Source organism: Molothrus aeneus, chromosome 9 (genome assembly GCF_037042795.1).
Source record: "Molothrus aeneus isolate 106 chromosome 9, BPBGC_Maene_1.0, whole genome shotgun sequence".
Lineage (NCBI taxonomy): Eukaryota > Metazoa > Chordata > Aves > Passeriformes > Icteridae > Molothrus > Molothrus aeneus.
Window position 1 is genome coordinate 1,064,827 of NC_089654.1, and position 279,019 is coordinate 1,343,845.

General features: G+C 49.8%; 11 protein-coding genes across 18 annotated transcripts in view; 8 read left to right on the forward strand and 3 right to left on the reverse strand.

The window, feature by feature from the left end:
- Positions 1–4,761: 4,761 nt before the first annotated feature.
- LRRC7 (leucine rich repeat containing 7) lies at positions 4,762–112,053 on the forward strand. Of its 4 annotated transcripts, none has more exons than XM_066555364.1 (25): positions 4,762–4,850; positions 48,701–48,903; positions 52,585–52,702; positions 53,518–53,596; positions 54,751–54,840; positions 56,951–57,007; positions 64,020–64,083; positions 67,419–67,493; positions 67,974–68,118; positions 68,958–69,030; positions 71,838–71,967; positions 72,841–72,956; positions 78,426–78,495; positions 80,812–80,911; positions 82,675–82,799; positions 85,653–85,853; positions 91,207–91,318; positions 91,523–91,703; positions 92,591–94,271; positions 95,929–96,078; positions 99,476–99,595; positions 101,026–101,244; positions 103,787–103,879; positions 105,701–105,775; positions 107,331–112,053. In XM_066555364.1, exons 1-25 carry the CDS (start codon positions 4,826–4,828, stop codon positions 107,436–107,438), a joined length of 4,410 nt encoding a protein of 1,469 aa, XP_066411461.1. In that variant the 5' UTR covers positions 4,762–4,825; the 3' UTR covers positions 107,439–112,053. The 4 variants fall into 4 exon arrangements, with proteins under 4 accessions (XP_066411461.1, XP_066411458.1, XP_066411460.1 ...); XM_066555361.1 differs by lacking the exon at positions 4,762–4,850 and adding an exon at positions 7,510–8,789; XM_066555363.1 differs by lacking the exon at positions 4,762–4,850 and adding an exon at positions 7,510–8,789 and having other exon boundaries at positions 105,718–105,775; positions 107,331–107,379.
- Positions 112,054–113,353: 1,300 nt separating this feature from the next.
- On the reverse strand, positions 113,354–125,550 carry LRRC40 (leucine rich repeat containing 40). The gene is made up of 15 exons (XM_066555365.1): positions 125,388–125,550; positions 124,748–124,929; positions 124,421–124,494; positions 123,629–123,758; positions 123,156–123,279; positions 122,761–122,903; positions 122,086–122,258; positions 121,085–121,175; positions 118,841–118,886; positions 118,029–118,137; positions 117,422–117,529; positions 116,226–116,336; positions 115,385–115,462; positions 115,029–115,214; positions 113,354–114,370 (listed from the first exon to the last, which is right to left on the reverse strand). Exons 1-15 carry the CDS (start codon positions 125,548–125,550, stop codon positions 114,265–114,267), a joined length of 1,824 nt encoding a protein of 607 aa, XP_066411462.1. The 3' UTR covers positions 113,354–114,264.
- A 2,195-nt stretch (positions 125,551–127,745) lies between these two features.
- On the forward strand, positions 127,746–143,636 carry SRSF11 (serine and arginine rich splicing factor 11). 2 transcript variants are annotated; one of them, XM_066555790.1, is made up of 13 exons: positions 127,746–127,767; positions 127,920–128,072; positions 132,256–132,389; positions 136,241–136,350; positions 137,511–137,603; positions 138,790–138,839; positions 139,135–139,262; positions 140,156–140,237; positions 140,485–140,616; positions 140,864–140,953; positions 141,497–141,592; positions 142,185–142,323; positions 142,424–143,636. In XM_066555790.1, the coding sequence occupies exons 2-13, from the start codon at positions 127,945–127,947 to the stop codon at positions 142,619–142,621; spliced, it is 1,380 nt and encodes a 459-aa protein (XP_066411887.1). In that variant the 5' UTR covers positions 127,746–127,767; positions 127,920–127,944; the 3' UTR covers positions 142,622–143,636. The 2 variants fall into 2 exon arrangements, with proteins under 2 accessions (XP_066411887.1, XP_066411888.1); XM_066555791.1 differs by having other exon boundaries at positions 127,747–127,767; positions 142,427–143,636.
- An 883-nt stretch (positions 143,637–144,519) lies between these two features.
- ANKRD13C (ankyrin repeat domain 13C) lies at positions 144,520–163,493 on the reverse strand. The gene is made up of 13 exons (XM_066555789.1): positions 163,172–163,493; positions 158,943–158,984; positions 157,429–157,533; positions 156,378–156,463; positions 155,324–155,369; positions 154,554–154,620; positions 153,153–153,297; positions 152,317–152,448; positions 151,414–151,575; positions 150,657–150,736; positions 149,991–150,089; positions 149,305–149,405; positions 144,520–148,489 (listed from the first exon to the last, which is right to left on the reverse strand). The coding sequence occupies exons 1-13, from the start codon at positions 163,476–163,478 to the stop codon at positions 148,359–148,361; spliced, it is 1,503 nt and encodes a 500-aa protein (XP_066411886.1). The 5' UTR covers positions 163,479–163,493; the 3' UTR covers positions 144,520–148,358.
- Positions 163,494–166,877: 3,384 nt separating this feature from the next.
- Positions 166,878–176,372, forward strand: LOC136559980 (cystathionine gamma-lyase-like). The gene is made up of 12 exons (XM_066555554.1): positions 166,878–167,062; positions 168,655–168,736; positions 169,239–169,334; positions 170,219–170,328; positions 170,863–170,994; positions 172,198–172,255; positions 172,493–172,570; positions 173,161–173,313; positions 173,455–173,576; positions 174,047–174,099; positions 175,129–175,267; positions 175,828–176,372. The coding sequence occupies exons 1-12, from the start codon at positions 166,901–166,903 to the stop codon at positions 175,834–175,836; spliced, it is 1,194 nt and encodes a 397-aa protein (XP_066411651.1). The 5' UTR covers positions 166,878–166,900; the 3' UTR covers positions 175,837–176,372.
- A 654-nt stretch (positions 176,373–177,026) lies between these two features.
- DEPDC1 (DEP domain containing 1) lies at positions 177,027–187,466 on the forward strand. Of its 3 annotated transcripts, none has more exons than XM_066555546.1 (12): positions 177,027–177,062; positions 177,624–177,889; positions 179,081–179,225; positions 179,939–180,057; positions 180,463–180,593; positions 181,054–181,101; positions 181,776–181,916; positions 182,382–183,164; positions 183,703–183,875; positions 184,522–184,698; positions 184,903–185,088; positions 186,761–187,466. In XM_066555546.1, the coding sequence occupies exons 2-12, from the start codon at positions 177,657–177,659 to the stop codon at positions 186,899–186,901; spliced, it is 2,277 nt and encodes a 758-aa protein (XP_066411643.1). In that variant the 5' UTR covers positions 177,027–177,062; positions 177,624–177,656; the 3' UTR covers positions 186,902–187,466. The 3 variants fall into 3 exon arrangements, with proteins under 3 accessions (XP_066411643.1, XP_066411642.1, XP_066411644.1); XM_066555545.1 differs by having other exon boundaries at positions 177,035–177,062; positions 181,057–181,101; XM_066555547.1 differs by lacking the exon at positions 182,382–183,164 and having other exon boundaries at positions 177,035–177,062.
- A 1,958-nt stretch (positions 187,467–189,424) lies between these two features.
- Positions 189,425–196,838, forward strand: RPE65 (retinoid isomerohydrolase RPE65). The gene is made up of 14 exons (XM_066555958.1): positions 189,425–189,474; positions 190,255–190,337; positions 190,659–190,809; positions 191,109–191,216; positions 191,308–191,449; positions 192,024–192,171; positions 192,432–192,513; positions 192,711–192,843; positions 192,960–193,099; positions 193,953–194,082; positions 194,931–195,045; positions 195,149–195,243; positions 195,334–195,445; positions 195,925–196,838. The coding sequence occupies exons 1-14, from the start codon at positions 189,464–189,466 to the stop codon at positions 196,074–196,076; spliced, it is 1,602 nt and encodes a 533-aa protein (XP_066412055.1). The 5' UTR covers positions 189,425–189,463; the 3' UTR covers positions 196,077–196,838.
- Positions 196,640–206,679, reverse strand: LOC136560244 (biotin-dependent 3-methylcrotonyl-coenzyme A carboxylase beta1 subunit-like). The gene is made up of 12 exons (XM_066555960.1): positions 206,240–206,679; positions 204,120–204,316; positions 203,076–203,254; positions 202,216–202,296; positions 201,861–202,039; positions 200,948–201,140; positions 199,832–199,923; positions 199,491–199,647; positions 198,851–198,973; positions 198,335–198,477; positions 197,918–197,999; positions 196,640–197,037 (listed from the first exon to the last, which is right to left on the reverse strand). Exons 1-12 carry the CDS (start codon positions 206,677–206,679, stop codon positions 196,954–196,956), a joined length of 1,950 nt encoding a protein of 649 aa, XP_066412057.1. The 3' UTR covers positions 196,640–196,953.
- A 21,083-nt stretch (positions 206,680–227,762) lies between these two features.
- On the forward strand, positions 227,763–257,823 carry WLS (Wnt ligand secretion mediator). The gene is made up of 12 exons (XM_066555851.1): positions 227,763–227,917; positions 239,188–239,460; positions 244,748–244,872; positions 245,295–245,456; positions 246,201–246,337; positions 246,682–246,850; positions 247,009–247,106; positions 247,610–247,673; positions 248,147–248,290; positions 249,564–249,647; positions 251,116–251,269; positions 255,703–257,823. The coding sequence occupies exons 1-12, from the start codon at positions 227,812–227,814 to the stop codon at positions 255,810–255,812; spliced, it is 1,626 nt and encodes a 541-aa protein (XP_066411948.1). The 5' UTR covers positions 227,763–227,811; the 3' UTR covers positions 255,813–257,823.
- Positions 257,824–261,724: 3,901 nt separating this feature from the next.
- On the forward strand, positions 261,725–262,913 carry DIRAS3 (DIRAS family GTPase 3). Its single transcript, XM_066555705.1, has 2 exons — positions 261,725–261,865; positions 262,019–262,913. Exon 2 carries the CDS (start codon positions 262,104–262,106, stop codon positions 262,698–262,700), a length of 597 nt encoding a protein of 198 aa, XP_066411802.1. The 5' UTR covers positions 261,725–261,865; positions 262,019–262,103; the 3' UTR covers positions 262,701–262,913.
- A 9,381-nt stretch (positions 262,914–272,294) lies between these two features.
- The window catches only part of GNG12 (G protein subunit gamma 12), an 18,775-nt gene continuing 12,050 nt past the window's right edge, over positions 272,295–279,019 (forward strand). Inside the window, exon 1 of one of the 2 annotated variants that reach the window (XM_066555641.1) lies at positions 272,295–272,384. The gene's annotated coding sequence lies outside the window, so the exon portion shown is untranslated. The remainder of the gene's footprint in view (positions 272,385–279,019) is intronic. The other variant, XM_066555639.1, reaches the window with a different exon arrangement.

The following is a 279,019-nucleotide window of genomic DNA, read 5'->3' on the forward strand; positions in this document are numbered from 1 at the left end:
GGGATTGTCCATCCCTGTTTTCCCTTTCCCTTTGGGATTGGCAGTGCTGGGAGCTGCCAGGATTGTCCATCCTTGTTTTCCCTTTCCCTTTGGGATTGTCCATCCCTGCTTTACCTTTGGGATTGGCAGTGCTGGGGGGCTGGGATCTGCCTGGGATTGTCCATCCCTGTTTTCCCTTTCCCTTTGGGATTGTCCATCCCAGTTTTCCCTTTCCCCTTGGGATTGTCCATCCCAGTTTTCCCTTTCCCTTTAGCATTGTCCATCCCAGTTTTCCCTTTCCCTTTGGGATTGTCCATCCCTGTTTTCCCTTTGGGACTGGCAGTGCTGGGGGCTGGGGGCTGCCCGGGGCTGCTCCCCCTCACTCCCAGCTCACCCCCGGGGTCCGGGTTTCCCTTTGGGAGGCAGAGGAAGTTCCCATGGTGTCTCCAGGGTGGCAGGCTGTGAAGGGGGGATGGAGAGAGCCCGTTCCAGCGCGGGTCCGGCGAGGCTCTGCTCCTGCTGCAGCGCCTGCAGCGCGTTTCTGCCACACGCTGCTGCAGAGTGCAGCCCACTGCAGCAGGGAGGGAAGAGAATTCCCTCCCTGGGCCGCGTGCTGTGAGGAGAGGCTGTGACAGCCCCGGCTCTGGCAGGAGCCTCTGCACCAGAGCAGCCCCCGCCGGCAGAGCGGCCGGCAGTGACCTTCAGCTGCTCTTCAGAACGCAGCTCCGGCTGCCAGAGCCGTGCCTGGGCCGGGGGGAGCTGGCAGGGAGCCGTGGGGCTGGCAGCAGAGATTTAAACGCTCTTGGTAGGCATGGAGAGCTCAGCTGCTCCAGGAACTGAAATAGGAGGGGAGGGTTCCGTGCGCCACCCGATCGCCGCGTGCCGGGAACTCGAAAATGGAAACTGGATCAGGGATTCTCCTGACAACGCTCCTGACCCCTGTGCTCAGCACTGCACAGCCCAGTGGCTCCCAGGATCCTCATGGAATCACGGAATCCCAGGCTGGACCTTAAAGCTCGTCTCATTCCAGCAGGGACACCTCCCTCTGTCCCAGGGCACACCCCAGAGCAGGAGATCAGGATCATCCCAGCTCCTCTCCTGAACTCCTTTGTCCTTTTGATGAGAGAGGGAACAGGCAGCAGTCTCATCTCCCTGGCTGTTACGTTTTATAACAGGTTTTTTAAGTGCCTCTGGATGATAGAAATGAAATAATTTCAGCGTTAAAAGAAGAAATTTTAGTTGTTCCAGTTTTAAGAGTTACCATTCTTGCAGGTCCAGCCTGATGACGTCATCGCTCCAGAAAAAATGAACTTTTTCCCAAATTACCTTCAGTGCAGGGATGTAAATATCCCAAGTTATTCCAGTGCCATGCTGATGGAGCAGCTCCAGCAGCTCCTCATGGATAGTGACAATTATCCATGGGTTACACACCGGGCATGAGGGGCAAGGGCAGCACCCCGCTGCTTTTTGGGTTCCCATGAAGATTTTCCTTCCTTTCCCACCCTCGTTTTTCACCTCCTGAATTCTGCCTCAATGAAAATTCCCAAACCACCTTGGGCAGAGCCTGCCAGGTCCCTCCTGCCCCAGCCCTTCACCCTCTCCCAGCTCCCAGCTGGACTCTTTGTCACCACCCACAGAGGGTGACCTGAACCCGCTCTGTCTGTGGCACCAGGGCCTCATCCCCTCCTCTCAACCCCACAGTGAAAGGCTCCAGAAATGCAGATCAGCTTTGTCTGGCAATACTTCAAGTAGTGCTTGAGAGGACTTGGTGGAACCAGAGAGAAAAAATCTATTGGGAATTCTAAAGGGAAAGTGTTCAAAGCTGTGCAGCTCCACCATTAATTGAACAGAAGGATCTGAGTCCTTAAAACTGTTCCTTCTCTCCATAGTGCAGACTTTTAAAAAATGGGCAATAAAAATATCTTTATTTCAGGGTTATCTATGTGCTGCTTTGATTTACCCCCCATCGTCCCAGCTGGACTTGACCAGACCCTTCTGAGCCCAAACCTGCAGAACACTGCTAGGGAACACATCCAGCTTTCCTGGGAAATTTGCTGAAACATTCTAAATCAATATTCTAAACTTTGCCTTAGCCAGGCCCACAGCAGGAAAGGATTTTTTTATAGGAGCTTAGCAGGGGAAATGCATGGAAGAGCAGCAAAGCCCAGCTTAGGGACTTGTTCCACTGACCAGCTGGAGCTGTGCCTCAGCAGAGCTCAGGGATGTGCTGGCATCCACATTTCTCACTATTCTGGCCTGCTCTTTTCTGGCCTTGCTTTCCCTGTCTCTGCTGGAGCTGGTGGAACCGCTGTGGGACTGCTGTGAACTGAAGGGAATTGAGGATTTCGGTTCCACAGCTCCAGCCTTGCCCTTCCCAGCTCCTGGCAGGGGGGTTTGGTTCCCACCTGCCCCTGGCACATCCCTGTGTTCCTCCCTCTCCACACTTGCCTTTTCAGGGAAGAAAGTCTCTGTTTTCTCATCAAGGACTCAGCTCTTCCAGGGGTTTTCCAGTTCCTTTGTGCCCTTCAGAATCTTGGTGCTTTTCAGGAACATCAGGAAAGGAAAGAACTCTCAGCTGTAACAAAAGATCCCTATCTCATGCTACTGTGGGTCTCCTGAAGACAAATTTCCATCTCCTGCCTCCCACAAGCTGTCCTTGTCCCAGCTGACACTGGACACTCCCCATGTCACCCCTGAGATCAGAGTCACTGGATTGGGTGAGAGGGACCCCAAATCTCACCCAGTGCCACCCCTGCAATGGCAGCACCTCCCACTGTCCCAGGCTGCTCCCAGCCCCAATGTCCAGCCTGGCCTTGGGCACTGCCAGGGATCCAGGGGCAGCCACAGCTGCTCTGGGCAACACCAAACCAGGGGATGTGCGCTTTGAGCACTGCAAAAATGTTGGTGGAAATTTTCCAGGCCTAATTTGGCTTCCCACTCAGAGATGGAGAGAGTGGGAGAGACTGGGAGCATCCCCAGAGCAGGAATTCCTCCACCAGCAACAGGCAGAGGAGAGGCCATCAGTGCCAGGGATGATCCTCGTGGAACAGGGCTTGGGGGGTTCACTGCTGGATAAACCCTCCTGTGACCCTCCTGCCAGGCAGGTTCCAGAGACCGGCAAGACCGAGGTGCTGACCTCACCCAGCACAGAGCTGTGGAGCCACCGTGTCACCACGGCCATCCCGTGTCACTGCCAGGCCATTCTGTGTCACCACAGCCATCCCGTGTCACTGCCAGGCCATCCCGTGTCACCACGGCCATCCTATGTCACTGCCAGGCCATCCCATGTCACCACAGCCATCCCGTGTCACTGCCAGGCCATCCCGTGTCACCACGGCCATCCTATGTCACTGCCAGGCCATCCCGTGTCACCACGGCCATCCTGTGTCACTGCCAGGCCATTCTGTGTCACCACGGCCATCCCATGTCACTGCCAGGCCATTCTGTGTCACTGCTGGGCCATTCTGTGTCACCGCGGCCATCCCGTGTCACTGCCTGGCCATTCTGTGTCACCACGGCCATCCCGTGTCACTGCCAGGCCATCCCGTGTCACCACGGCCATCCTATGTCACTGCCGGGCCATTCTGTGTCACCACGGCCATCCCGTGTCACTGCCAGGCCATCCCGTGTCACCACGGCCATCCTATGTCACTGCCGGGCCATTCTGTGTCACCACGGCCATCCCGTGTCACTGCCAGGCCATTCTGTGTCACTGTCAGGCCATTCTGTGTCACCATGGCCATCCCGTGTCACTGCCAGGCCATCCTGTGTCACTGCCAGCCCTGCCAGCGCCCCTGGGTGGCAGTGGCTGCCCCAGAGCCCCAGAATGGGACACGGCAGGAGCGGGGCTGGCTTTGCTGCCTTTGGGAACAAGGAGTGGAGCCGAGCAGCTCCGGGACTCGCTGCTGCCACAGCTGCTCTGGGGAGCCCAGCCCGTGGGCAGTGATGTGCTGGGAGGTGTCCCGGCCGCGGCAGGAGTGGAACGAGCTGAGCTTTAAGGTCCCTCCCAACCCAAGGCGTTCTGTGTTTCCGTGAGCCCCGGAGGGTTCCCGGCATCGCTCCAGGTCACACACAGGGACAGGGTGGCACGGCCACGGCTGTGTCCTGCTCTGTGCCGCGGCAGGTGCTGCTCCTGGGGACGGAGGGCAGCCAGGACAGCCAGGGCAGCCTCAGCCCCGGGCAAGGTGCCCCTGCTGGGTGTTCCCCGCGACCCCCGCGGTTTTAGCCCGTGGTCAGCGACACCGCAGCCCGCAGGTGTCCCCACACTGCCCGCGCAGCTCCCGGGAGGCTGCGAGCCCTTCCCGCCCCTTGGCCCGGGCGAGGAAAGGTTCCTGCAGTGGCAAAGGGGCGATGCGGCGGCCGGGGGCCGTCCGGGGCCGTGGCTGGGGGCCGGGGGATGCTGCGGGGACGCTCCGCTCGCGGGACGCCCCGTCGGGACGGGGACGGGCGGGGACGGGCGGGGACGGGCGGCACCGTCTGCGCGCACGGCTCCGCGCCGCTCCGCACCGCACCTGCCCGCAGCGCATCCCCCGCACATCCCACACGGCCTCCCCCGCCCCGCATCCCGCATCCTCCCGCTCCGCTCCGCACCGCCCCGGGCGGGGGGCGCGGCCGCGTTCCGCCCCCCCGCACCGCCCCTGCGCCGCCGCGGAGCGCAGCGCGGGCGCGCAGCGGGACCGGACCCGCCCCGCCGCCGCCGCCGCCGCCGCTTTGTGTCTGGGCGCCGCCCGCGGAGGCGGAGCGGGCCCGGCCCTGGGCTCCGCGGCGCGGCGGGGCGGGCGGCGGGACAGCCGCGGGCAGCCCCCGGCGGCGCCCGCGCAGCCCCCGCACCGCGGCTCGGCCGCGCATGGACGCGCGCTCCCGCCTGCACCGTGAGTACGCGGGAACGGGGCCGGGAGGGGCGCGCAGCCCCCGGGGATGCCCGGGCCGCCCCCGCCCCCGGGCGCGGGAGGGAGCGCGGGGCGGCTCCGCCGAGGACAAAGGAGCGCGGGGAGCGCTCGGTGCGCGCAGCCGGGCTCGCTCCGCGCCGCCGCCCCCGCGCAGCCCCCGCGGCGCGGTGACAGCTCGGGCTGTGCCGTCCCACAGCACCTGCCTGCGGCGGGGGTCGGGCTCGGCACAGCTCCTGGAAAATTCTGCGCCCTTCGCAGCGCCGGTGGAGGCGCGGGGAGGTGCGGAGGAGGCTCCTTCCCTCCCTCCCTCCCTCCGCGCAGGGACATCGCCGCCTCCCGCGGTCCCGCGTGGCGCTGCCGCTGCATCCCCGGCCGGCACCGGCCCGGTTTGTGCCCGGCCCGGTTCGTGTCCGGCCCGTTTGCCCGGCCCGTTGGCCCCGCTGCCCCGCCGGGTGCCCCAGCTGCGTGCCCGGGCTCTGGGGGCAGTGGGCGATGGGCCCCGGCTCACCCCGCGCTGGGGTCTGGGGGAGGCTGGGCAGGGGCCGGGCCCGTGGCGCTCCGAGCCCGCATCCCCCGTGCCCGTGTCCGTGTCCGTGTCGCTGCCGAGGGACAGCGTGTGCCCAGGACACCGAGCTGGCTTCGCTCGTGTTCTCTGGGAGGCTGGGCCAGGGAGGGTCACGGACAGGAGAGCCCTGTTGAAAGTTCCTTGGGTTTTGGGAAACAGAAACGGTCCGATGGATATTTTTGCCGTGCCCCTCACTCCATCTAAATCCCTTCCTTTCACTCCTGTCCATCCGTGATTTCCAGCTAAAAACGCCGGCCACGTGCCGTTGGCTGGTGCCTCTAACCTCGGGTGCTGGAGTGGGAATAATCCTTAGGAACAGCTGAAATCCAAAGCGTTTCCTTTAGCATTCCACGAGCAGAGCAGTTGGGTTCTGCTGTTCTGCATCTGCTCGCTCAGCTCCTGGCGGAGGAGGAGGAGGGAGGAAGGAGGGAGGGAAGGATGCTCGCCATGGCAACCTCGCGGCGCAGATTGCAGCCACTTCGGGGAAGTAGCAGGACTTGGGAGAGAAGCAGGAGCAGCTGAGCTCGGAACCGGCGCGATCGGGGCTGAGCGGTGCCTCTCGGAAAGGCTGACCTGGCTTTGGGAGCGGTCCCGGTGCCTCGGTTCCGAGGTGTGGGTGTGCAGAGGGAAGGGGCCTTCGGGGAGGTCACGGAGCATCCTCTGCGTGCAGCCGCAGTGAGAGGAGGGCTCTTCATTCCCAAAACACCGTTAATTACTGTAATTATCCCGAAATTCCGTGATTTTACCATCCAACGCCTTGCTGTGCCGCGTTACCTTGGTGTCCCTGTGAACTTTAACCTTGGCCTGTGTTCCATCTGTAAACTTTTCCTTGGATAAAGCAGCAGCAGTTTTTATTTTTTTAATTACCTCACAGAGGAGGAGCTTTGCTCTGTGCTTCTGTTAGACAGCTGATGTGAAATCCCTAAAAAGGGGGGGTTGGATTACACTGATTTTAGCAGTTGCTGGAGTAACAAAACCATTCCTGGGTGCCTGGTGGATGTGAGGAGCTGCAGCTCGGGAGCAAATGCTGCGGAGAGCTGGGCTGGAATGCCTGGGAAGGTGCTGCCTTCCCAGCAGCAAATTCCCCATTCCATGCACCTGCAGGAATTCTTCAGTGCTTCCCACAAAGCATTAAAAATTGGTTAAAGTTTAAAATCCCACAAAAAGGATTTTAAAAGGAAGCTTGGCCGCTGTCCCTGGAATATTTCAAGGCAGCAGCACCATTAGAGCCCCCAAAATTCAGATTAATCACCTCTGAGGTGTTTGCATCTGGAGGAGGCTTTGCTGGGAGCGCTGATCCTAAAGCAGGGACTCCAGGGATCCCAAACGCAGCAGGACGTGGCAATCCATGCCAGGACAGCCTGGGGCTGGCTGGTGCTGGCCCCAGAGCCCTGTGGCCACTGAGCCACCCCCAGCTCTGTGCTGTCCCCAGGGCCTGGGCAAACCTGGGAGAGGCCTGGGCTCAGGGATGGGAGACTGACGGACAGCAGGGCTTCGGAAATGATGAACTGAAATTCCGGAATCTGGATCCTCCCGGGCATCCAGGGCATTTTACCCTCCTGGGCTCCAGCTGACACCCCCTCCCCTGCCCGGTGGGAGCAGAGGCTCCGTCCCTGGGGCTGCTCCATCCCCAGCCGTGCTCCAGGGCTGCCCATCCCGGCTGTCCCCACCTGGGAAGGGGCAGGTGGAGGCGGAGCTGCTGCCCTGCAGGGTGTGGATCCACCAGCACTGGGAAAATCCGCTGGGACACAGCTGGGGGCGGGAGCCCAGCCCCAGCACCCGAGAGGTGTCCCAGGAACATCCAGGGCCACTTGAGAATCCCAATTAAGGATTTCGGTGGATGCGAGCCCAGCGCAGCCCGAGCTCCTCGAGGTGGTACCAAGCCCTATTTAAAGATTTCTAAGAGCCACGATGTGTCCTTGGTTTTCATCTCAGCTCCCTCTAATTTTAGCGTGGTTTCCGTAGGCTCTCATTTGCAGATTGCATCAAATCCTAGGACAAGGCTTGCAGAACTCGGGGCTGGGTGGTTTTTTTTGGTTTTGTTGTTTTTTTTTTTTTTTTTTTTTTCCCTGGGAATGCAGCAATTTGTCGAGAGCAGAGAAATCCTCCGTGTTTGACTGGGCAGAGCCGCCCCTCCTGGTGTGAGCTGCGGAGAAGTTGGGGAAGGGAGGAAGGTGGAGGGATGAGGAGGGATGGCTGGAAGCATCTGGGAATGAGGCTGGAGAGCCCCGGGGAGAGGCTGCTGCTGGCAGGGCTGGACCCAAGTGCAAAATTAGGGGAAGAAAGGAGCCTTAAATCCCCGCGCTCTGCGAAGGGGGAGCAAACACCGTGTTAATGGATCAGGTTCTGGTGAATAAAGAAGAAAAGAAGCTGTAAGCTCAGGAAGGCTCTTTTTTATTATAAGGAGGAGAACACTGCTCATCCTTTAGTTCCCTTGGATCCGGAGTGAATGACTTTAGAGCTACAGGAGTTTAAGCTCATCGGAGGAAAACGGCGCTTCTTTTTCATTTTTTTTTTCTTTTTTTTTTCTTTTTTTTTTTTTTCCTTCCCGAATATTTTTCTGGGGAAAAAAAAAAAAGATTTGGAAACGAGAGTTGGAGCCAAGAGAATCTGCGGAGAGCAGATGTAACCTTCTCTAGGCTAGGAAGCAGCGGTCAGAAACAACCCGCACTTGCCTGAGAGGGGTGAAGGAGAGCGCGGAGCGGCTCCAGCCGGGATGTAGGGAGCAGCGGTGGGACTGGGAGCGCCGGGCACATTCCCATGGCCGGGAATCCAGCGCTCGGCTCCGCGTCACGTGCAGCGCCCGGCACCGCTCCTGCTCCCGCCGTGTGAAGACGTCCTTGGCGGATCTCGGATGCTCGGCAGCTCGCATTGAGATAAAGCCGCCGGCCGAGGGATCCGCCGGCAATCGAACCCTGAGGAGCTGAGGAGCCTCTGGACAGCCGCGGGAGCTCGGGAATTGGCCAGCGGGGCGGGCAGGGCGGGCATCCCTCGGCTCCTGCCCGCGGAGCCCCGGCGGCGGCTCCCCCAGCCCGGCCCGGAGCTGCCCCGGAGCTGGATCCGGCGGGATTTCAACCTCGGCTCCCCGCGATCGCCTCGGCCCTGGATTGTTGCACAGCCCCGCTCGGCCGGGCGCTGCTTCTGCCGCTGGGACAGCCCCGCTGCGGCAGGGGCCGGGGCAGGGATGGCATGGCACGGGCACGGGCACGGGCACGGCGGCGTGCCCGAATTCCCCCCGCGAGGAACGCGCCGGGGCAGCGGATTCACCCCTCCCCTGAGCCACGGCAGGAGCCGCGAGCGGGGCCGGCGCCGGCGCTTGGTGTCCCTGCTGCAGAACCCATCCCTGCTCTGCAGAGGTGCCGGGGGCGGGCGCGGGGGGACACGGCTGGGGACACCTGGGGGGATGCGGGGGACACCCGGGGGGATGCGGGGGGAAAGACCCTGGTGGCTTTGGGGGGACAGACCCTGGTGGCTTTGGGGGGACAGATCCTGGTGGCTTTAAGGGGACAGACCCCAGTGGCTTTGGGGGGACAGATCCTGGTGGCTTTGGGGGACAGATCCTGATGGCTTTGGGGGGACAGACCCTGGTGGCTTTGGGGGGACAGATCCTGGTGGCTTTGGGGGACAGATCCTGATGGCTTTGGGGGGACAGACCCTGGTGGCTTTGGGGGGACAGATCCTGGTGGCTTTATGGGGAGAGATCGTGGTGGCTTTGGGGGAACAGACCTGGTGGCTTTGGGGGGACAGACCCTGGTGGCTTTATGGGAACAGATCCTGGTGGCTTTATGGGGACAGATCCTGGTGGTTTTATGGGAACAGATCCTGGTGGTTTTAGGGGGACAGACCCTGGTGGTTTTAGGGGGACAGATCCTGGTGGCTTTGGGGGGGACAGACTCTGGTGGCTTTGGGGGTCAGATCCTGGTGGCTTTGGGGGGGACAGACTCTGGTGACTTTGGGGGACAGACCCTGGTGGCTTTGGGGGGGACAGACTCTGGTGACTTTGGGGGGCCAGATCCTGTTGGCTTTATGGGGACAGATCCTGGTGGCTTTATGGGGACCGACCCTGTGGGGCTCAGAGCTGCTGCCACAAGGGGACATGGCTGGGGACACCTGGGGGGCTTCGGGAGGACAGACCCTGGTGGCTTTATGGGAACAGATCCTGGTGGCTTTGAGGGGACAGACCCTGGTGGCTTTGAGGGGACAGACCCTGGTGGCTTTATGGGGACCGACCCTGCGCTGCTGCCATGAGGGGAGACGGCTCTGTGGGGACAGACCTTGGTGGCTTTAGGAGGGACAATGATGGCTTTGGTGGGGGACAAACCCTGCTGGGGCTTGAGGAGATGCTGGCAGGAGGGTACAGAGCTCGGTGAGGACACACCTTGGTGGCTCTGTGGGGACAGACAGTGATGGCTTTGGCGGGGGATTGAGGAGATGCTGGCAGGAGGGGACACAGCTCTGGGCAGGGGGACTTTGGTGGCTTTGGGGGCCAAGGAGCTGAGCTGTGGCTGCCAGGAGCTCTGGCTCCAGCTCTTCCCAGGTCAAACCCCAGCAATCTCTGCCTCTGGGCCTCTCTTGCTTCTTTCCCAAATATATAAAAATCAGCTCCATCCAGACACCCCCACAAGTTCTGTGTTCCAGCACCACCTTCCATCTTCCCTTCGCTGCTGCCCTTCCCAATGCTGGCCTCTGCAGAGTCTTTGGGGCAGGGGTTCCTCAGCCCTGTTTGGGAGGTGGTTTTGGCCCTGTGCTCCTGCCAGAGGGGCACCTGGACAGCCTGGACAGAGGGACAGGTTGGGATGGTGCTGGAGCCATGCTGGGAATGGAGGGATGAGGCTGGCAAGGGGGCACTCCCTTCATAACCAGCATTGAAATCAGGACCTGGACTTTGATGGTCCTCCCAGCTGGGGAGATCCTGGTTCCATGCTCTGAAAGGGTTTGGAATCTCGTTGCACTTTGATTTCTCCCCAGGTATTTGCTGTGTGTGCGGCATGGAGGCAGCTCTGCCTGTTGTTCCAAGAAATATTCCTACATTTTCCAGCCTGAGCACTAAATTGGTGGCTTTCAGCAGTTCCCTAATTATGTGAGACATTTTTTGTACTTAACAAATGGCTCTGATTCCTGCCAGCACTTCAGCCTGGTGTTCCAGGCCCGTGGGTGTCGGGGAACAGAACATATTTCTGTGTCTGTGAATATGATCCCACACGTTGTCTTAAGTGGGAAAATGTTCACAGCCCTTATATGGAGAGGGAATTTTTTTCCCCCCCCTCTAAATCCATCAGTGCCTTCTCCTGCAGTACTGATGCAGTTTTGATCTTCCTGGTGCTCTCCAGGCTGGATGAGGAAGCTGAAATATGCAATGGGCTTTCTTCTTTTCCTGGCAGGAGCGTGGTGTGACCTGCTCTGCCCCCAGAGCATCCAGGAACTGGGGCTGGAGGTGGGGGTGCCCTGCCCAGCTGCAGAGCTGCCAGCTGAAGGGACCTGGGAGCAGCAGCAGCAGCTCCTGGAACTGTGCCCCCTCCTTCCCCTGGCTGGGAGCTCCCACCCCCAGCCCTGTTGGTGGCATTGCTGCAGCCGGGAATTGTGGAAAAAAGCTGGGAATTGTGGGAATCGTGGAAAAAGAAGCTGGGAATTGAGGGAAACATCTGGGATGTGTCAGAGCACAGTGACAGGGCCCTGGTCCCCACTGCTGTGCCAGGGGGGTTGTGCCGTGTCACTCAGGGAGCACAGGAGCTCTGGGAGCACTTGGTGGTGTCCTGAGGGAATGTGGGGAGGAGGCTGGGACAGACTCATGGAGCTGAGCCTTGGGAGGAGCTCCTTGGGCTGATGGAGGGGCGGAGTGGCCTCCCAAGGGATTTTGTCCAGGAATATCCATGGCTGCATGAGGAGTTCCTGCCCAGTGGCATCAATCCCAAATCCTCTGGGGCTTTGTGGTGCCCATGGAGGGGCAGCAGTGGAGTGAGGCCACTCTGTGCTGGCTCCTGGGAAAGCTGAGAGGAAGAAGGGGAGCGTGGCCAGGCTGGAGTGGCCAGGGTCACTCAGGGGGTGGATGGGGCCCAGGGCTGGGCACAGGGGCAGGATCACCCTGACCTGCTGGGAATGCTCTTCCCAAAGCTGCATCCCACCCCAGGATCCCACTGGGCACTGCTGGCCAGGCACGGCTCAGTGTCCCCAGCTCCTTCTCCAGGGGTCCTGCAGGATGGGCCATTTTGGGAATGAGGTTCTGCACGAGCCTTGAGCACCAGCTCAGTGAATGGGCCTGCATTTGTAGGAATTTTCCTTGGGATCACAGGACAGGGTTTTCTGTATTTGTTGAGCCATGGCTGCAGATGTTGCAGTGTTTTTCTCAGGATTTTTTTTTCCCCAGCAAAGCCACTTCTCAGGATTCCTGCAGAAATACCTGGGAAAGAGGCCACACTGAAAACTGGGAGCACCATCAGCTTTCCAGCCTGGGCACAGAAAACCCTGAAAACAAGGAACTCTGTGCATTTTCCAGGGCTGTCCTTGTCCCCACCTGCCAGGAAAAGGCAGTTCTTTAACAGGATGTCATTCTCACTCTGCTGGATGAACATTTCCAGTTGTGATGACAACCATGTGGGAACTTGGACAAGTGGAAAAGGGAGCTCCAGGAGCTGCCAGGCACAGGCCTTTCATCAGAGCTGCTATTTTGGGGGGACAGATTCAGCATCAGTAGGTGTGAGGCAAAGTGTCAGCCTGGATTTAATCCTTGCCCAAGACATCTTGGCTTTGGAGTGGTGCCTTTGGATAAATCTCATCCCCAAGGTCACTCTGTATCCATGGGGAGGGCTGGGAAAATCCACCCACAAAGCAGATGCCTGATTTGTTTCCTTCTTCAGTTTTTCTTTAATCCAGCTGGTTTTGGAGGAAGCACAAGCCAGGGTGGGAGTAAGGAGGCAGCAGAGTGGCATTCCAGGGAATTTTGGAGTCCCTTCCCAGGAGGTGTCCAGGGCAGGGCTGGAGGTGACACTCAGAGCTCTGGGCTGGGGGCAAGGTGGGGATTGGGCACAGCTGGGACTTGGTGACCTTGGAGGGCTTTTCCCTCAAGAATTCTGGGATTCTGTTCCTCAGGACTTGCTGGAACCTCATCCATAGGGTTGGGAGAACGTCATTGGCGTGAGCCCTCAGATTAAGCTGGGGCTGGGTAAATGTGAATTGCTTTGGATTTGGTCCTGCCTGGCCACCTGCACTCACCATCCCAGAGAGGGACCAACATCTCCTGCTGGCTCCAGCCAGGCACACAGAGAGCGCCTGAAACGGTGGGGTGGGAAAAGCTCTTGGTGTTGGGGCGCTTGTTTTCTGCTGTGAACTGTGATTTCCAGTGGTTATTTGCTTCCCAGGAAATCCTGGGCAGCTCGTCCCCATATCCAAACACATCTGCTTCTTACTCAGCCCAATTTAATTCCTCTCTGCCCACGGTTTCTGACCAGATGCAGCAGAGCTGACTCTGAGCTGTCCCACAGCTTTTTCTTGCTCTCTGAAATACCCAGAAGGTTCAAATCCCATCCACTGTGTCCTCATAATTTAACTGGAGCCAGGAGAGCTCCACAGAGTGCATTCCCTGGCTCCCAGTGCAGGCCAGGAGGGTGCTGGACCTGTGGGAGCTCCTGGGCGAATCAGCTGCTCTGTTAGGAGACTCATCCATGTTTATCCTAAAAAAGCTTCCCAGATTTCCTCTGGAGCAGCCACAACCCAGCAGGGATCAAAACGGGAGTTTGAAATGGAAGTAAAAGCGAAATTAAGAGAAAATAAAGCAAATAAATATTGAAATAGAAATAAACCACAGAGTGGAGGCTGCTGCCACCATTTAACTGCAGATACAACACGAACACTTCTTCTTAATTAAGGAGTGGAGGAAGCTAATTAGCAAACTGCATCATGGCATTGTTGTGGAGATGAGGGCTTTGTGATGAAAGTTGCTTTGAGGAAGCAGGCCAGGAAAGAAATCCAGGTTTCCTGGAAGATCTGTAATGATTTCGTAATTGATTTCCTGGAGCAGGATTCTTAATTTTATGGGACTTCAGCTGCTTGTGTGTTTGTGATTTATTTGTCAACCAGAGGAGCAAAAGCCAGGTTTGTTTGGAGCAGCTCTGAGAGCGCTGGGACAAGGTTTAGCAGGTGAAGTGCAGTGGATAGAAAGGAACTTGAGCTGTGGTTTATTCTGCACAGGTGAATTGGGAACTTGGGATGGAATTAGAGGAGCTTTTGGGGTTGGAATTAAATGTTCTTTCACAGAGCCCCAGAACACGCTGAGTTGGAAGAGACCCTCAGCATTACTGAGCCCAACTCCTGTTTGCCACAAAACCCAAGTGAGAATCCCAAAAAGGGGGAAAACACCCAAAAAAATCTGTAGAACCCAACCCAGACCATCCCACAATCCTGTGACTCAGAACAAAAAAGCCTTGCAACTCATGCAAAAGTTAAAAAAACTTAATTTTAAACAGGTTCAGGCAATTCCAGGGCGTGTGGAGAAGCTGAAAAGGGCAGTGGATAGAAAGGAACTTGAGCTGTGGTTTATTCTGCACAGGTGAATTGGGAATTTGGGATGGAACTAGAGGAGCTTTGGGGGTTGGAATTGAATGTTCTTTCACAGAGCCCCAGAACACGCTGAGCTGGAGGGGACCCTCAGCATTACTGAGCCCAACTCCTGTTTGCCACAAGACCCAAGTGGGACCCCCAAATATCTGTGGAACCCCACCCAGACCATCCCACAATCCTGTGACTCAGAGCAAAAAAGTCTTGCAACTTGCGGAAAAGTTAAAAAAACCTCAATTTTAATCAGGTTCAGGCAATTCCAGGGCATGTGGAGAAGCTGAAAAAGGAAGGCCTCCTTTTCCACAGAACCCTTGGAATGGGCAGGGTCCATCGGAACCAGGAGTGAGCTGGATCTGCCCTGGTTTGGAGCAGCCCCTGACAGGAGCCCACCCCAGCCTCCCCTCACAGCGACCCTGTCTGTCCCTGGGGCCAGCTGGGAGATGCTTGGTGGCCTCAGGGCAGGAGGGGACGTGTCCCCTGCGGGTGTGTCCCTTTTCCCAGTGCCTGGGAAGCAGATTGTTCCCTGTACGCCGAGCCAGGCTCCCGCTGCTCGCATTTGCAGCCTCATTTCACCTGGGACAGTGCCTGGAGCAGCCCCGTGGGATCCTGGAGCAGCAGAGCTTTATGGATGAGATAATCAGCTGCTCCTGAAAGTGATTAAATGAAGGTGGCATCTCCAGTCAGCGTCCTGGGGTGGTTTTGCCAGGTTTTGATGGATCATTTGAGTGTTTTCAGGAGGCTTTCCATACTGGGAGCAGCAGGCAGAGCATTAAATCCAGGAATCCCAGGGCCTGCTGAAGGTCAGCATTCCCTGTGGCAGGTGCAGGGCTGTGCATCCCGCACAAACATTGCAGTTTTCACATTCAGGGGGTGGCTTTTGTGCTTTTTCCTCCCGTTTCCTCAGTTTAATTGATGCAGTGTTCTATGAAATAAATGGGGGGAGAAGTTATGGCAGAGGACAAATGTTGGGGTTTCTCTGCCACGTGCTCCCTGACTCCTGTGGAGCCGTGGCCTGACAGTTGCGTTGCTTCCTTTGGTAGAGCAGCTTTTCATGGAATCCCAGAGTGGTTTGGGTTGGAAGGGACCTTAAAACCCATCCCATGCCATGGCAGGGACACCTCCCATACCCCAGGGTGCCCCAACCTGCCCTGGGGCAGCCACAGCTGCTCAGGGCACCCTGTGCCAGTGGGACATCTTAAAATCCAGGTTTCAAATTTAACATCATCAGCAAAGCTCTCCAAAGATTTGCCCTCAGCTTGGTGGTTCCTGGGAGGACAAAAGTTTGTCATTCTTTAGAAACACTGGGCTCTTAAAAATCCCATTCCTTTAGAGGTTGATGGTAATTAGGAGGGTTTCCTGGTGGTTGTGGCAGCACGGGAAGGTGAATCAGGTCCCAGCCTGATCTGAGCTGCTTGGAGGGACCCTCAGCAGAGCAGCGGCAGTGTCACTGTCCCTGCCGTGGGTGGGGTGGCAGGAGGTGACAGTGCCACCCTGCCCATGCCGTGCAGCTCCTGTCCCCTCCCTGAGCTCCTCGTGCAGCTCCAGGAGCCTGGGATCTCTGGATTCCAAATCCTGGAACCAGGGACTGCTTCAGGGCTTTAAAGGCTGTGTTGGAGCAGCTCAGCAGCTCTGCAGCCTTGATCCCAGCTCAACTCCACGCCAGCCTAGGCAGGAATGCCTTGATCCCATCTCAATTCCACACCAGCCTGGGCTGCCATTCCTGCCCATCCCATCCTTGATCCCAGCTCAATTCCACACCAGCCTGGGCTGCCATTCCTGCCCATCCCAGCCTTGATCCCAGCTCAATTCCACGCCAGCCTGGGCTGCCATTCCTGCCCATCCCATCCTTGATCCCAGCTCAATTCCACACCAGCCTGGGCTGCCATTCCTGCCCATCCCATCCTTGATCCCAGCTCAATTCCACACCAGCCTAGGCTGCCATTCCTGCCAGCCCAGCCTCAGCAGCAGCTACTAATTCCAAAGCTCACCTGAAGCCCTCACATAAATCAGAGCTTATTTCAAATCTGGGAGTGCAAGCACAGAATATTTTAGATATTTTAGGAATTAGAGCCTGTGTGCTTTGGCAGCCAGGGTTTGGGTTTGGAGTTTGGTGTGGGGATTTTTGTTTTGGTATGTCCATTGGCATGGCCAGGCACTTGCCTTTCAATTTTTGGGGCGTTTTTTCCCTTTCCAGTTTGGTCAGAATGACCTTTGTTTGTTGGGAGCTGAGCATGTGTCTGTGCTTGATGGTTGGGTGAGGGTGTTGTTACCCTGTGAAGGGGATGATGCTGCAGGGGGAGGATTAAACCCAAGGCTTGTTTTACATATTTTTGTGTACCAAGGCTTAATTTACATATGATACGAGCGTTATTTTACATATCCTGAGACTTTTCACCCTAAAATGGAGGTTGTACTTCCCACTTTTAGCCTGGAGAAAAGGAGGAATTTCTCCATGGAAAAGGTGGTCAGGCCTTGGAGCTGCCTGGGGGAGTGGTGGAGTCCCCATTCCTGGGGGGATTTCACAGCACCAATGGAATAAAGGTCCCTGTCCATTCTCCAATCTCTGGATTTGGGGTGAACTCCAACATTCGGTGATGTAAGAATTCCAACAATTGCAGAAGGAGCTCTCAGGCACTCTGACTGTCCCTGAAAGGCTTTGTTCCTTGCGATGGTTTCCAACATTGCTTCCAGTTTCACAGGTTTTAAAAATATCCCTCCCAGTTTTGGTAGGAGGAAGTTTTCCTGCAGGAAAAGCGAAATCGCCATAAAAGGCTTGTTATTAAATCTTACGAGCTCAGTGTTTTTAATTTAACTTGTTACATCACAGGAGTGTGAATTCATTAAACTTCCTATTCTTATATGTGGGATCTATTTTAGCTGATGATTCTCTAAGAAAAAGGTTGGAGATGCGTCAGCAGCTCCTGTGGCTCTCTGGGAGGAAAATACATGGAATTAAAAAGGGCTGGATGGAAGGCAAGGGAGCAGTGCCTGTGTCCTTCATCCTGCTGGAGGAAGAGGAGGGAACAGACCCTGATCATAGCCTTGGGGATCAGCTTGGAGTGTTCTCCTTCCCTTTCCACTCTCTGGGTGTGTTTTGGGGTCGATGAGGAGCCCCCAGGCCAGCTCAGCCCCTCTGGGCTCGGTGCTCTGAGGTGACAGCACCTTGGTGGCCAGGCTGGCTGTCCCGTGTCCCCTGAGTGTGTGCTCCTGTGCCAGCATCTCACATCTGGGGCTCTCTTGCAGCTTCTTTGGGAATAAGTTCACTGCACGAGACCTGAGCTGTGCACAATGGGTCTGTCACGGGTTTTGCGCCAGGGCAGGAGGATGTTGCTGTGGGGCCCTGGTGAATCCCCTGTCCCCTCCTCAGGGGATGTGGCACTGCTGGGGCAGCGCAGGGCCAGCTCTGGGGGTGCTCTTTGCTTTTTATTCTGTTTTTATTCCATGTGTTGTAGCACCCCAAGCAGATATTGCTTCCTGCTGTCCCAAACCCCTCTGCAGCACAGCATTCCCAAGGGCAGCTGGGGCTCCTCCCTTCGCCTTTCTCTGAGGGCTTGAAATTAAATTTGAAATTTGTTTGGGTTCAGAGGGACCTGAAATCCCACCCAGTGCCACCCCTGCCATGGCAGGGACACCTCCCACTGTCCCAGGTGCTCCAGCCCCAGTGTCCAGCCTGGCCTTGGGCACTGCCAGGGATCCAGGGGCAGCCCCAGCTGCTCTGGGAATTCTATTCCAGGGCCTGCCCGCCCTCCCAGCCAGGAATTCCTTCCCAATGTCCCATCCATCCCTGCCCTCTGGCAGTGGGAGCCATTCCCTGTGTCCTGCCCCTGATTTTAAATCACTTTGGGGAAGAGCTGCAGTGTCCAAAGGCTCGGAGCTGTTCCCTGGGTGATCCCACTCTGGCTGTGGAGATCCCCACCCGCAATTTGGCTTCTCCCCCGAACCTTTCCTGTGTGAATGCCAGGCTCTGCTGTGCAGTGCCCTGCTGCAGCTCCCTGTGCAGCTGGAAATGCATTTCTGGGGTCCCTGATCCCCCTGATCCCAGCAGCAGGAACGCTCTGAGGCTGCCCTGGCGCTGCAGGGTGAGAGGCACACGTGGACTGGCATTAATTTTATTAAGCTGCTGTAATTCTCCCTAAATAATGCTGTGTGCTGCTGATTCCATTGCACTGTGCAGGATCAGTGTCAGGCTGCCAGGCCTGTGACTGTTCCCCTTATCCCATTTTCTCCAGTAATTCCATGCAGCAGCTGCCTGCTCCCTCCTAATTCCCTTCGCCAAGAAAGTGCAGTTTGTCACCAAAAAAAAGTGTTATTTTGGTTATAGTTTAGTCCTTGTCTCTCAGAACACAAAGGCTCCAGAGAGTTACACAACCCCAAAGATTTTTGGAAAAGAAGCACCATAGAAAGCAGGGATCTGAAGGGAACATTGGCCTGGACTAGTTCTTGCTGAAATAAACACCCAGAAATTCCCAGAAATTCTAATTAATTCAGTGTTAGAGCCATCACAGAGGCATCAATATATTCACTGCTCCAAAAAGCGATCAGGTAATTTTATTTCTAGATTTCTTCCCAAAATCCTGGCAGTGTCCAACAGGGCACCCCTTTGGCCTGAGCTCTCCCAGATCCTGTTTGGGAAGCAGGGAAATTCCTGCAAAGTGTGGCAAACTGCTCTGACCTGCTGTGTAATCCCAGCCAGAGTGGCTTTTGTGGGCTGGAAACCACTCCAGGCCCCTCCACCCTGCTTTTCCAGGGATGATTTAACACTCCATAAATCAGGACACACACCCTGGCAGTAAAAAGGGACAATATCTCAAGGTACCATAGAGAAAAGTAACATTAGTTACAAATTTAGACAGTCAGTGTCACCCTGTTTGCTTATTTACAAGAGAAATAATTCACCCAAACTGGGCAGTGAGGGGAGGGGAGCTGCCACCCGAGGCTGGGAATTTTTGGCAATTTAGTCGTCAGGAAAACACTGCTGGAAAATACAATTTTCCTGGTTCCCAATAACTGTGGAATAAAGTGATTTTTGGGGCTGGTGGTGCACCTTGCACTGGGGTAATTTGATTTCTCTCTCACCCCAGTCACCCCTGGGCAGGAACAGCTCTCAGGCAGTTGGAGGGGCAGGGCAGGAAGCCCTGGGAATTCCAAGTTGTGCTTTCCTGATCCTTTGGAGGAGCAGGGCTTAGGAGTTTGTGGAACTCCGTGGCCAGGGGTGGTTCCGGGGGCATTTTGGTGCTCTGAGAGCCTCCTGATGCTGAGGGCAGCAGGACATGGCTCAAAGCACAGAACAATTTGCTAATTAAGGGCTGTGCTCAGAATGGAACCTCAGGGAAGCTCCAGGGGAAGGGAAATGTGTTCATTTTACCTCTGCATTTGTAACTGCACAGCTGAGAGCAAGGAGAGGGAGGGAGAGGCTCCAGCTCAGCTGCACAGGAGAGCAGAGAGTCCCTTCCACTGAAATCAGGCTGATTGCTGGGGTTTCTTGGGGTAAAGGAGAGGGAAGATTCCTCCAGGAGGCAAAGCAAGAAAGGATTATTCATTTATTCCTTTGCCCCAAGAGGAGCAGGTCGGGAGTAAGGGCTGGACCCCTTATTTCCAAATTCCCAGTGGAGATAATTGGATAACTAAAGATAAATATTGTGCTTAAATTCAGTGCAAATTTGTCTGGTTTATTTTAATCCTTTTAGGCTTGGGTTCGAGTTTTGCTGTTCAGCTGTGCTTTAACAAGCATCATTCCAGCTGACCGTGAACCTGAGCTTGAGGTGGGATCCTGAGGGATCAGCCTGGTCTGGGATGCTCAGGTGCTGGATTTGTGCTGGGCACTGAGGTGTGACAGGAGCTGGGAACTGGGAAATCCCTCCTGGATGGCCTCTGGCACCAGGCCCAGCCGGGCAGGGTTGCAGAAGGCAAACCTTTGGACATCTCTGTTTTAAACCATCGAACTCCAGGCTTCCCAGTGCTCCTGAATCTCATCTTTGTTTGCTGTCATTTCTGCTGTTGTGTTACTGATTTTTGAAATACCCAGGGCGTCACAGTCCTTTGGATTTTCTTGATGAAGTCCTGGGGGTTATTTGTTGGACAGGGATTTGAGAGTGATGGGCCTGTGGTGACAGCAGGAGGAAAGGGAATTGCACAGGAGGGAAGCAGGAAGGCACCGAAGATCAGGAGCTGCGTCTCCATGAGGAGCTCAGCTGGGAGTTCCACACCTCCCTTTCCTGCTGCTCTGCACCCACCTGCTCCTGGCAGGGGGACAGGTGATCCTCACTCCTGTAACTCCAGCCTGGGAGTGCTCCCCAAAACCAGGGAATCAGGGAATCACTGAGATGGAAAAGGCCTCCGAGCCCATCGAGTCCCCCAGCACTGCCAAGGCCACCCAGGTGCCACATCCACAGGGTGTAAATCCCTGCAGGAATGGGGACTCCACCCCTGCCCTGGGCAGCTGTGCCAAGGCCTGAGAGCCCTTTCCAGGAGGGAATTCCTCCTGCTGTCCTGCCTGACCCTCCCCTGGCACAGCCTGGGGCCGTTCCCTTCTGTCCCATCCCTTTTCCCTTGGGAAGGGACCAGCAGGGTCCCCCCAGGTGAGCCCAAATCTGTGTGTAAGGATGTGGTGTGGAGTGAATCCTCTCTGGAGAGCCTGGGGAGCAGCAGCAGGATGGCTGCTGTGGGAGCTGGCATTCCCAAACTCCCCAGTGGGAGCTGTGCTGGCTGGGATGCAGGCAGAGCTCTCTCCATGGCCTCAGGGGGAAGCTGGGGTGAACTCTTCCCATGGAATCCTGGCTCTGGGAGTGACTGAGGCCAGCCAGCCCCAGCCTGGTCACCCATCCCTTCCTCCATCTCCATGTGATTCCCTGTCCTCCTTTCCAAACCAGGAGCATCCCTCAGACACCCCTTGAGTGCTCTGTGCTGCTGGGGAGGGAGAGCAAAGCAATTCCCCTCTTGGACCTGACCCAAAATTCCAGTCAGTGCCTTGTGCTGTGCGTAAGGAGAACGTTGGGAAGTGGGAGTGAAATCCCTTGTGACGGGAGCACACCCCAGCCTTGGAATGCTCCCAGTTCCAGGGGGCCCCGAACCTGTCCTGCAATGGAAACAAACCGGGGTTTAAACATTTAACCAGGAGCTTCACTTTTCCTTTCCTGGCTGGAAAAGTGAAAGTTGTATTGGGTTCTCTTTGTGGAGAAAACTGGTCAGTGACAGAGAAATTGGGATTTGCCTCCGTTTTGTTTGGGATGGAGGGAGAAGGCCAGGAAGGAATTCCATTATTCCGAGGAAGGAATTCCATTATTCCACGTGGAGCAGCAGGCAGGAGTAGCCCTGGGCACTGAGAGATGTTTTGCATCACTGAGTAGAACTGGGCTTGGCAGGGTTGTTGCAATTCCAGTCATCCCCTCCGAAATCTGGAGTCCCCCTGGAATTCTCTGCTGGAAAGTGCTGGGGATGGACCCAGCCCTTGGGAACAGGGATTGCTGGGCTCTGGCAGGGCAGGAGTTGGATTCCCTGATCCTTGTGGGTCCCTTCCCACCACCCTGTGCTCCTCTGGCTTGTTCCCACATGGAGTTTACCCCTCTGGAATCCCACTCCTGGAAAAGATACCTGGGAGAGTCCAGCCTGGATGAGGGGGAGGTGGGGCTGCCATGTCCCGAAAATCCAGCCTTTCCTGGTGTCCCAAAAATCCAGCCTCTCCTGGTATCCCAAAAATCCAGCCTCTCCTGGTGTCCCAAAAATCCAGCCTCTCCTGGTATCCCAAAAATCCAGCCTCTCCTGGTGTCCCAAAAATCCAGCCTCTCCTGGTATCCCTAAAATCAAATCTCTCCTGGTATCCTTCAGATCCAGCTCTCCCAGTGCCCACGGGCCCTGCCACCCATTTTTAACGGAATTTAAATGGATGACAGGGAAAGTGAATCTGGAATTGGCCTCGTGTTTCTCACATGAAAATATCCCTGGGTTCTGTAACAACCACAGGGTGGTGAATTTATATCCCAGAAAATTCCCAGGATTTCTGTCGGTGCAAATCAGTAATGTGGAAGGAGATGGGGGAAAAAATCCATCCGTTTTTGGGACAAATTTCTTTCCCTGCATTTTGTAGGATATAAATCTCCTTTGTTGCAAGAGAGCAGTTATCACCAGGGGCTAAAAGCCACCAAATAAAGCAGTTAAAAGGTTCATTCTGCTCCTAAAAAAGAGCTCCTATCATTCCCATTACTGTCACTCTGAGTTAAGTATGGAGGATGCACAGGAAAGAAATTTCAGACTTTTAAAATAACATTTTTACTATGAAAATGAATATAAAATTATCAAATTTATATTTTAAAATATATTTATTTAAAAGATATCTCCCTTTTAATTCTGAAGGGACTCGGTTACATAAAATATTTTCCCAATATTTCTTTAGTTAAAAGGTGAATTTAAAAAAATATTTCTAAATGAATAACTATAATTATGTAATGTGCATTTATATAAATATAAACAGACATTTATAAATGCCTCGTACAAGTAGATAAATACATACATTTATTAATACAAATATGGACGTATAAATACATAAATACCCAAACCACACAGAAATTTAAATATGTAAACAAACAAATATAGCTTATTATACCAAATCCAGGGCTATTTCCATATGCAAACACACAAGCGTAAATAAATATAGAAAATATAAATAGAGATATTTCAATATGGAAAAAAAAAAGCAATTGCAAATGCAGGTATTTGGCTTAGATTTTGTAGTTTGCTTTCTTTTTAAGCACTTCCCAATTTCTGGGCTGGAGCATCCCGGGTCCAGGGTCTGGGACGTCGATGGCATTCCAGAAGGGATTTGTTCTGTGGGATTCCCCTTGGGCACTTGGGGTGAGGAAGGTGAAAAGTCCTTCAGCTCCCAGTGGAAGGAGTGGAACTGGGGGGTATTTGAGGTCCTTCCCAATCCAAACCAGTCCAGGATCCTGGGATTCCTCTTATCAGGGAATTGAGAGATAGGAGGGAGGCACTGGGAAGGGAATGAGGAATGTTGGAGGTGTCAGACTCTGCAGCCCCTGCTGCTGAGGGGGACAGCTTGAAGGGAGCATCCACTAGGAAAATGTTCAACCTGAACAGAAAGAGAGTGGAATCATCACAGAATCCTGGACTGGTTTGGGTTGGGAGGGACCTCAAAGCCACCCAGTGCCAGCCCTGCCATGGCAGGGACACCTCCCACTGGCCCAGGTGCTCCAGCCCCAGTGTCCAGCCTGGGGATCCAGGGGGATCTGCCAGGGACCCAGGGGCAGCCCCAGCTGCTCTGGGAATCCCATCCCAGTCCCTGATCACCCTCCCAGGTGATGTGAGGTGCTGTGCTATTCCTCCCCAGTGTCCCATCCATCCCAGCCCTCTGGCAGTGGGAAGCCATTCCGTGTGTCCTGTCACTGGGGCAAATTAAAATCTCTGCTGTCTGGCATTTCCTTGGAATCGAGGTCAGTGTGAGAGTGAATCGCTCACCCCATGTGAGGGGAGTCTGTTGTTCCTGGAGAGTGCCAGGGGAGCTGTCCCCGAGGGTCCCACATGCCCAGCTCCCTGTGTCCTGTGCAGGCTGTGGGTGCTGGGGGTGGCTCCAGCCCTCTGTGGGCAAGGCACGGGTCCTTTCCTGTGGAAATCATGGAATCAGGCAGGAAAGCAGCCTGGCTCCAAATGCCACATGCATACACAAAGCAGGCCATGAATATGCATGGTTCATGTGGGCTCCAGCAGCAGGAGGGGAGCTGGGCACTCTGGCTGTCCTGGGGGGTGGATGAAGTGCTTCCCTTGGTGTTGGCAGCTGCAGCTGGGCCACGAGGGGTTTGGGGTGCATTTTGGGACAGGCTCGTCCCCAGACGGTGCTGGGCACTTCCCAGATCCCCAGGGAATGGGCACAGCCCCAGGGCTGCCAGAGCAGTCCAGGTTTGGCCAGGGATGCTCAGGGTGGGATTTTGGGATTGTCCTGTTCAGGGCCAGGGGCTGGGCTCCATTATCCCTGTGGGTCCCTCCCAGCCCAGGATATTCCATGTTTCTGTGATCTGTGCATGCCAGGAATGGGATTCAGCATCCTGGCAGCCCCAGGTGTAGTTCCAAGGCTCAATTCCCATCTCCAGGTGCTCTCCTGGGTGGCTTCATTAGCCCAGGGAAGTGTCTGGGGGCAGGAATTGCTGGACTGGGAGTGGTGGTCCCATGATGGATCACCTGTGCCAGTGGGAGCATCTGTGCTCTGGAAGGGGGAGCTGATGGAATGGGATGGGATGAGATGGAATGGAATGGGAATGGAATGGAATGGAATGGGATGGAATGGAATGGGAATGGAATGGAATGGAATGGAATGGAATGGAATGGAATGGAATGGAATGGAATGGAATGAGCAGGGTGGAGCAGGTTCCAGGGGGAGCCACATCCACATCTGCAGGGAGAAGTGCCCAGGAAAGAGCTGGGGGAGCAGGGATTCCTCATTCCTGCTGGACTGCAGGATGGGAGCAGCACTGGGATAATGAATGGAGCTGGAGGGGATCTTTCCTGCTTGCTAAGAAGAAATTAAAAAAAAAAAATTTAACAAGCGAGGAGAAAAAAGACAAAAGGAATTTCCAGGAATGGCTCCAGGTCTGTGTTCCCCCTCTCCTTCAGGGAGATGGGGTTTCCCACAGACAAGTGAACTTCCAGGTTTTTAATGAGGTCACTGAATACAGAGTAACCCCTGAGAGGATCTGGGGGTGAAACCAGAGGGAAGCCTCGTGTGCTGATCCACCAGTGTGAAATATCCTGTGAAACAGCTGGGATGTGGATGTGCAGTGATTTGGGATTCCTTCCCAAAGCACTGAGCACTGCTGAGGTCATTCTTGGCTTTCTAAGGAGCACAAAAGGTAAAACCAGGGCTAAAGTCTTGTCAGAACTACAGAATTCCCTGAGGATTCCTCTTTGCTGCAGCCAGTCCAGCAGCAGGCAGAACTCCTGACCCATCCCTGGGTCCTTCCCAACCCAACCATTCCATAATTCCAGCATCCTCTGACAGAAAACTCTGAAATAACAGGAAAATCCTTTCTTAAAACTCCTTTTAGGAGAGACACCACAATGTAATTAAACCAGTCAGAGTATAATTGCATTTACACATTTAAAACGTGGCATTGCAAGGATTTTAATTGGGATGCAGCCAGTGCCTGTCCCAGGAGCAGAGATCCTGGTTTCCCCTGGTGCAGGCAGGGGAATTCTGCCTTCCTTTCTGCGAGCAGAGGCCTGGTGCACCTCAGTGAGCATCCAGAGGGAGGCCCTGGTGCTTTTTAAGGGTGCCTGTGCACTTTCCCCAGGTTTTAGCAGCTTGGTAGCTCCTGAATGGACACCCAGGGACTGATTTCCAAACTGGGCTTTAACCTCCATCCATAAAAGGCACGTTTAGTTCTCCTGAAAGACATTTTTACGCGCAAGTTGGGTAATTAGGAATTTAATCACCCTGCCTCCAGTGAGGAGAATGTTTTTTGCACGGGGGAAAAAAAGCAAAGGTTTAAAAGTTTTATTCCAGAGAGCAATTTGCAAGATTGATAGCCTGAAATGACTTGTTTGCCTTAGAAATAACTGGATGGGATATGCATTGGGAGTCATTGGGGTATCCAGGAGGGAAGGCAGGAAATGCAGGAATGACATTGTTTCACCCCAAAACACAAACCTCTGTCTGACATTTCATAGGCCCAGCCCACCCAGTGCTGGTTTTAGACCTCCAGAATCAGAATTGTTTCAACTGTTGGTACCTGTTCAACTGAGATTCCAGTGCCTTGCTGGGGTTAAGAGCATGGAATGGTTTAGTTTGGAAAAGCCCTCTAAGTTCAATGGGTTCCCCATTCCTCCAGCACTGCCCGTGGCCTCAGGAGCCCTAAATTCTGCACATTTCCCCCAGGGTGTGAGAGTTCCTGTGGGAAATGAAGTGGGATTTTGCTTTTCCAGTAGGTTGTGTTTGATTCAGTGGGAATTCCACAATATTACAGAGAGTTTGGTGTCCTTTATTCCAGAGGGCAGCTGTCCCAAAGTTGGTTTTCCAGAATGGGAGGAAGGCAGGATGGGGAAAATGAAAAGGGCACTGCTGGGAGAAAAGCAGTGCAAGAAGAAGGAATGGGAATGTTCCAAAGGGGATGTGTGGCAGTCAGGTCCTCACCTGGGACCGGGGAGCTGCAGTTCCTGGGGCATATATGCAAATCCAGGAACATTGGGCAGTTTTATGGATAAATTATGGATAATTAGGATAATGTGGAGTGGCCATTTGCTGTGTAGGTGTGAGCTCCTGGCAGATCCTTAGGGCTCAGGATGGGAATTTCACCAGGAATATCCCTTTCCTTGATGCTGCTTGTTCCCAGAAGGTGATTTTATCCTGAGGTTCTCGGGTCAGGCTGTTCCATGCTGGATCCATCCCTGGGCACCAGGCTGTCCTTGGATTTCTCCCTGCACTCCAGCTCTGGCAGAGAAAGGATTTGCAGAGTGTGAGTAAGACACCCAAAGAGTGGGGGAAAAGAGATTCCCTATTATTAGTGATGAGTTATGTAAGGAATGCTTGGTTACGAAAGAACGGGACCCTGCCACATTTGGAGATGTGCTGCAATTCCTGGTGCTCTCCAGCAAATCCCATCTGTGCTGCTCACTCCATCCCTGCCTCTGCAGCAGGAAACACTCCCTGAGTGCCTTGGGAATCACCAGGAAGGTGCAGCCTGGGAGTGATCCCTGCCCTGTGCTTATCCCGGAAAGCTGCCGTTCAGGGTTAGGAATTAAAAAGTTCTGGAAATGAAAAGTTTTGCCTTTGGCCCTTTGGAATATCTTTTCCAACAAAATCCGTGTTCCGTGTAAGGCCTGGAAGGTGACATTCCACCTGGATGGGCCTGCAGGTGTTTGGTGTTCTGAGGAGGAGAAAAGCTTTTCCTCAGGGTGCCATTGGAACTGTGCCCTCCAAACAGGCATCTGGGATACCCAGAGGATGGATTTCACCTCAGTAATTGTGGCCTTAAGAAGATTTAAGTGGAAATCAGTGAAGTCCTCATGGGTTAACGAGGTGCTGACTGAAGGTGCTGGGTAAGAGGGATAAAAATAGGGAATAAATATTCCTCTAGGCCATGTTCAGGGGTATTTATAGCCAAGAATGGCCAGAACTCGTGATTATATGTTTAAATACAGCTGCTAGCTGCAGCAAGAGCTCCTCAATCATTTGTCCCACCTTTAGTGGACAAATTTATCATGCTGTTTGCTTGGTTTATCCCTTTCCTCATAAAAAACTTCAGGAAAAGCTGGAACTGCTCTGCTGTTCCCCCGGAACTGGGGGTCACTCGTGTGAGGCTGAATTCCTGCTGCTGCATCTGTTCCCCTCTGCTTTACAGACACAGCAGCAGCAACACAGAATTAAGCAGGCTGAGTAATTTCCAGGATATCAACGCTCTTTTAATTGTTTTATAAATTGGCTGCATGAAGCATTTGATTGAATTTTTTTTTCCCTAGGCTTGGTTCTGAATAATTTGTTTTGTTGTTGATTTTTGTTTGTTTTGGTGGGTTTTTTTGGTTTTTTTTTTTTTGGTTTTTTTTTGGAATTTTGGAGTTTTTGCAGCTGAAGACCAAGGGGAAAAATCATTTTTTTGTTTTTAGGTGTTGTCAGAGGGGTTTTGAACATTCTGGGACCCAGTGCAGAACAGGGAGATGTGGCAGCGAATAGTTCTGAAGTTAAATTGTTCCTCTTTCCACATTTATGAGGGAGAATTCTGGACTGTGACATGCACAGATCTTTTGTATCCTTGGTGGACTTTATTTCTTGTTCAATTCTATTTTCAGAGCGCTCTGGGCTCACACCAAACTGATCATTAAAGCCCGGGTCACATTGTGCTCATAAAAATGAGTAAAACCAGGGTTGGGAGGGCAGCTCATTTTGGGCACTTCTTACCTGTGAAGTGCTGATTTCCCAGCGATTTTCCAGCTCCTCTGGAAGCCGTTTTTGGGACACTGAGGAGCACAATGTGTGCGCTCAATGCGCGCAGCGCCGAGCAGCCCAGCCCTGAGCTCCCGGGCTGATTTTCAAATGCTTTCAAATATTATTGTCCCCAGCCCTATAAATATTATTTAAAAGCCTTTCTGAGAGCGCTTCTGCCCCGGGGCTGCTGCACAAAGCTGCAGTGTTCTGGGGGATAATGCAGACAGGGCTTTTAGATAGCGCTGCTTTCCCTGCTGGCTTTCTTCTCCCGTCCTGAATGAAACCATTGCTGCCATGTGCTTTTTGTGTGCCTCCTCTGAGACGTGGCCTTGTCCTGGGCCCTGTCTGACCGTGCCTCTGGGTGACTGGTGCTGCCTGCCTCGGGCAGCTGCCAAGAGCTGAGGCTCAACCCTGCAAGACAACAAATGAACAGGAGCCGTTGTTGGGCGAGCTCAGCCTGGGGAGATTTCTGCCTTTTTCTCTCAGACCCATCTGCATTTTCAGGGTGGCAGTTGGCCACGCTGTGCGTGGCACTGTCTGGTTCCCACATCCCTGCTTTTCCTCTTGTGCTCGTGGCTACTCCTGGCAGAATCCTCTGCCTTTCTCTGGGGAAGGTGCAGAAGCCACAGCCTGAGCATCCTCCTTGGAGGAGAGATTTGGTTGCCTGGAAACTACAGCTGAGCCAACTGGAATTTCAGTTCCAAAGGAAATTCTGGGGGTTCTTTCTTATTCTCCTTCTTTTAGCTTGGAACAAAGGCTGCAGAATTCCTTCCAAACTGCGCTAGAAGTGCTCAGTGGAGGCATTTCAGTGCCCTCTGTTGCAGATGCTGGATGGAGGATACAGAACATTTGCATGAGGCAGGGTTTTGGTATTCTGTCCTAGAAAGGTTAAAATGGATTTTCTGGAGCTGATTGAGAACTTTGACACCTCCCACTTGGGAACCAAAACTCTCAGAGGAAAATATTTGTATGGCAAGTTGTATTTTTGGCAAAATATTGTCCTCACTTCAGAACTCCATGGCTGGAAAATTTTAGGGGATTCAAGTCGTTTCTCCAAGCCCAGCTTTGGGGTTTCTGTTCATCCTGAAGCCAGCCCAGTGATTTTTTTTTAAATCCTGGCCTGTTTTATTTCCAGCTGAGGGGCACTGCCTGTTTCTCCCCTTGGTTTTAACGAGTACAATTTGGGACATTCCCTGTCAGCTGCCAGAGAGAACAGGAGCAAAAGTGTTGGGGCAGCGGTGGCCGGGAGGGCTCCTGCTCTCCCTCCCTTGCCGCGGGTGCTGGGGGGATCTGGGAGGGGATCTGGGGACACTGGAGGTGCAGGGCTGTGGCAGGAGCTGCCAGGGCTGTCACCTCCTGGGGACACTGTGATCTGCTGTGGCACTGTGCAGATTTCCCGGCTGGCTCCGGGAACAGGGCAGGGATGGGAACTGGGTCAGGGCACCAGGAACCAGCTCTGCTCCCACAGCACGGACCCAAGGCAAAGGAAATCTGCTTTTCTGTCCTGAGCCCCCCGAGCTGCTTCTCCTACCTGCTCCCAGTTGCAGGGAAGGGATGGAGGCTGGTGCTTGGCATTTCTTTGACATTGTGCTGGAGCTAATATTAATTTGTGGTGAAGAGTAGAGAGAGAGTTCCTAAAAATAAATTACTGGAGGACTTCTCCTAAGACGCACACTGACTCCTTCCCCCTCTCCCTCTGGCATTTTGTTCCACCCTAATTCGTGGCATTGACAAATTTAGGGGTGGCAGGGCTTTATTGCTGTGCTTCTGTATCAGCACTAAAAGGAAATCAATGGCATTTATCTTTGGTCTCAGATGAACAAGGGGCACTGGCTTCCCACTGCCAGAGGTGGGATGTTGGGAGGGAATTCCTGGCTGTGAGGGTGGGCAGGGGCTGGAATAGAATTCCCAGAGAAGCTGTGGCTGCCCCTGGATCCCATGGCAGGGGTGGCACTGGATGAGCTTTAAGGTCCCTTCCAACCCAAACCAGTCTGGGATCCTGGGATGGGATTCTATTAAATCTTTGCTGTAAGAGTTCCCTGTTGTGTTCATGGTGTTGAGACAGCAGAACTCACCTGCTGTCAAGTAAATTCTTATTTATTATTATCAACATTTCCTAAAGGGCATGACTGGGTCGACTCAGGGACAGCACAAAGCTCCCATTTTTGAAGACACAGTGTAGCCCTTCTTTTTTGTCAATTTTAGGTTCTTTTCCTTTGCTTCCTGCATTTTCAAGGGAACTGCTCAGGCTGGGCCTGTGCTCAGGGTAGAAAGTGCAAATGAAAAGCTCCCAGCTCCAGCACTGCTGCAGTGACTTCATTCAGAGCAGCCTTTTCAAAGCAGGTGCTGACCTACTTGCTTTAAATTGGGCCCTTTTTAACAGTACTTAATTAAAATTTATTCCTTTTTTAATGCGCTCCATGAAAGCCCTTTGTGCATCCCAAGGGTCACTACCTAGAAATGGGAGCTCTGGGAATGGTGTCCCGGGGGCCACTCCACTTTTCCCCTAATAAATTGTCCTGTCCTGGTATTCAGAGCTGTTCAGTTGGTGCACATGGAAGCCTTTGTGATCCTGGAGGGTGCTCAGCAGCACTCCCTGGGTTTTCACTGCCAACAAAGAGGAGGAAAGCGTTGGGAATGGTGGGGATGAATTCCCTGACGGGGCAGCCCTGGGAGCTGAGAGCGGTGCCTGAATTCCGAGTGCTTTCAGGGCTTCCCCATTCACTCGGGAACAAATGTCACTCTGGGTTGTGTCACAGCAGATCTGCCACAGCAAATTATTGCAGATTTGCTCTTGACAGCAGGGTCTGACCACCCAACAATTATCATTTAATAGCTCATTTATCCCGAGGCAGCTCTGGCCATGAGAGGGAAATCCCGGGGTCTCCGAGGTCACGCGTGGCCTGGATCAGCTTGGAATTGTTAATGAAACCTCGTCCTTCATTGAAGGGTTCCCATCTCCAAAAGGAAGCTCTTGCCTTGTTTATTGGGCTATAAATCTGCTGGAAAAGGTTGTATTGCAGTTAATTAAAATGCAAGCAAACAATGAGCAGGATCTGCATCTGTCACGGGGTTTGTTTTGGGGCTGTTATTGTGGCATTTGGGAAGGGAGCAGATGAGTTTGTTTGTTCCAAAGCCAATTCGGAAGGGACAAAATGATCAATCAGCAGCAGGTACCGGTGTGGGAACAACCTTTCCAGAGCCCCTGGTGCTGGGAAGGAACCTTTTCCTTGGAAATAAAATCTGTATGCTGGGGGAGGGTTGAATCAGTCAAAACCTGAGGGGGTTTTGGAGCTTTTTTGAACTTTGTTTTGCAAGATTTTCTGTTTTCTTAACCACTGAATGGATTGGGTTGGGAGGGACCTTAAAGCCCATCCAGTTCCTCTCCCTTACACCTCCCACTGTCCCAGGCTGCTCCAAACCCATCCAGCCTGGCCTTGGGCACTGCCAGGGATCCAGGGGCAGCCACAGCTGCTCTGGGAACTCTATTCCAGGGCCTCAAACCCTCTCAAGGAGGAATTCCTTCCCAAAATCCCACCTCTCCCTGCCCTCTGGCAGCAAGGGAAGCAGAGGACCTCACCCCTGCTCTGCTCCATTCCACCTCTCAGGGAAGAATCCTGCCTTGGCTTCCAACTCCTTTATTCTTGATATTGTGGGGACACAAAAGGAAGTCCCCCTGGAACAAGGAGGATTTGTCACCCCAGAAATTCATGTGCAGGAGATGAAGATTATCAAAGCAGCCAGGGCTGCTTAGAAGTGCTCGTCCCTGTTTCTGGAGAGTGCTCCACAATTTCAGCTCCTTCCTTTGGATCAACAGCCACAAAATCCAGGAATAAAAGCATTTCCAGCATAGGGAAGTGACCTAATGAGCCCCATCTTTACTGTCTCAGAATTTTCAGGGCCTGCAACTTCCTGAGCAGCACCTCCCAGTCTGTTTGAAAGGGAGTAGAACTACACAAAAAATACTTTAAAAATTCCTGAACTTGTCAGAGTTTGAGGTTGGACGGCAAATTCCTAAATGAAGATCTCTCATTGGGAATTGTCAGAATTGAGTTTAATTTCTTTTTCTGTAAAATAAATTGATTTTTGCTCTAATTAACCCATTACTTGTCACTAGAATGTCCCAATAACATCTGAGATTATTTGACACGACATATGGATGGCATTGATCTCAAAATCAAAATATTGTCTTTATTTCATTTCCTTTCTAAGCAGCACAAATTGCTACATCTTTTTCTGGTCAGAATTCCTCCTATTTTGTTCTAATGAAACATCTTGACAGTTTGAATCAGAAAATATGGGATACCTTGGGAGTAAAAGGGAGGAAGAGCTGTTTTCATTAGTGTAAAAATGTTATCGCAGTCTCACACATGGGTGTTAAAAACATCTGCTCCTCTAATTAGTTCACTGAGTATTTCATTTTTCTACATGGCTTGGAAGGCTCAGACACGTCATGCTGGGCTCCCTTACAACTGAAACAACAGAAAATCAACTCAACCCAGGCCTAGACAAAGGCATTGTTCTGACACTGCTCTCAAAACATTGAAATTCTGCTTGGAAACAGCAGTTCTGGGGTTCGTGGACTCAACCAAAGCCTTGAAAGCGTTAAAGCAAAAAGGGTTTGAGCAGGGATGGCTCCAATGTTCTGTGTGGTGACTTTCACAACACTTAATGGCATCTGAGGGACTAATTAGTGCTTAATTTGGGCTTGTTTTTGTGTGCAGTGTTTGGGGAACACAGATACATCCACATCACTGTTTAATGGAAAGTACAGCAGGTTTCACTGTTGGGATATTGGCTCAGAGTCGATAATGGGAAATTTTAGTTCCCTTTTTTCCTTCCTGGGGAGTGCCCAATTGCCTGTGACCCAAACTGGAGCCTTGCTGGGATGGGGGGCTTTGGACTGATCCTTCTCTCCTTTCCCTCTGGCTTTGTGTGACTTCTGTGCCTTTAGGGATGGCAGGGGGTCTTCATCCCTTGGGGCTGGAAACTTACATGGAATGTGTGGGAAATTCACATAAAACATTGGAAATTCACATTCCATATTTTCTGATTCACATGAAATGTAGCAAATTTTTCACATGGAACGTGTGAGAAATTCACATAAAACATTGGAAATTCTTATGGGATATGTAGGAAATTATTCACATGGAACAGGAGGGAAATTCACATGGAATATATAGGAAATTATTCACATGAAACATGGCAAATTCACATGGAACATGTGGGAAATTATTCACTTGGAACATGTGGGAAATTCACATAAAATATTGGAAATTCACATGGAACATGTGAGAAATTCACATGGAACATGTAGGAAATTATTCACTTGGAACATGCGGGAAATTCACATAAAACATTGGAAATTCACATGGGACATGTGGGAAATTATTCACACGGAACATGTGTTGGAAAGTGGCATAGAACATGTGGAAAATTCACCTACAACAGGTTTTAAAGACAATGAAAGTGTAGAATTGCCAAGCAGTTGGGGTTGGTCCCTGCGATCACTGAGGGTCACCTGGAGCAGGTTGGCCAGGCCTGTGTCCTACGGGGTGGGGGTTTCTCCATGGCTGGAGTCCCCATGGGATAACCTGTGCCAGGGCTTTGTTAGAGCCACTCCAAAGGAGAGTTTTCCCAGATTCAGGTGGAATTCCATCCGTGCTGTGCCAGTGCTGGCCCTCCCTGGGCTCGTCCCAGGCCTGTGTCCTGCTGGGAGCCTGGAACTGGGCCCAGCTCTCCAAGGCCTCACCTCCCACAGCACATGGAAAAGCTGGGAGCTACCAATTATACAAATTAGGACAGCAAACCGATTAAACCCAGCTAAATCTGAGGGGAAGATGATTTGGAATGCTGGTGCTTGGCTGCTCCACGTTGATATGGACGTGAACTTTTAGGAGGATGTGTTTGTGTACTGCTGCAAGGAGATGTTTCCATGCCAAACTCCAGCCCTGATTTCACTGGAGTGCTCAGAGCTGGGATTTTGGGTGTGACTCATCTTTAGTCAGCAGAGCCTGACATTCCCATTTGGAAAGGGCAAAATCTGCACTCCAAGGGGGAGTTGGGCTGGTTTGGATTTTGTACTGGAATATTTCAGCACTGGAGGAGAAAGAGGGAATATTCTGTTTGCCTCCCCCCGATCTCTGATAAAATCCCGGTCTCATGAATTCCTGGGTTGTGCCAGGCTGCCATGGTGTTTCTAGGATTAAAAGCCAGGCCAGACTATTTTATAGGTGTGTCAACAGCCCTTGAAAAGCGTTGGGGCAACTTGGTGTGCCAAGGCAAGGAAGCTGTGGGATACAGTTGGGCTGCTGCCCATGGGCATAAACCAGGAGAAATTCTTGGTGCCCTTTGTGAAAACGCAAGGGGAATTGTGGAATCTTGGGATGGCTTGGGATGGAAGGGACCTTAGAGCCCATCCAACTCCACCCCTGCTGTGGGCAGGGACACCTTCCACTCCAAACCCTACCCAAGCTGGCCTTAAGGACATTTTTGTGCCTCACTACAGCCCTTGCAGAGCTCCCAGGTTTTGGCTTTGTCTCTAAATTGATGACACCTTTTAAGAAAAATTCCCTAAAAGCAAAGAATTAACTCAGGAAAATGTCACGAAAAAAACTTGTTCTAAACCAGGAGGAACTTCTTTCTCTGGCAGACTGACATCTCCTATAATCATCTTCTAAATCCAGAAGACAGGTTCTTTGTCATCTAAATAATCGCTTCTTTGCTCTCATGGGAAGTGACAAAGTGAAATCCTCCCCTCAGAATTCCGTCTGTTCCAAGTGGATGCTCACACACCTCGCAGCCCTGCCTCAGCAGCTCCCATCTCATCTCAGGCATTGCCAGACTTCAGCTCCTCTCTCTCTCTCTCAGTGAGTGTTTATTTGTATTTTTGACTCAGTGCAACTCCCCAGAAATTAAAATTTAATAGTCCTGGGTCAGCACTGGCAGCTCTAACTGCAACACCGAGAGCTTCCATGGATTGAATTCCATCCCAGCTCTGCTCTGCGCAGCTGAGGGGTGCTGAAGGCCAGGCTGGACGGAGTTTGGAGCACCCTGGGATGGTGGAAGGTGTCCCTGCCCTGGCAGGGGTGGGACTGGATGAGCTGAGGATCCCTTCCATCCCAAAGCATTCCCTGATTCCAGGGGATCTGTCGGGCCCCTTTGGCAGGCACAAGGATTCCTTCCACAGGGGTAAACACGGCTTGAGTCGCTGTGGGCGAGGAACTGGGCTGGGATTCCATCCCCAGGCTCTGCTCCCCACTCCCCTGGAACATTTCCCCCCATGCTCACAGACACGCAGCTGGCACAGGGTAACAGGTAACAGGTAAATTCCTGCCCATGGCTGAGCCATGGCTCTCCTGTTGTCTCTTCCCAAAGCCTTTCCTCTCCTCTGTATCCCAGCAAGCTGCCGGCTTGTCCAGTAAATAATTCAGGAGGTTCTGTTCACACCTTCCAAAGAGCTGAGGGGTCAGCAGGGAGCTGCTGAACATTCTTCCTACTGGGAATAAACCCAGCAGGGTGTGCCTGGGATAGCTCATCCCTACCAGCCCCTTGGGCTGTGCAGTGCCAGGAGATGATCAAGGGAAAGGACCTGTGGAATTTTATTGTTGGTCTCTGCCTGAATATGGGACTAATCCACAATTGGAGAGGATTAAACCAGGAGAAATGTGCTGGAAATGACTTGGATCAAAAATAATTTAAGTGAAACATTCTGTCTTATTTTGAATTTTATTTGAATTTTATTGAATTAATTTTTTCTGACTGTGTGAGATCAGCGTTCCACCAAACACATTCCCCCCTTTTCAGAAGATTTCTCTGATTTAAAAAGTTTTCAAGCAAAAGCACTTCCAGTCTGGTTCTGGCAGCTGTCAATAACCAACAGTTGGAATCCCAAAGTATTTCCTTAAAATAATTCACCTGCTGGTTGAGCAGGATGAAACCTGTGAGCCTCTGAACCACCAATTTAGTGACTAATGGGATTAAATTTCATAACAACAGCACTGAATTTCACAGCTAGGAAGGCAACAAATGTAAAATGTGCACAGAGCTGTAATTTATTTTTTCCTTCCTTTGTTTCAAACTTGAATTTGGAGAGTGAGAGCTCCAGAATGTGCTGTAAATAAATATTAAAAATGGGGTTTAAACCAAGCAAGCATTCAAGGCTGGAAGTTGTCAGGTTTCTGAGCAGGGAACAAGCTGGTTAAAATACAGTTTTTATCTCTTTTTATAGATTCAGTATTCTAAAAGTCTCTGTAACTATGGTTGCTGCTGTCTTTCTGTTCCATTTGTGCTGAGCAGAAGAATGGGGATATTTTTTGCACCTTTTGGGAAAGGGGAATGTTTTTACTCCAGGGAAACTTGCTGTGATGAAAGGATGGAAAGGAGAGCTCAACGTGAACCCTGCCCTGCCTTAAATCTATTTCTAGTGGGCAGAACCTGGAGAAGGAAAGCTGTGGCTAGCCCAGATCCTTGGGGAAGGTGAGGAGCAGCAAAGGCTGGGCTCCAGCTCGGGTTTAAAGCCAGCCTTTGGTGCTCATCCTGCAGAGGGTCTCAGCTTCCTCACACTCTGCCATCAGCCACTGGAAAATGAGGTTTTTTCCTGATGTTTAGTCTGAATTCCCAGTGCTTCCTAGTCCTCCTGCAGCCTTCTGTGGAAATTCCTGTGCTTCCCTTTAGGTTCCCTTGGCTTTTTCCTGTGCCCTGCTGCCCTGCTCCTCTCTGCCACCCTCTCAAATGGGGTGATAACACTGCTTACAGAGAAGCCATTTCCTGCCTCTCTTTATTGCTGTTTTCTCCTTTTCCTTAGGGTCAAACCCCCATAATTATCATTGAAATAATGAGATTTTAGAGCACTTGCTTTGCCCCACACCTAACACAGCCTGAGAGGAAAATCCTACGAGGTTGAGAAAAGATCCTACAAGGTTCTGGTTGTGGTGACTTTGTGAGAGCTTTTAGTGCTCCCTCTGAATTCCCACATTTTGCTGGACTTGTCTCCATTCCATGCAGCCCACCCCTATAACCGAGCCCGCTGGCAGAGGAAAAGGAGGCAGAAATAAAAATCCTCCAGATGAATCCAGGTCAGTTATTGATAGCGTGGGGCTCCAAAGGGGTGGAGGCCTCCAAGAACATTGCAGGAGGAGCAGGCAGGAGCAGGAGCCCTGGAGCTGGGGCTGGGGGAGCTCAGGTGAGGGGTGAGGGAGCCGTGGTGGGGCCCCAGAGGATCCCTTGGCATGCCCTGCTGCCCCCTGGCTCATCCCCTCGGAGCAGCCGCGTGGGGAGCGTTGGGCTCTTGTTCATCTTCCTGATGCCATCTGTTTGCCTGGGTGGGAGGGAGGATTGGGATCCACTCCAAGCTGTTCCAAATGTTTTTCCCTGGTTGAGGCTGAGGTTCAGATGTTCATGTGCAGCTCCTGACGCCGTTCAGCGGCGCTGGCAGGGCTGGGCTCGGGGCAGTCCTGATCCAGAGGCATCCAAGGGACCTGGGTCTCCTCTAGGTGGGGATGGGAAGCTCTGGGGTCACTGCTGCATCCAGAGGCAGTGGAGCCATCCCTGAATCCCTGTGCAGCATTCCCAGTGTGTTCTGTCTGTATGGACTGAATGCTCCCTCCCCAGCATTTTTTCCCAGCCCTACCCCACCTCTCTCTGTTCCCACATCTTCTCTTGATCATCTTGACTGCTGCTGATTTTTCATTCCTTTTTGGATTCTCTGATGTCCCACCCCAAATTCTCTTTACTTTCCCTCCACTCAAACAGTGGCCACAGCCCTGATCTTGTTCTCCCTCTTTTTCTGATCACTGCCCTCATTTTCTGATCCCTGTATTTTTTTTTCCATTTGCAGCTGACACTGAGCACAGTGAGATTCTTTTTTGATTTTCTTTCCCAGTTTGCAGTTTTCTGCCTTTACATCAGTGAATCTCACCACAAAGCTGAGCCTGGGAAACTGAGAGGAGCTTCTGGATACTTTTTCCTGGCTTTTTGCAGTGGCTGCTGCAGGAGAGTTTTTTGCAAGTGCCTCCCTTGAGTGACAACACTGGAAAACTGTCAAAGGCTGGGAGGTGGGAACTGTGGGGATTGAAATCCCTGCAGCATTTACAGCTCAATCCCAAAATCCTGCAGTGCTTTGGGACCTTCAATCCCATCCCATTCCATGGCAGGGACACCTCCCACTGTCCCAGGCTGCTCCAAGCCCCAGTGTCCAGCCTGGCCTGGGCACTGCCAGGGATGGAGCAGCCACATTCCTCTCATGGATCCTGACTCCCCACTCAATGGATGGCTGGAAAACAATTCTATTTTTAGGAAAATCCTTTTCTTTTTCCTAAATTAAGTTCCTGATAGGATGAGTTTGTCTTTTTAAAGCCGTGGAGGGATTGAATTTTTATTATGGCACTGGAGATCTCAGAGAAAGGAAGTGTTTAATTAAATATTAACAGAATCCTCTCTGAGTTGTAAGAGCTCAGTACCTGCAGTAAATCAGTAAATTCTGGGTTGTCTTGGAGTCACCCAGCTCTGAGGACTTTAATGGACACAATTCAGTGTATTCGGGGTTGGTTTTATTGTTTTTTGGTGGAGACATCCCCATCCCCACAGGAGCTCCTTCCACTGCCTCCTCCAGGTCTCCCAGAGAGAATCCACATGGACCGAAAAATGACACAGTGTCTCAAAACTGAGAAATTACCAATCTGTTAGAAATATTTAAATATAAATGAGCATAAAATAGAATAAAAATATCGATCATATAATCTAAGAATAAATAAAGTGTTTTGGCAATAGCCAGAGAAAATTGTCAGATGCCAAGGAGTACTGGAGTAGGAACTGGGGACCTTGTGCTGCTGTGGAGACATTGATCCACATTTTTGTTTTCCATCATTATCAGTAGAAAGGTGTCTGGGATAATTTAAATGGAAATAAACTGATGGAATCTTCAGCTGTCCAATGAATTTAGAAAAGCTTCAGGAAAAGCCTCAGTTCCTCTGCTTGCACTGTGGGAATGACAAACAGGGATTGCTCACTTTGGTTCTGGGGAAAGATCTGGGAAATATTGAATTGGTACAGTTCAAAAAAAATGAGTTAAATCTTAATGAAATGCACCTGTTTGAGGGCTTTGCTCTGGAACAGGTGAAATTCCAATATTGGCAGTTCCTGTCAGAATTGAATCAAATTTTACTTGAATTTTGTAAACTGGGATTTGGAGGATATTGTAACAACATTCCAAGTGTTGCTGGGAGTGCTGTGGCTGTAATTCCAGGCAGAACCCTCCAGATTTATTTGGATGACTGGTGGCTTTGCTTTGGTTTGTAGTTGTCCAAACAATTCAATATTTGGTACCTGCTGCAGAAAATGTCCATAAAATCCTCATTCAGCGCAGGATGGGAAATTCCCTATTTCCCTTCCCTCTGGATTACAGCTCCATGCCTTTGGGCCAGGCTTGAACTCCTTTTCTGGAGCCACCAGAGGAGGCTGTAAATGGAAATTTGGTGGTTATTTATAAGCTGCTGCCAAAAAGCAAAAGCCCAGAGGGTCTCAGTGCCTGTACCCAGCTAAGGCTGAATCCAGCAGGTGGGTGGATGGTAAATTTAACCAAGGATTTTGCCCATGTTTTTTTAATCTGGCTCCAGGCTGTGGCTCTGGACATCCAGCACTTGTCGGGATTGCTCTGGGGAGGAATCTCAGCCTAAGCTAAACGAGCTGAGACAAGGAGAATCCTTCTGTTTAGTCGGAGTGCTTAGGATAAACAGGGGAAATAGCGAAAAAAACCCCAAAGCATATCCCTGTGGCTGAATGAAAAGGATGTGCCAAAGTCTTCCAGAGCTGTTCTGTCCACAGCTGCAATTCCCAAAGCTCTGCTGTTCCCTTCCCTTAGGAATGCAGCCCTCCTGTTCCCAGAGTGGAACAATTTGGTGCAGTTCTGGTGGCTGAGCCCGGTTTACAGCGCGAGCGATGAAATTCTCTTGAGAAAGTCATTGCTAAGATTGCATAATTGGGCATTAAAGTTCTGATTATACTTTCCAAACTCTGGGACTTTGTTAAAAACCTGACATTCCAAAGCACTGAATTTCAGTGTTTGACAGCTCAGCTGTGAGAGTTTTTTACAGAACATTTGTACCAGAAGAACAGCATGTTAATTGCCTAAAAAAAAAAAAAAACTGGGACAGATTAATCATGGAGCAGGATACTTGGGAAAATGTAGTTCTAGAGCCCTCTGCTGATGGATTTCCTCATGGAAAGGCTTTGGAAGGGGCTGGAGTGGCCAGCCCTGGAGGTGACACTCAGTGACAAGCTGGGGATCAGGCACAGCTTGCACTCGATGATCCCGGAGGGCTTTTCCAACCTCGCTGAGATTCTCCTGGCATTCTCCAACCATCCAAGCAGACATCCTTCTTTTCCATTATGTCCTTGAACATTCCTGCCGTTATCCTGCTCCTTAAACCCCTGGCTCTGGAGGTGTTCCAGCTGAAATATTGGAAATATTTCACACATCACACAAATCTGTGTGCAGTATTTGGAGAGCGACCGGCCCTGAGCTGGTGACTGGATTTGGAGAGGGAGTTTGCAGCCACAAACTGCTCATTATTTTATTCTTTATTTTTACTCTGTTGTTAGAAGTGGAAGCTGGGTTTGTGTCACACAATAAATCATGGAATCAATCTCCTGAGTGAGAAGGGACCCACAAGGATCATCCAAGTCCAACTCCTGGCCCTGCACAGGTCTTGTTTGTTGTTCCTGAGGAGATCTGAAGCAGAGAGAGCTGATAGGGCTATAGGGCTTTGTTTTCTCAGATCTATGAAACCAAAGCTTTCTGGCACAATCATTTCCTTGGAAAAGGCAGGAGCTGTCCTGGAGCTGCCCTGGGATCTCCCATTTTCCTGTACAAGGGCAGCTGCTCTGGGGGTGACTCTGACAACACCATGGCAAGGGTTGGGAGCCTCCCATTCCCAGAGCCGGGCAAGGAGGGGATTTAACTTCAGCCAGAGAGGCTGTGCTGAGTTCTGAGTTCTGAATTCTGAGTTCTGAATTCCAAATTCATCTCCCTTTGATGGGGAACCTGGCCCTGACAAAACTTGTTTAAACCCCAGAAGAGCAGGAGGCATCAGTTGAAACCAGGGTACGGGAAGGAAGTGAGGATGTGCCAGGCACGGGTTTCCTCAGGGAAGGGAAATCCAATTTCAAGGAACCATTTGCCAGTGAGGCATTTTATGAGGGAGCATTCTCTGGGCAACCTGTGGCTGCCCCTGGATCCCTGGCAGTGTCCCTGGACAGGGCTTGGAGCAGCCTGGGACAGAGGGAGGTGTCCCTGCCATGGCAGGGGTGGCACTGGGTGGGATTCAGGGTCCCTGCCATTCCAGGATTCCATGCTGTGCACTGAAATACAGAGGAGACAGGCTCAGGAGCTCCTGGATAATGAGGTGTTTATGGAGATAAATGGCAGGTCTAATGTAGAATCATTTTCTCATATTTGAGCGACCAATTTTCATGACTGCTTGTGGGAATTGTGCCTTTGAGACTTCCCTGGTGCTGACATTCCCTGTACAGGCTTTGGCATTCCCAGAATCCCATTTATGAGCAGCCATGGAAGCATCTGCCAGCACTGCATCCACAGCCAGGAAAGGGATGGACAAAGGACCAAGAGGAAGCGGTGGACAGCAAAAAGTTTTGTGCTTTTTGGCAAAATATAAAGAGCAGAGTGAGCAGGGAAAAGTTTTTAGTTGGGAATGAACAAGGGGAAGAACTAAATCTGTGTTTGTGCAGGTCGGTGGAATGTTTCTGTAGGAACTCCTAGAAGAAAGGGCAATTCTATAGTAAAGAAAGGATAATTCCATAGGACAGGAAGGCAGGAAATAGTGCTGGAGGTGCAGAACATTAAACCCAGCTGCAGAGAGTTTGGGGAGCTCAGGGAAGAAAGAGGGTGTGAGCCAGAGGAGGGCTCTGGGAATGGGGCCTGTGCTTGGAATGGGAAGGGGATGAGTGGAGGGAGGGAATCCAGGAGCATTGGGATGGGGAAGGAAGGAGAGGATGGCCCAGGTGAGAAATTATGGCTGGCGAATAACGAAGAGCAGAGAAGGTTAAAGAAGGTAAATGAAAGCTGGGAAATAATGGGAATATCCATGAGAAGGGGCACCTTGTGGGATAGAAACTCTCAAGGTACAGTTGGAGTGGGGGGGGTCGGCAGAAAACCAGGCATGGGATCAGAACTGGAATTTTTAATGGTTCAAAACTCTCTGTTTTGTTCAGAAAGAAAAAGGTTCTGTGACTGGATGGGAACATTTCCCACGCTGAGGGAACCACGCATTTTCCAGGCAGCTTGCTGTGTGCATCCCAGAGGTTTGGGAAACACAGAAACGAGCCCAATCTCCAGTTTGGAACTTCAGTAACACCTGCTCCAGTGGGAATGTCCCATCCCATGGGAGAGAGGCAGGGAAAGGTCCCTCACCCCTCAGGACAAGAGGGACCCTGAGAGGCTGGAGCGTGTCCAGGGCAGGGAACTGAGCTGGGGAAGGGTCTGGAGCCCCAGGAGGGGATGAGGGAGCTGGGCAGGGGCTGCAGAATCCCTGAGGAGCCGGGCAGGGGCTGCAGAATCCCTGAGGGAGCCGGGCAGGGGCTGCAGAATCCCTGAGGAGCTGGGCAGGGGCTGCAGAATCCCTGAGGGAGCCGGGCAGGGGCTGCAGAATCCCTGAGGGAGCTGGGCAGGGGCTGCAGAATCCCTGAGGGAGCCGGGCAGGGGCTGCAGAATCCCTGAGGGAGCCGGGCAGGGGCTGCAGAATCCCTGAGGGAGCCGGGCAGGGGCTGCAGAATCCCTGAGGGAGCTGGGCAGGGGCTCAGCCTGGAGCAAAGGAGGCTCAAGGGCCCTTGTGGCTCTGCACAGCTCCTGCCAGGAGGGCACAGCCGGGGGGGTCGGGCTCTGCTCCAGGGCACAGGGACAGGAGCAGAGGGAACGGCCCCAGGCTGGGCCAGGGCAGCTCAGGGTGGGCACAGCAGGAATTCCCCCATGGAAAAGGGGGCTCAGGCCTTGGCAGGGGCTGCCCAGGGAGGGTTGGAGTGCCCATCCCTGGAGGTGCCCAAGGAATGTGTGGATGTGGCCCCTGGGGACCTGGCCAGGGCTGCAGGGTGACAGCAGAACTCACAGATCTCAGAGATCTTTTCCAGCCTTAACAATTGCAGGATTCTGTGATCCCACATCTGTGCCAGAGGGTCAGCTCTCCCTGGGAGCCTGAGCTGCCACTTTTAGTTCAAGCTGCCTGTCCTGGCTGCAGTTTGTGGCTCCCACTCCCCTCCCTGGCACTGCCAGCTCAGCAGAACGCCCCCCTTTCCCTGCTGCAGTCCTGCTGAGCTGATTCCTGTACCAGGAATAATGCAGCTGGATTGTGATGGAAACCACTGGGAAGTGATTGGGGATTCTGCAAGAGCCTGTGAGGAAGAAAGCAGAAGTTTTGTTGTTCCTACTTAAATCCCAATTTGTTTCCGTGGTGCCTTCAGCAGGTAAACGATGTTTTCTCTGCTGTTCCTTTGGAGAGCACTTCCAGCCATTGCTCCATAAAGCATCAAATAAAGCCCATTTCATCCCAAATTTCACAGCACATCATCTCTTAAACGGAAGGATTACTTCACATAAAAGCTGTGACACATCAAAGATGCAAGCAGAAATGTAAATTCCCTGATTTCCAGACAGAACACTTCCCCAAGAAATGTCTCCTGTTTATTGGGATTCTCTCCTGCTGAAATGTCTGCAGGGTGAGCTGTCAGAGTGATTGGAATTTCTAGCAATTAACGGCATAATGATTAATTTTCAACGTGTGCCACTAATGTGCGACAAATTACTGGAATTCTGTCACTCCTATAAAAAGAATCTGGGGTTTTCCTTGAGGTTGTGCAAGAAATGTGTGTAGGGAGAACAGGACACAGATTATTGATAATCAAACCAACCCCAACAACTGCTTTTGCTGTCACTAAACTGCCTTTGCAATTGGAGTCATCATCATCTAGGATTATCCAAAACCATTTACTCAGAAAAGCTCCTTTAGGAAGGAATTTCAAGGAAGGAAATTGGGAATTTCGAGGGCAAGGCCAATAGTAACCTTTGGAATCAATATCTTATCAGAAAAGATAAAGATTTGTCTTTATATCCCAAAGGTGTAAGGTCTGGGCATTCAAGACTGATACTTGGTAGAAATAATTCTTCAATTTTACTTCACCCTTTTTCTGCACCTTTCCCAGATCTCAAGGTTCAGGTCTCCAGGGACCTCCCAGGATTTGCAGCAAAGCCAGGGAAACTTCCCCTCATTCATATTCCCAGAGACAAAAGCTGAAATCTGATTTTTCATGCTTGGTTATTTTATTTTAGGATTAGCCAAATCTGAATGTGAACCTGAATGCAGACCATTGTAATGGGGACATAATGAAGAGAATTCAATTACCAGCATTAAATGGCATTTCTGGGGGAGATATGCTGCTTATCTGGGAATTTCTGTGCAGGAAAACAATTCAGATAATATTGCACACCCCTGTCTTTGATAAGACCAATTCCCCTTTGGAAGCTCCCTAATAATTCTGTTATTGTGACTTTAAAGCCAGAGTTCCTTAATCTTTCAGGAAGGTTAATGAAGATTATTACCAATGGCTTCTACGACCAGAATAAATCCCTAATTTTGCATTTCCAATTAGGAGCAGAACAGGGACATTCCCACCTCCCTCACCTGGCTCAGGGGGGAAGTTTGGGACAAAATGCTTCTTTGCTTCTAAACTGGGTGTGGAGAAGTGGAACTTGGATGAAACGGAGAGACTTCCCATGGAGAATCCCAGGATTCCTGAGGCTGGGAAAGCTTTCCAAGGTCACTGAGTCCAACCTGTGGCCGATCCCCTCCGATGTTTTTATGGGACATCAAAGACTCCACCCCCCTGCCATGGCAGGGGCACTTCCCACCATCCCAGGCTGCTCTGAGTCTTATCCAGCCTGGCCCTGGGCATTGCCAGGGATCCAGGGGCAGCCACAGCTGCTCTGGATCCTCCCAGCCAGGAATTCCTTCCCAAAACCCCATCCACCCCTGCCCTCTGCCAATGGAAAGGCTTTCCCTGGGTCCTGTCCCCCTTGCTCCATCCCTCTGCTCATCCTGGGCTCTCTGCAGCAGCTCCAGCTCCTCCCCGTGCTGGGACAGGGCTGGGGCACTCTGCAGGTGGGGTCTCAGCTGGGCAGAGGGGCAGCATCCAGGCTGGGAATGCTCCTTCCCCTTGGAAGAAATCAAGCAGGTTTCTCAGCAAGAGCAACGCTGCTTTTCAGGCAGAGAATAAGCAGCTTCCACCTCATCAGAGGCCTTTTCTGAATGGGAAAATTGGGGGGGGGGGAAATGCAAAACAGCAGCAAGGACTGATGTCAGAGCTTGCATAAGCACAATTCCCATGTCACAAGCACGGGATTACAGCTGCAGACCAAAGTTTGGGATGAAGAATACAAGGTAGGGGTAGCGAGAGTTACACAACTGCCAGAGCAAAGAGACAAAGTGCTGAAAACTCCCAGCATCCGTGCAAAGCTGGTGCCCACAAAGCTGCAGCTCGCAGAAAGGTGAGCAGCAAATTTAAAAACCAAAATGTGGGTGAGGAGGTGGCAGAGCTGTGGAGAGGTCCCACGTGGTTGTAAATGCAGAGAGAACCTTCCTCCGTTCCTCCAAGGCTCTGAATTATGAACAGGGCTGTGTTTCTCATTGAAATGTGCTGCTGGAAATGAAGAGGGCTCCGAGAGCTTTGAAGTTCCCTAATTATGGCAGTGACCCAGACTGCAACTGGGCACTGTGGAAATCAGCCAGGCAGCCCACAGAATTCATGAAAGGGAAGAAAGGAAACACAAGTGGATGTCTGGCCAGTGCCAGGAGAATATCCATGGGGAAAAGGCTTTGGGGCTGAGGGAAATTTGAGGGTTGTTTTCTTTTTTAATTCCAACCTTAAGCTCAGCTTTGTTCCATTTCTTGTGTGTAGTCCCCGTTATCAAATCTCTTTCGGCACAGAAAAGGTAAATTCTGGGGTATTGGGACAGACTGGGAAATTCCCAGTGCCTTCCTTGGGTCAGAAGAGGGAGCAGCTGCCCTGGAACCCCCCCAGGAGCCCTGGTGAATGCTCCAGGAAGGGCTCCTGCTTTCCAAACAAGTCCTTCATGGGATTTGTGGAAAAGAGGGGTGTGCTTTAGAGAAGGGGAGGTTCAGATTGGATTCTTTGTTGGAGATTTAGATGGGACACAGGGAAGGAATTCCATATTTATGGTGTTAATTGTGCTGCTAAAAGAGAAGGAAAACCATCCCTCATGTGAGATATGTGACAAAGGAGGCACTCAGGAGAATTCCCTGCTGCTCTGGAAATAATCCCTATTTTCTGAACCCTCTGACCAATGTTTTACTGCTCATTCCAGCCCTGCCACACTCCCAAGTTCTCTGCTTTCAGCATTTCTCAGTAACTTTCTAGCTCTGCCAGATCCCTGCAACTGGGATTTCTTGGAGTTTTCTGAAGGCAATTGGAAGGGCAGGAGGGGTTTGATGTTTGCTGCCCAGTCAGACAGCTCAGGCTGTCCCTGGGAGCCCAGAACCTGCTGCCTTTGGCCCTGCTTGAATTTTGGCTCTGGTTATTCTGGGTATTTATTGAATTTTGGCTCTGTGGCACTGCAACAACTCCCTGAGATGCCAGCACTTCGGTGAAGTGTTCCGTGGAAAACTTGCTCTGGGAGAAAAATTAAATCCATCATTAATGTATCCTGCAGAAGAGCAAATTAGGGATTGATTTATCCTGCCAATCACACAGAGGCCACTTCTGGAGCTTTTTGGAGCAGCATTTCCACCACCCCCGTTCTGCACCCCCTGCTGGACTCTTCGGGAGAGCCCAGAATTCCAGAATTGGGGTTGGAAGGGAACTTCAATCCCATCCCATCCCATCCCTGCCGTGGCAGGGACACCTTCCACTGTCCCAGGCTGCTCCTGGGACACTTTTAGGGACCCAGGGGCACCCACAGCTGCTCTGGGAATCCCATCCCAGCCAGGAATTCCTTCCCAAGGCATTTGGAGTGTTGGAATCTGTTGAGCTGTTTCGTCCCATCTTTAAATCAGCTGGGTGAGCCTGCAGCAGTTTTCTCTGTCTTTCCTGCAGGTGAGGGAAATGTCTTCTCCTGTGACTCCTGAGAAACAGGGATTAGTGTTTTCCTGCACAAAAGGTCCATGAATTGAGAAGGGATTGTAAATTATTGTAATTGATTTCCATAAAGCTCCTGTTTTCCTCAGATGAGGGAGTTTCTTTATAAGACAATAAACTGCAGGAACTGATAATGAGCTGCTTGCTGGAGCTGAAAAGGAGCAGGTTATTTTATGCTGCTTTCCTCATTTATCTGTCTTTATTCAAGAAATAATCTGATTTTGGAGCTCTTCTGGAGGCTCTGAACTCCCTGTGTAATGTGTGACGTGGGGCAGTGACCTCAGGACTCGGCTGTGGGGAATTTCAGTTCTGAAATGGGGAAAAGCACCAAGCTCTGGTGCTTCCAGGGGGAGTGGGAGAGGGAAGAGGAATCCCCTGCAGGGATTAAGGAATGGATGGAGCTGCTGTGTCCCTGACTCAGCCCAGCCCGGGGGTGGCTCCTGGACTGAGCCTTTTCCATCAGCAACCACCAGCACCGAGGAAAGGATCTCTGAACATCAGCAGAGAGCAAAATGCAGGGAAAGAAAGTGTAATTACCAGAGCTGGAATTAGTCCAGGGTAGGAATTAATAATGCTGAAATTAATAAAAAGTTTAATTACCACAAGCCCACAGGGCGTGAAATTCTGCTCCTTTCAATCATAGCCCAGGTCCTTCCATTCCGTGCTGGTGCTTGCTACAAAAACCTTATTTTACTTTATTTGGATTAATTTAGTGCATTGTTTTCCTAAATCTAGCTCAGAACCTTGAGAGTGGTTTGGAAAATGGAAGTTGAAGGTTGAGCCCTCCTTGCCTTTGTGGTAAATACATTTCAGGACAGCCTGGTTTATCCAGAATGTTTAAGTAACTCTTAAAGGTGTCCAGGATGGATTTAGGGACCGTTTGATGCGTTCCAAATCTGCTTCTGGAGCATTCCCCCATCCTGAAATGGTTTTGTTCCACAAGGAATAGGGGGGCACTGTGTAAAGTTACTCACTGAGTTAGGGGTGCCCACACATGCTGGGGGTGAGGAGGGGCTGCACCACTGGGATTGAGGGTGGGAGAAGTTTGGGAACACTTCCTGGATGTGAATTTTAGTGCAGGAAAAGGAATGGGTTTTGCTAAATCCCCTCTTGGAGCTTCCAGCAGAGCCTGGTGGCATGGGAGGAGCAGGAATGGTTTGGGATCGCTCTGTAGCCAAGGGTCCCATCCCTGCTTTCCTGCTGCAGGAGCCTTTGGGAGCAGCATGGGGAGCTCTGCTGGTGTGGGGGATCCAGGGATAATTCCCATTTCTCATGGGAATCACACCCAGGTACATCCCTGCCAGCTCTGGGCCAGGGACTGGCCTTGCCTCTGTGCTTCCATGGGTGGGTTTGGATCCTGTGCCTTCCCATTTTCCCATTACAGCCAGGCTCGTGGCTGGGCTAAGTGTGTTCCCTTCCATCCCAGGGCAGGGAACAGCTGCAGGGTCCAGGTTTTCTCCTTGCACTCCAAATCCCACCTTTCCATTCCAGCAAGGCGCCACAGACACCTCAGGACACGCGCTCCCGATGTCCCTGGGGAAAACTGCTTTTCATGAGCCGCAATCCGCAGCATAACTCCCAAGAACATTCCCCCAAAACGCTGCTAAAATCCCATTTTTCCTCCCTTTTTTCCCCCAGTATGCTGCTTGGAGATGACCAGCAAAAGGAAGCTGATCGGGCGCCTGGTGCCGTGCCGGTGCTTCCGCGGCGAGGAGGAGATCGTCTCCGTGCTGGACTATTCCCACTGTGGCCTGCAGCAGGTGCCAAAGGAGGTCTTCAACTTCGAGAGGACCCTGGAGGAGCTCTACCTCGATGCCAACCAGATTGAGGAGCTTCCCAAGGTAATCCATGTCCTGCTGGGGTGCCAGGGCAAAGCCCGGGGTGTGTGCCCGGCTCTGGGGCTGCTGGAGCTCCTGGGGAGAGGTGGAGATGGGGGCTCCAGGGATATTCCTTGGAATCGAGTCTGGACTGGGAGGAGAAGGGACTCCCGCTCCTTCTTCACAGCACGGGAATGGGGCAGCTTGGAGCCTGGAACTGGGAAAAACAGTTCTGCAAAATAAATGGTTCTGGCCCTGGAAATTCCTGTGGTACCCAGTACCTGGATCAGGAGTCACCGCTGCCTGTGGATCCTCTCCAGCCCCGCTTTTCCTTCAGGATCAGCCCCTTATCCCTGTGAGAGATTCCTGGCAATGCCAGGGCTGTCCCCTGTGTCAGAGCCAGCCCTTTATCCCTGTGGGATATTGGGAATTCCAGGGCTGTCCCCTATGTCAGAGCCAGCTCTTTATCCCTGCTGGATGTTCCTGGGAATGCCAGGGCTGTCCTCCCTGTCAGAATCAGCCTCTTATCCCTGTGGGACATTGTTAGGAATGCCAGGGCTGCTCCCTGTTAAGATCAGCCCTTTACCCCTTGGGGATAATGCTGGGAAATGCCAACTGTCCAAGCAGGAGTTTCAGAACTGCCCTGAGATCATCCAAGCCATCCTTCGCCTGTAAAATTCCCCTTCTGGAACCTTCCAATCCATTCTCCTGCTGATCAATGTTTGCTATAAGGAATTAAAAGCTACTGTAACCAAAATGTTCTGGAAACAGAGGAGGGAAAGGTGGAAAAACCAATTAGTGGCAGGTGCCGGCTCCATAATGAAGCGTGAAGGATGGGATCCAGGTCTTAATGGAATTTTTCTCCATAATAATGAAAGATGCTTACAAATCTTTAATTAAACATTGCTTCATTCTCCATCATCTTACAGCAAATTTCCCATTTTTGCTGCACAGAGACTTGGTAAAAAATCCATTTACAGAAGTACAAAATGGGCTTTTTCCATGCCACGGGGTTGCTCTGCTGGGATGTGATGGTTCATTGCTTGAGAGGTCTCACTCTGTGGAGGAATTCTGCACAGATGGTGGGGCAGGGCCACCAAAATCCCTTTATTTTCATGGAAAAATGCTGTGGAGAGCTGCCTGAGCTCTCCTGGAGACACAGCACAGAACCAGCTGCGTTCTATCCCCAGAAATCCCAAACGGATCCTGTGGAAAAGCTGCTCAGGAAGCCCTGAGGTCCCATCTTCTCCTTCTTCTCCTTCTTCTTCTTCTTTTTCTTCTTCTTCTTCTTCTTCTTCTTCTTCTAATAATAATAATAATAATAATAATAATAATAATAATAATAATAATAATAAATTCTTTTCCTTCTGCTACTGAGGAATACTGGAAGTCTGTCATTTAGGGAGGGATTTTTGGGACATTTGGGTTGGGCCTCTTGGAATGATCGAAGCGTTTCAGAGAACAAATATATCAGAGCAAGATGCTGTATGGAAAAAATGAGGGCCAAAGGGAAGAAGTCCAAAATGCTGAAGCTGGGATCAAGGTGATAATTTTAATTTAGAGTAAATCAAGTTTAACATAATCTTGGCCATGTGGAAGAGAAGATTAATGGCAGTGTTAATAGCACTCATCGGTTTTTGTCTTAAGCCTTTATTAATTGTAACCAGGAATTCAACAGCTGAAATAATTCCTTTATCAAATTTTCTGCTCGAGGTGTTTTTGCTGCAGAGCTCAAGGCTTTTTTTTTTCATCACTGAATTAATATTCCAGGAGAGAAAATGCTTTTTTTTTTCCCCCATGAAACTGGCACTGTAATACTTAACATGAACTTTTGTGTTTTACATTAAATTCTACCATTCTCTCCTCCCTCTGCAAATGTTTTTTCAAATAATTTATTCCAAAGGAAATTTTCAGTCATTTTCTGTTCTTTGCCAAATATTCTGTGCCCCTGATATTACAAAATTCTTTTGAATCAAAACTCTTGATCGTGTTTTATTATTTAATGAGGAAACAACTTAGCTAAGTCCAGCTCTACTTTAGTTTCAGGTGATGCTCTAAAGACCAGTAAATTATTTTGCATTGAACTGATGCCTCAAACTCATTCTGCCTGATTTTATTTTTACTTTCCATTTAGATATCATACTGATATGATTCCATTCTTTCCCTGCTGATTTTCAGTTCTTCATTTCTTGTATTTCTCTGTTTTTTTAAGGATTTACAAGATGCTTTTATATTTCTAACTCTCTTTTTTTGGCTAAATCCAACCAAGTCTTTTTATTCTCTTTGCCTTTGACTTCATTCTCCTGCTGCAAAAAATCCTTTATTTGTGTGAGTCAAGTGAATTGATGACTAATAAAGGGAAAATTGATCTGGATGAGAGTGGAGTCATTGGAATCAGCATCCAGAGAAACATGAGTGGGCTGGAGTTCTCCCCAGAGGTGCAGAATAAAACCCTGATTTCATAACTCAGAGCTCAGTAGCATCACTTGGATTTGGTCTGAGAGGAATGAAAGTTGTTCATGAGCAGAGGGAATGGTGATTCCAACAAAATCCTGCTGGCCAGGGAGCTCTGGAAACTGGAAAAATATCTGTTAATATCCAGTGGGTGAAAAAAAAGCAATTTTGGGACTTCATTCCACGTCTCATATTCCTTCTGATGCCTCATAAAATCATTCCAGAGGGAAGATTTTTAATTTGGCTTCTCCCTCCAGCAGTTCCAAAGCCTTGGGTGTGTCCAGGTGGGGTCAGAACTCTGAGTTCCAAGCCTTCCTCAGCTCCCAAAGGAATTCCTGGTGAAAACGGGGAAACCACTTCTATAAAATTGGAATTTGATGGAAAAATTAGAATTGAGTCCTGAATTTTGGGCAGGGGTTTCAAGAAAGTATCCTTTGGATAATGCCCAGGCATTTTTGGATCTTGAGGATAATTATTTAATCTGAATAAAGTCACAGTATTTTAAAATCTGCCATGAAATTTAATTATGAAATCGAATATTTTAATTTACCGGGAGCACAAAAACTTGGGAATTTTTATGACAAATATAAAACACAGCAATAAACATGAATTACATGCAATGATATAAAAATCACAAGATATTGATTGCAGTGAATTCACAGGTTTTGAGTGTTTTTGAACATCCCAGTTACCCATGACCTGTTTGTCCTATCCCCTGTCACTGTCACATTTTCTGAAAAATCCCTTTGCCAGGATTTCTTCTCTTGGGAAGCTGAGAAGCCTCAGAGGAAAAGGAAAACAATATTATCTCATTTGCTTCTCCTGTGTTTTGCTGCTTTGGAATGTGGTTGGAGATTGTTTATCCAACATGTGAATTGTTGTCACTTAATGACCAATCACGGTCAGGCTGTGTCGGACTCTGAGGAGAGTCACGAGTTTTTCATTAGTATCTTGTTAAGCCTTCTGTGAGGATCCTTTCTCTATTCTTTAGTATAGTTTTAGGATAGCATTCTTTTATATAAAATAGTAAATGAGCCTTCTAAGAACATGGAGTCAGATTCATCATTTCCTCCTTCATCCTGGGGACCCAGCAGATACCACAATCCCCGTCAACCATGGGAATGCCTTCCCAAAAATCCCCCTGGGAGGGTGGAATTCTGCTGTGGCCGGGGGGGAAGGTTTGTGCTGGTTGTGTGTCAGTAATGATCCCAAATGGATTTATTCCTTCTCCCCCTGGAACCCCCGGAACAGCAACTGTTCAACTGCCAGGCCCTGCGGAAGCTGAGCATCCCCGACAACGACCTGTCCAGCCTCCCCACCTCCATTGCCAGCCTGGTCAACCTCCGTGAGCTCGACATCAGCAAGAATGGTGAGGGCTCCCCTTCCCCAGCGTCCCCAAAAACACGGGAGCTGAGATGGAGTTTTGGCTCCTCGCGGTGCGGAAATTTGCGCTCCGGCCCAGGTTCCGCGCGCGGCGCTTTCGGGGAGGGTCTGTGCAAACCCAGCTCTGGTCTTTCCTTTAAAAAATCGAGTTTTCTTCAGTGTCCTGTGCTCTGGGGGCTTCTGCCCAGCTGGGAGTAGGAATGTGAGGCCAGTTTTCCTTGCACTTAGGAGCATTCCACTTCCAAAGGGGTTTAGAGCACGCTGGGCTCTTGTGTGGGGGATTTAAACAATTCCCAGGATTTATCTGGGCTGGTTTGCTGCTGTGCATGCCCAAATCTGGGAATTTTCATTCCATTTTCATATCAATGGGCCTAAAAACCTTTGCTGTCTGAGCTTGAGGGTCTTTGTTTTTAAAAAATGAGACTTAGAAACCCCTGGAAACTTTGGGATATTTCCTGTCAGTGGAGGTCTGGAGACTGTGAGAGAAAAGCAGTTTGGGAAGGGATGAAGGCACAAATCTCTGCACAAATTATATCACTGTTGATTCTAGAACATTATATAAATCAAGCATTAGCAGAAGAGTTATAATTCTGTGTATTCATGCATTTATTTAGGGCTTGAGCATCAACTTTTGGATGATCATTCCAAACTGTTTCCTTCCTGCTTGAGCTGAAGTCTGAGCTGGAAATCCCAACCGAGCATTTATGAACAGACCAGGCTGAACAGTTTTTGTGTAGATAATATTTGTCTATGTCTAATAAATATTTTTGTGTATCTAATACTCTTTCCATGTTTTTTTAGGAATCCAAGATTTCCCAGAAAACATTAAATGTTGTAAATGTTTAACAATAATCGAAGCCAGCGTCAACCCCGTGTCCAAGTGAGTACCAGGAGCTCGTTTTACTCATTCCAAAGGCACAAAATGTGCTCAACATGAGCTCAGAGATTTTTATTCAGTCCTTTTGCAGGGTTAATCTGAATGTCTTTCTAATTGTTTGAATTTAAACAATTAAAATTGTTTCTAATTTAAACCCAGAGTGGGTTTGTCTGAGATCTGAGTACTCTGGTAGTGCCAGTCAGGCTGGGCAGTCTCTGATCACAGGGGTGAGGCTTCACCTGGACATTTTGCAAGACCTTATTCCTTATTCCTTCCAAAATCTTGCAAAAATAGTAACAGAAAATGAGTTGCAAATCCAGGATTTACAAAGTGGAGTGAAGGGGAGAAAGGGTGAAATGTCGATGTTTCAGTTTAAAACAAATAGAGAGAAATAGAGGAGGGAGAGGGAGGAAGAATGAGAGGGAAAGAGGAGAGAAGGAGAAAAAAGGAAAAAGATTAAGAGAAAAGAGAGAAAGAGAAGGAAGGAAGCGAGGGATGGAGGAAGGAAGAAGGAGAAGTGAAAAGGAAAGGAAAGGAAAGGAAAGGAAAGGAAAGGAAAGGAAAGGAAAGGAAAGGAAAGGAAAGGAAAGGAAAGGAAAGGAAAGGAAAGGAAAGGAAAGGAAAGGAAAGGAAAGGAAAGGAAAGGAAAGGAAAGGAAAGGAAAGGAAAGGAAAGGAAAGGAAAGGAAAGGAAAGGAAAGGAAAGGAAAGGAAAGGAAAGGAAAGGAAAGGAAAGGAAAGGAAAGGAAAGGAAAGGAAAGGAAAGGAAAGGAAAGGAAAGGAAAGAAAAGAAAAGAAAAGAAAAGAAAAGAAAAGAAAAGAAAAGAAAAGAAAAGAAAAGAAAAGAAAAGAAAAGAAAAGAAAAGAAAAGAAAAGAAAAGAAAAGAAAAGAAAAAGAACCTTTGGTTTAAATCCCTCAAGCAGGAAGGAAGCAAAGGCTGCTGTTCCCTGAATGTGCCAGGCCTTTGCATTTCCTGCTTGTAGCAGTGCAGAGAAGATGGGAATGGGCAAAAATGTCTGTTCAAAGTGAGTTCTTCAGGAGAATTTGGGTAGAAGAAGTAGGTGAGAGAGAAAGTCACCTTTCTGCTTCTAAATATACATTGTTATTATCTCCATGGCAACTCGGGGTGAGCATTAAGGTTTGCTCTGTTTTTTTAGGCTGCCAGATGGCTTCACACAACTTCTAAATTTGACCCAGCTCTATCTAAACGATGCCTTTTTGGAGTTTCTTCCAGCTAACTTTGGAAGGTAAGGATGAGTCACCACAGCACATTCCTGTCGTTGAACACAGCTCAGGCTCCGAGGGACCGGCTCAGAGCTGGCTCCCCTTGAAAAACTGAGCGCAAAACCCAGAGATTTTGGCTTTTCAGGCCTGTTTTTGTCAGGAACGGGGTGGAGAGGCGATGGAGGCCGGGGAGAGGTGAGGAGCAGCAGGGCTCATCCCTCAGCAGTGACTCAGCCGCGCAGGGCCAGAGGCAGCAGGTTCCTCTCAGGTCCCCTCCGGGTGACAAAGGGACAGGAGGGTGAGGAGCTGTGGGTCAGGAGGGCAGGGAGAGGTGGCCGAGGGTGCTGGAACAGGCAAAGGTGAAATGTGGGAGCAGAAGCAGGGAGAGGAGTCCGGAGACAGCAGGGCAGGAGGGTGGGGAGCGAGGGCGAAAATAAACCCAGCAGGAGCAGAGCCAAAGATGTCAGATGAGGACAGAGCAGAGGTGGTGGCATCAGGGTGTAGTGGGTTTGGCTCACTGATTAGAGATTTCACCAGTTTCTCAGATCTCCCAGCCAAGGCACCAACTGGTGCGGTGGGTTCAGTGCTGCCAGCCCCCAGCGCACCAATCCACCTCCTGCTAAAGACAGCAGCAGGAGAAAGGCAAAGCGCGCTCAAAACATTCAAAGGGCATCAAGAACATTTTATTAACAGCAATAAAAGGCAAAAAAAAGGAGTAAGAATCAAAGCAAACCCTTGAGAACACTTCTCCTCCCCCCACAAACTTCTCTTTTCCCAGTGGACACAGAGTGAATCCAATTCCCACAGGAGCTGCACAGCCCTGGCAGAAATGGGGAATTTACCCCACTGGGAACTGCTGGGATTTCTGCCCTTGGATTGGCCCCTGGGCAAGGAGCTCAGGAGACAAAAGATCAGCAGAGAAAAGCTCTGGTTTTATTACAGAGCTCACCCAAGCCCAGCTTTAGGCTGGTCCCCGCGGCCACCTGGGTGACAGTTCTGTTATTTATTTAAATTATTTTTATTTCTTTAAGTTATTTGATTTAATTTCTTTATTTTTATTTATTTCATTTATTGTTATTTATTTTATTTATTTTTATTTCTTTTATTTATGCTTACTTATTTCACTTATTATTATTTATTTATTTATTATCTACGGGAGCATCAGCTCAGCTCTCCAAACCAAATGACAAAATGTGACAAAATCCTGCTGGGAGTGACGCTGGGCTGCTCAAGCCTGGGGAGATAAAAATGCTGGAGTTTCATTTATTTATTTGTTATAATTAGTAGTAGTAGTAGTATATTGTTAACTTTATAATATTATTATTTTTCATTAATTTTGTTATTATTTTTGTTATTATTTTTGTTATTATTGTATTTTTATTTTTATTTTTATTTTTATTTTTTTATTATTTTATTTTTATTTTTATTTTTATTATTACATCCCCTGGGCCAGGCCTGAGCCCCTTTGAGAAACACAAAATCCCAGCAGGAGGAAGGGAATTGTTTGCCTGTGAGGAGTGTGTGGAATGCCAGGATAAGCCCTAATTCCTGCCCCTGGAGTCAGGTCTAAATCCAGATATCCAGGAAAGGGGTGGATGGAGCCCTCAGTGTGGTGTTTGTACCCATCCTGCTCTGGCAGAGCCCTGCTGGGGCTTGGGCTGATCATTTTGGGATTAAGGTTTAGGAGCCCAAATCTTTTAGCAGAAAACATTTTATTCCACAAGTGCTGATTTTATATCAGCTCAGTGACTCTGATTCCTTTATTGTTGTTTTTTCCCTCCTGTCTCATCTGTTTGGGACCTTACACTTGCAAACCTTGCTCTTGTTTTTTTCTTGTTGGTTTTTTTTTTGTTTCTTCCAAATTTCCCAACTTTTCCTGTGTTTGCCTGTTTGGAGGCATTAATAAAATGAATTTAAAATTGCTGGGAAAACCTGATAAATGCCAGAGCTTTGCAGGAGAATTCAGATCAGGGCAGACATTACATGAAATTATTTGGCTCTGATTTTTCTCCCACAAGAACTGGACTTTGGATTATTTTGCATTAAACAGACTTCTTAAAATTAGAAGAAAAGTTTTCAAACAATTCTGATGGATTCTTCAAATGCATTAATTATTTTCTCTCCTGTTCCCAGACTTGTCAAATTGCGAATTTTGGAGTTAAGAGAAAACCACTTGAAAACTCTACCAAAGTAAGTGCTGGGGTATTTGCATTTATTCATCTGGAATTTCCAAAAGTGCCAAATATTTGGGCTGGAAGCAATGGTGATGATGTTTCCCTGATGAACTGTTTCTTGTTTTTTGTTTTTCATTTATAAAATAAATTCTACTTTTTTTAGCAAAAAAGGTATTTAGCAAAAAAAACCCAGTTAGTGATTCCATGATATAAGGGAAGATGCACAATGGTTGTTCAGCTGAGTGTAGCTCAAAAGCCAAAATCTGACATTTTAAGATAAATATCTGGTATTTTAAGATAAATAAACAAAATTGGGAAGCACCAGATGAGCTAACCCTGGTCAGTGAGGCTGTGGCAGCGCTCTCCTCACCCAGGACTCATCTGAAGTGTTGGAAACACCCTCAGGAAAAGATTTTCTCCTCATGGTCTGTCCAGAATTAAATGGTTTGGGCTTTACTGTGCCAGCAGGATACTGAGTCCCTTCTGCTCAGGATTATTTAAGTGGAAAAGAAAGTTCTCAAAAGCAGCCTGGAATTTTCAAAGATCCCTGAGTCAATTCCAGCCCTGGGTTGATCTCTCATACAGGGCACCATCAATTATTATTGCTGTTTTAGTGAAGGAGTGGGATTATTTTTAAGTTAAGAATGATTTTTTGTTTGGAGAAACATTAGTCTCAGAGGTTGTGAGATTTTAAAGGAGTAAATTGTTGGTTATAGCTTGGGAATAGTTACAAGTTTCTTCATTATAATATTATATATATGTGTGTGTGTATATTATATATAATATATCATTTATATATTATATTATATATACTATAAATATATATATATATATTATGTAAATATATTTATTATATATAATATAATTATATGTTTTATTATATAATTATATATAATATAAATATACAATTATAATTCTATAATTTAATATAAATATATATTGTATGTTATTTATATACAAATATATATTATAATCTATAATATAGAATATATTATAATATATTATAATTCACATAATATATCATTTTTAAAACTAAGACAGTTGTTACAGGGTTTATTCTACTTTTCTAACTTATCACTTACTTCTCTTGTACTGTGGATACTTTTGTCTAACAGGTTTTTAACTCACATGCTCACACATTTCTATTCTAACTTTTAAACTCTTAGCTTTATTAAACTGCACTCTTATATTATAAACGCTTTACTTTTTTATTAATACAGTTTCTCACTTACTTAAGGCATATACTTATAACTACAGAAGCATAATTTGATGGTTTTGTTTTGTGTCTGTGTCTGTTTTATGTTCAATGTCTGTATCTTGTATTTTTGCTTTATGTTTTATGTTCGATGTCTGTGTCTTGTATTTTTGCATTAATCTAATTTTTTTCTAGGGCTGTAGATCCAATCTTTTGGTGTCTGTGGAAGTTTTTGTTTTTTCCAGTTCCCACCCCTGGGCAGAGGAAAACACCTCCCCGAGGTTCTGGGGGATTTGTTCCCAAATCCAGCTGGAAAATGGAAGGGTTGCAGGGACCTCCTTGGGGCCTGGTGACTCAGCAGGGTCTGGAGGGATGAGAAATTCCCTGGATTTGCTGTTCTCATCCTCTGACTCACGGCTCTCTGCAGATCTTTGGGGTTTTTTGGCAGCAGGAATTGTTTTCCTGCAGGACCTGCTAGAAAAATGACTTCCAATGGATCCTTTCCAAAGAGCAAGTCCTGATGTAAGGAAAAAAAAAAAAAAAACAGGATTTCTCCTGGACTTCAGGATTAATTTGCTTTTTGGGAAGGAGAAGTTGCAGTGCCCAGAAAATGGGCAGGACTGTGGCGTTCTGGAAGGCAGCGCAGTCAAAATTTGGGATTTAATGTGCAAAGTCACATCCTAAGGGACCAGTGAAGGGAATTTGGGGATAAATCAGGAGCTCTCCAGCTGGAAATGAGGGATGGGAGAGTTTGAGAGGGAGTGTGAAATGTTTGGGAGCCGTGGATCCAAATGGATTTATCAGGGAGTTCTCACCTGAGCCAAAGGGATGTTTGTGCCACGGGGCAGATTCCAGACTCCTCCCAAAGTAAAAGAAAAAAATCGAAAATCAGAATAAAATCAGAATATTCCTGATTGCTCTCAGGAGTCCAACGGGATGATCAAATCCCAAAAAAATCAGTTTAGGGGTGAAAAATGGGGAGAGCTCATTTGGGAAATGGGAAAGGCTGGAGCAGGTCCTGATAGGAAAAACAGGGATTGCACAGTGAAGGGTAAGGGAGGGCCTGGAAATAATGATATTTATCTGAAAAACCAGAATGGAGGGGAGATATTTCAGTGTTTGTGTGAGCTCCCAGGGAATGTGTTCACTGGGGAAACTGGGAACTGGGGAAATGGGCTGAAAGCAGCCAGAAATGGGACATTCCATCCCGGATGACAACGTGTGGCTCCTCAGCACTTTGATCTCCTCTGCTCTCCTTTGCTTGGGTTGCTCTGCTCTGTGGGGGTTTCAGGCTGAAATTCCTGAAATAATCAGATTTTCCAGCTCCCTCTTTGAAATCTTCCAAAATATTTCATCCTTGTCCTTCTCCTCCTGCTTGGAGTCAGGAAGGAAAGGACTTCATGGACAAGAGGATGATGATGATGATGGGATGGGGGTTTATTTTCCTTTTTCCTCGATTTTCCTTTTTCCCTGATTTTCCTTTCGTTAAAATCACTCGTTTTATCTTGCTCAGTTTTCAGCCTTAAAATGTTGCTGTTTTCAGCCTTAAAATCGAAACCTGTGTTTTGAATTCTGGTTTTAATTCGTGATTCTTTTAGGCTCTGACTGTACCCAACCAGACCCCTGTGAAAATAAAGGGTTGGTTTCAGCCCCCCGGTTTTATTCATTCTTTTTGCTGTCAAAATTCAGGTTTTTCCTCTGGAAGTCGTTGTTTGGCTTTACCTGTTGTGGGCAATGGAATTTAGGAATTTTCTGCTTTGCCTTTTTCTCCAAATCCCTCAGGCTGGGCTGAATTTCTGGGGGTTTTTAGCTGCCACAATTTAAGTTACAAAAGGATTTCTGTGCATTCAATTCTGTAAAAATTAAATTTTCCTATTTTGTATAATATTTTCCTATTGGTGCTCCAATATTTTCCTTGATAAAGGGGAAATTGGATAAATTTTCTCCTCATAATTTAAAACCAAGAGCAGCCTGGTTAAAATTTTCCATTAAAATATTGGAAGGAGAAATGGCAGAGGAAGGATCTTCCTCAATTAAGATTTTCCTTCTGGGTAATGAACGTAGGGGTGAAAACAAGATTTTGGTGCAGCTATAATTTAAAATATCTGGTTTGGCTTCCCAATTAGATATTGGGGAAAAAACTTGGGAGAAAGACACATTTTTCACCCACAAGAACTTCCTCTTACTAATTTCCATAAAATGGAATTTTCCCAGTCCTTTGAATTCCAAGTGTACTTTGATGTTTTTTCTGTAAACACAGCGTGAAAAATGACATTTTTATCTGACATTCATTCCACTTTTTTCTCCAGGCCTTCCCACCTTTTTCCATTTCTCTCTCCCCCCCACCAGATTCAGAGATAGACCCAAAATTTTAATTTGAATTAATCCCACCAAATGAATGTGCCAGGAATCCACAACTCCCCAAAATGTTGGAAAAAATCATTTGGGAACAAGGCAGAGTGGGGAAGTTTTCCTCTTCTTGCTGAAATTCAGATTTATTGGGATTATTTGTGACTCTTATTTATGGTTATTTCTCAAAGTGCCGGGACTATGTATAAGGAGGTTAAACACATTAAGGTTTTTCAGCAGCGTCATAAAAACTGTGTGAAAAGCAGATTTTTGTCTTGTTTTTGAAACAAAATCAAGTGAATTAAACAAGAACCTTCCTATTATCAACACCAGAGGCTGTTTTGCAGAGGTTAAATTTGCACATTTGAAGTTTCTAACCCCGTGGAGTGACAATTTTTGTGCTTTCTGCAGCCGAGACTTTGCTCCAAAAGGAGAAATGAATGGATAACCCAGAAATTCCAGAATGACATTCTAAGATTCCAGTCCTCCCAATCCTTCACCTCCCTTCGGGCAGGAATTTGCTGGATAAAAGTGATTTTTACTTCCAGGAACCTGGTATCAGAGTGGTCCAAAGCTTCCCTGTGCCTTACAAACATCCCTGCCACAAAAACCCACATTCCTCCCATCCTCAGCACTTCCCAAACCCCACTTTTGGAAGCTGCTTGGCAAAAATCACAGGGTTTTTTGGGTTTTTTTGGGTTTTTTTTGAAGCCTGTTGAAGACACAATTTAAATCAGCTGAGAATCTGTCCGGGGGGGGATAAATTTAGGGAAAAGCTTCACTTCCTCCTGCTATTTTTTGAGATGCTGCTCCACTTTTCTCCCCGGTTCCTGATGAGGATGGGAAGTGTTTGCCACACTTTGGGTTTACAAATATTTGCAGCGTTCCTGGTGCCCTGTTTTCCTCAAATAGCAGCTCTGGCTGGCTTGGGGAACTCACACCCCCCCAGCTTCACTACCTTATCAAAATATTGGCAATATTTTAATCGGCAGCTGCTACTACGAGCTTTCCCTTGAGGATTTTCCAAGCTGGATCTGTTTGCTGCTCAGGGAAGAGGCTGGGAAACGCATCCCATTGTTTTGCTTTGGAAAAAAAAAAAAAAAAAAAGGCTTTTCCCACTGTTTTGCTTTAGGAAAAATAGCTTTTCCTATTTGTAAAGGAGGTAAAGTTGTCTGGAAAGTGGATTATTAATTTTTATTTTTAAATTGTTTTATTTTATTAATTGATTTTATTTTATTAATTGATTTTGTTTTTCAAATAAAATTTTTCAATTTTATTTTATTAATTATTATTAATTATTTTTCACAGAATCCCAGATTTTCAAGGCTGGTTTGGGTTGGGAGGGTGCTGAAATCCCATCCAGTTCCATGGACAGGGACACCTTCCATGGGCCAGATGAGCTTTAAGGTCTTTTCCATGGAATTGTGGTGCTCTTTTTCAGAGGAGAAGAGGAAATATTATTTTCCATCTCTTTAGGAATGCTGAAATCCAGGAAAAAACTTGCTGCCCCCGAATGGAGGGAGGGGAGAACGTGGATAACCCTGGAGAGCCCCCCAGCCTCACCCTCCTGGTTTTGATTTCCGTGCCCCTGTAGCCTTTTAAAAAGCACATCATATTTTTAAAAAATCCCAAAATAATTTCAAAATAAAATTTTTAAAAATCCCAAAATAATTTTAAAATAAAATCATTTTATTCTGAACCTCGTGAGAATTCCATCCTTATCGCCCAAAGTCTCCTCTCACTCGTGAGTGGAAGGAAAGCTCCAAATGGGATCCCCAGAAAGGTTTGGGGGAAAACCTTTGGCCCATTCATTCTCCCCACAGCATCCTTTAAACACTGAATATTTAACAGAGCATTGCCCATAACTGCTCCTTTCCTGATCCACCTCTGTAAATGACCCCACATAAAAACTGTAACGAAGCTTTCTGTAAGGAAAATATAAGTGATTATAGGAAAGAGATAAAAACAGCAGCAGCTAATGGGAAAATCTGATTTTCCATTGGGAACATCAGCAGAGCTTCGTTTTTTGATGGGGCCCCAACCCCCTGAAATTCATCTGCCCCCACATCAGTTTCGGGTTCTGGAATTGTTTATTTGGCTGTAGAAATGGCACAAATAATGGTTAAAAGTTGCATTTGAAGCTGAATGTACAGTAGAAAACCCAAAGCTGTTGAAGTTGTGCTCAAAAGAGTTTGGGATGAAAGACAAAGGTTTTACCAATTTGAGTGGATTTAATCTCTGAAGAGTTCCAGGATTTAATCATTGAAAAGATATAATAGAGATATATAAAATATTAAAATATATATAATATGGATAACGTATAATGTGTGTAATAATGAAAATATTCGTTATTATAATATCTGGTGATACATTTCAGTGGAGTTTGTTTCCCTGGTTTTGTGGGGTTTATTTCCCTGTTTCTGTGGAGTTTATTTTCATGTTCCTGTGGAGTTTATTTTCCTGGTTTTGTGGGGTTTATTTCCTGTTTCTGTGGAGTTTATTTCCTATTTCTGAGGAGTTTATTTCCCTATGTCCATGGATTTTATTCCCTGTTTCTCTGGGGTTTATTTCCTGTTCCTGTGGACTTTAATTCTTGGGTTTTTTGGAGTTTATTTCCCTGTTTTAACAGAGGAAAAGTGGCCTTTTCTGGCAATAAAACAGCAGCAGTGCTCTCAGCACAGCCAGGCTGGAATGCTGAGCCAGGGCTGTGCTTTTCAGCCACAGCCGTTCAACAATAATCACTTCTACCTCTGGTACAAATTGCAGAGATAAAATGGTTGATATTTTAGATCACAGTAATTAAGGCTATGATAATTTTTTGATTAGGATCTGATTACCTCAGGAGGCCTCTGAACTGCCTGTTGCAGTTCATGTTAAATGATTTAATTATTTTTATCCTCTTTTTTTCACTGTGCCTCCCAAACCCAGTGTGGTGCTTGGTCCACTTTGGTCTGTCAGGGCTTAAGGAGAAAATCTGCCCTTGGGATAAAGCCCTGCTCCAGTTTTGTTCATGGAAACAAAGGCAAAAAAATTGATTTATTAACTTTGAACTTGATCAAATCTGAACCTCAGAGCAGGGGACCTGGACAAGAGTCCAAACACTTTCTAGTGGTTTGTAAAAAACCACAGCAAATGCATAAATCTCTCTCAAAAAGCCACAATATATCATTTCAATCACTTATTGATATAACATGGGGCATTTTCCCTGGGCAAACACACAAAAATCTACCAAGATTTTGTTTATTTTTGTATGAAAACAACTGTTGCTGGCTTTTGAGTTCCATGACCTCAGTCAAGGATGGAATATATTATTGAAATTTGCATCAGCATCAAACTGGTGCAATTCTTTTTTTTTTTGCCATCAGAGTATCAATGCAGCTTTATTTTCCCACTAAAATATTTTCCTTTCTTTTTATCCCCCCAAAACCCGACTGATGTTTTGCCAGTTAAAATCTCATTTTGAGTCTTTGCCCACCTGTTCCAGGTCAATGCACAAACTGACTCAGCTGGAGAGGCTCGATCTGGGCAATAATGAGTTCTCTGAGCTGGTAAGAAATGCTCCAGTTTTTAAGGGGAAACCTGGGGGGTTTGGGTGCTCTTTAACTGGAGAGGCTTTGTGGGATCATGGCCTGGGGCAAGGGACTCATTTCCCTCCAACCCAAGCCAGTCTGGCATTCTGCAATTCCAGCAATTCCAGCAGAGGTCAATTCTGAACCTCATAGGGAATTTCTGCCCCTAGCTCATCCCTAAAATCAGAATTAATTTCCCTGAGATTGAAACATTTTGGGAGTTTTCCCTGTTGTCAGCACAGGAAGTGAGAGATGCTGTTCCTTGGGAGCCACGGAAGAGCAGGATCAGGGATTACAGCCCTACAAGGGAATAGTTCCTGTAGCTTTAGTTAAAACTGAGATAATTCCACTTCAAACAAACCCTGAAATGTCACCTGGTGCTACAAAGCTGTAGCAAAGTCTCTACATCTGTTTCATGGAGCAGCTCCCACCCTGTTCCAGGCTGCTCATTTATTCCATGCAGGAGGAAAGAGAGGATTTAACTCCGATTTTTAATTAAAATCTTCAGCGTGGATAAACAGAGAGAAATTTTCGGAAGAGCTGCTTGGAATGTTAATTGTAGGAATTAAATCCTGGCCGAGCTCAGAGCCTCTCTTCTGGGTTGGGTTTGTGGTGTTTGAAAGGAACTGGACAATATTCCACATATTTCCATGGCAGCCCAGTGAGCCCACGAGGGACAGATCAGGAGAGAGGTGGTCCCATCCTCCTGTTAGGGCCAGAATTCCCAAGTTTACTCATTTTTCAGCCAAAATGTAGGAACTGGAATCAAATTCCAGGAGCCAAATGGGCCAAGAGTCCAAGGCACAGTGGGAATGTGCAGGAATGTCACAGGAAAACTGGTGCTAGTTTAACTCACACCTGGAAAAAAAGGATTAAAAGGTCCTGTATTCATGGATTCTGAAACTCTGACTTGTGTTTTCATAGAAATTGCCTTTTTAGTGGAGAGAGGTGAGTTGGTGGTGTGGGAGAGCCTGATTTCTTTGGTGTCCTGGGAGTGTTGTGGCCCTTTCCTTGGGGATGGAGAACTCTGCCCTTCCTGATGGAGCCACTGCCAAAATGAGCTTCTGTCCATTCTCTGCTCTGCTCTGCTCACCCACCCTGCTGGGATCGGGGTTCCCAGATCCAGGGAGAGCTGTGCACCCCCGGAATGCCAGTCTGGCTCCCTGAGGAGCAGCTGTACCCAAGCTGCCATCAAGGAAGGGAAGGGGCAGCTCCTGTCACTCCAGGAGCAGCAAACCCCAGAGTCTGGCACCTCCCTGGGTCATTCTGGGGAGCCAGACCTGGGGCAGGAGGAGGAGGAGGAGGAGCAGAGCTGTGCCTGGAGCAGGGCAAGGCTGGAGGCAGCAGCTTTGCCAGGTTTGCTCCAGAGGTCCAGGGGAGCCTGCAGGCAGCAGCAAGGCTTGGGAGAAATTCAGGAGGGGAATAGGGAGGGAAGGAAAAGGAAAAGAATAGAATAGAATAGAATAGAATAGAATAGAATAGAATAGAATAGAATAGAATTAGAATAGAATGTGACTTCCTCAAAAATTCCTGTGAGTCTTCCATTCAGACTCGATCCCAGGAAGCTTTTCTGTATGGAGAGGGTGGTCAGACCCTGGGACAGGCTCCTGGAAAGGGATGTTTGGACAATTCCCTAAATAATATCCTTTAAAGTTTGGTCAGACTGAGTTGGTTGAGGAGCTGGACTGGGTGGTCAATGTAAAACCCTTCCAGTTGGTTCCCTTCTGTTCCTGTTCCTATTCCTGTTCCTATCCCTATTCTATTCCTGTTGCTATTCTATTCTATTCTATTCTATTCTATTCTATTCTATTCTATTCTGTTCTATTATATTTCATTCCACTCCTTTTCCCATTCCTTTTATCTCCTATTCCTATTCCCATTCCACTCTATTCCAATTGTAGCAACCTCTGTGGAAAATGAGAACATTCCCCAAAGAGCCCCAAACCAAAGCATTCCTAACACAGACAAACAAGGTTTTAATGGCACTTTGATACCAGCCCATCCACGAGATCCTGTCAGGATCATCGTGTGCCACAATGTGGAATATTCCATGGTGCTCCACATTAATGGGAAATTCCATCATCCCGGGGAATCACAATCCAAGGAATTCCCCATCAGAGTGTGCTCTGCACAGGCCAGGAACAGGCCCTGAAGAAAGGTGTCTGCTAATGAGAGGGATTGAAAAGCAAATTAAAGTTGAGAGAGGAAATTATGATTATCCATAATGACCTCAGCCCGTGAACACTCCAGAGGGATAAAGAAACATTAATCAGCCCAGGAACAAATAGTATCAAATGCCCATTAATCAATTCAGCCTGGAAATGAGAAGTGGTTTTAATCATCGAAGGACAGCAGAATTTCAATGGAATTAACAGAGGCAAAATAAATCATCTTTAAAATGCTCACCACTAGTTTTTAATAGGAGCTCATTAGGTGGAGGTGTGGAAACACGGGGCGAGTTCTCCTGTTCATCAGCTTTGTTCTTACCTGCTGAGGCATCCGCAGCATCTCCCACCATTCCCTGGGCATGTGGAAAATCAGATTCCTTCTGGGAATGGCAGCATTCCAAACCAGACCACACGGGGTAACTCCAGGTCTCTCTTGGGGTCTGGAGGTCCATTTGCTTCTGCCTGTGTTGGAATCATTCCAGGGCAATTGTTCTGCTCCCAAAGGCTGATTTGGAATGGAATATTTCATGGAATATTTCATGGGACATTTAATAACAGGTTCTGACAGGCTTTGGAAAAAAATCTTTACAACCTGGGAGGGCAAAGGCAAATTCCAAGTGTTGGTTTGCTGAGGAAAGTGTTTAGTGGGAAAGGAAAACACTGCTGAGGAAACCTGGGAATATTTGTGGCCTGCATTTGTAATTCTGGGATTTCACAGCTGTGAGGAGTGATTTGGGGAATTGCCTTTTTTACCTCCTCTCACTGATACCCTGAAAAGAATAAAACAGACGAAAGTTTGATTCTGCAATTCCAGGTTTTATCGGTGCCCATTTTCTCCTGTGCATTCTGACTCCTGCCTGTGCCAACTGCCGATGTTAAATCTCCCCAGGATGTTTCCTTTGGGCTCATTTCTTTTGCAAAAGGCTCTTAAATTTTACAAGTTTTGATAAAGAGCAGCAGTGGTTAAATTACACCAAGGGAATGTTCTCTTCTTGTCCTTGAACACCTGGAAGGCTGAGGTGGGGTACAAAAACCAAAGGGAAGTGAAGAGGGAAGCTTTGTTTTCTTAAGAAAATGTTGATTTTTATTTAACTAAAGACACATTGCTTTACTTAGCTCCCCATAATTGTTTACTCTTTTCTTCAGCCTGAGGTTCTCGAACAAATCCAGAATCTGAAGGAGCTGTGGATGGACAATAATTCCTTGCAAGTGCTACCTGGGGTATGGACATTTATTTTAGGGAATTATTGGGTGATTTCGTGATCCCCCTGTTTGCCTGGCAGGGAACAGCTGCCTGTGCATTTCCTTGGGTGGGTGCAGAGAGTCAGTAATTAATTCATTCATTCATTAAGATAAAAGTTTGGGGATGGTTCAACACAGAAAATCTCCACCTGCCTGGTGGAAGGTGGGAATTGGGAATATCCCTTGGACCTGTGTCCAGATGGAGGAGCACCTCAGCTGCATGCCCTGGAATGCCAAATCCCAGCAGATTTAATGAATTTGGAGCACATTAATTAACCTGGGGGGGGTTAATTTTGTTCCTTTGAGGCTGAGCCCACCCCGGCCCTGCTGCGGGGAGAGCAGCGATCCAAAGGGTGCTGAGATAACTCCAGATCAGCTGGATTTGTGTGTTTGTCTCTAATTAACTCTCTAATTAACAGCTCTATCTGCTCAAGTAACTCTGTCTCACGTGCTATTAAGTCTATAGGGAAGTTAAAACAGCTCGTGTACCTGGATGTGTCCAAAAACAGGATCGAGACGGTCGACCTGGACATCTCGGGCTGTGAGGGGCTGGAGGATCTCCTCCTCTCCTCCAACATGCTGCAGCAGCTGCCAGATTCCATAGGTGAGGAGAGATCTGGCATTCCTCTCCATTTGACAGATTTTTTAAAATTTTTATTTTAATTTTTTTTTTATTTTATTTTATTCATTTTTGGAATTACGGGATTTTCTAATCACGGAGCAAGGCCTGCCATTAAATCCCAAAGGAGGCAGAAAATGGTGTCTGGACAGTCCCATTTTGTAAAGTCAGGAGCAGAATTCCCTGGTTGGAAGGAATTGGTCCACCTGGTTTGCTGTTTTGAGGAAAAGAGGCCAAGAAGGACAGAACTAATTTCATTTAAATGTAAAAATCAGTCTGAGAGCGATGACGGGATTGCTGCTCGTTCACAGTGGGAAATGGAAATAAAAAGGAAATAATTCAAACTATGAATTTTCTTTTTATTTTGAGAGTTTTACATGCATGTAATTCCTGGATTATTTAGGATCTGTGGAAGTTCTGGGAGCTGTCTGGCTATAGGGACATCCCTCTGTCCACTGGAATATTTCCGTTCAGTTCTGAGCCCTTTTCCCTTTCCCTTTAAACACAGAACTGCAAAATTCCTCAATTTTAAATCGATTTACTCAGATTCCTACATGGATTGGTAATTAATGTAGCTAGTTATTGACACTCTTACTGTGTGTCTTCTCCTCCTGTTTTCCATCTTGTTTTTTATCTCCCCATCAATCCCAGGATTTTTGTTCCACGGCCCAGATTGGTTTTCAGAGGGCATTTAGCAGGAATAAACCCATTTGGGATTGTACTCCCCAAAATCCAGAGCAGAGCTGTTCAGGGTTGCAAACCATTGCTTGTGGGGTTCCAGGAGATCTCCATGGGAGCTCTTCATCCATCATTTCTTCCTGCAGGATTGTTGAAGAGACTGACAACCCTGAAAGTGGATGACAACCAGCTCACCATCCTGCCCAATGCCATTGGAAAGTGAGTCCAAGTTTCATCCCTTTTTAATTCAAATACCTTTTCCCTTCTGCTCAAGGAGTGTGGGCTTTCAAATAGAAAAGAAGACAAATATACTTTGAATTCTGAAATAATTTCCAACCCCCAGGCTGTAACATTTTAATTTGGAGCATCACTTTTAGTCCTGGGGATTTTTCAGTGCAAGGGGGAAGAAGGTAAAATATATCCAATTTTCCAGGAGGAAAACCAAAGGTTTTGGGTGTGAATCAATTTGGATGAGCAGAGAAGTGAAAGCAGAAGAATTTGGGGGAAATCCATCTGTTGCCATGGCAATAGCCAGGGCTTGGAGCTCACAAGGATCTGTGGCCTCGCAGGGATGGAGAGCTCCTAAAATACGACAGAAACCTCTGTGGGAAAGCCAGGAGGATTCCAGGGGCTGAGATCATGGGGAGCTCTCTGGTGTGGGGTCTCACATGGCTCTGCTCCTTCTGCTGGGGGCTGCAGCTTGGTGGCTTCCAAAATCCTCCAGAATGACCCCATCCCACCCCCCACCATCCCAGGCTGCTCCAAGCCCTGACCCTGGCCTGCTTCAAGAAGAATTTAGCTTGTTGTGATGCCATTTGGGAAAAATAATCCACATTTGTGACCTATTCCAGCTGCAGCCACTGAAAGCCCAGGCTGGCTCGTCCTTGGAGTGTTTTGGGGTTATGGGATTTTCATGGAGAGCATTAAAGGCTGGGGATGGGAATCACTGAAGGACAAATCTTTGCTCCCCAAATCTCTGTGGAGCAGCAAATTCTCATCCAAGTGAAAGCTCAGAAGGCTCCAAGATCTTCTGGATGCTGCAAAAAGATGGATTTAAATCCAGCTTCAGCAATTCTGGGAGTCGGGATCTGAAGCCTTTTAAACCTTTTAAACCTTTTTTGTTTATTGCTGAAGCAAAATGCCCTTTTTTAACCCGGTATCTCCTCAGTGTTTGTCAGGGAGCTTTGTTTACATTTCCAAAGGCACAGCCACTGCTATGAAGTGGAATTGCAGAGCAGCTGGGGTCACCTGGGGTCTCCACCTTGTGCTGGAGCCCCTGGCTGTGCTTTTCCAGGGGAAAATTCCCTCTCCTCTGACGAGGGCAGAGTGTCCCACATCACAGGAACTCAGCTCTCTGACCCATCCCTTTGGGTGGATTTTTGCCAGGTCTCTTTCTCCACATTTCCAGTGGTGGAACCCCCCCCAGAGGCTGTCCCTGTCACCCAGGGATGGGCAGTGTCAGGAGGGAGCATTCCCTCTGGGATTGCTCCATGAGAGCTCTCTGTGCTGCCTCCATTTCCATTTCCAGTGGAAATGCTGGGCAGTTCCACCCTCATTTCTGGGATTTCTCTTCAAAGGTCCAGCCCAAGGCGGCTGTCAGAGCTCACAGTAGGCCTGGCTTAAGCAAACATCCCACACAAGACCTGGGGTTCCCTTAATTCCCTGGTGCAGCCAAAGGCTGGAGATGTTCCCTGTGGGATCTGGGTGGGTGGGATGGTGCCAGGGGGGATTTGGGACCCCCAGCTGGGCCTGGGGCAGTGTTTGGGTCCAGTCTGTGCCAGAGTAGATTTGTATTCCCAGGTTTTAGCAGGATCTGAAGTGGAAGAACCAGGGGGAATGGAGCTGGAAGAGCTGAGATCAGTGAGGAGGAGGAGGAGGAGGACAGGGAGGGCACAGCTGAAGCTGTGGCTGCCCCATCCCTGGAAGTGTCCAAGGCTTCCCAGGGAAGCAATTACAGGGAAGTTCTGAGGGTTCCCTGGGAGGAACAGCAATCTCTGCTTTCACTTGGCATCAAATCTGAAGGCTGAAGGAACTTTTTCATTAAGAAACTGAAATAAAGGTGAACTAGATAAAGAGTGAAGACCCAATCCTGCAGCTGAGACTCCTGTGAATCCTGAACAATTCAGTCTGTGGAAGGTGTGGTCAGAGCTAAACTTCTTAACAGATCCTCCAAAATATTTGGGAAAAAACCAGAGAATCCTCTGACAAGTCCCTAAGGCAGTGGACAGGGAGATGGGAGATTTTAGGAAGAAATAATTGGCTGTTATTTACCCTTATTCTGATCAAAGCACTTGAGAGTAAGAGGTGGAATGTGAGGAGCAAAGGGGGAGAGGAGCTGGGTGGTGGCACTCGTGGTGTTCACACAACTTTCACTTGAAGGATTTTAATTTGCAGTCTTGTTTTAGAAGAAAATTAGGAAATATTTCCTCTGAATATTTTAATATATGTCTATAACCTGTATATTTAATATGTATATTGGTATATCTCCCTCTTTAATGTGCAGTACATCCATATATTCCCATTTGAATATATTCCCAGGCCCCCATCCGTGGTGTCTGGTGACCCAGATCCCAGACCTTCAACCTTAAACCTGTTACTTGGGTTAACAAACATTAAATTCTTGGTTCCATGACCTCGGTTGCCCTGACCTCTGTCTGAAGCCCTTGGAATTCTTTAATATCCTCAATATCCCAGAAAATCTGAATGGTAGCATGGGCAATCCAAACAGCCTTAAAGTGGGTTCCAAAAATCCCGTGGTTATAGACTCCTGCCAGGGAAATCATGGAATGCTTTGGGTTGGGATGGCCCTCAAAGCCCATCCAGTGCCACCAGGGACACCTTGCACTGTCGCAGGCTGCTCCAGCCTGGCCTGGGACACTTCCAGGGATCCGGGGCAGCCCCAGCAGATCTCCCCTGGCTGTTCCCTCTCGGGGCTGGTGGAGCCGGTGAAGCTCCCAGAGGTTTGGGGTTGTTAATTTGGGGATGCAGTCCCTGCAGGGCCGCTAACGAGGGGTTTGCCATTCCAGCCTGTCCCTGCTGGAGGAATTTGACTGCAGCTGCAATGAGCTGGAGTCGCTGCCCTCCACCATCGGGTACCTGCACAACCTGCGCACCCTGGCCGTGGACGAGAACTTCCTCCCGGAGCTGCCCAGAGAAGTGAGAGCTGCTCCACGCCCCATTCCCGGCTGGGATGTTCCCTGGGAGCCACCATCCCACACCTGGGATGTGCCCTGGGAGCCACCATCCAATCCCATCCCATCCCATCCCATCCCATCCCATCCCATCCCATCCCATCCCATCCCATCCCATCCCATCCCATCCCATCCCATCCCTGGGATGTCCCATGGAGCCACCATCCCATCCCTGGGATGTCCCCCGGGATCCAGCATCCCATCTCTGGGATGTCCTGTGAGAAGCCAGCATCCCATCCCATTCTTGAGATGTCCCATGGGATCCAGGATCCCATCCCATCCCATCCCTGGGATGTCCTGTGGGATCCAGCATCCCTTCCCATCCCATCCCATTCCTGAGATGTCCCATGGAGCCACATCCATCCCATCCCATCCCTGGGATGTCGCACAGGATCCACCACCATCCCATCCCATCCCAATCCATCCCATCTCATCCCATCCCATCCCAATCCATCCCATCCCATCCCATCCCATCCCATCCCATCCCATCCCATCCCATCCCATCCCATCCCTGGGATGTCCCCTGGGATCCTCCATCCCACCCCTGCCCCCACAGACGGATTCCAGCTGCTGGTGGAATTGTCTGGGTGTGCAAGAGGCACTCGGTGCTCAGACTGAGCAGTAAATCCATGGAAAGTTGGGAATATCCCTGTGAGGAGCCCCAGGCGCTCCCTGAGGTTCCTGCCAGCGGGAAAATGTCATTTTCTGGTTGAATTTTGGATTTCCTGCCTTTTGTGGCCTTCAGTAAAACCCAATTTTGGCACCTCCCGACACTAAAAAGGATAATAAGCACTCCCAGATTTGGGGTTCCATCATTTGGGCTTTTCCATTCCCACAGATTGGGAGCTGTAAGAACGTGACTGTGATGTCCCTGCGCTCCAACAAACTGGAATTTCTGCCTGATGAGATTGGCCAGATGCAGAAGCTGAGGGTGTTAAATCTGAGTGATAACAGGTACAGTTCACTGCACTTTATTTTTGGCCAATTTAAGAATTTTTTTTTAATTTAAACTTTTCCTTTTAGGTCTTTATAAAGATACATTTCTCTAAAATATATTTTAAAATTAAAAAACATCTTTAGAATTGTAGTTTAAAAGTAGCATCATTATCATTTCATTTATTTAAGCTATAAGGAAAGAATCTTGGTTGTTTTTTCTTTATCTTTGTGGTTTGGTCTCAGCTCCTTTGACATCCAAGGGAAAACTTCAAGAAAACTGAGTAAGGCCAAAATCTGGATCTGGGTGTGTTTTAATAGCTTCAAACCCATTTCTTTCTTTTATTTCCTGCTGTTTCCATGCAAAAAAAAAAGAGATATTGTCTATAGGTTTGTAATATTTAATGATGAAAAAGCTGATACCCAGGGAACCAGGAAACAAAAATTAGTTATCTTGCATCCACTGAAATCCAAGGAACATTTTTCATTTCCTTCAGCAGAGTTTTTTTGTTGGTTTGGTTTTTTTTTTTTTGTCAAACCCCAGATTCATTTTTCCTTATGCACAGGACTGTGCTTAGATGAGGAACAAAATGCTTCAAATGAGCTGTTCTTGATCCCTGTCCTGTGCTGCCACAGGCACATGGAAAGTCTGAATTTCCTTGGGATTTACCTGTGTGGATGTGCCAGGAATGTGGTGATTTGCAGCGTCAGCACAGTTTTGCTGGGTAGTGCAAGATGTGGGGGGTGAATTCCATTTTCTCTCCAGGACTCGCCATCCACACTCAGCAAAAATTAGGGAAGGATTTCCCAGCCCAGTTTCATTGCTGAGATTCAAGTTGAACATAAAAATGTAAATTACATAAAGCCATGGAGAACCCCCTGGAATATTGTTTAAAATTCCCTCATTTAGTTCCATTCTGTCCTGCATTGCAATTCTGGGGCACAAATTCCGTCCTGTCCCAAATCCAGTGGATTTCCAGGTGGATGTCCCCAGGGCTGGTCCCTCCTCTGCCCCGTGGGGACACAGAGGAGGGGACACGGGGCAGAGGACAGTGCTGATCCAGGATTTCCTGGGAGTCAGGAAAGCAGGGAGCCTTCCCTGGCATGTCAAACCACCCTGAGCAGGGTCACTGCCCCCTTTTCCAACCTGGAATCCTGCCGGGAGTCTGAGCTGGGGGAGCAGGAAACTGCTGGGAGATATTTGGGGATTTTTTCCCTTTTTTCCCCCAGTGATTTTCCTGCTGGCCCCAGGGCCATCACTGGTGTGCAGGGACTGGCTCAGGTGCTGAGGTGGGGCAGGCAGGGCTCCCCCCCTTCCTGAGTTCCAGCAGAATTCCAGCTCCCTGCCCAGCTGGGAGGGGATTGGGATTTCCACTGGGGAGGAAGGGGATCATGGGACCAGCATCCCAGTGGTGTGGAGTGGGATGTGGTGATCCTTGGGCTGGGATGTGGTGCTTGTTCCATGGGGTGGGATGTGGTGTTCCATGGGGTGGAATGTGATATTCCATGGGGTGGGATTTGGTGTTTTTTCCAAGGGGTGGGATGTGGTTTTTGTTCCATGGAATGGAATGTGGTGTTTGTTCCATGGGGTGGGATGTGGTGTTTGCTCCATGGGATGGAATGTGATGTTCCATGGGGTGTTCCATGGTGTGGAATGTGGTATTCCATGGGATGGAATGTGGTGTTCCATGGGGTGGGATGTGGTGTTCCATGGGGTGGGATGTGGTATTCCATGGGATGGGATGTGATGTTCCATGTGGTATTCCATGGGATAGAATGTAGTGTTCCATGGGATGGAATGTGGTGTTCCATGGGGTGGGACATGGTGTTTGTTCCATGGGGTGGGATGTGATGTTCCATGGGGTGTTCCATGGTGTGGGATGTGGTGTTCCAAGGGATGGGATGTGGTGTTCCATGGGGTGGGATGTGTTGTTTGTTCCATGCGCTGAGATGTGGCGGCTGTGCCCTTCCCCTCAGTGGTGTCTCAGTGACCCAGATCCCCGACCTTCTACCCTTAAACCTGGCTGAGTTGTCTTTAAACCTGGTGGAATCGTCTCCTCTACTTTTCTGAAGTGGTTTTGGAAGTGAATTTTTCCAAACCTTTCCTCCTTTGTGGCTCTCAGCTCCGGCTGAGTTTGAACATGTCCCTGCTGAGATGTTGGGATAATTCTTTTGCCATGGAGCTTCCCACCTTCATGAAAACTAAGAAGTTCTGACATTCTGCACCAAAGAGTTTGGATTAAGTCCAGATACCTTCTTAAAGTTGGATTTTTAGTGATTTTTTTTTTTACTTACTGTGGTCCCAGCTTCACTTTCATCACCATTCCAGCAATCCCTGTTGCTCCTTTGGATGAGCTCACACATCCACACCAAAGAGAGCTGGGGCTCCCCTTCCTGCTGGAACATTCCTGTGTTCCCACAGCAGTTCTGGCCCTCTGCTCTTCTCTGGATCTGGCAGAGGAGGGAGATCCCAGGAGCTCTTTCCCTGGGGCCCTTGGAAGAAGGGAGACATTTTGCCCAGGGGGACTTGGTGTTTGAGCCTCTCTCTGGTGCATTTTGGATCACAGTTGATGGGAATCCCAGATTCCATTCTGCTCAGGGGAATCAGTGTCTGAGTCCCCCTCTGGTGCATTTTGGATCTCTGCTCTTTGCCACTACAGACCTTCACTCTGTTCCATGTCTTCTCCTCATCCCTGGATGTTGGGAGTTGCTGATCTTTGAGTTTCAGGATTTCCTTCAAGCTCCCATGTTGGAATTCCACTCAACCCAAGGCAATGCCTCCAGCTTTCCTTCCCCATGCCACGCCCTCTAAGATGTGTCCAAACTTCTCATCTCCACACCTGGGAGTCCTCTCTCCTTTCTCTTCCCATCTCCAAACCTTTCCAAAGGGAACTTTTCCAGGATTCTCTTGGCTGTGCCCAGCAGAGCCAGCAGGGTTTGGATCTGGATCCAGGAGGTGCCTGTGGTGAGGTGTTTGTGCAGGAGCAGCTCTGCGGAAGCTCTGGCAGCTCCAGCTCATCCTGAATTTCTCCCAGGGGCGGCTGCTCAGCCTCAGGCTCTCGTGGGAGTCTGGAAATCCCAAATTCCTTGCCAGTAACCAGTGTCCCTCTCCATGGGTAGCCACAAACACCTTGTCTCCCATCTGCTTCTCCTCTCTCCTCAGAGTCCTTCCAGGTCTGAGCCCTGTGATTGAGAGGTAGAATTGTTAGAAAAGTCCCTTTGGGCTACACTTCCCACAGAGCCTCGGTTACTGGTAAGTGACCTTTCTTTTAGTTCCAGATTGTTCTTAAAGAGCTGAGAGAGCCCCCTCTTCCTGCTCTTGAAAGGACTGAGAGAAACCCCCCTTTCTGATCCTAAAAGGACTGAGAGAAACCCCCCTTTCTATTCTTAAAGGACGGAGAGAATCCCTCATTTCTGTTCCTAAAGGGGCTGACAGAACCCCCCATTTCTATTCCTAAAAGGACTGAGAGAAACCCCCTTTCTATTCTTAAAGGGCTGTGAGAACCTCCCATTTCTGCTCCTAAAGAGGCTAAGAGAACTCCCTCTTTCTGTCCTAAAAGAGCTGAGAGAATCCCCCCTTTCGATCTTAAAGGGCTGAGTGAATTCCCCCTTCCTGTTCCTAAAAGAGCCAAGAGAATCCCCCTCTTCCTGTTCCTAAAAGGGCTGAGAGAACCTCCCCTTCCTGTTCCTACAACAGCTGAGTGAATTCCCCTTTACTGTCCTAGAACAGCTGAGTGAATTCCCCATTCCCATTCTTAAAGAGCTGAGTGAATTCCCCATTTCTGGACTAGAAGAGCTGAGAGAATCCCTCCTTTCTGTCTGTGCTTCACTCCCACAGAAGCCAGAAGAGCTCCCCAGACCTCACCATTCATCCCCACAAATTCCATTCCCTGTGTCCTTCCCTCCTCCTGGTCAGGAATTAGGATTTAGTCAGGGTGTTTGCACGTGGGTGCCTACAGATGAAGAATTTTTTCTGCGCTGCACAATTTAAAAGCAAAAAAAAAAAAAAAATTGTGTTAGAAAAAGAGGCTGGGGCTTGGGTTCAAAGCTCAGCAATGATTTTGGGTGCTCCCTGTCTGTCTTTGAGCTCGAATTTGAGGTTTTTTCTTTCAAAGGCTTTAAAATCAGGCCTTGTTTGACGTTTAAAAGTCGTATCCAGGCGTCTTGGCACAGCAAATGAAAGAAACAGAGTTCTGTGACTTGGTTGGGAATGGAACTGGAAAATCAGCATGGAATGGTCTTGTCCCACATGATTCCAAGGGCTGGGGCCAGTTCTTCTCCCTGTGATTCCCAGCTCTCCACCCAAGTTCCCTGAAGCATCCCAGTGCCCTCCCAGAGACACTTTTCAGTCTAGTCCTGACTTTTGTGTTCCATTCTGAGGTGCCCAGAAATGTGGGAATCACTTCTGTGGATGATTAACTCAGGGTCTGAGTCTGGCACAAAAGGGCTTCTCCTCCTCCTGGTTTTTCCCAAATCTCATTTAGGATTTGGCTTTTCCAGTGCTCCTTTGGTCACTCCCAGAAGCTGGGAGAGCCTCAGTGCACGGCTGGGCCAGGCCATGTGCTGGGAAAGAGCAGGGTTAAGTGGGAAATGGGGAAGGAATTCTTGGATGTGAGGGTGGGGAGGCCCTGGAATGGAATTCCCAGATTTGCCGTGGCTGCTCCATCCCTGGGAGTGCCCAAGGGCAGGTTGGAGCAGCCTGGGATGGTGGAAGGTGTCGATGGGATGGGATGGGATGGGATGGGATGGGATGGGATGGGATGGGATGGGATGGGATGGGATGGGATGGGATGGGATTTGAGGTCTCTCCCAGCCCAAACCACCCTGCATTCCATGCCTCTATAAAAACAGCCTATTCAGTAGGAGTTATGGGAAAAAATTCAATGAAGATTCTACAAATATCCTGCCATCCATTCCCATTCCCACTCCCAGATCCCTTTTAGGAAACTGTGTTTAAATGTCTCGTTAAAATGCTGATTTTTTTTTCTCTGCTCCATTTAATTTTGTCATTTAGGTTCACTATGAATATTTATATTATTTTAATCTTTGTTCTGACATTCCAACAAAAATGAATTTTCCATCATCTTGGAATATTTCTGTTCCAAACCTCCAGTGTCCAATAAAGGGAGGTCTGTGAGTGACTCTGAGGTTCCTCTAAACCTCCCTGGGACCAAGATTTTTTCTTTTTTCTGTCCAATATGTGTAATTTTATTACACTATAACCAAAGGAAAATATCAGTCTCTCTCAATACCAAAGGATGTGGTGTCAGCAGTTCTACTTCCCAAACAGAACTCTTAATATGGAATATTAATCAGATTAATAATAATAGGAATAACAATAACAGGAACACTGATAAAATATTGCATTTTAGTAAAATTGATTTTAAAAGCAGTGAAATTTTAGCTATTTCAGTGTGATAAACATGCTGCATACAAATATTTCAATTTGGAAATGAAGGGTTCACCTTGTCCCAATATTCTCCTTTACAGACTGAAGAATTTGCCCTTCACTTTTACCAAACTCAAAGAACTGGCAGCCTTGTGGCTTTCTGACAACCAGGTAATGCCTTTCAATATTCCCATTTTCCTTAGGAAAGGGGCTGTCAGTGAACCTTGTCACTCAATTCAAGATTTAGAAGAATTTCGGAAGGGTTTGCTCCCAGCCCAGCTGTAGATTTCCATGTCCAGCCATAAATCGTGCTGGGTGTCATTTTTTACCATGGAAAAATCACTTTTGCAGGATTTATTTTACCAGGATCAGCTGCTGCCTCCTTACCAAAATAGTAAATAAAGGGCAAAAGTAGCACGGGAGTATTTTTGAAGTAGAAATTCAAGATGTTGGTCCCCAAACTCATTATCCTGTTCCCACCCTGTGCTCCATCTGCTCCTCTACCCTTGGCTTCCTCTTCCCTTTTCCCACCCATTCTCCCATCCCTTCACATCTTCAGCTCCACTGCAGTCAGGGAGAGTTCAAACAAGTCAAAGCTGCATGAGGAGTCTGGGTCTTGCTTTGGAGAAAACTCATTTTTCTGCGCCTTTGAAATCTGAGGGAGCCCTTCTTTGTTCCAGGACTCTGGTTTACAGCAGATATTCTTTGGGATTCTATTTTAAACTGAATTATGCAACAGGAACCCTGAGAAATGCAACGGTTCCAGCAGCAGCTGAGCCCTAAAATAAGTCTGAAATGTACATTTACTTTTAGACCCAAGCCAAAAATGTGAAAGCTGGAGGGGGGGGGAGTAATAGAAAATTATGATTAAATTTTAATGTGTTAAATGAGGATTCTTGGGGCTTTTGCTTTTAAAAATTTGCATTTTAAAAAATAACATTGCCTGGCTGTGCAGCCCAGGCACAGAACACCCCCAGCCCTTTAAATATACAACATTTTCCAGCATTTTGACTTTCCTGTGGCTCAGCAAGGATTGATCTCCACACTCTGGGCTGTGACAATCACTCCCGAATCAGAGTGACTTTGGGTAGAGCAAAACCATGATCAAACATCTGCAGCTGCAGTCAAATCCAGCAGGAATTCCCAGGGAATGCTCCTTGGGAATTCTGCTGTGCCCTGCACCAGGTTTACTCCCAGGTGAACTGTCAGCCACCGGCATTTATTCCTCATCGTTAATTAACTCTTCATTAGGCCTGGCTTGAAACGCATGCCCAGGTGTGTTGAAGCGGGCAGTGCCAGGTGTGCTCCCCGCTCCTTTTCCCCTGGAGCAGCGGGCAGGAGTGCCCGTGTCCCCATGGCTGGGAATGCCAGGAATTGCAGGGAGGGCGCAGGAGGCTCCGCTCTCCTCCGGCCCACAGGGAGGCTGAAATTCCTGCAGAGCAGCCTGGGGCTCCCTGGGCAGGGGGAGCTGGACCTGCCCAGCTGCCAGCAGTCCATGGATGGGTTCCCATTCTGGTGGTGGTGGTGGTGGTGGTGGTGGTATTAATAATATTGTTGGTGGTGTTATCCTATTATTGTTGTTCTTGTTGTTATTATTGTTGACATTATTGTTATAATTTATTGTTGTTGTTGTTATTATTATTGCTATTATCATTATCCCATTATTATCACATTATTATTGTTGTTGGGGGTTTTTTTGTTATTATTGTTGATATTATTATTGTTGTTATCATTATCCCATTATTATTGTTGTTGTTATTTTCACATTATTATTGTTATTATTATCAGTAGTAATAATAATAATAATTCTGGCTGTTCTGGTTGTTCTGGCTGTTCTTGTTGTTGTAATTATTGTTATTATTCTTATTATTGATTATATTATTATTGTTATTATTATTACTACCATTATCATTATCCCGTTATTATTGTTGTTGTTACCTCGTTATTATTATTATTATTATTATTATTATTATTATTATTATTATTATTATTATTATTATTATTATTATTACTACTACTACTACTACTATTATTATTCTGGTTGTTCTGGCTGTTCTTGTTGTTATTATTGTTACTATTGATGATATTGTTATTGTTGTTGTTATTATTGCTATTATCATTATCCCGTTATTATTGTTGTTGTCACATTATTATTATTATTATTATTATTATTATTATTATTATTATTATTATTATTATTATTATTATTATTATTATTATTATTATTATTATTGCTGCTGCTGCTACTACTACTACTACTGCTGCTGCTGCTGCTATTATTGTGGTTGTTCTGGCTGTTCTTGTTGTTCTTGTTGTCATTGTTGTTGTTGTTATTGTAGTCATTGTTGTAAGTATTGTTGTTAATGTTGTTGTTCTCGTTGTTGCTGTCGTTGCCGTTGTTGTTGTAGTCATTGTTGTAATTATTGTTGTTGATGTTGTTGTCCTTGCTGTCCCTGCTCTCCTCACCGTGTGCTCCCTCTCCCGCAGTCCAAGGCCCTGATCCCGCTGCAGACGGAGGCGCACCCCGAGACCAAGCAGCGCGTGCTCACCAACTACATGTTCCCGCAGCAGCCGCGCAGTGACGAAGGTAAAGCCCCAGGTGGGGCTCAGCCCTGCCCCACTGACACCCCCGGCCACGGGCACATCCCCGGCCTGGCCCACGCGGATGAACCCTGGCATTCCCCGGGTCAGAGTGACGTTTCTGATTGACACCTTCAGATTTGCACTTTCAGACTGACGTTTCTGATTGACACCTTCAGATTTGCACTTTCAGACTGATGTTTCTGATTGACACCTTCAGATTTGCACTTTCAGACTGACGTTTCTGATTGACACTTTCAGATTTACACTTCAGACTGACGTTTCTGATTGACACCTTCAGATTTGCACTTTCAGACTGATATTTTCCGATTGACACCTTCAGATTTGCACTTCCAGACTGACGTTTCTGATTGACACCTTCAGATTTGCACTTTCAGTGTGATATTTTCTGATTGACACGTCCAGATTTGCACTTTCAGACTGACATTTCTGATTGACACTTCCAGATTTGCACTTTCAGACTGATATTTTCTGATTTACACCTTCAGATTTGCACTTTCAGTCTGCTAATTTCTGATTTATGTTTTCACATTGACATTTTCTGATTTACGATTTCAGACTGACATTTTCTGATTTAAAATTTCAGGCTGACTTTCACATTGACATTTTCAGATGTCAAAACTTTCAGATTTACCCTTTCAAACTGACATTTCTGATTTACACTTTCAGATTTACACTTTCAGTCTGATATTTTCTGATTTACACCTTCAGATTTGCACTTTCAGTCTGCTAATTTCTGATTTATGTTTTCACACTGACATCTTCTGATCGGCACTTTCAGATTTACGTTTTCACGTTGACATTTTCAGATTTACGATTTCAGATTGACATTTTCTGATTTACACTTTCAGACTGACATTTTCTTATTTAAAATTTCAGGCTGACTTTCTCGTTGACATTTTCAGATGTCAAAACTTTCAGATTTACACTTTCAGACTGATATTTTCTGATTTAAAATTTCAGATTCATACTTTCAGATTGACGCTCCCTGATTTACATTTTCACATTGACATTTTTTGATTCACAATTTCAGACCGACCTTTTCTGATTCACAGTTTCACGTTGACATTTTCTGATTTACGTTTTCAGACTGACATTTTCTGATTTAGAATTTCATACTGACATTCTCTGATTCACATTTTCACATTAACATTCTCTGATTTACATTTTCACACTGATGTTTTCCGATTTACGTTTTTCAGAGTGACATTTTCTGATTCACATTTTCAGACTGACGTTTTCTGATTCAAAATTTCAGATGGACGTTTTCTGATTTACACTTTCGGACTGATGTTCTCTGATTTACAATTTCTCACTGACATTCTCTGATTTACACTTTCAGACTGACATTTTCTGATTTGCAATTTCGCACTGACGTTTCCTGAACCTCTTTTGTTTTCAGAGAGGCTTTGCAGGAGCAGTCAGAGCCCAGCTCTGGGTGTGCACAGCCCAGGAATTGCTGGCTCCAGGCAGGAGCTGGGAATGCCCAGCTCCATGGTGTGGGGGCTCAGGGCTCCCAGACTTGGCTGGATTGAGGCTTTGCTCCACTAAATTCCCATTTTCACACTGCCCCTCTGCTCCAGGGCTGCCCCAAGCCCTGGTGCTGCTTCCCACCACTCTCATCCCACTTTTATTCACGACCCTGGAGTGGTTTCTCAGTTCCCCCTCGAGTTTCCAAACAATCACCCAGGTGAGCAAGCAGGAAAATCCGTTTGGCTCATTCCCAGCTCCCTTTCCCATTCCCTGCAGATTTCCAGTCAGACAGTGACAGCTTTAACCCCACTCTGTGGGAGGAGCAGAGGCAGCAGAGAATGACTGTGGCCTTTGAGTTTGAGGACAAGAAGGAAGAGGAGGAGAATCCAGGGAAAGTCAAGGTGAGTGCTGCTGGATTTATTCTGGGATTCACTTATTGTGAATGGGCAGGCTGCAATATGCCGGTCCTGAATTGAGCTGGGTTTGGGTTTGAATGTCAGATTCCTGCTCTGTCCCAAAGGGAATTGAGACAGAATTACTGTCCAACTTTATTTACAGATTATATATATTTACATATTATATATACTTGCATATTATATTATATTGTATTGTATTATATTATATTATATTAATTCTATTCTATTCTGTCATGATTATATTTTTACAGAATTACTGTCCAACTTTTTTTATTTCCAGATTCTATATATTTACATATCATGTTATGTTATGTTATGTTATGTTATATGTTATGTTATGTTATATTTCTGCAGAATTACTGTCCAACCACTGCTTTTTCAGGAATATTTGAATCCCATAGGGGATCCGATATTCCCCTCAAAGCAGAAGTCAACAAGGGCTTTGCAGCCTCGTGGAATGTGCAGTGGAGAGGGCATCACCTGTAAAAAATTAGGTTCAAAGCATGAACTTCCTCCCCCAGTTTTGTGAAATTAATGTCACTGCAGAGTTCTCCATCAATCCCTCAATCAGCTGCATTGTCAGGAGGATATTTTCAAACCTGTCAGCCTTTACATGGCATGGAAATCTCTCTTTCTTGAATAATATCAAGGAATTATCCCACACTTCAACCCTGTAGATTTCTAACTGTGGTAGAACACCCAGGGTAAAATGTAGGGTCAGAGATAAAATCATCTGAGGAGTTTAAATCGGATTTTACTTCTCAAATTAACAGTTCTCTTGACAATAGCATTTTAACACCCCATTCTAAACTTGGTGGAAATTCTTAATTTTTCTTTCCACTATTTTTCCCAGTTGGAAATTTCTCTCCAGCTCCTGTGCCCAGAGCTAATGGCCTCTTCTGCTTTAGTGAAACAGAAAATGAAGCCAAAAGCAGCCTTCACCTCACAATAAATAGATTAAAGTGGAATTTTACCCTGGATGAATTGCAGGTTTATGGGTCACGCATGGAAAACATCATCTGGGAAAGTTTTCTGTTGTCCCACAACTTTTATCAGAATTTCCCCTGGGGGTGACATGGCTGGAGGTTTCAACATGTACATTTTTATCAGTTCCACCAGAGCTTTAAGGGATAAATTTAAATAAATATAAATTCTCAACAGGCAGTAACCACCAACTCTGCAGCATTTCATAACAGCAGAAGAAATTTTCACTTTGCGTCTCTCATCAAACTGAACTTTCAGCCAGACCGATGTTAAAATAGATTTGATAATTGGGATTGTTCAATAGCTTTTTTCCATCAATGATTTTGAACTCTGAAAATTCTCTCCTCGGGGTGAGGCTTCTTTTGATGTAGCCCTGGAAAGGGATTGGCAGGGAGTACAGATTTCCCCTGGGATGGGGAATGTGGATCTGTCAGGGAGAGATCTGCATCCCACTGCTGTCCCCCAGCACCAGAGCTGCAGGATAGTTTGGCTGTTTGATATTAACACTCCCAGGGAGGTGAATCTCCCGCTGCAATCCCAGTTTGGGGTTGTCTGTCTCATCCCAGCCTCCAGTGCCTCCTCCCTGCTGGAGTTCCTGAGGATTTGCTCCGTGCCTTGCCCTCAAGCCATGGCCTGAGCTCTGGGAGACACCAAGTGCCTCATTAGGTCACCCCTGAACACGGTTTCATTCAGCCAAAATTGAAGCAGAGCTTTTAGTGCTGCTTTCCAGACTTGATCTGTCCTTTTTCTGTTGGAATTCTTTATTAAAAGTGACATCCCACTCACAGATTTTAACGTTTTCTGTTCTACCCCCTGACGTTTATTCTCTCCTGGTTCGGATCTGGATGCCAGCACTTGACACAGTTTTATTTACCAAATCAATCATGCTTTTGCCTCTGAAATATTCCTATGGACAGACCATTTCCAGCTAAATCCAAAACTGTGCTTTTCCTTCTCGTTGGGAATTTAAATCCTGCAGCTCTGGCAGGGAGCTATTCAAACCAGCTCACCTACACCACCAGATAGAAGCTGCTGAGTGCTTGTCCTGGTTTAGGGCAAATTTGGGAGTGAACCCTAAAGGGGTTCCTCTAGAAAAGCAGATTCAATTGGCCTCTCCTCCAACCAGTTCAGGAGAAAATACCTTTTTAGAGAAAAGTGGAGAAAAACTGTTTATGAAACAATAAAACAGTAAAACCTAAACAATATTAAACTCCAGATCCTTTATCACCAGCAGGAATTTGAAGTTTCCCAGCCTCATCACCCTGAGACGCTCTGGGAAAGTTGGGAAGTTCAGATTAGTGGGGTTTTTCAGGAAATCTGTGTGTCTGTCAGTCAGTCAGAGCTCAGTCAGGCCTCGGGCACTCCCTGGAGAGCTCTGGGTCTGTGAGAGAAGAGAAAGAGCCACAGACACCCAGCATCATGTGTGTGAGCATCATCCATCTCCAGCAGGCAATGGCTCCCAGAGGATCAGCTCTGCTCTCAGCTGCCATCCATAATTCACATTAATTGAGTACAGGAGCGTGGCTGAATTAATTCTGCATTTACAGCAGGGTTGTTTGGGAGGGCGTGATGGGATGTGTCAGCAAAGTGCAGAGCTACCAACACCCTCCCAGGGGCTTGCAGGGAACCATTCCATCCCTTTCTTTATGGCACTGGCATTGCATTCCATGCTGACAAAGAGGGAATGAGCAAATTTCAGTCCTGACCTCCTCAAACTCCCCAGACAGATCAACCAAACCTTGAGGAAAGCGCCCTCAGCCCAGAACCGCAACCAGGCTTTCCTTTGCGCTCTGCTTCCATCCTGCATTCCTGCCTCCATTCCTAACTCTGCCTCCTCCTTCCCCGGCTGCTCAGGTGGAGATAAACCTCAAGCGTTACCCCACGCCCTACCCCGAGGATCTGAAGAACATGGTGAAGTCAGTGCAGAACCTGGTGAGCAAACCCAGCCTGGGCGTGCGGCCCGAGAACGCGGCCCCCGCCGCCAGCACCGACCCCACGGGCAAGGACAAGTACGAGCACAAGTGGCCCCTGACCCCCAAGGAGATCTCCGTGGAGGTACTGGCAAGCACCCTTGCTCCTCTCCAGAATTCCAGACGGTGTTTTTTGTGGTTTTGGGGCCCCAAAGGATGTTTTGATCCGCCGCGAACCTCAGGTCGTTGTCGGGGATGCTCAGCTTCCGCAGGGCCTGGCAGTTGAACAGTTTCTGTTCCGGGGGTTCCAGGGGGAGAAGGAATAAATCCATTTGGGATCCTTACTGACACACAACCAGCACAAACCCCCCCTGGCCACAGCAGAATTCCACCCTCCCAGGGGGATTTTTGGGAAGGCATTCCCATGGTTGACGGGGATTGTGGTATCTGCTGGGTCCCCAGGATGAAGGAGGAAATGATGAATCTGACTCCATGTTCTTAGAAGGCTCATTTACTATTTTATATAAAAGAATGCTATCCTAAAACTATACTAAAGAATAGAGAAAGGATCCTCACAGAAGGCTTAACAAGATACTAATGAAAAACTCGTGACTCTCCTCAGAGTCCGACACAGCCTGACCGTGATTGGTCATTAAGTGACAACAATTCACATGTTGGATAAACAATCTCCAACCACATTCCAAAGCAGCAAAACACAGGAGAAGCAAATGAGATAATGTTGTTTTCCTTTTCCTCTGAGGCTTCTCAGTTTCCCAGGAGAAAATCCTGGGCAAAGGGATTTTTTCAGAAAATATCACGTGACATTCCACCTGTAAAGTTTTATGTTGAGCTGCTGGGTTGCATTCAGGTTTAGATTGAGCTGCTGAGTTTCATCCAGTTTTAGACTGAGTTGCTGTTTTTCCCAATGCTGCTGAATTTTTGGGTTGAGATCTCCCCAGATGGGAACTTTGCTGTGGATTTCTCCCAGCACCCTGTTCAATTTCAAAGATGTGAGGTTGGCACGTAACAGGAGGGTGGGCCCAGGTACCATTTCCATCCCATCCCATTTAACCTGTTAGAGACTCCTTGGGCCTGTCTGGCCCTGTGTGCCAGGAGGTTCTGCCCTTGGGACTATTGCCAGGAGCAGGAATCCAATTAACCCTGCCCAGAGTTAATGAAGGCAGCAGGAGAGCTCCTTCCAGTGCAGGGAGAAGCCCTGGATGCTGTGAGCTGCAGAATCCAGGTCTTCCTGGAGTGTTTGCCGAGCACAGGGACAAATTCAACCCCAGGATTAATCCCCAAAAGGTGAATTCCTAAATTCTGCAGCACTGCTGGAGCTTGGTTCTCTTACCCCACCAAATGAGGGGAATCCCTTCCCATGGGAGCTGAAAAGCTTTTGGAGAGGTCTGCAGGAATGCCAGCATTCCTGAAAGCCTTTGCAAAGCTTTAATGCTGAAAAGAAATAAATGAGGAAAAGTATTTTCCTTCTTTTTCACTCCTTTGTCATCTGAACATTGTGATAAATTCCTTGTCCTTGAAATGTCCCTGTCTGTAGCCAGTCCTGAGGGCAGGAATTGTTCTCCCTCAGATTTCTATGTCTTTGGCACAAATATTACACATTCAGCTGTAGCTGCTCTCTCAGTGCTGTGTTTTATTTGCAGTCAAACATTTTCATTCCTTAAAAAAATAACCCCCCCAAAGTTTTCTCTTCAAGCTGGCTTCAGAAGACTTCAACTCTAGGCACGATTTCAATTAGGACTAAAATATTGAAGTTAAATATTTAATTTCAACTAAAATAGCTAAGTTAAATCACTCATGTTTCCATCTAAATCTGAAATCTTCAATTCCACCACGATTCCTTTTTACTCATTAAATTCTCACTGTGTAAATCTGGTCCTTGAACCAGCTGGTGACTCAGGCCACCAGTCTTGACATTCTGCTCTTGTTGCTGAATATACAGAATTTATTTTGCATTACCTATCATTTGAACTTGAGTATTCTCAACAGCTTTCTGTGGGTTTTCATTATCCCTACGTGTTTCCTCCTGGAATTTGATCCATGTGGCCTGGCAGAGGTTTTAGGTGTTTGGTCTCGTGGCTGTGGCTGGTGATGTGGCCTCCAGAAACCAGTGGTTTGTTATTATTTGTTAAAATAATGTTATTTTTTTCAATGAAAACACAAACATCCCAGAGAGCTGAGCCCCAGCAGGGTCCTGGGAATGCAGCCCCAGGGAGGAGGAGATGGCAGTGACACCACAAACGTGGGGTGCAGCTGGGGACACATCCCTGGGGCTGTGTGGATGCAGGGACCTCACAGAACTCTGCAGGAAGAGCTGAACTGCTGCAGCCAGAGCCTGGGGTGACTCCTGAAGTGCCACTAAAAAATGGGAGTGCAGTTCCCTCCCTGCACAGCTGGGAGCTCCCCCTGTTCCCAGCAGAGATGCGATTTCAGCTCCTGAGCTGTGATGGGGGAACTTTTCCAGATTTTAATTTCCCTGGGATGGAGTCAAGAGGGGTAGCACAACTATTCCAGCAGCTGAAGGAAAGAAAAGGGATGATCTGGTCCTTCCCAGACATCAGGAGGGGTTTTCAGCTCCAATCAGGGTGGTGCAGATACATTTCCCTCTCCTTGGCTTCCTGCACCAGGATAAAGCACACGGGAAGTGTAGGCAGAGTGTGAATGGATTTGTGAACAATATTGGCCTGATTTCAGTTGTAACCCATTAAATAAAACATAATTAAGCTCCATTTGCTTTGCAGATAATTAGCAGACAAACTCAAGCCTCGAGTTAAAGTGCACTTTGAAATTGCAGGTGTGTTGTGATGTAGCTAAAGGCTGAAGGCAGTTTCTGATCCCAGGTAATTGAATTTCAGGTGCACTGCTCACTTTTCATCCTCAGATAAGCTGGTTTCTGATCTCTTTTGGCTTTTCCTGCAATTAATTTGCACGTGTCTCTTCAGAAACTGTTTCTAAATAATGAAAGGGAGCATCTGGAATGAGGAGCTGCATGTCAAATCCACTGTACATCCTTCACCTCCATTCACAATAAGCAAACAATGTCTTGATTAATCATCAATTAAAACGAACCTCTTCATCATTCTAATTCTTTCTGGAAGATGTGAGTTTTGGCCAAAGAGGAGTCTGGGATTATTCAGGGAGTTGTGCTGCCTTTCTATGAGAAACAATGAGGAGTATCAAAATCAGCAAGTCAGGTCTTTACACTTCCTGTTCTCGATGGGTTTGCATTGAGAATATCCCACATTTCCTCTGCCTCATCCCTTCCCACAGCCCTGGGCTGCTCCAGGCAGATTCCAGGAGTCTGAGCATTCCAAACATTCTGTCCCTCTGGATTATAATTTAATTTAATGTTTATAATATAATGTTCTTATGTCCTCAGCCTGAATATTTGGTGACATTTCTCTTGCCAGTTGTTTTAATGGTTTGTACCAGGTATTTTCTCCTCACCACAGTTTCTCTGCCCTCTTCCTGCATCCTTCCCCAGTTAATCCTGAGGAATGAATCCTGAGGAATAAATCCTGAGGAATAATCTCCAGGCACCTACTCAACACAATTGCATTTATCTCTTCCCTTTCTCCTTGCAATTTTTTTCCTATTAGTGACCTTTTTGTTCTTCACCTTGTAAGAAAAAGGCCCTCTTAAAGAGAGTGGAATTAAGTGGAATATGATTTGGGGTTTTTCACATTGTCATTGCAGATTCACAAATGCCAGAGTCGTTCTTTCAAAAGTGCATTGGTTTTTGTTGGATAGCTGGGCTGGGGGATGAAAAGAAAAGGAAAATCATATAAAATAGGGAACTTCATGCAGCTGAAGTTCACCATCTTGTCAAAAATGGAACTGCTGGGTCTTCCTCTCTTCCAGCAAGGGGGGGGGCAGTTTAAGCTTAAAACTCCTGGAAGTTTCATGGCGCAATATTGGGATTCCAGGTCCAAGCTAAAGAAACCAAAGAACCCCCCAAGAGCCCCCAGCCTGACCGTGAGCTCAGCCCAAAATCACCTCTGGAGGCCCCGGGCAGGGAGGACAGAGCCCAAGGCTCAGAGGTACAGGCACACCTGGTCACACCTGGGCTGCTCAGGTGGAGAACTTCACCTTCTGCACTGCTCTGCACCCGCACTGCCCCCAGCTCTGAGCTCCCACAGAGCCCAAGGCTCAGAGGTACAGGCACACCTGGTCACACCTGGGCTGCTCAGGTGGAGAACTTCACCCTCTGCACTGCTCTGCACCCGCACTGCCCCCAGCTCTGGGCTCCCACCAGCTGATCCCACCGCACTGGGAAAGGGCACTGGGCACCTGTGGAGCACCAGGGGAATCCTCTGCATGGGGAAGGGAGAGCTGGGTCACTCCATGTGGAAATCACCATGGAACTGCCTTAAATGTTAGCCCTGAGGGCATTAATTAAACTGAGGATGGCTCTATCTGAGAAGGTCCTGCCTCCAGTGGAACATCAGGCACAGAGGGTTTGAAATAGCTCTGGTGCAAACAGAACTAAATTCTCCAAGGATAAATCACGTGGCAAATTCTTCTACAAATCTCTGTCACTACAAAAGGTATTTAATGGCAGTAAAGCCCTGAAAGTTTCCTCCTTGTAAGTGGAAACAAGAAAATGTTTTAAACCTTGTAGCATTAAACATTCTAGCAATGCAGATTTGGTTTGGGTACTCCAGTTTAAATTGTTTCTCTAATTATTACATCTCTCCCTCTGGCCTTCCCTCTCCAAACTCACTGGAGAACCTTTACAACCTGTCAGGGTACAGAGACCCTCCTGTGTCACCCCTCCCTGTCTCCCCATCCTCCTCCTCTCTGAGCTTTCTGCAGGGATGAGAAAAGCCCCAAAATTCCCATTGGTGCCTTCATTCCCTCCTAGCCACCCTAAGGGCCTAACTGTCCTAATTTAAAATTTCTCTTTCTAAGAACGAGTCCCACTTTCCTCCCCCAGTTTAACTGGGGTTATTTTCAGCACACGTCCCATTGCAGGGCCTGTGTGAAGGTCAGGTGTGCTGAACCCTCAGGCAGAAGTTTATTAAATCCAAATAATTTTAATTTAGCCACAAACTCCTCAGAGACAAAGCCATTTTAATTAAGTACAGCTCCAGGGACAGCTGAATCTCTGGAAGGACTCACCAGAAATAACTGAGCAAGGAATCCTCCCTCTGAAATACCAATTGTTTACACTCAATTAGTGTTTGTTTCTTTCAGCTGGCAGCATTTTTGGTGACCTTGACTCCCTCAAAAATGTTTACATGGCCTTGATGTGTCTTGCAAGTTCCATCTGGTTTGCCCACATTTCCATAACGAGCACATCACCCTAATTCTGAGGAGGATTAATTAGAACTTTCTGCTGACAAATTAGAACTTCCTGCACTGCCCGTCTGGTGGGTTTGGGGTGTTTGAGCGATCACAAGGAGAAGACTGTGAACTGTTTGCTGCAGGTTGAAGTGTTGCTGTTCCCTGTGCTCACTCTGCCCTGTTGTGTCCCTCAGGATGCCTTTGGACATCCTGCCAGCGAGATGAGGATAGGGGAGCTCCGTCCTTCCATGCCCGAGACGCCGCTCTACCCCCCCAAACTCGTCCTGCTGGGTAAAGACAAGAAAGGTACTGATGGATTTGCAGCCTTTGAGATGAAACCTTGTGATGGGGATGTGCCACCCCTGCTTGTAAACCATAGGCCGTGGACATTTGTGCACGAATCAGTAGAACCCAATGCAATGCATTAATAGATCTAAGTTAAAAATGTGTTTTTGTGGTGTTCCGTTCCCGAGTGCCGCCCCTGAAAGCGTTTGCTGTGTTTTGTTTCAGAGTCGACAGATGAGTCTGAAGCAGATAAGATCCATTGTCTGAATAACAGCGTTTCCTCAGGCACTTACTCAGACTATTCCCCTTCCCAGGCTTCCTCAGGGTCCTCCAACGCGCACGTAAAAATGGGCTCCCTGCAGACCACGGCTAAAGAAGCAGTGAATAACTCTTTGTGGGGGAACAGGTGTGACATCTTTCCTGACACAGCTTTTGTTTCCCTTTTGTCCTCTCTGGGCCCTCAGAGCGACCCCGTTAGGGCGTTTGGATTTAAAAATCCACGTTTTTGTCCCACGTTGGCTGTGCAGAGATGGCCACTCTCCATATTCCACAATCCCACAGCTGGTGGGTTCCGCTCTGTGCCATCTCCAGGCATTAAAGCTCCTAGAGGTGGAGCTGCAGCTGTTGGTGTCCCATTATTGCTGTCCCATCTCCCTCTGCCCTGGACCTCCAAAAAGGTTCTTGGAGAGCCATAACCTGCACTGGAAACATTCCAGGACCAGCCTGTCCTGTGGGTGCCTGCCCTAAATCGCCTCATGTTGTTCCCTCCACAGCTCTGCCCCTTAAAGAGCTGGATGGGAACAGGCAAGAAAACTGCCTCTGTTTGTGTCTCTGGTTAAAGAGTGGGGGAAACCTTCTGCTGCACTCATCCGTTATTATTACAGCAGGAAAGTCTGTTCAGCAGGATTTCTGGGAACACAACATGGAGCCAGCCAGGCCTTTGAGTGACTTCTTAGCTTCTCCATGCGTGTCCTGACAGAGCCTGTGCTCCGGGGCAGAAACCTGCTGCCACCGTTCCCGTGCCAGTGGCACAGCATCCATGGAGTTCCCAACAGCTTGAGAGTAGCTCAGGCAGTGCTAAAAACACCGAGGGGGCAGGTTTGATTCCTGGACTCAGTGATCCTTGTGGGGCCCTTCCAGCTGGGAATATTCCGTGCTAAGCATCCCCGGAGTCTCCCGGCGCGATCCCAAAGCCAGAGCTGGGAGAAAGCCGAGCTGCTTTCCAAGGACGATGAGCGCTGGCGTGCCGGGACAGAGGACATTTGATCTTGTTCCCCTCTCTTGTCTTTGCAGGCTGGCCCAGTCGTTCCCACAGCCCCTGGAGACCAAGCCATTGCTGAGCCAGCGGGAAGCGGCTCCGGCCGGGAACGTCCCGGCGCGCCCGGAGCGGCGCCCGCTGAGCGACGCCTTTGCTGACAGCTGGAACGACGGCTCCCACTACGACAACACGGGATTCGTGGCCGAGGAGAGCGCGGCAGAGAACGCCGGCACCAACCCCCTGCTCAGCACCAAATCCAGGAGCTCCTCCGCCCACGGGCGCCGGCCGCTGATCCGGCAGGACAGGATCGTGGGGATCCCCCTGGAGCTGGAGCAGCCCGCGCTCAGAAACACACACGACTCTGAAGTGCCTCCTCCCAACCCTTGGCAAAATTGGACCAGAACCCCCAGTCCTTTTGAAGACAGGACAGCTTTTCCTTCCAAACTGGAAAGCACCCCCAACACCAGCCCTTTGCCCGAGCGGAAAGATCACGTCAAGGAGTCTCCCGAAATGACAAGCACTTTCACTCCAGGAATTCCGTGGGAATACCACGACGCCAACGCTAACAGGAGCCTCACAAACGTCTATTCCCATGTGCACTGTCGCCCGGACCCTTCCAAAAACGTCATCTCCATCAGCAAGAGCACGGAGCGGCTCTCCCCGATGATGAGGGATTTAAAAACAAACAAGTTTAAGAAGTCGCAGAGCATCGACGAGATCGACATCGGTGCGTACAAGGTGTACAACATCCCCCTGGAAAACTATGCATCCGGGAACGACACCGTGGGCCCCCACGAGAGGGTGGACAAGCTGCTGGGCCCGGAGCACGGCGTGCTGAGCATGTCCCGCAGCCAGTCCGTGCCCATGCTGGACGACGAGCTGCTGACCTACGGCAGCGTCAAGGTGCAGCCGCAGCACAAGGCGTCGGTCACCAAGAAGGTTTATCAGTTCGACCAAAGCTTCAACCCCCAGGGCGCCGTGGAGCTCCCGGCCGACAAGCGGCTCCTGCCGCCCTTCCAGCTCAACGCCGAGTACCTGCCCCAGCCGGCCAAGAGCCTGCCCCAGGAGCTGGTGAGCCCGCGGGGCTACCGCGGCTACGCACCCGTGGAGCCCATGTTCTCCTTCTCGCAGCCCTCGGTGGGCGAGGAGCCGGCGGCCGCCCCGTTCCCCGGCCCGGCCGCGCGCCCCGGCTTCCTGCGCAGGGCGGATTCTCTGGTCAGCTCGGCGGAGATGTCGGTGTTCCGCAGGGTGGGCGAGCCCCAGGAGCTGCCCCCCGGGGCGGACAGGTACGGCCGGGCCCCGTTCCGCGGCGCCCCGGAGCGCCAGGGCAGCATGGCCGTGCCCGAGGCCCAGTTCCTCAAGCGCAACGGGCGCTACGAAGACGAGCACCCTTCCTACCAGGAAGTGAAAGCCCAGACTGGGAGCTTCCCAGTTAAAAACCTCACGCAAAGGAGGCCCCTGTCGGCACGAAGCTACAGCACAGAGAGCTACGGCACGGCCCAAACGCGGCCAGTCTCAGCGAGGCCCACCATGGCAGCTCTGCTGGAAAAGATTCCGTCAGACTATAACTTGGGTAACTATGGCGACAAGCCTTCCGATAGCAGTGATATAAAGCCGAGGCCTCCCCCTGGGAAGGGAAATGAGAGCTGTGCTAAAATGCCCGCTGACTGGAGACAACAGCTACTTAGACATATAGAAGCTAGAAGGTTAGACAGGGTATGTTTGGCATTTCTCTGCAATTAATGCCTTTAGTTGTGTGTTTCGCTCTGTCAAACGATTTGCACGTGCAGTGGTGACCACCAGAATTCCCAGGGATGAAATTCCTGCCGTGGTGTCAGAGGGACTGGCCCGCCGAGGGCCCTGGGGGTGCTCAGCTGGAGTGAGGGACCCCAGAAAATCCAGAGGCTCCTCACTGATGATGCCCCTCGGGACAGTCGCCGGGGCGGTGGCTCCGGGTGCTGGGTAAACCCAGAGGCTTCACGCCGGTGCCGTTCCCTGGGGCAGTCACTGGGGTGGTGATTCTGAAACCTGGGTAAATCCAGAGGCTCTGTCACTGGGCTGGTGGCTCCTGCAGCTCTGCCCAAAATCAGGAAGAGCCCTGAGGTTCTCCCCTGGCCGTGGAAGCGCTGCTGGAGCCACCAGGTCAGTAACGACCGAGAGCTTGGAGAGGTGCTGGGCACGTCTTGGCAGTAAAAGGGAATAAAGGAAAAAGAGAATAAGTAATAAAATGTATTTTAGCTCTGGTGTCACTGTTAGTGCAGGGGGCTTAAAAGTATCTATAACTGAGAAATATCCCTGGGTATCCACTGCCACGGTTCTGATGGGAATGTGATCATTACTCCTTTTAGCTGTAGGAAGTTATGCTGATTTGCCTTCTATCCAAAGGGTACTTTAGTGCATGATTCAGTCATTACCTATTTAATGACCTAATCCATGAATCCTATTTACTCCGTGATCTGAAGTGGTTGTGACAAATTCCTGTGGTGAAATGCATAAGGGGTCATTGCCAAATGTGTCCATATACTGCTTTATGCTAGAGCCTCCTGAGTTTGGTGTTAATATTCTCCTTGCCTTCCAGTCTCTGGGATGTGATGATATTAAATTATCCTTAAGGATCAAACGGGGAAACTTCAAAAAGGGGCTCCAAGGCTGAAGCGTTTTCCTCCCTCAGCTCTTTTCCTTGTGCTGTGTAAACCCACTGGAAACTGCCTCCTACCCAGGGAAACCAGTGCACCCTGAGCAGGGCCCTTCCTGGTGCACACAAACCCTTGCCAGGTGTTGTTGGCTTAAGGAACACCTTTACACTTGGTTTACAACGTGTATGAAGGGTGCTTTAACCCTGGCAAGCTGGCACTGGTGGCTGTCCCTGACCCCTGCGAGGTGGTTCCTGCTGGGTGCAGAGCTCCAAGGAGCTGGGCTGGGCTGGGCTGGGCTGGTGGGAGCCCTGGGGAGCAGCCCCTGTCCCCGGGGTGGGCACAGCACCCCTGTCCCTGCCCTGCCCAGCTCGTCCCACATGGGCAGCCAGGTTTTTGGGGAGCAGGACTAGCTCCTCCCAGCCAGGCACAGCCCTGGCTGCACAGCCCGCCCCGAATTTGGCCCTTTTTTTTTTGCAAAAGCAAGATTTGTACCAGGTGAAGTGCAGATCCCACCACCCCCTTGTGCTGTCAGCGTGGAAGTCCTCTCTGGTGCCCATTTTCTGTACGAGGAGCCATGTACTCGCTGTGTGTGACCAGTGCATGCCTGGAGGAGCTACCGATACTCGGGACTGTTTGTTGGCTTAAACTAAAACTCTGTGAACTTAACCATGTATGTGTGAGACTTAATTCTGAGCATGTGTGTTCATATGTGTCCCGTGGTTGTTTCCTCTACTCAGAGCGCTGCTTACAAACACCACACAGTTAGCCTTGGCATGCTGCACTCTGGAGGGGTTTCAGCCATGCATGCCGGCCGAAGCATGACTTTAAACTTGCAGCCTAAATCTAAATTTGAAAACCAAATGCTTCAAGAGCTACCTCTACCGAAAGTAAGTATGGGCTAGCCAGCATTCACGGCGTTCCCGGTTAATTAATGATCCTTGCTTCCTCCTGGTTTAGCTTCTGCCTCTTCCTCCTGCTTTTAGGATGCCCGCTCCACAAAGCAAGGCCGGCAGGGACGCAGCTCTGCCCCTTGCTGGCCTTGCTTTTTGGATTCCGGGGCTCCCTGGCTGTCATTCCTGCTCTCCTGCTCTCCTCACACATGACAGTGCTGCCATTTGCTCAGTGGGGAACGTGGTTTGCTCTGGGACTGTTTGATCCTAGAAAAACGGGTGTGGAAATGTTAAACAGGCTCCAGGAGACAGGGATTTTAATACTTGAGCATTAATTGGGTGTGCTGTAATTCCTGATGGGTTTTGAACACATTACCACACCCAAAACCATTTCAAACTTCGAGTAACACCTAAAAAAGAGAATATTTCCCTCATTTATTTACTGTTTATCTTATATTTATTACCAATATATTGTTGACTAGTACAGACATACAAAACCATGTATTCCCAAGGAATATCTGAAGGGAGAGGCGCTCAGGACGAGGCAGAGAGGGCCATTCCTGCAGGACTCTCAGTGCCAGGGAGGGATGCTGAGACCTTTCCCTGCATCCTGAGGGCACAGCTCAGCCTCTCCCTGCCCTGGCACAGGGGCTGAGGGGACAAATCAGCAGCAGCAGCAGCTCTGTGAGTGATGAAAGGGCAGCAGAGCCCAGATCCCAGCATTCCATCTGTGCTGGGAATGGCCAGGCTGGCCCCTGTGGAACAGCCTGGCCAGCAATTCCCAAAGGAGCCTTCCAAGGGTTCAGAGCTCAGACCCAAGGGTTTGAGGAGAGCAGGATGGTGCAGCAGCAGGAGCTGGCCCAGAGCTCAGCCCTGCTCCTCTTGCCGACCTCCAGCCGGAATTCCCGGCGATCCAGGGCAGGATGGCAGTGCCCAGGGAGCAGTGCCAGGCCTTCCCCACTGTCCCCACCCCTCCATGCCCTGTCACCTCCATGCCATGTCCCCCCGTGCTGCTCTGGGTCTGTGCTGCTCTGTGGTGGGGCGGGAGGCTCCGAGGGGATCCCCTGGATGTGTGTGCTGGGCAGGGACACCCTGGTGTTGTCTTTGCTTCCCAGACCCTGTCTGTCTGCTCAGGTACTCGTCACCTGTCCCTGGAAAAACCCATTGGGCATCAGCCCCAGAGAGTGGTGCTGGTTCCCTCCACACGTTGGGAATGAGGTGGTTTGTGGCACTGCCAGGGTTTCAGGCTGTAGGTGAATGTGGATATTAATGATGGATGTCTGAGGAGACCCAGGAATCTGCTCTGTGATCTATTTTGGGGTGTGGTCTGACGTGGATTATTCTGCTTTTCTCTCTCACCAGCATTCCATTGCTCCATGTCCATAGAAACTGTGATGCTGAACTGCACTGAGGGGTGGTTCTCTCACTGTACTGTTTGGGAAAATTATTGTTGGGAAAGGTCACTGCAGGGGGAAATGACTGTTGGAAAAATGCTGTGTATATTTAGTGTTGTTGAATTTTATTGCTTCACACCTTCCACAGAATTTGCATTTCCTAAAGAATCCAGGCCACAGCAGTTCAATCCTTGCCTCTTCTGCTCCCTCCTTCCCGTGGCCTGGATTCAAGAGAGTAATGAGTGAGCTCTGGCTGTCAGGAAATCAACCTTGACAATGAATTGCCTTGAAAATGTTCATGACATCAATCTGCCCCCTGCAGAAAATGTGGGAAGTGCTGCTTATCCTCTTTCCCCCAGATTTCCTGGAAGTGGAGCTGGGTTGCAGCCTGTCCCAGCTCAGAAAACAGCCACAATTTTGGGGACAAATTCCTTTTGCTGCAGCAAATGAAATCCCGGGATTTCCCTGTTTCTGGAGGAAGCTGAGAGCACTCTCAGCATTTTCCTTTTTCCCTCTGGAGTGCAAACTCCCCTCTGCAGGTCAATCCCAGCAGCCTCCAGAGGGATCCTTTCCATGTCTGGATGCCAGTGAAAAGTTTTAAAAGTTTGTGGTTTGGTGCAGCCCATTCCCAGAATGGGAATTCCCATCTTCCTTGGGAATCTCAGAGAGGCTGGGCCTGGGGAGGGCACCCAGAGGGGCCCATAAACGGATCCCTTGGGGTGTGACCAGATTCCCAGGGCAGCCCTGGAGGGAATTGCTCATTTTTCCATTTTTCCATTTTTAATGGGGGTAAAGAAAGCTCTGCAAGGAGATCCTGGACTTTAAACAGGGGAAATGTTTTTTCTAGTGGTTTTTCACAGAAGGAAATTCACAAATTCCATTATTTTTCTGGATAATTTCTTGAATTATGAAAAAAAATATAATGGAAGTTTCCTTTCATTTTCAATAGTCAGGGTTGGACTTTTTTCACTTCACCTCAGAGATGTGATTTAAATCATAATTTCCTTCTATTTACTTTTCAACTTCTGTTTAAAAACAGTTTTTAATGGAAAACTTCCCACCCTTCACATTTCAAAGCAAATTTGATTAATTCTTCATCCGTCTAGAGAAGTGTATCCTGACTTTTTGTTTTACTCAAAGCTGGAGAAGAAATGCCTGGAATGGCAGAGGGGAAGAACAGATATCTTTTGCTCCTTTGCAGATTCCCATTAATCAATAAGCATTGAACTGTGCCAGGTGCTGTCAGTGGCAGGACAATACTGGAGTTTTGGGAAGTCTGGCACCCAAAAGGTGTTAGGAAAGCTCCCAGTGATGATCAAGAAAGAGAGGGACAGATAATGGAAACTCAGGGTGGGGCAGGAAAAGTCCAAACCCCCTCCAAAGTCCTGAAAACAGGAATGAAACAACCAGGGGGAAAGTGACAAGGAAGAAACATGGAACAGGAGAGAAAAGGGAATTATTGGGGAAACTTTCCCTGTGTGTTGTGACCATTCATGATGAGGCAAACATTGAATTCCAGGTTAATATTGTGCAAAAAACGTCCCTGGCACAAGCCAGGAGGTTCTGGGAGCTGCACACGGAGCCGGCAGAGCCTCGGCACTGCCAGCAGGGGATGTTTGCTGCAGAAAACACAAACAGCTCCTTTGCCTTGGTGGCAAATCCTTCCCAACAAAGTTCCTGCTGCTGGAATGAGCAGGGAGCGAGTCCTAACTCCAGAATTAACGCCAGGCTCTTTAAATATTGGAATTTCGCCAAAATCCATTGCTCTGAAAGTAACGAGTCCCGTCCAATGAGTTTTCTCTTCTCTCTCACCATTCATTATTCTCATTATTTCTGTCCTGAACCTCTCAAGCCCTCCTGCTTGCCCCCAGAGAGCCCCCAGTGCCGCCGTGTTGGCGGAGCACTGGGCAGGCTGGGCGCTGTGTGCGTTGCTGGGCTGTTGTGGCTGAGTGTGGAGGGTTTGTGCTGGTGACTAAAGGCTGCCCTGCCTTTGTGAACAGACCCCGTCGCAGCAGAGCAGCCTCCTGGACAACGGGCAGGACGAGGTGGCCATGGGCAGCCCCTGGAACCCCTACCCGCTGGGCCGGCGGGACGTGCCCCCCGACACCGTCACCAAGAAGGTAAGGGGTGCCAGCAGGCATGGGGACAGCCCTGGGGACAGCAGGACAGCCCTGGGGACAGCCTGGGGACACCCTGGGGACAGCCCTGGGGACAGCAGGACAGCCCTGGGGACACCCTGGGGACAGCCTGGGGACAGCCCTGGGGACAGCCTGGGGACAGCCCTGGGGACTGCAGGACAGCTCTGGGCAGCACCCAGGGATGCTCCAAGGCTGAAAGCAGGAATTGCTGTGATTGAGGGCGGTGTTTTCATGGGGCCCCTGATGCCGTGTGCAGGCTGCCCTGGAGCAGAGGCTGGGCAGAGCTCCAGAATAAAGCAGGGATTTATTCAAAGCATCTCCTCCATGGATCCACCTTGGGTAGCACCCAAGATGAACCAAAATGGCCCCAAAATGCACGGTCGGGCACGGGCTCTGTCCCTGGGATCAGTTCTGCTCCATTTGCACCTTGCAGTTCATTGTCCCATTCCAGCTTTAGCCCCTGCAGTCCCACCCTGATTGTTTTTCTCTCTGCAGCCCACGGGGTTTGTGCTCTTGGGCTGAGATTTGGATCATTTGTCCTTGGTGCCCAGCTGGAGCAGGAATTGTTTTGTCTCCCTGCTCTGTGCACAGAGCTCAGCATGCCCTGATGTGAAGCTCAGACCCACACACTAAAGCAGCACAGAATGTGAAAATAGAAAAGCCAAACCCTGAGGCATCATCCCTCTGTGTGCTCTGGCTCTGCATGGGCAGTGGGCATGGAGGGCTGGGCAGGGCTGCTTCTGCCCTGCTCCTGCAGGGTCTCATCCCAAGGTTTCATCCCAGTGATGATGTTCAGTCCATAAACAGCACGAGGGGTGGGATGGCTCCAGCCCAGCCCTGCACTGGCACAGCCCTTTTGCTGATAAACTCCCTGGAAAAGGGTCTCTTTCTGGGGCTTCTGTGGTGGTGGACATTGAATTCCAGTGCTTGGAGCTCCTGGCTCCCAGCCCCAGCTCTGCTCAAGAGTGCTCTGACCATAAAGCTGGAGACTGGAGAATCCTCATGGACCTGTTGGAGGAGGAGCTGCAGGGATGAGCCAGGATAATCACAGGGATCACTGTCAGGAGATCCATCCTGCCACCCTGAAGTCTCCCAGCAGTGAGTGACATCAGCGTGCACAGAGGAGGAGCCCAAGGAGCTCCTGCTGCTCCAAGCTTTATCCTTGGAGATGCAGCCAGGGATCCCTGAGGGCAGGAGGATTGCTGGGGCTGGAAACAAAAGCCATTGCTCCCAGAGATGCCTCGGGGCACAGGAGGAGGAGGGAAGCTGATGGTGCGGGACGGAGCCGGCCCGACAGCCGAGTTGTTGGTGCCCTGATCTGTGTGAAATCGGGATGAGCAGAGGCAGGAGCGGGCATTTCCCGGTGCGGGGCTCCGGGAGCCGGCTGCCCCTGACGCGCTGCTCGCCCACAGGCAGGTAGCCACATCCAGACGCTGATGGGCTCGCAGAGCCTGCAGCACCGGAGCCGGGAGCAGCAGTACGAGGGCGGCATGAACAAGGTGACCGTGCAGCAGTACCAGCCCCCGCTGCCCATCCAGATCCCGTCCTCGCAGGGCTCCCGGGCGCCCCAGCCCCAGCGGTGCCTCATCCAGACCAAGGGCCAGCGCAGCACCGACGCCTACCAGGAGCAGGTGAGCCTCGGGGGCACGGGGCACATCCCGGGTGTGGTGGTATAAGGTCCGCAGGACGAGGGGAGAGAGGAGAAATTGACTCCAAGTTCTCAGAAGGCTGATATATTATATTATATTATATTATATTATATTATATTATATTATATTATATTATATTATATTATATTATATTATATTATATTATATTATATTATATTATATTATATTATATTTATTATATTTATTATATTTATTATATTATATTTATTATATCATATCATATTATATTATTACATTACATTATATTACATTATATTATTACATTACATTACATATATTATTATATATTTGTTATATTAAATATATATTACATTATATATAATATATATAATAAATATATATAACATTATATATAATAATAATTAATAATACATATTAATATATAAATATTAAATATATAATGTGTTATTATATAATGATATATTAAATATATTATATATTGCATTATATAATTATAATAATAATAGTAATAATAAGAAGAACATATTAATATAAAAATATTCGTATGTATTAATATTTAATGTATAATATATAATGAATGTAATGTATTGATAATTAATATGTTTATTAATGATACTATAATTATTACTAGGATAATCACAATATTATAATATTTATAATATTTATTAAAATTATATATTTATTATAAGAAATTATATACTAAAACTATACCAAAGAAAAAGAAAGGATACATAGAGAAGGCTAGAAAAGAATGAAGAAAACCCGTGACTGACCAGGGTCCCAACACAGCAGGACTGGGATTGGTCATTAAATTAAAACAATTCACGTGCTGGATAAACAATTCTCCAAATCACATTCCAGAGCAGCAAAACAGGGAGAAGCTGAAGCTTCCCAGCTTCCCAGGAGAAGAAATCCTGGTGAAGGGATTTTTCACAAAGTGTCACGGTGACACCGGGGGGCACAGGGCAGCTCCCAGGGCAGCTCCCAGGCACCAACAGTCCCAAAGTGGCTCCTCCAAAGTGCCCACGGGAGAGGGAACCTTGGGCAGGAGAGGGGGAGCTGAGCCAGGCAGCCCCGGGGAGCTGGGACTGGGAGAGATCTGGCTGGAATGGGAGAGCTCTGGCTGGAATGGGAGAGCTCTGGTTGGACTGGAGGAGCTCTGGTTGGACTGGGAGAGCCCTGGCTGGACTGGGAGAGCCCTGGTGTGACTGGGAGAGCTCTGGATAGACTGGGAGAGCTCTGGATAGACTGGGAGAGCTCTGGCTGGACTGGGAGAGCCCTGGATAGACTGGGAGAGCTCTGGCTGGACTGGAGAGGCTCTGGATAGACTGGGAGAGCCCTGGTGTGACTGGGAGAGCCCTGGTTGGAATGGGAGAGCTCTGGCTGGACTGGAGGAGCTCTGGTTGGAATGGGAGAGCTCTGGCTGGACTGGAGGAGCTCTGGTTGGTTTGGGAGAGCCCTGGTTGGACCAGGAGAGCTCTGGCTGGGCTGGGGACAGGCTGGGTCCATCCCTTCCCCAGCACCAGCCACCAGTACCCATTTTCTCCCAGACTGACCCAGTGCCACCATTTGGAATTGAGGTCCCTGGGCAGAGCTGGCATTCCTGGGTCAGACTGAGTTAATTTTCAGCCTCTGCCCTTTCCCCAGTGACCCCGTTCAGGGCCAGCAGGGCAGGGCTCTGGGGGGACCCTGCTCTGCTCAGACCTGCCCAGCACAGCCCAGCTGCTGCCCCAGTGCCCCAGCCTGGCACAGGCACTGGGCACTTTCATTGCCTGCTCCTGTCCCTCAGATTTGTCCTTCAGCAGGGCTGTGAGAGGCCCCTGAGAGCAGGATGAGGTGCAGAACCATCCCCAAACCTCCCTCCTGTGGGGAGTGTCCGTGGAGCCCCAGAGCAGCTCCTGCCCCACATCCCTGATGTTCAGAGCCTGCTGGGGGAGGATGTGCTCACACCAGCTCAGGGCACGGCCACAAAGCCTCTGAGCTCATTTTTATTGTATATCCAATTCCCCAACACTCTTTGGAGCCACCCTGACCAGGAAAGGAGGTTCAGCTCTGATTCCTGTGGCAGTGCAGGCTCCCAGATCCCAGCAGTGCCCCAGAGATCCCAGAGGATTTTATCCCTTGGTTTTGTCCCAGGGGTGCTGCACGTCTGGCTCCTCCTGGGAAAATAAAATTGCACCAGGCAAAGCCTCACTGATGGGTTTATCCCAATGTTTAAGTGAAAAACTTGGCCAGGGTGAACTTCTCTTTCATTAATCTAAAGGGTTTTTACCTCCCTGAAAAGAGAACATTAAAATCTAAAAAAATCTGTGAACCACAGGGAATGTTTTGGTATCCCTCCAGTGTGGAAAAACGCCTCCAGTTCTTCCAGCTTATGTATTTTATAATTTTATAATATTTTTATATTTTAGCAATATTCCAGTGGCTTTTCCCATTTTGTGGAGTGCAGGGGCTCAGCTCCTCCAGGGAAAGGGGATGTGAGGGCAGGAGGTGCCTGCCTGGGGCAAGGTCCAGTGCTGACATCCCTGTTTTTCCTGCCTAGTTTTGTGTGAGGATAGAGAAGAATCCTGGCCTTGGGTTTAGTATCAGTGGTGGAATAAGCGGACAAGGAAATCCATTCAAACCTTCTGATAAGGTAAGTGTGAAATTCCTCTCTCCCTGCTCCTGGTTTGAGAGGTCACAGAGTGGAGGCAGAGAACAGGAGGGGGATGTTTGTGCTTCTCTGTTGGTGTAATTGAAAGATTTTTTTTTCCCCATTCTTAGCTTTGTTCTTGGGTGGAGTTTTTATTTTGGCAGAGTGTTGTTTGCTTGTTTTCCCAGTTAAAGAAGTTGAGGGAATCGAGCATCAATCCCATGAGTGTCTGGCCCATATGCCCTGGATAAGATAATTTTTTGGGCTGTTTTGTGGAGAATTGTCTCTCTTATTTTTAAGAGTCACCTTAGACCCCAATTAAACTTTTAATAAATTAGAGTATATTATATTATATATATAATATATATTTTTAATCTATTATTTATTATATTCTTATATTATATATGATATATTTTATTCTCTATATTCTATGTTATATATTATATTATATTCTATTATATTGTTATATTATATTATAATGTTATATTATATTACATATATTATATTATATTACATATATTATATTATATTATATTATATTATATTATATTATATTATATTATATTATATTATATTATATTATATTATATTATATTATATTATATTATATTTACTATACTAAAGTACGGTATCATCCCTTGAGGCTGAAATTGCAGGGTTTGCAGCTGCTGTGTCAAATAAAAGCAGCCTGGAAATCCCTGGATCCTTACAGATTCCATGGCAGCAGATGTCTCCTGTACTGGGAGTTAAAGCTGACACCTGATGGTGGTCAGGGACGCTCAGGGTTCATTTTGGGAATTGCACATTTCAGATAAATCAATTTGCAATAGGAGGAGGTCACGAAAACTCCAAGATGTGCTGAGTCCCAGCTGCCAGGGCTGTAGTATTGGGAAGTGGACTCTTAGCCCTGTGGATTTGTGTTTGGTGCCATGGAACTGACTGGAGTTTGTTGGAAAAGGAGGCCTTGAACACATTCCTGGAGCTGATGTTCTTGGATAATATTGGATTCTTGTTGCAGGGACAGTGGGAATTTCCACAAAAGTTTCAAATAATGAAATTGAAGCTGTGCTTCCTAGAGGAAGCAAAGATTGCTGTACTGATTATGATACACATTATTCCAATAATTAACACTTGCTCCATTTTAATTTCCCTGCCACTCCTGCCCAGTTCACACTGGACTTTCTTTGTGATGTGGGATTTTAGTGTAAGATTGTGGTGGTGTTCACAGGGGTCCCAGGACGAGGGAAGAGATGAGAATCTTGACTCCATGTTTCAGAAGGCTGATTTATTATTTTATTATATATATTATATTAAAAGAAAATGATGTACTAAAACTATACTCAAAGAATAGAAGAAAGGATTTCATCAGAAGGCTTGAAAAGAATAGAAAGGAATGATAATAAAATCTTGTGACTGCTCAGAGTCCCAGCACAGCTGGACCTGTGATTGGTCATCAAGTAGAAACAACTCACATGGACCAATCCAAGATGCACCTGTTGCATTCCACAGCATCAGATAATTATTGTTTTTCTTTTCCTCTGAGCCTTCTCAGCTTCTCAGGAGTAAAAATCCTAGCAAAGGATTTTTCAGAAAATATGCCCATGATATAAGATGACCCACAATTATTGATAAGTGCTGAAGGTCCCAGGGAGCTGCTCCACCCCCAGCCTGGAGTTTGACAGCAAGCAGAATAAACCAGTTTGGTGTTAGCCCATCTCCAGGGCATGCAGAGCCCCCAGGCCCCAGCCAGGAAGGGAGCCCCGTGGTTTTTGGGATGTAGTTCTTGGAGAAAGCATCCTAACCTGTGTTACTTCTGACTTATAGGGTATCTTTGTTACTAGGGTTCAGCCTGACGGCCCCGCCTCCAGCCTGCTCCAGCCCGGAGACAAAATCCTCCAGGTAGGAATGCTGGGGGGTGCCGGGCTCAGAGCTCAGCCTGGGAGCACACAGGGTGGTGTTTGCAGCAGGGCTCAGCTGCCTGTGGCATTCTGGGGACTTCAGCATTGATTTACAGCTGGTGCCCAAAGCACTTTTTGCCCTGGTGGCCACCTGGGCCACCTGGTTTGAATCAAAACCCACGGGCAGAGCCCCAGGGCAGGGATTGTCCCCTGTGCCACCCTGTGCCCACTTCTGGGCACCCCCATACCTGACCCTGAGGGGCTGAAGCATGTCCAGGGCAGGGAACAGAGCTGGGCAGGGGCTGCAGAATCCCTGAGGGAGCTGGGCAGGGGCTGCAGAATCCCTGAGGGAGCCGGGCAGGGGCTGCAGAATCCCTGAGGGAGCTGGGCAGGGGCTCAGCCTGGAGCAAAGGAGGCTCAGGGGCCCTTGTGGCTCTGCACAGCTCCTGCCAGGAGGGCACAGCCGGGGGGGTCGGGCTCTGCTCCAGGGCACAGGGACAGGAGCAGAGGGAACGGCCCCAGGCTGGGCCAGGGCAGCTCAGGGTGGAGGAATTTTTCCCTCAAAGGGAGGTCAAACCCTGTGGTTTATTTGGGTATCAAATTTCTCCTGCTTTTCCTGCTGAGGTCTGACAGTGCCCTCCCAGTCCTTCCTAGAGAACCCCAGAACCACAGAATCCTAGAACCCCAGAATCCCAGATTTCACAGAATTCACAGAACCCCAAAATTCACAGAATCACCAGGTTGGAAGAGACCTCCAAGACGATCGAGTCCCGCCCAGCCCCAGCACCCCAACTCAACCCTGGCACCCAGTGCCACATCCAGGCTTTGTTAAACACACGCAGGGATGGGGACTCCACCACCTCCCCGGGCAGCCATTCCAGAACTGTATCACCTTTCTGGAAAAAGCTTTTTCCTGATATCCAACCTGTATTTCCCTTGGTGCAGCTCGAGGCTGTGTCAGGACCCTGATCAGCCCCAGCCATGCCCCCTTTGTCCCCCTCAGCACCTCATTCCAGATTCTCCAGGCAGATCCTCCCTCTGGAGCCTGTCCCTGCCTGTGCCACCAGCTGGGGCTCGGATCCATCTCCCCCCAGCCTTGGCCCACTGTCCCCACACTCTGCCCCATGATCTCCCTCTGGAATTTTCCAGACCCCTGAGATCCCTCCCATCCCACAGTGCAGAATTCTGGGATTCCATTAATGCCTCATTTTGGCACAGCAGTCAGTGTATTTGGGATCTCCCCTGCCTGGAATTTGGATTCCTCTTTCCCAGAGGAAAGGTATTTTGTTGTGTTGAGGCTTTCAGCATGGTCAGAGCCCAGAGCTGTCCCAGAGTCACAGCCTGATTTCGGGATGTGGGATGAAATCACTCCTTGGAGCCCCCAGCCCAGCCCCAAAGCCATCCCACAGAGGACAAGAGCAGTGTGTGCTCTGTGCTCGTGAGAAACCCTCATGTGTTCATTATTTATTTCATCCTTGCTTTTAGTTGCCAAATAGCCCTTTTTTCCCCCAAAACAATCCACTGAAGCCTCTCCCCTTGTGTTTTCCCTGCTGCAGGCCAACGGACACAGCTTTGTACACCTGGAACACGAGAAGGCTGTGCTCCTGCTGAAGAGTTTCCAGAACACAGTAGACTTAGTTATCCAACGTGAGCTTACTGTCTAAATATTTTTTTATAAATAGTAAATATGTCTAGCCAGATCTAATGTTCAAAAGGATTTATACATAGGAAACCAATTTTTTGCCAATTGCTGGACCAATGGCAAACGGTAGTGCCAAATGTATAATACTCTATGTTAGTACCAATCATCGGGAGAAAATATAAGAATTAACTCTATAAATATATTGTTCATGTGGCTCCGTATTAGTTTTACTTGTCAGCCTCTGGCTGTGCATTGGTGCGTTTTTTTAACCAAGTTCCTTCTTAAAAGTCAATTTCATATGATTTCAAAACACAGAAGCACATACAAATCCTTTAGGAATTCTGCTGTCCATCAGAAACACTGCCTCAAAGTTGTATATGCCTTTATAAAGATGAAATATATTAACCTGTACTTCCCATGAAATATTTCTATCATGTCGCATACGAAAGTATAGAGAAGAAAATATTTTCATAAACACCTCAAAGAAAGTATATATTAAATTAAATTTAATAATGTTCATTTATTTTCAATGCAAAGATATTCTATGCCTTATGAAAATACCTGTACATATGCCGTGTGTATAGCTGGCTCCGTAGGGATCAGGAACAATTCACTACACAGGGTGAGAGACTTCTCCAGCTGTAACTCTGGGACCTCGGGACAAGGAGCCCACTTGGGAATGGGACAGCTCCCTCTGGAATGGGGTAACTCCCTCTGGAATGGGTGAACAACTCCCTCTGGAATGGGTGAGCTCCCTCTGGAATGGGTGAGCTCCTTCTGGAATGGGTGAACAACTCCCTCTGGAATGGGATATCTCCCTCTGGAATGGGTGAGCTCCCTCTGGAATGGGTGAGCTCCCTCTGGAATGGGTGAGCTCCTTCTGGGATGGGTGAGCTCCTTCTGGAATGGGTGAGCTCCCTCTGGAATGGGTGAGCTCCTTCTGGGATGGGATATCTCCTTCTGGAATGGGTGAACAACTCCTTCTGGAATGGGATATCTCCTTCTGGAATGGGATAGCACCCTCTGGAATGGGATAGCACCCTCTGGAATGGGATATCTCCCTCTGGAATGGGATAGAACCCTCTGGAATGGGATATCTCCCTCTGGAATGGGATAGCGCCCTCTGGAATGGGATAGCACCCTCTGGAATGGGATAGCACCCTCTGGAATGGGGTAACTCCCTCTGGAATGGGATAGCACCCTCTGGAATGGGGTAACTCCCTCTGGAATGGGATAGCACCCTCTGGAATGGGATAGCGCCCTCTGGAATGGGATATCTCCCTCTGGAACGGGGTGACTCCCTCTGGAACGGGGTGACTCCCTTCAGAACAGGTTAACTCCCTTTGCTTTGGCTCTTCCCTCGATTCCATGTGCACACACTACAGGAGAACACCGAGGACAGGCAGGTTTGGCTCACGGATGGAGGAAGGTTGTGATGGTGGCAGTAAAACTCCTTTTGTTGCTGCTAATTTAACTCGTTAATTTTTCATTTCAGACTCCCCATTGACATTGTTGTGTATTTTCCCCCCTGCTCCAGGCCCTGCTCGGGATATTCCCATGGGTGAGGCTTTCTGGGATCCTGGACTGGGTCCTGGAAAGGGATGGGCACAGACACATCCCAGGGAGCAGCAGGTGACCCCGAGCCAGCCCAGGAGGAGCATTCCCAGCACAGGGCCAGGGACAACCCCTCATGTCCAGGTCCTGGGGCTGTTCCCAAGGGAGAATCCCAAAGCCCAGACTGTGCCCAGCTGCTGCTGTCAGGGGTGCCAGGGTCCAGCCTGGTTATCCCTGACAGCAAAATGGGAAAACACAGGGAAAGCCCTGCAGGGGTTTTCAGGGGATCCCAGTGCCCTGGAGCAATGGGCAGGGGCTGAGGGACAGCTGGCTCTGGGATCACCTGCACCATTCCCACCCAAAATCCCACAGCCAAGGGTGCAGCCACAGCCCACGGGGATGTTCCACTTCTCCAAGAATTCCCAAATCTTCTCTCTCTGGCTGTGGGACCTGGGCAGCTGCAGGCCCAGGGAAGCCTCCAGGACCCTCCACCCCTGATAATTTCCCATTTTCCCAGTGCCAGCTCACAGTTCCTACCCAGGTGATGGCAAACCAGGAAAGTTCTCAGCCAGTTGTTCCCAACAGCGACCATTTAACATCCTCAAATCTGGTTTCACGTTTTCCAAAGTATTTTTTAACACATCCACGTCTGCATCTGTGTTTGGTGGCAGTGCCAGCCCTGGGAGGGGACAGGGGGCTCCACGCAGGGAGCAGGCAGGACAAGGCTGAGGGTGAGTGGGGCAGCTGAGAGCAGAGCCAAGGAAATCCAGTAGGAAAAAAAATCTGAGTAGGAAATGTCCCAGAGGTTGGTTTGCTGTTGGTAGTGAGCACTTGGAGTGTAAGGATGTTAAACCCCCTGGTTAAAGCCCTTTCCAGGGCCTAAAGGGGCTCCAGGAGAGCTGCAGAGGGACTGGGGACAAGGCCTGGAGGGACAGGACACAGGAATGGCTCCCAGTGCCAGAGGGCAGGGCTGGATGGGACATTGGGAATTGGGAATTGTTCCCTGGCAGGGTGGGGAGGGGTTGGATGGGATTCCCAGAGCAGCTGGAGCTGCCCCTGCATCCCTGGCAGTGCCCAAGGCCAGGCTGGACCCTGGGGCTGGGAGCACCTGGGACAGTGGGAGGTGTCCCTGCCATGGCAGGGCTGGCACGGGGTGGGCTCTGAGGTCCCTTCTCCCCCAGCCCATCCTGGGATGCTGGGCCCCCTTTGGGATGCTGGGCCCCCTTTGGGATGCTGGGACCCCCTTGGGATGCTGGGCCCCCTTTGGGATGCTGGGACCCCCTTGGGATGCTGGGCCCCCTTTGGGATGCTGGGACCCCCTTGGGATGCTGGGCCCCCTTGGGATGCTGGCCCCCTGTCTGCTGGAGTTTAGCACTGGGTTCCCTGGTGCAATCAGAGATGCCCCTGCACAGACGTGTGCACAGAGCTCTGGGGGGCAATGAAAGGACAGGGAATGCAAAAGCAGGGAAATGAACCCCCCCAATGGGATCAGCTGAGGGCAGGGCCCAGGGGAGCCCCGGTCCCAGGGGATCAGGTGTTTATTCCCAGGAGCTGCCTGGGTGAGCAACGTCCTGCTGGGACCCCCTGGCCAGGCAGAGCCTGTCCCACAGCAGCAGGGTTGGGGACAGGTCCCCCGATGGCTCAGGGGGTGACAGAGCTGCGGGGTCAGCACCCACCCCGGCAGGATTTGGACATAAACAAACACAGCAAGTCCCACCTCAGCTCGAGGAAGAATTTCTTTCCCTGGGGGTGGCAGGGCCCTGAGCAGCTGCCCAGAGCAGGTCTGGGGCTTCCCTCTCTGGGGACATCCCAACCCCACGTCCCCCGTGTCCCCTGCTCCGGGCTGGGCTGGATGGTGTCCAGAGGTCCCTCCTGTGATTCTGTGAACTGGTGGGATGTCACAGTTAGAACTCCCAAAGGAAACTGGGGATGCTGTGCCAGCTGGAGCTCCCTGCCCGTGCCCGTCCCTCGCCATCCCTCTGGAAGTGCACAGCTCCAGGGCTGTCCCTGGCAGGCAGGGCAGGCCCCCCGTGCCCACACAGCTCTCTGGGCTGCAGTTTGGGCAGGACACGGATCCAGGGGTCCACGGGGAGCTGGCCTGGCCCTGGAGCCACGGGTGGCACAGCTGTGGTGCCACTGGGGCCAGGCCCTGGCAGTTCCCCCACCCAACCCCAAATGGCACCATCTGTAAATCACGGAATTTCAAACCAAAAAAAGAAACGAAACCCCAGAAAAAAAGCTTTTTGCCAATCCTCTCCCTGGCTGATTCCAGCTGATTTAGTGGAAGTGACTGACTGGCACCAGTCTGGGCACTCCTGGCACTGCCCTGTGTCCCTTGGGTGGCGGTGGCTGTGTCCCCTCCCTCCCTCCTCCTCCTCCTCCTCCTCCCCGGGCAGGGCACTCGCTCATCACTTCGGTTTTCTACCTGTGAGTACTGTATCCAGTTCAGAACCAACAGCTTCCTTTAGTAAAGATTTTACCATTTTATAAAAGACATGTTTAATTATGATGGAGATGGCTGTATTGTAATTAATATTTTGAGATAATTGTGATTTTGAGCTTAAATTATATACAGAAATGGTCATTTTTGTATGTGTTCAAAGATTGCTATATTCCAGATGACTGTACTTTTCAGTTGAATTCCAGTATCCATGTAAATAAAGCTGAATGAGGAAATATTTACTACTTTATTAACATAGATTGTGAATGTACTTCATGTTTTTTGCAGTATAAAGACTTACTGAACTTGAAAGCTGCTTCATTTTATGTGCAAAAAGGTACTTCAAAAATTCTATTTTAAATCTATTGATTGAGTGCAATCAGCTCCTGTCCCTTGGCACATGCAGGTTGTCCCCTCCCCGTGCCCTGGAGGGCCTGGCCCGTGCTGTGGGGCTGCTGCATTTGGCAGCTGCTCTGCAAAGAGGGAGCCCAGGGACTGAACCGATGCTGTGCAGTGCAGCAGAGCCATTTTCGGCTTTGCTGTACCCACCTTTTTCAGTATTTCCAAAAAAAAAAAAGTGTTTTGAATAACATTAAAAAGTCTCTTTATTGTATAAATAATAAAAACGTCACCTTATTGTAAAGCTTTTGGGTGGTTTTTTTCTTTTTCCTGGCAGAAAGGAGGTTTCAGAGAGTGGGGAAGGGGGAATGAGCCTGGAAAATTGGGCAAATGCCAACTGGGGCTCCCCTGGTCCAGCTGCAGCCAGGGGAGACAACAAATATGGAAAGGGAGTAATGGAAATGGGGAAGAAAACTCAGGTTTGGCAGCTTTGGGGGCAAATGTATGGAAGGATAAATGCGTGGAAGAAATGGATGAAAGGACAAAATGTGTGGAAGGACAAATGCATGGAAGGATAAATGCATGGAGAAAGAATGGATGAAAGGACAAAATGTATGGAAGGACAAATGCATGGAAGGATAAATGCATGGAGGAAGAATGGATGAAGAAATGGATGAAAGGACAAATGCACGAAGGACAAAATGTATGGAAACAAAAGGGGGCAGGGGGTGAGGGCAGCAGCAGCTCCAGCATCTGAGGAGCTGCAGAAGTGGCCCTGGAGCTCCAGGTGTCCCCTGCTGTCACTGCACACAGGCCCTGTCATCGGCTTCCCACAGGACAGATCCTGCCCTTCCCATCCCCACTCCCCCAAACCCTTTCCCAGCCCATTCCCTTTCCCATTTCCCTGCAGCCAGGACCAGGTCCTGGTCCCCTCCTTGGGGAGACAGGGAGGTGCAGCTGGGCCTGAGCCCCCCGAGCCACCCCTGCTCCAGCTGGAAGGCAATTCCCACCCCTGGGGAGCTGAGGGTGTTTTATGTTCATCTGGACATGTTCAAAACCTGGGAATTCTAGTGAGGAACTGTAAAAAATCCTGCTGTGCTACAGAACCTCCAGGGCTGTGTGCATGAGAGACCCTCAGGGGCTGGAGAGTATCCAGGGCAGGGAACTGAGCTGGGAAGGGTCTGCAGAATCCCTGAGGGAGCCGGGCAGGGGCTGCAGAATCCCTGAGGGAGCCGGGCAGGGGCTGCAGAATCCCTGAGGGAGCCGGGCAGGGGCTGCAGAATCCCTGAGGGAGCTGGGCAGGGGCTCAGCCTGGAGCAAAGGAGGCTCAGGGGGCCCCTGTGGCTCTGCACAGCCCCTGCCAGGAGGGGACAGATCCAGGGAACAGGGACAGGAGCAGAGGGAATGGCCCCAGGGCGGACATCAGCAGGAATTTCCCCATGGAAAGGGTGCTCAGGCCTTGGAGGGTGGTGGAGCCCACCCACAGCACTGCTACCTTTGAAGGTACCACCTGCAGGACCTTTGGAAGTGTGTCTGAACAAGAGAAGTTCTCCGTGCTCCCATCTAGAGAGCTCAGTTACAGCCTGAAGGACCCAAGGCAGACATCCAAGGGGAACATTTATTGTCCCAGCACAGCACCAGCCCCACCTTCATTCAGGTGAGCCCTGCACACACCTGGGCCACCTCTCACCCCCTCACAGCTCAAGCACTCCACCGCACTCACACCAGGGGGCAGTTCTGGAGACACCAGTGAAACAAGAGAAAACAGGAACACAAACCCCACAGCACTGGCCCCAGTGCTTGGGTGGTGACAACTCTGCAGAGCCCAGCTCAGCTGCAGGAAGCACTGTGGCTGTGCTGAAGGCAGCTTTCCTTGCTGTCCTTTATTACAAACAGCGTAAACAGAGTGGTGTGGGATCCTGAAATCCCTGCTGGAACATGCAGAGGGCAGGGAATGTTTCACAGCTGGGTCCTTAACACTGAGCAGACTGCCAGCCAGGAGCAGGAGAAGGATGGAAGCAGGGGAGCCCAGAGGTGCTGGTGGAACAGGGGGTACCTGGCTGCTCCTGTTCTGCTGGAATGTGGCTCTGCAGGTATTGCAGCAGTGCAGCTGGGCCAGGCCAGGCTCAGGAGGGAGTGGCCAGGGCTCAGGGCTCAGGATAAGCACCCAAGGCTCAGGTGGCAGTGCCCAGGGCTCAGGAGGAATACCCAAGGGCTCAGGAGGAATGCCCAGGGCTCAGGAGGAATGCCCAAGGGCTCAGGAGGAATGCCCAAGGGCTCAGGAGGAATGCCCAGGCTCAGGAGGAATGCCCAGGCTCAGGAGGAATGCCCAGGGCTCAGAAGCAGTGCCCAGGGCTCAGGAGGGGATGCGGTTCCTCAGGTACTCCAGCACAGCAGCCGTGCCCTTGGCCAGGCCAGGCTCAGGGCTCAGGTGGCAGTGCCCAGGCTCAGGAGGAATGCCCAGGGCTCAGGTGGCAGTGCCCAGGGCTCAGGGCTGAGCTGGGAATGCCCAGGCTCAGGAGGGGATGCGGCTCCTCAGGTACTCCAGCACCGCAGCCGTGCCCTTGGCCAGCACGGCGGCGCGAGGCGTGCGGAACGGGTTCCCTTCCAGCAGCAGGCTCCTGCAAACAGGGATGAGTTACTGGGAGAAATCTCCTTGTACCCACACACTCAGCCACTGCATGCACATTTCTGAGGCTTGTGGAATTCCTGGGGAGATCCCTTTCTGTGCTGCTGAATGAGTTTGGGTTTCTGCTTCCCTCGCTCTCAGCAGCCGAGCTTTGAGATTGAGACAGTTGAGTTTTAATTTATGCTGATAAATCAGTGGGGGTGTAGCACACACCCCACTCCTTCAGCCTCTGCCAGGAGGAGCGAGAAGAAAACTTCTGGAATATAGAAAGAGAATTCCAGAGTGGCTCAGGCTGGAAGGGAGCAGTGGGGTCAGCTGGTACAACCTCCCTGCTCAAGGGTGCTGCACCAGCAGTGTGACTGGGAGCACAGGAAATGTCACCCCCACAAGGCTCCACCACGAGCTTCACACAACCCCCAGACCCTCAACATCAGTTCTAAATGATGAAACAACTCCCACAATTCTCTGCAATACTGAGAAATTAGGGGAAGACGTTATTGAAGAAATTGCCCTGCTCTACAGATGGCCAGAGAGATCCTTTTTGGACAAACCCAACACCCTGCCAATGGGTGCTTTCTCCTCTGGCAAACACTCCCTGAAGAGCTCAGACAGCAAATGTGTTTGTAAGCAGGCTCCCTGACCCCACACACCTGAGGTTCTCACAGTTGCCCAGCTCTGGGGGCACCTGGAGGAGGTCATTGTTCTGCAGGTCCAGCGTTCCCAGCTTGTCCAGCCCCTTCAGCTGCACGGGGTCGATGGATCCCACCTGGTTGTTGCTGAGCAAGATGTTCTCCAGGGCTGGGAGGTGATACAGGACACTGGGAAACACCTTAAATCTTCAGGAAGAGAAAGGAGGGACAGTCAGAAACAGGGCATTTGGAAGAGGAGCACTTCATAGGAGCCTCACTGAAGTGGCTCCTTGCTCTCACATCACAGGAAAATTGGGTCAAACTCAGCCCAGCTCTTTTTGTCATTGTATTAAAAAAAAGTCTGAAGAGTTGCTCACCTATTAAAAGCAAGATTTATTGTGTGCAGTCTTTTCAGTGCTTCCATTTCCTCAGGCAAGGCTGTCAGAAAATTGTTTCTGTTATCATAGAAAGACAAACAACAAGGACTAAACTTAGTCAGGGGCTTGGCTGAGAATTCCCAGATCAGCTCCACAGTCTGGGGCCAGTTCACTGCCTCACAGCAAGGGCAAGAGTCTGCCAAGGATTCCCATTCCTGCCAGGAGGACACTCAAAGCCAGTCCTCTAAGGATTCCCATGTATTCCCAGGCAGCCACCAACTGCACAAACCTGCCTGGAAATTCAGCTCCTTGTTTCCAGAGGAAAGCTTATCAAAGGGCCCAGACCCTGGAGCCAAAATTAATCACTCAGGTCACTCCAAAGTTCCCCAAAATCAATGGACTGAGCTAATCCTGATCTAAACGAGGCCAGGAGCATTTCTCAGGAATCAGAGGAGGACAGGTGACAACGAGGAGCCATCTCTTGCCTCTCTTTCTGGCCGTACAACAAAATCTGCACCTTCCCTGTCCTAATTCCCAGGATTTTTTGGTGTGGTTTTCTTCTGGGGAGTTGTGGGAGTGTTTTGAAATAGCAACATCTCAGAACCCTTCTGAGTGAGGCAGGATCTCTCCTCCAGCATGTCTCAGAACTGGTCCATTTCTTTTTGTGTCTTCTTGAAGCAAGGCCCAAATTTAGGCCACCTCCTATTCTGGCTCTGGCAGGGAGAGATTTTGGGAGTGGGAGATGATTTCAGTGCTGCCATCCCACTGAACAGATGGCTGCTGTAGGGAGGCAGGCAAAGAAGCTCCCAGGCAAGGAGGTGCAACGACACACATCACCAACCTGAGATCCAAATGTGTCAACTTCTGGAGCAGGCACAGCTCCGAGGAAATGGAGGAGATTTTGTTGAAGCCCAGGCTGACATCACAAACTGAGTCTTTCAGCTCCACAAGCCTGAAGCACAAAAGAAGATGCTCTCACTATGGAAGCTGGTGGTTGCTTTGTAAGTTATTAGAAAACCTGCTTTATTCTATAAATCAAGGACAAGTTATGGTATTTTCTGAAGGGATTTTGAGGAGATCATGCAATGTCACATGTGAGAGCTGCTGCTCCTCCGGCCTTACACGTGGGGCAAGGCAAAGCCCAAATAATTTATCTGCAGTTATCAGATTGTATTTTCTCTCACAAATATTGCTACCAAAGCCTCCTAGTAAATGCAGTCAGGAGCTGTTTCAGAGACCATGGCCCAGGTGACATCACTGCCACCTCCTGCCCTGGAGATGTTTTAATATTTGGGACTTTACCCACCTTCTTCTGCAGACAAAAAAACTAACCAAAAATTCCTATTTTTTCCCATCTTTTGCTTCTGCTCCCCAGTTGTGCTGTTACAAACTCTGGGAGCATCTGCTGCTGCTTGCAGGTTATCTATTGTACTAACATGTTTTGGTATAAAGGTTTTCACAGCTCAAAAAGTTCCCCATTAAACCCCTAAAACAGAATCTCTTGCTTAGCCCTAAAACAAAAGACAATTAAATGAGAAAACTCTCCTGTCTCCTGTCTGGATTTGCATGGAATTCTGAGGCAGCTGCACACTCCCCCACAACCCATCCCAGGGAATTCAGCAGCCTCTCACACAGTGACACAGCATGGGATGCACAAGCAGCAGCTCCCAAAACTGAGTCTCTGGAAGCCTTTTTGTCCCTCTGGGATTGCAGCTGCCCAAGCTGCCTGTGCCAGAGGTTGTGTTCAGCACACCTGGGAATAAACTGCCCTCAAAAGCCAGTGTGGATGATTTTGGGGGGCTCCCAGAGACACAGCAGCCTTCCTCCTGACACAGAGGGATTACTGGTTCCCAGCAGTGCCAGGGAAAGCCCGTCCTTGGCTGTTGGCTGGCGCCGGTGAGCGCACGGCCCCACCTGCACACGAGTGCCTCCCCACCCTGGGCTCTGTGTGTGCACAAACAGCTCAGGGGGGGAAGAGCATGCTGCAAACGAAGGCAGCAGAGCAAACCCCGGGCGGGAATGGCCTCCCAGCAGTACCTGGGGGGGATCTCCCTGAGCTGGTTCTTGCTGAAGTTGACGGCGGTGACGGGATTGGCGCCCACGGCATCGAACACGGCCTCGGGGATCGCGGCAGCCTGCTTGTCACTGGGACAGGAGTGACACCAATTAACCACTGCCTGCTAATTAACACAGCGCTTCCACCTTCTTCTAGAGCAGAACACAGGCAGCAGCTGCAGAAAGCTCCCAGCACTGCCCCATGCCCACCATGTCACCAAACAGGATTTTTTTCCATTTCCCAACCCCTCCAGGTCCATTTAAGGAATAACTGAGCAGGAACTCCCCTGCCAATAAGATGTTCTGGCACTTGATGAAAATCATAAAGAGCTTCAAAGGTACTAAAAGCACCTGCTGGGATTCAGCACTTCAACGAGTTACTGCAGAATATCTGGTGATACAAAAAAATAATTCAAACCCCACCATCTAAATCTGCCCATTCCCAAAGACAGGAATTGAAGGGGAAAATGCCCACATGCAGCAGGGTTTGTGGACAGCCTGGTGAGTCATGAAGGAGGGGAAAAAACCCACAAGGATAAAATAGGACAGTGTTCTTACAGCTTCAGGAATGGGCAATATTCCCAAATACCTGTATTCCAACAATTTCAGTGTGGTTATGGCGTGGATGTTGACCTTGGACTGGCTGGGAAGAGTCATGGCTGTCACAGGAGGCTCTTCACCGGGGCCAGGTCCATCATCTGGGGACACCAGAGGGGCGCAGGGACACAGCTGAGCTGCTCTGAGTGGCCCCAGGCAGCTGCCACCACCTCCCTCTAATCCTGCTCTACTCTGGCTCAACCCAAGATCATCAGATTCAGATAATTTCAATCATTGCCTAGTAAAGGGTTTTTTACCATCCTGGATTTGGGGGTTCTTTTAGGGTGAAGGAGGGAGCAGGGCTGACCTGGGCTTTGCCAAGCAGGGGAGGGAGCACTGGAGATGTGATTCTGTCAGGCTCTGCTCCACGGAGTAGAGAAACTACAAAAACCAGGGAATTCCAACTGGAAATGATGGCCTAGAGCAGCTTTATCCACACTGACACATCTGACTGCAATTTCAGTTACAGCATTACTGTTTACAAACCCTCCTCTGTGGATTCCCTTCTAGTCACTCCCCACAATCCACATGAAAAAGCTCCTGCAGGCCTGAAATGGGAATTCCCATCCAGCTGAGCAGGGTGAGTCTGGGTTTGTAAAGGATAATGCTCAATTCAGAATGTTTATTAGTAGTAGCTAATAGGATAAGAAACTGAAATATCAAAGCAAACTGTTGAGTAAAGGAAATTACTACTGCAGGATAACTGGGGGGACCTGGACTTAAACAACCATCTTCCCTAAACTCTAATTTACTTTTATTTCTTAGAATATTCTCTTTAAAATGAAGGGGGGAAAAGCAACATACCTTGGATTTTGCTTCTCAGGTATTTCAGCAGTTCCTGGGTGCCCTTCTTTAAAAAAGAAACAAACCCCAAGTCACTCAGCAGTATTTGTGCAGCTGGGGGGACAATGCAGAGGGACAATGCCAGCACACAGGTGGAGCCCACAGCACTCCTGACTAAAAATCCCACTGAAAATCCCACAGCAGCTTGGGAACTTGCTTAGTTATTATTTTATTTATTCCAGCTGAAAATTTCTGATCCTGAATCACAGCCTCAGGCTGCACTTCTGTAGCTCCTCATGTGAAGATTTTTGCCACTTCCAAGAGCAAGTAAAAAAGTTCCAACAAGATTAATTTTCCCTTTAAAAAGCTCCAGCACAATTTGCTGTGGAGAGCACATTTACAGTGTCAGTGAAGCTGACTGCTCACTGTTCTGCTACCTTTTTATGGCCCAAATCATAAACTCTGGGAAAACCGTGGCAGTTTGCATCATTTGCTGTTAAAAATCAGCTCCAAAGATTTCCCTCAGCCCTCTCACAGCAACTCCCAGTGGTCAGACACAGTTGCCACCTGCACAAACCTGAGGGTAGTGAAGCCAAATCTCCTCTGCACTGTTTGTTTTAGGGGAAAGGCAGGCTTGGGGTGTGATTTTACAGGTTTCAGAACCAGGGACTGACCTAAAGTGCTGGATGTGAATGAACAATTCTCATTCCAGCTGACACAGCCTAGGAGACTGGATGAACAGAGAGAGATAAAGGGAATGTGGATGTTGGAAAGGAGGGAACTGTCACAAGGAGACAGGCAGGGAGAGTGGGGCTGTGCTAAGCATGGCAAGGGAAGCAAACAAGGAACAAGCTGGGAAGTTGTGAGGGAAAGGTGAAGGTCAAACTGAAATCTCAGTAACAGATGTGTGGGAAGGAAAGCAGAGAGCAGGGTAAAGCTCCAGAGCCAAGTAATGGCAGGGGAGTTAGCAAAAATAGACCAGGATTTACCAGAAATCAACTGGAAATTCATCAAGAACCAGGAATGGGGTTGGGACTGGAATGAGAGACCTGAGGAAGAGAAGGTGAGCTGGGCAGGGCTGGAGAAGGAAAAAGAAGATTCTGCTGCTCCTCTACACTCACCCCAGTCCTTCATCTCAGCATCCACCTGCTCCAAGCAGTGCCTGGGGAGCCCTAGAGCTCCTGCACCAATTGCTCCTCTAAACCAAGTGGAAACAAATCCAGCCAGGCAGAGAAAACTGCAGCCACATGAATTGACAGGGTTGGTGACGGATCCAGGCAGCACAAACAGAGCAGGCCTGACGGGCTCCTCGTGCCTGGCCTTTGCCCCAGGTGGGAAACACAGCCCAGCAGTGACAATGGCAGCTGAAGCAGCAAACCCTCAGTAATCCAGGAACAGCAGAACCCCAGCATTCCTGACTCACACTCCTTTCCAGGAGCACTTTGGACAAGTGCTCATTAACTCAGGGCACACTCTGCTCCCTCAGCCAGGCACACCAGGGCTTCCCTCTCCTGACAGATGTTACAGATTTCATTGCAACACAGACTTGTCAGCTCTGCTTATTTTGGGAGCATCCCAGTGCTTCGGGAACATTGATTTTACAACCCTGGCAAAGACACAGAAGTAGGAATGTACAGCACCACTGAGGAGAGGGGCCTGCCAGGGAAAACATCACAGGGAATTGTGCAGCAGGAGTGGTGGCCAGGCTCCAGCCTCCTGCTGCCCTAAGGACTCCTTTTCCTGGGAACAACTCACACCCTCCCCCTGCTGCCTCCCTACAAGAGAACAGAGCCCTGAATCCTAGAACTTCAGTCACGACCTTAAAGCCCATCCCACTCCAGCCCTGCCATGGCAAGGACACCTCCCACTGTCCCAGGTGCTCCAGCCCCACTGTCCCAGCCTGGCCTTGGGCACTGCCAGGGATGCAGGGGCAGCCACAGCTGCTCTGGGCACCTGTGCCAGGGCCTGCCCACCCTGCCAGGGAACAATTCCTAATTCCCAATATCCCATCCATCCCTGCCCCTTGTCCTGTCCCTCCACCCCTCTCCATCTTTCCTGCAGCCCCTTCAGGCCCTGCAAGGCCACACTGAGCTCACCCCCAAGCCTCTCCTCTCCAGGAGAACATTCCCAGCTCTCTCAGCCTTTCCTCCCAGCAGAGCTGCTCCATCCCTGGGACCATCCTGGTGCCTCCTCTGGATTCCCTCCCACAGCTCCAGGTCTCTCCTGTGCAGATGCCCACACACAAAACCAAACCCCAGTGCTCACTTGCAGCAGGTCTCTCCGAATGGTTCTCAAAGGATTTCCCTCCAGGGCCAGGAATTTCAGCTGAGGGAGGTTCCCCAGGGTGTAAGGCAACCTGCAGAGGGAAACAACTGATTGATTCCAAAGCAGCTCCAAAACCACTGCTAAAGAATGTGCAGTGGCTGCTCAGAGGGGATCCTGAAGCCCAAGTTCAAAGGAAAAGATGCAGAATCCCAGATTAATTTAAGTTGGAAAAGTTCTCCCAGGCCATCAAGTCCAAGCTCTGCCCAATCCCCACCTTGTCACCGAGTGCCACCTCCAGGAATTCCTTGGGCAGCTCCAGGGATGGGCACTGCAACCCTCCCTGGGCAGTTCCAGTGCCTGAGCCCCCTTTCCATGGGGAAATTCCTGCTGTGCCCACCCTGAGCTGCCCTGGCCCAGCCTGGGGCCGTTCCCTCTGCTCCTGTCCCTGTGCCCTGGAGCAGAGCCCGACCCCCCCGGCTGTGCCCTCCTGGCAGGGGCTGTGCAGAGCCACAAGGGCCCCCTGAGCCTCCTTTGCTCCAGGCTGAGCCCCTGCCCAGCTCCCTCAGGGATTCTGCAGCCCCTGCCCAGCTCCTCAGGGATTCTGCAGCCCCTGCCCAGCTCCCTCAGGGATTCTGCAGCCCCTGCCCAGCTCCCTCAGCGATTCTGCAGCCCCTGCCCGGCTCCCTCAGGGATTCTGCAGCCCCTGCCCGGCTCCCTCAGGGATTCTGCAGCCCCTGCCCGGCTCCCTCAGGGATTCTGCAGCCCCTGCCCGGCTCCCTCAGGGACTCTGCAGCCCCTGCCCAGCTCCCTCAGCTGCTCCTCACAGCACTCCCAAGTCACAGCTAAGTCACAGGCAGAACACAGAACATTTCAGAAGTCTCAATTTGACCTCAGCATATCCCACAACACCCAGAGGGCTCCTTCATTTCCTGAGTCATTCCTTAAGGCCCTTCCCACGGAAGGAAGGAGCTGCCAGCACCCAGCCCAAGTGCCACTATTACCTACTGATGTCATTGTTGGCCAGGTCGAGCCTCTCCAGCTTCTGCAGCACCGTGATCTCCTCAGGCACTGCCTTGATCTTGTTGTCCCTGAGCTCCAGCACACACAGGGAGCTCAGCTGCTTCAGATTCTCTGCATTCAGGATTTCAATCTGATTCTCCCCAGCGTGCAATTCCTACAGGAACAAAGAGCACCACAATTGTGGTAAAATTACCTCATAATTTATCTCCTAAATCATGACATCAGCAGTATGATGATGTGGAGAATACAGACATCTTAATTCCCTTTCATCTGCCTCCAAAATACCTGATTATGTTAAAAGGAAAAACAGTGTATTTACTCCATAGTTACAAAGAAAAAATGATAATGAACAAAGTGAATTTATCCAGAAAAAGTTCCCAGAGATAAAAATAACTGTTGCAGGCAATGTTAGATCATCTTTCACTCATTCCTCTCCTGAACACTTTTTATTTTCCAAATCTGGAAAGTCCTGCAAACTCAAAAGGTTGAACAATGAGGGCAGGAAGAGAAGTTGCACATTAAACAGAGCTCTAAACACAGAGCTGTCATCTGGTTTTGATCACAGCACCTCACAAAAGCTGGTGTTTAAAGTAACTGTCATTATTTCAAAGCTTACAGCACAGGCATTTCCAGCAGAGCAGCCATTCCAAGCTCACCTTCAGTAACTTGCAGGAGGGAAGCTCTGGCAAGGAACGCAGTTTGTTTTTCCTCAGGTAAAGCTGCTCCAGGGATGCCATGGTTGCTAATTTAGGGGGTACCGTTTCCAGGTAATTTTTGGTACAATCCAGTTGCCTCAAGCCTGTGGAAGTCAATGTCCAGTGAGAAACAGAGAAGATAAAAATACCTTTCTAGAGCAGCATAATTGTCCTGGGATTTAATTTAAAATATACACAACAACATTTTGCCAAACAGATTCTGGAAGTAGTAACTCTGATTTTCTTGAGGAAACAGTAACTATTTAAGGATCTATTTTAAAACCCTGCACTGTATTGCTGAACATAAGCATAGCACTGGCTGTTTGGCATTTAATAACCCGAGGAAAGTGATTTACTTTTCATGGCACTGAGATCTGCAGGCAGCTCCTTGAGCTGGTTACAGGCCAGGTTGAGCCGCACCAAGTTCACCAGCAGAGCAAAACTGGTGGGGATGGCTGTGAGCTGGTTGTTGGACACATCCTGCACATGGAAACAGAGAGAAAGAGAGCGATGAGAGGTGTCTGAAACATCCCAGCAGTGCTGCTACTGCAAAGTTAATTAGTGGCAGAACAGTAAAATTAGATTGCTGACAACTGGCACGAGTGTGAGAGAAGGAACAACTCCCCCAGGACTGACAGATCGCTGGGGATTTCAGCTTTCCCAAAATATGTCAAACCAAGCACACACTAAAAACAAACCCCACCATGCAGTAACTGACATTAGAACAGCCACTGGAATATTTGCCAAGGGTTGCTGCTGAATGCCAGGGACTTTAGCTATCAGATAAACCCTTCCCAAACACAGGAACAGGTCTGAAGCCGTGCTTTACCAGCTCCTCCAAGCTGAGGAGCTGCCCCAGCCCCTCGGGCAGCTGGCTCAGCTCGTTGTGCTGCACCAGGAGGCTCCTCAGATGGGGCAGCTGCAGCAGCTCCTCGGGAAGGCTCCTCAGTTTGTTGTGGCTGGGGTGGAAACATGGAACACAAAGGGAAAGGAAAAACACTCAGGAGATTTCAGGAATGTAACCGCACACAGAACATTTGCGTGCCACAGCCTGCTGGTCAGGACACTGCCACCCCTAAAGAACAACTGACTATCTTTATTTATTTGTTAAAGAAGACTTTTAATCCTACTCTGAATTTACAACATTCCAGTTTTTTTGTTTATGTACTTCACACACACAGTGGTAGCATGACCTCTCCTTGTACACAAATTTACAAAATTACCCCAGTAAACAGAAGATTCGGAACCTTCCAGCACAAACAAGATCTACACAGTTATTTACAATGTGCATTATTCATGACTGGAAATGTTCTATCCTCAGAACTGCCAGACTGAAGCAAATAAATGCAAATAAATATTTCGTGTGTCATTATTCAGAATATCACTGTTTGCACCTTCCAAGCAATTGTGACTTTGAATATCAGTGAAAACAATTTCTAGAAACCCAAGGCCACCAGTTTTGATCCAAAATGGATAATATAACAAATATAATATATAATAATACTCTAGAGTGAATAATCTGGAATTAATTTTTTGAAGGAAAGGTTGCTATCCTGCAATCTCGCTCACACACGAGAGTTATCGCAGCATTTTTCGTGTTTGATCTGTAACATGGCCTTACCTGACATCGAGTTTCTGGAGATTTTCAAGTTGCCCTAAAGCAGAAGGAAGTGATGTCAGTTGATTGTCATGCACCTGGAAACAGAGGTTTTAGGACACAGTTACTAATTTGTACCTCAGAGGGGTTTTTTTTTCCGGGAAGAATTTCTCCCCAGTATCCCATCAGTCCCAGCCCTCTGGCAGTTGGAAGCCGTTCCCCCTTGTCCTGCCACTCCAGGCCCCTGTGAAATGGATACAGCAGGGAAATGGAAAACAAAGATCCAGGACAACGTTTCCCCGTGTCCTGCAGGGAAGCACCGTCAGAGCGCCAAGGGATCCCTGTACTCACGTCCAGCATGGTGAGGGCAGGCAGCAGCTGCACATCCTCCGAGAGGCTCTGCAGCTTGTTGGAGGCCAGGATCAGCTTGGTCAGGTCTGTCTGCTCCCACCAGCGATCCGCAGCTCCGAAGGACAGGTTCTGCTGGGCTTCCTCCGGCGTGTCCAGGTTGATCCTCCACACGTGCTCGGGCACTGCAGCACAAACACAGCCGTCAGCTGAAGCCCGCAGGTGTCTGCTCCAAGATTTCACAGCCAGAGTGCTTTTTGGGTGTAAAATTATTGGGTAGGTTGGGCTGGAAGGGACCCTAATGATCCAACCCTTCTGCCTTGGGGGATGACATATATAGAGATAGATAAATATATATATGGGCGCATATGGGCATATACATATGTAAGTACATATATAAAAACATACATCTATCCACAGCTACATATATATATATATATACGTGTACACGTATCTATAATACACACATCCCAACAGTCACTTTCCAGCCCATTGTGTTCTAGAGATATTTTTGCAGAGATATCAAGAAAAGCCGACGGAAACATGCCAGAAACAGACAACAGCGAGCAGATGGTGCTCCCCGGGAGCCCCTCCCGGGGGCTCCCCGGCAGCAGCCCCGGCGAGGCCGGCTGGGCTCACGCACCGTGGGTGAGGCCGCGTCCCGCCAGGTTGAGCTGCCCGCTGCGCCGCGCCAGCCGCAGCAGCCCCTGCGGCACCGCCGGCGGCTCGGCCGCCCGCCCGAACCCCGGCCCCGCGCCGCCACCGCCGCTGCCGCCGCCCGCCCGCGCCCGCCGAGCCGCCGCCATCGCCGCCACAGCCCGACCGGGGCCGGGGCCGGGGCCGGGCTGGAGCCGCGCTGCAGCCGCTCGCTCGCTGCCGGAGCCGGGGCTGGTGCCGCCCGCAGCCGGAGCCGCCCGCCCGCTGCAAGGCGTGGCCCCACGGGCGGACCCGGCCCAGCCCCAGCGCCGCCATTTCCCGCCCCGCCGTGCCGAAATGGAGCCTCGGGCCGCGCCGGGGCCGCGCTGCTCGGGGTGTTGTACACGGACACACGAGGGACAGCACACGAAACGGCGCTTTCGCATCCGTTTATTGGTTTTGCTTTCCGCCTAAGCCCTGTGCGCAGCTACACTGCGGACTCCTGGGGGGGCTGTGCGTGGCTGGGCTCCGTGATCTCCAGGGTCTGTTCCATCCTCAGCAGAAGCTCAGGATGGTTTGGGTTGGGAGGGATTCCATGGCCGGGGTGGAATGAGATGATATTCAAATTGTTTGGAAGGTGCAAACAGTGATGTTCTGAATAATCATACACAAAATATTCCACGCCTTCCACCGTCCCAGGCTGCTCCCAGCCCCAGTGTCCAGCCTGGTGTTGGACACTCCCAGGGATCAGGGGCAGCCACAGCTGCTCTGTGCCAGGACTTCCCCACCGTCCCAGGGAAGGATTTCTCCCCAATATCCCATCCAAACCAGCCCATGGAACGAGCCCCGTGCCTGCAGGTCCCACCAGCAGCTCCCAGTGAGAGGAAAATGATGAAAAAGGAATGTGGCCCCATGTTGGAGTGTAGTTCTCTTTGCTCTGTAACAGCACATCTGTGTTTCAAACACTCCCCTCGTTGAAAATGCTTCTACGAATGAATGAAAAGTAATTAGTGAAGGTTTAAGTACATTAGTCAAGTTTGTAATTCGGGAAACTCACTTCAGGCACTTGCTCTTGAATAAAGATATTGGCCTCCTTAGTTTTTTTACCAGTGTTCTCTAATCCCCCCACTTCTTTTTTCTCCTCTCTCAGTGGAGGCAGAAACACACAGACAATACTGGGTATTTCAACTGATTATTTTAAAAAACAGCGGTGTTTAAAATGGGTTTTAAGGACTTCAGAGGGTGAGTGCTCTGTGCCTCAGGGCCCCTGGTAAAAACACTGTGTCACTTTCATCTCATTCAGTTTCAATGCTGTTGGACAGCAAAGCTCCACGTGGAACATTGCTGACAAATTCAAATCTGGAATTTAAATAAGCTTTTGGTAATTCAGTAATAGATACAGCATCTGTAATATTTCATAAGTGGAAATGTGATATCTGCCAAGGGAGGACAGTGAGCATCTCCTACTTTATGAATCAGATGAGGTATTATTTCAGCTGGATTAATAAATAAGGCTGGTTTTATTTACATTCAGGAACATTTATGGGAAATACATTAACATAAAGCAACAAACTCATCAGGAAATAGCATGATTTGTACTATGTAAACTGCAAATATATTTTTTTCCCCTCTCTAATGAGAAATTCCCACCCCAACGTTGTACTGCTTGTGATGCCTTTTCCAAGGCTACCTGAAAACAGAGGCCAGACAGAGTTAAGGGAGTAAAAAGCAGGTATATTTATTGAAGGGCCTTCATGTACATTTTGGGCAGACGAAGCCTGCCAGGTATTACACCCAAAAATAGATGATGGGTCACAAATTTTCACACTTTTATGAGTTTGGTTCATTTGCATTTTGGGGATTAATCCTCCAATTACATCTTCAGGTAATGAAGCCATTCACCCCAAGTTTGCTTTCCCCAAAACTCACTTTTGTTTACATTTACTGGACCCTGAGACAGTGAGGAGTCCTTGATTGCCAGGCCTGGAGAGGAATTGTTGTGTCTGCTCAAAATGGGACAGCAGCAGCTCACACTGTACGTGGAGTTTAGAGCTCTACACTAAAGAACTGCAGGATCACAAATACAGAAAACCAGAAAAGCCAGAATCCCAAGGCATCACTGGGACAGTGTATTTTGTGAGAGTTTGCTCTGTGAAATGCCGAGGGACGAGGCGGCAACAGCGCTACCTCAGAGCCCCCTCACTTTTCCCGCGCGCGGGGCTCTGAGGGGGTGTGGGGGGGGCTGAGCGGCCCCCTCCGCGCACGCGCCGCCCCCGCGCGCGGGCGTCCCTCTTCTCCGTGCGCGCCGGGCGGCGCGGCGCATGCGCGGGGCCGCGCGCGCAGGCGCGGCGCGGTGCACTGTGGGATACTGCGGCCCGGGCAGGCTGGTGAGGCGGCGCGCGCGGGGCCGGCGGGGGCGAGCGAACCGGGCCGGGGGCGGCGGGGCCGGGCCGAGCGAACCGGGCCGGGGAGGGGAGCGAACCGCAGCGCTCTGCCCGCGCCTCACCCGCTCCGCGCCCCCGCTGTGTGTCTGCTGCAGCACCGGCGGAGCGGGCGGCGGCGCGATGGCCTCCAGCAGCGGCACCGACGTGATCCAGGTCACCAACGTCTCGCCCAGCGCCAGCTCGGAGCAGATGCGGACCCTCTTCGGCTTCCTGGGCAAGATCGAGGAGCTGCGCCTCTTCCCCCCCGAGTGAGTGCGGGCCCGGCCCGGCCTCGCCGCCTCCCCCCGCTCCGTCCCTCCCTCCCCCCCCGCGCCCTGCCCGCGGCCCGGCGCCGCCTCCCTCCCTCCTTCCCTCCCGCCCGCCCCCCCGGCGGCTCCCGGCCCCAGCCGCCCCCGCTCCCGGGGATCCCGCCCGGCCGCGGCGGGGGCGGCTCTCGCCGCGCACCCCCCGAGCCGGTGTGCACGGCTCGGCTCGGCTCGGTCACGGGACTGCGGGGATCGGTGCGGGCGTGGAGCGACACGTGCGGCTCCGGTGAAATCCACGTTTGTCTCCAGGAGTTGTTTGTCCGGGGTTGTGGCCGCTGAGCCTCTGGTGTCTGCGTCACCTCCGCAGCACTAAAACTTCTAGATGTAGATAAATGCGTTTGTTGCAAAGAATTTTTTGCTAGAAGAGCAGCTTACCTCTACTGTACAAAAAATGCACTTCTAGTATTTCTGTTCCTTGCAAACAAATCTATGCTGAGCACGCAGGAAACCGCTGACAGACGAATACACGTTTGTCAGTTGCACATCCTGCAAGGAATTCTGTGCAAATTAAAACAAATCATGTACATTTCAAGTGCGTATATAACTGAAAAGAAAGTTTCAGATACCCTGGCAATTTACAAATAGCAACAAACAAAAAAAAAGAACTAAGACAGTTTTTATGTCTTCACTTGCAGTTAAGTTCTAATGAACATAAATAATGCTTTCAGAATCCTTTCTGATGCAATATAAAACCTGGGTGTTAGCAGTGATGATGGTTTCAGTGTGATTGATTTACAGAGCCTGGTGCCATTATATGGTGTTTTGGATATTCACTATATAAATTAAAGGTTTTCTTTCTGCCACGTTGAAGATCAATCAAACAATCAATTATTTGTAATACCCAAAATTACTTGGGTTTATTGTTTTAGGGGAGAAAAAATAGAGCAGAACATTTATTTTTCCACTGAGGCTTCCATCCCTGTTAACAGAAACCAAAGACAGTTCCAGAAGGAGTTTCCTTGTTCCCAGCTGGGACACCTGGCATGGCAGGAGCTCCCCTGTGGCAGGTGCAGTCCTTTCCTGGCCTGCTCTGTGGCTGAGCACTTGGTCTCGTTTTTCAGGGCAGATGTTGGAGGTGTTTGGTGTCCCTGAAACTCTGTAGCTTTAGATACACATTAACTAACCTGTTCAGGGATTGCTGCAGTGCCTTGGGGTCCTTTCCCTTGTGTGAGGAGCTCACCCCCAGGGGGCTTTCCCTGGGCTGATGGGAATCTGCTCTGGGTCCCTTCAGGGCCCCCATCCACATCCCCCCAAAGAAAGGGACATTTTCTAGTAGTGCCACGTTCTTTTTCTGCTCCTTCTCCCTCAGATTCCTGATCCTAACTTTCCCTTTCCCATGGTGCCCATCCATTTTTGGAGAGGTGTGGGATATAAATCATAATCAGTGAATTCTCCCCATAATGGAGATTCCTTCCTGGATCCTGCTGGGATTCTCCCTTGCCTGTAGTATTTGAGGAACCAATCCCATTTCCTTTGCTCCACCTCCTTGTTTGATCTGTGGCACTCTGACTCTGCTGTAGAACTTCCTTATTCTGCTGCTCTTCCAGATCATGTGTAACTTCCTGAGCTTCTCTCAATTCCTGTTTTTCCTCTTCTCCCCTCATCCACCCCTTTTCCCAGTTTATTTAATCCCCTGTTTCTCATTTCTTGTACACCTCAGCTGCATCTTTAATGCACAATCTGCTTTGGGACTCCTTCCAATTTTCCTCCCCCTCCTCCTCCTGCTTTTCCCTGACTCCATTGCCTGCTTCTCATCTTTATTATATTCCATAAAGCTCCATCCAGACTGGAAAGTGGAGGGAGTGGATTTCTGAGTTTCCTGTATTGCAGCCCCAGGAAATCCTTGTGTGTCCCAGCATTCCAATGGCTGAGAGACAATTCCTGAATGCTTCAGCTTTGGGTGAATTAGAATAATGATGGATGGTGGCTTTTTTTGGGAACTGTTGAGAACATCCAGTTCTTGCTGAATTTCACCCAGCTTGGATTTGAGAGTGAGTGGAAATACCATTTTTAAAAGTGCAATACACAGATGTAAATTAAATGTCAGGCTGCAGAAGCGTTGCCTAACACATTTTCAGTTGATATTTTAGGTTCATTATTTTGGGAGAAAGCTCAGCTACCCCAAAGCATTCCCAGAGGCACTCCTGGCTGTAAACAGGATCTGCTGAAGAGTCAGTAGGATCTGCTCTGGTTCACATTCCTTTCTTATCTGGCATTTTAAAAATGCCTCAAAATACTGGACTGCATCTCTATAATGAATTGTGTAATTTTTATACAGTTTAGATTAGGAACTCCTTCAGCTCTGCCATCAACCCTGGATTTACTTTCCTTTACAATTTTTCTGTGATTTTGTTAAACGCCTTCTACTAAGGCTTCTTTGGTTTTATGTAATTACTATTTTTTATTTCTTGCCATTTCTTATTAATTATTACTTAGGGGCTAAAAAAGGCACCATTTTGGCAAGCTACTGTGGATTCCTGGGCACAAAAGAGCCAAGAGATTCAATTTTTTTTCTCATTTATCACTGCAGTTATTTCCCAATTTATTCAGTCTGCAAGCTGTGGGAGCAAGTGGCTGTTTCTAATTTTAATGTTTCAGAAGTTGCAATGTGCTGGCTCCAATTTAGTTTTCCACGCCAGGTGAAATGTCAGGTTACTGAAGTGTGGTCTGACAGACACTGGGGCAGTTGTGTGTGTTGGGCCCAGTGGGGCTGAAGGTGAGGGAGCTTTTGGCATTTGCAGTGCCCAAAATAGACCCTGGATCTGTCTGCTGGTGTCGGAGCTGTTCCCTGAATCCTGACAACCCCCAGTGCTGAAAGGCTTGATCAGCCTCGGCAGCCCAGATCAAGCTGCTCTGGAGCTGGGGTGCCTTTGAAGTTTGATGTTTTTTGGAGTTGGGCTGGGAATCCAGGTAGGAAAAGCAGCTTTTTGTCAGGACCAGTGATGTTTTCAGAGCTCCCTAGGCTGATCTGGACCTCTGGCCTGGTGTAGGAACAAGGGGTTTAGGATTTGCTGCTGTTTCCACTCCCTGCCTGGGCCTTCTGGAGGCAGCTTTTAACTCCTCTGCCCCACAGTTCTGTCTGCAGAAGAATTTTCCTTCCTGTCTGTCACTTTGTACATCCAATTACGGCAAAATCTGCCCCACTTTGAGGACAGGGAACCTCTTAAAACCCATGCCTGGGCTGACTGCACCTGGTGTTTCAGTTTGGTTTGGTTTAAGGGAAGTTGCAGCTGTAGTTCTACCATTCTTTCCTGTTATAGGAAGTAGATATTTCTGGATTGGTTTTTCTTCGAAGTGGCTCAGAACTTCTCAGTTTTGGGTTTGTAGCTTGGCAGACACTTGTTGTGAGCTGGAAGAGGCACAGGCCTGCCTTGGAGGCAGGTCTGTTTTCGTGTGCTCAGCTTTTCATTCCTGCCTCAGCTCCTTACATTTCCTTGTGTTCGTTCTTCCCTGCTGAAGACAGGCAGGAGCTCAGCACTGGGCATTCCTCAGGATGTGGGAGCATGGTGAAGTTTAGTCTAGAAGCTGGGATGGAGTTGGGTTGATGAGTGAAACAGAATCCCAGACTGGTTTGGGTTGGGAGGGACCTCAAAGCCCATCCAGAGCCATGGCAGGGACACCTCCCACTGTCCCAGGCTGCTCCAGCCTGGCCTTGGGCACTGCAGGGATCCAGAGGCAGCCACAGCTGCTCTGGGAGTTCTGTTCCAGGGTCTCAGCACCCTCCCAGGCAGGAATTCCTTCCCAACATCCCATCCCTCCCTGCCCTGTGTCAGATCAAATCCTTCACCCCACACCCTGCCCCTACGCGCCCTTGTCCCGAGTCACAAGGATCCTTTAATCATCACCCTCTTCGTTTCACAATTTACCTCAATCAGTCATCTGGGGCCTAAAGCAGCGAGTGTGAAACCTCAGGGTTCAACTGAGACAGAATTGTCGCTTTTTCTCCTTTTTCAGCCAAGTTTTCCTCCCAGCCAGGGCGGAATTCGCATTTAGGTGGCCGCTCACGGATTTACTGTGCACAGCAGAGCTCGTGTGCAGCTCCAAGAGGGGGGATGACAGCTGCTGTGGTTTTGGGGGTGGTTGGCCCTGTTGCTGCTGTCCCTGAGCGTGGCTCTGTCTCTTGCAGTGACTCCCCCTTGCCGGTGTCGTCGCGCGTGTGCTTTGTAAAGTTCCACGACCCCGACTCGGCCGTGGTGGCCCAGCACCTGACAAACACTGTGTTCGTTGACAGAGCCCTCATAGTCGTTCCCTATGCTGAAGGTTTGTAACTTGTTTGATGTTCTACGGGGCCACCCTTGGGTGGTGGTTGGTTCCTGTCTAGAATTTACCAGTAGTCCTATGTCAAGCACGTCAGAGATTGCCATTCTGAAACCCTTGGTATATTGCCTTTGGCCCCTGCATTTGGTCAGTCTGTTTCCATAGTGACACCAAATCTAAGTGGAAAGTTTTGTGTGTCTTGAAGTGTAGAATAAGAACGTTTTAGGCAGAATTCTATGCCGATTTTGCTTTGTGTCAGTCTCAATGAGACATTTTTCCCAAACAGTTTGTAATGCAAACAGGTCCATATTTTAAGGAAATTTTACCTTAATAATTGTTTGCCGCTTCTTTCACTCTCTTCATGAGAATGGTTTCTCCCTCCCTGAGAGTGCATGGGAGAGTAATTAACATTCCTTTGGGCTGTGCTGCCACTGCATTTATTTGGGAACATCCCCAAAAAAGGCCCTCACTCTCCTTGTGGAGTCCAATATACCAAGGGTTTGAATAATTATGGTTTAATTCAAAAGTGACAACTTCCAAGAGGTGCCACATGGGCACTGGTCCTAGTTTTTAATTCCAAGTTTTCTTGTTCATCCTTGATATATTTAATAGAATTTCACTAAATAATAAACTCTTCTCTCTGTTATTTGTGTGTGTGATTTTTGTAGTGGAGAAGGCAAATGCAAAGCCCTTCCAGATGACTGAAAAACAGTGGGTCCTCTGCAGCTACAGGGGATTCTAGCCATTAACTAAAGGCCAGCAAGCACTCAAGTCCCCAAGTGTTTTCCTGGTGTAACCACTTGTTAACTACATTTTCTCTTCTTCTTTTTATTTTTACATTTTAGGGTGTTACAGTAATTTGAAAGGCAATGAGCAGGGTTTTTGGAACTTACCTTAAAAGCAAAGTGCTGAGAAGACACCTCTTCTTACAGAAGTCTTATTAAACTCTTCTAGACTTGCTTTAGAAGTAACTGATTTCCATTGTACTTGTGCATTTCTTGATTTACTTCTGGGAAAGGTTGAATTGAATAAAATCTTGCAGATTAAGTCATACTACACTGCTAAGTTGGGTACATGGCCTGGGGTCACACCTGTAATCTTAATCTGTCATGCTGGAGCTGTCTCTTGAGGCCTGGGGAGCTGTCTTATCTTATCTTTGTATTCCTTAAGCTTTAAAGATACGAAACTTAAACTTAAAAGATGTCCAGCCTAATTCCTGGAGTGTAGGAATGTGCAGTGTGGCCTCTGAGTGAGCCCTGCTGCTTCCTGAGGGCACAGAACCCCTTCTGCAATGGAGTTACTGCTCCTGCTGCCACTGCTGCAGAACAGCAGAGCTGAGAGGCTGCTTGTCCCTGTGTGGGTGTTAAACACAGCAGCAGTCCAGTGAGATTCTGCTGGAATATTCTCCAAGGCCCATGGCAATAATGCCAGTGTTTAACTCTTCCTACAAGGATAAACCCACTTTTCTCTTTGTCAGTCTCACTTTGCCCACTGTGGATAAACCTGGCATGCAGAGAAACCTGCCCAGCAGCTGGGCTTCAGAAAATCCAATTATTCAAGTGGAATATTTTCCTGGGCCTGTTAAGGAGTCACTCCTGGGCTGTACCTTGTGTTGCCTAACAGTTCAGAAATTAATGGCCTTGGCACATCACAAGAGAGATGTTCAGCCAATAAAGCATCGCCCCCGGGTTAATAACCCCGTGCTTCTGTCCCTGTGCTGGAGCACAGTTTTCCCCCAAAATTCAGCCTGCCAGGGTCCCAGTTCAAGCAGGAGCAGCCTTTCCCCAGCCCACAGTGCCACTGCTGATGTGCTTAAAGCCAGGCCTGTGCTGAGTGGGGCCCTCCTGTCTCTGATGTCTGCTGTGCTAATGAACCTGTGTGATTATTGCCTGTCACTAAAGCAAATGTTTATTATCTGTTTAGTGCAATAATTCCCCCCCTGTCCCAAGTTTTAGCTCACACAGACACTTTGGTGTTGGCTGTTGCTTTGTGTTATAGAACTATACACAAAGGCTACGGTAAGGTTTAGTATTTGTCATTTTCTCTGGGCTAATTCCTGGATTTGGAAGGAACTCTTAAGGTTAAAGATGGCTGGGGGGGGTGTTTAGGTTCTTTGGTTAATGTTTGTTTCTTTTGTCTGTTTCTTTTTCTTTCATTTCTACACATTCATGCAGTATTTCATGGTTCTAACAAAGCAGCAGTAAAAAAAGCTCTTGAAGCATGAAAATTAACTGGTGAGGGGCCTCATTGCTTTTTTTAAAATTGTAGTTTATTTAAATACTTTTTAAAGAAACAATTAGAGGATCAGATGCATGAATTTTTTTAATGGATGCAGATCTTCTTTGAGGCGTCTCGAGCTAAGTCTGAGGATTTGTATTTAGATGCCAGAAATGTTGTAGTTGCACTAATTTGAAATGTTTAGCTGTAATTGATAAATATCCTCTTGAGACATAATTTTGCATGCCAAATGACCCCATAATCTCTCTGTAGGTATGTTGATATATTTATGCATTCCTGCCCTTTGCCTCCATGACCTTTTTCCCTGTCCCTCCATAACTTTGGGTATCTAAAGTGCTGCCAGCTCAGTGCCACGAGCCAGATATCAGTGCTGTGTATTGTACATTTGTGTAGATTATCGGCACTTCTCAGTATAGGTGGGAGGAACCATTACCTTTATTTAACAGTGGTTTTTCTTTTTTGTTGTTGTGTTTTACAGTTCTTTTCCCTGGTTCAGCCTGAACTATATACCAGGCCCTGCTGAAAATACCACCCAACAGTTTTCTTCTGCAGCTTATCCAGTTTCTCTTAAGTGCCCTGTACATATTGTATGTTTTATGATGAGATGCAGTTTCTTAATATGTATTACAGAAACACTACTGGTATTTGCAACTATATAGTAAAATTGTTTTATTGAACTCTCATTTTGGGGGCTTGGGCACATTAACAAATTAATCCATCTGTATAGGGCTTTTGCTGTTGGATAGAGTAAAACTCCCTCCACAACTGTTTGCTAGTAGGGCCCTGAGCACTCTGTGTGCAGAGCAGGCAGTGCAGTAACCCCTGGGCTTAGCTGGCTGCAAGACTTTGGGCCACGAGTCCCCTGTGCCACGGCAGGTGGCAGCAGCACTGCTGGTGCTCTGAGCTGGCACATATTGGAGCAAAAGCATTTTACTGCACAGGTAAGGAATGTGCCAGCATCCCTGTGTGTATCCCAGCCACAGACACACCCCCAGCGTTCCCGGAGAGCCGCAGGGACCGCATTCCATGTGACACGTCAGCAAAAGCCCTACCCAAAAACACCCATCCCTTCTCTTTAAGTTTGCCAAAATTTGTATGGTAGGTGTAAAAAGAAAACATAGTGAACTGTACCATATTATTAACCCCTAAATCCAACTTTTTTTGTCTTGTGTATCTTGATTTTTCTGTGTGCTTTGTAGTGAAGCAGCCGACACGAGTCGTTGTTCATAAAACAGCTTTTGAAAGTTGAGAGCACTCTCACCCCTGGAGAACCGACTGTGCTTGCTTACGTTTGGTTCATGACTTAAAAATCGAGTACAGGTGATGAAACCTTGGCAGTGTTAACAACAAAGTAGTGTGTATTGTGCTATTTTTTTGCTCTAGAAACTTAACCTTTTGTAGAGAAAAAGGAACAGTCAAATTGTCACCCATTGAAGTTGCATTCTGACAAAAAAAGTTAATGCTAAATATTAATAGCCATCAAGCTTTGTATTTTAGCCAACATAAGTACTTTCAACAAACTCAGGTGGTGTATCAGGGAGACTTTGCTGGGTGTATTTGTGTATTTGGTGCCTCTGGGCTGGGATGCCCTCTAATGCCAGGCTGTTTCCCTGCAGGAGTCATTCCTGATGAGACTAAGGCTCTGTCTCTCTTGGCACCAGCTAATGCCGTGGCAGGGCTGCTGCCCGGGGGTGGCCTGCTGCCCACTCCCAACCCTCTCTCTCAGGTAGGCTGGGCTACCCCTGCTGCTGCATTCCCACCTCATTCCTGCTCTTTCTTTCAGGGCTGATGTGTTGATTCCAGCTCCTAGAGTGGTTTATTGACCCTGCTGGACCGGGACAGCTCTGATGTGATTGGGGCATGACAGTGACAAGTTGTTAGATGGAATATCCTTATTGCCCTCTTTGCTGGTTTCCCAGGGCCCTGTTTGTGCCTCCCACCCCTCTCACCTGCTGTACTGGACAGATGTGACAAGCAGTAGAGGTCTCACAGATTTTAAATTCCTCAAGTCCAGGCAGCTGCCACACTGTGAGATTCCCTTCATTAATCCTCCAGCTGAGGGGAAGGTTGGAGCCTGGTTGTGTGAACCCACAGGAATTCATGTGGAAGATGAACAGTGAGAATTGCACATTGTGGGAGAAGCTGGAGTCACAGCTCAGCTCTTAACAGGGCACAGAATCAAAGTGCAGGAGGCAAATTAATCATAATAAAGCCTCATTAATTCTGCACCTCTCAAACCCTCCCCAGCTCCTGCTTAGCTGGAGGACCCCCTGGCCATGGAGCTGCTCAGGAGGAAATAGCCTAAATTTAACCTTTGAAACCCAGGGAACAGGTTGGAAGGACCAAATACATACTAAAATATTTCATTCACTAAAAAATCTGTCCATGTGAATCCTGGAAATGGATGTGGAGCACCTCAGTTGCAGCTGTGTCTCTGCTCCCAGCCCCTCTGGTGGGACGTGTTCAGCACATCCATTTTAGGAAACTGTGCTGCACAGTTCAGCACATCTTGGCAGTGTGTGTTGGGTTTGGGTGTCTGTCTCAATCATCTCATATGAAATGGCCCAAAGTGAGCTGCTTTAGGGAGCCTTCTGCTCTCCCAGTAGCTTTTTAACCCAATTGGAGACATTTGCAGGGATGCAGTCCTGTTAAATTGCTTTTCAACATAAACCATTGCCATCTCAACCCTAAAATCAACTAGAAATGGGGTAATAGCCTCAAAAACTTGAATGAATTTCCATTTTAGCACTGAAAAATAACTTCATTTTCAAGTATCCTTTCAATTTGCTGGAATGCTTTGCTCCTTCACCTTGATCTCCCCTGCCCAGTGATGTCCCTGACTGAATTTTGTCACTGCCTGTGCCCTAACTGCTCTCTCTGCCACAGATTGGTGCTGTCCCTTTAGCTGCTTTAGGAGCTCCTGCTCTCGACCCTGCCCTTGCTGCTCTTGGGCTTCCTGGAGCAAACCTGAACTCCCAGGTACGTCCTCATTCCAGAATATCCTTTATTGCCCCTCTCTTTGCTGCTCTGAGAGTGGTTTTCATTTGTGTCACTTCAGAGCCACTGCCTGGGAACTCCAGGGATTGGAAGGAAAAATACCTGCTTGAATATCAAATTAAATGTTGCAAGGGGCAAAGGAATAATTTGAGGATAGCAATGAAATATTTCAAATGTGTGTCATTATCAGGCCAGGAACCTGCCTTCTTCTTCAAGTAAAAAGTAGTTTGACTTTTTAATTTTCTAGGTGTCAAAAATATGAGGAAACTTCATTAGGTTGTTACAGCTGAACAAAAAAGGCTTTTAAGTACTAGAATATTGAGTATATTTATATCAATAAAAATATATCAATATAAATATATTGGTCATATATGTAGATAAAATATTTAAGAGGTAAGGATAAAATACTCTTTTACAGCCACAAGAAGCAGCAATAATTTAATACATTGCTACTACCATCACTTAAATTTTAATGTATTCCCATGTGGAAGAACAAGCAAATAATGGTGAAATTAAATAACAAATGAAAAAAAATCAATTTAAAGGCAAATTAGAAAAATGTAAATTTGGGGTGATGGAGGATTTTTGTGCATTAAACCATCAGATTGTAACAAACATTTCAAAAAGAAAGGTGGGGTTCATTATTAAAAAAATGAGTGAGGATTAAACTTTTTTTGTTAATACCCCATTGGTGCAGGAAGTGATCATGATGCCTGGATTATCCTAAGAGCTGTAACATTTTTTTCATGGAATACTTAAATGTTTATAAGTTGGCATTGAGGTCTTCAGTGGACAGGCAGCTTAGAGAGGGCTCTGTTCTCTTGCAGTGACAGAAATAACCTGTGCACAAAAAGTTACTAGTGCACAGGGATAAACACACCCCAGCAGTGTATTTTTATCTGTTGGTATTTTTATCCATTTGTGGGTTTATCCCTGATCCTGCCCAGGCAGGGCTGGCTTTGGAGGATAAATCCCCATTGCCGCAGTGTGGGGTGTTCACACCCTCGCAGCAGCCCCAGGCACAGCAGCCCAGTGTGGCCTTTCCTCTTGGCTGGGGCTGTTCTGCTCTGGTTTTCCAGCTGGGAAAACTTCAGGGGACATTGCAAGGAAGGTTCTCTGGAGCTCTCACATCTCCCAGCCTGGTTCTAACTCTGTTTTTCCCTCACAGTCTCTTGCAGCAGATCAGCTCCTAAAACTGATGAGCACAGTGGATCCAAAGTAAGCACCAGTGTTCCCAAACCCTTGTACTGCACTGCTGGGGGATTCCATGGGAATATCCATGGGGATTCAGTGCCCAGTCCCTGTCCTGCTGGAGCTGGAAGGGCCTTGGAGCAGCCTGGGCTAGGGAAGGTGCCCTGCCCATGGCAGGGGTGGGATCACATGGGCTTGATGTCCCTCCAAACCAAAAACCATTCCAGGATTCCCTGATCCTGTGAACTGGCTGAGTCTGACAATGCAGCCCTGTATCCCTTGGGCTCCTGAGTCCTGAATTTTGGAATTCTGTGTTTGCCAGGTTGAACCATGTGGCTGCAGGTCTCGTGTCCCCCAGTCTGAAGTCAGATACCTCCAGTAAAGAAATAGAAGAGGCCATGAAGAGAGTCCGAGAAGCACAGTCCCTAATCTCTGCTGCTATAGAGCCAGGTAATCCAGCCAGCACGCGGCCTGGACACAGCCCCTGATCAGAACTGGTGCTCTGCAGAGCCTGCCTCTGTGCCTCTGGTCTGGGAGGAATTCACTGGCTGGGTTTTTAATCATCCTGCTCCATTTCCTGCAGAAATGGCTGGAATTCATCCATTGATTTTCCCAAAATTCACTGATTTGAAGGCTGTACAACACCCAGGCTTCCCTGAGGGAAGTTCTTGCTGCTGTCTCAAATTCCAAGGGAACGTGGATTTCCCAGCTTGGCACCCTGCTTATGTTTCTCAGGGATGCTTTCCTTTATTTTCATTCCTAATCTGGGCAGGTTTGTAAATAATTCTCTTTTTTGGAGCTTCTTTCAGCAGGTTTGATTTTAGAACAAGCTCCAGCAGCTCTCACAAATGTCAGAGCCACCAAATCTGAGAGGCAGAAACTTGAACACTGAAAATACAGAATATTCATCAGTTCTGCAGCCTCCTGATGATTTCTAGGAAAGAACAGAGCTCCTGTTCGTGCTTGGCTTGAGGCTTTTTTGTGGGAAATTCAAAGCAATCATTTGACATGTTCTTCAGCCCCTCGGGAAATGGCAGATCCTGGGATTTTCACAGGATTTTCCATTGTCCTGCAGCCATCAGCTATTCACTGACTTAAGATTTTTTCTGAATTTTGACTTCTCCAGTTTTGCATAAAACTTACTTTGTGTCACAAATGTGTTCCCGTCCTCTGTTGGTTCTTTTTGTCTTCTTGTGAAGAAAATTACAGATGAGCCTTCATGTCAAATAGCAAGATCAGGTTGATTTATATCAATTACATGAAGCTCCAAGTCCTTCCCTTTGGAAAATATTTTTAAATATTAAAAAAAAACATTGATTTTTATTGTACTTTTCCTTTTCCAGACAAAAAAGATGAAAAGCGAAGACATTCGAGGTCGAGGTCACGCTCAAGGAGGAGGAGGACACCTTCCTCATCCAGACACAGGTGACTGAGCAATTCCTTAGCAACACCTCCCACAGCTGGAACAATCCCTGCAAAAACCATTCTTGGCAAGAGCCTTGGCTTTGATGCAGGGCTCAAAGCTTCATTGCCATTCCAGCGTGCAGAGCTCCTGGCAGAGCCGTGGACGGAGGCTTTGGTTGGGTTTGGGGGTTCCTTGCCCGGAGCAGCTGGGCTGGGAGCAGTCCCAGGATGTCCTCCCTGTGACTCCATGTTGGTGTGTCCCTGGCAGACGCTCCAGGAGCAGGTCAAGGAGAAGGTCCCATTCCAAATCCAGAAGCAGGAGGCGATCCAAAAGTCCGAGGAGAAGGAGATCTCATTCCAGAGAGAGGAGCAGGAGGTCTCGGAGCACATCCAAAACCAGGTAATGACTCCAGGGAGTGCAGTCCTGAGCAGGGCAGGCATTGTCCCCTGTGCTGGCACTGCTGGGTCCCCACAGGGCTGTGTCCAGCTCTGGGCCCTCAGCTCAGACAGGACATGGAGGGGCTGGAGCACCTGGAGGGCTCAGCCTGGGGAGCCACCCCTGCCCCTCCCAGCCCTGCATCCCTTTCCCTGGACAGCAGATCAGGAAGTGCTGTTTGAAAGTGACTTAATCTCTCTTCTACTAAAAGGGATAAAAAGAAGGAAGAGAAAGAAAAGAAACGTTCTAAAACTCCCCCCAAAAGCTACAGCACAACCAGAAGATCCAGAAGCACAAGCAGGTACAGAAATGGGATTTCCCTTGCTCTCTGTTCCCAGCAGGGTTTTGATGCACTTCAATATTAAATAGAAAAAAATGTTCTTGTGATAGAGCAGCTGGTCTGTGGAAGGTGTCCCTGCCCATGGAAGGAGCTGGGCTTTGAGCTCCCTTCCAACCCAAACTATGCCTGGATCCCATTGGATCATGGTTCCAATGAGGATGTGTCTGGTACAGGCACAACAGCACCTCTACCACCTGTGTCTGTTGATACTTGCATTTTCCTGCAGTGCCTGAGGTTAATTCTTTGGGCTTAGAACAGTTTTCCTTGCTCTGTGTCAGAGTTTGATGCTCCGGGGTCACTGCCAAGCTCTTCCTCATTTAGGAAATAAATCCAGGCAAAAAAGTGTTTCATTTTTTAAAGCAAACTTCTAATTTTAGCTTGCAGTTTTAACAACTCTTTAGTACCCTGTGAGCAGGGCTAGGCTTGGATTAGGGATGCATTTGCAGCTTTAAAAAAAAAAAAAGAAAAAGCAGATATTTCCAAAGCTCCTGTGTCTCCCTGCAGAGAACGGCGGCGCCGGCGGAGCCGGAGCGGGACGCGGTCCCCGAAAAAGCCCAGGTCTCCCAAACGGAAAATGTCCCGGTCCCCGTCACCCAGAAGGTCAGGGAAACACCTGGCTGGGAAGAATGGTGTCTGGGTGGGAAATTGCCAAATTGTGACCTCCAGGGAGGCTCCAAGGGATTCTGTGTGGGGGAATCTTTGCTGCTTTTGTGGAGCTGCTCTGGGGTTGGCTGGGAGCTCCGAGGGTCAGGGGTTCCAGGGCTGGTAGGAGTAGATATGCCACAATTCCCAGTCCATTTGGATTTGCACAGTAGTAACCAGCTGATTTTGGGTGGCCTGGGTGACCCTGTCCCAGCATGGGGAGCTCAAGGTGCTCCTCTGTGAAACGCTGGAGCACCGCTGTTCTTGGTGTCCAGGATCTGGACTCCATGATCCCCGTGGGGCCCTTCAGCTCAGGAGATTCCATGGTTCTGTTTGCCACAGCATTGCTCAGCCTTGGCTTTGTGCTGTTGTCCTTGAGCCAGAGCTAAGAACTTGGGATTTTGGGTATTTCCTGGAAGCAGAGCCTGTTCCCTACCTGCCCTCTGCCATTTTCCTTTGGGTTTGCTGTGGGTAACGCTCTGGACACAGTTCCAGCCATGGAATGGGATGATGGGGATGGGCCTCATCCTCTTCCTGCTGATCCTCATAGGCATAAAAAGGAAAAGAAGAAGGATAAAGACAAGGAGAGGAGCAGAGACGAGAGGGAGCGGTCAACGAGCAAGAAAAAGAAGAGCAAAGACAAGGAGAAGGATCGAGACCGGAAATCCGAGAGCGACAAGGATGTGAAAGTATGTTCCAAAAAGCCCTGGAGCTGCTCCCAGCCCTGCCCCACGTCCCCCCTGCCCCAGCCCACAGGGAAGTGCTAACGTGTCCCTTTCCCTGGCAAAGCAGGTCACAAGGGACTACGACGAGGAGGAACAGGGCTACGACAGCGAGAAGGAGAAGAAGGAGGAGAAGAAGGTGGCGGATGCTCCCTCCCCCAAAGGGAAGGAGCCCGGGGCCGAGAAGGGCAGCGGGGATCCGGGCAGGGAATCCAAGGTGAACGGGGATGACCACCACGAGGAGGACATGGACATGAGCGACTGAGCTGCCCACAGCCCCTCAGTGTGATCCTTTATGCTGTACTTGTTAATCCTCAACCTAGATGTATCCAGCTCCGAGCTCTCCATGGTCTGTCCATCCCGATACTAACTCACACCCAAAGCTTGAGACAGGGATCCCCTGCTCCGGGGCCCAGCTGGGGCCGGGCCGGCCCGCACGTCCCTCCCAGCAAGGGCTGGCCTACCCCTCCTCCCTCCCTCCCTCCCTCCCTGCTTCCCTCCCTCCCTCCGGAGTGTCCCTGGCTGAGCCAGCAGGGCCCAGCGGTGTGGCAGTGTCCCAGGAGTGTGGGGAGTGTGGCACAGCCCCCCTGTCCTGTGGGAATGCCCTGGGAGTGTGGCACAGCCCCCCTGTCCTGCAGCCACCGAGGGGCTGCCGGGGCCCTCCCGGTCACTCCGGAGTCGGCCTTGAATCGCACCAGCTCTTTGTGCTCTTGGCTTTAGTTCTGGTTTGAAGCCACGTGCTGGGCTTGGCTGGGTTTGGTTTCCGGTGGGTTTTGGTTGGCTTTGCCCAGGGTTCTGTGCCCTGACCTTCCTGAGGGCTCTGTCTCCACTGGGTCCGTTCAGCTCCACCCAGGGCGAGCTGGGATGGTCTGACCTCGGGAAGGGCAATCCTGGCCGTGCCCAGTGAGGGAGGGTTGGGGGAGCAGCCTCACCCAGGGCTGGGGCTCAGGAGCTCACCCGCTGCAGCAGGGAGTGCATTTTAAAATGACCTTGGTCTGTTTTTAAAGCAAGTCCATTGATAATGTACTTTTTACTTGATCTCAAGTTGTACAAACGGATAAATTTGTGTTCCTGTCCCGGCCGTTCCCTCCCTCCCGCACTCGGTGATCCCATGGTATTTGCAGAGTAGTTACCCAAAGCTGTTCCTTAGTTCCAGCAGCTCCAGAGCTTTTACTTTTGTGCAGGTAAAGAGACAAAAGTAGCCGACAGTCTGTGCCATGTCGATGTACAGTTTCGGAAAATGTTTTACAAAACTTTGATAATAAAACCCTGAAACTTCACCTCCTCTTCCTAGAAAACTCCTGGGTTTTATTTCCACTGCTGGGTGCACCAGACTTTACCTCATTCCTTACAGGGAACTTTTCCATCTCTGTTACAGTGAAGAAGGAATTATTTTACTTTTTGGGGGGGGGGAAATGGGTTAAAATGGGAAGGTGGAGGTTTATGGGACTGTTGAGAAGGACCTGGGAGTGGATGAAAAGCAAGAAAAGCTCTGGGGAGACCCTGCCTGCCAGGGAGCACTTGGAGCAGCCTCAAGGCTCCAGCCACTGCAGTTAGGAGAACTCTTTAACTAACAGTGGCTGGAGCCCTTCTGGAAGTTTTCCTGCCCCTTCAGAAACAGGAGATTTTCCATCATCAGCTCTGTACCTGCAGAGGGAGGCCCTGCTCCCTCTCTGAGCTCCGGGGCTGATGCTGGGGGCAGGAGAGCGAGGCTAAGTTAAAAAACTTAAAAACCCCAACCCCATCCCTCCAAACCCACCCTCCCCAAAAAAAAGCCCCCAGCTCTCCCTCAAAAAAACCAAGAACCCAGAAGAACCTAAAACCCCAAATATTCTCTCTCAAAGCCAAAAGAAAATACCAAACCAAAAATCCTCTCCAACTCCCCACCCTCCTGCAAGGCCAAAGCCTCTATGGCCATCCAGGCTGTGCTTTCCATTCCCCCAGAACTGTCCAGCCTGTGATCCAGGGGAGGCCGTTCCTGGATGGAGGAGCTGAAATCTCTGGAAGGACTCAACAGAGTTCAGTGAATTTCAGGCTCCTTTTCCCCCACTCCCTCCTGGGCAGCTGCTCCCAACCTGCTCCCTCAGCTCCTGCTGAGGCTGGGAACTGCTCCTGCATCCTTTCCCTGTAAAACCTGGGATTCAGAGAGGGCTGAGAAGAGGCTGTAATGAAAATGCAGGATTTTATTTAAAAAATGACCAAGAAAATGCCCTTGCAGAACGCAGCAGCAGGAGCTCGTTCCCTCCCCTCCGGTCCCGCTCCCGCAGCGCAGCCGAGGCCCGGCGGGACAGGAGAGGGAAGCCTGGATTGCACAGGTGGAGCAGCTTCCAAATCCAACAGCATAGTTTGGTCTTTATTCTAACAAATGATACAACCCAAAGTGACTATGAGTGAAGGGAAGGGGAAACCGGGGAGCGGACGACAGGAAAACCAAGAGAGGTGACTTGTTTTCCATGGGAGTTACAAACTGTCAGGAAAAGAAAAGTGAAACTGCAGCATTACAGGAATTGGTTAATCCAGATTAAATAACGCAGTTCTCCTGGCGGGAATTACAACTCAGGAGCAGAGACAGAAAATAACAGAGGGCTGTGGGAATACCAACGGAACCCGGGGGATTCCAGCACAAACACATCCAGGAGGGACGAACGGACTGAACACAGGAACGGGGAATTGCTGTGCTGGGAGTGCAGTGGCTGGGCAGCAGCTCCAGAGAGCAAATCCAGGGTGTTCCCTTTGCCATGGGACAGAGCAGGAGCTTGGAAGACCAGAGGAACGGTTTGGTTCAGAAACAACCCGCGGGATCCTTCCCCAGTGAGGTCGGAATTGGGTTGAGCAAAATTCCTGGTTGTCTTTTAAGAGCCATAAAAAACCTCAGGAAAAAAAGAAGTGGTGGGAGGGGAGCCCCAGCCTGGGCAGGAGCAGCTGGATGTGATTCCCACCAGCCTGGTCCAGCTCCCTTCTCCTCCTGCCCTGGACACCAACTCCAGCTGGGGTGTCCAGGGCTGCTCCTGGTTCCCCTGACATTCCCAGGCCACAGGGATGAGCTGGAGCTGCTGCACAGACACAATCCATGGATCTGTGCTCACTCCCAGGGACCAAACCCTCCTGCAACACCTGGCCTGGCCTCCAAGAAAATGGGAAAAGCCGAGGTGAGGCTCTGCTGGATCAATGCTGCTTGGAAAAGGAATTTCCCAGAGCCACGGGACAGGGGATGGACCCTGTGCCCCAGGTTGGGGCTGGGAACACCCTGGAGACACATCCAGGCCCACAAACATTCCCTGCGTCCATGCAACACAACCCAGTGACAAGAACAGGCTTCAGTGGAGAAAACATGGATATAAACACGGATCTCAACGTGGGCAGCCCCTCGGGGTCCACAGGCTCAGCCCAGTGTCCCCCTGCCTGAGAATTCCTGCAGTGCATCCATCGGGAATGCCCAGGTGTCCCTACGTGTGAGAACTCCTCACCAGGAATGTTCAGACAGGAAACACATCCCAGGAGGAGGGAAAAGTACTGAGAGCAGCTCTGGGAGCCCAGGGGCTGCCCTGGGAGCTGGGGAACAATCCAGGGAATTGCCATCCCTCAGCTCCACAGGGAGAGCAGGAGCAGCTGGAGTTCCCGGGATAACCCAGAGCAAGGACAGCCCCAAAGCTGTGCCCACATTCCAAGACAGAACGAGCCTTAGGAGCAGCTTCCTGCAACCCTTCCTGCAGCCCCTGCAAGTGTCCCAGGGAGCAGCCGTGTCCCAGGGGATGAAAATCCCCCAGGTCTGCAGCCAGAGGCCACAGGAACCACAGGAAACACTTCCAGGACCTGCCCTGGGCTTTGGGCAGACACCCTGCAGCCACCAGGGGCTGTCCAGAGGGGACAGAGCCTCAGCAGCCTCAATCCCACAGGAGGCCACCCCAAACCCTTTTTGTTTTCCAGTTCCAAGGCCAGGATCCAGCCTGGGATCCAGCAGTGGCTGCACTGCCCAGGCCCCACAGCCCCAGCAACGCTTCCACGGAGCCAGGGATGGATTTGGGATGAGCAAAAATGCAAAGGAACACAAACCCATGGATCTCCCTGTACCACTGAGCAAAGGGAGCTCTGACATTCACCTCGGGGAGGAACCTCTCACCACTGCAATTCCCAAGGCATGGGGTGCCCTCTAAGGCACCTGGCACAGGTCCTGCAGCTACACAAAGCATCCTGGAGGGGACAGGGGACCCCTGGGAGGGGGCAGAGCCCTGTGCTGCCCCACAGGCACCGATCCAAGCTCCAGCTCAGCCCCACAGACATCCCCAGGCTGTCCCAGAGGATCCCACCTGGCTCCCAGGAGCAGCACTGATGGTGTCAGTTCATCCCAGAGGTGTGAAACACGTCAGGAATTCATCATGACTTGGAAGAAGAACAAGTTCCATCATTCCCAGAGGATGCTCCACACCTGCCCTGACACGGCACTGCAGGAGTCATTTCCCTTTGCTTGTTTTCCCTAAAGCTTCATTTTGAATTTGAGTTTGAATTAACAACAAAGCTGCACTGCTCCCCTGTCCCAGTGCTTCCCTGTTCCCCAGGTCCACAGAGGTGCTGGGAAAGAACCAACCCCACCCTCTCAACTCCAGTGCTCCTGGGCTTTGCTGACAGTGCTTCCCTGGGCCTCCCCTATGTCCCTCCCCAGAGCAGCCTCTTTGGGATGGATCAGAGATTCCAGCAGTTTGGAATTCCCTGCTCTCAGGTGTGCCTGACACCCTGCCCTGTGCTGAGCCCCTCCCTTGTCCCTTGTGCTCAGCACAGCTGTTCCCTCCACTGAGCATCAATGATCCTCTTCATTATAAACTTTTTGATCCTTAACTCTATGGAATTCCAGAAAAAGTTTTACCTACAGTGCACAAAGAATATAATTTGGAAAATATTTACATTTTTGTACAATGACACCACAGCACTTGAATCTAAATTTCTTCATACAAACAATTATAGCACCATCAGCCTTCTGCACAAATCTTGCCTAACAAACCCCAAAAAGGTGGATTATTGTTAGATGAGGAGACTGGAACAACTGGGAATGGGAATAAGCTCGAGGAGCTGGAGTACTGAACCATCCACGAACGGGGGCTGGACAAGATGAGCTTGAAGGTCCCCCCACCCCAAACCAGTCTGGGATTCTCTGTGATTTAAACACAAAGAGGCAGGGAACGAATGTGGGAACAGCCCAAGCTGCCCGTGAGCACCACGGTGGCCCCGAGTGCAGGGAGAGCTGCTCCTGCAGGAAAGGGCAATGCCTGGGCTCCTCCCAGCTCTCACAACCTGACCTGGTGGTGCTCGGCCTTTCTGGGACACCTCTCCCAAGCGAGGCTCAAATAAAGGGTTAACAACAAGTGACATTCCTGGCCAGGCAGCCCTGGAGTGCTCCCCACCAGCCCAGGGAGCCAGGCAGGGAGCAGGGAGGGAAGGGGAATGAAGGGCTCAGGCAGGGCCAGCCCCAGGCTGGGCCGGCGCTGCCGAGGTGCCTCGCTCCCTGCAGAGCACGGCTGGCTCTGCCTGGGTGCAGGAGGAAATCCAAGTGTCAGTGGTGCCCATTTGGTTCATTCATCTACAGCCAAGGTATTCCTTCAGGATACCTTCCAACATTCCGCGGCTGAGCTGGGAGCTCAGGGAACAGGGAGCAGGGGAAGGACAGGGGGGCTCACCTCACCCCAGCCCCGGGCCCAGCTCGGTGCCAAGGTCCAGCAGTGCCTCGCGGATCACCACAAGTGTAAAAAATTTAAAAACCAGCAGCTCCTCCCAGCTGGGGGGGGCAGCTCCCGAGGCAGGAGCGGCTGTGCCAAGGGGGATGGCAGCAGGAGGCTCTGAGAAGCGGGAGCTGGAGGGGCTGGATGCCCAGAGCAGGGCCAGCTCCTTCCCTTGGCTGCGGGCTCACGAGTTCATCCCTTGCTGTGCCCCACGGCTCTGCCCTGCTGTGGGTGCAGCCATTCCCTGGCCCTGGGATGCCGGGCTGGTGCTCCCAGGAGCTCCCAGCCCCCTTAGAGGTCCGGGAAGCGGCTGGGATCCTCCTTGTAGTCGTCGGGAATGCTGAAGATGGAGTCATCGAACTCGTCGTAGCGGAACTCCTGGAACGTCACAGTGGCCGTGATGGTGGGGAACACCGGGATGTCTGCGGGGACAGGGCACGCTCAGGGACAGGGCACAGCCACGAGCGCCACCAATCCCCACCCCTGCAAGGCTGGACGGGGCTTGGAGCAGCCTGGGTTAGAGTGGGAGGTGTCCCTGCCCATGGGAATGGGAGCACGAGCTGGAATCTGAGGTCATTCCCAAGCCAAACTGCTCTGGAACGCTGTGCAAACATGGCAGAGGCAGAGCACAGCCTACCTGCTCACACAGCTCCCTGCAATTCCAGAACCCTGTATCCCTTAGGAAAGGGGCTACTGCTTCTGGGATCATCTATCCCATGACTAAGTTGATTTTAGACATTTCCATCTGTTACAAGTGCAATAGTTTTCTATTTTTCACTTAAAATCAATCTATCCCCAGTAATCCTTCAAGAAAAGGAAACACAGGAATGTTACAAAATACTCCACACCTGAGATCATCCCCTAGTGGAGGAATAATCCAGCACATCCCACTGCCCCTGGAGCAAGGCCCCAGCACTTCTGTGCTCCTGAACTCTCCAGCAACACATTCCTAGGTGAGAGCTCTTCCCCAAAACTCCACAAAAGGCCTTATGAACATATTGCAAGAATAAATGCACACGTTTAGAAAATCTGGATTGGATATGTGGGAAAATTTCTCTTGGAAAGGGTTTTCCAGCATCCCCATGCCTGAAGGGATTTCAAAGCTGTGTGGATGTGGCACTGGGGCACATGGGGCAGTGGGGGCCTTGGCAGTGCTGAGGAATGGTTGGACTCAGGGAGCTTTTTCAACCTGAAATTCTGGATAAATAAAGCCCCAGGAGTTGCTGTGTGCTCTTACCTAATTTGACAGGAAAGCCTGGTGGAAGCTTCATTTGAACAAATTCTCTAAGTTTGTTAAAGTGCTTGAAGGGTGCAATGACTTCTAAGACATTCAACAACCTGCAAAGGAGAGCAGAGCCCGTGGCAGATCCTCCTGCCACACACACCCTGTCCCTCTGGACAGGAAAACATCATCCACAGGGCCCAGGGGACACAGAGGGTGACAATGACAGCATCCCCCTTCTCCATCCCAGGGCTTCAGGGTCACCCCACATGCAGAATTACAACAAACCAACACCAGGATAGAAATTCCTTGTCCTTATTTTCCACAGGAGATGAGGGATAAGGTACCACCCCCCTTCTCCACGGACATGTGGAACTGACCTGGCTTTGCACTGGTTTAGGGGACACAATTTTGTGCTAAACTTTATTACAGGGAAAACCATTTCAGAATTCTGTGGGATCAGACACCACAGATAACCCTGATAACCCTGCCCAAAACTCTGCTCTTATCAAGCCAAGTAAGGGCTTGGCTCTTCCCCAGCCCCAGCAGCTCCCAGATTCCCAGTTTAAGGCATCCCTTACTCAACATCCTGACTGCACTCCCAGCTCCCACTCCTGGGGATCTGGAGGGCTCTGCAGCTCATGAACACATTAAAACCTTCCCAACAGGAATAACTCCTGTGGCCAGGAGCTTTCACTCACGATTCAATTCCTAAGGGGAATTCCTGGCTCATTGCTATCGTGGCTTTGAAGGTTTTCTTGCTCTCCTTGCAGACCAGCTCTCTGCCCAGGTGAGGAGCTCTGGGAGGGAGAGGGAGAGGTAAAGTCAGTGTTTCCTAGGAAAATCCTGGGTTTAGAGGAAGGAAAACAGACTTGGGTTGGAAAACATCAGGGAGGAGTCCCTACTTTCAAAGGGTTTGCTTTATTGTAATGCTGTACAGAATAAAGATAAAAAAATCTCTTAATTTAGATTACTCTGCTAAACCAGGAGACGAGACAAAACCAGGAGAACTGCTCCAGTAAAATAATTCCTCATAAACATGGTGTTAATAAACCCTACAGGAAGTGTTTATTAACCAGTACCCAGAAATGCCCATGGCAGGGGGTGGAACTGGATGGGCTTTAAGGTCCCTTCCAGCCCAAAGCATTCCAGGATCCTCTGCCTGTGGCTGAGGCCCTGACACTTCTCCCACCCACAAGGATCACTCCCAGCCCTCTGGAGAACAAACACCCAGACACCAAACCCAGACACCAAACCCAGTGCTCCTCCCTGCCCACAAAGGAGCACCCACCAAGTGGAGAACCCAAAACCCCCAGCCAGGGATGCAGAGGTGTCCCTGGAAGCCCTGCAGGCCCAGCAGCACTCACTTGCCACTCTCTGCAGAGATGTACTCCTCCCAGGAGATGGTGTTGGGGGACGGCGGCGTCAGCGACTGCCGGCGCACGGGCTGCGGGACAAGCACAGCTCAGCTCAGGGCTCCTGCCCTCCTCCTGCCACTGCCACCTCGAGCTGCCCTCAGCTCCAAACACGGCCACAGCCTGCCCTGCTCAGCCAGCCCCTGCTCTCAGCCCCCACGGGCACTTTCTGTACGCCTGGGCTGTGCTGCTCCACTATAATGAGTTAATTCAGGGCTCTGAGTGCCAAGGCAGCAGCTCCAGCTCACACAGAAATAAATTAATCACTTTAAAAGCTCTGTGTGTGTTCCCAGCTGAAGCCTGGCTCTTTCTGAAGAGCTCTTGATTTCCTGGTGCTAATCACAGGCTTCCTCCCATTTTAATGAAGCTCAAAGGAGCACGATTGCCTTTCTGGCTTCCCTTTCATTCCCAACAATCAACATTGGGTCTAAAAGAATCCGCAGTTGATTTGCCACAGCCAAACCCCTCATCTCTTCTAAGAGACAAATTAAGGCTGAATACCCAGTATAACCACAGAAATCCCTCCCTGTGTGCACTAATCAGACTAATTCATTAATGCATCACCAAAATTATACTTGTGGGTCATGTTGGTGATTTTTAGATTATGCCAATCAAAAGAAAATAAAAACATTATCTATGTATTTTGCACCACGAGGAGTGGTGTGCAAGATTATTCTCCCACATCCTGGGCAAAGTTAATCAACTATACCTCAAAATTCTGCTCCATGAGGTTTCCCCCTTTGCTCAGGCTCTCCATGATCGCTTTGTTCCGAAGGATGTCCTCCTCACTGAGATGTTCCCTTCTTTTCCTGGATTCCAACACGAGTCCATTCACCAGGTAGAAATCTGCCAGGAAGTTTCCTACTCTTTCCTGCATGAAAGGAATTTGGACATTAATGACTCACAGAAGATAAAACACAAATTTTTTTCTTTCTGCGTATCAAATAATGGCAATAAGGGAACGTGGGGATTGAGCTGGAATTCCCCCAGCCCCCCACAAGGGCTGGCACTGGGCAATCCCAAAAATACAGCAGGAACAGGTACTTCTTATGCAGGGAAGCTTTAAGACAGAGATTGTTGGAGAATTGGAGTGAAATCCCTTTCCAGAGCACTCCCATCCCTGCCTTTCTCCAGCAGGAACACCCAGAATCCTTCCTGCACTCCCTGGAATCAACCTGCAGAGATCAGAGCCTCCTGGAACAAAACCATTCCCAGCACAATCTGTCCTCCCCCTGCCCAACAGCTACAGAATCTTTCTTGTTTCTCCTGCTGAAGGCAGTCCAGCAGAGAGATTCCACATGGTATGAACTTGTGGTAATTGGGGACACAGGGACAGGGATTCTTCCCTTGTCCTGCACAATTTATCCTTTCAGAATCCTGGATTGGATTGGGCCAGAAGGGACCTCAAAGCCCAGCCCATTCCAGCTCCCTGCCACGGCAGGGACACCTTCCACCATCCCAGGCTGCTCCAAGCCCTGCCCTGCCTGGCCTTGGGCACTGCCAGGGATCCAGGGCAGCCAGAGTTTCTCCAGGAAATCTCTCCAGTGCCTCCTGCAGTGCCTTTCCCTCCTCCCTCCTGCCCAGCAGCAGGTCTGAGCTCCTCCCCACTCACAGTTTTGTCCTCCCTGAAGAGCCACCCTGTCTGGGCCCGTGTGAATGTGATGGATTTGGTGGATAAGGTGGCAGAGTAAATATCACTGCTCATCAAAATGTCGACCTCCTCTTCTGTCTCCATCTCAGATTCCTGGAAGAAAAATTCCAAAATACTCAGCAGAACTTAGCAAACAACGATTGCTTCCTCTAAAGATACACCAATAAACACAAATCCATAAGCCTTGTCCTTTGGATCTTTTCCCAGAAGCAGCATTTCCTGCATTTTCAAGCGGTTTTATAAAACCTCTGGCCAAATGGTTTCCAAATAGTTTAATCTTGAATATTAATGTGAATAAAGCATCCCAATGAGATTTATGCAGCAGCTCAGCAGCCACACCCTTTCCACAGGCAATAATCCATCTGCTTAAGTGATTGGGGGATAAAGCTGTAATTAAAGACTTGACTAATTACAGGGGGTCCAGTGAGTCAGCCCCTCACGCTGCTATCAGCTGAACTGGCCATGGAGTGACTAAAAGGATACAAAGCAGAGGGAACAGGTCTGAAAACCCACCTGAGGAGACCTCAGTTGAGCTCAGTGGAAAGATGAAAGCAGCACATAACAATTTAAACCACATCTTTCCAGTCTCGTCCCATTCCAGCTTCTCCTCAACCAGAGATCTGGATTCAAAGCTGGTTTCCCTCACAAAATTCGATGTCACCACCACAGCTCAAGTTGGAACAACTGAGGTAAAAATTCTTTGGTTTGCAGTTCTCTGGGTGTTTCTGAGGCAAATTCTGTTTGATATATTCCCAAAAAAGCCCGGGATGTGTCCCACCCCCTTCCCAGAGCTTTACCTCGTGGTGTATTCGCTGGTAAACTTTTTGCTCATTGTCTAAAACTACAAAAGATTCGGAGGGTGCGGCGTCACCGTTAAAAATGAAGCTTAAATCCCCTCGTTGGCACTTCATGTCAGTAAAGTCTATCAGAGTTGTGTCCAGCCTGTGAAAACAACCCCAAATTTCACAAAAATGACCCATAAACGCAGGAGGAAATTCAGCTTCCAAGAAGGAAAGTGGATTTTTTTAATAGCAAACAAACACATAAAGGGCTGAGTTTTCTTAGGATTTCATAAGTGAGGCCTGGATGCAGAAATCGGCAAAAAATTGCTATAAAGGTGAAGTTTTCTTCAGAAAATTGTGTTTAATACTGCCAGCATGAGGGGAGTGGGAGAGAATCTATTCAGTGCTACACACTGAGAAACAACTCCTCAGCAGGGTCCTGACTTGAATAACAACACTGGGACATGACCCAAAATCTGAAGAGGACTCAGAAACAAATTCAGTTTTTAAAATTTTATTTATTTCCATTGCTATTTCTGTTTTTCTCCCTCACCAACAGCAAGGAAATGCTCCTGCAGACCTGAGTAACTGGAAGGAGATGGAGCTAAGGCCATGGATCTCTGTAGTAATTCATCTCCAGTATGGCCAGAGCTTTTACTTCTCATAAAAAGGTGGTTAAAGAACCTGAACTGGGTGACTTCAACTCTAAGTGGTGAGGGATTAAAATTCCTCAAAGATTTGCCTCTGATTCCAAGGAAGAACCTGTATTTATCTATTTCCCCTCAGTTCAGGCCTCATACAGGCACAGCATCCAGAAATGAGAAGGAAAGCAACAGCCCCAGACTCAAATTTCACCTAAAAATTCACTTTACAGACCCAAGCTGCCCCTTTAATACAACAAAAATTCCTACAGATTGCATCTCCAGGATCGTATTCTTGCCTCTTTGTTTTAAATTTTGGCACCTAAAGAAAATGCCAGAAAATACATTTGGTTCCAAACTAAAAAGAACTGAGCTTGGAGAGACTCCTGAAATCCCCTATGAGTTTGTGAATTTGTCACATTAAACACCTTAAGGAAAGAAATTATATCACTTTTTGGTTTGTTTTTTTTTTTTTTAAGTGGAGACTGGAGCAGCAACACTTCTCCACGAAATACTGGAATTTATTTGCAATTGTGTTATAAATACCCAGTCCCTGTTTTTCACCGGCACATCTGGTAGATAAAGCCTTATCCAGCTGAACTGCTCTTGCTCTATATTTAAGTTATATTCAGCTCAAAAGAGATAATCAGAGAGCCTGAAATTGCAAGGCTCAGTGCTGTGTCATGGATGAGCCCAGGCTCCTCAGGGATTCAGGCTCACTGGGATGCAGCTTTTCCCTGGCACTGAAGTATTTGGGTACAAAAGCAGCACTCACCTGATATTTATACCTTGTTTGTGTATTTTACATGCATCAGAAGGCAGAATTCGGGAAAGTAAAGGCACTAAAGGAGGGAGAGAAAAGGCAATCAGGGCACTGAGATCCCTCTGCAAAGTGTTCCCATTAAAACCATTCCATCAGTCTGATTCTGGATGTGTTTTAATGCAAATACAGCATTTTCCATCATCATCTCAATCAAACACAACATCAGGGCTATTCCTATTTCATAAAATTGATTTTTTGTAATTATAATTGCACATCCTGCTTCCAATATCAGACAGAATTTGTATTTTCCACCACAGGTAAACCATTTATAAATCCTAGTAACTGTGGCTGTTCATAGTTTGAATTCTGGGATTTTACAGTTTATGTAATGCACCAAGGGAAAGAAAGCCTGGCTCCAATTAAAGGAGAACAGCCACAAGCATAAAAATGGTCTAAGGTACTAATATTAATTACTAAATTAATGAAACACATAAAATCATGGAATCCCAGAGTGGTTTGGGTTGGGCATCATCCCATCCCACCCCCTGACATGGCCCAGGTCTTAAAGCAAAGAGCTACTTCCCCTCCTTAGTGAGTCACTGGATGAGAGAATTCAGCTCCAAAAGTGAATAAGCAAAAATAAATCTGGAAAAAGTTGTGTGTCCTTTCCTCAGGACCCAGATCCCAAGCACTGTGACTGTTCCAGCACAAAGCAGAGGAGAACAAGTGTGCTGCAGGCTGATTGCATTATCTCCCTGGGGAAGGGACATGGAAGCACTCACCCCAACTTTGAAAATCCCAGTGAAGCTCTAGATAGAAGTCACCTAGCTGAGAAGAAAAGAAGAATGTGTTAACAAGCTTTTCAGGCTAAAGAACTGTAAAATTTGCTGGAAGACAGGCAGAAGTTGTGTTTGGCAAAGAAAACTTTCTCTAATGCTGTACTTGAATTTGTACTGAACTTAAACATCGCTGAAGCTTTAGCTGCAGCAGAATCAATAATGACAAAATGATGTAACTCATTTGAACTCACGTTTTTCATCATTTCTTAATACCAGGCCAACTGTCAAGCCCTGGATTGCAAAGGATTTATTGTAAACATGTGTTTAAAAACACCTATGGAGCTCTCTGCTTGCTTTGATTGATCCCATCCAATCCCATGGAATCAGAATTAATTATACAATAATTAATGAGTCAAGTTTCAGGCAGCAGTATTACAAAGACCAATTGCCATTGGCCTCGTGGAAATGTGCTGAAGTCATCAGGTCAGAGCTCCTGTGCTTCCAGAGCACGTGTGAGCCAGAGCCCACCCCAGCACGAGGAGCTCAGGGATCACAACACAGCTCAGCCTCCAAAGGGACAATTTCATTAACTTTTGAGAAATAACTGGGCTTCTACCAATTGCTGTCCCCAAACTGAGCAGTATTTTACTGTGCCCAAGGCGAACTGGCTGCTGGGTGCTGATGGAGAATGAAACCAGAAATCTCTTGCATCACCGGGCAAGGAGATCTGGGGACTGAACAGACCAGGAAATTGTTCACTGACACAAGATTTAAGAAAGCCTGAAAAATCTAATGAAATAGATTCTTTAACTCTGAGATTGAAATGATGATGAGCAGGTCTGCCTTACACAAACCTTATATTTGAACTTCTAGAAGTTGAAAGGAAGTATTACCTTAAAACAAATATAATTCTGGCTTAAAACAGAGCCAAGATTGCTTTTAAGAGCAGAAGACTGGTAAAAACATGGAAAAAACTTGCTGGCAGCTTTCCAGAGTGTCCATACTCAGAGCACAAGCCACTGCTTTCCACCCATCTGGTTTTGTCAGCACAACTCACCTCTTTCAGGGCTTTTAATAACCGAGGTCGCTTCTCTTCAACACTTTCCCTGGACTGCTGCTTGAGCTTCCTCAGGAGTGCTGAAACTACACAGGAATTAAGCCATGAACTCTGGTTGTTTGGTAATTATAGGTGAGTGTCTCACTTGAGGTCTTAAACCCAACAGTGCAATGGAACATTTCATCAGACCTGAGGAATTAATCCCAGTTACAGGAACTGCACATTAACCTGCTCGGATCACCCCAGGAAGAAAAGGCTCCAGAATTAATACCAGGCCATGTAATTAATGTAAAATTAGCTATAGAATCATGTCAAGAGGCTTTGGACACAGGTGTTAGTAAATACGTGGATACAAACATACTAACATCTACTCCACTGAGAAAATCAATAGTGAGGAGCTGACAAGAGAATGTTGTTGGTAGACTGTCAAGTAGTGCATGAATATATTAATAATACATTTATATGTGTAATATATAGTGAGTTTTCTGCTACAGGAATGCACCACCACACACAGCAATACCAAATACTATTAACATCCACCATTGAGTAGCAGCAGAATAATTTCCTTTTGCGACTCCATGTCTGAGGTGAATAAATAATATTTGAATAAAACATACTATATAAATTATATTTTCCCACTGGCCTTTTGAGATGCAGCCTAAAAGCCACATCCCACTGGCAACTGATACACAAACAAACCTGTGACCACAGGGAGCAGGCCAAGGAGATGATCCTGCCCATCCCAGATACACTTGGGTCCTGTCCCTGCCATTCCAAACCCAGAATATGCTGGTGCAGAGCTCTCCCAATGCCCTCAGTCTGAGCAGAGTTAACAGTTTGCTTATGTAACCCAGTGCAATTTCTTATCAAGGAAATGGATGCGCCTGATCGTGTTCAGATATAAAATGTTCAGCTGATGAAGAGAAACCCTTCAGAGAGCTGAGAGAGGGCTGTGGGAAAATAACCCAGCTTGAGAGCTCTGCTTTCCTGTTCTGAATGAGCCCCAATTTGGGATTAACTGGCAAACTGGGATGAATGAAGAGGTGCTTACTCATCTGTCTGTCTCCATAGCTGATGGCTTCGGCCAGAGGGCTCCATCCCTGAGCGTTTTTCACCTTTACTGGAGCATTATGGGCTAAAAGCAGGTGGGCACATTCTGGAACAAAACATCCACAGTTATTTACAGTAAAGGATGTAGCAGGAGCAGTCAGAATAAAACTCTACCAAAGCAATTCATATCAGAGATATTACACAGATCATCAAAACACATATCTGGGTTCTGACTCACTCTAACAAACAAAGCCATTTATGCAAGTACTTCCAGCACTCCCCTGTTCAATATTACCACTAAAAATAATTGGTGATCAGCCACCAATTATATAACACTGAAGAGACTTGTCCCTCCTGCTACGTGGAGTTTGCTTTTTATAATATTTCTGCATGTCAGATACACACACCACCATGGAACAAGGATATTTATATTTAATGTATGACATCAACTCTCTCTGCTGCACACACAAAGCAGAGAAATACCTCAGGGCCTTCATCCCTCCCCAAGGGGTGAATGGATGATGGGGACACGGATTTGGGGCAACTCCCATCAGGTACAGGAGAGGCAGAGGAGGCTGAGGCACCAACACATCCCTGTGTGCCAGAACATCCTGAAGAATGTGGGACTGAAAGAGGGCAAACAGGCACCTCTGTTCCAGGAAAGCCTCAGAGCAGGTGTGGAACCAACAGCTGCATTCCCCATCCACAAGTGGACACGATGGTGGAAAAACTGAAGGAAGCAAGGAGGGTTTCAGTGCTGCCATGTGCTCCCTGGAAATGGTTCTGCAGTTTCCAACCACAGGGAAACCTCAGCACATGTCACTGAAGCCACCCTGAGCCATCTGGAGGTGATGCAGCAGGGCCCAGCTGTCTCATCACCAAGACAGGGCCTTCCTGGGTTATTTTCCTACCACAGGTGCCACAGGAAACTGCACTGGTCATTCCAGATGCAGCAGCTGTGAGTCAGTGGCAGGCTGAGTGGCTGGGGAGGAAGAGATCCCTCCCTGCTGAATAAACTGTCTCCTGTGGGATAAACAAAGGCCCAGGGATTTTCATGGCTCCTTAAACAGCGCCCAGGACAAGAACAGCACTCTGCAGGGAGCAGGCAAATCAGCTTGGAATCACCAGCCAGATTCCATTTCCAGTTCAATAAACAGGCTGGGACACCTGGGGGTGCTCATCTGCAGAGGGGAAGGATCCAGGGAGAGCTCAGAGACCCTTCCAGGGCCTGAAGAGGCTCCAGGAGAGCTGCAGAGGGACTGGGACAAGCGGAGACAGGAAAGGGGGAATGGCTTCCCACTGCCAGAGGGCAGGGTTAGGTGGGATATTGGGAATAAAGCTCAGATTTCTTTTCCCACTCTTCTCCTCCAAATCCATGTGGCATCTTCTTCCCAGGAAACCTCACTAGCTTGAAACACAAAATCATGTTCAGGAAAGGGAAAAACCCCTTTTTTCCTCTTGCCCCTAAATCTTCAGGATCACTGAAAAGGTAACAAAACAAATGGTTCTACCCACCTTTATGTCCCAACATCACAGCAAGATGTAAAGGAGTGTTTCCTAAAAGAAACCATAGAAATAAAAGAGATGAGATGAAAGTCAGCAGAATCCATTGCAATCCCTTCCTTAGGAAACCCCAGTTCCTGCTCTAACCCAGGAACACACCAACACCCACCAGAGGAGTGACATTTGCTTGGATTATAATTGTCAAAATAAATATATTGAGACACATTTCATGGGCCAAGAGAGGGCTTTTAATGATATCTTGAAACTCACCCCAGGCAAAGAGGTCCAGAGGTGTCTTTGAGAAAGACACAACCCCTGTGCTCCCCACGGGCTGAAGGGTCTGATCCCTTCCCAGCCTGACATATCTGGGTTAAAAGCTACTCACAGATATGATAGTGATTAAAAATTTAACAGCCTGTTTTATTAATATTTCAAAGACTGAGTACTCATTTTTTACAACTACAGTACTGGGCATATTGAGAAGGAAGAGCACCTTCACTACAAAGCTGCCTTTTGGCTGTTTCCAAAGAAAGCTTTGGAGATGATCAGCAGCCTCTCAAACCTGTCCCCGTTTTCCTGGCGATGCTCGTGACACAGGTGGCATTTGTGTTGTTAAATATTCACTGTGAGGCACCCAGAGCTGTTTTTCCTGGATTAATGCTGCTACCAGGCTCATGACACAGTTTATTTAGGCAGCTTAAGGATGTAAAGTTCTTCCATTTAATTGAATTTTGTACATTTAAACATCTTCTAAGAGCAGTCAAGAGAGAAAAAAATGCTGGAAAACAAATTTCTTGTGTGATTCTAACACAAGCACTAGGTTGAGAGTTATTCTCTAACTCCCATTTTGTCAGCAGGAGGAACCTGCTCTGTGCACAGGATGTGCTGCACATGTGGAGAGGCTGCCACCAGCACCCTGCAGCATCAGGGGAATTCGGATGGAGATGGGAACTCAAGCCCAAGAGGGGCTGACAGGGCTGTTCAATGTGTCCTGCATCTCATCCTTGCAGGACACTGGCAGCATCCCAGGCAGCCACAGCCCTGCCATTATACACTAACCCAGCTCAGCTCCTGCTGCTATTAATAGCTGCTCCAACATCTGGGAGCCAGCGCAGCTCTGGGGATCCTGGATGCTGCCAGGCTCTGGCAGGGGATGGAAATAACCTTCCTGAGGAACACCTTGCAGAGGGAGCCACACTGAGTGCCCAGGAAATGCAAATTATGTGACCCAAGGGGAAACATTGTCAGAATCATGGAGTCACAGGAATGGTGAGGCTGGAAAAGCCCTGCAGGATCACCAAGTCCAAGCTGTGCCCAATTCCCACCTTGTCACTGAGTGCCACCTCCAGCCTTTCCTTGGACACCTCCAGGGATGGGCACTGCAACCCTCCCTGGGCAGTTCCAGTGCCTTTCCATGGATCCCGTTTCCATGGGGAAATTCCTGCTGCTGTCCAACCCAATCCTCCCCTGACACAACTCGGGGCCATTTCCTCTGCTCCTGTCCCTGTCCCCTGACTCTCCCCCGGCTGTGCCCTCCTGGCAGGAGCTGTGCAGAGCCACAAGGGCCCCCTGAGCCTCCTTTGCTCCAGGCTGAGCCCCTGCCCGGCTCCCTCAGGGATTCTGCAGCCCCTGCCCAGCTCCCTCAGGGATTCTGCAGCCCCTGCCCAGCTCCCTCAGGGATTCTGCAGCCCCTGCCCGGCTCCCTCAGGGATTCTGCAGCCCCTGCCCAGCTCCCTCAGGGATTCTGCAGCCCCTGCCCGGCTCCCTCAGGGATTCTGCAGCCCCTGCCCAGCTCCATTCCCTGCCCTGGACATGCTCCAGCCCCTCAGGGTCTTTTTTGGAATGAAGTCCTCAGAAGTGACCCCAGGATTTGAGGCGAGGCCTCAGCAGTGCCCAGCACAGCCACAGCCCCTTTTTCCAAGGAATCAGCACTCCAGCAGCTCCTGGAATGCTGCCTGTGCCCATCCAGGTGGGCAAACAAGGCCTGCTGGCCCAAAACCACACCTCAAACACAGCACCTGTCCCCACACACGTGTGGCCTTTCACCTCTGCTGAGGCACCTGCCCACCCACAGGGAGCCAGGGCTGTTTTCCAGCAAGAGGATTTGTCTGTTCAGGATTTAAGCTCTTAAATGCATGTTATAATAAAACTAGAAGTCATCTACTAGGTGTAGCTACAGGCTTCTCCCAGGAAACTCATTGTTTGGGAATAATGACACTGGCCTTCCTCTGGGCAGTGATTTGGAGGTTAATTTAGGAAGCTGGGTAGGCACTCAATTAACACTCAATTGCTTTTAGCAGAACAGCAGGAGTCTCCCATTCCACGGGATTTGGCTTTCCTGCACTGAACCAACACTAAAATAGGCCTGGATTATTAACAATAAGTTCTGTCTCCCCTCTGTCCAACCCTTAGCACATCCCAGGATTCCCCTGGCTTATTTCTGAGCAAATCATGATTATTTGGGGGACCTGAGTGTCCCTCAAATAATTCCCAGTTCCAGTGTGTGTAAACAAGTGACAGATGGAAACAGGCAGGAAGAAAACAATAACAGGGAAACGTTACTCAGGCCTTTGGAATGTCAAACCATCAAGAGGTTTGTTGTGGGTTTGTTTTTAATAGTTCAAGTAAAAACTTGGAGGAAGATGATGAATCAGAGATCCCCAAAGTGTCCTAACTCTGAACAGAGCTGGGAAAGCAGGGAGATATTAATTAGAGATTTATATATGGATCAAAAAAGGATGGAATCAATGTGTGTGATAAACACTGAGGGTGACAGCACAGCAAAGAGGGATCCAGAAGTGCCTTCAAGGAAAGACTTGGAGCTGCTGCGGCTGCTGAGTTGCTTGAAGGGGAACTGGAGGAGGAACAGGGAGAAGCAGCAGCAGGAATAGAGAGAGTGGGAAAAATCCTCCCCAAGTCTGCTGCTTTCATTCTAGCAGGATTTGCTGGAATGAAGGTGGCAGGATAAACAGATCTGTAGCTGGATTTGGAGCTGTGCCCTCAGGAAAGTGCTGTGCCAGTTGTAGGGAACACTCCTGCCCATCCTGGCTGGGAGCTGAGCCCTGTGTTACTCTGCAGCCCTCAGCCACCTTCCAGCGCCACCACAGACACAGCTGGAATTCCCAATTCCATCGTTCCTGCCACCCTGCCAGCCCCAGAGATCCTTCACCTTCGTGCTCCTTTTGAATTTACAGACCACAATGAAGCAGAGCCCATCTCCTTATCAGAAACACAACACAAGCCTCCCCGTTATCACAACTTCTCAGGCACCACACACGTGGAACTGGGAGTTCTCCAGCAGAAATGGATCGTGTTACTCTTGAAACGGCTATTAAAAATAGAGATTAGAACCAACCATGAAGGTCAAGCTGATCCCCCAGGCTGATTTATTTGTTAACAGTATAAAATATCCTCCAAATTAAAACGTTTTGAAATGTCCTGGCAAGACATGCAATATTTACAAATTTCAGAGCAGCACAAGGATCAGATTCCATCTCTGCCACTGACACTGCTGTGGACAGAGCATTTGCAGAAGAGCAGCAGAGAACAACTCTCTCAAAATCCAGAGCCACAGCATTTTAAAAGAAAGCGCAAAAAAGGACAGATTTTTGTAGCCTGGGGAAATATCAAAAACTGCTCTGCCAACAGCCAAAGGAACGGCTCAGCATCCCCCAAAGCAAACAGGTGACAGCTCAGACACCCTAAAAAAGAATGAATCTTTTAAATGCAATGGGGTCTTGGACACAGAGCAACACCCGCTCAGAGGCAGCTCTGCCAGCACAGTGCTGGTACTGGAGCTGAGAATGCTCGTTCATATTATGAAAATCACGGAATTACAGAATGGCTTGGGTTGGAATGGACCTTAAAACCCATCCCTGCCATGCCAGGGACACCTTCCACTGTCCCAGGATGCTCCCAGCTCCAATGCCCAGCCTGGCCTTGGACATTCTAGGGATCCAGGGGCAGCCCCAGCTGCTCTGAGCACCCTGTGCCAGGAGCTGCCCAGGGAACAATTCCTTCCCAGTACCATCCATCCCTGCCTCCTGTCAGTGGAAGCCATCCCCCTTGGCCACTCACTCCATCCCTTCTCCACAACCCTTCCTAAAGGGTATTCACACACCCTTATGAAACTCCCTTGCAAAACTCCCAAGGAATTCCCTATTTCCCGGTCTAGCATCCGCATCTCCCGCCGCACCGGGAGGTGGCCCCGAGCCCCGGCTCCCCCGGTGTGTCCCGCTCACCGTGACTGTCCTTCTGGGCGATGCCCTGCGTGCGGATGAGCGCCGAGAGCCGCCGCACGTCCCCCTTGAACACGCACTCGTGCACGGGGAAGGGGCCGCGCTCGGGCCCGGCGGGGGCGGCCCGGGCCGGCGGGCGGTGCCGGTGAGCGCCGGGCCCGCGGTGCCCCCCGGCCCGCCCGCCCTTCCCGCCCGTGAAGGCGCCCCCGGGCGCCGCGGCCGCCTCGTCCTCGCCGGCCGCCAGCAGGTCCCCGTCCTCCTTGCTGGGCTTGTGGTCCCTGCGCAGCGAGCGGAGCTTCTCGCCGGTCATGGCCGGCGGGAGCGCCCGCAGCGCTCGGAGCCCGCGGGGCCGGTCCCGCCCGGAGCCCCCGGAGCGGCCGCAGCTCCGCCCGCGCCTCACGGGCCTCGGCTCCGCGCCGCCATCTTCAGCCGCCGCTCTCGCGAGACTGCGCCGCACCGAGAGAGCGCGCGGGAGGAGCCACGGAGTGACCGGGAGGGGCGGGGCGGGATCCGCCCAACGGGCACGGCCTGAGGGGCGGCGGCGGGGATCGGTTCCGGCAACCGCATCCCGAGGGGAGGGATCGGGAATCGATCCCAGCAACCGCATCCTGAGGGGAGGAGGGATCGGGGATCCATCCTAGCAACCACATCCTGTGGGGAGGGATCGGGATCGATCCCAGCAAGCACATCCTGAGGAGCGGCATCGGCAGTCGGGGATCGATCCCAATGGGCACGGCCTGAGGGGCGGCATCGGGGATCGATCCCAGCAACCGCATCCTGAGGGGAGGGATTGGGGGTGGATTCCAACAAACACATCCTGAGGAGCGGAATCAGGGATCAGTCCCAAAGGGCACATCCTGAGGGACGGGATCCATCCCAAGGGGCACATCCTGAGGGACAGGGAGACTCCTTGACTCTAAGCAGCTGTTCCAGTGCTCTCCCACCCTCCATGGAAAGTTTTTTGGGAAATGATGGGACCTGGACAAGTGCTCCTCAAAGGGACAAACGTGACAGTGCCCCTGTCGTGGTGCGAGCCCTTGTAGGTGCAGTGTCAGCTCCAAAAGGACCTGTCTGGGTTGGAGCTTCCCAATTCCCCACTGCACGTCCCACTCCTGGGCCAGTTCTGCAAGTTTCTGCTTCCAATATGGGATGAGTAATTGTAAAAATGATGATGTCCCAAATTCCTGATGAATTGGATTTTTTAATAATTCTCCCAGGGAAAACAACCCCTAAGTTGCCAGGGAGACCAGACCTGCTGTGATAACAGAACTACCTTCCTGGTGGCCTGGTCTTTCCCGAGTTCACATCATCTCCCTCATCCCAAGTGACCAAGAAGAATTCTAGGCAGATTTAGGAATTCCTGTGCCTGCTGTCCCCAGCTGCTTCCCACACAGCTTTTTACAGTCCTAATACAGAATTTGAAGTAATTCTAGGGGGAAAAAAAAAGAGAAAAAACCAACAATTTGCTTTTGCTCTATACTCTGGTGGTCTTTCCAATGAGATTTTTCTCTCTCTCTGTTTTTTGAGGAAAGTCAAACCCCTTTGCAGGCAGAACGTGAGAGGCTGGCGCTGTGAGCAGTTCTGATCTCTCCCGTTCTCCCATGCTGGAAACACGCACAGAGCATGGCTGGTCTTGTGGAATGGAGGGATTGGCTCAGGTTTTAGCTGATGTTGGAAGCCTCACGCTGCATTTTTAATTACTAGAGACATGAAGTCACTGTTTACCAGCTTATTATGGACTCCCTTATTCACCCCAGAAATGGAACCAAGGCATTACTCACGGGAAGGGCTCTGGGAAAACTGGTGTTTGTAGGGAATCCCAACTGTGGGATTACTTTACACTTACAAATTCTTGAGAATGGCTTTTTTTGTCTGCCTATCAACAGAACTTTTCTACAGCAAGCAGATTTATCAACAGGGGATGGAATTCCTCCCTGGGAATATCAGGTTCCTGCCTGTATGTGAGGCTGGGGCATGGTCCTGCACACATCCAGAGGTTTGCTCTTCTTAGATCCAGCTTTGCTCAGATTTTATCCATATTTTTGTTGTAAAGAAAATGTTTCCTTACAAAATCTAATATATAAATCATTCATCAGTGGCCTTCAGCACATGTGTATCCTTTGTCCTCAGATGTCAAAGTGCTGTTCCATGGACGTCAGTCCACATGAGATAACCTTGGCAGGGAGACTCAGTGAATTAATTTTTAATCACAGAATTCCAGGATGGGTCAGGCTGGAAGGGACTCCTCTGCAGCCACCTCTCTGCTCCAGCAGGGACATCCCAGAGCACAGGATTGTGTCCCAATGGTTCTGGAATATCCCCAGAGAGGAGAGTCCGCAGCCTCTGTGCACAATCTGCTCAGGGCTGGAGCAGAAGCTCTGCCTCCTGTGCTGGGACAATTGCTGGGCTCAGTCCCTGCCCGTGGCTCTGCTGCCATTGCTGGGTCTGGAGCAGAGCCTGGGCCTGCTCTGACCTCCCTGCACCCAGGGGCACACAGGGACAGACAGGGACACACAGGGGACACTCAGGGGACACTCAGGGACACCCAGGAGACACCCAGGGACACTCAGGGACACCCAGGGACACCCAGGGCTGAGGCCCCTCTCAGCTGGGGCTCCTCTCCAGGCTGAGCAGCCCCAGCTCCCTCAGCCTTTCCTGGGCCCTGAGATGCTCCAGACCCTTGCTCAGCCTCCAGGGCTGAGCAGAAGGGCAGGATCACCCTGCTGGGAATGCTCTGCTGTGGCACCCCAGGATCCCACTGGGCACTGCTGGCCGGGCAAAGCTCGTTGTCCCTCAGAATCCCTCTGGACACCGCTGGCCAGGCACAGCTCGTTGTCCCTCAGGATCCCACTGGACACCGCTGGCCGGGGACAGCTCGTTGTCCCTCAGGATCCCACTGGACACCGCTGGCCGGGGACAGCTCGTTGTCCCTCAGGACCCAAGTGGACACCGCTGGCCAGGCACAGCTCGTTGTCCCTCAGGATCTCACTGGACACCGCTGGCCAGGCACAGCTCGTTGTCCCTCAGGATCCCACTGGACACCGCTGGCCGGGCACAGCTCGTTGTCCCTCAGGATCTCACTGGACACCGCTGGCCGGGCACAGCTCGTTGTCCCTCAGGATCCCACTGGGCACAGCTGGCCAGGCACAGCTCGTTGTCCCTCAGGATCTCACTGGACACCGCTGGCCAGGCACAGCTTGTTGTCCCTCAGGATCCCTCTGGACACCGCTGGCCAGGCACAGCTCGTTGTCCCTCAGGATCTCACTGGACACCGCTGGCCGGGCACAGCTCGTTGTCCCTCAGGATCCCACTGGGCACGGCTGGCCAGGCACAGCTCGTTGTCCCTCAGCACCCCCAGATCCTTCCCCCAGAGCTGCTCCAGCAGGTCGCCCCGGCCCGTGCCGCGCTGGGGTTATTCCCAGTGCTGAGGTACTGCAGGCAGCGCTGCCGGGCAGTCAGCACGCTGCTCCCCTGTGGGTCATTCCCGTGCTGCCGGATTACTCCCGGTTCCTCCCGGGAAAGGCGCCCCTGGATCCCGGGAAGGCTCCCGGGAGCGGCCCCTCAGCGCGCAGCGCGCGGCGCCCCCCAGCGGGCGGGCGCTGCCTGTGCCGCCCCGCCGGCAGCCAATGGGAGGGCGCGGGGGCCCCGCCCCGCCGGCTCCGCAGCCAATGAGGAGGCTCCGCCCCGGCGAGCCCCCGGAGCGCTGAGGTCCGGTTCCACAGAGACGCGGCCATGGCAGGCAAGGGGATGCAGGGGTTCCTGCCGCCCTTCAAGCACTTCGCCACCGATGCCATCCATGCCGGCCAGGAGCCCGAGCAGTGGCGCTCCGGGGCCGTGGTGCCGCCCATCTCGCTCTCCACCACCTTCAAGCAGCGGGCGCCCGGCGAGCACGCGGTGAGTGCGGCCGCCACCGGGGCGCTGAGTCACCCACAGGGACACCGAGCCCCCTTCCGGGCTTGGGCACACCCGGGAGGCCGCAAGCATCCGGCGTGTCCCGGCCGGGGAACGGGAGGCGGCAGGTCCTGGGCAGGGCAGGGAGCTCCCGGCGCGGATCTTTCCCCACGTGGCAGCTCCTGGGCAAACGCGAGCATCTCGCTGGGCCGGGAGCGGGGCTCTCGCCCGGGGCGGCGGTGGAGTCTCCTCACGGGGCCATTGCAGAGCCGCCTGCCCGCGGTCCCGTGCCTGTGCTCCGGGATGGCCCGGCTGAGCGGCGGTGGGACCGGAGGAGCCGCTGCGGTCCCTTCCAGCCTGAGCCAGCCTGGGGCTCGCTGTTCCCGCTGCGGGCGGCGATAGGGAGCGGTCGGGATGAGATTGGGATGGGGTTGGGATGATTCCCGTGTGAAAGGCGAGGGAAGGGGAGCAGGGAGCACCCAGTGCCCCCGGGCTCGCAGGAGCGCTGCTGCAGGGGCTGCCCGGAGCCGGAAACATGGGCGGCTCTCCCGGCCCTGCACCCGCCCCAGGGCCAGGGCAGAATCCCTGATCCACTGCACACACTTTGTGTCCTCCTTCGGTCTTCCTTCCAAACCGAGGGAATATTTCCTAAGGATTTTGTGGATGCCCTGTAGAAAGTGCTGGAAAGGTTTGACGGGACGTGGCACAAAGCTGCCACTCCTAAATCAACACCTGCTCCAAACTCGCGTTGTGCTGGTCGCGCAGGAGGAATTTGCCTTGTGATTCCTCATTCCACACAGAATCCCAGCTGTGCTGAGGAGGCCCTCAGGAGGAGTCACGCTGCTGTATCCACATCCTGATGACAGGATCCATGCTCTTGCCGGGAGCTCTACCAGAGCGATCTGCAGGATTCCTGACTATGAGGAAGTTGACATTAAAGAGAAATCCTAAAAGCAGGCAAATCCCAGGGTGCTCAGCAGGCTCTCTTGGTAACAACTGCATCTGTGCATGCATGAGTCGTATTTTCCTCATTGAATTTCCCCAGAATTTGCATAAAAGCTCTGGCAATAGGAAACGTGTGGGTTGTCAAGAACTGATGAGGGGAGTTGTCCAGTGCCCTGTGGGTGTGATGGAGGTGGACACACGTTTTTCCTGAGAATTCCCTCCTGAGAGGCTGAGGAGTCTCCCTCGCTGGAGATACCCAGAGCTGTCTGGACACGATCCCGTGCCCTGTGCTCTGGGATGGCCCTGCTGAGCAGGGAGTAGGAGCAGGGCACCCTCATGGTCCCTTCCAGCCTGAGCTTCCAGCCTGGCATTCTGAGGGTGGTTGGACTGTGCAGCCCAAGCCCTTTCTCCCACAGCGGCCACAGATGGATGTCTGGGGAGAAGCAGGAGAATGTGGCTCCTTGCCCCATTGCACCCCAGGCCCTTTCTCTGGCAGGGGTGCCCAGCTGGGTGTTGTGCCAGGACAGCCTCCTGCTGTTCTGGGTGGAGCTGGATGCCCTCAGCCAGGGCTCTTTAAGGAACCTAGAACTGCTTTTATCCCAGACTTTCCCAGCGCCCTCTCTGATGTTTGTTTCTTATTCCCACACCAGGGTTATGACTACATCCGATCTGGGAACCCCACTCGGGAGTGCCTGGAAAAGGCTGTGGCCGCCCTCGATGGAGCCAAATACAGTGAGCACCTCATGGGTTGGACAGGGCTTGGAGCAGCCTGGGACAGGGGGTGGCACTGGGTGGGCTTTGGGCTCCCTCCATCCCAAACCTTTCCATGATTCCATCACCACGGCTCTGGCTGTTGGCTGTGGGCAGGAGCTGCTCCAAGGTGGGGAAGAGCCCAACACTTCTGGTTCAGCAAAGTCCAGCTCCATCCCTGGGATTGTCTCCTGCCTCCTCACTGTGGCTGATGCCTGGGCTGAGCTGGATCCATCCTTGTGCAGCAGCACTGGAGCAGTGGGAGCAGGCAGCCCCTGGCCCCAGTCCATTCCCAGTGTGTCCCAGTCTGTGCCAGTGTCCGTGCTGGTTCCGTGCTGTCCACATCCATCCCCTGCTTTCTCTGGCTCCACGTTCCCAGTGAGGCAGTGACAGAACAGGTTCTTTTCAGAGGCCAAGGGAGGAAGGCCAAGGCAAGTATGACTTGTTGTGTCACATCAAACACTGATGATCCTTTCTCCTCCAGGCTTGGCTTATTCCTCTGGCTTAGCAGCTCTTTTGAACATCTGTCACCTGCTGAAGACAGGGGACTCAGTTATCTGCATGGATGATGTCTATGGAGGTGAGTACAGCACCCTGTGGCTTCAGCCTTCTTTGTGCAGGGGACCAAACCTGTCTGTGGCTCTCAGGAACTCTGAATTTCCCCTGTAGGACCTCACTGTTCTTTGAAGCCTGTTTTTATCAATCCCCCCTTCCTCACAACTCCCCAGTGGCAGAGTGCACCCAGCTCTGCCAGAGTCCTTCTCTGAGCAGGGTGAGCTCACTCCAGGTCCTGGGAACTTTCCCCTGCTCCTTGAAGCCTCAGCCTGGGCTGGTTTCTGCAGGGCTGAATTTCATTGCTCCTCCTCTGGTTTGGTTTGCTAGAAAGAAAGGGTTTCTCACCAAAGAACCACCCAAACATGGCTCAGATGTTCCCTTCAGCTCACAGAATCCACCTCCATGTTCCATCCCTTCCTGCTCAGATGGAAAACTGAGTCCCTGGGGATCAGCTTGGCAAAAGGTCCCAATCAATGAATTTTTAATCCAGGCCGTGTTTCCTGGTAGTGAGTGCTGCACATCCATTGATCACCTGTTGGATTCTTTTAATCTTCCCAGGGAAAGGCTTCAAAGACAGGAAGGAATCATTTTTATTGGAGTGATGGGAAACAGTAGCTGGAGTGTTCCCCTTGATTCTTCTCTGTTTAATTTCCTGATCATAAACCCCACATTGATTTCAAGTACTTCCCAAATCACTCTGATCTCATATTCAAATTGTTACTGTTTCATGATCACTCAATCTGCAACAATCTTTAAACTTTGTAAATAAAGAAAGTATAAATGTGCCATTGATGGTGTGCAGCATAAAGCTGTGCCCTCCTGCCTGTCCCTGCATGATGCAGGAGGCTGGAGAGCAAGCAATGAAAGTTAAGGAAGTTGTTTCATTTTGTGATTTTTGGGTTTTTTAAGGCACAAACAGATACTTCCAGAAAGTAGCCTCAGAAAATAATTTGAAAGTAATTTTTGTTGACTGCACAAAGCCAAAATGCCTGGAAACTGCAATTACACCAGAGACCAAGGTAGGGGAGAGGGAAATGGATTTTGAAGGGACGTTAAATTGTTTTACCCTTGCTCCTGTTGGGGTTGGGGGTGTGTTGAGCTGAGGGGGGCAGCTTGGGGCACAGCTGGATCCACCCTGTCCCCCTGTGCTCCCTCATGGAAAGCATCCCCAGAAGGGCAGAGAGCCCTGGAGAGAGAGGAGGGAACAGCACAAAGGTGAGCAAGAGCAGAGGGAACGCGGAGCCGGGGGGGCTCCGTGGCACTGCTGGGGATCCCCTGCTCCAGGGGAAGGGAACTGTGCTGGGAAAGGCTCTGGCCTGCCTGGGTGAGGCCTTCTCCAGCTGGGATGCCCTGGGATGGCACAGGCCCAGCTGCAGGGAAAGCTCCCTGAGCTTGGAGGAAGCCGCCGGAGCCTCCCCCGGCTCTGGCAGGGCCACTGCCCGTCCCCAGTGCACAAACCCACGGGGAGCTGCCAGCACTGAGCACCCAGAGCCCCTGGGACTCAGCCCAGCACTGGGAACCCTCTGACCTGGGGTTTTGTTGGGTTTGTGCAGCTGGTTTGGCTCGAGACCCCCACGAACCCCACGCTGAAGGTGATCGACATCAAAGCCTGCGCAGATATCGTGCACAGGCACCCGGGGGTGCTGCTGGCCGTGGACAACAGCTTCATGTCTGCCTACTTCCAGGTGTGTCACCTGCCCAGGGCAGGTGGATTGGGAAAGGGATGGGAAAGGGATTGTATCAGATCTATTTCCCAGGAGACCAAGCTAAGCCCTGGTGTTGTAGGTTTAAAGTCACCCTTTTTGCAAAGTGCAAAATGCCTGCTTTTGTTCAGGGTACTGTGATCTTGCTGAATTAACAGAACTCTGCAGAAAGTGTTAATGCTTAGCTCAAGCAGCTCTGCAGTTGGTCTGGGACATGCCAGAGGCTTGGGGTTTTGCCCTGCAATGTGTTGTTCACTTCAGAATTTCCAATTTCCTCCAGAAAGGGCTGTGTGGAAGAGCACAGGGTGCTGGCTAATGTGTCTGGAGCAGCCCAGTGTGGAGGGAAAGCCAGTGCTAATGATTAATTGGTGGGAGCAGTAGGTGAGGTACCACACTGGGCTAAGAAAAGGAGAATTTCACAGTGATCTGTCCATCAGTACTGAGTGTATAAGGCCTTTTCCATGATGGTTCTGGCTGGGCATCTCCACATTCCCTGGGTGGCAGTCTGTGTTTAATGTGACAGCAGCAGTTTTTGCATCTGCCTGCTTTGTTAAGTTTTAACAGTGATGCCCCTCACTCTTTAGAATGTGTTGATACCATGTGCAAAGTGCCTTAATTAGTGATTGATTAAAAATCTGGCACTGCTCAGCACCTCTTGCCCATCCACGTGCTGGTTTGTCTCACCTCAGGAGGCTCCTGGGCACAGAGCTGGGAGCTGAGGGGAGAGAGAGCTGCCAAAGGAGCCTCCTTTGCTGATGTTCTCAGTTCCTCCAGGGCAGGATCTCAAGAGCTGGAAAGCACAGCAATTCTTTTGCTCTGCAGCTGGAGTCCTTCATTTCCCATGGAAATGCCCTTTCTGGGGTCCATGCCATGGTGTGTCCCTGCCTCAGCTGAGCTGCAGAACTATTTTTTCCCAGCTGTGCACTGTGTGTTGGATGTGCTCAATCTCTTCTCTCCCTGGAGCCTGTGGGAGTTGGAGCAGTGCTTTTAAATCCCATTTTCTTGTGCTTCCCTTGAATTCAGAGTGCCTGCCTGTATTGCTGCCTTTAGCACATGTTCTATTGTCATCCTCAGGTTTTTGTGTTTGTTTCTCCCCTTGTTTATCCTGTGTGAGCTCAGAGCCCTTTGGAATGGCTGGGAATGAACCCAAACTTGAATTATGATGTCATTTTCCTTTCCTTTCAGCGTCCCTTGTCCCTGGGGGCTGATATTTGTATGACTTCTGCAACCAAATACATGAATGGTGAGTGTGAGAGTTCAGGACATCCTTAGGGCAGGGATGGAGGGAGATTGGGAAGGAATTCCTGTCTGGGAGGGTGGGGAGGCCCCTGGATCCCTGGCAGTGCCCAAGGCCAGGTTGGACACTGGGGTTGGAGCAGCCTGGGGTGGTGGGAGGTGTCCCAGGGGTTTTATTTACACTTGGCGCTTGTGGCAGGACCCTGGAGTGGCTGATCCCATTCTTGTCCCCTGTCATTTGCAGGGCACAGTGATGTCCTCATGGGCCTGGTCTCTGTCAACAGGGATGATCTCTATGAGAGGCTGAAATTCCTGCAGAATTGTAAGTCCAGACAGGGGATTCCTGACAGGAATCCTGTTCACATCCAGAGCTCCTGCTGGGGAGGGTGGGCATGCACACAAGTGGGAAATCTGCCTGGAATGTAAATTAACAGAGCTGGGAAAGCTCAATAAAATAGTCCATAAAATGAGAGCCATTGATCTCCACTTCCTGAGCACTTCAGGAGAGCACTGGGGCCCATCCTGAAACCCCTGAGGTGCCACCTGCAGCTGGGGGGCTTTGAAACTCCCTCACCCTTCAGGGTGTGCCCAATGCAGAATTTTCTTACCTCGGATCATTCCAGCAATTTTCCAGCCTCTTCATTGCCAGGAATAAATTCCTGTCCAGGGCTGTGCCCTCTGCACTGAGGGTGCACTGTGCCCAATAAATGTAATCCTTGAGGCCTGAGCCTGTTAATTGGGCTCATTAACTGGCTGCCCAGTGTGGGAGACGAGGATCAGAGATTGCCTTGAGTGTCTTCCCACTTGTGCCAAGGTGGGGAATGCTGGAGGTGAGGCTGTGTTTGGCTTTGCTGAATGCAGAACACCAGTGTTGCTGTGGGATTCTGTGGGATTCTGCTCCCATTCCCACAGCCCTGGGAGCTGTTCCCTCCCCCTTTGACTGCTTCCTCTGCAACCGGGGGCTCAAGACTCTGCACATCCGGATGAAGCTGCACTTCCACAACGGCCTGGCTGTGGCGCAGTTCCTGGAACGCCATCCCAGGGTGGAGGAGGTCCTTTACCCAGGTGCGTGGGCAGGGACTGGGGAGCATCCCAGGGCAGGGATTTGGGAGCTGTGGTGCCCCGTGGCTGCGGCTGGGTGAGGCTGAGCTGCCCCAGCTCTGCACTGGAATTCTCTGGGAATTCTCCCAACTCTCTCCATTCCAGGGCTGCCTTCCCACCCTGAGTATGAGGTGGTGAAGAAGCAGTGCACAGGCTGTTCTGGGATGGTCACCTTCTACATCAAAGGGAAAAAAGAAAATGCCTCTGCCTTCCTCAAGAACTTGAAGGTAAAATAAAGGCAATAAAATCATTCTTAGGGAGCTGAATCTGCCCTGCTGAGGGGAGGGTGGGGTGGCTTTTCTTGCCAATCCTTTGGGTGTGTCCCATAATCCCACTATAAATCAGGGATAATTTGTCCATGGGGTTAATGAGAGGGAACAAAGGGTCCCCTCATCCCCCTGGGAGTGTCTGTGTGTTTGCTCCCAGGGTGAGGCGTGTCCAGCTCAGCCCAGGAGCTGCTGCTGGCAAAGGGCTTCCTGCAGGGCTGGGAGCTGGGGCTGGTGCAGCTCTGCTGGAATATTGCAAAGTGCCCTCAGGGGGAAAGGCACTGAGGGAGCCCCTGGCTCTGGGAATGCTTGGCTGGGTCCTTGGCCCAGGCTGTGCTGGTGTTTGACCAGGTGTGCACCCTGCCTGTGCCCAGGAGGTGTTTGTGTCCTGAGCCCATTTCTGTAACATCTCTTCTCCCTTTCTGCCCTAGGTCTTTGCCTTGGCTGAGAGTCTGGGCGGCTTCGAGAGCCTGGCAGAGCATCCGTAAGTTCATCCTCCCATCCTCAGAGCCTCCCAAAGCTGCAGAGCACCACTAAATTCCCACAATTTCCCAGCCCTCCAAGCTGTTTTGCTGTTTTGCCGTTAGCTGAACTCAGGGACTGTTGTGCAGCACAAAGCCAGGGGAGATTGCAGAGGGAGGGAATCCTGTGGGAGGGCAGAGATAGAGGAACTTTGCCTGGAGGGCTGAGGCACAGTTGGTGTCCATGAAGACAATCCCAGGAGCTGCAGAGTGTTGGGACGAGGAGCAGCTTGGATGGAGGAATGCCCTGCTCCCTGCTCACACAAGGGGCACGGTCACTGTGTGCACCCAGCTGCCTCTGGTCCCTGGCAGGGCCTCCTGGGGCCTTTTAAACTGCTCAAAACAGCATCTTCATGGAATTGCATTATTTCACTCAAAGCCAGCTTGCTTTTTGAAAAGGCCCATGGAAATGAATGACTGTATTTAAATGTTAAATCATTTCACTTACTGATTTCACAGCAAATGTTGAACCCCTCCAGCAGCTGAAAGGAACTGGTGCCAGTGACAGCACATGGGGAAATCCCTTCTTGCCTGTGTCCTCTGTAGCTGGAGAGAATAAACCCCCCAGAGTTCTTTGGGGCAGTTTGAGAAGGGATCTGAGAAACCAAAAATGAAACCAGGAGATTTTGTACTGGAGGTTGCACATTCCCCACGTGCAGAGCCTACAGAGCTTCTGCAGAATAAAAGAACAGCTCTGGAAGGAAGAGGAGTAGGATTTTCTCCTTTGTCCAGATTTTTTGGTATCCACTTCTTGTCAATCATTTGTGTCCTGCAAATACGAGCTGGAGATGCAATTCCCTGACTTGTCAGCATTCCCACCATTTCCAGGAACTGCTGCCAGGAGCTCTTTGCATCTGTGGGGTCACACGGGTGGCACAGAGGAGGTGTCAGATCCTGCTGCCACTTCAGGGGTGCTGGCAGGGAACCAGCTGGGTGGTTTTACCAATACAAGTCCCAAATTTTTAGGAAAAGGCTCATTTTTATCCCTGCAGGGCCATCATGACCCACGCCTCAGTGCCTGAGGAGGAAAGGGAAGCTCTGGGAATCAGCGACACCTTGATCCGCCTCTCGGTGGGGCTGGAGGATGAGGAGGATTTGCTGGCAGACCTGGACCAGGCCCTGGAGGCTGCGGTGAGTGGGGAGTTCCCCTCCAAAAATCATCCCCACCCAGCCTTTCCCAGGGGCTGAGCCCTCAGCTCCTCCCAGATGGACCCTGGGCTGGGGAGGGAAAGATTCCCTGTTTGCAGCCCTGCTCAGGCACAGTTCCCCATGGGTTCAGGAGCAGCTGGGGTGTCCCAGGCACAGTTCCCCATGGGTTCAGGAGCAATTGGGGTGTCCCAGGCACAGTTCCCCATGGATTCAGGAGCAATTGGGGTGTCCCAGGCACAGTTCCCCATGGGTTCAGGAGCAGCTGGGGTGTCCCAGGCACAGTTCCCCATGGATTCAGGAGCAATTGGGGTTTGGGGTGTCCCAGGCACAGTTCCCCATGGATTCAGGAGTAATTGGGGTTTGGGGTGTCCCAGGCACATTTCCCCATGGGTTCAGGAGCAGCTGGGGTGTCCCAGGCACAGTTCCCCATGGGTTCAGGAGAATCAAAGGCTGAAATGCGACTCTAATTTATGAAAAGGAGATAAAAATGTGTGGTTGATAGAGGGGCAGAGCACACTGACCCCTCCCTTTCCTTCCTGCAGTTTGCATAAACCTTGAGGGTCAAAAAGGACCTTGGAACTGGACATGGCTGTGGACGAGGACACGGAAAACCAAACCACTCTTGCTTTGCCTTTGGGAATTCCAGCCTGGGTTCCTGGGACTCTCCCTGGCTGTGCAGGGTGTGCTGGGCACAGCCTGGGCTCTCCCTGGAGCCAGGAGCTGTGCGGGAGCAGCCGTGGGCACCCAGGAATGTGATCCCAGTTCTCCCAGCAGAGCTCAGTGCTCCCCCTGCTCCTGCAGGGTTTGGGGCACAGGGGCTGCTTCCTCTCACTGCTCTCATTCTCTTCTCACCCACCAGCTCAGCTCAAAAACTTGATGGAGCTCAGATCTATTTTAATTAGATTGGAGATTTGCCTAAGAGCTTTTTCTTCTCTTGATTTTTTATTGAAAATGAAGTGAAATCAAACACCTGGTAAACAATAACTTTCTAAAGAGGAGTCTTTGTCTCTTTTAAGAAAAAATCATGTGCTGTGGTAATGATTGGAATAATTTTAATTAAAACACACTTTTCCTTTCCTTGCTTATATTCCCCTGTGTATGTGCTCCTTGTGTTCAAAATCAGGGGATGGAGTGACCCTGGAGCTGTTGGGATTTTCCTGTGGGAAGGCAGGAGGGGAATGGAGCTGAGGGGAGGCTAGAGCTGAGGCAGGACAATTCTGTACTGGCCACACCCAGAATAACCTTCATTGCACAGAGGGATTAAATCCTGACTAAACCCAAGTGAAGGTGTTCCCACCCAGCCCTCCTCATCCCACAGCATCCCAGACTGGCTTGGCTTGGAAGGGACCTCAGAGCCCACCCAGTGCCAGCCCTACACCTCAGGAGCAGCTCTGACATGAGGCGGGGCCAGCTGTCCCAGCACGTTACTGACTGTTAAGTGACGAACTGGGCTCCATGAATTTCTGTAATTACTGTTAATCACATTTGGCTCATTAACGCCGGCGAAGGTGCTCGGGCCGGGATCCGAACCCGCGGCCTCAGCGTCCCCTCAGCCCGGCCCGCCCAGTGGCGTCACGCGCCGCGTGCGCCCGTCTCGGCCAATCAGCGGCCGCCGGCGGATTCGAACGGCGGGGCGGCGGCGGCGGCCGTTGCGCGCGAGGCGGGGCCGGCAGGGGGCGCTGCGCTCCCCGGCTGAGGGGCCGCCATGGCCGGGCCGGGGCCGGGGCCGGGGCCGGGGCCGGGGCCGGGGCCGGGGCCGTACCGCGCCACGAGGCTGGTGAGCACCGAGCGGGGCTGGGCACCACTGGGCCGGGCGGGAGCCGAGGGCGCGGCTGCTGCGGGGGGAGCGGGGCGCCCGTGGCACCCGTGCGAGCGCCGCGGGACGGGAGGTGGCTCTGCCCCTCGGGTCTGCTGTCACGACAGAGGGGCGCTTGGGGGTGCACCGTGCCCGCCGCCGCGACACGTGGGTGCCCTGGGACCCCCTACCTGCTGTCGCGACGGGGCTCAGGGACACCCCCTGCTCGCTGTCGCGACACGTGGCTGCCTGGCGCCTTCTGCCCCATGTCCGTTTTCTCAGTGCGCGGGGACTCCACACGGGGGCGCCCCGGGACGCCCCGCGCGCTGTCGCGACATTGGGTGCGCAGGGACACCCCGTGCCACGATATGTGGGTGCCGTGGCACCCCCCTACCCTCGCGAAATGGGGGTACCTGGATACCTCCCCCGCTCTGCCCTCTGTCGCGGTAATGTTGACGCCCTGCTGTCGCGACATGTTGGGTGTCGCGACCCGCGGGTGCCGCCGGTGGCTGCAATGGGCGGTGCCGCTCGGTGTCCCCGCAGTGGAACGAGGTGACGCGGTGCTTCCGGGCCGGGATGCCCCTGCGGCGGCACCGGCAGCGGCTCCGCTCGCACGGCAGCTGCTTCACGGCCGCCGAGGCCGCGGACTGGCTGCACCAGGTGCTCCGCAGCAACAGCAGCTTCGGGCCCGACGTCACCCGGCAGCAGACGGTGCAGCTCCTGCGGAAATTCCTCAAAAACCACGTCATCGAGGACATCAAGGGCCGCTGGGGCGCTGAAAACCTGGAGGACAACGGTGCCCTGTACAGGTACTGAGGTTGGAGTTGTCCCGTGGTCTCGCAGGTTGAGAGCTTTAATTTTGTGAAAAGCGCCAATCGCGTGGTTTTAAAATTGTAAAAGTTTAATAGTAATAAAATGGTTATAAAAATAGTAATACAATTAGAGTAATAATAATTTGGATAATTTGAATTAGGACAATATGAGACAATAGAACCAAAGAGTTACAGACAGTCCGGGTACCTTTTCTGGGCAGCACGAGCCTGAAAAAGGCCCCACGTTAACAGAGGATTAACCCTTAAAAGTAATAAACTGTTGCATGTTCATACACCTCATCCATGATGCATAAATTCCATTCAAACACAGGATTCTGGCTGGGCAGTGTCAGCTGCTTCCTCCAAATCCTAACATTGCCTTCGAGGCAGGAAGAAGTTCATTTCTTCTGATCATGGGGCCATAAATTCTCTTTCTCTGAAGGATTCAGGTGTCCTGTGGCTGCTCTCTCACTGTGAGTCCTCTCTTTAAAAAAAGGATCCTACACAGCATAGTTTCTATTTTAACATTTTGTTATAACCTAAAACTATATTTAACACAGCACTTAAGAGAATTAATACAGCATTACTTTCTAACACAACACATATAATACTCATTTTAATATTTGCGAAAAGCCGATCATAAAATACACATTGTTCACAATTTAAAATGCTTAGATTTGCAAAAAGAGCTTGCTTTGGATTAAACATCCTAGGTAAAAAGTTAATTATCAGCATAGTTTTTCTCCTCTGAGTGTTTTGCTTCGCTCCTGTGTGTGTCCATGCTTTTGTCCATCCGAGGCTTTTGCTGGAATACAAACTGCACTCCAGTGCTTTGGAGTGAAGCCAGGGTGTTTTGTAGGAGCTGCCTGCTGGGTTTGCTTCTCTTGGGCCTTTTACACAAAGCCTGAGTGGGAAACAGAGCCAAGCAGCTCTGAAATTAAAGGTATTAATGGCCCCCACTTCTCACGTTCTGGGCTCAGGCTGTGCCAACACCTTCAGCTTGACTTTGGCATCAAGAAAAACAGCCTAAAGCTAATTTATCATATGATAAACTTAATTTTTTTTCCTTTTTTTAGTGAATCTAACAGAGTCACACTGGTGTGGAGTCAGAGGTTTTGTTTTGTCAAGTCATTTATCTGATTACAGATCAGTTCTGAATGTATTTAACATCTCTCCCGTTCATTACAGATTTCCTCCAACCTCTCCAGTCAAACCTCTACCAAGCCCACCAAGGGAGAACTTGGAAAACTTCTCTGGAGACAAAGGAAAACTTTTTAAACTGCCCAGCTCATCCAAAAGGGGTTTGAAAAAACAGGAGCTCCTGCAGTCTGTGGTAATAACTTCTGTTCCTCACAGTAGTGCAGTTGGCTTGCATTGTCTTCAGTCTTTAAAATTTAATGACACTGCTCTGTTGTGGCATCTTCCCTTAAGAAAGAATAGTTTAGACTTAAGGAATTCGCAAATATTAAGAAATAAATTTATATGAGAGGGATTTTTATTTTTATTTCTTTTTTATTTTTCTTTGTTTTGGGTTTTCTTTGTTTTGTCTCAGTGCAGAATTATCCCTGCTAAGAGATTTTAAAGTATTGGGAGGGTTGAAAGGTGAAGTCCTAGAAGTGATCTGCACGGTATGGCCTAGTTGAAATTTAATTTATTCTTGGGGGACAACTAAAAGGCACAAATAATTTAATTGGTCATCTTTTTGGAGAAGATGGAATGCATGTGTGGCCCTTGATTCAGCTGAGATTGGCGTGCATAAATTCTGAATTCAGGTCCCAGTCTTGAAGGAGAATAATTCACATATTAATATATCTGGATTTGAGGCATTTTACCTTTTAAATTGCTGATTTTGGATTGATCAGGGGTTTCTTTCATTTCTTTTTAGTTGTGTGCTCCCATTTCACTGCTGAGGCTGCAGGTTACCCCCTGGCTCAGGTGGAATTTAATGCTCCACAGAATACCCTGTTCTTCTAATTCAAATTTTCTCTTATTTTTAATTGCCTTAAGAAGCTCATTTATCTTACAGTCCAAACCACTCATTTTCAGGAAAACTTAGCAAGACCAAAAGCTGATGTAGCAGAAGAAAAGAAGGGAGGCACACTGCAAAGGAGGGAAATAAGCCAGGAATACGTGCAAGAAACATGGAGAAATATCATCCGAATACAGTGAGTGAGGAATTACACACAGCACCTTCTCCTTCAGTGGCAAATGGCCCAAGCAAGCTTTCACCATTTGTTTTTAATTCTTAAAGCTGTGTTTTAAATTGAATTTGAATTTTTGAAAAGTTGCATTTTTTCCTGTTGTTTACACGGGTTTTCTAATCTGTTTATTAACTTTGGGCTGCTGCATTTAAGGAATTTCTGATCAGGTGCTGAAATATGTTTTAAACACCTCAGGTGCTCTTCCTTGCTGATTGTTGCTGTTTGTCCCAGGGAAAAGTGTCCCCAGTTGTCCTCCTGGAAGTGAGAAGTTCTCAAACAGCACTTTAGCTCAGCCAGAGTTTTGGAATAGATATGGAAAGAACTTGTTTTCCTTCATCCCTTGCAAATCTTTACTCTCTTCCTCCCCAGTCTGCAAACCATTTTGGGACTGCCCTCGTTGGAGGAGGTTCTGCAGCCAGCCCAGATCATCCCTGAGTTCGTCATGTACAACATGAGCAACACCAGCAAACATGGCGTGGTGATCCTGCAGGACAAAGCAGGTGACATTTATTTCCCTAGAGTTGCCTAAAAATTCTTTATTTCTAGATAATAATTCATCTGTTTCACAGGCTGTTGTTTCCACTTTTTCCCCAACCACAGCCCAGCTCAGGGACCTTAAATCCCATCCCACCCCTGCCATGGCAGGGACACCTTCCCATATCCCAGGCTGCTCCAGCCTGGCCCTGGGCACTGCCAGGGATCCAGGGGCAGCCCCAGCTGCTCTGGGAATCCCATCCCAGCCAAAAACTCCTCCCCAATATCCCATCTAACCCTGCCCACCTTCAGCTTGAAATTATTCCCCTTTATCCTCTCAAAATTACATGTGGAGCAGTATTTAAAATCAGTATTTTAAATCTAATCTTTTGTGCTTTAGGTGTTATTTAATACGTGTGAGCCATTATTAGTTGTTAATTATTTGGGCTCATGTCTGAATGATGCTTTTATCTGTTTGGATTTCAGAAGACCTCCCTCACTGGGTGCTGTCAGCCATGAAGTGCTTGGCCTACTGTAAGTCACTGAAGAGCTTTCAGGTTCCAGAAACCTCTTTTGAAAGGGAAATATTTGTGTGTGTGAAATCAGCTGTGATGTTTCAGTTCAGAAACCTGTGGGTGGTTTCCTCTAATGCAGTTTTTCAGGAGTGAAAGGGACTTTGCTTTTCTGGTCTCTGGCTTTTAGCTGAACCAAAACATTTCCTACACTTCATATTAAACTGGGGAGATCAATTTTCTTTGCTTTGTAAACAATCAACTCTAAATTAATTAGATGAGTGCCTCTCAAATGAGACCAGAGATAATGAGCTTTTATTTCCATGTGCTGAGCTTCCTTTTGCTCCAGGAGCTTGAGCTCCCTGTGGGAGAAGTGGGATCACTGTGCTTTGGAAATGAAGGCACATACTAAGGGTGGGTGATAATTTTGCTGAGGAACCTATGAAGACCACAGAATTAATTTTTCTTTATTTATTTTCTTGGAGTGGAACAGAACTGAGCACAGCTCTTCAGTGGCTGCCTGGAATCTCTTACACTGCTTTTGCTTACAAATTGTGCCAAATACAATCTTTGTGGATTGCCGATAGGATTCTTTGCTTGTGAAACAAGAATAAGTTTAGGCTGATCTTCAGGATTTTCTTTTCTAGTGGGACTGTGGATTTTTGGGGTGAATTTCTTTTCTTCCCCCCTTTTCAGGGCCCAGGAACAAGGACATGAGCCAAGACACCTACAGTGGCTTTGAGCGGGACGTGTTCAGAACAGTTGCTGATTATTTTCTCAGTCTTCCTGAGCCATTGCTTACTTTTGAATACTATGAGCTCTTTGTTAACATCTTAGGTATGTATGAATTTAGAAACACTCAGGGCAGCTCTGAGTTCAGATCAGCTGAGGGACAAATGTGATTCAAAGCAGAGCTCGGCCTCCTGATGTGTGTGGGAGCTCCAGTCTGAGGAGGATCATCACTGCTCCATTCTGTATTAGTGTTAATTAAAACGCACTTCTGCCTCATGATTTCCCATTTAAATTGCTATTTCAGCTCACATTCTAAATATTCAATAACAAAAACCTCAGAAGATGTGCTTGTTCTGCCTGCTCCTCACTATTGCAGTGTCACCTGTCCATGTTCTTGCATGTTGGATGCAATGGCCTTGTTAAATTGCTTTGGGACTGAACTAAAGCCTTCTTAATTAATATCTTAAATAATATCTTGACTTTGTTGTCTGTCTGCCCAGTTAGCAGCTCTCTGAACTGGTTCATTTTCACACCACTTGCACCTTTAACATCTCTTTCATTTCCTGATAGTTTTGTGTGGCTACATCCAAATTCCTGATCTGGGCAGTGGAAAACGTTCTGTCCAAGAGGAGAAATGTGACCCTCAGCCTTCAAAACCTCCTCACTTGAACTCTTTCAAGTCCACTGAGTGTCTTCTCCTAAGCCTGCTCCTCAAAGAGTCTGACAAGAAGGAGAAAGGAGAAGCTTCCAGGAGGTTTTCCTCAGAGGAGCTGAGAGCCCAAAACCAGCACGGAAAGAAATGGCAGCAGCACAAACTGCCACGCCAGCAAGGGAGTGCTGGGAGCCTGATAGGAGGGAGCTGCCAGAATCTTGCAGGATCCAGGAATGCCCAAGAGCCACCTGGAGCATTTAGGACAAGGTGTTACTCCTTGGAGAGAATTGGAGCTGCTGCTTCAAGTGTGTGTGATAAAGGAGGAGGTGTGAGCACCACCAGGAGGAGTGGAGAGCTGCTGGAGGAGCACAGAGGGACCTCAGTGGAGGAGCTGGGCTGGGGTAGCTCAGGCCCAGCCCAGGGCCTCAGGAGAGGGCCTGGCCCGTGTCCCTGGGCTGAGGAGCTGCAGGGTGGCAGCCACGGGCCCCGGGCAGCCCTGAGCCTGCTGGGCAGGAGGAGCTCCAGGAGCTGCAGTGCCATCAACAGACCCAGTGCAGAGATCACGGTGCAGCCTCAGCCCCGGGGGCAGGGCACAGCCAGCCCCTCTGTGGCCATCAGCATCCAAAAGAGACTCTGCAGGAGCAGCACAGAGCTGGCAGAAGGCTCTGCCCCCCCCTTCCCTTGTGTGCTGGCTGGCACAAGTAAGGGCTCTCTGCAGCATGCTGTACTGCCTCGTTGTGTGGCCTCACTAATCCCTGCTTCCCTCACCTCTGCCACTCTTGCTAGGATAGGCACAGAGCATGGATTTGTGGGGTTTTAAAGGAAATCTGCTGGCTAAATTGTTTAAGCTGCTGTAGCTCTGCTAACTGTGTGTAGTATCTGGAGTATGAGCTTGATGTGTCAGTGATTGCCCTTTCTGCTCAGGTGAGTGATGGGGGCAAGGAATCTGCACACACCTGCCTGTTGGACATGTCTTTTTCTGTTCTGTAAATCTGTATTTTCTGGGAATAATTAGTGTCATTCCTTAATTGTATTGTGGTCCTAATTGCACCATAATGAAGGAAGTTAAAGGTGACCACACAAACAAAGGCCTGTACACTCTCTCTTCTGTGTTACAGCTGATTTCTCTGGAACTTAAATAATCACACTGAAAAATAAGAAATCTGTGATACTGAGGTAGAAACATGCTGGAAGCTGGTTCCAATCTTAATGCCAGCTGTCTTTGTGGTTAACTTGTAGATCTCCTGCAGCCTCACCTGGAGAGAATTGCAGTGGAGGCCCTGCAGATCTGCTGCCTGCTGCTGCCGCCGCCGAGGCGCAGGAAGCTGCAGCTGCTGCTGAGGATGATGAACAGGATCAGTGGCAACGTGGACATGCCACGGCTGCACGATGCCATGGGCACCAGGTCCCTGGTAAGGGCAGGAAAAACTCTTCTTAGAGGAATGCAGAGGATTCCTCAGCCTGATTTCCCACCCTGCTGCTGTTTAGAATCCCTGGCTGGTTTGGTTTGGGAGGGACCTTAAAGCCCATCTCGCTTCAGTTTAAACCTGGTGTGCATTGGGTTGGCTCTGCAGGTTTTAATCACCTCACTTGTCTCAAGATGACCAATTGAAGATTTAGGTTTGGATTAGAAGTAGGAAGAAATTCTTTTTTCAGAGGGTGGGCAGGCCCTGGCACAGGTGCCCAGAGCAGCTGGGGCTGCCCCTGGATCCCTGGCAGTGCCCAAGGCCAGGCTGGACAGGGCTGGGAGCACCTGGGACAGTGGGAGGTGTCCCTGCTCCAACCCAAACCATTCTAGGAACTTATTCTACAGTCCTGTGAAGATGTTCAGTTTTCTATAGGTTAAGCCTTTTTCTGCTAGTACCTTTTACAATACGTATTCTTAATTGAAAGTGCTGTTCAATTCCAAAGAAATTACTTTAATTCAGCTGATGACTTTTCCTCCTTGTGTGACCATACTTGGAAGTTGGTACTGGGGGATTTGAGCCACTGTAGAGTGGAGAGGAGGGAAATAAATCCCCCAGCTTTCCCCACTGCAGCTGTGCTGAACTTTTCCAGCTGATCCAGACATTTTCCCGCTGTGTCCTGCGCTGTGCAGAGGAGGAAGACCTGGATGAGCTGCTCTCCACACGCCTGCTCTCCTTCCTGATGGACCATCAGCAGGAAATCTTCCAGGTCCCAGCTTACCTGCAGGTTGCTGTGCAGGATCACCTCGAGTACATGAAGAAGGCTCAGGTTGGTGCCATGAGAGCAGTGCAGATTCATTTGTTAATTGCTTCTTCTGAAGTTGGGAAAATGCAAATAAACCAAGGACATATTGAATGTGTGGATATTAATTATAATGTTTTGCAGCTTGTGAGTGGGCGTGGGTGGTTATTAGGTACTTACTCCAACAGTACAGAATCAGTTGAGTGCATGCAGAGCCCTTTTTTCTTCCAGTGCAAACAGGAAAAAGAAGAAATTTGTGCCATCCTGCCAACGTATTCCTACTGCAAACAAATCACTCCTCAGGAGTTTGAAGAACAAAAGGTCTCCACCTCACAGGCTGCAGTGGCAGAGCTCCTGGAGAACATCATCAAGGATAAAAACCTCTCTGTGAAGGAGAAAAAGAAAAAGTTAAAACAGGTGAGGTTATTTCATTTGCTTGTGCAGTGCCTTTGTGAGGGAAGGGCTCAGGCACCAGAGCCTGGGGCAGGAGAGGAGCAGAATGTGCTGAGAAATGTTTGTGCTCAAGAGCTGTCGAGTGCTTCCTGTGCTCTGCTTGGGATTTTAAAGATGGGTTTTAATGCAGCATCCTCTGGAGCCAGGCTGGGACACCTGGGGGTGCTCACCTGGACAGGAGAAGGATCCAGGCAGAGCTCAGAGCCCCTGGCAGGGCCTGAAGGGGCTCCAGGAGAGCTGGAGAGGGACTGGGGACAGGGGATGGAGGGACAGGACACAGGGAATGGCTCCCAGTGCCAGAGGGCAGGGATGGACGGGACATTGGGAACTGGGAATTGTTCCTGGCAGGGTGGGCAGGCCCTGGCACAGGTGCCCAGAGCAGCTGGGGCTGCCCCTGGATCCATGGCTGGACACTGGGGCTGGAGCACCTGGGACAGTGGGAGGTGTCCCTGCCATGGCAGGGGTGGCACTGGGTGGGATTTAAGGTCCCTTCCAATCCAAACCACTCCATAATAATGCAGCCTTTGACTGGCAGCAGTGGTGTTCAAACAATGGTGTAAAACCAGGACAAATGGTTCTGCTGGAGAGCCTGCTCTCCATTCAGTGATTCCTGTGGAATTGCAGCCTGGATTCCTGTGCTGCACTGGCCATCCAAGTCACCATTAACATGCCAGAGGTGGGGGTAAATTCAATAGGGGTTAAAAGCAATAATTTTTGGCTTTAAGAGACAAAACTCTCTCTGTTGAGAATCCTGAAACATTCTTTTGGTTGCCTTGGCTTTGTGTTTTGTAACAATTACAGTGCTCAAGATTATCTTGCACTTCTCTGGCCTACCAACAACTTGCCTAATAGTAAGGCTAAAACACAGCAGTCCTGTGGATTTAATCCTGGAGGGTTTTTCTTTCTTTTGGCAAGTCTTCCTGCCCAATGGAATAGTTTTGTACTTGTCCTGGAATCTCCTAAGCGAGTCTTGTGACTCCCCTTTGAACAAGCAGCTTTTCAGGACAGCCACGCTTGGCTTTGGTGCCCCTCCTGCAGCTCTGACTTCATGTGTGTTGTGGAAACTTTCTGGGCCTCTAAAAGTGAGTCTGGTTTGGTTCATCAAAACTTCTGAATCTAAAGAAGAATGGCTAGTTATAGTTGATAAATGGTCCCAGTACTGGAGGTGCCTCAGCAGTGCCAGCACAGGGATGGGCACTGCCCTGGGCCTGCTGCACACATTCTGCTTGATGGGAAATGTTGGGAATTCTTGGGAAAAGCCAGATTCATGGCATTTCTAGAGGGTTTGGTCCCAATTGTGTCAACACCAGAAGTGACGAAGGTGGTTTGGATCCATCAGTGGAAAGGTTTGGCTCATGTTCAGATGTACTTACAGTTTTTAATCCCTTCCTGAGGCCTTGCAAGGGAAACAGGCACAATGTCCAAATCACTGCTCTGATTCCAGGTGTTTTCATTTCCTTGGAATCCGTGGTAAGCTTCCCTGGGAGAACCTTTGGCTCCCTGTTGGGTAAAAGAGTTTATCCAGGGAATTCCTGGAAGGCAGCTCTGCAGGCACAGAGTGTTCTGTGGCACAGCTGGAGTTGTTGTGGGATTTTCTCTGGGATTTTCTCATCCTGGGTGCCTGTGTGTGCTGCAGTTCCAGAAGGAATATCCCCAGATCTACGGGAGCAGGTTCCCAAGGACGGAGTCGGAAGCGCAGCTCCTGGAGAACAAACCCACCCTCAAGCAGCCCATGCTGAGCCTCAGGAAACCCAAATTCCGCAGCCTCAGGTACTGATTTCTGCACTCCTGAGCCACCTCTCCCTGCTGGAAGTCTGAGGGATTCACCAAAGGAATTGCTGCAGGAGTTTGGTGCTGGCTGTGCTGCGGAAGGAGGAAATGTTTACATGGACACTGTGCTGGAAAGTGCCAAAATACCTTTTTTTGGTGCAGATACTTTGGAATGACTTCTAAAAGAAAAATATTTATCTGTTTACAAATTATTACAATATATTGGAGTAGGAAAATGTAAAAATACACATAAAGCTGTTGTTAACCAAAATTTTTTTTTTTTTTAATGGGAAACTAATGATGTGCCTCTTGTTATAACCTTTAAATGTCTATCAGGAATTTGTGCCATTTATTGTAGTTTTTATATGTGTGTGTTGTGACTAAGTGCCTTTTCTATTCTCAAAATGTTTGTCTTTAAACAAAGGAGCTTCTATGAGTTCAGGACCAGAGAGAGAGAGCCAGTTCACCATAAATAAATGATTATCTCACTCCATAAATGCTCCTGTTCATGTCACCTGTAAAACCCTCAGCAGCTTTTTGATATTTATTTATATTAAAAGACTTGAAGTGTATTTCTGCATTTTCATGGAAAACTCATTTTGGATCTGTTGGTGTGATTCTCAAAATAGGGGTGATGGATGATCCATGAAGTGAGAACAGAATATACTAATTTGCCTTTTTTTTCCCAGAGTTAGGCATTTACTTAATAATTATGGTAAGATAAAGGTTCCCTCACAGGAGCTGAAATCTGCAGGAATACTTTTAGGAAAGTATAATTAATAATAATTAATCTACTCCCTGGCTCTGAGATCCCAGACTGGTTTAGGTTGGGAGGGACCTTAAATCCCCCCCAGTGCCACCCCTGCCATGGCAGGGACACCTCCCACTGTCCCAGGCTGCTCCAGCCTGGCCTTGGGCACTGCCAGGGATCCAGGGGCAGCCACAGCTGCTCTGGGCACCTGTGCCAGGGCCTGCCCACCCTCCCAGCCAAGAATTCCTTGGTACATCTGTGATCCTGAGCCTGTCAGTTCTGTCCCCAAAAAATACCATTTTTCTCCTTTTTTGGAAAGATTTTGTAAATTAGGAAACCCAAATTAGCCTCCTTTTACCCTGTATTAACAATGCCTTAATGTCCTGAGCGTAACTTTGTGCTTTCAGGGCAGGGGCAGCTGTTCCTCCCCTGGAACATCTGTAACCAACCTCCAGCACTCAGCACCTGCCTGAACTTGCTTCCTACCCTGTTCTATGTTGCATAAATGCTTTGTTTATGTAGTGTTCCAGTTAAGTAACTTATTAGGTGAGAAGCTCACATTTCCAGGATTTGGCTTTCAAAGGCCTGCCCTCATTACTCCCAGTTCTTGATCCAGGTTATTTAATGTTCCCTTCTAAGGTTTTGACAGAACTTAGGCAAAATGGGAATAAATAGAACCATAATTATAATTTCTCTTCAGTGGAAAGGGTTAATGGGAGGCTTTAATCACAATCTCAGTGCAGTATCCTGGTTTTTCTGTGAGGAGCCTGAAATGAGCCCTTGTCCAAGTGGAAACACCTTGAAAGAGGGAGCAAGCAAAACCCCATGGAAAGAGCCAACCCTCACGTGCTGGTTGTGGCAATGTTTAATGTCTGTTTCTGTCCCTGCACCCCAGTTTGGGTCCCTGGAGCTGTTTCCAAGCACCTGAATGTGGTGATAAAACACCTTCATCCTCTGCCTGTGAGGGGACAGCAGGAAACTGGGACCTTGTTAATCTTTGAAATTGCTCCTTACAGCATTGTTGTTTTCATAAATGAATTAAAAAAAAAACCACTCTTAACAGAGGTGGTTCCTAATGATGAGTCTGGAGGAGACTGAAGGAGACCCCAAGGGCCTGAGGGACAGCTCCAATTTCTGCTCCCTGTGACAGGACTGAGGGAACGGCTGGAGCTGGGTCAGGGGAGGTTTAAGTTGGTTTTTGGGGAAGGTTCTTCCCCCAGAGGGTGCTGGGCACTGCCCAGGCTCCCCAGGGAATGGACATGGCCCCGAGGCTGCCAGAGCAGCTCCAGGAGCCTTTGGACAGGGCTCAGAGATGGGAGTGTTGGGGTGTCTGTGCAGGGCCAGGGCCTGGATCACTGATCCCTGTGGGCCCTTCCAGCTCAGGAGATTCCTTGGTGTTTGTCTCTGGCATTTTCTCCTCTCCTGGTGTCTCTGGTGTCTGTCACACACTCCTGGGAAGGCCCTGGAGGGGCTGGGATGGTCCCTGCAGAGCCGGGTGCCACTGCCAGCTCCTGGCACGGCTCCAGCGCTCCGTCCCACTCCTCCCTGGCCTTTTTTCTTTGTAATCACTTCTGCTTGGGAAGAATTTAGGTCTCAGAAAAACAGTGAAAGCCCCTTTTTGTGTGAACAGCAGGACAAAAGCTCCCAAAGCCCGAGGAGGATTTTGGAGCTGAAAGCCGGCTCTGTTCCCGGGGTGCTCTCATTGGTGGGGGCTGTTTTGGGATGGGGCTGCCCTGGGCAGGGCTCAGCACCCCATAAATACCCAGCACTGCTCTGGCTCCCTGCTTGGCTCCGGAGGCTCGGGGAGGATCAGGGAGGATGTACAGCCAGTGAGTATTCCTGAGGCTCCTCTCTGTGGGAGCACATCCCATGTGGAGCACTGCCTGGGGCTGGGGGGCAGCAGGGTTTGGAGGGGAGGAGAGGCGGGGAGCTCTCCATGTCTCCATCTCACATCCCATGCCAAGGTGTGGTTCTGGTCTGGGGGAACAGGCTCACCTCCAGGTTCCAAAGGATTGACCTGAATTTGGAGTAGAATAATGGAATCCTGGAATGGTTTGGGTTGGAACTGACCTTAAAGCCCATCCAGTGCCACCCCTGGCATGGGTAGAGCCATCTTCCACTGTTCCAGGTGCTCCAAGCCCTGTCCAGCCTGGCCTTGGGCACTGCCAGGGATCCAAGGGCAGCCACAGCTGCTCTGGGCAGAGTTCACCAGCCTGTGCCTGGTGTGTTTTCATGGGCTTTGCAGCAGATAAAATTGGAACTCAACAAATAATTCTTTGCTTCAGAAAAGAAAAAAAAAAAAGGCAAAAAAGGCTTTTCCAGGAGCTGGGAGATACAAGCTGGATTTTGCTTTTCTGGTGATTTGGGTGTCCTGGTTTGTTGGGCTGCAGTATGGGCTGTCCCCTTGGTGTCCCTGCCCCTCCTCATGCTCAGGACAGTTCTCAGCAGCTGTTTGGAGCCTCAGAGCCTTTCCCCGTGGAAAGGTCCTTCTCCTTCCTCCCTCAAGTTCTTTGCAAGCCATGGATCATTCAGTGCAGAAAGATCCATCCCTCCCTGGGGGGCTCCCAGCTGTGCCCCTGCTCTGGGCTCACCCGGCTGTGCCCTTCCAGGGTGGAGCATCCTGCTGGAGGCTACAAGAAGCTCTTTGAGACAGTGGAGGAGCTGTCCTCTCCAGTGACTGCCCACGTCACAGGTTGGTCTGGGGCCTCATCTCCTCCCGCTCTCCTTTGCTCCTGCAGCTCAGGGGCTTCCAGGGCTTTACAAGGCTGGATGTGAAGGAGCTCACAGGGCTGGTGATTTGGGGTAGAGAAAGGTCAGTTTGGGTGGGGAGCTCTTTAGACTAAGACTGAATGTCTTGGTCCACAGCAGGTGTGAAGAAATCAGAGCTTGCTGAGCTCATGTGTGTTTCAACACTAAGTTTAATTAGAAAATGAAGTTTTGATTTTCTTGCTGTCACAATAAAAATTGCTTGGTCTGATTTGCCGTGCCCATCCAAATGCTGGGTCTCCCACAGGCAGGATTCCCACCTGGCTGAGAGGAAGCCTCCTGAGATGTGGTCCTGGCTTGTTTGAGGTGGGCTCAGAGCCCTTCTACCACCTCTTTGATGGCCAGGCACTGCTGCACAAGTTCGACTTCAAGGAGGGGCACGTCACCTACCACCGGAGGTACGTGCCAGTTTTCCAAGCAAAAGGAATAAATAAGGAAGCATTTGCTTGTCTGAAATGCTGGGAACAGGCTGTGCTGTGGGAGATCCTGGTTATTTTGAGTCCATGTGGTTATTGGAAGTGCTCTAGCAGTGATATCATTAAACCCAGCTCCAGATGCAATGTGAGGTTGTGGAGAGCTCCAGATGCAATGATGTGAGGTTGTGCCAGAGCTCTCAGGAGGTTCATCAAAGGAATATTTGTATTAATTGCACAGCCTGGTGTCCCGTGTAACAGAATTTCCCCTCCTGGCCCCCCAGGTTTGTCCGGACTGACGCCTACGTGCGAGCCATGACGGAGAAGAGGATTGTGATAACGGAGTTTGGCACCTACGCCTATCCAGACCCCTGCAAGAACATCTTCTCCAGGTACCTCGGGTGCTGCACACACTGCTGGGATGTTCTATGGAGTTTCTGCCTCCCAGGAGCCCCTGACTGCCTGTTGGTTTTCTCTGCTCAGGTTTTTCTCCTACTTCAAAGGTGTGGAGGTGACGGATAATGCCCTGGTGAATGTCTACCCTGTGGGTGAGGATTACTATGCCTGTACTGAGACCAACTTCATCACCAGGATTAACCCAGACACCCTGGAGACCATCAAGCAGGTGGGTCTTTGTCCTGAGCAGATAGAGGTGTGGAGAAGGAAGACTAAAATGAAAATCATAGAGTCACAGAATGGGTTGGGTTGGCAGGGATCTTAAAGCCCACCCAGTGCCACCCCTGCCATGGCAGGGACACCTTCCACTGTCCCCAAGTGTCCAGCCTGGCCTTGGGCACTGCCAGGGATCCAGGGGCAGCCCCAGCTGCTCTGGGCACCCTGTGCCAGGGCCTCACCACCTTCACAGATATTCTTCCCAATAACCCATCTAACTCTGCCCTCCTGTCCCTCCATCCCTTGTCCCCAGTCCCTCTCCAGCTCTCCTGGAGTCCCTTTAGGCACTGGAAGGGTCCCCCTGAACATTCTCCTCTCCAGGCTGAACACCCCCAGCTCTCCCATGGCAGAGGGGCTCCAGCCCCTGGAGCATCTTCAAATTAGAGTTGGAGTTTGCAAATTAGAGCTCAATTGCAGAATTTGAGAGGAACTTTCCACAGGCAGAGCAAGGATGTATTGAGTCACAACACCCTGCAGAGCTTGTGCCTTCCCACCTCACTCCTGACTCTGTCCCTGCTGCTCTCCAGGTGGATCTCTGTAAATATGTGTCTGTCAATGGGGCAACAGCTCATCCCCACATTGAGAATGATGGCACTGTTTACAACATTGGCAATTGCTTTGGGAAAAACTTTGCCCTGGCCTACAACATCATCCGGATTCCTCCTCTGCAGGCAGGTCAGTCAATGCCACCTCTGAGTCAGCTGGGAAACTTTTCCCTTATGAATCATTTCTTTATCCTTTAAATGAACTTTGTTATCAAGTGAGGCTTTTTCTAAGCTCCTTTAATTTTTTTTTTGATGTTGTATTTAAGTCACTTCTAGATGGCTTCTAAATGATGAATTTTGTGTTAAAGGCAGGAATTTGCTGGGTAGATGCTGTAGGTGCAGCCCAGGTGTGGGTGAGACCTCCATAACCTCTCACCTGTCCCATTCCAGACAAGGAAGACCCCATGAACAAGTCGGAGGTGGTGGTGCAGTTCCCCTGCAGTGACAGGTTTAAGCCCTCCTATGTCCACAGGTAAAATTCCATGGGGTCAGCAGGTCAGCTGGAACCAGGGACTAGTTTTCACATGTCATCAGCAATGAAAATCAGGTGATTGACCAAAATCAGGGTCATTTTCAGCGATGATCCATGTGTTTAAGATAAGCAGCTCCATGGTTTTTGTCCAAACTGACCCCAGTGAGCCTGATGTGCTCCCCTGCCTTTCCCAACAGCTTTGGGCTGACCCCAAACTACATTGTGTTTGTGGAGACACCAGTGAAAATCAACCTCCTCAAGTTCCTCTCCTCCTGGAGCCTTTGGGGAGCCAACTACATGGACTGCTTCGAGTCCAACGAGACCATGGGGGTAAGCATGGGTCATCCCAAACTGGGCTGGACCGGGCAGCCAGACCTGGCTCGGGAGGTCCCTTGGCTTCACCTTCATTTCCCTGGGCCTAAGCCCAGCTGCTGTGTGGTTTGCAGGTGTGGCTGCACGTGGCAGAGAAGAAGAAAGGCAGGCTCCTCAACCTCAAGTACCGCACCTCGGCCTTCAACCTCTTCCACCACATCAACACCTACGAGGACAACGGGTTCCTGATCGTGGACCTGTGCACCTGGAAGGGGTGAGGCCAAGGGTCCCTGGGCACCACAACTGCCCCTTGCACCACACACGCCCCTCCCTGCCCTGGCACATCCCTGCTGGGGCCTCTGGCACTTCCACCAACCCATTTAATATCTAACACATGGTGACATGTAGACTATACAGCACTGAGCTCTCCAGAGGTGCAGGGAACCTGCCTGACACTCATTTTCCAGGAAAAAAATATTTTTATCTATTATTTACTTTTATCTTTAAGAAATGTTAGTGACTGGTGAAGGGTTGATGCTATTCTGGCTCCTGGGGCTGCAATGAGCAGGGTGTGTGTGAGGCTTGGAGGCTGCTCTTCATGTAAACACAGAAATGTGGCACTGAAATGATGAAGCTCAGCCCTGTGTTGGCTGCATACCCAGGACATCCTGAGCTGAGCTGATCCTGGCATAGAATCATAGAATTCCAGACTGCTTTGGGCTGGAAGGGACCATAAAACTCATCTTGTTCCACCCCCTAGCATGAGCAAGGTTGCTCCAAGCCCCTTCCTGTGCCTGTGCTGAACACCAGCAGTTGCTGGGTTTTCCTGACAGGGGCTGTGGTGCACACACAGCTCAGCTCTGCTGAGGAGCTGGACTGGGGCTTCTGTCACTCTGTTTTGCCCCACCCCTGGCAGTGTCCAAGGCCAGGTTGGACAGGGCTTGGAGCACCCTGGGACAGTGGGAGGTGTTCCTGCCCATGGCAGGGGTTGGGAGAAGATAAGCATTAAGGGCCCTCCCAACCCAAACCATTCTATGCTTCTATGAATTTTAGGCAAAAACCACCTACACTTCCCCCACACTTGCAAAGCCCAGCTGTGTTTGTCTCTGTGGTGCTGTTTGGTGCAGGTTTGAGTTTGTCTACAACTACCTGTACCTGGCCAACCTTCGGGCCAACTGGGACGAGGTGAAGCGGCAGGCGGAGAAGGCGCCGCAGCCCGAGGCCCGCAGATACGTCCTGCCCCTGAGCATCGACAAGGTACTGGAGGCTGCTCCCCTCCCTGCCAGGCCTCCTGCCCCACTTACTTCAAATTCAACCTTTTCATTAAGAGGGCAAACTTTAAGTACGGGCTTTCAGAGAAACTTTGTGTTTTCTTTAGCTGATCAATGTTTTTCTAGTTTATTTATATGGCTGCCAAGAGAGGTTGTGGCTGCCCCATCCCTGGAAGTGTCCAAGGTTGGACTGGATGGAGCTCTGAGTAACTGGTGTTAGAAGGTGTCCCTGCCCATGGTGAGGAAAATGAGCTGAGCTTTAAGGTCCCTTCCAAGCCAAACTCTTTGATGACTCCACGTGTTACCAATCATTGCAGAGCCTGGGGGGCAGCAGTTAATACTGGATCTGCTCATAGCACAGAAGGGAGCAGCCATAGCCCAAGCATGTGTGGTTAAATCCTCCAGCCCTCGGTGTGAGGTCCCTGGAGCTGCCAGCCTGGCACAGACAGAGCTCTCTGGCTGGCAGCTGCTGGGTTCCTTTCCCTGACCCTGCTCGTGGTGGCTGCTGGATGGGCCAAGGGCTGCAGGGGACCGGTCAGCAGAGCCTCTCACGGAGCTCACTGGGCTGTGGATCAAGTGAGACGTGCAAGCCCACGTGGCAGTGCTTAATGAAACCTCTGAATGCCTCCAGCAGGGAGGGAAGCTGTGTTTAGGCTGAGGAACAGGACAGTTCTTGCAGCACTGCCAAGCACATGGCAGCAGTCGCCTCCTGCCGCTCCTGAGGCTCTGCCACACGTCGCTGCCTTCCCTGTTCAGTGCTGTTTGCTACAGCTCTGTGCAAATAATCCAAAACTTTTCTCCAATCCCTTGGGTATTTATTTCTCTTTGTCACAGGCTGACACAGGGAAGAACCTGGTCACCCTGCCCTACACGACAGCCACAGCGACGCTGCGCAGTGATGAGACCATCTGGCTGGAGCCAGAGGTGATTTTCTCAGGGCCACGTCACGGTACGATGACAGCCCAGCTCCCCAGGTCACAGCAGCCACGTGCTGCCTGCACCCCATGTCCCCCTAACCCTCAGCATTTATACACATTTCTTTTTCCTTGTAGCCTTTGAATTCCCCCAGATCAACTACAGGAAGTACGGAGGGAAGCCGTACACGTACACCTACGGACTGGGGCTGAACCACTTTGTCCCAGACAGGGTAACTATTGGCCAACAGGGGATGGCTTCACTTTGGGGACAAAAAGGAGCATTTCTGAGCTCTGTGGTTGTGTCCTGTCCCCACCTTTAGCTGTGCAAGCTGAACGTGAAAACCAAGGAGACCTGGGTGTGGCAGGAGCCGGATGCGTACCCATCAGAGCCGATCTTCGTTTCCCACCCGGATGCGCTGGAGGAAGATGATGGTAATGCTGGGGGGTGGTGGCATTTGGATTGGGATTGGGATTGGGACTGGGATTGGGATTGGGACTGGGATTGGGAAGGGCTGTGCCAGGCTGGCTGCAGGGCTGAGATGGGACAGGTGCGAACACTGGGGGGGAAATTTCTGAGGAAACACAGGAAAACTAAAACTAAAGTAATAAAATGTTTGGGTTGGGAGGGACCTTAAAACTCATCCTGTTCCACCCCCTGCCCTGGGCATGGACACCATCCACTGTCCCAGGTTGCTCCAAGCCTTGAACCTGGCCTTGGACACTTGCAGGGCTGGGGCAGGACAGCTTCCCTGGGCAGCCTGTGCTGTGTCCCTGCCCCTGTCCCTCAGCATGGGTGACACTCCCGGGATTTCTGGTGCCCCGAGTGCCAGGGCTGCTCTCGCCTTGTCCAGCCGGGGTCAGACACAGCCCACACCCACCTGGGCCACACCCAGCGTGTTCTCACCTTGCAGGGGTGGTGCTGAGCATCGTGATCAGCCCGGGGGCGGGGCCCAAGCCCGCCTTCCTCCTCATCCTCAACGCCAAAGACATGAGCGAGGTGGCCAGGGCTGAGGTGGAGGTGAACATTCCCGTGACATTCCATGGGCTCTTCAAAAGAGCGTGAGCACAGACAGCCACACCTGGCCTGGGCTCCTTCCAGCTCCCAAAAGGTGCAGTCTCCGTTTACAGGTGACCCAAACTCCTTCCACAGCCCTTTGCACTTGTGGGGCTGCTTCACTCAGATCAAGCAGTTCAGTCTTGTCAATGATTCTTCAAAATGGTTAATCAGGTATTTTTTAAATGCACCCTTTGGTACCATTTCCTGTTAAACCACAAGTTGAGGGTGGTGGAGAGGTTCTGTTTATGCAAAATTAAACTTTGTAGCTGCAGCAGAGTGAAAGAAGCTGAAAGAGCAGAGAGTAACCTCAACACTTTTACATGTGGTAACATTGTGTACAACTGGCTGTGCTCTGTTACGTGGTTGAGAATTTTTAGCCTAAACTGAAGGATTCTGGATTTAAACATCATCCTGGTCATTGCTGTGGTATCCTCAGAACAATCCCAGTGGAGTTTTCCACAGCTGCTTTGGGAATCCCAAGAGAGTGGCAGGCAGAGTTTTGTTCTTCACCCAGGCTGCAAACTGCACACCTTCCCTTGTGTGTTTGCTCCTTTCCCTTTCTTTTGTCCAAGTGTCCTTGATTTCTGGATTTCATGTTAAAACATGGACATGAAAAAATCAAGCAATTGTTACCCCTTGGTCTGACTTTGCTTCCTTAGAGTGCTACAGATGTTCAGCTTAATCCTTCCTTCTCCCAAAAGAAACTTTCAGCTGATGTTAAAAGAGGCTATTGTTGAGAATAAAAACTTCCTGCCAGCAGATTTAAAATCTGGGATTCTTGTTTGTCTTCAATTGTTCAACACTTTTATTAATGGTATCAAAGAATTAGAAAATCTTTATACTCGGAGTTCTGGTAGAGGGCTCTGGTTTGAGGGGGCTGCAGTTACATCCTGATGATGGGATGGGGATGGGGAGACACAGCCTGGTACTTCTTCTGTTCCATGATCTCCAAGCACTGGGCAATCACCTAATTAAAAACAAAAAACAATATAAAAACCCAACTAGTACAACTCATTACTTCTGTGCTTATTTATTTGTTCATTCTGTTTGTGAGACACTGAACAAGGTAAAATCAACAGTTCAACTTTCTCTTATTTTCATGTGAGGATCATAAAGTGGGAATTTCAGGGCTACAGGACTAAAGAAACTTCTTGGTGCTGTCCATTATCAAAGTTCCCATAAACTCCATGAAAATATTTACCATCCACATAGCTCCAAAAATAGGCACCATATTTAGAAGGGTTGTGTTGTGATTTAACCCCAGCTGAAACCAGAACAGATTGAGATCTTCAAGTAAACAAACTTCAGAAGCGCAGAGAAGATTTTTATTGCTAATAAACAATCTAACAAGGAAAAATAAAAGGACAAAGGCAGCAGCTTTCAGAAAGAACCTAATGGAGGGAGGGATGTCTGCCAATTTCAAATCAATAAAAAGGCAGGGGAGCATCCCAAATGCACACAGCAAATTTAAAGCAGGAAGAGAAAATTGCAAAAAGCAACATCCCAGGATAAAATAATGTTTTGGAAACAAAAGGAATTCTGAGGAGCCTGAACTCCAAAGAGTGAAGATATGGGTAATTATATGGAAAAAAGGGATTCAGATGCAGATTCAAATTATGGTTAAGTCAAAGGAGAGGCTCAGTGAGGAAATGCTGTGGTCAAGTAACCAGAATTCAAGATTTTTGATAAACTAATGAGGAAGAGACAGGATGAGAATTACTGAGAGAAATTCTATGGAGTGAGAAGTGGGAGCCCCAGGTCTGGATTCAGCACATTGTCAACCCTGAGTGAGTCATGTTCATCCACTGTGAGACTGGAGAACAAAAGGGCCTAAAAGGAAAACCCACCTTCCTGGTGTCTTGAGGTAGGATGATCCCATCATCCCAGAGCCTGGCAGAGGAGTAAAAGGCACTGCTTTCTTCCTCTAGCCTGGAGAGGGCAGAGAATTGAACAGGCTTAAAAGCACAATAAAAACAGCAGAGCAGTGAAAAGAAATTACAGATGAAACAGGCAAATCCATCTATCTGAAAAGAATGGGCAGCAGTGCTGTTAAAATTAGTCAGAAAGCAGCAAATAACAGAGCTGACCCTTCTGCAGTAATGGGAAGGCACTAACAGAAAGACATGGAACAACGTGGAAATTTAAAATATTTTTGCAGTAGATCCATGTTTGTTTCATTAGTCAGGATGTGTTGCTCTAAAGATGAACCAAAGTAGGTAATTGAACAATGAAATCCCTGTCAGGTTTGTATTGAATGTCCTTACTTTGCCTTCAGCTGTTTTAGTTCCAGTTCCTCTCCTGTCCAGCCCCCAGCTGGTGGAACTGTGGGGAAATTCTGAGAATCCACAAGACCAACTCTTGCATTGGGCCACAGGAACAGAAAGTTTGGACTGAACGATCTCCCACACTGCAAGGACAAAACCAAAGAAACAGAACAAACCCACTGAGACGAATCATAAAGAGGTGTCTGTGGGAAGAAACAACCAAGGGCAAGGCAGGATGGAGCACAGGTGGATTTGTACGAGGACAGTCACCCTGTGCTAGGAACCACCACCTCCCCACTGCCTTCAATATTTCTATTTTAATATTTCATTTTGAATTCCAAGCACTTCCATGATTAATTCTTCCATGTTTGCTTCTCAGCACTCACATGCATTGTTGCGTTTCTTACTTAAATATGAGCTCAGAGCTCAGTTCCCCAGCTGTGTTTCAGAAATGCAGTGACACTTGAGCAGTGTGACAGGTGTGTCCCCAAGCCCTGGGCTGGTGCCACCCCATACCATGACGTAGCTGTCACTCCCAAAACAGCCTCCAATGACAATGGTTATTTTGGGAACAGCAGCACAGGCAACTGCAGCCATCATGGAGGCCTGGGCCTTCAGCCTGTTGGAATGGGCCTCTGCCTGGAATAAAAATAGACATTTTAGATCCTTTAAGACTTTATTCTAGATTCTCTCCACTCACAACAAACTTGTACTTCCAAATCATTTATTTATTTATTTACAATTCTGCAGAAACAGATCTGGGATCTGATGGAGGTTTTACTTTCCTTAGCCCAGGACAAATCCTACTGGGCTTTAATGCCTTCACTTTCAAAAGAGAAATAGCCAATTTTCTGTAGTGCAGAGTTAGCAGAGGAATCAATAAGCTGTATTTCAATGTCAAAAAGCACTGCAAATCCCAACTTTCCAGCCTGCCTTACTAACTGAACAGTATCATTTTATTTCAGCATCCAGGCCTGCTTAAAATTCAAGTGGGAAAGTTCTTAAATCTTTCCCCATTAGAAAAGTCATTACAAAGCTTCATCAAGAGTGGTTAAAAAAATCACTTTTCCTAACAGTTAATAATTCTGAAAATGTAACTTTAGGCCCAACAAGAACTAAGAATTGTTTGAAATGCATTGAAGCAAACATGCCATACCTGTGAGATGCTTGCAGGCCCTGCTGGCTGTGGAGCAGTGTTTTGGAGGAAGAGGATGGGAATTCCCCTCTGGCCACAGAGCTGGACAAAGTGGCTGCCCTTGAGAGCAGCATCGTGAGCCAGCTCCCCATTGCTGGCCACTATCCCCACCAAGTGCCTACAGAACAAACATGGACAGTTGGACTCCATGATCTGAGAGGTGCTTTCCAACCTCAGCTATTCCATCAATCTCTCTTTTGAGCCCTAGGAATGACTGGAGTGGTGTGGAACCTGCTGAGGCCACAAAAGCTGTTGAGGAATGCATGTGCACCCATTTGGATGGGGAATGTCCCCAGCCATACCCTTCCACATGGCCAAATCCTGTCACTAATGTTGTCCCATAAGTAGCCTTGAATTCCTGGAATCTGCTTCCATCCACCAGCCGGCTCAGGATCTGCAAAGAAATACACAGACTTGACTTTACTAGAGAATTGGAGGTGAAAACAGGAGAGTTCTGCTAAAAATGCCCTGCTCAAACAGTAACAGACCTGAGTTATGCAAGATGAGCACAGAGGGTCTTTGGGTGACTTGCTAAATGCTCAATATGCACAAACCATCCAATTTGTGTTTTGTTTAATTACCAACTGTGTACTTTAAGACAAAGGCCAACTCCAAAATTATTTTAGTTTTACAAAGCCCAGCTGTTCCTGTGCATAAAAATGTAAAAAAGCAAAAACCAAACCCCAGTGTGTGCAGTTTCAGATTTTGCGCATAAGAAATGTTTGGTTGATATTGCTCATGCTTTTCTCTAACACAGTTAAAAGCTGCCTTCAAAGCTTTCTGCAGTCAATTCCCTCAAGTGCAGGGATTTACCACTGGAAAAGATACTGCATTCACATCCTTGGAGACAAAATCTCATGTAGAACACAATGGAAACAGCGTGGGCAGCTCTGCATGTCTCTGCTTAAGCTTTAGTTCCATCCCAACCTCAAACAAGTGTGATTTGAGCTGTGTTGTTTTTTCAGTCAATAATTTCACCATTTCTTTTACATGATTTGAATGCTTGGGGGGAAGAAACAAAAAGGCAGGGGAAGGGAAACACAGACATGAAAGGGGTGTATGTTCTCAAGGCAGCCAATACAATGCAAGACATAAAGCAAGCATCCCAACAGTGCATGGAATCAGCTGGGCAACACTGGCACAATCTGGGATTATTTTATCTCCAACAGGATTTCAGGTATTTAAATGTTTTTATCATAAACATTTAAATATCTTTATAATAAATATAAATTATTTCTTATAAATATTTTAATAATAAATTTAAATATTTCCTATAATCCCACAGAACTGTTGCCATCCTGCTTTATTTCAGGCTTAAGACAGGCTGGCAACAGATGAAGTAATAATTCAGAATAACACCTGGAGCTGTGGGACAGAGCAGAGTGAAGGATGCAGGAATGAAATCCCTGTTCCCTTACCAGTTTGACAGGAAGAGTGTAGCTGTAAGCCAGTGGTGCCAGGCCCAGGAGCTCCTCAGGGCTGTACAAGGGACTGTCAGACTCCCTGTCCTGCTCTGGCACTGGCTCACAGTTTAAGGTAGAGACAATATTACGAATGCACTCATAGGCCTCCTTTTCTGAGGGTGCAAAATGGTCACTGCAGCCACTGACCCTAGGAGAGAGAGACATTAATTAGCATTGAATTAATGAGTTCTGTATCCTGAGAGAAAACCCAAACTCTAGGAAAAAAGCTGAGACTCTCCAAATGCCCTGTGGAAATGCTGTGTGGTTTGTTTCTGTATGAATGAGCTGAAAGCAGTCAGTGGAATTTCTGGGCAGTCCAATCCCAAATTAAATTCACAGTAAGGAGTTGTTCTTCCCCATGACTTTTGTGTTTATCTGGATTAAAGAAAGACCTTGGGATTTATTTTTGGCGATGCTGTTGTTGCAGACAATATCAAGAAGGGAAAAGAGGAAAGCAAACTTCAGGAATTATTTCAAACTAAGGGGTTGCAGCCAAGATATAAGGACAGGAATGTATTCCATGTAGCATAATTGGGTTAAAGATGTGTATTCTGGAAAACACTTGGAAAAGAGGAGATAGCATCCATCTTCTGTAGCTGCTCCCTGTGAGGCACAGAGGAAATTACTTGAAGTTGTTCAAGAAGTATGTGGAACAATAGAGATCCAAATCCAACCTTTCCAGTCCCTGCCTCACCCCATCAATAACCTCATTTTACTTCCATTTGGCTGATTTAACCCAAACCCCTGAACCTGAGAAGGCAAGCCAGTGTAAGCACAGGTTCCACTCTTAGCCCTGCTCTGAAATGCCAATGCCACATTCCTTTCAGGGTGAGCGTGCTGAATTCCCTGCTTTTGAGAAATCACCTACTGTGAGTGGAGCCTGGCTCCTCCAAGCTCCTCAGGAGAGACATCTTCTCCCGTGGCAGCCTTCACCAGGGGCGGCCCAGCAAGGAACAGCATCCCAATTTTATCAATGATCACGGATTCCTCGGCCATGGTGGGCACGTACGCACCTCCAGCCACACAGGAGCCACACACCACGGCCACCTGAGGGGACACAGACACAGCAGTGCTGGACAGGGGACAGGAAAGGCAAAGGCAAGCCCAAAGTTATTTCGGAAATGCAGAAAGTGCTAAATCACAGCACTTGGGGAGCAAACCAGAAATTTTACTACCCATTTACACCTTTCCTACACCCCCTTGCACTCCCCATGCCACTGTACCTGAGGGATTCCCATGGCAGATATGATTGCCTCGTTGTAGAAAACCCTGCCGCCGTGCATCTTGTCAGGAAACAGCTCTGACTGAGGGGCAGGGAAAAGAGAAAGGGATTTTTAATGGTAACTACGAAACTTGATGCTTCCTCTTTACTCCATTCATTCCCAAACACACCAAAACTGACACTGGGAAGGTCCTCATTAATAATCACTCCTGATTAGTATTTCATATATTTCATATACAGCATTCATTATGGTATTTATTCCTTTATATGTTGTCAAATACCCCAAAAATACCTATTTGCTTTGAAGGCACAGGTTAAGTTTTGTGATTTTTTCTGAAATCAATATATTCTACACAAACTGACTGTAAATGTGGAGAAGGGAAGGGTGGTAGCTCTATTACACCTGTGAAATCCCTTCAGCAGTTTCCTTTTTTGCTTAGTTTTGGATACAATTCCCGGTAAACTTCCAGGTAACTTTTAAAATTTAATAACTTTAATTAACTTTAAAATTTCAGGTAACTTCTCCTGTGTGCTTGCCCTCAGCTAGAGAGAGAACAACTAGAGTCTCTATGACAGGATGATCTCTGCATTTCATAAAAGAACCTGTTCAAATTCTTATTTTGCAGTCAGAATTGCAAAAACTCCACTTTTAAAGGCCACAGAGCTTAGTGCACCCCTGGTACAAACAGGACAATAAAATACAGAACACTTTAGGGACTCTGGAGTGAAAATAGACCCCTCCCACTATGTACTCATTTATCAGACACAAAAGCAGCTCAGCACACTCACTGGAGTTTCTAACCTCTGGTCAGGTGGTGAAATAAATACTGATATTTTCTGCTCTGAGAGTGCCAGCAGTACCTGCAGGGGTAGGAAGGCTCCCCCACTGTCCACCAGGTGCACAGACAGCAGCCTGTTCTCCATGGCAATTTCCTGGGCTCTCAGTTGCTTTTTCACTCCAATTGGGTAAAGGGTTCCTCCTTTCACAGTGGCATCACCAGCAATGAAGACACACCAGATCCCACAGATTCTGCCAATTCCTGCAAGCAGTACCACAGATATTTATCAGGACTCTCTAAAGCAATAGGTAAAGCAAGGGGGGCAAACCTTTTAACTACTTCAGGCGTTTTTCTCAGTAATGCTACATCAAGAAGCTCCAAATTAATATGAAAATACCACACAGGGAAGAAATCTACACTCTTCTCTGGAATGACAGTATTTAAAAATAATCCAAATGACAGAAAAACCTCAAATAAATTTACTTACTTCTGGTGACAATGTAACAGAAAGAAATACACTGTAACTATCCCTTGAGATAAAAGGGAAGGCAATTAAAAATTACCCCTATAAAACTGAAAAGTATAACAATGTGTGAGGAAAAAAAGGGTTTTCACACTGTTCTTCTAGTTACTTTTTGAACTGGAACCACTCTTCAAAATGCAATTTCACTGATATTGAATGAAATTGAATTTCAATGAAATTTCATATTGAAGAGCTGTTTCAGTTTAAAGAGACAATGTCTGGATAGAAAATGCAATTGTCTGTGATTTGAAAAACACTTCAAAATGTATCTTACAGCTCCTGTCTCTCACATAACTTTGTCCTCTCTCCTTTAAGAGGAGCTGATTTGACACATCACCCTGCATCTTTTGAGACAAAAATTAGTAAATGGTAAGTGGAATTACTAAATCTAGAAGAAACTAGAAACTGTCCTTTCAAAAGTTTCTCCCATTATTGTAAAACAGCAGTGGCTGAACTGTTCCCTGTTGGGAATAAGACCTGGACAAAACCAGCATTCACTTTTCCTAGGAAAGCACTTCAGGTACTAAAATACCCCATAATCTTCATTCCACGCATCCTTTTCCCCCCCGTTTCCCTCTCGCAGAGCCCCCAACACCCCGTTACCCGTGAGGCAGCCGGCAGCAGGGACATTCCCGTAGGGCATGTGCAGCCCTGCCAGCGGGGACAGCTCCAGGAAATCTGCGTGGTCCAGCAGCAGCCTGAGGCGCTCCCGCACGAACAGCTTCTGGTTGCGCTGCGTGTGCCGCAGGAGGGCGTTTTCTCCCCCTCCTTCCTTCACCCTCTCCAGCAGCTCCGAGTACCTGATGGAAAAAAACCCCAAAGTTTCGCTCGATGGGAACAAAGCTGCGGTCACACGCTGGAGGGGACGGGTGGCTTCCAGAGGGACACGGGCAGGGGGAGAGCTGGGGCTGGAGGAGCCTCAGGAGTTCAACACGGCCCAGTGTAGGTCCTGCCCTGGGCCGGGAAAATCCCAAGGACAAACACAAGGGCTGTGGGAGAAGGGATGGACAGGAGATTGGGAGGATTTGGGCTGTTGGTGGATGAGAAGCTCATCCTGCCCTGTCCAGAGCAGGCCCTGGAGCTGCTGCAGGGCTGGAGCCCCTCTGGAGCCAGGCTGGGACACCTGGGGGTGCTCACCTGGACAGGAGAAGGATCCAGGGAGAGCTCAGAGCCCCTGGCAGGGCCTGGAGGGGCTCCAGGAGAGCTGCAGAGGGACTGGGGACAAGGATGGAGGGACAGGACACAGGGAATGGCTCCCAGTGCCAGAGGGCAGGGATGGATGGGACATTGGGAATTGGGAATTGTTCCCTGGCACAGGGTGCCCAGAGCAGCTGTGGCTGCCCCTGGATCCCTGGCAGTGCCCAAGGCCAGGCTGGACAGGGCTTGGAGCACCTGGGACAGTGGGAGGTGTCCCTGCCATGGCAGGGGTGGCACTGGGTGGGCTTTGAGGGCCCTCCTGACCCAAACCATTTTCCTTAGAAGTTACCCTTTAGCAGATTGAGCTTAAACATATTGTACAGTTTTCACACAAATGGCATGAAAATTAAGATAAATTCACATTTTCAGATTATTGTTTTTCCACAGTGTAATTAAAAGCAAAGGTCTATTATTTAAAGCAAACATTTCACTTTTTTATCCAAAAAAACTGTTTGATAAAGCTAATAATATAATATATAATAATAATGAGGCTATCATAATGAGCCTGTCCTAATTCAGCATGAACCTCCATGTTCCACCTGCTCTTGGCAATAATCCAGCCAAAAGCTTCCTCCATCAGGTCCTGCAACAAGTTTATCTGACAAAAATCAGTAACTGGGAATAAAACACTAAATCTGGAAGATATACTAAAAGCAGGGAACATTGCAGTGTCACAGGGAGGAAGTGATTACCCAATGGTATTGCCAGGGCAGCACCATGTATAGGTAAAAAACTGAATAAACTATAAACAAACGTGGTATCTCAACTTTGGTCTTAAATAAACCAAGCTCTTCCTTTATTTCAAACACATTTTTCCCCCAGATGCATCACCTTTAACTGTAAATGTTGTTTGACACAAAGACTCACACAGCACTTTGGGTGTGACTCTGTGATCTGAGTGTGGCTCCCTGCACACGCTGGAGGCTGGAAAAACTTCGGAGGAAAAGGATTTTACTCGTGTCCTCAATGCCACCACAGGAGGGCACAGTGTGTTTTCCAAAGCTTTGCTTCCAGCTCGTGGATCACTCCCCTGAACAAAGGCCTTTGCAATTTTGCCATCTAATCTTTCGGGACAAATACAAAACCCACATTTTGTCATTTTATCTGTAAATGATGGACAGCAGCACCCGTCCCCTACTCTGTCAGGAGTGTGTGAGTCACCATTTACGTCTTTGCATTCAAAATGCAACACGAAACAAATGTTACGTAAGTCTGGACAAAGTATTTCTTGGCAATGTATGCAAAACAACACATGGCACTGTTTTAAATAGTTGCACCTTGGGCATTTCAGTCAACATTTCATGGACTGGTTTGTGTTGGAAAGGACCTCAAAGCCATCCAGGAACACCAGGCTGCTCCAAGCCCCATCCAACCTGGCCTTGGACACTTCCAGGGATTAAGCAGCTACATTGCTCCATGGAGGCAATATTGTCCCATGTTAGAAGTCCCTAAAGTGCCCGTAAGTGACTCTTACACCATGTCACAAATAGCAACGCTCTAAAAACCCTACAAAACCGCTTTATTACCTTTTAATCACAGCCTCGCTGTTCCTTAAATTCTCTTGGAACACATGTTGGTACACGGCAGGGACACGTCCGTCTAGCACTGGGAATGTTTTGGGATGGCGCCTGGATTTGGGTTTATTACTTAAAAACCGGCGGGGAGGCAGGTGCTGTGTCCTTCCCCAGCCCTGCCTCGGCAGCAGCAGCTCCCGATATTCCCTCTGGAGCAGGCAGAAAGGGGGTTTCACCCGATATTCCCTCTGGAGCAGGTGGATCGGGGGTTGTTCCCGATATTCCCTCTGGAGCAGGCGGGTCGGGGTTTTCTCCCGATATTCCCTCTGGAGCAGGCGGATCGGGGTTTTCTCCCGATATTCCCTCTGGAGCAGGCGGGTCAGAGGCTGCAGTGGCACGGAGGGCCCGGGGCGCCGCCGGCCCAGGGCGCACAGTGGGCCCGGGGTCCACATCGCCCCGAGAGCTGAGGGACAACGAGGGACAGGAATTAAAAAGCAGGTTCCCTCGGCTGGGTGTTAGCGCGGCCCCTTCGCCTCGGGCGCGGGTCATGAGGGGACGCCCTGACTCCATTCTGCCGTGAGGGGACACCCCCGGTGCCTGCCCTGCCCCGGGGACCGTGAGGGGACACCCCAGTTCCCGCAGGGGACATGAGGGGACGCCCTGACTCCAGCCCTGCATCGGCGGTGGAGAGGCGACACTCCCGACGCCCGCAGGAATCGTGAGGGGACACCCCTGGTTCCCGCTTTGATACGGGGGTCGTGAGGAGCCACTCTGACTCCAGTCGGTCGTGAGGGGACACCCCTGTTCCTGCGGGAGCCATGAGGGGACACCCTGGTTCCCGTGGGGGCCGTGAGGGGACGCCCCTGTTCCTGCGGGAGCCATGAGGGGACACCCCTGTTCCTGCGGGGGCCGTGAGGGGACACCCTGGTTCCCGTGGGGGCCGTGAGGGGACACCCCTGTTCCTGCGGGGGCCGTGAGGGGACACCCTGGTTCCCGTGGGGGCCGTGAGGGGACACCCCTGTTCCTGCGGGAGCCATGAGGGGACACCCCTGTTCCTGCGGGGGCCGTGAGGGGACACCCTGGTTCCCGTGGGGGCCGTGAGGGGACACCCCTGTTCCTGCGGGGGCCGTGAGGGGACACCCCTGTTCCTGCGGGGGCCGTGAGGGGACACCCTCCGCTACCGTGGGGGCCGTGAGGGGACACCCCGGTTCCTGTGAGAGCCATGAGGGGACACCCCCTGGACCCGCAGGGGCCGTGAGGGGACACCCCGGTTCCTGTGAGAGCCATGAGGAGACACCCCGATTCCCGCGGGGGCTGTGAGGGGACACCCCCGGTCCCTGCCATGCCACGGCCGCCGCGAGGGGACAGCCCCGCTCCGGGCCGGGCCGGGCGGGCCCAGCGGGGCCCGCGGAGCGCGGCGGGGCTGGGACCGAGGGCGCCCGGGCCGGGTAGGGAGCGCGGGCCCGCGGCCTCTCGGCCGGAGCTCCCCGGCCCCCGCGGGCCCCACTCCCCGCCCGCCCCGCGCCCGCCGCGGCCCGGCCGACCCTGCCACCACCGCCCCTTCCTTACCCCGTCCGGTCCCCGCCCGCCTGTCGGGGCGGCTCCGCAGGGCGGCCCGCCCCCGGTGTCCCGTGCCCTCGGTGTCCTCTGTCCCTGGTGTCCTGTGCCCTGAGTGTCCTGTGCCATGTGCATCCTTTGTCCCTGCCGTCCCATTCCCCAGGTGTCCTGTGCCCTGGGTGTCCTTTTCCTTGTGTACCTTGTGCCCCAGGTGTCCTCTCTGAAATTCAGTTTATCATTAGAATATTGAAACGAATTTGATTTTTCTCCTTCCACACCTCATCCCATCTCTGGGCTGCTTTGGTTTGCTATTGTCAACCATGGCACAACCTTCTAGAAATTACTGTGAGTTGCCTTTCAGTGCCTTCATTAAAATGCATCCCTGCCAGGGAGCTCTTTATCTGTATTATACATATTAATAAGGATGGGTAGCAATAATTAAGGGATGACTAATATGTTCGTGAGTGGAAGTATCCAGCATGGGCTGGAATTCGTAGGTAAATACGTTATATATGTTATTAAAAAATCTTGAGGGTAATAATTAAAATCTCCTGAGATATAATAATTTAAAATAATATTTGCTGTCCTTTTACAGTTATAGCAGACAGGACACTTTTCAGTGCTGTGCTCCCTTGTAGCAAGAAGCTCAGTTCAGGTGGAGCTGTGGGAGGAGGTGCTGCTGCCCTGGGTGGCTTCAGCTGTCCCAGGGGATGTACCTGAGTCCCTGTGGCTGTCCCAAACCCTGTGACAGGGAGAAGGTGTGTGCTGGACCAGGGAGAGCCCCAGGAGCAGCGGGCAGAGATGCTCTGCAGATCAAAGGTAGCACCTAAGGGCAGCACAGACACTGCAGAGTCACCACTGCCAGGGCCTGCCCACCCTGCCAGGAACAATTCCCAATTCCCAATGTCCCATCCATCCCTGCCCTCTGGCACTGGGAGCCATTCCCTGTGTCCTGTCCCTCCATCCCTGTCCCCAGTCCCTCTGCAGCTCTCCTGGAGCCCCTCCAGGCCCTGCCAGGGGCTCTGAGCTCTGCCTGGATCCTTCTCCTGTCCAGGTGAGCACCCCCAGGTGTCCCAGCCTGGCTCCAGCCCTGCAGCAGCCCCGGGGCCTCCTCTGGTCTGAACAATGACATTTAACAAAGCCACTGCTGCAGACGTGGTATGGGGACTGGTACAGCCACAAGAGGTTCCTGATGGAGCCCATGCATGAATCCAGCAGCTGCTGCAGCATTCAGGCTGCTTTGGGGCATTTCTGGGGATGGCTGTTGCTCACTTCAGTTCTTCCCTCCTTCCCTGGTGTAGCCAGAGCTCTTTTCTCCCAACACTTTGAGAAACTTGTGAAGAGCTGAAGAGGAGACAGAGTCCCTGTGCAGCTTTACAGAGATCTTTTGCATTTCCTGTGGGATATCATGTGAATTTTTGTGCTCTCTGTGGTGCAGGTGATAATGGGGAAGGAAGGAGTGGTGACAGAAATCCATGTAAAGCAAAATACATTTGAAGAAGTCTGGATTTCAGAGAGTTGGTGGTGGTGCTCAGCTTTCTGGAGGAGGAATTGCAGATGCAAACACTTGGATATGTGTTTGAAGTGAGATTTGGGCTCCCTGGTGTTTCTGGGCTCCTTTTAAGCTTGACCCACATATTATTTCCCTGGATTCATAAGATTTTTGAGTTCTCTGTTCTGTGAATGCATCAGTGACTCTTGTCCAATTATATTTTCATGCTTATTTCATTTTCCATAATTGTTAGGCTTCCATAGGAGACATTATCTCTGAATCACTGGTGTTGCATAGCAATTTCATTATATGTGATTTTAATGTGCAGATTTTCTATAAATACCATTTGCTGTTAGTTTCTTGGCTTATATTGTGGTGGCTTTGGCAGTGCTGTTATAACAGTTAGGCTTGATGACCTCAAAGCTCTTTTCCAGCCTAAATGATTCACTGATTCTTTATTATTTTATAGGTTTTCCAGCAGATAGAATCAGTGGTCACAGGCAGAACTTGCTGTATGTAACAGAAGGGGTTTTCACTCAGGCTTAAAAGAGTAATTTAATTTCATTCTCATGAAAGTTAAATGCTGTTTGCTCAGATTAAAGGAGAAAGAAACAGCCCCCACACTTCTGAGTGCCTGTTTATCCCAGAGAGAAGGCGTCAGCCCCCAGTTTGGACTGGGAGGCAGCCTGGGATAAATAACAAATCCTCTAATTAAGAGCCAAGGGATCCTAATTGACTTATGTTAGTCCTCCAGCTGGGCTCAGCCTTGCTCTCCTGCCATGGCATGGAGCATCCTTTGTTTCAGGCACCCTGAGGTAGGAAAACCCAGCCCCTGTGAGAGGCTGCAGCCTTGGGTAGTGTTTGAAGTTGTTATTTCAGGAGCTTATTTTAGCCATTCCTGAGCTGAGCATTGAGACTATATAGAGCAGCATTTAGGGAAAACGTTCATGTGGTGGTGGCTTCCTTTACCATGAGCTGCAGCTCTGCCAGCCAAGCTGAGCTGTGCCATTTAAGGAACACTGAAGCTTTGAGTGAAGCTTAAACTTAGAAACTTTGCTGGAGTGCACCGGATGCTGGGGGAAACCAGAACACACTTTTTGGATTGTCAGACCAAAGGCAGGAGGGTTCCCACAGAGCCCTCCTCCTTGTGGAGCTTCTGTTTCATATTTAGATTTTGTTTTTTAGTGCCCAAAGAGCTTTTAGTTGGGTTCTGACCATGGTGGCCTGGAAATTGGGCTAAATTAAAGCAGGGTTTTTTTGTTTACTTAGAAGTGCTAACAGACTTGGACAGTCCTGCAGCGTTTTTCAGGACTTACATCATTCTAAAATAGATTTGACTCAAAACAAATTTGATAAGAAAGTAATTCCCACTTGATGTGTGTGAGAATCTCACTTGTTTGCATCTACCCCAAAGGAAGAGCTGAGCCTGGGCAGGTGTGCTGAGGGAGAGTCTGGATTTGCTATGAAATATTAAGAAGTTTATTTATTTTAATTGCTGGAAGATCCAAGAGAACACAAGGAGTTAAATGAAGTAGTTGGAAGATACAGGAGGAGGTGGGAGCCTGACCCTCAGTAAGTAAATGCCATTCCCACTGAGGGTTTTATCAGATGCTCCCATACTACTCAGCTTCTTATTTTGGGTGGTTTGAGGTTTTATGAATCCCCAGACAGAGGTCCAGGGATGTCTCCCCAAGCTGTGCCAAAAGATGAGGGTGATCCATTGAGTCATGGAGGTTTTGTGTACTATTTGCTCATCACAGCTGTATGAGACAGCAGCTGTATTACAATACCTCTAAAAATTATATATTAGCATCAAACCCTTAGCCACAATTATTTTCCACATCATTTACCAGTATCACAGTATTTTAAACTCCAGTTTAGCCTTCCCTGCTTCTCAGCCTGCTGCCACAAAGAGTTGACAATCCCAAGAATAATCCCATAATAACTCCAATTGTGGAACCACAGCTGATTTGGAGAAGACAATGTGTCCTCTTGTTTCCATCACTGAGAAATGAGAGTTTCTGGCTTGCCTTACTCCTGCAAAAAGTGCACAGAGCAAAAAGAGAAGAATTATCTTAGAGGAACAGAGTTATCCTCTGATTAAGGCATAATTAATAATGTGTACATAACTAACAGTGTGTGCATAATTAATAGGGTGTACAATTCCCTGTTGCAGGGCCAGTCTGTCCTAAATTGCACTGGTAAGAACTGTAAAGAACAGAATTTTATTCTGAGAATGCAGGTAACTGGTGATGATAGCCAAATTAGAAGAAAAATAACTTTCATGGGCCAAAACCTGTTGGTTTTACCTGCACAGATGTGTGAAACCTCTGAGCAGCTGCTCTTGTACAGTTTGATGTGTGAAGATCTGCTGCTTCCTGCTTCAAAGGCCTAACCAAGAGCGCTCTGAGGAAATCCAAAAGCTCTTTGTGGGTGACAGGAGATGCAGATTCAGTTGCAAACTCCAGGAAAGTGCTGATGGATTTATTCCCCTGTGCAAAGCCCTGGCACCGAGTGCTGACACCAAAGCCTCGGGCTGTCCCCGAGCGTTTGGAGTGCCTTGCCCATGGGTTTGTAAGGCCATTCCCAGCTAGTAATTGGTGACTGGATGTGGTCAGGGCAGGCAGATAAACACTGCAGGAAGGGGTGAATCACTCAGTAAATATCCTATCCATGCTGGAGGAGCTGCTGTTACTCACAGCACCTTTGGGGGGGATTGTGACGTGTTTGTTTCCAGGAAAACATTACTTGAAAGAAGAATTGAGGTTAGATGTGTTCCAAATCTGCAGCTCCACACCTTCCTCATGCATCTCTTGTCTCCTTCAGACCAGTTTAACATCCCCCTTCTTCTCTCCCATCCCCTTGGAGCTGATCTCCCACTCTGAGGTCACAGCAGAGAAGTTTTCATTCTCTAAATGCCAGCGTAGTTGCATCATTAAAAGCCCCCAAAGCAGATGGTCTGGGTTAAAGCAAAAAGGCTTTTTTTAATTTTTTTTTTTGCCAGTGAAGCAGCATTATAGTGATTAGAGCAGCCTGTTGGCAGTTTCTGTCAGCAATTTTTGCAAGCATGTAATATATAAAAGGATAAAAATACCATTTACTGTGATTTGCTCACCACAGAAAGAGGCCAGAGCGATACAGTACCAAAATCAGGGGAAAAAGCCCTGCAAGTAGCTTTCTGTCCTCTCTTCTGCACTTTGCCAGGATCCTGGTGGATAAATAGGTTTGCTTGAAGAGTCTGACCCTCCTTGTGTGTGCTGGGGCACCCCATTAGCCAGCAGCCCCACTCTGTGTCAGCAAAGTCCTCTGCAAAGCTGGATCGTTTTGAAATCATGGAGCACATTTTTGGAAACAAAACCTCATTTCTGAGCTTTGAACTCCATGAAATTTGCCATGACTTGTAAAATATCTCTACCTGGAGTTATGGTGCAAAGTTTCAGCAATAAAACAGAATAGTAAGGAACAAAACATAGAAAATCACAGACAAGATGCTGCAGTGATACCAGAAAATCCTCCTCCAGTTCCTGTTTTCCTGATCCACTTGGCATGAAATGTTTTCTTGACTTCTACTTACTATTCTCATAAAAACCACAGGGGTTTCTTCTCACTGCTACTTGTTTTGTCCAAGATCCAGTAATTGGTACCATGTGAATTCACATTTTGCAGTGACAGAACAGAAATGGGGTTCCAAAAAATCACTTCAGCATCTCAGCCTCTGGCAAACATCAGGGCTGCAACCCCCCAGTCTCTAAGAACCCATGGATTTACACATCAAGTAGCTTATTTTACTCCTGCTGGTAACCCCTATGTGAATATTTACAGCTCAAATGGAATCATGATTAAAAATTAATAGTTAGATTTTTGTGGAAATTCTATCGCCTCTTCAGACTGGAATTGTTTTACCCTTGGTTTGCATGTACTCCCTTGGTATATTAATAATAATTTTAGTTATTGGTAACATATTTTGCTAAGTTTGATGTACCAAAAATTATGTCTGTGGTATGAAGCAGTGAAGCCCGAAAAAGAGGGGGAAATTACAATCAGAGTTAGAGCACCCTGTGAAGTGTTCAGGTACATTTTAAAGGCTTGGTGGGAGGGTTTGGTTTCTGCAGCCCCCCCGTGGGTTACCTCTCCTCTCCAGGGCACTTGGATCGTCTTCCCCCTGAGAGCCTTGGTTTAATTGAGCTGTGTGTGAGAAGCATTGGCTCAGCAGGGAGCCCTTCAGCTGGCCTGGAGAGGGAGGGGTGGGATTCTCAAGGAAAAAGCTTCCTTGAACCCCTAAGGCACAGCAAAGTTCCTTTCACTCCAAATCTTTTTGAGCTGGGCTCACCTACTGCAGCTCTCAGCCTTGCTGCTGCATAAAAGAGCTCTTCAAATTTCCCCCAGTTTATTTGACTGGATCCTTTTCCCAGCATTCAGCCTTGATGGCCACAATTGAATAATTTCAGGTGACAAAACCCCCTAACAGTGGGTTCTCCATTCTGATGGAGACATTTTTAGCTGGTATTGTTAGCAAGGAAGTAAAAAAATGAACACAGGCTTTCAAACTGGAAGCACAGCAGTGCTTCTAAGGAGCTGCTCTGGATAACTGTAAAGAAATGGAAGGAAATGTCAATGTCCTGGCAAGTGACTTTAATCCAGTGAAATCAGGACTGTGAGAGCAGGAACTGGATGTGGAAATTCACTGGTTCCAGACCTGGCCATCGCTTGATTACCTTGTCCTGCTGTAGGTGCTGGATAAGGAATTTCTATGAATGAGGCAGAACATATCCATAGGATGGGAAAAAGGGATGGAGAAGCAGTTCTGCTGCTGGCAGGTGTCACTGAGAGCTTCCTGTGGCACATGGAACTGGTGCTCTGCATCTGCAGCTCTCTTTGCCCCCAGTAAATCCAGTCCTGATCACCCAGGCAACAGACAGGGAACTTTGGAATATTCGCAGAGAGGATGCTACAGAAAGTCCAGACACCATGGTGGGATTAGCAGTTAGCAGAGGGAACTTTTCCACAAAAACCCCCAAGAGATTTCCAGCTGTAACATTTTAAACTTTGAAAATACAACCAAAATTTTCATTTTTAGGTCTGTGAGCGTTATTTTCTGTTCTCAGCAGAAGAGCAGTGGTGTAATTAACAGCTTCATTAATGCCAGAGTACTTATGAACTGCAGGAATGGCTGTGGTTGCATCAGGAATTCTTCTTGTAGAGCTGCAGCAGCTTTTTGATTCTTCAGAACTCAGGAGAAACAGAAAGGTAAAAGAAATAGTGAAAAATATTATTTAATATAAATCTATTTAATCTAAATCTATTTAATCTAAACTTATTCAATCTATTATTAAATCTATTTAATCTGAATCTACAAATACCAATATGTTAAAAAAGAGGAAAGGTTGCAGGTGGATTACACAGTGTCTGTACATAAATTTCAATTATAACAGTGTTTAAAATGATTAATTTTAATTTATTTCCTTGCTACGATATGATCAAAATGTGTCTTCTGTGAATTTTTTTCAGTGCAAAATTCAGAATTGTGCTTCATATTTATCACTGGTCAAATAATCCAGATGCCAGCTGCTGTTTGCTCTGTTTATTGCATTTATACTTATGGATGTATTGTGTAAATATTCTCAGAGTCACCACACTAGATTTCAGAATGAAAGCCTTCACAGGATCATGGAATAGAATCCTGGGATGGTTTGGGTTGGAAGGGACCTTAAAGCTCATCCAGTTCCAAAGGCAGGGACCCCTTCCATGGACCAGGAAGTCCAACCTGGCCTTGAATGATTAGAGTGAGAATTTCCATGCACATTTACACACAGTACTGAGGTACCTGCTGAATCAGATTCCTGAGTGACTCTCCACGTCTGGCATGAGTTTCTGGGAAGTTTAACACCTCCAGAGCTTTCCCACCACTCCAACATTTGCTCTCATTTCAAAAAGAGGGCTGTAATTTGATATTTAATTATTGTCCAGCCTGGAAAGGAGGAGCTGGCGAGGAGGGTTTGGGGCAGCTGCTGCGGGGTTGGAGCCTGGAATTTCCCTGTTCCTCTGGAGCCCACCTGGGAGAAGGAGCATTGTGCAGGCTGCCCCAGAGCAGAGGCTGGGCAGAGCTCCAGAATAAAGCAGGGATTTATTCAAAGCATCTCCTCCATGGATGCACCTTGGGCAGCACCAGAGCCCAGCCAGGGCTGCACCCAAGATGAACCAAAATGGCCCCAAAATGCACGGCCGGGCACGGGCTCTGTCCCTGGGATCAGTTCTGCTCCATTTGCACCTTGCAGTTCATTGTCCCATTCCAGCTTTAGCCCCTGCAGTCCCACCCTGCTTGTTTTTCTCTCTGCAGCCCACGGGGTTTGTGCTCTGGGGCTGAGATTTGGATCATTTGTCCTTGGTGCCCAGCTGGAGCAGGAATTGTTTTGTGTCCCTGCTCTGTGCACAGAGCTCAGCATCCCCTGATGTGAGCCCAGCCCCACACACTAAAGCAGCACAGAATGGGAAAATAGAAAAGCCAAACCTGAGGCATCAAGGGGCTCTGTACCCCCACGCTTCTTTGCTCTCTGTGTCACTTCTCCCAGCAGCTCAGAGGAATCAGCGGCTCTCCCTCCCCAGCAGAGCTCCGAATCCCAGCCCAGCCCATTGAGGCGCAGCGGGACCGCCGGCATTAATCCGAGCGGGAATGCTGCGAATTCCTGCCCGCTCTTTCTTTGCCGGGCGCGCCTGGTGCTGGGACACAGCCAGAGGAGAGCGGGGCTGGCAGCTCCCGGCATTCCAGGACATGGGCTGGCCCCAGAGGGTCGCTCAGGTGCTGCTCCCTCTGCCAGGCTGGGCACAGGAGAAATCTAAGTTCAATGCACCTCCCATTTGAAGCTTTTGGGTGATTTTTTGGAGTTATCAAATTCTCCTAGGCAAAATGAGAATGGAGATATTTTGGAATGCTGGGCCTCAACATCACAGAAACCAGGGCTGGGAGAATTCACTGACAGCCCATTGTGCTGACACTTGGGAGTTGCTCTTTTCCTGATCCTAAGGAGGCTTTCATGGGGAATTCTGTTTTCTTTAGATTGTTTTCTTACTGAGAGCCTGGCACAGGTGCCCAGAGCAGCTGGGGCTGCCCCTGGATCTCTGGAAGTGTCCAAGGCCAGGCTGGACATTGGGGCTGGGAGCACCTGGGACAGTGGGAAGTGTCCCTGCCATTGCAGGGGTGGCACTGGGTGAGCTTTAAGGTCAATTCCAACCCAAAGCATTCCACGATTCCATGAGAGCTGCTACTCATGCAGCAAGAAGCAAGAATTGCTGATGAACCAGGACTCTGCCTGATAGAAAAGTCACAGAAATAAATGCTCCTTCTTGTGCAATGACATTTACAATGAATTTGGCTCTTTTTCTTCAGGTATATTCACCACTGGTGACACTGAATGGTTCAGCACAGTGTCCACCACAGTTAGGTCACTAAATCCTAAACTCAGCACAAATCTTTAACCCAAATCTCTCATTTTTTTTACCATCCTTGGTGTGTGCAAAAGAAATAGGAATAGGGAAAATTATTTATTTAGTTACAAAGATTTTGAAAGCTTATGATAATTATTTCTGAAGGCTTCATCTTCTGGGTCTTATCAATACCTCTCTCAGTCAAGAGGAAGAAGGAAAATGAATTTTTACAGCGGACGGACACTTATCATCTTTAAAATAGAACTGTCACTAAGACAGACCCCTGCCAAGATAGTCCATTAAATGCACTCAAGATTCATAAAACTTTCACAAGGAAAGAGATCTAATAAGCCCAAGGAGAAATCAGAGCTCTTGGTCCATTTGCACCCCCAGCTGAGGTTCTGGGGTTGTTTTAACTTGCTGGTCCCTCTCTGAGTTTGAAAGCCTGTTCAGTTTTAATTAACCTGTTGCCTGTTCAAATTTGGAACAAGGTGGGAGGTTCAGGGTGAAGTTACAGAGATGGAGCAACCTGATCTGATAGATCCTTACTGGGGGAGGAGTTGTTCCTCCTCCTCCCTGCATTCCTGGAGTTTATCATGTGCTGGCTCTGCTTGGGCCCCTCCAGCTGCAAACCAAGCAGAAAACACAATTTTTATCTGGCACAGCTGAGAGCTCCTTGTCAGACAGGGAATTTTATCAGCTCACCAGAAACTCTAATGAGTGCCATCCTTGGAATATCAGAGTGGAGGCAGAGCCACAGTGGAGCACAGGAGGCTGCAGGGCTTCCCACATACCTCTGCTCCCAGAACAAGGAATTCAGGATGGGCACAGATCCCTTCTGTGAGATCTGGGAAAGCTCCTGGTACAATTGGTATTCCCCAGTGGTGGCTCCCACCCAGTGCAGACCAGCTGGTTTTGAGTGCAGGAGGCTTTGTTTGTGCCAGAGGGGTCTCCTCCATCCCTCTGGCCTCAGGAAGGGGAGCTGGGCACACCAGGGCTGGGACATCCCTGGGCCCTCAGGCATCAAACAGTGCTGAGCAGGGAAACAGCTCCCAGCTGGCACAACCTTCACAGAAAAGAGGAGGGGGGAAAAAGCACAGTAAGTGTTGCCTGTTGAACAAAGCAGGGATTTCTGATTGATCCCCAAACCCCTCCCCAAAGAGCCCCCACAGCTCCTGCCAAGGGCTGCGAGGGCTGATGGGACAGCTCCTGACTGCAGCCTGCCTGAGCAGCCAAACCAACCTGCTCTGCATCTTTTCCACCATTTCTTATCAAAACACTGCCCTGATACAGGGAGCCTCTTACAAAACAGAATAAAGCCTGCTGCTGCCAAGGAATGATTGCTGCTAGCATTTATTTTTCCACAATTATTTTCAGGGCTGTCCTTTCGAGGCAGACCAGATCAAGGAGTGGTGCGTGCAGTACCTCATCCCAGGATAAATCCAGGGAGGCTCTATGACTCAGGAATGACTCACTGCTCCTCCTCTGTTCCTTCCAGACTCTTGGGGGTGTGCTAATTTATTGTCAGTCTGTATCTGCAGTCAATTATTCCCCCCAGCTCAGCTCTCCTGTGCAGAAGGAATTCAGGCACGTTCTGCTCATTGCTTACCTCTCCAGAGAGGCAAACAGGTGAGCAGACAGTGTCACCTTCACTCTGGCATCCAGAGAAAATGGGGAGGGATTTTCCCTTCCTTGAATAACATGTCCAGGTTAATGATCTGGAACTAGAGTGTTCCTACCAAACCCCCCAAATCCCCATTACTAAACTAAGATTGACCTTTCAGAGAGTTATTTCGAAAAACTTGGATAAAATAAGGTGGGTATGACTCAAACAACAGGAGGAAAGTGTCTGCCTCACAGCTGAGGCCCACAAATTGCTTTCACTGTCAGAATCAAGCATTCAGAATAAAAAACACAAAACAAGAATGATTAATCTCTTTTTTCTCTTTAGCAAGACAGATTGAAGCATCCCAGTGGAGCTGCAGGGGAAGTGTTTAAACAATGCCTACTTAGTGTCCAGCAAGTCCTCAGTGGCAGGAATATAAGAAAAGAAAAAATAACTGAAAAATGACATTTTTACATATGCATGTACAAGATACATAAGCCCAGAGAATCACAGAAGCATGAAAAATACTGAGTACAAATAGGCCTTTTCAGCTCTTCCCAGCCAAATGTTGTGAGCCTGAGGACACAACAGATACAGCAGAAATGCAAAAGAAAAATATTTTTCCAGTGGGAATGCTGGTTTAAAAATCCTTTCCTCCATGTCATTCAGCTCACCCCCATCTGATTTTTCCACCTCCCCCCTCCCAGGTTGTTTTGTGAGATATTTTTCAGTGGCAGCACCGGCTCAAGATACAGTGCCTTTATCACTTCCAACTGCTTATTCCCAACCTTGTGTGATCCTGGCATGAGGGGCTGTGTGGTAAATGCTTGTTCTGCGCAGACTGGGGCTGAAGTGGTCCTGAACTGGCCTTGCAAATCAAAGAGAGATTGAAAACAAAGGTGCAGAATGGCAAAATAGCAATGAAATATCATTTTGGAATTAAATACTTTAAAATGCAAACAAATCCCCACATCCGAAATCCATGGAATTACAGAATCCTGGTTTGGGCTGGAAGGGACTTTAATGATCCTGTCCCAGCCCTCTGCCAAACACTTCTCATTAAATGTTCTAATCAGCCAAACCTTCTGAGGCAGTGACAAGCTCTCAGAAATGATCCCACACGATGCTGCAACTTGACATTATTATATATTCAAATAATTTTATTAAGCACAGTGTGGGAAGCTTGGCTGTTTTTCAAAATATCTGCATCTAAAAGAAGTCCCTACACCTACAAAAATAGCAGTTGCAGACAGACTCCAGATCAGAGTGTTATTCACAACATCAGACTTGTGATCAATAGCTGGGAGAGCGTTGCCAGAAATAGTCCTGCTCTGGAAACGCTTCCTGCTGCCTCAGAACAGGTTGTGCTCCTGTCCTTCTGCAGTTTCTCCTGGATTTTATCTCCAAGTACACAGAGAAGAAGCAAAGCTGCCTGACTGGTGTAGCCATGCTGTGAATCAGGCCAGAAGCACCAAAATCACCAAGAGCCAGCACCCCCTGTGTATTTCTGACAGGGATGAATGCCTCATCCCATTCCCCCACTTGCACAAGAATTCACACAGCCTCTTGATGAACCGGATGGGAAATCGATCCAGCTGGAAAAGCAAAGATCCACATCCCCTTTCCAACACAAAAAAGGCTCTCCCAGCCAGATTGCTGCTCAGTCTGTGCTGTGTGCAGACAGGACAAAGTGCTGAGTTCTGCCTGAAGCAACCCAGCCTGGGAATGCGACACAGTCTGAGCTCCACCTGGAAACAATTTTCCCCCCATCCCTTTTTCCCTCTCTTGCTCCCTGCAGCGTGCCTCGCTTCCCTGTGCAGCACCACAAACAGCCTCACAAGCACGGAGCAGGGACCACTCCTGTGCCCAGGGCTGGGGAGAGCTGGGGCTGCTGCCAAGGAAAAGTCTTTGCAACTGCTTCCAGCTAATCAGGTAACTGCTTCCAGCCTGCCCAGGCCAAGCCATGTCCTTTGCTATTCTCCAAATATTTATGTCTTTGTGAAACACATAAACATTTCATCAGAGGTCTCTTATTCCCAGCATTTCATGTGAAGTTGTTGTTTCCATGGTCCTAAACCCCCTTCAATGTGACTAATTCACACTGGGGGAGTTCTTGACTTGCCTCACCAGAGTCACAGAACCCCAGAACCCAATCCAGAGATCCAAATCCCCAGAATCCAATTCCCAGATCCACATCCAGGCAGGGAAAGGATGGGAAGTGGTGACAGAAGTTTCTGCACTGTAGTGTGCTCCCTACCTGCAACTGAAGATTCTTATTCCTCTTTTTCCTTTTTTCCCCCCCTCCCTCCATCAAAAATTGTTTGCCTCTGAACTTTCCAAAAGGAACAAAAACACAGGAGCAGTTTGGGAAGTTCATGTAAATCAGCTGGTGAATGTAAATTTAGCCATTCACTTAATGTAAATGCAGCTGGTAAAAGGCAGTTTGGTGTTTCCTCTACTATTTACGAAGAATTTACACATTTAGTAAATCTCATCTTAAAATTCTGAGCTCCCCACTGATCTACCAGCAAACACATCAGAATCTTCCCAGTTAGGATGAGTAATTGAGGAGCTGAATTATTCAGCATTGTGTGGTCTGTGGCAGCCAGAAGATAAAATTCCCAAGTCTCTGTTACTTCATTTACTTTCTGCAAAAAGCCTTCCCTTGGTAATTTTAGAGCTCAGAGCATGGCAGCACATAGCAAGTTCCAGCTAAATAGCACACTCCCCAAAAGTTTGCTGTTTCCTTAATGTTCATGAATATTTCAGGACCTCTGCTGAGAGGATTCAGTGCATTCCAGGACAGTGATTCTGGGTTTCTCTTCTGCCTGCACAGGAAACATGGCTGGACTGTGCCACACTCTGCATTGTTCTTTTAGCCAGCATTTCTTGCTATAACAGAGTCAGATGCCCTGAAAATATATGAAAATATAATCCTTGATGTGAGATGGGCACAATTTGTGGCTGTTGTGAGAGCAGAGTTCTCTCTAGAAATTCATTCATTTCCTTAAACCATGAGCAGTGCTGGAGTTAAGAAATAGAGTTTGCTTTTCTTACCCTTTCAGCTCATTTTTTTCCATTGCTTGAACTGGTAAAAACACTTGGACAAAAATTTGAAATAACGGCAACACACAAGATCAGAAAATCAGTCTTTTCCAGCTGAAATTGGATTTACTGTAAAAAAACTACAGTGATTTGCATCAGCATGTGGTATAATTTGGGAAATACTCAATTATGGTACAAGTGAATTTAAGTATTTAAGTGTATTGTTTCATTTATCTTCTTTTGCTTATATTGGTGCATTTTTAATATACCATAAGAATAATTAAAAATAATGTCCTGTTTAGCAAATAGATTTGCAGGTCTCTGTTCTGAGAAAGCTGAATGAGCACTAAAACAACATTAAAAAATTCGTGTCAGGGTTTACAACACAGGCTTATCCTGAGTGCTTTGCCTTTAAAGAAATGCTGACAGCAAACCAAGGAAATTATTCAAATTTTAAAAACCCAGAATGTGAGAGAAGCCAATAATAAAAATTCTCTGGGTCGTTTCCCTCTGCAGTTAGAGCAGAGAGCTCACAGAACCTGAGCTCTGGTGAATCCCCACGTGGGACTGTGACCTTACAGCTGCTGTGGGTGGGTCTGCACAAAACCCATGGAATTTTCAGGCTGAAAAGACCCTAAACAGGGAGCTGGGATTTGAGTGCAGAGGAAGCAGCGAGGCTGAAGGCTCAGCAACCACCCAGACTGCTGGGTAAGAGCAGGAATCCCTGTCTGGGACTGGAGATTACAGAAGATTCCCCCTAAACTGTCCCTCTGCCTCACTGACTGCCTCAGCCTGGGTAAAACAAGGATGGCAGGACCCTCAAATGCTCAGCACTCAGTGTTTGTGTCCCAGCTCAACACTGCTGGAACAGGCACAGGGACAGCGATTCACTGCTCCAGTTCAAGGCACTTCCCTGCCCAGAGACAGGGAGCTGGCAGCTCCTGATTACAGGTGGATTCTTCTGTGCCAGCTGCACTCTGCTGCTGCCAGGAATCCCCCTCGAGGTTTGGGATGTGCCTGTGCCTCCTGGCCAGTCTGAAATCTGTGAATTCGGGGACGGTGCTGCCTGGGGGAACGGGAGGCTCCCTGCCTGGGATGTGTCTCCAGGGATGGAAAGCTCCAAGGAACACAGCTCAGTAACTGCTTCAGCCACCCCACCTCCAAGCAGCTGCTCTTGCAGTACAAGCCCACACTTGGGCTCAGATGGAAAATGTCTAATAAGAAAACAATTTTTCTTTCTAAATTCTTTCCTGTTTAATGCACACACTTTTATTTAAGAGGAAAAAAGCCCTGACTTGCTAATTTTAATTGAGTCCCCAGTCTGTGGGGCAGCTTGCCTTGATTACATTGTACTAAATTACTCATCCTGGACAGATCCTTCTCTTTATTTTCTCCTTCAAGAGCCAAAATATGATACTGCTTGGCAGGAGGAATGTGCATCTAAAATGTCAAATTACAGCTCGTAATTATTACCGGATAGTTTTGGCCATAGCCCTTGGTGACTGTTCCAAAAGAGATTCTCCTTCTAGGAGATCCTAAAACCTAATCCATGCTTCATGTCTGGGTTTAGGTGGCACTTTGGGCATGTGTGGCTCTGGTTGAACTTGAAATTTCTAATTTCTGCAGACTTCCAAAGTTTGAGATTGCACAAACTGATAACCCCGTACACACAGTGCAGACAGTGAGAACTGCAGATCATTTCTTCTCAAATCATAAACAGCCACCTACTAAATGCACATTATTTAACATAACATGAGAATAAAATGAGGTTCATATTGGTCAGCTTTTCATCTGAAGATGGCACAGGAACTTGATTAAATCTCTGCATTAATTAAAATGGAATTCAGTCTTTGTACTCTGAACATGGATAGGAGTGATGGAACTATGGAGATTTTGCTATAAATGTTTGTGCAATTCAGATTTTACTTTTGCTGTGCTAAGACAAGATGCTGGACATCCTTTTAAATATTAACATGTTGGACATCCTTTTAAATATTAACATATCTGTTAGCAGTTCACGTTTCATTGCTTGCTTTCGAGGAGATCACGCTGCAGGGAAAGGCAGATTCCAGCCTGGAGGGGTGCCTGAAGCCATCCTGATATCCCATGTTCCTGCCTCTGGGGCCTGCTGGGAGACCTGGCTTTTTGTAAATGGATTTTGTGGAGGTGAGAGGCACTGATGGGTGGAGGGGGGAGCGGTTTTGATGAGACAAAACTTATGGGCCTCTAGATGATTGCTCAATCAAACTAAAGGATTCAAGCAGAGCTGCTTCTACTGCCAGATGATCATTATGGACGAGGTTTGGATGGAAGAACTTGGGAATTCAGTGATAGAGTAATGATGAATCCTCCTCAGACTTGTCAGATATCCCATGGCAGGAACTCTGCCTGTTTGCTGATTGAAAAAGACATCTTGGCAGACCCAAATCAAAGACTTCCACAGCTTTGGAGGCCTTGAGCCTTTTAACCACATGGTAATTATGAAGACTATAAATAACACTGAAAAATCCAGTTCAAACAGTCCTCAATAAATTATTTTAATGTGCTGTTATTGGCCCCCTCGTTCAGGATCTCACAAGTCTGCGCTGTCAGTCTGACAGGCTGAAATGTGCTCTGTCAAATCAACAGCTCAGCTCTGTCTTACAGACTGAGGGAAGCCTTGATTCCCTGTTTGTGGATGTGGCATTTGGGGACATGGGGCAGTTCTCTGGGAGCAGCTAGACTCAATGCTCTCAGAGATTTTCCAACCTAAACCATTCTGGGATTCCATGGAAGCTTCACCCAGTGTGAGGAAAGTTTTGTCACCTGAAAGGATATTGGGGCAGAGCCCTCAGAGGAGTTGTCTGGACAGTTGTCTCCGTGTTTGTCAGATGCAAATGACTCCAGGAACCCAAGAATTGTGGTTTTCTTGCCCAGTCCCTTGCTGAGGGAGTCCAGGACAGGTGAGTGCAGACAGTGGCTCTGTCCCTGAGCTGGGCAGTGTCACCCACCCAGTGCTGCTCTGGTGGTCACAGCTTGGACTCAATGCTCTTTGGGGTGTTTTCCAGCCTCAATTATTCTGGGATTCTGTGAAACATTATGTCTAACTCTGAGTTCCCAGATGTAGGAACAGTGGCAAAATTCAGCTTTCCTGCCTCCTAATCAGTGATGAATGTTTGCCTTGGAAACCTCTGCAAGTGTTTACACTCTGGAGCAGGGCTGCTTCAGCTGGAATTCTGCAGACCTGGGGATTTTCTTCCTACTCCCAGCTGCTGAGGTCATTACCAGGTGTAAATCTCTGTCTGCTCACCAATTTCAGCCCTCCATGCTTGTTTTGACGTGTGCCACATTTGAGTATCTTTCCAAACCACAGAAAAGGTTTGTCCATTTTCCAAACAGAAAATGTCCCCCACTATCTGTGTGCTGGAAATGACAAAAACACTCTTTTCCTGTTCAGTGAGAAAATGTTCCATGTAATCAGAATTTGCAGGAGAGCAGAACTAAGAATTTACCTTTCAAAGCAGTCCATACTGAGAAGCAAGCACAGCTTTTGAACCCTTTTAATTATCTTTAAACTGCACACTGGAGTATCTTTGTAATGTTTTAGGTGTACAAAACAAACAAGAACTTGCATCAAGCAGCACTAATACCCACCCTGAAAACAGAGCTCACAGCTCCAAAATTTAGGAGTGTGTGGAAACCCTGCTGAGCCCTTACTGCACCTTTAGGCAGCAAAATCCTTTTGAAAGTCTGGGCTTTAGGCCCAACCCTGCCAAGAGTTCTCTGTGGAAAGCTCCTCCTCCTGCCTGGGGCTGAGCCTGGCACAGCTCTTGTAAAGGCTCAGCTTTCCAAACAGCCTAGAGCAGGCAGGAGAAAATCGTGTCAGAAGTGGCAAATAGATGAGTTCCCAGGTGATTGATCCAGATCCTTTCAGAGACAGGAATTCTGATTTGTGAACAGCTGGAAAGCACAGCTGGCCCCTCTCTGGTGCCAGTCTGTGTGTGGTCACTGTGGAATGTGCTCCATATGCCCTTTGGACACGTGTCAAAAGTCACATGTCATTAATTTCTCCAAGCTTTGCCGTATTAAAGGTGTAGGAAAGTCATGGAAATGGAAAGTGCCTTATTAGTGTGAAGAATTGTTTCCTGTGGTTTAGTTATTTTACTTTTTTCAGTCCAGATTTTTTTCCTGATGGAATGATTTGAGCTCTACCTCTGAGATTCCTGTCCCAGAAGTAAATGGTTTGGAACAAAAGGGACATTTAACAAAAGATTGCACCGTGTAACTTTTGTAGAGTCATTAAAGGCAGATTGGATTCAGTGGCACTCATGGCTCCAAAGATGCTGCCCAGAGCAGCTGTGGCTGTCCTGGATCCCTGGAATGTCCAGGGCTGGACAGGGCTTGCAGCAGCCTGGGACAGTGGCAGGTGTCCCTGCCATGGCAGGGGTGGAATTAAGGTCCATTCCACCCCAAACCATTCCAGGATTCTGCTTGGTCACACAGGTCCCTGCATTTGGGTAAGCAGGACCTCAAAGAGTGGCTGGGACTCGTCTGACTCTGCTCTTCAGCAGTGCTTACAGACCATGAGGGAACAAACACAATTCCAAGGCTTGGTGCATTCCCAACAGAGAAAAGGGCAAAAATCATCACTCAGAATCAACACTGTGTCAGACAGACATCCAAAAAATTATTATTAGATATTTCAAAAGAAGCATTTTTAATAGCAATTGTTCTATGTGGGATTTTTTTTCTTTTTTTAATTTCAGTATGAAGTATTTGGTATTTGAAGTCTTTAATTGTGCTGGCGAAAAGCCACTTAGAGGCTTTGATTTTTGGAAGCAAATCCATGTGACTGATCCGAGTGGGATCATAATGGCTGCAAGGACCCATCCTTTAGGAACTATTTTTAACAATGAAGTCAGAACTGGAATGTGAAAGTAAAGCTAAGACTAAACTACAGAAAGGTAAAACTCACAATATTCTTAAACATTAAACTGTCCTGCAGTGACAAAATAGCTAAAGTTGTTCCTGGTGCCCATATCCCAACCTATATTATCCCAGGTTATATTATTCCTAAATAGCTACCAACAATACTCCAAGTATGGACAACCATTTATCTCCTCTACTGAATGGTCAAGGAGTGTTGGAGTCCTTCCCAACTTTTTTCCTGACACTTTTTGCTTTAGTTCATTGTTGGTTTGTGCTTCTACATATTTGACCTGTCTTTCATTTTGCTCCTGTCTGTATTTTTGTTATGAGTTGTCTCCTTTCATGGTTTATTTGTTCTCAAGTGTTTTTGGCAACTCCCTGCCTAGTTTCAGTCATACAGGATGATGTTCTTCATCCATCACTCCACATGCAACAGGGAGCAGAACAGAGATCCTCATGGTAGCCAGTAAACAAAAACCAGAGATACAATCCCGGACTGGTTTGGGCTGGGAGGGATCTTAAATCCCATCCAGTGCCACCCCCTGCCATGGGGGGACACCTTCCACCATCCCAGGCTGCTCCAATCCCCCTCCAGCCTGGCCTTGGGCACTGCCAGGGATCCAGGGGCAGCCACAGCTGCTCTGGGCACCCTGTGTAAAAGTCTCGATGTAAAAGTCTGCCTAATATCTGATCTAAATCTCTCCCCCTTCAGTTTAAACCCATTTCTCCTTGTCCTGCTGCTAAAGGTGAGGGCAGGGGATGATGAGCCAGCAGCTTCCAGAGGGTGGGATGGGTACACAGCATCCTCCTGTGGGAAATGGGGAGAGATGGAGGGGAGCAGACCTGGGAAAACTGCTCAGTGTGAGCAACTGGGGTGAATCAAAGTAGGGCTGGGGGAAGGACAAAGCATTGCTCAGAGCCATGGGGATGGGAGAGCAGTGGGGAGAGCATGATGGTGAGTTCAGGCTGGAGAAGAGAAGGTTCCAGGGAGAGCTCAGAGCCCCTGGCAGGGCCTGAAGGGGCTCCAGGAGAGCTGGGGAGGGACTGGGGACAAGGCACGGAGGGACAGGACACAGGGAATGGCTGGAAGCTGAAAGTGAGTAGATTTAGGTGGATATTGGGAAGGGATTCTGGCTGGGAGGGTGGGCAGGCCCTGCACAGGGTGCCCAGAGCAGCTGCGGCTGCCCCTGGATCCCTGGCAGTGCCCAAGGCTGGGTTGGAGCAGCCTGGGACGGTGGGAGGTGTCCCTGCCATGGCCGGGCCGGGCCGGGCTGCGGTGAGCGCACGGCGGTGCCGGTTCGCGGTGCCGGTTCCCGGTGCCGATCCCAGCGGCGCTCCCATCCCCGCTGCCGGCGCTGTGGCGGCCCGGGCGGGGCGCGGGGAGGGAGGGGCGGCGGTCACGTGTGGCCGCCCGGTTAAAGCGGCCGCGGGCGGCGGGAGCGGCACAATCACGGCTGGGGCGGCGAGCGGGGCCCGCCCGCTGCCCGCCCGCGGCCCCCGCTCCGTCCGCAGCGCCCCGGCCCGCACAGCCCCGGCCCGCAGCGCCCCGCCAGCATGGCCGGGGCCATCATCGAGAACATGAGCACCCGCAAGCTCTGCATCGTCGGGGGCATCCTGCTCGTGCTCCAAGTCATCGCCTTCCTGGTGGGAGGGCTCATCGGTGAGTGCCGGGGGCCGCTGCCTTCCTCCTCCTCCTCCTCCTCCTCCTCCTCCCGCCGCTGCCCGCTTGTTTAGTGCTGGTTACAGTATCGCTGACTCGCTCCCATGATCTCATTATCCGCTTTTGTAGCCGAGCGATCCCGGCTCCGGGCCCTTTGTGCCCGTCCCGCGGCTGCTGCGGGGGGAGCCGGCCAAGGAAAAGTTTCTCTGTTGGTTTGTTGGTTTCTCTCCTTTTTTTTTTTTTTTTTTTTTTTTGGCCTGGTTTCAGCCTGGACTTAAAGAAAGAGGGAAGTGGGAAAGCTTCAGTATGGCGACGGAACGCGCAGGGAGCCTCGCGTTTCAAAGTTGGCTTAGAAAATAATAATAATTTATTTTTTTAAAAGGATTTTTCCTCCCTTCTTGGCGCTGCACCTCCCCGTGCCTCGGCCTCCGAATCGGCCGCGAGAGGAAACCTTTCCCCTTGCCAGAATGAGAACAAAAAAAAAAATATTAATAAAAAATCTAGGGAGGAAAAAAAAAGGGGGAACGACTGGTGGGAGTGGAGGGTCCCGGCTCTGGGGTTTTTTTTGGGACTCGCGCTTTGTCCGGGCTCGTTTCTGCGGGGGATCCCCCCACTCCCCCCCGATCCCGTTCCAGGAGGGGTCCCCTCCCCTCCCTCCCATCTCCCGACCTCTGTCAGGACGAGTCCCCTCCCTCCCACCTCCCGATCCTCCTCCAAGAGGAGCCCCCCGTTCCGCTCCCGCTCCTGCTGCAGGAGCTTCCCCCGTTCCCGATCCCTTCCCAGGAGAAGCTCAAACCCGCGTGGGCTCGGCCTGGGTTTGCTCCTGCCCGTGGAAAACCCTCGTGGCCGCCCAGGGAGGGGTTTCATCCCCGGCTCCCCTCGGCTCTGGGGTGCCCAGCTCCGCACCGGGCACTCTAAAGCCCAGATTGTGTTTGTTTATCCCTGAGCATTCCCAAAGGCAGGGAGATGGGAACTGGGACACAGCCCTGCGGCAAGGAGAGTTTTCCCTGGGGGATGGAAGGAGGAAGATGGAGGAGAGCGAGTTTGGGGCAGTCCTGGGAGTTTTTTAAATTTTTTTTTTTTTTTTTTTTTTACTAGAAAGCAGCTGAGTTCTGCGCCGGCTCCTTGGAATGATGGGCGCATGGATATGGCTGCTTTGGCCATTTCCAGGGTGGGAATGTTGCCTTTGTGTCCGGGAAGGGCTGTCCGGCCCTGCGGGGCATCCCCCGGGCCCAGCCCTTCCTCCCGGGCAGGATCCCTGCGGAGCTCTGCGGCTTTTTGGAAGAATCGGGGTCAAATTCACTCCGAAACTTTGTTGCACTTCGTTGGGAGAATGAAGTCGGGCTGTTCTCTGTTTGAGAGGGATCGAGGGTACAGCTCCGGCCACTCCTCAGGAAGCAGACCCTGTGCTCTTGGTGCCCATCAGTGCTTTGCCTTCCTGGCCTTGAATTATCAGCCTCTAATAACCATAAAACTGCACTAAACGTAATTTTGGAAAACTGCAGTTTCCCTCATTCTCTTCCTCACCTCTGACACGAGGGAGTCACTGGCACATACTGACTAAAACTCATTTTTCCTGCTCTTGCAGGCCTGAAACCACATGGAGTTTATCAGGATTAGCTTTTTTGCTTCCTTTTTTTTTTTTTTTTCTCTTTAAGAGCTGGTTCAAGAGCAGGCTACTGAACCCACTGCTGATTCCTGAGATAAAATGTCTTGGCCTGTGCTGTGCAGAGAAGCCAGACTTCATCTTAAAAGGGTTTTTCTAGCAGTTTCTTGCTGCTAAATTGAAATAGTTGGTTTTTCCAGAGGCTGGTGTGGCTCAGAAAGCCTTGTTTGTGCTGGCATCCGAGGACAGATGTGACAAACAGATGTTTATGGCTGGCTTTACAGGGAAAAGAGACAAATGTTCTGCTCAGTTTTGAAGGGATTCGGAGATTAAAGAATTTAAATTATGTTAGTTCAGTTTTCCAGCTGGTTTATTACTTGCTTTATTGGCTGGTGCTGCTGCTGGGCATCCACCTTGCACCCTCCCATCCTGGATGGGTCTCCCAGGTGGGGTGGGAAGCTGCATGGACAGGTTGGATGGGCTGGGGCCAGCAGGGACAAGGATTTGAGGCTGAGTTCAATGCCCTGCACGAGCTCAGTCACTGCATCCTGCTGGAATTCCTGCACAGGCTCAGTCACTGCATCCTGCTGGAATAAATGCATCTTCTCTCTGTGGGCAGGTCCTAGGGGGTGCTGCCCCCAAAGTTCTTTAATTCCTGGATTCCCTCAGATAAAACTGCTCTGATCAATCATCCAAACTGTTCTTTCCTCTGCAGCACTTACCCCTTCTGGTGCATTGAAGGAGTTCAGAGGCTCATCCCTGAGCCAGCAGCTCCCAGCCAGCCCTCCTGGGAGCTGCAAATCCAGGGATATCTGGTGCTTGTGAAACACCAAGTTCCATGTGTAACCTTCGGTGTGGTCCCCAGTGTTTGGCAGGGTGACCCACGGCCTGGGAGGCTGAGCAGCTCTTCCAGGAATCTGCCCTGTTCTGGGCTCCCTGTATCCCTGGAAACTCTGATCCAGGGGTCAGGCCCGACCCCTTTAGTGATTCCCAGCGTGTGGGGTTCCCCACAAGGAGACTCCTCGTGCTGAGCAGCGGGTCGGTGGCAGCGTTCCGAAGGGATCAGAGCCGTGCCAGGAGAGCTGCCAGTGCCGCCCCACGGGGGTGCCACCAGGTGGGCTGGGAGCAGAGGTGGCACTGCCACGGTGGCCCCGCTCTGGTTTGATGCAGCGCACCCAACAGACACCAAAATCCGGTTATTTTGGTGTGCCCAGGTCTAGACAACCCAAAATACGTACACGAGTGGGACAGGGCTGCTCAGCCCAGCCAGCCTTTCCCCTCGCAGGCACTTAGGTCATGTTTCAAAACAATGACTAAGTGCTCTATTTTAACAGATCCCTCGTGCCAGTCCAAAATACCCAAATGCAGCACGTTGGTACCTGATACAGCCACCACAAAGCTGGTTTTCCTCACATCAGGGGGTTTCTACCACTGCAGGATCCCAGCTCGGTTTTGGGCAGTCAGTGTGTGTGATGCCAGGGTTTTAATGCAGCTTCCACATTTCCAACAGCTCTTTTATTTAGCAGCAGGAACCTTATCAGCTCTCAGGTGGGATTTGCTCAGAGCTGCCTGTTGGCAAAGCACGAGATGCACACGGAGGGAGAAATTCCTGTGGCAGGAGGAAGCTCCTGTGCCAACAGCTCCCTGACAGGAGCATGCAGCCAGGTGGGGTCAGGTTCTGCTCCCAGGGAACAAGGGGCAGGATGAGGGGAAACGGCCTCAGGCTGTGCCACGGGAGCTTTAGGTTGGATATTTGGGAAAATTTCTTCATGGAAAAGGTTGTCCAGCCCTGCTGGAGGCTCTCCAGGGCAATGGTGGAGTCCCCATGCGTGGAGGGAGCTTTGCAAAGCTCAAAAGGGAGCAAACACCCCAAAAGAGAAATTTATTGGGCTGTTTCTTTGCTGTGCTTTTAATGAACTGTTGGCTCCAGAAAGTGGGGCTGTCACTACTTGAAACCCCACAGGATTCCTGGTGTCTGCTCCTTTCATGGAAAACATCTTGTTTAAAGGTCACACTTCTGGGCTGTGTGTGATGTGTTCAGTCGGGATGCAGCAGTGGGAGATAGAACATGATCCACAAAATTAATCCTAATGCAGCCTTGTCTCCACTATCCTGCTGTAAATGATGGCACGTGTGGATTACAGGAGGATGGGATCACCAGGGATGGTTTCTGTTATCGTTTGTGAGGAATGGGGCTGATGATGATTTACAGGCACGCCGGCATTCCCAGGAGCCCCTGCCTGCTCTGCCTTCCCTGGATCCAGTGGGGCTGTCCTGGGATGCCACCAGGCTTGTGACAGCCCTGGACAGGGCATGAGGACAAACCTTGCACCTGCAGTGCTGGGGCAGAGTTGGGTCCCTCTGCACAAGAGAGACTCTGAGGGGCTGGAGCCCCAGGAGGGGCTGAGGGAGCCGGGCAGGGGCTGCAGAATCCCTGAGGGAGCTGGGCAGGGGCTGCAGAATCCCTGAGGAGCTGGGCAGGGGCTGCAGAATCCCTGAGGGAGCTGGGCAGGGGCTGCAGAATCCCTGAGGAGCTGGGCAGGGGCTGCAGAATCCCTGAGGGAGCTGGGCAGGGGCTGCAGAATCCCTGAGGGAGCTGGGCAGGGGCTGCAGAATCCCTGAGGGAGCCGGGCAGGGGCTGCAGAATCCCTGAGGGAGCTGGGCAGGGCCTGCAGAATCCCTGAGGAGCTGGGCAGGGGCTCAGCCTGGAGCAAAGGAGGCTCAGGGGGCCCTTGTGGCTCTGCACAGCTCCTGCCAGGAGGGCACAGCCGGGGGGGTCGGGCTCTGCTCCAGGGAACAGGGACAGGAGCAGAGGGAACGGCCCCAGGCTGGGCCAGGGCAGCTCAGGGTGGATATTGGGAATATTCCTCCTGGAAAGGGTTCTCCAGCCCTGGCACAGCTGCCCAGGGCAGGGCTGAGTCCCCATCCCTGGAGGGGTTTTACATCCCTGTGGATGTGGCACCTGGGGACACGGGCAGGGGTGGCCTTGGCAGTGCTGGGAACAGTTCAATTCCTGGCCTAAAAGGGCTTTTCCAACCGAAACATTTCCATGATTCCACAGCTGGACCAGCTGCAGCTTCCACCTGGCTGTGCTGCTGCTGGGAATTTTGGCTGGGATGTTCCAGTGAAGGTCACCACAGCTGAGCTGGGACACACCAGTGTCCCCCTGGCAGCTGCTGGGGTGGAAGTTGTGTGTGCAGAATCTGACTGGATTTATGTGGGTTTGATGCCTCTTGGTTGTTTGGAAAGCAAAGCTTTTGATTACAAATTATCTTTTTCTGTGGGAAGCTGTTGGTGTTCATTTCTAGTTGCCTTTTCATCTCGGAATTTATATATATATATATATATATATATAAAGTTATTTTCTATATACATAAAGGAAAAAAAAAACCAAACAACCCAGATCTCTGTGCAGCTTTGAAAACTTTTTGAAAGGGAATTTTCAATGGCTTATTTTATGTGAGTTACTTTAAAGGTCCCTTCCAACTCGAACTTCCATGATTCCAAGGATGCCATATCCCAAATCACGGATCCTTGGTTCAGACAAGCGCAGGGGACGCAGAACTCTCTGTGGTCCAGGCAAAGCCAGAGCAGGCTCACACCCAGGGAACTGCTGCAAGCCCAGTGCCCACCCGTACACTGTACAAATTTAACTGATTGGAAAAGTGGAGGGATTTATTTAGCACATGAGTCCTCTGGGCTGAGGGGATGATGGATTAAGGAGGTGCAGGTTCACTGCTCCCTTCCCTGGCTTAGGCTGGAAAAAACAGAATTGTTGTGACTGGAGGAACTCAAACTTCCTTGTGTGTCTGGCCCGGAGAGATAATGAGTCATGTGTGGCCATGGCTGAGCAGCTCTCCACAATCCCAGCTCATTATCTAAATGTCTGATTTGGCTCCTGAGCCCCCTGTTTCCAGGATTTCATTTTCTTTCCTGGGATTTCATTACCTTCCTCGGGCTGAGCTGATCCTTTGACAAGGAAAGCACTCGGATTTCCAAGGTATGGATAGGAAAGAGTGTTTCAGGCTGGGGATAAAGAACATTTTTGTGTGCCTGACTTCCTTTCATGCAGGGCCTCTCCAGGAGCTGGTCGGTGCTCCGTGGCCATGAATGCCAATGGATCCTGTGTATAGACACATTCCTGCAGTGCTGCAGCCTTGGCAGAGGCGCTGGGAGCCCAGGAGAAAGCAGACACGAAAGGTCATGGCTGTTTAGTTAGGCCTGCTCAATTCTTCTTTTGAGGAGCTGTAACTGTAGCTGAATGGGCAAAAGTACCAGAAATGGAGAGTTCCCAGGCAGGAATGGCAGTGCTGGGGCCTGAGGAGCTGGGAATCCTCGGAGGTGCTGGGGTTTTCTCTTTTCACAGCTGCATCACTTCCAAACCCAAACCTGGGAGAGCTCAGGTCAGTCCTCCTGCTGCTCCCCCTCTGTTGATTTAAATGTGACCCGAGCTCTTCCCAAGCAGTGCTCCTGCTGCCTCCCTGCCCTTTGAGAGGGAAAACCTCCACACAGGAAGCCTTTTCCTTGGTAAATAACACTTGTGGCCTTTGAAGTCCCTGATAGCCTGGGAAAGCCTTTGAAGGCTCAAGGTGTCCAGTGGGGAAGGGCCTGGCCCGGCCCATTCACATGGAGATGAAATTCCTCACATATCTGAGCACGGGCAGTTTCCAAGGTATCTTATCTTGGGGAGTGTCAGGCTCAGGAGAAAAGCTGCTGGATAACAACAGCTCTTCCTGCTCCCTGGGATCTGTGTGCAGGATTTCCTACCTTGGCTGGGGGTTGCAGGAAATGCATCTCATCCCACTGGAAAACTGACTTGGAGGAAGATCAGGCTCTCCGTGGCAATTAGGAAATCAGTCTTACCTCTTTTTTTTTCCCTATTTCTTCTTTTAAATATGTTTGAATATCCATTTCTGCATTTAGGGAGCTCTACTCATGCTCACCTCATTTGTATTCTTTGCTGCTGTTGAATATGGATGTGAATCATGGAGATCATTCATTCAGTTCTCCAGATTTCCCTGCTGTGTGACTTGCCTGGGGCTGAGGGAATAATTCCTTATCTCTGTTCCCCAGGAGCCCTTTGGCTGCTTATCAGGGAGCTGGGAATCCCCTGCTCCCTCACTTCTAAGGGCTGTGGGCATGGATGCTCCTGCAGCTCCTTGGGAACTGATTTATTGGGAAAAACCTTCAGTTTGTGCTGCTCTGAAGAGGCTTTGCTGGTAGCAAAGCTGCAAAAGTAGCACTGGAGAACAAACCTTGAGGGAAAACACAACCCCTGGGACATGAGAGTACCCAGCAATATGTGGCTGGATTATAGAGTCACAGAATCCAGGATGGTTTGGGTTGGATGGACCTTAAATCCCACTTTTATCCCACCCCTGCCATGGCAGGGACACTTCCACTGTCTCAGGCTGTTCCAAGCCTGTCCCTGTTCAGGGGCAGCCACAAAGTTTCTGTTCTGATCCAGCAAACTTGGGTTTGATGGTTTGGACAGGTTCATTTTTGTGATCTGGAAAAAAAAACAAACCAGGGAAACCTGTAGTACTGATAAAAGGCCTCTGAAACAACAGAAATATGGGTGTTCAGCTGCAACAGGATATCTGGAAACTCCCACTGTAAATCAGGACGGAATTGGTGCCCCAGGGCTTTAAAGGATTTTGGTCTGGATAAAGCCTGAACTCAAATATAAGAAAGAAAAACCTTTCCCAAGGGGAGTGGGCTTCCAGTAGGCAGTAGGGTTATTTAAATATACAATTATTCTGCATATAAAAGCTGCTGCAATGTTCCAAAAAGCTTTGTGAAATAAGAACTATCAAAGAAGTAGTAATTACAAGTCTCTGTGTCACTCAAATTTATTAAACTGGTGCTATCGAGGTCAGGGAAGAGGGAAGCAGAAAAAATCCGGCTGCAATAAATACATATTCATAATCCTGAGTGCATGCATGGTGTTATCCAGGTTGTGGCTGTTCCAGTTGGAAAAGCTGGGTCTGTCCATGATAAATTAGCTTGTTTATTCCTACCCTGCAGTCGCTTAGGGTAATGAAGCAGAAGCCCTTTGTGTGTGCTCGCTGGGAAGTGCTGGCTGGCTCCAGAGGGGGTAATTGAGTAGAAAAGCAGAATGCTCCCGGTGCCGGGAGAAGTTAAATCCCCCCGAGGTCAGGGGGATTCAGCCTTTAATCAGTGTGGACACAATGCAATTGAGAGTTTCCAAAGGGCTTGTTTATGGTGCTGGAGCAAGGGTCGGTGCTTAATGGGAGTGCTGGAGGTGCTGGGATGAGAAGGTGCAGGATGTGATTCCCAAGGTGAGGGCTGCTGGGGAGCTGAGAGGGAGTGGGATCCTGGAACTTGAGCGCAGGAGGAAGGAGGTGTTTGAGGCTCCATCACAGGAGCTTTTTGAAGATCTGCTGAATTTATTGAAATTGAAATACTGAGTGGTGGTGGTTCTTACCCAAACCTAGGTGTACGTAACATATCCCCCCAAAAATGCTAAAAAATCGAGCTCACTTGACTCAGTAATTTTTTCCCTAAAGCTTTAGGTCTAAAACCAGAGAAGCAGTGTGGTTTTCTTTCTTTGAGGACTAGCTCTGGAGGGAAGCCCCTTGGACCTTGTTTTCTGCTGTCCTGGTGGGATCAGGCCCTGAGCACCCTGCCCTGACCTGGCTGAATGGAAAGGATGAAATTCTGTGCAGGATTGTTTCACTCAGTGAGACACAGCTGAGGTGGCCCTGGCAGTCCATGGGAAGCCCTCCCTGGGCAGTGGTGGCCACACTGGTGAAGGTGTCCAGGTTTCCAAGTATTTGCTGGCTAAAACCATCACAGGGAGCAGCAGGATCTGCTCTGCCCCTGTAATTTGGGATTTCTGCAGTGAGCTCAGCACCTTTGCAGGCCCAGCTGGAGGAGATGCAGAGGCAGAAATCTAGGGGAAATATAGATAAATAGATATTGGGAAGGAATTGCTCCCTGGGAGGGTGGGCAGGCCCTGGCACAGGTGCCCAGAGCAGCTGTGGCTGCCCCTGGATCCCTGGCAGTGCCCAAGGCCAGGCTGGACACTGGGGCTGGGAGCACCTGGGACAGTGGGAGGTGTCCCTGCCATGGCAGGGCTTTGGAATGAGACAAACTTTAAGGTCTCTTTCACTCTGTGGTCCTGTGGCAGTGCTGGCAGCTCCAGCACCTCCTGCCCATGGCTTTTGGCACTTGGCACTGCTGGTGCCCAGCCCCCTGGCACAAGGGCTCTCTGCCCCATGGCTGCTGCCAGCCCCTGGGGCCAGGACTCCCTCCTGGGGGCTCCTGGCTGAGTTGGCTCCCAGAGAGCTGCACTCCCCTGGCTCCTGCCCAAGCCTCCTCTGGAAGCTCTGCTCCCCTCTTACTCCAAGCGGTACCTGCATTCCTGCAGCTCTCACGGCAGCGAGCAGCATGAGGCTGATGCACTGTGCTGAGCACACAGAGCTGTTCAATTACTCAATTATTTACAGGCTGACAGAGATCCTGGGATCTGTGGGGCTGCTGCACCCCCGGGCTGGGGGCAGAGGGGCTGGGGCAGCCCTTGGCACCACAGCACAACCCAAATCCCTGGGTGAGAGCTTTGTTTTGCATAGCACTTTGTAATGCTCTTGGCTGAGTTGGCTGCAGCTCCACAAAGCATTTTTTTTTCCACTTGGTTCAAGGCTCACTCGGATTGAATGGGCCAGGAGCCAGATCAGTAATGGAAGCCAAGTGCCGGCGTTTGTTTGGTGCGCGATTCCCGACAAGGAATATGTATAGTAATTGTCTCATGCTCCTCAAAGCTGTAACTTTGGCAGAGGGGAGGCTGCAGGGAGCATGCCAAGTGTTTAAAATCATAATCAGGCAGTGATGAAAACATGTATTTATGGCTATAATGAGTTGCATCAAAGCAAGAAACGTTCGGCTTCTCTGTAGAGGGAACGCTGTCTCTTAATTCAGAAATGCCTTCGAAATCACCCAGAATGTGTCAGAGTTAAAGAGCTCAGAGAGCTCGGCTGAAATGCCTGGCTTACTTCACAGCAGTATTCCTGATATTCCCTTCCAGCTGCAGCTCTAGCTGTGGTTACTGGGCTCTGCATCGAGGCACAGCAGAGGAATCAACATTTATTGCAGTGTTTTATGCACTATGGGCACATCATGAGAGTTCTGTAACCCTGGACTTGCAGCTTCATCTGTGTTTGTTTGTTGAGGGCTTTGTTTTATTCTACTTTGCTGTTTCTTGATGCAGTATTTAGGGTGGGTATTGTGAGAGGTTTCCCCCCAGAGGGTGCTGGGCACTGCCCAGATCCCCAGGGAACGGGCACAGCCCTGAGGCTGCCAGAGCAACTCCAGGAGGGTTTGGACAGCTCTGCCAGGGATGCCCAGGGTGGGGTTGTTGGGGTGTCTGTGCAGGGCCAGGGGCTGGATCCATGATCCTTGTGAATCCCTTCCAATTCAGGATATGTCCTGATTCTGATATCAATAATTTGTTCTGTTTTGGGGTTGTTTTAATATCTGGATGTTGTGTGATTCCTGCATGCAGCAAGGCTTTGGGATGCAGCAGTGCAACAATGCATCCCAGGAGCTGGGATCCATCTGGGAGTTTCCTGAATCCTTTCATTGGGAAAAGCCCTCTAAGGTCAATGAGTCCAACCATTAACCCACCTGCTCACAGCAGTCCCCTGGAGCCCACCCTTATCCCGGCATCCCCGTGCCTTTGGAGCTGGAAGAAACTCAGTGCTGTGAAAAAATGGAAAAAATGCAGTTGATAAACATTTGGCTTTGGAGTAACTTCCTCCTGCCTGGCGTTGAGTCACCGCTCCCTGCCCGTGGGAAGCCGTGTGGATGTCGCCCTGTGCCGAGGTGGCACACTGGGCAAGGTGCTCCACAGGGCTCCTGGCTGCCATCCCAAATGGCTCCAGAGCTGCTGGGATGATCCTGCTGTGCCCAAATTACAAGGGAGCCAGGGCTGAATCATCTGGGTGTAGCAGTGCAGGGCTGGGGGCAGCCAGGAGCCCTGGCTGGGAGGTGAAGCTCACTCTGGGGTTGTTTTCCTCCTTGGGATATTGGGAGTTTGTATAGTGGTGTTATTGCTGCTGGAGTATTTGAGGGGGCTGTGATCTGTAAGGGAAGTCCTGGATGATCAGAATGAGGATGGTGACAACATGAAAATCACCTTCTGCAGAGTCTCACTTCCCATGCCACTCGCTGCCTGGGGGGAAAATCTTCCTGCCCAAGGAGATGTGTGGCCTTGCATGGTGCAAATCCCCGTGGTAAATCTTCCTGCCCTGCAGGACCACAAAGTTTGGAATTAGTTTATCCATACAGGCTTCTCTGGGCACACGCTTTCTGGGTGGATTTGCTTGGGTGAGCACAGGGAAAGGAGAAGAGTTCAGTAAATCAGGCTGATTTTGTGTGACCGAGGTATCTGAGACTGAACCAGCAGATCCCAGCTCTTCAATTAATCCTAATTTGATCCCACTACAAAGTCAGTAATACATCTGTGGATGTAATAAACTTAATTACTTGACTGTGAGATCAAAGAGCTGTGAAGGAGCAGCACTGGGTGCATTTGTTTTAAATTGCCTTCAAAGAGGCGAGCGGGGAGCTGTGAGTTTTGGTGGGGAAGCCGCTGTATCAGATGTCTGCAGATGCTACAAGTGTGGTTCTCTTGCATTGCCAGCCCCCAGCCCCACGACAGCTGTTCCCTACATGTCAGTGAAGTGCATTGACGTGAGGAAGAGCCACCACAAAGCCAAGTGGCTGATGCCCTGGGGACCCAACCACTGCAAGAAGCTGAAGGACTTTGACGAGGCCGTGAGCCGGCAGATCGAGGCCAACGACATCGTGTTCGCCGTGCACATCCCGCTGCCCAGCAAGGAGATGAGCCCCTGGTTCCAGTTCATGCTCTTCATCATGCAGCTGGATATCGCCTTCAAGATGGACAACGACCTCAGTAAGTGCCTGGCACAGGAGCTGCTGCCTGGCTCTCCTTGCCCAGAGGGCCTCCCCTAGAGGGGTTTTTACCTGGTGCCGTGAGTTGTGTTGGTGCCACACAGTGAGGTGGTGCTGGAGCACTTCCTGAATCTGGGAATTGGTGATCCTGGAATGGTTTGGGTTGGGAGGGACCTCAAAGTCCATCCTGTGCCACCCCTGCCATGGCAGGAACACCTTCCACTGTCCCAGACTGCTCCAACCCAGCCTTGGGCACTGCCAGGGATCCAGGGGCAGCCACAGCTCACAGACAGGAATTCCTTCCCAATATCTAACTTTAGTTCCCCTCCTCTCCATTTGAAGCTATTATATAAATACTAAATAAATATATAACACCCTCCCTGACACACACAAAACACACAACTCCCCCCCAAAGTGAGAAATAATCCTGCACTAAAACCTGCACAATTATGTTGAGAGCAGCAAGGGCAGGACTGCTCTGGCCCTCCCTGGAAGGGAAGTTGTCCAAGTGTTTGCATGGTTTAAAGTGTTTGGGGAAATCCCTCTCTGACTATAAGGCACAGTGAATAAACAATTTGCTTTCCAGACTGGTTGGGCTGGGCTGTGTGGAGCTCCTGCCCTGGCTCCAGCCTGGCTGTAGGGCTGGCTTCATCCTCAGGCATCCGTGGAGTGGAATCAGTTCAGGGAGTTAGTGGGGGTTAGGAGCTTTTTTAGCCATCTTTGTGTCCTTGACCCCTTCCTGCTCAGTGTGGAACTGTTCCTCCAGCTATATATCCCAAAATCCCGGACTGGTTTGGGTTGGGAAGGACCTCAGAGCTCCAGTCCCACCCCCTGCCATGGGCAGGGACACCTTCCACCATCCCAGGCTGCTCCAAGCCCTGTCTCACCTTCAGCACTTGCAGAGATGGAACAGGGATGATTTAACACATTATCATTAAGATAAGTTAGAAATGAAATTGTAGGAAGCTTTCACCTGTGTTCTTATCCCTGTAATTATCTCTGAAATACAGAGAGCAGCTTTGTGCCTTTATTAAGGCCTCACCTGCTTCCACTTGGACAGATGATTGCATTAGGGAAACAGCTCTTTATTCCAAGGACTTTCAAGCTGAACCACTGTGCTGGAGTCAGGAGCTGGCCCTTGGAGCAGGCCGCTGGAATGCTAACCCAGCCTCTGGCAGCATTTCTGCTGCAAGAGCAGAGCCTTTGCTTGGGCTTTGAGCCCTTCAGTGACTGAGTCCTGCACAGGTGGGAAGCTTTTTTTGAGATCTCAAAGCAGAACAGCTCATCCAGGGCCACCCCCTGGGTAATAAAAAGGAGGTTTGGGGATTGTCCAACACTTTGTACCAAGCTGCAGGCAGATGTAAATTAGGTGTAGAATCTCAGGAACAAGTAACACATTTCTTGCTCGCTAGATTGTGTTGTAACAGCTCTTGAAGAAATAAACAGCAGACTTGTTAAGCTGAATTAATTGCACCTGTGTGTCTGCCCCTGCTGTTAAATGAAAGGGCCCCATTGATCAGGTGATTGGGATCAGCTCCTCCAAAGGGACAGCAATAAGAATGTGAAATAACCTCAGTTCTTCCTTTAAAGCAGCAATTCAAGTTTCTTCTCTCTGGGGCTCTGAGCCCTCCAGGCCTCCTTCTGCTGTGGCTGATGCCAGCAGGGGCTGGTGCCAAACCAGGGCCACTCCTGGAAGGCACCACAGCTGCTGAGGCCTCTGCTCACTGTCCTGAAAACTGTCTTGGAGCTGCCTCAGATCATCCAGGAAAGCAGCACTGCTGGGAGCTGCACAGGATTTATCCTCCTGAGGAAGCTGCTGCCTGGGGCACATCCTGCTCTCCTGCTCCTCTGCAGGGTCTGAAGGTGCTGAGCACAGTCCTGGGCTCTGCCAGCTCCCCTTGGCCTTCCCAGGGAGGTTTCTGAGCCACATCAAACTGTCTCCTGCTTTTTTCCTCCAAGGCCCTCGGTTGTCCTCTTCCCCTGCAATTCCTAAGCAAGGCCAAGGCACAGAGTAAACCTGCATTTGGTTTTTTCAGGGTGCTGGGTGCCAAAACCCTCCTGGGGCAGGGGCAGCTGGGCCTGTTGGGAAATGTTGGTGACTCACGGCTGACTCCTCATCCACAGAGAGCTGGAGTCAGACCTGTGTCAGCTCTCCCCATCCAGAACCTGTGTCAGCTGTCCTCATCCAGCCAGAAAGGGTTTTTCAGGGACAGATGGCAAGGGCAGCCCTGGTAAGGTGCCCTGAGAGAGCTGGCAGGGCCTGAGCCTCCTGGAGTACCCTATGGGATCTCACCTTTCAGAGGAGCAACCAGCCCTGATCACCTGCACCTTGGGAACTGCCTCTGGACTTCCAGTGGTTTTGAAACAGAGATTTTTTGGAATGCAGATCTTTAGAAGCTGAGTTTATCCTTTCCAGAAAGCTGGGAGAGAATCAGGCTGTTCCTCTGAGGAAGAGGCTATTTCTGTGCTGTCCCTTTCCTTTCTCGATGCATTGTGCACTGAATTATTAAAACCCCTTCCCAGAACTGGGAAAGGAGGGGGCCAGAGGAAGGAGATGGAGTTTCTTTGCAGCTGGAAAGCAACTGTGTACAGCGAGAGGGCAGAGTGCTGCACTCTCCTTTTCTAATTCGTCCAGCCTTGGGCTTTTTGGTAGGTTTTGTAATTTGAGGGAGCTGCTGAAGCATGGAAGTGTAATGGAAATAATTCCAGCATTTCTGCTTGCCTGCCATAGGCTTCTCCCCAGCCAGCTGTGTTAGTGTGCAGCTGGCACAGAGCCCCCTCCTGAAACTGCTCCACTATTTTTAGGCCATTGTAATGTGAGTGAAGATATCCTGGGCAAGTATTGTCCTATAAAGTGATTCATGGAAAAGCTCCTGGGCAGTAAAATGCCAGTGGGAAAAATGACACTGGTGGTGTTTGGAGCATGAGCAGGGAGTCCCTCACTGGGAGGAGCACAGGGCTCAGGGCTGGGAAACCTCCAGGAGTGTGTCTTGTCCTCATTTGGGTTGGAAGGACCTCAAACACCATCCTGTGCCACCCCTGCCATGGCAGGGACACCTCCCACTGTCCCAGGCTGCTCCAGCCTGGCCTTGGGCACTGCCAGGGATCCAGAGGCAGCCACAGCCACCCTGTGCCAGGGCCTGCCCACCCTCACAGGGAAGGATTTATCGCCGATAAATCTGATCCTGCTCCCTCTCAGTTTAATGCTGTGCAGGAAAAGGACACCCTCCCCTCCCCAGAAAATTGTCTATTCACCATTTGATTAATGGGAGTAAGGCACGAATCTCCTTAAGATTTGGTTCTCTGTCACTGTCCTCGTTTGTTCCTCAGGCACAATGGGAGTTGCTGATGGAAGGCTGGTGTAGGATTCTCATGGAATCATTTAGGTTGGAAAAGACCTCTAAGATGGAGTCCAACCACTAACACAGCTCTGCCATCAGTCTGCTGTGCTGAAATACATGGATATATGGATATATCTGTATTTTATGTTGACAGCCCTGAAGGGTCTTTGCACAAAACTCATTTCCAAGGGGAGGTGCCACCCCAGCAGAGAGACTGATGGAATTCCAGAGGGAGCCTCTAATCCATTGGCCTGGAAAGGCACGCAGCAGTTCATCTTCTGCCTTCTGGTTTTCATACTCCATGGCAGCAGCAACATTTGGACTGCAAAGATGAAATACTGAAAGCTGTTTTTCTTGGATTAAATCCCAAGCATTCCAGTTGGTTTTATGGCTTCTGAAATGGAGTTCATGGTTCTTTTTAGCCTGGCCAAGTTCAACCTTATGTTCCCATTTATCTGTTTTGCTGGTCTCCTAAACAGCGGATCTGAGATGGCAAATTCGTGTTTCATGGAAACCCAACTCCTGGCAGCTCTGGAAAGAGACTGCATGTGGATCTGGATGGTGCAGATCACATGCACCAGAAAATGCTCAGAAAAATCCTGAGGTGTCCACATCAGATGCACAACCCAGCCACCTCCAAAGGGCGTAAAAATAGAACTGCTGACCACAGATCCCATCCACACCCCTTCCCATCCGGTGGGATGAGTGTGCCACCACATATTCCCAACAAAAATGTAGCTGAAAAGATGGGTTCTGGAGCCATGTCCCAGTGCTTCTCCATGGCAGATGGTTCTGGAGCCATGTCCCAGTGCTTCTCCAAGGTGGATGGTTCTGGAGCCATCTCCCAATGCTTCTCCAGGGCAGATGGTTCTGGAGCCATGTCCCAGTGCTTCTCCATGGCAGATGGTTCTGGAGCCATGTCCCAGTGCTTCTCCATGGCAGATGGTTCTGGAGCCATGTCCCAGTGCTTCTCCAAGGTGGATGGTTCTGGAGCCATGTCCCAGTGCTTCTCCAAGGTGGATGGTTCTGGAGCCATGTCCCAGTGCTTCTCCAAGGTGGATGGTTCTGGAGCCATGTCCCAGTGCTTCTCCATGGCATATGGTTCTGGGCCATGTCCCAGTGCTTCTCCAAGGTGGATGGTTCTGGGCCATCTCCCAGTGCTTCTCCAAGGTAGATGGTTCTGGGGCTTTCCCAGCAGCTGTGGCTGTTAAGGGTTTGGTGCCCTTCAAAAGGAGGCTGGGCTGTAACATGCACATGCTCATTTTGGAGCGTGTTCCTCGTTCAGAGCCTTCCCTGGGATCTGTGCCTGGTAAACAGGAGGATTTTCCAGCTGGTGGAGCTGGTACAGACTTGCCTCAAGTTTTTAAACGTGTTGATGCTCCTTGGCAGCCTCAGCTGCTGCTCCAGTGCATGAACTCGCTCAGTTATGGCTCCTCAGTGAGCCTGTTCCAGCCTGAACGAGCGTGATCCAGCCTCGCTCCCTCCTGGCAGTGTCCTGGGCTCTGGCAGTGTCCTGCCAGGAGCACCTCTCCAGCAGCTGTATCCCAGCCTGTCACTGTGCACACGTCCAGGAGGGGATGAGCTGCTGGTCCCACAGGGTTGTGTGACATTGCCAGGCCATGAGCTCCGTGTGTGTTGCTGGCGTGCGAGCTGGGCCATCTGCAGAGGCAGGAACAAGTCAGGGCAGGTGTGGAGGAGCAGGGGAGGGCTCCAAAATGTTCTGTAGGTGAGGAAGGGAGAGCTCCAAACCCTTCTGTAGAACAACTGAAGCTAAACAAGACACATAGAAAACATCAATGCTGCTGTGTGTGGCTAGTTCTGAGTTTTTCCCAGCTAGGCCAGCATAGCTCAGCTTCAATTCATTAATTATCTTCCTAAAGGAACTTTGTGTTGTGTTTTTTAATTCTCTGTGAACATTCTGAGCCTCCTGTCTCCTTGCTGTTGCAGAGGAAAACGCAGAGATCACCCTGGATGTGTCGCTGGCCTATCGTGATGACATGTTCGATGACTGGGAGGAAATAGCACATGCCATAGAGATCAGGAAGCTGAAGTGCACCTTTGGCTCTCCAAAAGTAAGGAATTTGAATGACACTGGGGGTGGGGGTGAGTGGGAGTTGTCCTCTTCCAATCACATTTTTCCATGAAAAAATTTTCCCCAATATCCAACCTAAAGCTCCCCTGGCATGACCTAAGACCATTTTCTTTGTCCTGTCACTTTTTTTTTGGGAGACAAGGCCAATCCCCACCTGGCTCCCACCTCCTCTTAGGGAGCTGTACAGGGTTCATCTTGGGAGGCTCCCATTAAAGCCTGAAATGTGAACCTGTCTGAGGTCAACCCTTGCCTGCTCAGTAATCCCCAACAATCCAAAGCACGAGGAGAGGCGTCCCTCACACACACACAGGCTCTGGGCGCTCCCAGCGCTCCCAGCTGGAGGGCTGTGTGCTGTGCTGGTCCTGGGGCTGAGGGCCGTGGCTGTGCTCCTGCCCTTTGCAGACGGTGGAGTCCGAGGGCCGTCACTACGACTGCGACTTCCTGCCCTTCATGGAGATCGGCAGCGTGGCACACAAGTACTACCTCATCAACATCCGCCTGCCCGTCAACGACAGGAAGGGCATCAACGTGGGCATCGGCGAGATCAAGGACATCCGCCTCGTGGTGAGCGTCCTGCCCTCCCCTGCCACCTGAGATCTGTGCCCGGGCTGCTGCAGCTCCTGCCCCAGCTCCCCTGCCTCCAGCAGGACTCTCCTCCTCCCTGGGAATGCCCCGCTCTTCGCAGGAGCCCTCCCTAGGCCTCCTCCTCTTCCCAAGGCTCTGAGCTCCCTGTGTCCTCTGCTTCCCACCGCAGTCTGCCTGCGATGCAGAGTCCTTCCTACAGACACGAGCTAAGGAGGGTTCAGAGGGGGCCTGGTCTGCCTGGAGGTGGCTGTTGCCACGTGTGGGAAGGCTGTCAGGGATCCTTGCCCTGCCTGCCCTCGAGGCTGGGTGAGCAGGGGTGCTTTTCCCAGCTGCAGCCCTCCCACCACGGCTGCGGTGGCTGCAGACAGCGGTGGGAGGATGCGTGGCTGGAGAAACACGTTAATGAGCCAATGCCCTTCCCACCAGGGGTGACTTGGCTCCATGAGGCTCTGGTTACTTGTCTGGGAGTGATTCTGCCAGCTTTTTCCATGCTGTGTCAGAATTCCCTCTCTCCCTCACCATGGAGGCCGTGTCTGCTGGCATTTGTTCTCAGACCTTCTGCAACCTGCCCAGGTGGCCTGGGGGTGCAGTGGGCCCCTGTTCTCTGTCCATCATTGGCTAAACCATCATTGGGATGCACTTCCATGTGTGTGCCTCCCCTGACACTCCATGAGGAGAAGCACAGGGTGATGATGTCAAACCCTGTACCCTGCTTTTCCTCAGGGCATCCATCAAAACGGTGGCTTCACCAAGGTGTGGTTTGCCATGAAGACCTTCCTGACACCCAGCATTCTGATCATCATGGTGTGGTACTGGAGGAGGATCACGCTGATGACACGCGCCCCCGTCCTGCTGGAGAAGTGAGTAGGGGCCTGTGGTGGCCCAGGGGACCCGCTGAGGTGGTCACTGCTCCCAGGCAGAGCCCATGGTTGGGAGATAGGATTTGTCTCTTCTCCATCCCCTCCCTCCACCCAGGTACCCTGGGAGCTGGAGACCTCCACAGCTTCTCTTTTCTTTCCTGTTAAACCCCTGGAGAAAAGGGAGCTGCTCTGAGGAGCTCGGTCCTAGGGGGTTTGGTGGCAGGAGGTGACACTTCCCAAAAAGTGCTGGCTTTCCTTCTGTTGCTTTCCACACACAGCTTTGGCTGTTGGGGCTCTGTCCTGCCCTTGCACACTGGACAGAGGTGGTGTTTGTGCCTCTCCAGGGTCATCTTTGCTCTGGGAATTTCCATGACGTTCATTAACATCCCCGTGGAGTGGTTTTCCATCGGATTTGACTGGACTTGGATGCTGCTCTTCGGGGACATTCGACAGGGCATCTTCTATGCCATGCTGCTCTCGTTTTGGATCATCTTCTGCGGGGAGCACATGATGGTGGGTACCACACCTGTGGGAGGGTGGTTTCCAGCCCCACTTCCAGGAAAACCTGGCAGCTGATGGTTGGAAATGATGCTGGGGGGACTTGCACCAGCTGAGGGGATTTCAGGCTAACTTGCTTCTCCTTTTTCTCCTCCTCCCCACCTGGTGCCCAGGACCAAAACGAGCGGAATCGGCTCTCGGGCTACTGGAAGCAGGTTGGACCCATTGCTGTGGGCTCCTTCTGCCTCTTCATCTTTGACATGTGTGAGAGGTGGGTGCAGCTGCACTGCCCAGGCCTGGCCTTCCCAGAGCAGGGGCTCCTGGCCACCTCCTGCAGCAGGGACCAGCTGGGTCCCCATGGCTGGGTGCACAGCCACATCTCCCAGAGCCAGGGGAGTCTCTTGCGCGTGCTCCCAAGTGCGCTGGCCATGGAAACGCTTCCCACCTCACCTTCTCCTCACCCACATGGGAAGGCAGCACAGCTGGCTGTTCCCCTGCAGAACCTTGGGAAAAGGTTCTTCCCCCAGAGGGTGCTGGCACTGCACAGATCCCCAGGGAATGGGCACGGCCCCAAGGCTGCCAGAGCTCCAGGAGCACTGGGACAATGCTCTCAGCCATAGGGTGGAATTGTTGGGGTGTCTGTGCAGGGCAGGAGCTGGATCAGTGATTCCTGTGGGTCCTTCCAGCTCAGAATGTTCCCTGATTCTGTGATTCCCAGGCTGCAGAGTGGACAAGGGGCCCTCTGACAGTTGGTTTTTTCTCTCCTCTCTGCAGGGGAGTGCAGCTCAAGAACCCCTTCTACAGCATCTGGACCACCGAGGTGGGCACAGAGCTGGCTGTATCCTTCCCCTGCTTCCTGGGAGAGGGAGGTGCTCCCTCCTGCCACGTCCCTGCGAGCTGTGGGCAAACTCCCTGCTTTTGAGGGGCATGGGCTGGCTCAGGCACTGCAGGAGATCACCGGGGAGCTGGATATGGGTAGTGTTTTCTAGGATTACTTGTTAGTTTGTACCATTTTCCCTGGGTAATATTTTCTAAGATTTCCTGTTAGTTTGTACCATTTTCCCTGGGTAATGTTTTCTAGGATTTCCTGTTAGTTTGTACAGTTTTCCCTCAGTAATGTTTCTAGGATTTCCTGTTAGTTTGTGCCATTTTCCCTGGGTAATATTTTCTAGGATTTCCTATTAGTTTGTGCCATTTTCCCTGGGTAATGTTTTCTAGGATTTCCTGTTACTTTGTACCATTTTCCCTGGGTAATGTTTTCTAGGATTTCCTGTTAGTTTGTACCATTTTCCCTTAACTTCCTCTGCACAGATGGCCTTTATTATAGTCGCAGGGATCTGCCTGTGCCTCTATTTTCTCTTCCTGTGTTTTATGGTCTTCCAAGTGTTCAGAAACATCAGTGGGAAGCAGTCGAGCCTCCCTGCCATGAGCAAGGCTCGCCGCCTTCACTACGAGGTAAGGGTCCTCTTTGGGGCATAGATTCCTTGTTTTTAAAAGACATTTTGGACTCACAGTCTGTTCTGAGACCCCCCCTTTATACATAATATCCTCATACTTCCATTTCTCCTCCTTTAATATTAACTTTTGTGTTTAATGGGAGGTCTTGCTAAGACCATCTGGTTTTTCCCTGTATAAATTTTGATTTTTGGGGTCGTCATTTCCTTATGAAGTTGCTGGAGGATCAAACCACAACATAGTCCCCCCCTTATCCCCATTTTTAGCCTATGATTTTGTATGTTTTTCTGTCCTACCTGATTTGCCTGCTGCCAAACCCGAGTGCTTAACCTGCTTCTGCAGGGGTGCAAATATTTATCCCCAAAGTTGCTCTGTTAAATTATGGTCACATCTTCTTTAAACAAGTCGTTATCATCCATCAGGAATGCACATCAAAAATTAGAAAATTTGGCTTGAAAGAATTTGAAGCAGATACTGAGTGTTTTTCCCTCTAGCAGGAGGCACAGGGGTTCAGCTTGTGGAGCAGAGCTGCTGCTGCCACACTCCACATCCAAACATCTGGGGAGCAGGGATCTGGTGTGGAAGAGTTAAATTAATAGTCCTTTGTTGTCGTGGTGTGGCAGGGTAATTACGCAGACACTGACATTTCCACCTAAATTCCAGAACCAGGTTAAAAAAACCCACGCACTCACCCAAAACCAAAAGAATTTGTAAGTAAAAATGTAGAACCAGTGAAAGCAGGGGCGGTGGGCAGTGGGATTGCCAGCCAAGGAGTTTGTCTCAGAATCTCCATTCTGTGCTAGCCAGCCAGGTTTTCCAGACATTGGAATCGCTGCAGCTCCCTCCCAGCCGGGCTGGGGGTGAGCATGAGTGTGGTGAGAGCCCGAGCCCACGCTGGGGCACCGACCCCACCTCGTGTTTGTTTTACAAGGGCCGTGAGCTGTCGGGCCGTGCCCCCTGCAGCCCGGGGTGCCACCTCTCCCACTGGATTAACTGCTGCTCAATCCGTCAGCGGGCAAATGTCATGGAAAGGCAGCGCTGTCCAGACGTGCCCACCCCGCGCGGAGCTTCCGGCAGACGTGTGGGGAGCGGAGGATATGGGCTGTGCTGAGCACGGCACAGGAGTGGGTGGAGGTTGTTTTGCTTTGGGGTTTCGTGGGTTGGACCCTTGTTTTATTTTTTATTTTTTATCCTCGTGTCTTGTCTATCCTAAAACCAAAAATGGGTTTTGTGGATTCTGTTAATGTGACCAGTGACATTTCTCTCTAAACAGGGGCTGATTTTTAGGTTCAAGTTCATGATGCTCATCACCCTGGCCTGTGCAGCCATGACCGTCATCTTCTTCATCGTGAGCCAGGTGAGGGGTGGCTCTGGGCTCCTGGGAGAGCCTCAGCCGCCGCTTCCCAGCCGCTCCCGACGCCGCGTGTCGCTGGTCAGACAGGACTGGCCTGTTCTGAGCATGTTTGATAACAAGTTGCTTTTGAAGAAGTTGTTTTGGTTTATTTGAAGCTCTGCCATGCAGTTGCTGAGGCTGGAGCCGGCACAAAGGTCCTTGGCTCCCAGGGAGCGTTGGGGCCGCGCTGTGCGGAAATCGGCCAACAGGCTTTAGTCATTTCTGAGAATTCAGCCAGAGGAAAATGTTCTGTTCACACTGAAACACTCGGGTGGCTTTGTGTGCCCCGGGAGACATGACAGCATCCAACCTTCCCTGGGCTGGCTGCAGCCCTGCTGTGCCCAGCAGTAGCTGTACCTGTTTGTCCTGAGCTCCCATATCACCTCTGTACGAACGAGCTTTTATCACTGCTGGAATCATGGAATCACAGAATGGCTTGGGCTGGAAGGGACCTTGAAGCCCATCTCATGGGCAGGGACACCTTCCACTGTCCCAGGCTGCTCCTCATCCCATCCAGCCTGGCCTTGGGCACTGCTAGGGATCCAGAGGCAGCCACAGCTGCTCTGGGCACCTTGTGCCAGGGCCTGCCCACCCTCCCAGGGAACAATTCCTTTCCAATATCACATCCATCCCTGCTCTCTGGCAGTGGAAGCCATTCCCTGTGTCCTGTCCCTCCAGTCCCTCTCCAGCTCTCCTTGAGCCCTTTTAGGCCCTGGAAGGGCTCTGAGCTCTCCCTGGATCTTTTGCTTCTCCAGGTGAGCACCCCCAGCTCTCCCAGTCTGGCTCCAAGGCAGAGGGGTTCCAGCCTTTAGAGCATCTCCATGGATCTCTTTTTAAGCTACTGTAGTTTTCTTCTTGGCCTTTATGCTGTTCTTTAACAGAAAGCAACATTGCAGCCTGAGCAGTCTGTGTATCTTCATGGAATATTAATATTGATGATATTTTCATGGATGTTGACAGGCCTCAGCGTGTGGCAGGTTGGTGCTGTCAGCCTGGCCCCTCCTCAGCCAGCCGTGCTCAGCACAATTCCCCCATTATTCACGCTGGTTTTCCTGCTATAAAAGGTCTATTTTTAGCAGGTGGATGTTCAGGGATGTCAGTGGTGTCCCTAGGTAGTGCCCTTTGTGTGTCAGTCTGTGCTGAGCACATGCTTGTGGCAGGGGTATCGCAGAGCGCAGCGGTTCAGTCACAGTAAATGAGACATCAGAGCTGAAGAAGTCCTGAGGGATTCACTTTGTCAGGAGCATTTTGTCCCTGCAGACTGAGTCTGAAGAGGAGAATCCCAGCCTGACTTCTGCCTCACTGAACCTTTTACACTTCATTTCCTCTATCCTGTTGAATTGATGCTGTTCTCACTGATGTACTCCAAGGCTGTGTCTTTATGGAATTTGCTCTTCCTGATGGCCTGTCCGTGTCTGTTTTCCCTGGACAGGTGACAGAAGGCCACTGGAAGTGGGGGGACATCACGATCCAGGTGAACAGTGCCTTCTTCACCGGCATCTATGGGATGTGGAATCTCTACGTGTTCGCCCTCATGTTCCTGTACGCGCCATCCCACAAGAACTACGGCGAAGACCAGTCCAATGGTAAATGTCCCCAAATGACCTGAGGGCTCTCGAGGGGACAAAGGGGTACAAATCAGGGTGTGCCTTCTGTGCCTTTTTTTTTGGTTTGTGGAAGAATGGCTGGAGGAAAAGGGCCATGGATCAGTGGAAATGTTGTACAACCAAAGCCCAGGTTAACTTAGCATACACGTTAACTTAGCAGCTTAGCATAAGTGAGCCACACTTAGCATAACCAGGCCCCACGCCATGATAGGAGGATGCTGTGTCCTGCCTGCTGACAAGGTCGAAAGGGCAGGGACGGTGACGAGAATAGAAACCATAAAGTATGCACAACCACAAAGTAGGAGGAATATGTAAATGTAATCTCTTGCTTTAAACCAATAAACTCACGACGTGTATGAGCAATTAAACCAATAAACTAACGACAAGTATGCATAATTACTGGAAAGCAATATAAAAGCACCGGTGTACTCAAAATAAACCGAAGCTTGCTTTACCAATCATATTGATTGATTGATTGGCTTCCCTCACCGCCCTCAATGGTGACCCCAACGTGATCAATAACCAGGAGACCCTACCTTCTGATCCTGACTTCAACGGCGGCGAGGCATCGGAAAAGCACCGGTAGGCAGCGACCGGGGGGCAGAAGATCAGCAGACGCTGGCGTTGGATGCCCGATCCGTGCCTGGACTGACCTGAGCAGAGGAGTCCGCAATCCGACTGGGCAACCCAAGAGAAAAGGCTGCACTAAGGACATTGACAGGGACAGTTGCCGGCTGGCCAAAATGGAGAGTGAGGTAGCCCTTGATTTTTTTATACGCTTTTTAGAAAAGCAAGGAGTAAAGGATATTGACCTTAAGAAAGAGTTAGCAGGGTTAATTGCTTTTGGCAAGGCGCGAGGTTGTTTTACCGATCCGGGGACATTATTCGAGTTACTCAGTGGCAGAAATATGAGGACATATTATGGGATTTGGTTATAGATAAGAACAAAACTGCTAAGAAACTGATGAAGCCGTGGCGGGCAGTAATTAACTGTTTACAAAAGTATCACGCTGAGAAAAAGATAGCAGCTGTAGCGTCAGCTCATTTGGAAGGCAAACCCACAGAAGCAGGGAAGTTCCAGTTGGGAATCGATTATGTGTCTACTCCCCCAGTAGAGTGCTCGGTGCCGGTGAAAACCCGGCAGGAAATTGAGTCAGTGGAGCCAACCGACCAACCGCTTCAGGAATAAACGGCTGAATTAAAGGCAGGGGTAGGGTCAGAGACAGTGGCTCCATTGCTCAAGGAGGGAACATAAGGAGGAGAATGGGAGTAATGAGTTAACGGAGAGTGAGGAGGAGGAACTAGGCAGAGCAGCTGTAAGTGATCATGATTGGAATGCCAAAGTCTCTTGTAAAAGGAGAGGGAGGAAAAAGGAAAAGATACAGAATGTAGATAGAGAGTCTGAGAATAGACTTTCAGGGATAGATTGACAAGTGATTTCAAAGGAAGCAATAGATCATCAGGATAGTTGCATTGCCAGGGGAGGCTACAGTGGAAGAAATGCTAGTCAGGATGAGTCGGGTGCCAGTAGGCCCACAAGCTATGTTAGTGGAGGCAGTAAAAGAGATAGGGAAAGATTTGGTGCAAGATCAACTGCAAGCCTTTGCTGCCCTTGCCCCACTGCGAGTGGAAGGACTTCAGAACAATACCACTACCTGCGGGGAACTCTTTGCAGACACTGGAATTATCTGCAGTGGTTTGGACCTTTAAGCAGTGGCCCCACGATAAGTTGAATGTGGTAACGGACTCACTATATGTGGCTGGGATTGTTCAGAGAATTGAAAATGCACACATTAAGGAAATACAACATTTCCAGCTTTTTGAACTGTTACGACGATTGCAGGCAGCAATAGCCCAAAGAGTGGAAGCATATGCAGTATTGCACATCAGAAGCCACAAATGGACTGAGGGACTGGGTGAAGGCAACGCTCGTGCAGATCGGTTGGTCTGGTTGACGGTACCAGTGAGTGAGTTTGCAAAAGCTCTAGAAGCCCATGCCACGTTTCATCAGAATGCCCGAGGACTGCACAAACAGTTTAGCATCACTATGGAAGAAGCCAGAGGGGATAATAAGAACATGTCCTACCTGCAGCAATCATGGACCAGGCCTTGGCATCGGGGTTAATCCTCGGGATTTAGACCGGGATGAGATTTGGCAAATGGACATCACACATGTCCCTGAGTTTGGAAGGCCAAAGTATGTGCATGTCACAGTGGACACCTACAGTCGATTCGTATGAGTGACTGCGCAAGCAGGAGACAAGGCCTCTCATGGAACTCGTCATTTGACCAGCTGTTTTGCTAAAATAAGCATTCCAAAGCAGATTAAGACAGACAACGGCCCAGCCTACAGCAGTGAACGAATGAGAAATTTTTGCCAGCAATGAGGAATCCAACACTCCACAGGAGTTCCCCACTCTCCCACAGGCCAATGGTGGAGGACTGGGAGCAGATCAACCTCTGCTAATTGGTGCAAGGTTTTTGGAATTCCAATGAACCCCTTGGGAGCACAAGCCTTTACAATTGCCCAAGGATTGAATGTCACCAGCCTAGAGCCACAAGAGCTAGACATCCTGGGCTTTATACCAGGCAATTATTGTCGATTTTTTGGGTATTATTCTGCAAGCCCAGATTTGCTTATAATACCACGGCTTATTGCATCAACTAGACAGAGCCTTTACCAGCAAAACAAGGTGTAGCAAAAATGCTGCCTCCTGGGGTTTTCCTTATCTGCGAAGATAGGGCCTGGCCTGCAATGCCTCAGAAGGCTCTGGGAGGACCATGTTATTTCGGCAAACTAACATTATTTGCCCCTAGCATTCACCAGATGCTTAACATCAGTCACATGTCCCAACGCTCAAGACGTAGTGTACATCAGTTAAACCCTGAATGTAGAGATGATGTACAATTATGGGAACCACTATCAATTATATTGGCATCACTTTTCACGCCAGGAGTAGCTTCTGCATGGGCCCTCACGCTATTGAGGTGTCTAGCGTGTTGGACAGGAAAACAAGTCAACATCACGTCCGCAGTGTTAGATGAACCCACTGCTGATGTTGATAGCATACACCAGGCAGTGTTACAAAATAGGGCTGCCATAGATTTTGTATTGCTAGCGCAAGGAGATGGTTGTGAAGACTTCAAAGGGATGTGTTGTTTCAATCTATCAGACCATAGCGTTTCAATCCACAAACAGCTCCAATGGCTAAAAGAGCATACGCAGAAGCTCATGGTAAATGATAATCCATTTGATAGTTGGCTGTCTTCTGTTTTTGGAAGTTTATCTCCCTGGCTCATATCCTTAATAACAGAAAGACTATGCTGGTTAGGAATAGTGCTTGCAATCATAATAGTTATTAGAATTGCCTATTCTTGTATTATGAAAAATGTAACACAATTAACCTATAGGGCTTTTCTTGTACAAAAAGGAAAAAGGGGGAATTGGGGAAGAATGGCTGGAGGAAAAGGGCCATGGATCCGTGGAAATGTTGTACAAGCAAAGCCCATATTAACTTAGCATACATGTTAACTTAGCAGCTTAGCATAAGTGAGCCACACTTAGCATCACCAGGCCCCACGCCATGATAGGAGGATGCTGTGTCCTGCCTGCTGACAAGGTCGAAGGAGCAAGGACAGCGACGAGAATAGAAACCATAAAGTATGCACAACCACAAAGTAGGAGGAATATGTAAATGTAATCTCTTGCTTTAAACCAATAAACTCATGACATGTATGAGCAATTAAACCAATAAACTAATGACAAGTATGCATAATTACTGGAAAACAATATAAAAGTACTGGTATACTCAAAATAAACCGAAGCTTGCTTTACCAATCATATTGATTGATTGCTTGGCTTCCCTCACCGCCCTCATTGGTCCAAGTGCACACTCAGCGCCTTGAAAATTTCGCAAATGATGGTTTGGGTTTCCAAGTAGGCATTTGAATTAATGGCTGCGTTAGACAGGTTTGACTTTTAGCCAAGGCTGGCTGGAACCTTCAGGGTGGTTTCTGTGCCTTTTAGCATTGCCCAGATGGAACTGTGCAGCTCAGATGGAGGGATGAGGAGTGGAGAAAATAGACCCTCCTGTCAGGGAGTTGAGGAGAGCCAGATGGTTCTGCCTGAGCCTCCTTTTCTCCAGGCTGAGCCCCCTTCCCATCTCCCTCAGCCACTCCTGGTGCTCCAGCCCCTTCCCCAGCTCCATTCCCTTCTCTGGACATGCTACGGCCCCTCAATGTGTTTCTTGTGCTTCCATTTAAATAGCTGTAAATAAAACAATTTATAGGAAAGTTGCTGGTCTGTGGCTTAGGCAGCTGAGCGGCTGGAGGGAATAAAGTGGATCTTTTCCTTTGGAATAGTCCCATATTTTATTGTGAGACTGCACTGACGGAACATCTTTGTTTCTCAGGTGACCTGGGGGTGAACAGCGGGGAGGAGCTGCAGCTCACCACCACCATCACCCACGTGGACGGGCCCACGGAGGTGTACAAGCTGGCTCGGAAGGAGGCTCAGGAGTGACACGGAGGTGCCTCAGCAGGGACCGGCCTGGCGTGAGGAGCAGAGGACACACGAGTCCCTCTGGCTGGAGACCCCTCCGGCCGCGTCCGCTCCTCGAGCATCCACAGGGCAGCGACAGCGAGCAGAACATTTGTAACTCTTTACTATGGCGTAGTTATTCCTGGGGGGAGGGCTGTGTATATTGTGTTACACTCGGGCACGTAAAACCCTGCTGGAAGGGCACTGAGGTTGCAAAGTCGCAGGTGCGGATGTGGGGCCGGGGCAGAGCTGCCATGGGGCTGGTTTGATTTTGCTGGGTGTGCTGGTGCATAAAGCTGCTGCAGGGAGCTCAGCCAGGAGCACGTGCTCACTACTCTGGGTTTGCTCCTGCGTGCAGCTTACGCAAGGTGTTGGTTGCGGGGGGGAGCCTTGCTGTAAAAGCATTTAATTCCACTGCTGTGGCTGTACTGACCCTTGTCTGAGTCTTTGGGGCAGCCACCCTCTGTGGCTGGATGAAGCCCAGCTGGGAGAGGAGTAGGATGTTTGTAAGGCTTTAGTAGAAGCAGCGACTGCTTTCTCAGCAGGTTTTGCAGCTGTTTGCTGGATACAGGGAATGGCCAGCCTGGACGCTGAGCTGAGTTGCAGGAGAACAGAGCACTCCTGACCCAAGTTGCCAGCTGGCTGATCCCACAGCCAGCTCCTCCCTGTTCTCAGTCCCTTTGGCTTCCCCGTGCTTTTGTAGCTTCCTCCACCTTCCCTTTTGTTACAGTGCATCCCTGGGAGCTGGGCAGACTCGCTCTCTGCGCTGCCAGGCTGGAGCAGAGCTGGATTCTTCCAGGGATTAAGGACTTGAAAGGATCCGCTGGTCACGCACTAATGTGGATCTTTGCTTTCCCAGAGCAGACACAGGCACCGGGCTCGCTCAGCCCCGTGCTGGGAGGCCTTTGGCAAAGAGAGGGGAGTGGGAACTGGTCCAGGGTGGAGGCTGGAGCTGAACCCCGCTGGGCCCAGTTCAGAGAAATGAACGGTGGGGAAGGGTCTGTGCTGCTCAGGGCACACCTTCCATGGCCTGGAGCATCCAGAGAGCAGGCAGGAGCAAACGTCTGTGTTACAAACTGCTGGTAACATGGAACTCACCCTACAAGATAAGAATCTGCTGCTGCTGTGTGTTGCTGAAGCATTATAGGGGAGGCAGAGAGGAGAAACTCATTCCTGTCAGCCCAGGTACCATCACGATTCCCGGTACCATAACAATTTCCACCCCAGAATTTATCCATTTACCCTCATCCATTTATTAAAGCTCAATACTATGAAAAAAGAGAGGGTGGCACCACAAGATCACCTTGCGTGGGTTTGATTGCTGGGCACCATCACGTGGGGCTCCTCCAGTCAGGAGGTGTTACACCAGGCAGACCCCTCTGCCAAAGGCCTGCTCCCTGACTATACATTGCAGCTCCTACTGGATTTTCTTGAAGCAATTCTGTTTGTTGTGTTTGCTCTCCCCAGGATGCCCAGCTCCCCCTGCCCCTGGAGGCCAAGCAGGTCCAGGCAATGTTCCTACTGTAGTAGCTACTCCGTTAGAAGTGAATTAAATCAACGCACATCCCTGCAACCCCGGAACGTTCCCAGCTGAACACTCGACTTTGCAACTTTACCATCCCTTTTCCCTTGGGTTCTTACGTGATATTTATGTTCTTCCCATAGCTGTGTCCGTGGGTTCTTTTCCAGCTTAGACTATAGCATTGCTTTTTGTAAAGGCTGCCCACGAATGGGGAGCTGCAGCTTTCAAACCAAATTCTGTGTCAAACACTAACAGTTTGTTTACGGGGCGCGTGTGCGTGCGTGTGTGGGTTTTTTATTTCTTCATTCCTCAGCCCAACTCCTATGTCTTGGAAATAGTCCCTGGGTCTTATTAAAATATATCCCTTTTTTTTGTTGTTGTTTAGGTTGAGTTCAGTTTTTACAGAATGCTTTAAGCAACCTGGAAAACATGTAGTTTTGTTAATTTAAATAAAATATACAATATTGTGGATTTGTTGTTGGAATTTCTCCTCATCTCCAATCTCCTCTGGCAGTGGGAAGCCATTTCCCCTTGTCCTGTCCTTCAGACCCTCATCCAAAGTCCCTCTCCAGCTCTCCTGGAGCCCCTTTAATTATGGGAAGGGGTCTCCCTGGAGCCTTCTCTTCTCCAGGCTGAATAACCCTGCAGGGTTTTCGCTCCTGTCCCTGCTTGCCAGCCCTGGAGCTGTCACAGCTGTGCTGTGGCCTTTGTGTGTTGGCCATCACCCCACTGCAGTGTTGATTTGGGCAGCACCCTCCATCTGCTGCCATATTTCAAGGTGCTGCTGCCCACTGCTTGGAGCCTGCTCTCCCCATGTTGCCTTGCTGTCTATAATCCAGGGAAAATAAATTTTTAAAAAGTGTTGGTGCCTTCTCCCAGGGAAAAAGTGACAGGACAACAGGAAACAGCCTCAGGTCGTGCCAGGGGAAGTTTAGACTGGATATTTGGGAAAATTTTTTCATGGAAAGAGTTGTCCAGCCCTGGCACAGCTGCCCAGGGCAGGGGTGGAGTCCCCATCCCTGGAGAGATTTGAAGGGCGTGTGGATGTGGCACCTGGGGACACGGGGCAGTGCTGGGGGAATGACTGGACTCAGTGGTCTGAGAGGGCTTTTCCAACCTAAATAATGCCATAATTCTTTGACTTGCACTCAGGGAGTAGTAGAAAATTTGATGAAAACAAAGTTCAGCATCGAGAGCCTGAAGTCCCCTCGCAGGAGGGGCTGCCCTGATGAAACAGCACCTGAGGGAGGGTCCGGGTGTGAGCTTTAGGCAGAGCCCGTGGCTCCGTTCCTGCTGCAGCCTGTGCTGGCTCCAGCCACAGGCAGTGCAGCTCTGGGACCTAAGGAGTGTCAAAAGCGCGAATAAATGAGATTTCAGTGCCTGTAGCGCCGCCACCCCCTCGCACACGCTCCTTTCCCGGGCGCATCCTGCCCTGGCAGGGCTCTGCTGCCACCTGCTGCCACCAGAACCCGGCTCCGGCTGGACCGAGCGATCCCTCGGCAGTGAAATGTGGGAATTTGGTGATGTGTAGGAACCACAATTGCCTGCACGGCGCTGCTCGGGGTCCGGGCTGTCCTGGAGCTTGGTGTCTCCTGTGGCTGCGCAGGGACACAGTGAGAACAGGCAGGGATGGGAAAAGTCACCTGAGCCTGTCAGCCCTGAGCAGAGGCAGCTGCTGGGGTTTAAACCCACTTCCAGCAGCCCCAAACAATTCCTGTGTTGTGGGACACTGAAAGGCGTCCCCTGTCCCACCCCAAACCCTGCAGCCCAAAGCCGTTTCTGGGATTTTGTTAGGATGGCAGTGAAGGATGGGGTGCACTGCTGGGGACAGAACGGCAGGAGATGGAGCTCCAGCTCTGGTTATAATGACAGTCACCTGCTCTTGACAACAGGACAGCGTCAGAGCGCTTTTTGGGGTAAAATAAGCAATGAGCAGCAACAGATTTATTTCTGGAAGGTTTTGATCTGTGGTGGGCACATGGACGTGTCACGGGTCTGCTTCCCACTTAGCACCTGACACCACACTGTGCAAGAGCTCTTAGAGTTCTTCCCTTGTCACAGCCTATTATAGGAAATCAATCCCAGCTTCAGGCTTTAGATCTGGAGGTTTAAATAAAACACCTCTTAGAAAGAACCATTGGAAAGCTTGGAAAATGGGATAACTGAGCAAAAGTGGCTAGCACAGAGAGCAAATTAGCTACTCATTTCTAGCCAGCATTTCATTGTGGCTAATAAATACCTCATAAACACCAGAAATGAAGGTTTAGAAATACCCCATAAACACCAGAAATGACGGTTCATAAATCTGCTCTGAAAATCCCCAATAAGGATGGGATTGAGGCAAAGTGAATGACCTGCAGGTTGAGCCTTGCCACAGGCAAATCATCCTGCCTGGAGAGACAGGAACCGTAAAAGCAGATGGCAGATGAACAGGAATTTTTTACAGCAAAAGGAAGGTGAAGGGTGATCTCTGACCCCCACTAATGTTGATAGTGGACTTTCACAGTCCTGCTTTATTCTCCTATTTTCATTATTATCATAATTAATTCAGACGGGACCTTTCAAAGCATCTCAGTACAAATGGGCACCTGGTTTTAGAGAGGCCATTTCTTTTTTAAGGTCTCAGGTTTAGTTCCCCTTGCATGGCGATGGATTTGGTCCAAGTTCTATCCCAGGTGTTTCAGCCTCATGACAAGATTGAAACTCCTCTGGGGTTTTCTTTTGCGTTAGACAAAAAAACTCCACAGCATTATGAAATAGATCTACTTTTTGTTGTTCTGGGATAGAAGCATGACAAGGCTGATAGAAGTGGATTTATAGTAAGAGAATACCACAGCGTTAGGAATGCAACAAGGATCAGGGAAATAAGAAACGATAACCCGGAAAACCACAAATGGTTTGAGAAGAATGAGCTTGGGGAAGGACTGGGAAGTTTTCCTCTACAAGTGCTGATTTCAGCACAGTTACTGAGTTGTTTTTATGAATTTCTTCCTCATCTTGGGAGTTCTGCCAGATGTCCTTGTGGTCCATAAATCCTGCATTCCCTGTGCCCACTATCAATGGTTCATCCTTCTTCCCAAGCTTTGTTCAACTCCCCCAGGTCTGAGAGCAGAGAAACGTGACCAGCACTAACCTTAACAACTCTACCAACAATTCAGTTATTTTTTTTAATACACGGGCATCACTTAGAGCTTGTTGGCTGCTGTTTCACAGATTCAATCTCACTTTTTTGTCGATTAGGCTTGCAAGTATGCAAAGATCAAACACCAAAAAAACATCCTGTCTTAAGGAAATTTTACATATCCCACATTTTGCAACGTAGGTGACCCACAAACAGAAACATTTCATAAAATGCATTAATTTCGGACCGATCCCCTCAGAGGCCGACGGCCATTTTGGGGCGTGAGGGCGGGCGGTGCCTCGGCGGGAACGCGCGGGCGGGAAGGGGCGGGAAGGGGCCGTGAGGGCAGAGCCGAGCCCGGGGCGGGAACCCATGGGCGGGAAGGGGCCGTGAGGGCAGAGCCGGGACCGGGGCGGGAAGGGACCGTGAGGGCAGAGCCGAGCCGGGGAACTCACAGGCGGGAAGGGACCGTGAGGGGAGAGCTGAGCCCGGGGAGGCGGCCGAGAAGAGCCGGGGGTAGCTCTCCTCCCCGGCCGTGCCGGAGGTGGAGCAGTGCGGATACACGGCCGCCTGCCCCTGTCAGGCACCGGGTGGTGCGAGCTCCGGTGTCCCCGCATGAGGGCGTTTGGAGAGACTGCGTTGGGGGAAATTCCTAATAAACGAGGAGAAACACGGCTTGTGATTGTGACACACAACTACTCTTATTTCATCCTGCGGTGTAAGGGAGACAAACCCAACAGTGGAATCACAGAATATCCCGAGTTGGAAGGGATTACACGGAGAAGGTCCTGAGTGGACCTTGCTGGCCATAGCCCTGGGGCTCGGTGGTTTACCCGGGGAGGGCTGAGAAGCTGCTCAGGGCATCCCTGCCCCGCTTAATGCCAGTGGGGGCGAAAACCTGACCCGGCTTTGAAGTTTTTAATTTAATCAGCCCTAAATTTAAGCTGGGAGATGCGCAGGGTGGATGAAAGACGGCAGAGCCCGGCAGTTCCTGGGGGTCTGCGGTGCGGGGGGCTGAGGGAGGGCGAGACTCGACTTTGTGCGCGGAGTGAGGGATGGAGCAGCGGAGTGAGGGATGGAGCAGCAGAGCTCGGCTGCAGCGGCTTTAATTCAGGCGGTCGTGCTGATCATTTATTTATTTATTTTCACGGGGCGGTTGAGTGCAAGGCTGGATTTACGAAGGCACGGAGCCCCCCCTCCCCTGCCGCGGCGGCGGCGGCGCTCCGGGCGAGGGTGGTGCCGCTTCCCGGGGGCGGGAACACGCCTTCCCGGGGGCTGAGCGCGGCTTTCCCGGGGCTGAGCACGGCTTCCCTGGAGCCGGAATACCTCTTCCCCGCGGCTGCCAGGCGCTTTCAGCCCCGTTTCGCTGCTCGGTGGAGCTGATGGCTGCAGGTGAATTCTTATTCTCGTCTCGTAGCGTTAAACGTGCATGGGCTGCATGGCTGGGGTAGGGAGGAACAGTGGTTTATTTCACGGCAAAAGGATGGGAGTGATTTATTAATTGCTGATTTCAATAACGCACCCTTTCCCCCTCCCTCTCCGCAGCCCACCTCTGCATAGGGGTGTGTAAACTTGGTGGAACTCGGGCTTTTTGTGTGAAAACCTCCCCTCACGTCTCGGCGCAGCGAACATGCCTGAGCAGAGCAATGATTACAGGGTGGTGGTGTTCGGAGCAGCGGGGGTCGGCAAAAGCTCCCTGGTCCTGCGCTTTGTGAGGGGCACTTTCAGGGAAACCTACATCCCCACCATCGAGGATACGTACCGGCAGGTGATCAGCTGTGACAAGAGCATCTGCACCCTGCAGATCACGGACACCACGGGCAGCCATCAGTTCCCTGCCATGCAGCGGCTCTCCATATCCAAAGGGCATGCCTTCATCTTGGTGTACTCCGTCACCAGCAGGCAATCCATGGAGGATCTTCACCCCATCTTCGATGAGATCTGTCAGATCAAAGGCGACATCCAGAAAATCCCGATAATGTTGGTGGGGAACAAAAGTGATGACACGCAGAGGGAGCTGGATGCCAGCGAGGGGCAGGCGCTGGCCAGCAAGTGGAAGTGTGCCTTCATGGAGACGTCAGCCAAAATGAACTACAACGTGCAGGAGCTCTTCCAGGAGCTCTTGAATCTGGAGCAGAGGAGAACTATCAGTCTCCAGGTGGATGGAAAGAAATCCAAACAGCAGAAAAAGAAAGATAAACTGCAAGGCAAATGCTCTGTAATGTGATTGCCTTTGGCTGGACTTGCTGCACGGCACAGCTGGAGCGTGGACTCCCACAGAAAATACATTTCTGCTGGGGATTTTGGAGGAATCCACGCCTTGCAGGGTTGCTGCTTTCCTCTAAAATCCCCGCTGGGTAATTGTATGTGTTGTTTTTAAGGAGGATGGCTTCTGCATGTTTATTTTTTTAAACCAATAAATGTTCCATGTTAGCAATTACCTATGACTAGAAGTTTTTAATGTAAGAAGTTTTCCAGAGGGAAAAAACGTCTCTCAGAACAAACCTCTCTATTCATGCCAGTTTTTAAATATCTCCAGCCTGTTAACTCAGAGGAAATAATCTATAATGTGTAGAGTTAAATTGTTTTCAGGAATCTATTGACCAGAGCAAATCTCTAACAAAGCGAGGCATTTGCTCTAAAAACGAACATGTGTGTGGCTCTGCATGCCTAAATTTTTGATTGACAGACTGGCTTGCCCACCCAAGCTACAGTGGCAGCATGGCAGAAGTGAAGTTTTCCTGTGTGCTGTGCAATTCTCAAGACGTGTGTAGTTCTGGGAGTGATTACAGCTGTATAAAATCAGGCTTCCATTCCTGCTTTGCTTTTTCATTCCAAACTTCCTCTGTTCACCGAGGCAGGAGATTCCGCGTGCTCTCACCCCCAGTCCAGGAGTGATCCTTGGTGTCCTTGAGCAGGAGCTGCCTCCTGGTGAAGGTACCTGGGAGGTTCTGAGTGCCCATTGCTGCAGCAGTTGGTTATCTTCTCCTTGCCCAGCCATCACCCTGGTTTTGCTGTCTGAAGCTCCTTTTCCCAGCCTTCCTGGAATTCTGTCAGATATTTTCCCCCCTCCATCCATGTTACCCAGGGTTTAGTTGAGACCTGGGATGAGTCAGTTCAGACAACACTGCTTGGGGAAGGAGCAGCTATGCCTGGGAGCAAATCCCTCTCTGATGAGAACTTTTGGCAGACGCTTCATGTGAATGAAGGGGCTGGAGGGATTTAAAAGCTGTGTGGATGTGGCACTGGGGGATGTGGGTCAGTGCTGGGGAGCAGTTGAACTCCATGGTCTTAGAGGGCTTTTCAAAGCTAAATAATTCCATGATTCTGTCTCCTATTTTGGGTGTGTTTCAGCCCAAGCAGACGACTGTGAGACCTCAGTGTTACACCGTAGGTTTGATTTTTACACAGCAACGCGGTCTTGACACATGAGACACGGGAGGAGAGGAATTGCTACTTTTTATAGCACTTTCCCAGTCAAGTGATTTCAGTGCTGAAGGTGAACACGATATGGAACAGGAGGTGCTGGAGGCTGTCAGGCTCTTACTGTGAAAGTATTCGTGTCGAGAATGACCTAAGGGGAGCCTGTGAGAAACATGGGGGCTTGGAGAGCCAGGATAAGGGGGAATGGCTTCCCCTGCCTGGGAGGGAAGGAATCAATGGGATATTGGGAATGAATTCCTCCCTGTGAGGGTGGGGAGGTCCTGGCACAGGAATTCCCACTGAAGCTGGGGCTGCCCCTGGATCCCTGGCAGTGTCCAAGGCCAGGTTGGACAGGGCTTGGAGCACCCTGGGGTAGTAGGAGTTGTCCCTGCCATGGCAGGGGTGGAATGGGATGGGCTTTGAGGTCCCTCCCAACCCAAATGAGTCTGGGTTTCAATGGAAGGTGCTATAGAATGGCCTTTTCTCCCAGACATCTTTGTTCATGCTGCAGGCTAATACACAAACCCATGACATTTGTATCCATGTGAATATATGAGATTTTAACAACTCTTGGCAGCTGATGCTTCCTTGTCCCCTGTGCTGTCCCTGAGCAGCTTTTCCAGTCTCCTTAGGCTGTCCCTACACACTCATGGGGTCAGATGGCTCCATGTATGCCAGGGAAGATTGCCCCACTTTCATCTGGAGCCCTCACACCTTTTGATTCGGCAGAAAAACATATGACTTATGATTTCAGAAACCCATCTTCTGCAGGAGGGTTTGGAGCTGTCCCAAAGGTGATGCTCACTTGCCAAAGTCAGCCCAAAAGCTCTGCTCCTGATTTTCCTTATTGGAGAAGGGACCCCCAGGCCCCCAGTGATGAACCTGTGGTGCTGGTTGGTGTCGTCCCCTGTGTGTGACCTCTCCTGGGGTGGCCAGAGGTCTGTGGGAGCAGCCCTGATGGCTTTGCTTGGACATAACTCTTCCTTTCTCCTCTCTGGCTTTGTGCATGGATTTTCTCTTTCTGTTCTCTCATGTCCAAGCAGTTACACAAAGCTCCTCGTGGGTTGTTTGGTTGTTATTACAAAAACTATTTCAGTTCCATTGCAGCCTTTGAAACCCCTCAAAGAAGTTTTCTGTCTAAGCCTTTTTAAAATGTCAGGAGACCTAATAATGTCTCTACAACTCCCACTGCCTTCATGGAGATGCCTGTGCAAAGGATCTGCAATTACTCACACAGCCAGGATGTTCTGGAATGTGTCATTAGCACTGCTGTGTGTTCCCTGTGCGGGGTGTGGAGGTCTCCAAGGGCTGGGATCTGTCAGAGCAACAATCCATTGGAACAAAATGGGCTCAGGCATTCCTGCACCTGGGAGAATCCCTGAGGGAGCTGGGCAGGGGCTGCAGAATCCCTGAGGGAGCTGGGCAGGGGCTGCAGAATCCCTGAGGGAGCTGGGCAGGGGCTGCAGAATCCCTGAGGGAGCCGGGCAGGGGCTGGAGAATCCCTGAGGGAGCTGGGCAGGGGCTGCAGAATCCCTGAGGGAGCTGGGCAGGGGCTGCAGAATCCCTGAGGGAGCTGGGCAGGGGCTGCAGAATCCCTGAGGGAGCCGGGCAGGGGCTGGAGAATCCCTGAGGGAGCTGGGCAGGGGCTGCAGAATCCCTGAGGGAGCTGGGCAGGGGCTCAGCCTGGAGCAAAGGAGGCTCAGGGGCCCTTGTGGCTCTGCACAGCTCCTGCCAGGAGGGCACAGCCGGGGGGGTCGGGCTCTGCTCCAGGGAACAGGGACAGGAGCAGAGGGAACAGCCCCAGGCTGGGCCAGGGCAGCTCAGGGTGGATATTGGGAATATTCCTCCTGGAAAGGGTTCTCCAGTCCTGCCACAGCTGCCCAGGAGTCTCCATCCCTGGAGGGGTTTAGAATCCCTGTGGATGTGGCACCTGGGGACATGGGGCAGGGGTGGCCTTGGCAGTGCTGGGGGAATGATTCAGCTGGATCATCTTAGGGGACTTTTCCAACCCAAACAACTCCATGATTTGAAGCTTCCCTTGGTTGCCATGAGACCAAGACTGTGTGGCAGTGGAGATGCTGGGGTGCTCCTGGGGGTGTCCCAGTTTAGAAACCCAAACCAGCTGGGGAACAAGGGACACCTTGCCCTGTGTCTATCTTTCATGCTTTGTAAATAATCTATGTCTTGGGTGTGCAGCTCAATTGTACTGCAAATTAAAACTGTATTAATAAATAAATTACGTAATTGGCTGTTTCCATATGAACTGAACTAACCTGGCTTGTGTGTGTGCAATCTATCGTTCTTATAGGAAGGGAAATTCATTTCATTGGAGTGGATGCTGTGTTTTGGAGTGAGGGTATAAATTGGATTGGAAGGATTGAGTAAGTGCAGGTTAGAAAAGCAACAGACCTGTAGTTTTCCAGTTGATTGTTTGATGAAGGACATTTAGGTGAAGCCATGTGTCAGCAATGAAGAAGCGGCTCTGCTGTCTGATGGAGCTGCTCTGGCATCACCTGCTGTTTCCAGCAGTGCTTTTCCAGGAGCTGGTGACAACATTTGTTTTATGGAGCTGTTTATGTATCCTGTAAACCTTTCAGCTTGGAGACATGCCCTGACACATGTCTGTGCCTGGAGAGCTGGATGGGAACTCACTAATAACGCTCAAGTTGGTTGTTTTATTCCCTTCTTCATTTTGTTCTACCCTAGAACTCTCTGGTTTTCTGGAAGGCTCCTCATGAGGTCAGATGTGGTGAGACAAGGCACAGCTTGTTGAGTTGCTTTTAATGCCTCCATAGTGTCTTCTCGGGATCATGAGTTGAACACTCTGAAAATTCCCTCTGGGATATCCTGAAGGAATCCCCAGACCTGCTGTTGCCTGGTGCTGCTCCTGGTGAAGGCTGGGACTGTGAGGGCAGTGAGTGACTTTGACCTGAACCACAGAATCATGGAATCACTGAGATTGGAAAAGCCCTCCAAGACCATGATGTCCAATCTGTGCCCAATCCCTCTCTTGTCACCCAGCCCAGGGCAATGAGTGTCCCCTTCCTTGGATGGGGACTCCACCACCTCCCTGGGCAGCCCATTCCAATGTCCACCCTTTCCATGAAGAAATCCTTTTCCCCTCTGGGATGCTGAATTTCAAGCATTTCTCAGTCAGTACTCCTTATTTCCATACAACACGCGTTGACAGGCCTGAGGCAGTTCCCTTCCCGAGTTCGACGAACAAAATCAGTGTCAGGAGAAAACACTGGGGAGGAGAATCACGAACAGCTCTTCTTGAGAGGGAAAAATGTGAGCAGTAGCTGGAGTGTCCACCCACACATGTATTTTAAAAACAAGCAGACAGAATATTGCTGTATTCCAATTCCTCTTCCCAGAGCAAAGCAGGCTCATGATTAATGGAACAAACAGCTCGGAATAATAAGCAATATTGCTTTATATGCAGGGTCCGTAGCCACGAGGTACCCGGCGCACTCCAGAAGAGTAAAAGCTTGTCTTAATCATCGCCTGCCTCCTCTGCAGTGTCTGTGCCGTAAATAAGGGACATCAAAAGCTTTGGAGAGCTAATGAAAATGCTCAAGAGGCTCCAGACCAACGACAGCCTCCTACTTAATGGTGTTGCTGCATGCCAGGCTAAACCTGCCACCTTTAATTGTTTCCTTTTTCCCACTTTGGGGAAAAACGATGACATAAAATCCTGTTAGATGGGAGTAGATTTAACAATGCAAAAAGGATGGAGGAGCAGAGGAAGGAGGGGAGCCCGGAATTGCCGTGGCTCAGCTGGGTTTGTTCACAGTCCCGTGGTGGTGGAGCTGAACCTCCCTGGCACAGCTGGGCACTGGAACAGGGTCTGGCTTGGGCGGCTGCCTCTGTCCCATCTGCTGCTCTTTGTCCTCGTCACACTTCCAGCAGGTCTGAACATTAGAGGGAAAGGAATGATGGTGTTTTCCTGGATTAGCACAGATCCAGAGTCTTTCAACCCAACCATCCCAACTACTCCTCCCATTGCCCTCAGCTCCTATCTGGGTGGGAAAGGGGGCATGGGGTCCCAGCAGAGCCCATCTCTTCTTGGCAGCCTGCGTTGAACTTGCTCCAAGCCTTGAGCAGAGGGCAAATGCAGCTGCTCTGCTGTGAGAGGGGCTTTTCACAACAGGGATTGGACTTAAACTGAAGAAGAGCAGGTTGAGATTGGATATTGGGAAGGAAATTCTTCCTTCTGAGGGTGGTAAGACCCTGGCACAGGGTGCCCAGAGCAGCTGTGGCTGTCTCTGAATCCCTGGCAGTGTCCAAGGCCAGGCTGGACAGGGCTTGGAGCAGCCTGGGATAGGGGAAGGTGTCCCTGCCAGTGATGTCTCCTCCAGCTAAAGGGTTGTGGTTTTCCTCCACCTGGATATAGGTGCCCACAGGCAGCTCCTCCAAAGCAGGCAGAGCACTGCTCTGAAGCCTCTGACATGGAGAGCAGCAGGGAGCTTTCCTTTCATAGCTCAGTGATGCATTCGTGCCTTTCAGACTAAAAATACCTAAGGATGGAGATATGAGAACTCTTCTCTCCTACGTTATGGTTCTCCTTTGTTCCTACATGTTTTCCTCCAACCCCTGCATCCCATTATCTGCCTCAGGCTGCCCGTGGGTGAAGGATGAGCAGCTCACACCCAGGCAGTGAAAATCCCTCCTTGGAGGGAAAAACCCATCCATCACATGGAGTCCTTGGATCAAGACCAAGGTCTCATCTGGATTGGGAGTGAGGAAAAGGCTTCTTCTGCCAGAGCTGGCTGCCCACATCCTGCTGCCCACATCCTCCTGACTGCTTGGAGCATCCCTCGAGCAGGGATGGAGCAGATCCCAGCCTGCACCCACGTCCAGCCCTGTACGGGTCCATATGGACCTGCTGGGATTGATGTGGAGGTGAGGGAACAATGGGATGTACTCCTTGTGCCCCCGAGGAAGAGCACACCTGAGCTGCAGCACACAGGTCTGTCCCTGGGCAGTCCTGATTTCAACAACACGAAGCCCAAAAATAGGGAAGAAAATTAATAAATAAGAGAATGTTCATGCTCAGATTGTTTTAGCTATTTCTGCTGTCAGATGCTTTACCAGCTGGCCAAGCTGCAACTAGGGGAGAGTGGCTGGTTTTGTGATTATCTGGAAAGATGAGCCAGAATAGGGCTGAAAAATGGGAAATATTTGTATGAAATGTAAGAAATTACTCATTCCCACAGGCGTAATTCCAGACATTGATTCATTTCATTAATTTTTAGTGGAAAAATAAGTCTTTACATCCAAGAAAGAGGATGCTGGAGGGTGGCTGGTGTTTGCTATGTGGAACACAAGGACATTTGTTGTTTAGTAATTTCTGTTGCATTAATGATTGCTCCAAACAGCCTTAGCAAGGCTCTTCCTGGGGGTGTCCAGTGTGACACCCAAAAAGGGACAGTTTATCCCACGTGCTCCTTTTGGACAGCCTTTTCCAGGGAAGGCTGGGTCCAGCAGCCCAGGGATGGGGATTTAAGGGATTCCTTTGTGGAAGGAATACATGACAAATAGTAAGGGAAAATAAGCATTGGGAGGGTTCAGACCATATTCCTGGGGGCTGGTTCTTTGGGACGAGGGTGGGAAAAGCCAGGGGAGCCTGGGCTCCTGCTCCTTCTCAATGACTCTGGAGGGAGGGAGGGAATGGCAGCTGTTGATGTGGCAGGGATGGAGATGGGAGAGCAGGAGCTGCTCCTGGCCAGGCTCACGGGCACAGGCTGTGGCCCTGCAGAGAGCAGCCGTGAGGGATGGCTGCCCTGGCGATCACACCGCGCCGTCTCCTGCGCCTCCGCTGCTCCCACGCGGAATTCGATTGCTCCAGGAAAGCCTTCCTTGGCTGCTGGCTGTGCACAGCTGCCTGCTTTCTTAGCGAGGTCCCTTTCTGTCCCTGCCACTCCGGACTGCGTGCCCAAGGATAATCCCAGAGTTGTGGGAGCACCCCCTTCCTGAAAGGCAGGACAGCGACCCCCACCCTGCACCAGCCTCTAACCAGGAGCGAGCCCCTGCCTGCTCCCAGCTAATTTCAGGATCATTTTCCTCTGCATTTCTGGTTAAATACAAGCTCAGTGAAGCCACCAAGTCAAAATTCCCGTTCTGCAAAGATCTTGGGAAAACTGAGTCAAAATTCCTGTTCTGTACAGATCCTGGGGAAAAATCACTGATTTTAAGGGGGTTTTGAGGGGGAACATGGTATAATCTTGATGATTTCGTCCAAGAATTAAGATTTTTCTGCTCTGCCTGCTCCTGCCAGGATCTTTGCTGCCAGGAACAGTGTGGCTCATTTTCTCCAGCATCAGATTTTCATGATCCATCTGGGAAAGCCCCCTGAGTTCATTCATTGAATCCCCCACCTCCCTGGAAGGGGATACAAGGTGGGAAGGAGCAGCTCTGTCAAACAGGCAGAAGAAATCTAGCTTTGCTTTCTCTGGCCAAAGTGCACCCTGAGAGCAGAGCTGCTGCAAACCCTCCCAGGCTGAGCACTGCAGGCAGCCCTTGGCTGAACTCTGAACCTCTTTGTGCAGGAAATAACGAGAGTTCACAGAGATAAATGCTGGTGGGGACAGCATTCCACCCTGGATACTGCTCCAGGTCCCTCCCAGTATCTCACCTCCCAACTGCCTTGTTGGGAAGGATCTCAAAGCCCATCCAGTGCCACCCCTGCCATGGCAGGGACACCTCCCACGGTCCCAGGTGCTCCCAGCCCTGTCCAGCCCAGCCTTGGATATTCCAGAGATCCAGGAGTAGCAACAGCTGCTCTGGGAATCCTGTGCCAGGGCCTCATAGGGAACAATTCCTTCCCAATATCTAAGAGTGAGTGCTCTGATCTAGGCTACTACCACACACTAATGACAATAATAAACATTTACATAAATATTTGTGCTTGTAGGAGAAAGGGAAACCTGTGCTTGAATCACCAGGATCCCAAGAGCTCAGTCCTGCCTTCAGACAAAAGGTGAGACATCCACTGGGTGAGTGTCTGGGAGGGAGCAAAAGGATGGAAAAACAAGAGATCCCCTCTAGCTGAGCCTTTATCCCGCCCCTGGTAGAAAGGAAAATAAATGTTTAATAGAGGAAATACAAAGTTCAAACCAGTGTGCCCTCCCAGCGTGTCCACTGCATGTCCCAGTGCTCCCAGTATGCACAATGCAAGCCCCAGTGCAAGCAGCGTGTGCCCAGTTCATGGCCAGGGTGCCCTCCCCGTGTGTGCCCCGGGGCAAACTGGCCAGAGTAGGACAGGAGCCCCAGCAAAGCTCCTGGGAATCCCTGACAAGCTCCAGGGAAGCCCGAGGAGCTCCTGCTCGGGTCAGGGGCTGCTCGCCGGGGAGTGCTGCACTGAGCCCACAGATAGCTCATTAACGCTGGCTAATTAAGCTCTCGTTTAGGGCGGAATGGTGGGAAACTGCTGCTTTAGCCCACGAGAGGGCAACGCTCCCCTGGCTAGTGGCCACACTCGGGAAAACCGGATTCCTGTGTTTTTAACTAGGAATCGAACGAGGAATTCCTTCCCTTCTTACAGTCTTCCTGAGGGTTTTGTTTGTTTGTTTGTTTTTTTCCATTGGGGATTAATGCAGGACAAGGTCCTCCTGTGCATCCCTGCGCTCCCAGCTGGGATGGCAATCGAGAGGAGCCGGGCAGGCTGGTGATCCCATCTCCTCTCCCATAAAAGCTGCTCTGGAGACAGGCTGGAGCCGGGGCGGCCTGGCAGTGCCAGGGACAGCAACAGCGGGCAAAACCATGGAAAAAGGTGAGGAGAGAGTGAGAGGTTTTCCTGGTGCTCTCTAAGGGCAGGGATGCTCCGTGGGGACACACTCTGGGCGGGGATGGGGATGAGCACAGTATCTCTCCCAGTTTTCCTGGAATTTTGTAGAATCCTAGACTGTGAGGGACCTTAAAGCTCAGCCCATTCCATGGCAGGGATACCTTCCACTATCCCAGGCTGCTCCAAGCCCTGTCCAACCTGTCCTTGCACACTTCCAGGGATGGGGCAGCCACATTTTCCCTGGACAATCCGGCCTTCCCCACCCTCATTTTCCAGCCCTTCTCCCTCCTGCAGCTCCCAGGCAGGAGCCCGTATTCAAATTTCAACCCACACCCTCCCCTGCCTTTGGAGACAAATGAATTCCCAGGTGATCCCAGGATCAAAGCCCCACAAGCACGGGCACGCCGGGCTCGTCCGGGCAGCAGACAAGCCTTTGCAAATACCACATCTGCCCCTCCCTGGCTCCCAAAATTCCCTAACCTTCCGTCTCGCCAGAATCACTGGGAGAACAGCGTGGCCACGCCCACCACTCTCCTGGTCCCGCCCATCCCCGCGTGGCCCCGCCCCGCCCCGTTCGGGGCGGGGCGGGGCCACGCGGGGATGGGCGGGACCGATGGGAATGGAGGCGGGGCTTGGCTCAGTGGGCGCGGCCTCCGCTCCCGCTCCGGTCGCCCGTGGAGACACCGGGAGCGGCGCTCGGTGAGTGCCGGGATCGCGGGACAGGGGGGTTCCCACCGGGAACAGCGAGCTCCGCCACCCGGGACAGCCCGCCCGGCACCGCGGGGGCAGCGGGGAGCGCCAGCCCGGCCCCTGCGGCCGCCGGGCCTGGCGGGGCGGGCCGGGCCCGAGCGGTGCCTGGCGGCTTTTGGGGTGGATCTGGAGTTTTTTGTGGGGGTTTTTTTAACCGAGTTTTGGTTGTGCTGACGCGGGGTTCCCGGCGGGAGGCAGCGCGCGGGTGTAGTGTGGTTCAACAAGTGGCACGGGAATGAGGGAAAATCTGCTTAATTGTGTAAAAAATAGTGTGCTTAATTAGGCGAAAATAATCCTAAAATGGGCAAATTTTTCCTTCCTTTCCTTCTCCTTCCCGCCTCCTTCCCTCCAGACCTTCCCCATGGCACCGATGGACACCCAGAGCTGGCGGCTCCAACTCCACGGGGACCACCCCAGCTTTCAGCTAAACCCTTTAAATTTCCCCAATTTTAGCATTCCCAGCCGTCAGCCCATGGGTTTTCCTTGGAATCACGGAGCTGTGCCTGCCGGAGGAAGTTTCCCACGTGCGGGGAGTTGTGGGCTGAGTGTGGGAAGGAGGTTAATTAGTGGGAAGCGTCATTATTCCAAGAGGTTTTGTGTTGATACTGAGATTACACACCCTGTTGCAGTAATAGGTTTGCTCGGAATCATGGAATTGCAGAACATCCTGAGCTGGAAGGGACCCACACGGATCATCGAGCCCAACTCCTGGAAGTTTTTAGTTCCTTTAGTAACTTTATAATTGAGATTCTCTATTGCCAGCTTGAATTCTTTACTTTTTTGGGAGTGGGGGAAAAAGAGGGTTTTGAGTGTATACTGTGGTGTTAGCTTGGTGTTTGAAGGATGGAGCTGGAGCTGTGTCAGGAGGGGTTTAGGTTGGATTTTGGGAAAGGTTCCTCCTGCAGGGGCTGGTGGGCACTGCCCAGATCTCCTGGCAATGCCAGGGCTCAGTGTGACATTTTGGGGTCGTCCTGTGCAGGCCCTGGAGCTGGACCTGCTGATCCTCGTGGGTCCCTTTCAGCTCAGGATATTCTGTGATTCTGTGACTTAATTAGCGTGGCAGTTGGAAAGTGGCAAAATGGAATTCCCGGCAGCTTGCCAGGCAGTTATCCGGGGTTTTAACTGGCTTGGAACCCCCAGGATCAGGGCCACTTTTACTTGTGTGTGTTTGTCTGGGTGTGAATTGGTTCAGAAATTCTGAATTGGCACAGTTCTGGGAGTACAGGGTGGCTAGTGGACAGTGGCAGGATTTTGTGCTGCTCGGTGCCACTAAATGAGCTTGAGGGATTAGTATGGAGTTAATGACTCCTCAATCCCCTATTCCATCCTGGCTGGGATGCACCACAGCATTTGGGATCTCTCTAATCAAGGAGCAATCAATGCCAGAGAGGAGCAATGATGCTATGATGCTGAGGGCGAGCTCACTCCATAATCACCCAGCTGCTGGGGGATTTTTCCTTGAAAGATTAAATTCTCCTCTTGCCCTGAAAGAGTTTCTTGGGCTCCCAGGCAGCAGCAGAACAACTGATCTCTCACGTCTTGCTGGTGTTAAATCAAATTATTGAGTTGTGCTGTAGGTTTTAGATGTTTTTTATTTCAAATATAATGTGATCACTTTTTTAAGTACTGAAAGTTCTTAAGGTTTTAGGTTCTGTTGCTAAAAAGACTCAGAATATATGAACCAGATTCATGTGGAGTTCTCTGTAGCAGGGCCTGGGGTGACACAGTAGAATTATGGAATCCCAAATGGTTGGGGTTGGAAGGGACCCCAAATCCCACCCAGTGCCAGCCCTGCCATGGCAGGGACACCTCCCACTGTCCCAGGTGCTCCAGCCCCAGTGTCCAGCCTGGCCTTGGGCACTGCCAGGGATCCAGGGGCAGCCACAACTGCTCTGGCAATTCTATTCCCACCCTGCCAGGGAACAATTCCCAATATCCCATCCATCCCTGCCCTCTGGCAGTGGGAAGCCATTCCCTGTGTTAAAAATGCCCGTTTAAAAAAATCCCTCTTCCTCCCTCCTTTTTCTGTGGCTCCACCGTCCCTGCAAGAGCTGCCGGGAGATGCTGAACACCCCATTCTGTGGGCTGGGAAGGTGCTGCCTCCCTGGCCACGGCTCCCCAGAGCCCAGCGTGTCCCCCTGTGGCCGTGCTCAGATCCACATTGCTGCTGCAGCCCCAGCAAGGCTCAGCCTTTGCCTTTGTGCCCTTTGCCGGAGCAGAGATCACTGCAGGGGCGGGGGGAAGCGTTTCCAAAGGTTTGCACTTATCAAGGGAAGCACAGCACAGGCCTGGCCGAGGCACAGAGCTGGATTCCTGGGAGGATTGAGTTGCTGCAACTGCATCTGTGCTTACACAAACGCTGGGAAAGGGGGAAGGCTGCTGGGTCCTGGCACAGAAATGCCCCTGAGCAGGGCAGGACTGGGGGTGAAACTCTGTGAATTGGGCTGGAACACCCCCAGTTCCTGAAAGTCATCATGGACTCCGTTTTTCTTGGGAAATGGGAGCTGCAGATGTGTGGTGGCTCTTGGGATTGCTGCTCTGCTGGAGTTGTGCAGCTGTTTGGTGAATTTTACACTGTTGCACAGTTGGGGCTTGTTTTTCCGAACCTCAGAGCTCCCCCTGCACTCAGTGTGGGGAGCTCTTGGTCCCACATCATTTCTGCCCTCAGGAATCACCTGGGGAGAGTTTGGAAGGGTGGGACTCCACTGGTGACATGAAAAAAAAAAGAAAGTAAGTTGGAAAAAAAAAGCAGAAAGTTTCCATTCTGTGTTTTGCAAGGGTTGATGAGAAAGAGCAGAGGCCGTGACAGAAGTGCTCAGGGTGACTGGGGTGTGCTGGGATTCTCCAAGGGATTTTAGGGAGGGAGGTAGAAGCAGGAGGGTGGGGGGATCAGGGGGGGTACCCACGGGAGGTGGGATGTGCTGGGGGTCCATCCAGCCCCTGGAGAGACGCATGGCCCTGGGGGATCCAGCATTCCTGACTGGGGAGCTGCTGAGCCCCTCCCAGCCAGGTGTCCCTGGGGAGGAGAGGATCCACTCCTGGGTCTTGTGGTGACAGCCCTGCAGAGCTCCCTCCAGCTCTGGGGCCCCCAGGAGAGGAAGGACCTGGAGCTGTGGGAGGGAATCCAGAGAAGGCACCAGGATGGTCCCGGGGATGGAGCAGCTCTGCTGGGAGGAAAGGCTGGGAATGTTCTCCTGGAGAGGAGAAGCTTGGGGGTGAGCTCAGTGTGGCCTGGAGGGGCTGCAGGAGAGCTGCAGAGGGACTTTGGACAGGGATGGAGGGACAGGACCCAGGGAATGGCTGCCAGAGGGCAGGGCTGGATGGGACATTGGGAATTGGGAATTGTTCCTGGCAGGGTGGGCAGGCCCTGGCACAGGTGCCCAGAGCAGCTGGGGCTGCCCCTGCATCCCTGGCAGTGCCCAAGGCCAGGCTGGACACTGGGGCTGGGAGCAGCCTGGGACAGTGGGAGGTGTCCCTGCCATGGCAGGGGAACAGAACAAGATCTTTAAGGTCCCTTCCAACTCCAACCATTTGGGATTCTGTGAAAGCTGGGGCCTGGGGTTCAGTGTGCCCCAAATCCCAGCTCCCTGGGAGCCCCAGGCAGCGTGGCTGGGGCTGGGTCTCAGCTTTGGGATGTTCCTGGACACCAGCAGCTGAGTATTTTTAGTTGTGTTCCTTTGAATATTTGGTAAAACAGGCAATGTGTTTATATTCAGCTTCCTGTGTCTGTATCAGCATCTTGGCATGTGCTGGAGTTCCAGGGGGAGGAGGGAAAGGGAAGAAAGTGTGTTGTGAGGGTTATTTGTGCTGCAGCAGCTGAGGCTGCTGGGATCAGCTCCTTGTTTAAACACTGGGCTCAGCTCAGGCTGAGCCAGCCCTGCTCCCCCTTTGTTTACCCCCTTTGTCTTCCCATCCCTTCTCCCATGGATTTGCAGTCCTGCTGTGCAGGGACAGGGGAGTTTCTGGCACCCTTTGCTGTGGATGTGTGATCCAGTCCTTGCTGCCCTGCTCTGAGGAGCCCTGCCTGTGCAGGGGCTGTTCTCCAGCCTGGCTCTCAGGGTGTTTGGAGGTGGAAAAGCCCCTCTCAGTCCTGCTGGGAAGGGAGCAGCCTGCATTCCCAGCCTGCATTCCCAGCCTGCATTCCCAGGCTGCTGCCCTGATCCAGCTGCTCTGTGCCATCACCCCTCTGCTCTCCAGAGCCATTCCCTGTGCAGAGCCACTGGGAACTCATGGGGGAGGTTTTGTCTGGTGTTCCCATCTAAAGGAGGGTTTTTCTTGTGCCCAGCCACCCCCGGAGCCCATAAACCAGGAAGTTTCCTGGTGCTGTAAGCTGAGGATGGAAAATTCTCCCTCCCATGCCTAAGGGAACCAGGGAAACATCCCCCTCCCTTGCTGCCTGAACCAGGGAAACATCAGGGACTGGTGGTTGCCATAGAAAGGGAAAAATAGAGCAGGTTTGGGTGAGATATTAGGGATAAATTCCTCCCTGTGAGGGTGCCCAGAGCAGCTGGGGCTGCCCCTGGATCCCTGGCAGTGTCCCAGGCAGGGCTGGACACTGGGGCTGGGAGCACCTGGGACAGTGGGAGGTGTCCCTGCCATGGCAGGGGGGGGTGGGATGAGGTGAGCTTTGAGCTCCCTCCCAACCCAAACCAGTTTGTGATTCTGTGACTGCTGTGAATAATTTTGAGCAGGTCCCAAATTACATTCTCAGCTCTGTTTGTAGCTTCAATCCCCCTCCCAAGGTCAGGGTTTTTGTTCTGAGCTTGGAGCTGGGATAAGCAGAAACTGTCCCTGACTTCTGTGGGACAGGGCCCATCCTTTTCCCAGCTGAATCTGGCTCACGTTGCTGTAGCACTTGCCAGGGATTCCTCCTGCAGAGCAGGGATGCTCCAGCTGGAGCTGGAACTCCTGCAGAGCAGGAGGAGCTGGCTGGTGCTGCCAGCCTTGGCCAGAGGGACTGGGACCCATCCAGCTGTGGAATTTCCTCAGCCCACGTGCCCTTCCCTGATTTATTCCTTCCCCAGCAGGGCCTGGCCTCTCAGTGGAGGCTTTTGCAGGGGGTGCATTACTCCAGCCTCAAACTATGCCAGCAATGCTGCCTTTGTGGGTTTTTAGAGTGGCTTGATAGGAGCTTTGATTAGGCAGGAGCAGCAGTGTGGCTCTGGGCTGGAGGGCAGCCCCAGGAGCTGGAATCACTGCTCAGGTGAGTTAGAGATGGGCCTGGGCTGGCTCATCCCTGAAGGCCTCTCCCAGCCCAAACCATTCCTGGTTGTTGTGGCTGTGTTTGCATCCCCCTCAGGATGCACAAGCCGATTTTAAAGTTCTTAAAATCGATGAGAAAGGGCAGAGGCTGTGACAGAATTCCTCAGGGGCGTGCTGGGATTCCCCAAGGGATTTCAGGGAGAGAGGTAGAAGCAGGAAGGTGGGGGGAGCAGGGGGGGTACCCACAGGGGGTGGGATGTGGTGGGGGTCGATCCAGCCTTCCCAGGGGATCCAGCCTTCCCTGGGGATCCAGCCTTCCCTGGGGATCCAGCCTTCCCTGGGGATCCAGCCTTCCCTGTAGCAGCCCTTAGATGTGCCTGGGCTGGCTGATCCCTGAAGGTCTCTCCCAACCCAAACCATTCTGGTGCTCCCTGGTTGTTGTGGCTGTGTTTGCATCCCCCTCAGGATGCACGAGCCAATTTTAAAGTTCTTCTTGTTTTTCCCTGGCAGTGTCCAGGGGGTGTGAGCAGGTTGGGATGTTGCACAGATAAGCAGAGGAGCTGCTTTTCCATTCCAGCTTTGATTTTGTGCAGCAGTCACACGTCCCTGGAGGAGGGTACGTGTCACATTTATTTATTTTGGTTTCCTTGCTGGATGTGGACAGGACAAGCCTGGCACAGGGACAAGGACTGTGGCAAGGCAGACTGTCCTCAACACAATTTATTTTCCTCCTCCACACAGTGATTTGACCAGCACTTGTTAAAAGTGTGATCCCATTTCCAGCACGGGAAGTGGGGTGTGATTATAATGGGAATAGTGCCCATGCTGCCTGCTGGAATCTGAAATGCAGGGAACTCTCAGAGCTTTGGGCCTGTAAACCAAAGCTTAGAATTAAACCCAGGGTTTGATCTGAGACCTTGGGAAAGGCTCCCAAACTGAGGTGCCAGAAGTGAGAATGTGGATTTATAGTTTAAAGCAGAGACATGTTAAGCTAAATAAAAGAAAGTTTAGAGTTTTAGAGTTTAAGATATAGAAAAAGTAAAAGTAATTACAGAAGTAAACAAATAGTTTAGAATGCAGCACTGTAGGTTTGTGTCATAACATGATTAAGAAAACTTACACTGTAGCAGGAGTCCATAAAACAAAATATTTAAAGATTGAATCAAAACCATAAATATCCTCGTTGACAATGTTTTATTAGTCAATAACTCCTTAGAAGGTCTTATAACTAAGGGTCTTGAGACCTTCTAAACATGTTGTATTGATATGGGCCAAATTCACCCTTCCTGCCTATGCAGAAGACAAGAAAAACAAACCACATAATCAAAAACAATTCAAAAGTCCCATCTCTAATCCCTCCCAAAATTCCCCAAAGTAAATTG

What these genes read in the sequence shown, in the direction of transcription:
- RPE65 (XM_066555958.1), top strand. An exon ending in CCCTGGAGACCATCAAGCAG is followed by an intron (nt 191,450 to 192,023) that starts GTGGGTCTTTGT and finishes GCTGCTCTCCAG; the next exon opens with GTGGATCTCTGTAAATATGT. An exon ending in AAGCCCTCCTATGTCCACAG is followed by an intron (nt 192,514 to 192,710) that starts GTAAAATTCCAT and finishes CTTTCCCAACAG; the next exon opens with CTTTGGGCTGACCCCAAACT.
- ANKRD13C (XM_066555789.1), bottom strand. Translation starts at nt 163,478, where the DNA reads ATGACCGGCGAGAAGCTCCGCTCGCTGCGCAGGGACCACAAGCCCAGC. An exon ending in CTATGGAGACAGACAGATGA is followed by an intron (nt 156,464 to 157,428) that starts GTAAGCACCTCT and finishes ATTCCTGTGTAG; the next exon opens with TTTCAGCACTCCTGAGGAAG. An exon ending in TCTTCAGGGAGGACAAAACT is followed by an intron (nt 151,576 to 152,316) that starts GTGAGTGGGGAG and finishes CCTTTCATGCAG; the next exon opens with GAAAGAGTAGGAAACTTCCT.
- DIRAS3 (XM_066555705.1), top strand. Translation starts at nt 262,104, where the DNA reads ATGCCTGAGCAGAGCAATGATTACAGGGTGGTGGTGTTCGGAGCAGCG.
- LOC136559980 (XM_066555554.1), top strand. Translation starts at nt 166,901, where the DNA reads ATGGCAGGCAAGGGGATGCAGGGGTTCCTGCCGCCCTTCAAGCACTTC. An exon ending in CCTCGATGGAGCCAAATACA is followed by an intron (nt 168,737 to 169,238) that starts GTGAGCACCTCA and finishes TTTCTCCTCCAG; the next exon opens with GCTTGGCTTATTCCTCTGGC. An exon ending in TGCAACCAAATACATGAATG is followed by an intron (nt 172,256 to 172,492) that starts GTGAGTGTGAGA and finishes TGTCATTTGCAG; the next exon opens with GGCACAGTGATGTCCTCATG.
- LRRC7 (XM_066555361.1), top strand. Translation starts at nt 8,618, where the DNA reads ATGGCATGGCACGGGCACGGGCACGGGCACGGCGGCGTGCCCGAATTC. An exon ending in GCTCGACATCAGCAAGAATG is followed by an intron (nt 52,703 to 53,517) that starts GTGAGGGCTCCC and finishes ATGTTTTTTTAG; the next exon opens with GAATCCAAGATTTCCCAGAA. An exon ending in AGCGTCAACCCCGTGTCCAA is followed by an intron (nt 53,597 to 54,750) that starts GTGAGTACCAGG and finishes CTGTTTTTTTAG; the next exon opens with GCTGCCAGATGGCTTCACAC.
- WLS (XM_066555851.1), top strand. Translation starts at nt 227,812, where the DNA reads ATGGCCGGGGCCATCATCGAGAACATGAGCACCCGCAAGCTCTGCATC. An exon ending in CCTGGTGGGAGGGCTCATCG is followed by an intron (nt 227,918 to 239,187) that starts GTGAGTGCCGGG and finishes TTGCATTGCCAG; the next exon opens with CCCCCAGCCCCACGACAGCT. An exon ending in AGGTGGGCACAGAGCTGGCT is followed by an intron (nt 247,674 to 248,146) that starts GTATCCTTCCCC and finishes TCCTCTGCACAG; the next exon opens with ATGGCCTTTATTATAGTCGC.
- LRRC40 (XM_066555365.1), bottom strand. Translation starts at nt 125,550, where the DNA reads ATGGCGGCGGCTCGGCGGGCGCGGGCGGGCGGCGGCAGCGGCGGTGGC. An exon ending in CTCCAGAAACTCGATGTCAG is followed by an intron (nt 123,759 to 124,420) that starts GTAAGGCCATGT and finishes TTTCCACCCCAG; the next exon opens with CCACAACAAACTGAGGAGCC. An exon ending in AGATCTCAGTGCCATGAAAA is followed by an intron (nt 122,904 to 123,155) that starts GTAAATCACTTT and finishes TGACTTCCACAG; the next exon opens with GCTTGAGGCAACTGGATTGT.
- DEPDC1 (XM_066555546.1), top strand. Translation starts at nt 177,657, where the DNA reads ATGCCCCTGCGGCGGCACCGGCAGCGGCTCCGCTCGCACGGCAGCTGC. An exon ending in GACAACGGTGCCCTGTACAG is followed by an intron (nt 177,890 to 179,080) that starts GTACTGAGGTTG and finishes CGTTCATTACAG; the next exon opens with ATTTCCTCCAACCTCTCCAG. An exon ending in TTGTGTGCTGGCTGGCACAA is followed by an intron (nt 183,165 to 183,702) that starts GTAAGGGCTCTC and finishes GTTAACTTGTAG; the next exon opens with ATCTCCTGCAGCCTCACCTG.
- SRSF11 (XM_066555790.1), top strand. Translation starts at nt 127,945, where the DNA reads ATGGCCTCCAGCAGCGGCACCGACGTGATCCAGGTCACCAACGTCTCG. An exon ending in CTGCGCCTCTTCCCCCCCGA is followed by an intron (nt 128,073 to 132,255) that starts GTGAGTGCGGGC and finishes TGTCTCTTGCAG; the next exon opens with TGACTCCCCCTTGCCGGTGT. An exon ending in CCTTCCTCATCCAGACACAG is followed by an intron (nt 140,238 to 140,484) that starts GTGACTGAGCAA and finishes TGTCCCTGGCAG; the next exon opens with ACGCTCCAGGAGCAGGTCAA.
- LOC136560244 (XM_066555960.1), bottom strand. Translation starts at nt 206,679, where the DNA reads ATGTGGACCCCGGGCCCACTGTGCGCCCTGGGCCGGCGGCGCCCCGGG. An exon ending in GGCCTGCAAGCATCTCACAG is followed by an intron (nt 198,974 to 199,490) that starts GTATGGCATGTT and finishes TTTTTATTCCAG; the next exon opens with GCAGAGGCCCATTCCAACAG. An exon ending in CTAAAACAGCTGAAGGCAAA is followed by an intron (nt 198,000 to 198,334) that starts GTAAGGACATTC and finishes TGCCCTCTCCAG; the next exon opens with GCTAGAGGAAGAAAGCAGTG.